Source organism: Oreochromis aureus, linkage group 5 (genome assembly GCF_013358895.1).
Source record: "Oreochromis aureus strain Israel breed Guangdong linkage group 5, ZZ_aureus, whole genome shotgun sequence".
NCBI lineage: Eukaryota > Metazoa > Chordata > Actinopteri > Cichliformes > Cichlidae > Oreochromis > Oreochromis aureus.
Window position 1 is genome coordinate 24460394 of NC_052946.1, and position 219996 is coordinate 24680389.

The 219996-nt window shown below is 40.2% G+C and overlaps 5 protein-coding genes across 7 annotated transcripts; 3 read left to right on the forward strand and 2 right to left on the reverse strand.

The window, feature by feature from the left end:
* Positions 1-6925: 6925 nt before the first annotated feature.
* On the forward strand, positions 6926-176748 carry cacna2d2a (calcium channel, voltage-dependent, alpha 2/delta subunit 2a). Of its 2 annotated transcripts, XM_039612357.1 has the most exons (38): positions 6926-7367; positions 11552-11633; positions 54354-54470; positions 92275-92334; positions 110800-110844; positions 115711-115849; positions 130583-130714; positions 130948-131005; positions 142211-142261; positions 142589-142688; positions 143946-144107; positions 145663-145773; positions 146469-146547; positions 152559-152608; positions 155422-155511; positions 156250-156318; positions 156890-156964; positions 157054-157128; positions 157254-157325; positions 157484-157555; positions 157723-157784; positions 159868-159944; positions 162897-162957; positions 163622-163719; positions 166231-166321; positions 166419-166481; positions 166661-166764; positions 166865-166963; positions 167171-167262; positions 167351-167398; positions 167518-167589; positions 167681-167833; positions 168245-168297; positions 169319-169374; positions 169657-169780; positions 170083-170192; positions 170478-170560; positions 172744-176748. In XM_039612357.1, the coding sequence occupies exons 1-38, from the start codon at positions 7252-7254 to the stop codon at positions 172864-172866; spliced, it is 3324 nt and encodes a 1107-aa protein (XP_039468291.1). In that variant the 5' UTR covers positions 6926-7251; the 3' UTR covers positions 172867-176748. The 2 variants fall into 2 exon arrangements, with proteins under 2 accessions (XP_039468291.1, XP_039468292.1); XM_039612358.1 differs by lacking the exon at positions 110800-110844.
* Positions 176749-177514: 766 nt separating this feature from the next.
* Positions 177515-183144, reverse strand: abhd14b (abhydrolase domain containing 14B). Its single transcript, XM_031757548.2, has 4 exons — positions 182993-183144; positions 181303-181517; positions 180194-180435; positions 177515-178518 (listed from the first exon to the last, which is right to left on the reverse strand). The coding sequence occupies exons 2-4, from the start codon at positions 181514-181516 to the stop codon at positions 178339-178341; spliced, it is 636 nt and encodes a 211-aa protein (XP_031613408.1). The 5' UTR covers position 181517; positions 182993-183144; the 3' UTR covers positions 177515-178338.
* A 174-nt stretch (positions 183145-183318) lies between these two features.
* Positions 183319-197413, forward strand: mst1 (macrophage stimulating 1). The gene is made up of 18 exons (XM_031757547.2): positions 183319-183623; positions 184085-184229; positions 186602-186717; positions 186798-186912; positions 187743-187879; positions 188229-188349; positions 188488-188606; positions 189932-190106; positions 190569-190699; positions 191563-191665; positions 192009-192145; positions 192252-192284; positions 192368-192494; positions 192576-192653; positions 194191-194337; positions 194447-194553; positions 194820-194959; positions 195679-197413. Exons 1-18 carry the CDS (start codon positions 183575-183577, stop codon positions 195838-195840), a joined length of 2142 nt encoding a protein of 713 aa, XP_031613407.1. The 5' UTR covers positions 183319-183574; the 3' UTR covers positions 195841-197413.
* A 1057-nt stretch (positions 197414-198470) lies between these two features.
* Positions 198471-207305, forward strand: si:ch211-161c3.6 (high mobility group AT-hook 2b). Of its 2 annotated transcripts, none has more exons than XM_031757594.2 (6): positions 198471-198765; positions 200717-200917; positions 201019-201102; positions 202542-202592; positions 202739-202777; positions 205164-207305. In XM_031757594.2, the coding sequence occupies exons 2-6, from the start codon at positions 200813-200815 to the stop codon at positions 205230-205232; spliced, it is 348 nt and encodes a 115-aa protein (XP_031613454.1). In that variant the 5' UTR covers positions 198471-198765; positions 200717-200812; the 3' UTR covers positions 205233-207305. The 2 variants fall into 2 exon arrangements, with proteins under 2 accessions (XP_031613454.1, XP_031613455.1); XM_031757595.2 differs by having other exon boundaries at positions 200748-200917.
* Positions 207306-209079: 1774 nt separating this feature from the next.
* On the reverse strand, positions 209080-213666 carry si:ch211-161c3.5 (uncharacterized protein C3orf18). The gene is made up of 5 exons (XM_031757636.2): positions 213252-213666; positions 211841-212283; positions 211712-211737; positions 211268-211397; positions 209080-210285 (listed from the first exon to the last, which is right to left on the reverse strand). The coding sequence occupies exons 2-5, from the start codon at positions 212105-212107 to the stop codon at positions 210205-210207; spliced, it is 504 nt and encodes a 167-aa protein (XP_031613496.1). The 5' UTR covers positions 212108-212283; positions 213252-213666; the 3' UTR covers positions 209080-210204.
* Between the last annotated feature and the right edge of the window lie 6330 nt (positions 213667-219996).

The window sequence follows — 219996 nt, forward strand, 5'->3', positions numbered from 1 at the left end:
CAATGTACAGCCTGGTGAAGGCTTACACGGGAAAATTACAGTTTCTTTCAAACTAACTGAGAGCAACATTATTACTCACTTAGTTGCTTGCAATGAAGATGTTTCTCTCTGGATCTACCTTCATGTGTGAACAAACTTTCTCATTGATGAAGTTCACCAAATCAAGATACAGTTCCTTCCTCAGTCATAATCACATATCTGCTGTTCTTTGCATTTCTAACTCAGATATTGAGTCTAACTTTTATGCACTTGTACAAACCAGTACTACTATAAACTGGTACACTAACCAGTACCGGTTTATAAAGAAATAAAATTAATTTTACGCAGAACTGAGTTCCTCTTACTGGTGTGACCTTCCATATCAGTTTCAGTTTCTTATATGGCCCCTTGGGATTAATTCGCTACCCCTGACCTCTTGTGTTGATTTCATTTTTCAGCACTGGATGGAGACTACTCCAAGGGATTGGAGCCAGCCTCAACTGGCCATTTGGGGAACTGCAGCTTTTGGTTTCACTTTTAAGTCCCAGACGTTGGTATTTACTCAGGATTAAGTTTCATTTGAAACATTTTTAAAAGGTAAGTTGACCTGTAACAAAGTGAAAACTGCAAAATCTGCATGTTCATGTAGAAACTGACTGTGTATTGTGGGTTTGCATGAATGTGAAAGTAAGCCACTGATAGGTTTACCTAAATCATTCAGTAGAACTAACAACAAGTTAGTTATCTGCAGTCAGATCAATTAATAATAGTTTCATGAATGTAATTATTGTGCTTTGCATGTGCTTTAGTTGCGTATTTTTGTATACTGGGCCATCGGCACACAGGCACTGCAGACCTGCTCTGTCTATGAAATGTCTTTGTATGTTGTATTAATCCATTTAAATGGCTATTCTAATAGATGCGTATCTGTTAATAGGTGTATAACCCAAACAGTTCTGACCCGACTAACAAGCATGCCATGAATCCCCTCAAAAGCCTAGAGTGATTGCAGCACATGCTTTTCCACTCAAACCAATGCTCCAGCTGTAAAACCTGTGAAGGTTAGCTGTTGTCATGCATGGTGATGTGATGTATTACAGGCTTTCAGTCTTGGTCCTGCCTCTCGCTGCAGGCCACCTATTTCCCCATGAATCCTCACTCGCTCTGTCTTGGGTTGTAAAATCTGCCCGTTTGAGTACAGCTGTGTGTGTTTGTGTCTGTCAGTGTGACTATGGCGAATAAGCTCCAGAATGTGTGTTATCTATTAATTCCTTCATTAAGCTCTTATCACCAGTTTTAATGCCAATTAAGATGCGCTTTAATGTGACGGCAGGGCGGGCAAGCGACTATGCACTTCTCACTCCACAGTGACAAGAGAAGAGGGGTAGACCACGTTCAGACAGGACCACCCGCTTGCCTTATCAAACCACCAAAGGCACCACAGGCCTGTTAGTTTTGCCTCTTTAGTACTGACACTGTTTAATGTGCTCTGTATGGCAACACCTAGCACTTCAGTCACTGCAAACATATTGAAGGCCAATTTGATGTGGGCACCCCACCGTGGAGCAGATTGTAGTGGTTCCTACTTGAGTTTTTTTTAACTTAAATTCAACACATTTCATCTGATTTTTAAAATAGATTAAACTTTAGAAGCATTTGAATGGAGGGTTTCTGAGTCTCACCAGAAGACAAAACTGGGAGATGAGTTGAAAATCGTAGCGAAGAGGCAAAAATCACATGCTCCACTTCACAACGTAGGACATGTAGAAGTCAGAGCTTTCTCTGAATGTGAGCTGACACTGCTCTGCTGTATGAACGCACAGGATAGAGACCACCTTTAGATGGGTACGTAGCCGCATACAGACAGGTGCCTTCTGTGTTCGTACCATATGGAACAAGGCGAAACTTTTGCAAACACAGTCAGGGTCACGATGAGCACTTTTCTGTGCATTATAATTAGGAAGCATTGACAGATCTGCAATATGCAGAGTAAGCAGATGGCTCATGGACAGTGAGAGGGAGGGGCAGGGGGTGTTGTGCCACGACGGGCTACAGGTCTCGTGTTATAGCAGCTGGCTGTCAACTCTGGGATGCTGTACGTCAGCAAAAAAAGTTTTTAAAAAAGGAGACTGAAGAGTGATGGAGATTGAAAGAAAAGAGAATAATGGTGGATTGAGGATGAAGAGATCTAATATTGGATCATAAATGATATACTGCAACTTATGACTGTCACTATCAATACGGGTTTTTTTGGCACTTTCTAAAGCGATCAATTATTTTGTCAGAATGATACTGAATCAGTCAGACTATTGTGTAATTCTAAATAAAGCCGATGTATGATTTGTATTGTCTGACAGTAAAAGATCCAAATAATATTTGGTATATTGAAAAGTATGATGAATAGTATAAAATACTCATACTTTCAGAAGCTGCAAGCAGCAAATTTTGTAGCAGTTTTGCTCAAAAATCGGATTATTTTATGGTTCAAATAATTCAATTTTGTCTTTTGACTATTTTAGTAATTGGCTAATTGTTTGGGCAGCAGACATAAAGTGGCCCACTTGAAGTGACTATAAGCCTGATTTTGACTGTAAAAAGGGTTTTTCTCTACAGACATAGAACCCAAAGATGTCGAATGGTAATTAAAGCATATGTAAATAGTCATACAAGGTTATGGTCTAAATCAAGATAGCTAAAAATAACTAAATAAGAATACAAATCTGAGCAGTCTGCAGAAACATTCAGTCAATACCAAAAGCAAACTGTCTTCAAACAGTGCTGCTATAGCCCTGGTGTACTACGCTGACACGAACCGCAAGTCTAAAATATACTGGACTGACCTTTCTATGAATGTCATAAACCAGAACTACAGCACTTCCTTTCGTGTGTTTCTTCATCTCCTCTCCCTGTGTGGCACTGATGTCTCTTTCCTCCCCTCTATTTCCACTCTCTATCCTTCTCAATCCCAGCTTTGATGTATGCATGAGGGAGGATTTCCTGAAGACCAAAGAGGCCATTACCCAGGGGCCATTAGGCCTCTAGTAGAGCATGTCAATGAGTGCTGAGTCTTGCTCTGTTTTCACATGCGACCACTTGTCTATGTGGGTGAGGCAGGGAAAGATTCTCCGGGGGAGATAAAATAAAATGTAGCTTTTAAATGCTCATATTTCTTGCAAATACATCTCTACTTGTAATATCGCAGCGCTGTTTGTGTGCCCTGCTGTAGAATTTAATATAGTGTTTGTTTACTGTACTGTTGCACGTGTTGAGGTTGGGTCATTAATTGGCGCTGTTGTTCTTTCATGCAGACTAAGAGCGAGGGGAGTGAGTCATCATCATCAGGATGAAACGCTCTGACATTTGAGCACGAAAGTCCCAGAGTGCTTTGCAGCCCATCGTCTCTGGGTATGTTTGTATTTTACAGTAAGGTATACAGAGCACTGGGGCCTGAATCAGGGATTTCCCTTATTGATTTTTTCGCAAAGCGGTTAGGTCGTGTAGGAAAACGCTGTGTTATAGAGCCAAGCAAATAATATGTCATGGTGGGCTATATAAATATTTATGTAAAATAAATGTCTTGTTTGGAGGGTTTTTTTCCTGATCTTCTGAGTGGATAAAACTAAATAGGAGGATAAGCTGTGAGGTGAGCAGGGAGCGAAGTAAAAGAGACACAAAGGGAAAATAACCTTGATTACTGGAATCAGTTTGCTGATCTTTTCAGTACATCCCCGTGGAGGACAAGGGCACTGTGTCTTTTCTCTGCTATGGTTAAAAAAATACTCTCAAAGATAGCATGTGGCAAATGAGTGACAGCATATCATGCTCCTGTTTTTACAGGAAACACTTGAGAGGATCATTGAAGTTTTCTGAGAGCCTTGGGGCTCTCTCTCAAGGGCAACTGGCTCTATCATCTGCACTGAATGCGATGCACAGTCCTTGTCTAATCAGAAAAATAAAATCTTAGCATTCAGCATGCTGACTAGAGTCGGTTTTACAGAGGGTGAAGCCTCACTTTTTCTGTCCAGCCCACCAGAACATCAGCACAGAGGCCACAGAAAGAGAGGAGGACGTTAAGGGAGAGAGAACGATGGATAAGGTGGAGGAAAAGTGAGATAAGAGACCAGTGCATCTCTGTGTGTATGTGTGTGTACTTCTCTGGATGTGTGGAGTGTGCCTTTACTGGTGACTTCCCCTGAGGCCTGCAGACAGGGAAACAAGGAGTGATTAATTTTACTCTAACCTACTTGGCCTCTGTCTAGGAGAGCACTCCTCAGAAAGGAAGCTGGAGTCCAGTACACAGCTACGAATCCTGCCTCCTTTCGCGGCACTCACTAGGATCAATAACAGATTGGCAGGTCAATCACTTCAGACCAAAACGCACGGCCAATGAGAGACATCCTATGTAGCGGAGCCCCGCCTCTTGTCTACTTTTCTCACCTTCTGAAGGCTCAGCAAAGCTTGAGGCCATTGATCTGTGTGTTTTCACTGAGCAGATCCCTTAGCTGGCCTGATCGATCAGCTATAATAAAGAGTGGATTCTCTATAAGCGTTGCAGCATGGTCAATGAGATCCAAGGCCCCAGGGTGACAATCACCTCTTTTATCTTCCTCTCTTCTGCCCACGAACGCCACCGCAAGTACGGGTGAATTAAATTAAATTTGCATTTAAGGTGTGACATTGTTGAATATGACCCGGCCAACACACGGTGTTACTTAAATTGGTTGCCAGTGTTATTTTGGTCCCCAAAGGTATCTGTACACCCTGGTATTTTATTTGCATCGATAAAAAAAAGAAAAGTCCAGCTCTGGACAGCTCTTTTATTGAGAGAAATCTACATAATGTTCGCTCATTTAAAATTAGTTAAGTTTTCTTTGTCCTGGCCCTTTGAGTCAGGTGAATTGAGATATGTTGGCTTAATGTATGTTTGAGTGGAAGGATTGAACCAGGGGTGTCAGTGAGTCAGCACAAATGTTTAGTGTGAGTCAGCCAACCTACAAGTATCTGGTTGCTGTTATTATTAATGCGACAATGGGGAGTATGATGGCGTAAATTAATGTGTGAGAATAGCCATCAATTAAGCTTTTTTTTCCTAGCGTGGGGAATAGTAATGTCTCAGAACATGACTGTTTCCTGCTTCTCTGCTACACATTTGTTTGGAGGGTTTGGATGAGAGGGAGATGCTCAATATGATTAAAAAAACTGTAGCTCTGGGAACTATAGAAGTGTATTTGTTTTCTCATTTCCTGAGAAACAACGGCCAGATGTTTGTTCTGACTGAATGATCCGTGACATCTATGTACATAAGCAGGGGACTGCTGCTGCTGTAGCTCTTCATCCCTGCCATCAGGTGGGTTTTTCCCCCTCCTGCTGAGGTCCATGCCCCGCAGTGTGTCCTTTCTACCAAAACAGCCCCGTCTTCTCTGTCAGGGAAGAGACAGAAATGCTGTGCAGCAACCCTACCGACTGCTGTGCGGCTTTCTGTAGCAGAGCACCTGCGTGTCCCCTGCCGTATGACTGAGCCAAGGACAACACAGCTACAAGAACGACTGTCTCTCTGTGCCCAGCAAATGAGCTGAGAGATGCATGGCTCCCCCAGGAGCAGCCGAGGGGGACCGAGTGTCCCGAGCCTGCGCTTTTGACTGGCAGACAACTGGAAAAATCAGGAAAAAAACCCAAACCTGAATCCCTGAGCACCCTAATCCCTAAACTCTGGCGTTTTATAGTGTCGCTTGATCGCAGTAATGAGAATAAATACGAACCGGCACACCTTAAGTCAGAAACTATATCATGTCTATATATTGTATGAATGTACCTGAAATATGGGTTTTGTTTAGGCGCAAATGTGCCCTCCAGCTACAGAACAGGAAGATCAGAGAACAGAGCAGTGCAGGAAAAGGTAAAAAAGCAGGTACAGGTGTGCATGTGTGCACACATACAAAAACACACACACACACACACACACGCACAGCTGATAGAAGGAGATAGTCACTTCTCCAGGGGGGGAACTTCATGCTGAATTACATTTACTCTGAGGTTTCGGTGCATCTCTCCTCCTTGTTTACCTTTAAAATGAACGCTATCTGACTTATATGTCCAGAGGAAAAGTTGCTCCACTCAAATATGACCTATTAAATAGCTTACGATAATGGGAGGCTGCTATTTATGAGAAACAAGGAGACAGGTCCTGCCTTTCTGTAAATTCAAAGCCCCTCTATCCAAATAGCCGGTGAGAGCGTGAAACACTATTGCTAGGTATCTAGGTAGCTAATTTTCCTTGCATCCATTTAAATGTTCATCCACTGGACAAGAGGTCTTAATGAGTAGAACAAATATAGTTTCGGAAGCAGCCCCAAGGCGACTGCTGCTGACTGTTTATACTCTAGTTAATATAACATGGCGCTCTGGTGTTATGCTTCCAATTACCCCAAATGACACCTTGGTTTCTGATCATAATCTCGAGTCTGGTGAAAACACAAGAGTATGAACTGGACATGAGGAGGAAGAGGAGGAGGTGGCCTGATGCGCGCCCCCGTCTGTTGCACAGAAGTAGGTTGTTTGAATAGAGGAAGGGCCGCCAGTGCCAACAGCTGAGTCAAGTGTCACAGATGGGCGAGGCGATTACAGGAAGTTGGGCTACCGGGCTTACAAAAATAAAATGCTACAACTCTAGAGCTTAAATCTAGCCAGAGAGCTTTCTTTAAAAGAGCAGCTAATTTCCTAAGTTAGTGAAAAAAGCGCATCATATGTGGTCAAAAAATGCTCATATGATCTACGACCGCTGAAATCCGGGTATTTTCTGATTAAAAAAACACTTTTAGCAGGTTTTCTGGTCTCTCTTCTGTTGGATACTGGCCTAAAGGCATCACATTGTTTTATTTTGAAAGTCACAATGGGAAAATTGTAGCGGCATAGCGACCAGCTTCACCGTGTATGGTTGTTACATTGGAGACGTTGGGAGAGAAAAGGAGCAAATGTGCGCGGCGACGGAGAGGGAGGGAGGAAAGCGAGTGCGCAAATAGGCAGCCAGGCACATCGGCAGCCGCGGCAGAGCATCTTCCTGATCCTGATCTCCCGTGTCTTCAGCTGCCAATTCTTCGTGTGCGTCTCTGATTGAGATTTCACTGCCGGGCTGAAGTGTCCAGAAGCCTCCGCCAACCATCACCTCCCACTACACACTTTCTCCGGAGCTCGGTTTTTCTTAGCTCAGCTGTGAGAGACTGTCCTTCCGGTCGTTCTCTTATTTATCTCAGTTTCTTGAATATTTAATGGAAAATGGCGATCTGCGCACAGTCGTACGGTGTCTTCTGCCTCTTGACAATCCAAACTGTACTTATCATATGCGTCTCCACGCCGACAGCCGGGACCCACCTCTTCCCACAGCAATACACGTAAGTACCCTGCACGGTTTTGGTGGGGAGGATAAACTGGGGGGGTGAGGAGTGCGGAACTAGGACAGGTGGCCCCAGACGAGCCTGCACATGAAGCGGCGTTTACCTTGGTGCGAGATGAGCCGCTGTCCCTGATGCTGACACGCAGACTCAGCTTCCGTCTCCGATGCTGCGTTATGAGTGTCATTCTCACACGGCTTATGTTGTTGTTGTTGTTGTGGTGGTGTTGGTGGGCACTGGCATTAAAGCCCAAAGTCTTATTCCGCTAGTGACAGTCAACATGGAGCATGCACATGTGGCGAAAGAAAAAGGGGGGAGAAAACACAGTGCCAGCGATAGTTAAAAATACAAAAATATTAAAGAGATAGTCCGAGTGTTGTTTTGCTGTCAGTGCAGGAGGGAGAATATCCCGCTTAGACGCAGTCCTCTACAAAGTCTTTAAAAGCACTCGCACCGTGAAAGTAATCATATCTATCTCACCGCAGGGTGGGTTTTTTTGTTTTGTTTTTGCTTTTAATGGCTCATTTTGTTTCAGACTCTAAATGTGGAAACGTTACACTCGAAATTTGCTTGAGGGCAGCATCACAAGTGACCGCAGGGCGCAGAAAGTAGTAAAGCATCCAACTGTGAGGAGAGCACAAAAAATAAAGCAAAAATACAAACACACAAACCAAAAAAAACCAAACCAAAAAAACCAAAACAAAAAACTATTCCTGGAATTGTTCAGCGCACATCTGTTGGGGGAATATTTAGCATTTATAGCCCCATTCCCTTCTCTTATGCGAACATTATAATAATTTCACCTTGAAGGACGCGCAAAGGCGACTGAAGCCAAATGTTTACCGCGACAGTTTACCACCTGTGCACCGTCAACTATTCAATAAAAGTCAGTAATTTACCCCCCAAAAAGCATTTTTCCCTATTTTTTTTCTTTCAGTTACTATTACTTCACGTAAGATTGTATTTCAGAGTTCCGATAATCAGCTTTATGCTCAACAATAAACCCTCGTGAGTGCAACAGTTAGTCTCACACTGAAGTATCGCTCCAAATGTCGCCCTCTTTATAATAACCGTGACGTGATGATCTGATGCGAAGACTGTGTGTAGCCCGTAGTGCTGTTCAGTCAGTCAGGTTCCCAGAAATGATTCCTGTGTGATGCATCAACCAGATCATCTCTTTAAAATCTTAATTTGATGGCCAAGGTGACTTTCAAAGAAAAAAAAAAATCAGTTGTCTTTTATTCTACTGTGGATTGACTTAAAACTACAATTTACCGGATCACTGATTTGATTGTTTTAGCTCTGTAAGTGATGCAGTTAATTTATCTTACACCCGAGTTACTTTGCAAACAAAACCCTGAAATTCTGTTTATTATAACATTTAAGCAACCCTATTTTCCACCCCCTCCCCCCTTTAAAGACACGTTCATTTTCCAAACCTACGTTTTCTTTAACTATACACTATTGTTCCTTTTTAATAGAGAAACTGTGTCATTATTTCTTACTTTCCCAGTGTCCTTTTTTAAGCAGATAAAGAGAAGCTAAATATTCTGTAGGGCTGGTTATATATGCAGTCTGTGTTTTATCCAGTCATCTCTTGAGATTTCTAAACTGGGTTTTGGGTCACCCACATCACTGTGGTATTTGCCAGAATTTGACAGTTAATTGAAGTGTATTGGGAGCAATGGTGGCAGTTTATTTGATGTATAGGCCTGACACACACACACACAAACACACCCATGCACGGGTCAGAGCTTCTCCGTGTTCGAGGTCTAGCTGAAGAAATACGCGTATAAGGATGCTCGCTTCGTTTTCACAGCAGTCGCCAGAAAGTGTGCGTTTTCTACAGCTTGACATCCACCAGTATGGTCTGTGTCGTACTAAATATTACACTGAAGTGTTGTTTATGCTTATAATTTAGTATGTATGTAGGTGTGTGTGTGTGATATACTGAGAGGTATCTGCAGGGGAAGTTATTTCCTCATTTCAAAAAAAAAAAAAGTTGATAACTGGAATCTAAATGGTCACTTTTATAGTCTTTTCTAGAGCAGTAAAATCTTTTCTGGCAAAATATCATCAGCACTTTGCACCAGATGATATGACCACATACAAAAATAGCCCACCTTCTGCCCTAATAGATAGACGAGAGTGGCACTTCGAATGATGAGATCCATTGCGGCCGAATGAGCGTAGTGACAGTATGGGTCTGACTCACACAGGTCTTCCATCCAAACTCATTTCATCACACTTTCTGCTTTTCCATAATGTTTGGCTAACATAAATCATAAAACAAGCAAGACGAATCAAGAAGGCAAATGGCAAAGTTTTACTGCTGCTTTACTACAAAGAGCCAGAGAGCATTAGTCGGCTTTCATGTAGTGCATTATGACAACTTTTGTCTTTTAAAGAGAGATCACAGCTTTCATAATGCAGAAGGTCTCCGAGCACTCACTGAGCATTAGGCCACAGTAATGCGTATAATTTACCAAACAACCACGTCCTGCTATCTCTGCAGCTGCTATTGAATGAAGAATTCTGCATATTTGATACTGCAAGATATTTTTTGCCATGCAGTCTCCAAACAACACTACTTGCTTTGTGCTTTAAAACATTGTTATAGCATTATGTGACCTGGTGTGATGCAAGTCGTGTAGTCTGTTCACACACAGAATATAAATATGACACAGATGTTATTTTAAGTGTTAAATGTATTAAACTTAGACTGAAACCATCAGATAGGAAGCTTTTGTGCATCAGTGCACATGTGTATAAATGACCTATAGATACTTTTATCACGATATGAGACACAATATTAGCTGAGAGTTTTAGATTTATTAGATTGATCTATCTATCTATCTATCTATCTATCTATCTATCTATCTATCTATCTATCTATCTATCTATCTATCTATCTATCTATCTATCTATCTATCTATCTATCTATCTATCTATCTATCTATCTATCTATCTATCTATCTATCTATCTATCTATCTATCTATCTATCTATCTATCTATCTATCTTGTTGTGTGTAGTATCCAGACTAAAGAGGTTGCGTAAGAAGTCTGCCTGGCTCGGGGACAGAGGTATTGTCCCTCACTGTTAGTGTCACTGTGTCCTGCTCAGCTCTGTTCTCACTGTAAACTTGTTTTCATTTCATATTGAATGACCTTTTTATAGTCACAGCTTTCCCCCCTTCTCTGCTCCTTTTAGAGGCCCTCTTGCTTTCCTTTAATCACGGTCCCTATAAACACAGGGAACTTGCACACTCGCTGGCGTGTTTGCTCTGCTGTTACTCTCTTGATGAAGCCCGCTCTGGCTTGGTGATTATGGCGGGCGCTGTCACTACTTGGCAGATTTGTGCAATTTAATAAATCTGTCTCCCCTCTTGTCTTCTGAGCAAATCTGACATTTAAAGATGACATTTGTCTCCGTCATCATATTAAAAGACAAACGGCTGTGTTGTTGATGCTAGTGATTAGCTATCTGCAGGCTGCTGAAAGGAAAAAGGTTGGCATGGAATCAGTGGTTGGCTAGCAAACACATGACAGAATTTATTCATCTGATTGCTGAAAGACGAGCTTTCATAATAGGTTTTTTTTTTTTTTGTTATCCTTTTTTTCTGTGAAAATTTCTTGTTGGCTTTTCACATGAATTGTTCAGCATGAATCTTGGTTGGCAGGTTGGCCCCTGCTGCTTCTCTAAAGTGATCTGGTAAAAATCTTCATCCATTAAGTCATTTGTTGCTTGCTGAGAGATATACAGTGATGAGCTCCAGCCGTTTGATCTCTTAATTCCAAACTTGGCTCCGTCTAACGGAGATCAGCTCCTGCTTAGGCTGCACTTCTGTCAGACCTGAGCAGTTTTATTGCAGAACCGCTGATCCCAGCCGAGCGTGGACAGGCACGTACGCTGCCGGTCCTGGACGGAACACATACATGCAAGATGTGAAGGGGAGAGAAGATGCTGATGACCAACCCAGACATTAACTGGAGATAGGATAGTGATACTTCCAGACAGGCATCCCAAAAGGGGCAGAGTGTGGCAGTTTTCCAGCAGAAAGAGAGCCACACACTGCCACCGTCTTGCAAATGCACTCACTTATATGCAGTGGCAGAGAAATGAAAGTTTTCGTGATGATGTTGAAATGATAATGTTGAAAATGTCTTAACTTTACTTTTGCAGAATGATTCACTGGGCTGGACGCATTGAGAAGGAGCTGGAAAAGGTTCTGCAGCACGTCACCGGAGCTCAGCAGATGAGATCGGTAAGTTGACGTCAGGCCTGCATGTGACGCCCCGCATCTTCCTGCATTATTAATCAGTATGATTGCACTCCTCGTCAAGGTACAGCGTGAGGGTGTGGATATCTTTAAGGTCCTGTGTTGACTTGAGTGATGTGGAAAACATTGATCTTCTACATAACTTCACAAGTGGAGATGACTGTGTTTTTCCAAATTGTCTTTTGCCGTCAAGAATTTTCCTTTGGCCAGATCCCCCTTAACCTCTAGTCTTCCTGAAACTCCAGGATTGATTGCTCATTTAATTTGAAATAAGCAATTAAAAAAATTAGATACACATTAGGCATGATTATGGTGTTGGATATTTAAGTGTCTACCTCCCAGTATTAGTATTTTGGGGTTTTCCTTTTTTTCTTTTTTGCACCACATGTCTGTCCTGTGATAGAGCAGATGGTTTAGCATAGTGTGATTGACACAGTTTCATCATATTTGTGCTGCGTGCGCGTGTTGGCCATGTTTCCAGAGTTTGTAATTCACCCTGAAATAAATGCTTCATTATTGCTGTGTAGATGAGTATGATTCATCCAGGCTATACGGAGCCTGTGGCTTTAATTCCAGCAGCAACAGTGGTTAGTGCGATGGCTATGTCGATCTGCAGGGCCCATGACCCCTTTACAGGAAGTCTGGTTCGGCTCTCTGTTAAAAAAGTCCTAGCCTCTGATCCTATGAGTCTTACTCAGTAGGTAACGCAGAGTTCAGATGAAGCGGATGTGGTTGAGGGGGCTCGCCCAGTCCTGACTGCCTCGAAATCATCCCAATGTCTTCCCTTTCTTCATCTGATAAATTTTATGAAATCATACATTTTTAAAGTCAGACATTCAGAGATCAGAGCGTCCGCTGTGGCACCTCATTCCTCACACACACACACACCCTCATATCTCTTAAGGCTGTTTCTACTCAGGCTTTCAGTTAGGCCTGAGTTGGGCCTGCCCTTAGAATGATTGCTGTATTTTCACATTAATATATTGGTTGACTTAAACATAATTATAACTGTCTGGTTATATTCTTATCAGTATTTATCATAGCGAACTATCAGCAAAATTACATATGAATCATATTTCTGTGTCTATAAATCACATAAAAACCTGGATGATGAGTCTTTTACTTCTGATTGGAGCTGAGCCGAGAGATCTCAGCCTCCACGACAGCTGTTAGTATAGTGGCGACACTGATGGATCCCAGAGAGGAGGAAGTAAGCTGACAGAAATCGTGCTGGTGTAAAGGGTAATGACCATTAGTGGATATCAGGCGCGCACTCAGACAGCATGATAGAGACAGGTTGATTTTTAGCACTCATCCAGTGCAAACAAAACACAGACGGAGTGTTTACCTGCTAAAATATTTGCCTTTTGCTTTTTTGTTGCTCCCACTGGGCAGTGTGGATATCTACACAGGCAGTAGACTTTAAAAATAATGCGACTCATTGTTTGAAAGTCAAAGTATCTGAAAAAACGTTTTGTATCTCAAGAATATTGTCATTTTTAAAAAAAAATATTGATTTAAATGTGGTGTAGATGCATTCTGGGGATAAACTGGGTGGAGAAAGGCTTTTTTGGCTAAAGAGTTTGAAGAGTTTTCTCAACGTATAAAGTAGCCGATCACCCTTTAACTGATCTAAAAGGTTAATAAACTACTAAACTACTACCCTCCTTTTAAAAAAAAACTAACTCAGTTTGTGCATTTTGGTGATAATCTGCTGCCAATTTTGGTCTCAAGTGGGCCGGATCTGTAAATCCACTGCAAAGTAACCAATAAAAACCCTCCACATTTCCCCACTTTCGTTTAGTGTAAAGACAGAAAACATTCACATTTAGTGCAGTTCAGCTGCAGCAATAAGTCACTTTTCTTCACATTCAGTCTGTTTGCTGTCATTGAAAAGAAACGCTGCTGCCATAAATCACACAAACACGTTTGTTACTTCGCGGGTAATGTCTCTGTCAGGAGGAAGGCTGTAAAACCGACAATTTGTTTTATCCCATGGCTCGGGTTTAACTAGCAGTCTGGATGGCTGTCACGACCCGATCACTTCCGTCAATAATGACCTGCAACACAATGCTTCCTGATGCAAAATGCCCCCTTGGATTTGTTGGCTCTAGTTTAATTCTTTTATGTTTTGTTTTTGATTTCTGATTATTGTTAAATTACTTCATTATTTTCTTCACTAAATGTTGGAAATGGCAAAAAAAAGGCTGTCATATTACTACTCGTTATAAAACTGGGACATGTATAGCTGAATGAACCTGAACTTAATGATTCCTAAAGCTGCAAAGTGGTGTTGACATGACGTTAAATGCTCAGTAGGATTTAAGTTCTGTGGATTTAAACTAATTTCCACTAGCGGTGACTCGAGTTTATTCTGTGGGCCAAACCCAATGAAGCCACTCTCTTCTGAAAAGGCTGCGTCTGCCTGGCGATGTTTGGCGTGGGGTGCCCATATGGCTGTGCGTGCATGTGTATGCGGTGGCCTGACTGTGTGCACAGGCCGGGTGCGAAAGAACATTTATCATTGCCCCAAACAGGAGTCGTCACAGGGTGTGCTAAATGGCCCAGCATGCCTAGAAAAGCCATTTTCTAAATGGATGCCTCTCTCTATACGTGTGTCTGATAGAAATCTTCCCAGGGCTATGCCGGCTGGTAACAAGATTGCCTCCCTCTGCGCCCCCTTCCTCTTCATGCGCAGTTTATTCTCAGAGACAAAAAATGTAAAGTGTGTGCAAATTATTTTTGAGTTTGTCTTACATGGGGAGAGACAAGGGAACTAAGTTGAATATAATGTGGCATGCTCAGTTGGTCTCGGTCGAGATTTTATTTTCTCTGACAAGCGAGGTAGTGGGTGAAAGAGAGAGAGGAAGGCCAAGACAGTCCGAAGTCGCACGAGTAAATAAGGACAAAACAACAAAAAAACATGCTCTGAATTGGTTGACTTTTGATGTGCGTCTCTGTTCCAAATTTTCAAGTGCCTCTGAAGATAAATAAGAAGATTCGAGTTCTTTAAATGTTTAATAAAATCGCGCTCTAATATATTCGGCCCAGGTTTGGTCAAGATGTTCTTCTCGCCCAGGGGAGTGAAAGAAAGCTAGAGGGTGAGTGCACTGGAGGAGTTGGAAGTTTCAAATGGAAGAGCGCAGATAGACAAGGAGAGTGGGCGGCTTTCAGAGCGGAGGAGGAGGGTTTTTTAGAGAGAAAAGGAATGAAGGATGGCTTGACAATTGAGATTGATGTTCAGGCGATTTTGTGTGTATATTTAGTGTCAAACTACTTAAGATGGATGAAATGATAGAGGGAAAGGACGAGAATTGGTAAATTTAAATATGAGCAGACAGATGCTGTTTATAGTCCTTATCCTCCTCATTATCCTCCGTGCCGCTGCTTTTGATGTGTTACAGTACGTGGTGATGATGAGAGGCGGCGGTGGACACTGGCATTGTTTTCTTATCCTCGGGCTTATTCAAAACAGTTTTAATAGGGAACACATGAGCAGCACGCCCACGCCCACATACTGTCATTACAGATGGTTAATCAGAGATACAGACTTGCAAAAATTCCATTAATCCAATAATAATAATTATTTAGATATTTGAAGATTTATTGGAGTTAATTTTGAAAGCAAAAATAAAAACGAGTTACTGGTTAAAACCCCATCAAGTGAGAAGATTTAATATTTTGGCTGCATGCTGGGGGGTTGCTCAGACAAAACAAAACAATACGCTGAAGATTTTATGGCGAATCAAATATGTGACTGATTGATTATTTGTTATGTTGATAGATTGAACAAAATGATAGAACAGGATTGGTCCATATTGACATAACTGCATCACACAGTTGGTGTATCCCAAAGGTCCTCTTTTGAACTGAGATCGAGTGACCGTGGAGGCTGTTCGAGTGCAGCGAACTCATTGCCATGTTCAAAAAACCAGTTTGAGAAGATCTGAGGTTTGATTTGAGCGTATTCATTCAGAGAACTACCGCTCACTGGATATTTTCTCTCTTTCAGCCCATTCTCTGTAAACCCTACAAATGGTTATGAGGAAAAAAGTCCCAGTGCATCAGCAATTTCTGAAATACTCATACCATCCTGTCGGACATCAACAACCATGGCATGGTGAAAATGACTAAAATAAAAGCCTTTCGTCCCCATTCTGATGCTCAGCTTGATCTTCATCTTGCTCATGTCTACATGCCCAAATGCACTGAATTGTTGTCATTTTGATTAGATATCTGCCTTAAAAAGCAGCTGAATAGGTGTACCTAACTTGACTTTCCTCTCCCATCACTAAAGGTCGATATATCTACGTGGATTTAACCCCAGCAGCTACACAATAGCCCCCTCTATGATTCCAAATGGCTAATTGTTTGCCCTCCTGCAGCCCTCGTTGGACTGATTGCTTTGTTTAAACTAAAAAAACTGCTGTTTCATGTCGCAATGCAAGATAAACCAATCAGCTGGATGGAGTGGACAGACTCAAAGATATGGTCCCAAGCAAGAAAAAGCTGCCAATCAGTAATCAGTGACTGCAGAAGGACTTGGTTTGATTGGTGTGTTCTGCAGGAATGCCATGGAGACATGACCACTACAAGTAACCCCCACTGCAGGGCATACCTACTTAAAAGGAAAGTCCCACTATAAGTACGATCCACTACATGAGACTGCATTTGTGTGTTGGTTAAGGGTAGGGTCGCACTTGGAAAATAACGACTTATAGGTATGCTTGGGTGATTCACACACCTCCAGCTACAACTTATATCGTTACATGCTCCACACTTTGGCAACTTTCAATGAGCCCTAAGTGTTCTTATTCCATATCTGAGGCTCTGAATTGTGTCAGGGAGACTTCTGTTTTTAGGCTGAGTGTCTTTACTCCAGCCTGACTGAGCCCCGAATGTCTCGACCAGCTCTGCAGAGTCACAGAGGACAGGGTGTACAACATTTGGATAAATCTAGTTCAACTTGTCAGAACCTGGCCCCAGTGAAAGATATGATAGGCCTTGCCTATCACAGTGCATCATGATGTTCTTCTTCCTATTCAGTCTGCCACCTGCCTTCTTTGTGCCTTTTGTCAAAGTGTGCTGCCACTCTGAGTTTTACAGCGGCTGCTTAAAACATAGTTTAGCCAGAACTGGCCCCTAATTTTCCTCACCAGCAGCTCCTTCAGTCTCACAATATCATTATCAGGCATAACACAATATGCCAGCAGCAAATAAAGCTTTAAAGCAACCAGCAACAGACAATTGCACGATACAGTAGACACCTAAATGAAATTACCACTAAAACACACCCCTGTGCTCTACTTCACACAGTTGTGTTGTTGGAGATTTACAACAAATGATAGCAAAATTGGCAACAGCGCGCTATAACACAGATGAAAGCATAACTGGTTATGGGACACCTGTGCATTACTACATTAGTCATGTGTGCACTTATGCCTTATAAAGAAAACACAAGTGTGACAGTCAGATACCTCACTTTCACCATCTCCAGATGGCGGCTAGCATTAGCACTAGCAGGTGTGCTCACAGAGTGCTTTTAAAGAATTTGACATTTTTGTGCTCGTACTCCATTTCATCTGAGTCACCGTCTCTCTTCTGTGTAGATTTTGCAGTTTTAGGCATGTAGGGAGATTGTTTTAGCTTCAATATGTTCACTAAGAGTTAAAAAGAATTACTGTTTGGGCAGCAGAGCTAACTAAGACTGATTCAGTCACAGCTAGGAGGTGACGGGATGTAAACAGAGGGTTTATGGAGATGAACAGGAAACGAAACAACGTGCTATATTACAAATTTTCTGTTCAATTTTTTGGGGGCCATTTCTTTCATTTTTTGCTTTTTTGGTAAAATACTGAAAAATATTCCAACCCCTTTGGATTCAGATACTCATTTATAACAATCTGAGACATGTTTGAGCAAAATCACTCTTTGGGGTAACTATGCAGCAACTTACTTGTTGTCTGCAACAAGGCAGAATACACTAGGTCTCACTAGACACTGCTTGTGTAATTATAAGCATAGACTTTATAATACATATATATATTATCTTGTATTTATAAATTTCATGGCTGCAGAAAGATAGGGTGCTATCCTTGTTGCAAAAGGGAAATCAAATATCACAGAAACCTCTGCCAAATGGAAAAAAAATAGATAGATGACTAAATAAATGTGTTAAAACACTTTCAGTAATAAAATTGCCTTTAACTTTGCCTTAAAAATAAATGGCAAGCATCATTGCAAAATAACATTACATAGCATAGTCACTAGTAGCTAGACATTGCACATTTTTCTAAGTAAGCTATCAGGTCAGTTATCATAATAGCACAGTAAGATTATTTTCTTTTAACATTTTTGATAACCAGCTTATAAAAAGCGGAGCAGATTTAACAAGCTCAATGCAGCTGTTCACAGAGGCTGAAAACTCTTGCAGTTGTCCCACTGTTTACCAAATCGGTGGCCTCGTCTGAGTGATAGTTCTTCGAAACTTGGCTACACTCCACCACAAACCAAAGAGACTCACATACTGCCACTGATGAATGTCCTTACACACATTTTGAACATGTTGGACGTGTTGGAAATTTGTCGCCTAAACATCTGAGTGCAAAGTCACATTTGGGGTGTTACAACCGTGCCTCCAGATGAAGGTAATGCTTTGGCTCAATGCGAGGTGCTGCCGAGCAGTTTAACATTATCATTAAGCTGCAAAAGGGGCATTTGACTGTTTTGTTGCCCAAATTGGACTTTTGGGTCTGGTAAAATATTGTGCATATTTGGATGTGTTCTTGTCGGCTGTGCATAAATAGGCTTATTGTATGTTATTATTGGCTGCTGTTTCTAAAGGAAGCCTGCAGTTCAGTGCTACTTTTTTCATTATGAAGTTGCTCACCTGTGTGTGTGCCCAACCTAGGCACCCTCTCATATAGCAGAAGTTTAATTACTCATATTTGTGCTGTTAAAATATTGTGCTTGTTTCAGTGATCTTTTTCTCTGCTGTTCAGCCAAGTATTGCATGCTTATTCTGGCCAGTTGTGTGCAGCATGCTTTGGTAATCCCAGGACTGGTTTACTTTGATTTATTTTACAGTTAATTTAAAAAAAAAAAAAAAGCTCGAGCTGCTCCCTTAATCCCAAGGGGCGGCCGCAGTGGGAGCGCTGCATGTTTGATTTGGGTTTTTTTTAAATGCTAGATGCCCTTCCTGATGCAACCCCGTAGAGATTTGTGTCCATGACTGCCAAAAAAAAACTAACTAAACTTTGAGACCTTTCCTACGGCTCTGGTCCTTTTTATGGAAAATGTTAATCTCTCAAGTACATCCTGACCACGCAGCAAATGAATGTAACGCTGTTAAAACTACAGTATTTCCCTTTGACTTCTAGTGGAGGACTTGAGTACATGTAATTAGGTATATTCCTAAACTTTTATAAACGCGGAAAAATCACACACATGCCCATCGTGTCAGAGCAGTTTCCACAAATTCAGTTCAGCATTAAAAAAAAATATTTTAAATGAAAAGATAATAATCAGCATGAATGATTTAGACTTACAGATATCAGGACCGGGAGTTTATAACGCTGCACTCTGAGGATCTGACAGCTCGCCTCCAAACCCTGTCTGCCTGCCATTTACTGCTCTTTGCTGGGAACCTGATAGCAGCATCAAGATCAATATACCCACATGTTAACGTAGGGTGGAAGGACTTAATGCCAATTAATGGACATGTGATTCATTCAGTTTTCATTCAAGTTCTGTTCTGTTTTTTTTGTGCTCTCTTTCTTTCCTTTCCCTCATCCTCACTCTGTTTGTATCTTTGTGCCGGATGGTCAACACTGTATCAGTTGGCGCCACCGACCACATGCTGGTAGCAAGTTTATCTCAGTGCAGCACAGACCTTCTCGCCTCTAGTGCTGCCAGTGCACATGTGCACACAGTCATGAGCGTGCACGTGTGCACCGGCAGCACTAAAGCCCTCTTTTCTTTATGCTGTTGACATTGCTGATGAGCTTCTGGTTCAATTTGGTCAGTTCGATTTGTTTTTGTTATATGCAGGCTGAATGCAATTTCAAATGTCTTTTCTACTTCTCTAAACCTTCTCTCTTCCTCCACTCCAAAAAAAAGAGACGGTTACTCACAGCCGAGACAACCAGCCCGGACAAACAGATATCTCTCTAAAGTGCACTGGTGGATTTACTCAGTATTGCTGACTACAGAAATTTCCAATAATCTGTCTGAAATGCCGAATCCTATGCTAGACATCTCCTGTGCTCTCACACCACACCTCCTTTTTTCCTATAGCTGATGTCAGCTTCAACCCCCTCCCACACCTCAGTCCCTCAGCAGGCTCATCCGTCAGTAGATGATTATGTGAGGGCTGATCAATCCCATTTATTCTGTGATTTAATGGCTTCCTTGGACTACACATGGCTTACAGAAGAGTTAAAGGTCCCTCCTCTCAATGTGAGCAGTTACCTTTAAAGGAATGAGAGATGGAGCGTGCTCAGGCCTCCTCTGTCAGTTCTCCTTCTGCCCTTCCCCCTCTATCTTCTGGCCTGGACCTTACACAACAGCTACTTGTTATCTGGTTGTGTGAAACATCAGAGGCTATTTCTGAACAACAGTTGACTCTCTGGCTCTCGTATTCTTTACCCGTGGCTTGTGTTTGGCTTGAGTATCCCTGAGTCATTGCGTAGCTCACGTCAGTGTACACCATAGTGTATTCTGTCTGTTAAAATGGGTGATTAATTCACTGCAGCTTTTTAAAAAGGATTTTACATCAGCAGCAAAAGCTGCGGACAAATAGAGGCTTTCTCTGCATTTTTGTGGCACCAAATTTGCAGTTCATTATTATGTACGCTCAAAGTGTTTGATACAGGCCTCTTGGACCATAATTAAAACTAAACATGCTAAACAAGTTATGGAAGGGCAAAAACAGTTAAGTAACAATGTGCTAAAAAAAATAAAATCACGCTTAGGTTGTAAGGAATATAATGCAATCATGACTTTTTCCCACTTATAATTGAACAAATGTTTAATATTATGTATGTATGTAGAACTTGTACATCAGATAAACAAACAGAGACATGCATCACTAAGTGGTTTCGGATGTCCTGGTTTAGATAGAAGCAGAATAATGTGGTAAAATAAAAGAATTTATGCCTACATCCAAAAACACTGAGTGAACTGAACATTATGAAGGGTTTTGCATTAAAAATGCATTTTAGCCTGTTGCTTTTGAATTTTCTTGTTGCAAGAAATACGAGGTAAACAGTAGAAACACCATTTGTGTAACAGAATAATGTAACAGTAATGTAACTGTGTTTTTTTTGTAGTATCCTTCTGTATTGATGCAACTACAGTGTCAATGGAATAGAAATGTCAAATCAATGAGGGGTCTGCAGTTTGTTTTTTACACAGTGCTAAATTAAGATTGAGCGTGGCATAATGGGGCCACTTTGTTAGGCACTAGAGCACTGAGGTTAAGTACGTCTAATTGTGATGCATTGATACAGTAATAAATTATGCACCATTGTTTGTCTACATTTCTATCCAGTTGCACTTTCGCCGAGGATATACTGTTTAAACCTGGACGAATCCCCATCGAGATGTCTCATTAGCCATCCCAGTGGCGAGGGGTCCTCGGGGTCCGATGGGTTGTCCGCTAGCAAACGACTTTTTATGTTGCTTGCCTCTCTGTTTGTGTGCTTTCTCTGACAGCTACTGTGTATTTACCATGGGAAAAATAAAAAATAGAAACCATGAGAAAATAACTGGACATTAGAGGCACATAAAACCAGAAGTCGGTTAAATGTTAAGCAGTGTGAGGGAGCAGGTCAGCACCATTACTCCCAGCCCCAGCCTCCCCTGAGCTGACAGGAGAACAGAAGGGCATGCAAACACACACTGTTTATTTTTCTGCCTTTTTATTGGTTTTCTGACACCGGGGAAGGTTACAAGGATTCCTCAGCTCCCGAGCTTGATGGCCTGGCACTGGTTGGCGGTGTTTGTATAAATGAAAATACATACGTATATCTGCAGAGTGCAACCCTGGGCTGCATGCTGATATCTCTGGGTTAGCGTTAGGAGCAATTACTAGAAATAGCTTTGCAATAAAAAATATGACAGTTTGGAAAAAGTGGAACCAGATTATGTAGTGCCAGTCCCCCCATCTACAGTTTCACATGTCTGTTTTTTTTTTTTTTTATTATGACTAATATTTTCCCCAGCTTGCTAAAAGCTGTTAAAAAACCTCCAGTATTTGATCCAGTATGATTTTCTAATGATCGTTATTAAATCTTAACTCTAAAATGTTTTATTTTGAAACTGTCAGAAGATTCCTCGACACTCTTGACTTCAAAGAAAAGCCTGTTTTTCCTTCTTGTGATGTAACTGCTGAGTCCTAGAGTAAAGTCATCTGACTGACATCAATAATGCAGGCTTGAAAGACACAGTGCTACATGCTGTGTGTGCTTACGTCATCTCTGGTCACATCATGAAGCAGCTTACCTTTATTTAACCAGGAAGTGAACGAGATTAAGAGTCTCTGTGTTTTATACGTTTTAGTCTCTGTGCAAACACTTGGAGAACATGCAGACTCCACAAAGAAAGTCTCTGGATTTGAACCCTGGACCTTGTTGCTGTGTGTACATCCAAGAAATGAATTACTAGGACAGAGCGGTAGAAGCCAGCCGGGGGGAAATGGCTTCTTGAGTGTCAGCATGAAGCTAACCAGGATGGTCGCAGTGTCTGATTCTCACTGACATGCACTCTGATACATTAGGGGACTATATTTGTGTAACTAATTGCCTGATGAATTCAAGGAAGACAAAAGGCCGATGCGTTCATCCTACTAGAGGCTTTTTGGGGAGAAGAGAAGGCCTTGCACTTGTTTAAAGGAAGACAATATAGCATTATGTGTCAAAATAGGATTAGGGGGTCTGCTAAAGCTCCAGCCCTGTCAAAGGAAGATGCTTTATTTTGCCGATGCTGCAAATCTCTTCCCCTTGTCTCTGTCTCTTGGCATTACTTACGAAGCGTGTGTTCACATGCTTGTGCGATTTTCATTGGTTCTTCTGTTTGATTGTTCAGGCACCACATGACATGTCTTTGGTGCTATCTGCGCTTGACAGAAAGAAACAACTGGGTACAGTTCCCTGAATGGGTTGCACTGGTAATGTGGAGTGGCGTGATGCCCTAGAAAATTCCAGGTGTGAAGTGCTTTATTCACTCCACTGCAGAGGGAGTGCTTCTGCATGTGTGAAGTGGTAGGTGTGACGCTTATTCTCCATTGTGAGCAAAATATATTTGTGTCTTTTTATGGGTGTTTGCATGTGAGAGAGTTTGGTTGCGCCGAAGTCTCGGAGGTTTTGTCCTCTTCTTCTTCTCTTCCTCCTCCACCTGCTCTCGTCTGTGATTGATTGGTCACAGTTCTGAATAACTTTAATTGGCTTGCCTCAGCAGTGGGTGGTTCTCAAACACAGGACTGCTGTGGAAGTCCTAGAAAACTGTTTTAATTTTTGATCATGTAGGCAGTAAGGACTCTCTGCTGCCTTCTGAGAGGGGTCTTCAGAAGTGCTACCTACAATGTTTTAATTCTGTAAATCATCGTGTCTTCTGCCTTGTTCTCTTTCTCTTCAAAAGCTGGAAGTGAAGCTCCCGCTCCCTCCGCAATCTGTCCACCCCCTTATTTGGCTTCGAGCTGGACTCGCTCTCATCTCTGCCTCTGGCCCTTCTCCCAGGGCCCCGTTGTTTGATGGGATTTGCTCCACCAGTACAATTGCTGCTTCACGCATACACTCGTGTATGTGTACGCATTCATATACCGTATTTACAAAAAACATACAGTATAGCAACCGTGTCTTCTAAAAATTACATTTATGTAATTTGTAAGTGAAAATATGCTTCAAGACGGAGTGCACGCGCAGCCTTACAATTTTGATGCTGATGTTTTAATATATTTGTTTTTGCTATCCAAGTGAAGGTTTGATAGTAAGTAGGTAAATACAATACCAGTATTACTGATACTTTTAAATTCGAAAGGCAGCTTATGTAGGGGAGAGCAGTATGTCATGATTTATGAGATGAATCATCACTAATTAGCAAATTCTGAACACATTTCAATGACCACTAAATGACTTTCTACAGTAATAAGTTAACACAGTAAAACACACCTATGATTTGGCCTCATGCGGAGGACAGAAACAAAATATCGGTCCTATTTGCGCTAGTATTATTCCGATACCAATAACAGTGTTTTGTATTGATACTGTTGATATTTGAATCGATCCGCCCACCTCTAATGGTGAGATGAAAGAAGTGCAATATCAGCAGTAAATCTCAGTTTTTCTGTATAATACATAAATGCTGATGTAGTAAATGCAAGAAATCTGTCAGCACTTATAAATGTGTAAAATTAGAGAAGAAGCTGGTGGCTGACTAGTACTCTTGATGATCTGTTGAAAAAAATAGAAAGAAATAGAAATTTCTATAGCAGATTGTGGAAAAAATACCTGAACTTTTCTGTGATTTAATTGTTATTGTTTATCTGTTACTTAATTACTTTGGTGTAGTATGAATGGCAATAATGGAGGTTTTAACCCTACACAACCCTTCTCCATCCTTTTCCAGCCCCCTTGTCTCCTTCATGTAAGTGTCTTGCCACTGTTTTGGATATAAACCAAAGTCCTTTATATACCCAAACACCCCAAAACTTAAATAAAATCATTTTAAGCTCCCATCCTGTTTTTACTGCTTCAGTCACACCTGCTCCTTCATAGTGATCCCCATAACAAACGCAAACAGGGGCATGTGGTCCTCCTGTTGCCATTTTTTGGCCATCAAAACTTGTGGACCTGAAAGCCTCTCATAAAGGCCGGTCAGTATAAAATACTGACGTAGCTCCAAGCAGGATGTAGTAAAAAGCATCGCTATCAACACATTAGACTGATTAGAGACAAAGAGAACACCATTACCTCCCTTTACGTGTTATTTCACAGTGAAATTGAAAGATAACGAGCCACGTTTCCATTTTCCCCAACCAATATTACAAACTCACAATGTTTAGCACTCGCATACTCATTAAACTTGTTGAGCAACTTTCCGCAATCAAACGTTTCGCCAGTGCCGCTGTGCCATTTATTATCTTCACATTCAGAGAGTATCCTACCATAAAAGTAAATAAATGATTTTAATGCTCATATAAGTCATTTATTTTTGAAAAACAGCACCCGGCAGTGCACAGTCGCCCCGACTTCCAACCTCACAATTTGCACAAATCCGCGTGTTTGTTTATAAATAATTCTGTTTATGTTTTTTCTGTCACCGGTTTCAATGCAGCGGCCAATTGTCTCAGTTACAACCGACGTTGCTATTTACATTAGCATCAACACTGTAATTACTATCACTCAGCGTGTATTTAGAAATGACACAGCTGATCTAATTGAATTCGAGCTAAATGCATTCGTTTATTGTGAGTTATAATCACATTAATGACAGTGTAGGTGTGACTTTAAAGGCTCTGTAACTTTTGGCGATGCAGAAATAAATCATAAAAGTGCTTGAGGGAAAAATACAACAAATGCTTGATTCGGGTTACTGACACCTAAGAGCTTAATCAGATACGTTTTGTGTATGACAGTTAAAATTTCATCCCGACATTTACTGCTGTGCAGCTGCGTCTGCTTTGCACAGGTATTGTGTGTGTAAGCCAGCCGTCTGTTGTTGCCTACAGGCTGCTTAAGCTTCCATTGTCATGTGGATGGTATGTGAGTGAATGTTTTGGGGATGCTCAGGAGTTAAATCCTGAAGAGTGCAATGGATTTGGTTCTCCTCGACACAGCGAGGCAGAATTTCTGATGATGTTTTGGCACTATAGAGTATGCAATATGAGCTGATTGATTACTGTGCGGCTGGATTCATGTGCCCACATCAGTGGTCCCTCCAGTTTTTTCTCTCTTTTTTTTTTTTAGGTGTGATGATTACGAGGCGAGCGTACGCGCGTACGACCGTGTATGTATGTGCTGGCATGTGTATGAGTGAACCCTGGACCACCAGCTCATTTCACACGCAGGCAGACATCAAAGGCGTTTTGAATTAACCCTGCGTGTCGGGGCCGCTCTGCATGCCATCCGCAATTTCACATCTCTGCCGCTCCAGCGGCACCAAACTTACATGCCCATTCATATTGAAATGAACAGATGGAGTTTTACCATGCAGCGAATCGCCATCCTTCACTGAGAAAAGATAAAACTTCAAAAGAGCGGAGATACATTGGGATCTGTTTTTGCAGGTGGTGAGACTGTGTATCGTCGCAGGTGAAGTGAAGGTGTTCTGTGTCTCTGTGAAAGTGTGGGCAAAGTGCAAGTATCGTGTTTTTTCTTATTAAAGCAGGTCAATTGTGTTTCCATTACAGCTCTCTTGCAAAAGCTGGCTCCCTTTCTCCTTGATTAGACGCTGCAGAAATGATGTCATGGTCACACGCACGCGCACACACACACACACACACACACACACACACAGACGCGCGCACAGGTACAAACATCAAAGCATATGTGGCTCACCTCTTTTAACTCATTTCATAAATCCATAACAGGAAGCCTGTCGCCTCACCGCGTTGTTTGCTTGTGTCCGAAATGTGTTTTTTGATTGTTTCGACTGGATAGCGTTACCTCTGCCTTTGCCTCCAAACACTTATTTTCACATTTTCACCTCATCTTGGCAGCTAATTTAATTTTATATTGTATTTATTGATCTGGCCGACTTCAATTTCCTGCAGCGGCATGATTCCGCCGCGCGATGAAAGCGATAATGTAGATGAACAGGCGATGGCTGATGGTGAGGATGGGAATAGTGATGAAGAGTGTGATGATGATCATTTCTGTGGGTGATTGTGATTGCGATGAGTTTGTATGCTGATTAGAGTAGTTTCTGAAGATGGCGGGGGTCGCTGAAGTGTAGGTGAAGCCATCAGCTGCGCCGTGTATTTTTAATATCCCTGAGCCATCAGTAGGCTGCCATGACAGCTGTTCAGTAAACACATTCATATTTCATTAATCTAGCCTCTCCCCTCTCCGCCCCTGATGGCCTCTTATTGTCTCCTTTAGAGGTTGTTCAGTAATCCACTGAGACCTTACCTCGTCCTGCTGTGCTACCTGCACCCACGCTCCCACACTCTGCTGCAAGTACTATACGAGGAAGTCTTTTCTCATGGTTATTTGTCATACTCTTAGTGTTCTCCGTGACAGCTAAATTTAACAGTGTATAGGGCCACTGTTAATACAGATACACCCACACACATATGTGTTCACCCATGCATATTTATAGCGTGTAAGCACACAGACGGGATCATACTACACACCCTCACTGACATGCAAACATATGTAAAATTACATAAAACCACTCAAATTTGTGCATAACAGACTTTTCTAGTCATGTCTATAACATGTCTTACTTATGTTTACCAAAATGTCATTTAAACATTTATTAGTCAGCCCTCTTGCGCCAAGTGCATCATATTTGACACATGAGTTTTTGCATACTGCATACTGGTCCGCCTCCATTTCTCTATATAAGGAAGCACACTTACCTCTAGGTGAAGTGGAGAAAGTGGTGATGATGTTGTAAGAGAGAAGCCTGCACCTCTGAGGCAAGAAATAAGGAGAAAGCCTGACTGTAGAAAATTGAATAATAGTGTCTGAGGTTTGAGGAGGAAGCCAGAAGAGGTGCAGCTTTCCAAAGTGCTTCCACGGGATTGACAAATGTTTAAAAATAAATAAATAAAAATTGACACTCAGTGAAAAAAAAAAAAAAAAGAAGCTTGGACTCAGAGTTGATTGAAGACTAACAGACTACAAGAAAAAGAAGAAAACAGGTGGAGGAAAAGGACCATGTGATCTGTCAGCCTGAGATCAGAACTGCACTGCCATAAAAAAAAAAAAAAAATCCAGACTCTCAAGCATCCGTGGGAAAGTGCCAAGAAATGATACAGCAAGTGATGACATCCAGCAATGATAGTCGTAATTTTTAATGAAAGATAAGAACAATTTAAGATATGTCAAGATGAGATAAGAATAATGGAATATGTTTAAATTAAATCAACAGTGCAGGCAGGGCTGGATCCAGCTATGAGGTCTGGACCTTGGTCATTTTGTTTTCAGAGCAAGACAGTAAAAACCGACGTGGATCAGTGTGGCTTTTACTTTGAAAAGACTCTACGGGAATTCTGGGAATTCTGCAGTGACTCTGACTGGCTTGTGTTTAGGAGGTTAGGTTAACACATGACTCATGAGGAATGATAATTGGTTGGTTTAGACACCAGGAGTGAGTCAGAGTAGAGCCAGGGCCATGAGTGAGTAACTTTTTTTCTTTCTGCTGTTTTAATTTCAAGGGAGGGAATAATTCTCTTTGTGTTGTATTACTTTTTTTTTTTTATTTAAACAGTCAGACAATGCTCAACTTCCACATTTATATATACAAAGTAGCTTCTGCAAAAAAGAGGGAAGCTGTACAAAATAAAGTACTTTACAGTTTTCAGAATTTCTGATCTGAATTTTTTTGTACTAAATCTCTCCAGAAGTCTGGCCTTTTCTGCTGGTCACTGAAGCACACGTTACATGTAAGGAGAAAAACTTCTTGACCTCATTCATTTCTAGACCATAGTTACGTCCCTGATCACAGAACAGGAAATGTTAACATTGTACTTTATTGACAGGACACAGACTGAAGTGTTGGGTTGGTTTCCGAGCAGCCTACTAACGTTACTACGAGGTGTAATGTTATTCACATTACATTAGCTTAAGCATTTGTATAATGTTAGCTGCTGCAAACATTTTAGCCTATTTCACCCCTCCGTGACATCTGTCTCAAACAAATTTAGCACTGTTGCCGCACAGCAAGAAGCTCCTGACTTTGACTCCACCACCAGGCCGGGGCTTTCTGCCTGTTCTCCCCGTGTTTGCTTAGGGTTCTCTCCGGGTACTCCGGCTTCCTCCCACAGTCCAAAGACATGCAGTTAGTGGGGTTAAGTTAACTGGTGATTCTAAATTGCCCACAGGTGTGAATGTGAGTATGACTGGTTGTCTGTCTTTCTGCGTTAGCCCTGCGTCAGGCTGGCTACTTGTCCAGGGTGTACCCCGCCTCTCACCCTATGGTAGCTAGAATAGGCTCTAGTTATCACTCTTTGTTCATCCCTGACTCTCTTATCAATGAGTTGGGTTGTTGTTAAGTTTTACCTGTGCTTGTGGGCATCCTCGTTCTTCAGCATGTCAGGTCAGACTAGAACACTTGTAGGTGTATGCTGCCTCCATCACTTACAGAAGAATTACAGCCTCGGCACATACGCTGCCTACAGTGCCTGCCACACGGTAAAAAACCGGTGCTGTGCAAAGCTGCCTGAAAAATATCACAAAGAACGCATTAACCTATCCTCCAAACTGTGAAAAAGATTTCAAGCTGTGAGGTTTCACCAGAACAAGCCCATTGGGCCAGCATAGATGACAAGTTCAGAATGCTCAGAATAGACCTTACCCTGTGAAGAGGTGACTCCAGTAAAAAGAAAAAGCCGTATCTTAGTCTGGCAAATGTCTCTCTTCTTGTCCTTTGCAACTTTTCCTCAAAAGGATTCAGGGATTTCCTTTTCACTCGTAACTCGTTTTTCAGGTAAGACCTGTGAGACATTGGTCTCAAACTAACGGCTCTAATGTTCCTGACCTTGTGCTCAGTTGTGCGCCAGGCCTTAGTGCACAGTGTTATGTGATATCCTCCATTCTTTAGAAATTTCCTTTTTCCCTTTTTTTTTTTTTTTTTTTGTGTGGCTATTCTAAGACTGTAATCGAGCAACAAAGGCTGAGGCTCCAGACACTTAACCAGCCAAATTTATTGCTCCTTTAATCAGCATAACTGTTTTCAGCTGTGTTAGCATAATTGGAAAATGGTTGTTTTAATGATCAGTTAGCCTTTTAACATGATAAACTTGCATTAGGTAACACTGTGTGCCACTGGGGTGGTTGCTGTGGAATATGGGCCCTGTATACCTGCACAGATAGTCCATTTAAAGTCATAAATGAACATCTGACTAATTATTCCATTACTCATTAATTATCTTCAACATTTATGATCAAGTTTGTTATTTTAATGTATCATTAAAAACAAATCCACTCTTTTTTTCCTGAAACCCAGTGTTGCCTCACTCTAAAAAATCTTTTATTGATGGGCACGCTCAGTTGTGAACCAGCTCAACCAATGATCGAGCTCGCACAACACCAGGACTTGAAAGCTAAAGCAGCTAAATGGAATTTAGCCATTGCTCTTTGTGTTATTTACGTCAGTGCTTTTCAAAGTGCGTCATGTCAAAAAAGACGAAAATCACCTGCAATGGAAACATTTAACAGCTACAGTTCGACAGTTGACAGCTGAGCAAATTCCATCTGCTGATGAAGGCCACTGATGTAAAAGCAAATGGAGCTACTGAAAAGTGTGTGCTTGAAAGCTCTTGTGCATCACTGTGTAGTTCAAGTTGAGATAAGTTGTAGAAGTTGAGGATAAATTGCACCTTAAGTGCTATAGGAACGCATCAGTGATCTTTTTTTGTGGTATTTTGTAGAAAGTTAGATCTGTGCCTATTGTTTCTTTCATTTTAATGATAAGTAGTATTGACCTTAAGGGATATTATGCAGGAATTTTCAGCATTCAAACCTGGACCTTGCACTACAAACCAAGTTCAACATAACCAGGATATTACTCTGATATCTGGATTCAGTTCAGTTTTATTTATATAGCGCCAAATCACAACAACAGTCACCTCGAGGCGCTTTATCAACAACAACAGAGAGAAAAACCTCAACAATCACACGACCCCCTGTGAGCAAGCACTTTGGTGACAGTGGGAATGAAAAACTCCCTTTTAAGAGGAAGAAAAACAATAATAATACAGAATGAAAGTAACAGAGCTGCTGCAGGTAAATCAGTGGTGTGAGAGGAAAAGCACTGTACATTAGCTAAGGGTTTGAATGTGTGTGTGCTTTAAACGTTTCGGTCAGTACAAAAGAGGTACTATTTTAATGAAGCATAGCCAATTTGAAGGCAGGAAGAAAAGCTGGCAATGTGTGAGTTTACAGTGAAGGAATAAAATTGCATCCAAGAATCTGTATTTATTACTCATCCTCATCCGGGAAACACAGAGACATTAGACGGAATAAAAAAAAAACCTTCCTATTATCTGCACACAGAATTCCAGGAACGGTGATGCTGTTTCCTGGAGATTTGATTGATCAGTAGACAGTGATTGCATACCTGTTGATCTCTAATCAGGAACATAAGCAGATTAGGTTTGCAGCATTAGTTACCATGGTGATGTACCCCTCTATGAACTGGACCACTTTCATAGTACAGAAACATAAAACAAGATCCTGCTTCGTAGCACAGGTCTGCGCTCCACAGCTCACCGAGGAGTGATTGAACAAATGAAAGAGTGAATGACTGGAAGCAACGGCATTAAGGAGAACAAAGCAGTGAATCAGAGAATTAAACAATTTTCTGCTCGTTTGAGAGTGGCTACGTTCTAAAACAGAAATACAAACACCCACACCTCTGCAAACCTTCACACTGCCCTGCAGCGAGGCTTCGCATTGCCGGATTTTGTGTGAATGCAGCCGAGGCGCTCGCCGTCATCCTGTCCACTGTGGCTTCTCCGCTCTGTGTGTGCAATCGGCATCAAGCAAGCGGCCATGCAGCTCTTTATACATTCATGACACAGGCAGAGAGCACTGCAGTGACAGAGACAGTCATGTAACCAGAGACCCTATGCAAAAAAAAATGGACTTAACCAGCCGTAAGTCCATTTGAACACTTTGGTTGTCGGCGTCTAACAAGTAAGGTAGCAGCTTTCCAGTCACAAAGCAGACCCTGCTGTGTCACCTGTTCTGTTCTATATGGAAACATAATTTAGAAAAATATAAACATAGTGTTGTAGTTAAGACTTTAACGTAGAAAACGGCATCATAAACTTACCGGGCATTGTTTACTGAGGTCGTAAATACTGTGAGCAGAATTCTCAAAAGCTTCTGTATAATCAAACTTATTTTTTCAATCAGTGCTGGTGATTGAAATTGATTGCTTTATATATGGGCTCATGTGTAACCTGGTTGCGGCGTTTTCTACTTGTTCTGCCCTCACAGCCTGGACATTGCTGCTGCCTGGTGTTACACAACCTCTCAGCAAAGGTTGCAGCCCAGCAATGTCCAAAACAGAGCAAAATAAGAGAGAAAGGAGACACAGAGGCAGAAGGAAGAGTCTCGTTAGATGAATATGCATACGCACTTTGAGTGGGTTGTGAGTAATGGCTGAGAGGGACTATTTTTGTATCAGTCTGTTTAGTTTTTGTTTTTTTAAATGAAAGTGTTGCATACTATACCTTTAAAGTTAATTTTGATATCTAAAAGAGAAGATGACCAGAAGCACGACTTGTTGCCTTTTCCATTGGCCTGATTTCAGGCCATTTGCTTTATATTCAGTGCCATTCATTAGTTTGAGGCTCCCGTGTGTCATGTTGTGTTTTTCTTGAATGCAAAAAGCTATTACAGCTTTGCGGAGTTAATTTCAGGCTGATTTCTGGTGTAATTTATTTCTGCATGCCAATAATATGGTAATGGGTCACTGCGTATAGGGTGGCATTTTTTTTTGAAGGGCTGTCTCATAGTTCTTGTACCATACAAAACAAGCATTTGTCCCTGCTCATAATGAAGGCTTGTTGTAAATTTTTCCTGATATGAATTATTCAGCTGCACTCAGCTCAACTGATCTAGGTGCATTTGTAGATTGTGCGTGCGTGCATGTGTGTTTGTAGCTGTTCCAGATAAAGATGGTCTGCAGAGCGAGAAAAGGGATGAAGCTGTTTGTTACTGGGTAGGATTTAGTGTCAAATCTGGAGGATGAATAGTCCATCCAGGACTGATTGAGCCTCGTCATATGATATAGACACAAGGATTTAAAAAAAAAAGTGTAGTGAAGCATGTGTTTATATATGTGCCTGGGTGGAGCTTAGATCTGAGTTTGTGTACATGAGGAGAGAATCTGGAAGCATGAACACTGAGAATGAAATCCCTTTTTGTTCACCAGTGTGGTGTATTTTTTGCAGAGATTTTGACAGTGAATGTAGCTCAAGAGGTTGTGTGTGTGTGATGAAATCCTAGTGATGAAAACCCCGAATGGCCTCCGGGGTCTGTAATGTTAAATTCACTGTTAAATGTGTGGGGTAGTTCAGCCTTCTGCTGGGACACCTTAGTGTTTGAGCACTGCCAACGAGACCAGAAGATATGAGCTAATGACATGCGGACATGGAAGCTGCACTCCAGCTCCGTGGTCCAGACTCACTCTGGGGTTTAGTCACTCCTATTTTGCCATACCAACGTCTGCATGTCTATTTTCAAACTGGCTCTTAGTCACTTCTTTCTATGGCTCTCATGCCATTAAGATACAGTTGGCTGGTGTCTCAAAAGGCATGTGTCTAACACAGCTAGAGTCTCTCTGTATGTAGTGGACTGCTGCACTCAAATTAGCAGCTTTTAGTCACAGTTCTCTTTGTGACTCAACTATACAGCCTCTGTGTGAGTTGATAGGCAAGGCCGAGGTCAACTGTGCACTTCTCTTTTTGTATACGGCACACTTTAATATAGCTTTTACTGCGAAACAGCTGAAAAAAGGCATTATTTGGGGGGGAGAAATTTACTTGCTAAATGGTTAAACTATGTTCAGGCCATTAAAAATCCATTTAAAGTCACATAATAACAGTAGGTGGGATGGTGCTTAGCACTGATTCAGTTCAGTTCAGTTTTATTTATATAGCGCCAAATCACAACAGTTGCCTCAAGGTGGTTTATATTATAAGGTAAAGATCTTACAGTAATACAGAGCAAACCCAACAATCAGACGACCCCCCGTGAGCAAGCACTTGGCGACAGTGGGAACGAGAGCGCTCAGAGAGCAACTCTCCCCTGAAGGGCAAAGGCTTTACTAAAACTTTGATGTTTAATGATGTTTTTTATTACAGCATGCTGACATCCGCCTGCTTTTCTAACAACACGCTGACCTATGACCTTGAAGCATTAGATACTAAAATGGTGTATTTTATTATCCGTATTTTATATTTTTTGACTTTACGCTATAAAAGCTTGAGATTTTAAGATGTATTTATGCAGTGTGTGATTTTGCAAAACTTTATGTCGTCATGGGTTTGAGTCCACCAGCTGCCTGTGTGTTGTTAGATTGTTTTCCTTCGCAGTCCAAAGACATGCATGTTAGGCTAACTGGTGATTGTAAACTTACCGTAAGTGAAAGTATGAGAGGTTGTCTGTCTCACTGTGGTGTCGCCTGCCTTTCACTCTATGACAGCTGGAACAGGCTCCAGCTCCAGATAAGCAGAAAATGCATGGATTGTTGTAATAATTACTCAACAAATACGTTTATTTGAATTTAAAAATGGTAATATTGTATGGGGTAGTAGGGGTTTAGGAGCACAGTAGTCCAGTTCACCATCAGGCTTTCTGAAATAGATAAATAAAGAATATCAAGCAGCTTAATAATTTCTAATATGTCCAAGGCAGAAATAGTGACCGTACCTCAATAGTTTAGTTTAATTTAACCTTGAAAAGAGTGTTATTAACGTTGCACGTGTTGGAGTTTTTGACCTGGAAATGGTGTTATTGCTTGTGACTTTAATCAGTGACAATTTGAGACAAAACAATTAACTGAGGGCAGCAGTTTAGCTAACGGTGTGAGAAGGTGCATATGCCACAAGAGCCAGCATCCCGGGTTTGGCTCAAACAGACTGCGTCTCTTCTCTCCTCCCTCTCCTAGCTGCTCTCCGTGTGCTATCTAAACAAATGATTAATTGGCCAATCAATCATCAATATGGATCATGATTAATGCAATGCAGTGAAGGGGATCATTTATAAACTAAACTAAGCTGAAACATCAAACTAAATAAAGGTTGGAATAAATAAGTCAATTTATTTAAAAGAGATTTCATATGATTGTTGTGCAGGTAAAAGTACCTCCACAAGTTATCGTCGAACTAGTGATTTAAAAGGCCACATTCTGCTTATAATACTCAGATAACTCGTATAAAAGAAAAACACACAGTCTTGGTCAGACTCTTGTGCTCGTCTTTTTCTTCACAGACTTAAAGACTCCACAATGACAGAGCCACTAAAGTGGAAATTGAAACTTACAGCTTGAAGAATGAGCATTTTATGAAACATTTTCCTTTGTACTGTAGCTTTGCAAATTTGTGCACCAAAGCGTAAACTTTCTGGCTCTAAAGAGGATCATTCTTTTCAGCCATCAGTCAGGCTGGTTCACAGTCGCTCTGCATCAAATATTTCTGCCACACACAAACACTCGAGCATACATATGAGACATAAATGATGAAACAGTGACATCTTTCTTCAGTATATCTCCACAGCTCTGTGCCTTGCTGCAGGAAATCAGACATTTAGCTGCAGTTTATCATGTAATATAGATGACATAGCGAGAACCAAGGTTCGTTTTTATAAATAATCTTTATGATAACAAACTATGATATATTCTGTTCCAGAGGTATTCATTTTGATACGATGAGTGAGAAAGAAAACAAGTTGTGACTTTCAAAACTGATTGTTTTCGACTGAAATTAAGGTTTATTTTAAGACGTCCTGGATTATTTGGGATTATTTTGACATTGGGAGCAATTCTCTGCATTTTGTTGCTCTTGGTCTTGTGAAAAACGTTTTTGTGAATCGAATCCTTTAGCAGTGTTTAGCTGTGAAATAAAAGGAGCGGCACAGTTACAGACCGCATGCTCATTACTCAGGGTCTTAGCCTTGATCCTGAAAGGTTGTGTTAAATGTGTTTTTGTTTGGTTTTTAGGAGTACGTACAAAGCAGTCGTTAGGACCCAGCATGCATGTCTGTGTCGTATGATAACATAGTAAGGAAGGCCCTGCATTGATCTCTATTTTAATAGTGTGTTTGTAGAGCCTTTCAAAGAGCAGCCCTCGTGTTCAAGGCATTGATTGTTGCGCAGTCACACGCTTTGTACAAATGCTGATCGACAGCTCTTTCTTGAACGTTGTCTCCGTTTGTGCCACACAACTTCGGGGGAATTGAAGCCGTCTCTCTGACTCTCTGAATTTGTTGTTCTAAATTGTCAAAATTGAGTTTCCTTCGGAAGGAATATGGCAAGCGACGTTGGCTCCAAAAAATGGTTTGGAGTCAGACTTTTCAGGATAACAAAAGGAAGCTAAAAGCTTTGGATGTTACCTCTTATGTGTGTTTCCCAAAAAGGGTTTGTCAGATACTATAAGTCGTGCCTGTCCCTGAGTAAACATTCAGATTCACTGTATTCATTGTACAGTTGTTTTAATTAATCAGCACTAGTTTTGTTTCTGTCTTGTATATTTAATCATTTGTTCTACATTTTCAACAATAACACATTAGTATACTGTGATTGTACATGTGAAACTATAGATAAAGATGTATAGTTACACAGACTTTGTATGTAGGTTTTTTATTGATTCGTGTTAATAATTAGTGTATACTTCATATTTTTATACAAAAAACTTTAATACTGTATAAACCTTTAAGAAACCTCGCTCATATTTTTATATCTAAATCGCAAACATTATTTGTAGGTTTTAATAAATCTTGTGTACTTGTTATTTATCTCACATCTCGTAGCTCTCTATTTAATTTAATTTATTTTTTGATTCATTCTCGTTGCACCCTGTGGGTCAGAGAGAGTCGACATTTCATTTTCCTGTGTAGATCCTGTACTTACAGCATATAGGAATTAACAAGGAAGTTGACTTTGATGATTACAAATAACAAAAATTTATTATGTAAAGCTACAGTGAGAATGCAGAGTAATGTAAAGTCAGTGAAAAAAAGACGCCTTTGTAAAATGCAGCATCACATTTGGCTGAAACAATGAAGAAAAGGCTGGAAGGAGGAGACTATTATTAAACATTTACATTCAGGACACTGAAAGCTCAATTACACACTTCATAAAACAGGTAGACAACCAACAAAGTACACACACACACACACACATTGCATACTGTAATCAGTTACAACCAGTTGTCTTTTTGGAAAGCACCTAAGAAGCCTGTATCTTTGCCAGCCGTCTCTGGAAGAAACAGTAACAATGTTTTACGTGACGATGTAACGTCACCCTCGGAAAAAGTAATGGGCCTGTATTTGAAGCAGGCTCGTATATAATTGCTGATATTAAGTAGTTTTTCTTTCATAGCAGGGACTTGAGAGATTATCTTTTTCATAAAGCGTTATTTTAGGATCTGCCCTAGTTTTCTCTGTTGAAGTTGGTTTGTTATGCTGTTAGTACAAACTCAGTGCTTCCTGTAACTGTCAAATTAAAGGCCTGTAGTATTTCAGTGGTCACTACTCACTACTTTTATTGTGAACATTAGATGGCGAGTAACAGCCTAATGGGATAAAAGACAGGGAAAAGCAAAGCGTATCAGAGTAAATGAATTAAAAGTAAAGAAAGAACAAGAAGTACTGGAAACAGTGTTATCATATTCCTGAATGCATTATTAAGGTAGTAGAAATGCACAGTACATTACCTGCAGTATACACTTTACATAATGCCAGGAATCTAGTACCATCCCTGTTTCACCGGTTTGGTGCCGGGCAATTAGTCCCTATTTTTACGATTTAATCGTGGTTGGGAAACAGCTTACAGGTCCATTACCAGGCTGTTGACCACACCCCGTGCCATTATTGGAGAGCCAGCTTTTAGTTGACTACTGGCTTTTAACAGAGGAAACACTACAGTTTGTTCATACGAGATTGGGGAGGCACACTTACTCAAGAATGGAGACGTTTAAACCTTTTTAGTTTGTGGCCACAGTTTTGTCTTCAGGTTCTGAGGGTCAAAAATTTTACTAGGATTTCAGTCAACAATGATTTTTGAATGCGTTTTGTCTCACAGGTTGCGGATGTTTTCGGAAATGAACCTAATTCACGTGAAACTTTTGCCAATCCTGGATTTTGTATTTGCAATTTTAATGGATGTGTAATTGCTTGCTTTATGAATAATCAGATCAGCTCATGCAAAGAGGAGTGAAAGTGTGGGCTTTCAGCAGCCAAACAGTGTGCTGCTTCTGTTGAGAGGGATCAGATCCAGTTATGTGGAAACCACCGACTAAGCTCTGCAGAGAGACATTAAGGTGCATGGGGTGTGTGTGTGAGTGTGATGTGATTGGTGTTCACGTGTGAGATTTTACATCTGACCTGTAAGTTTAGTCAAATATTTAGATATTAACATCACACTAACGAGTCTTCACTACAGGCCTCATAGCTAATGACAGCTGTAGGATTAGGTTTATATATTCTAAATTAATCAGGCTAACATTTTCAGTTAGTGTAAAAATGCACAGAATATTATAATAATGGTTCATTTAACATACAAGTTCTCTGGTTATCAGTTTAGTCATGCACTGGATGTCCTAATTCCTCATGCATGCTGCAGTATAGCAAATTGAAACCATTGTTTTAATGGGAATAACCACTAGGGGCCAGCTTCAAAACAACATGGAAAAATATTATGGATTGGATCAGATTTGTAGTGCAAAATGCAGAATCTCATCTTCTTTTTCTGCTCTTAGATAAATTGCTGGTTCGGGCACATTGCAGATTAAGAGAATGGAAATGATAAAGAACTGAATTTGGGTTAGCTAAATATTTGAAGCTGAAGTAGAGTTGACAAAAATGACAATGCAAGGAACTGCTACATGTGCATTTTTGTTATTCTAAAAGTCTCAGAGCCTTCAGACAGATCACACTCGATGAAACAGTTCCCAGCTCATTAGTTATTATTATTATTGTTATTTATTTTCTGGTTTTACTTTGTGGTGATGGTCGGTTTTCATTGCCAGAGAAATGAGAAATTCAAAACAATAGACAAACTGACAGAGTGTCAGTATCCCCTACCCACGTATATCCAACTATAGGTGCCGGTGTGGTCAAACCACAGCTCTTTTTAAGGCCACGCTTGCTGTCGTAGGGGTGTCCCATGAAATGGTTAAGCCCAGGCTCTCTTTCTACCCTGCAGAATGGGTAGGCATTAATCTGGCCCAGCTGGACAGAAGGAAATTAATGATCATTTACACTGACGACATAATCAGGCTTCACGCTGTCCTCCGATACTAAATTGCTTCTTTTGTTCCACAAGATCTCCGTCTTTCTCTCGCCATCTCTCTCTGTCAGTGGCTTTCTCTTTCTCGCTTGCTCTCAACTCCCTTTTTTCCCAGGTCGTTCTCTGTTATCGGTCATTAAGTGCTACGTTTCCATGGAAACAGCCAGTTTGGCAGGAATTGGCATGCTGTAAAAGTGGCCCTGTGATGTTCAATATGGAGAACTATCTGCCTTCCGCTGAGAGCTTGTCCAGTTTAGTGTGTCACTGCAAACCTGTTAGGGCTGTTAGGGCTGCGAGTTGCTGAGGGAGCGAACGGGGCTGGATGCGACTCTGACATCTCTGCGGGTTAGATATGGAGGGTTGTTAAGGGCCCCCAACCCCACCTCCACCCGGAGACATCCCAGCCGTCCCTTATCTCTCCACGAGGGTTTGCATCGTCGTACGCTTAATGCAGTCACTTCTAAGAGCAGTAGCCCTGTTGGCAGGTTACATGGGGGCCGTCTGTGTGTAATTAGGCTGTGCTCCATGTGTAATGACATAGCATGGAGCCACTCTCTATCAGGCCCAGCAGACAGCCACTGTTAGCGTCACACAGCGGGAAGGAGGGAGGAAGAGGTTTGGCCGTCACCAAGGGCAAGCCTATAGGACGTTTCTGCAGCCATGTCTCTCAGAGGGGAGGTTAAATTGAGTTCCTGAGTCAGTGAAAATCCCCCTATCACTTATCAAAAGGCAAGAGGGTTAAATATTCAGTCTGGGAGGTTTGAAATGTAATCTGCACTGTGAGTTTAAATTGTCTTTGGATTTCTCCCTCTCTGCTCTCTTCTGCCTGTGGTAAGACAGATAAGTTGGCCGGAATAAAATGGCTGTCATAGCGGCTGTCACTCAGGTAGGCGCCGGGCCTGCAGAGTCAAACGCTAAACTTAACTTGGCAACCATCTGATATAAATTTGGTTGCTAATTCAAAGCCAGCATCAAGAGATGTGTTTTAAGCTCCTCCCACCAGGTAAGGACTTGCATATGCTGTGGCTCATATACAGTGAAAGTGAGTCAATCCTGATTTTTGGCTACCGGGGCTTTTCAAACTCTGCTCAGTGAGGTTAGAGTTGTCTCCTTAAGCCGTCTTGATTCCAGTATGGATTTTTTTCTCTTTATTCTTCTTTATATTACTCTGATTTAGTCTGACCTATGCTTGGCCCATTACCTGGCCTGAACTTATGTCAGATTTTTAAGGCTAAAAGGGTAAAAAAGAGGTTCCGTTACCTTTCAGACAACCAACAATATGCTGAAAGCTTATTAAGGATTTTCTTTTCATCCAATGACAAAAACATGTTGAGTCCCCTGGCTTAAATCAAGAAGTTCACTGCATAAAACATTAATCCTCAGATTTTGCCAAAAATATATTTTTCTCGGAGCACAACAACAGATGGATGGGATAATTCCATTTGTTCGTGGTAAAAGCTTTAAAACAAGATGAAATGCAAGATGAAATGTGCCAGATTGCTGCTAGGATTAGGCAGATGTATTTCAGGTGGTTAACTGGGTCGCCTGTTAATTGTAAGGCTGGTGGTGCAATTTCCTTACTGCTCCCGGCTACATCTTTCAGCGTTCTCGAGGAAAATAGAGAACCCTAAATTCCTCCACGTGCTAATGCATTTTGGGTTGTAATCAAGTCGATTTGAAAAAAGGTTCATAAATGTAATTCAGGTGTAAGAGGAGGGTTGCAAAGCAGCTTGCAGATGTACATTAACTGTAGCAATTTAAAAGCTGCAACCTCTAGTTCCCCATAAGATGCATATGCATGTGTCAGCTGAGGCATCAGCTGCTGAAGGCTAAAAGAGGGCAAGTAATAAATGTGCTTGATTTTAGAGTCCTGCATCCTTGCAACTATTCTGAAAAGCTCTTAAAAACGAACATTTATTTTGAAATCAGACTAAAATCATAATAAAAAATGACTCAGTAATAAACATTTCTAAGATGCAGATTTTTTTTCTTTTGCAAGGTTACTCTGTGTGACATATCATCTGTATTTTATGATAATGAGTACTGAATTCCACTGCTGTGCATCTTTTAAGCCATTTGAATTATATAATAGCTCCTCATTGACCTCTGCTGCTCTAATACCTCTATGAAGCCTTATCTCCAAATTATAGCTGATCCATGCTTGGCTGTCTCTGGCTGTGCAAGTTGCTTACTCTTAGCTCATTATTCATCTCATATTTACTCATGTTTTACAAGGGAGAACTTAGCAGGGGAGATTTAGGTTAACTCGTCTTATTTAAAGAGCTGACAAGAGCAGTAACGCTGCCAGGAAGGTAGTATTTTTTTAATACGTATAGTCCAGCGCTGTGGAAACGGATAGTCACTCCAGGTTAAAATCTAACACTAAAGCTTGGCAGAGATGGTCAGAGACCAGAGGAGGAGTTTATGCGGCGTAGGACAGATTTGGCTTCGGTGTAAAAGATGCTGTATAGATATGAGCTAACAGACAGAAACAGACAGATTGCATGTAAAAGCAGTGGTGCCTATATTTTGTGTCACAGATTACCTAAGAACATTAGCATGAGCAGTGAACTGCAAACCAAAAATAATGCAATTGGACATTGATCATTTAAAAACATAATGAACCAAAGCTGCTATCTTTGCTATAGTATTTGTGGATGTGCTGAAAATCATGCCGAGAGAAGTCTAGTTCCTGTCAAAGTACATTTTCCTGCTAACACTTCGTATCAATGGTTTAAAACAAGTCAAACTAACAGACTGATGGACAGCTGCCAGGCTTCATCAGTGGCGTGGAAGTTGCGCAGTAATTAGTCAAATGAGGAGGAAGTGGAGGAGACAATATAGAAAGAGAAGCCCCCTGGGGCTCTGTCTCCTCATCAAGAGGACCGCTGTGGCCACTCAAACACACACACAGTGAAAACACAGCCACTCAATTGCTAATTAAACCAACATATATATACCGCAACATCACACACAAAATGAAGCACGTATGCCACCCAATAAGGTACATGCTCACACATGCTCTCGCACAGGCTGACACTCATCACATGTTATTTTGCTGCTGCTGTGAGTTAATGCCATGGGATGGGAGATGAAATTTGGATGATTGTATGTGTGACATACAGCAGCCCCTGACAGAGACATTACTGTGACAATATGCAGGCAGTTTTAGTGCCGCGTAAACTATTGAATAGGGGGTGTTGATGGGGAGGGGGCTGAGGAAGTCAAGAAAATAAGAGAAATGGGCGATGGAAGAATTATAGGGAGGATATTTTTGCTGCTGTCTATTTGAGAAAACCTAGTGGATGGAAAAAAAACAATTCCCTACCATCAGCAAGTTAATAAAAAGGCTGCAGTTTATCTCTGTCTAAAAGACAAATACCCTGACTGAGGCAGGATGGAAGGGAGGAGAGGAGCAGGGGTGAGGCTGCCCCACATTTACCTTCGTCCTTCCCCGCTCCAACAAGTCACTTACTATGAATCCCTCAGTCCGATATTTGCCAACCGGCTGGCTGGTTTTCAGCGAACAATTCTGGGATCACACACCACTTCTGCATGACCCTTTGGTTGTGTTGACAGGGCTAATTAATGAATTCATACAAAACCTGGCAGTTAAAAGATTGCTGTGGGCTCCATCTGTCCAGTTGGTCAGATTTGCCTGTTGGTCTGCTTCAGCATAGTGAGCGTCCCCTCACATCCCCACATACAGTATTGGCATGCATTGTTTTTTAAAAGAGTCATTTTTTAAATCTTCTTTTTTCCCTTTTTTTGAATTAATTAAGTTGTGCGACACTTCTTTTAAAGGGTGTTTTATTCCGGGATGGTTGAGCTATAATGTTTAGTAAATTATGACCCAGATTTTTAAATCACTACAAGTGCAATCACTTCGGGGACCTCCGTATCTTGTAAAATGTGACACGAGTAAGCTCTATTTGATCGTTATCGCTTCGCGTACAACTAAAATGTGGGGAAAGACGGCGAATTTTAATCGTCTGATGACATTTGTATGAGACTGTACCTGCAGGTGAATAGGCTATGTCAGCACGGAGATTAAGCGAGGCTAAGCGTATGCAAAGTCCTGTCTCTGTGGGCTGTTTGTTCACGTGTGTGTGGCTTTGGTTGTGTGCATGCAAATGTTGTTTCCCTTTGTTTAAACCTGTTTGTATCACTGGATGACAATCCCTCTGATAATGTTAAAGAAGCCAGCACACCCTTACCCTCAACCCCCCCTCTGCCGGATTTCATCCCTCTGTTTCTTTCTTGCTCCGGTCTCAAACTCTCCCCATGGGGTTTATGTAAATATTTAGCCCAGCCTTAGTCTCAGATGATGGGTGCCCGGATGGAGTCTGCTCTGATTTACTTTGTGTTGGGACTGGCACCCTGGCTTGCCTCTGAGGCTGTACTCAGATGTTTATTTTTCTTTCTTTTTTTCCCGCCTCTACTCAATGCCCACAATATCTGGCTGTGACACTTTGTGGCTGACCCAGGCTCATTTGCACCTCTGTCACTATTTTAACATTCATTGAAAGCATTTCATGTGTGGAGCAGCTGTTTTCCGCCAATATTTCTAAAGCCGCTTTTAAACAAGCCCCCCCCAAAAAACGTTCACAACCAAATTGGCACGATGCGTAAAGTGTAAATAAAAACAGGAAGCAATGATTTGCAAATCATTGCCGTCAATGTTTTAATGAAAAAAGTATAAAGACAGCAAATAAATGACAAAATTATATTGTAGTTTTGGAACAAAATGTGGGCTCGTTTTCAATGTTTTGCAAGCAAAACATTCAGTGTTTGCAGGAGGACACACACACACACACACACACACACACACACACACACACACACACACACACACACACACACACACACACACACACACACACACACACACACAGCCTTCCCAGCACTGACAAGGATAGCCAGAGGAGCAGTTTATGTAGCTTCCCTGATTTTGCCTTCTATAAAAGTGAAAATTGAGTTTGATTGAAGTCGGAGAGCTATTAGATTTTGTGGCGTCTGCTCAGCTCCGCCCTTCCCAACACACATCTAAAGCGAGGGGAGAGGAACTTGTGCGACCGTAAATGACATCAAAATGCAGTACACAGACACTTTCACTAAGCTGAAATGAAACAAGTGCACTTAAATTTGGGGAATAACATTAACCAAACATTCATATGCACGCCCCCACCACTGCTTTGAGAAACTTCTCTACGAGGTAATTGTAGGTAAAGACACTGACATTTTAAACAAATTTGGGTGGGGGGGATGTTTACATCTTCTTTTTTTAAACAATACACAAGCTTTCATGGAGGCGGTTGCTGTAGTTTTGAAAAGTGGAATATTTTTCAATTCTTGCTTAGTTCCTTTTTTTTCATATGCTGTAGATGTTAGAGGGGCCAGTTCAGTGTGCTGACTCTGACTACAGATGCATGTTGTAGTCTGCAGAGTGTGGCTGGGCATTATTATGATGGGTCAGCAAAGCCTCTCCTGTAAAGCATGGATTGAATGGCACCTGAGCATGTAGTATTAATGGAGTCTTTACAGATTTGCAGTTTAGCCATGCCACGTACAGGCCCCGTAGGAACTGGTATTTAACTGCACTGGATAGTCCCTATAGTTTTAACCCAGAGGATGTTGTTATTGTTAGGCCACAAGGCCACCTTAAATAAGCTTTAATTTTGGGAATGGCTGGGGATCAGGTGGTAGAGCAGGTTGTCTACAGGTGGATCAGTAGATCTTGGGCATGATACTGAACCACATTTTGCTCGAGTGCACCTATTAGTGTGTTAGTGTTTGTGAAAAGCAACGGTTAAGTGTGTGTGACTGGGGGAATGAGACTTGTTGTAGGAACTGATTTGAGCGCTCAAAATGGAGTCAAATGCTGCAATATAAGTACTACTTATCATTTGGCCCCAGAGGAGATGACTTTAGTGTTTTTTTTTTAAGCCTGAGTGCATAAAATAAACATATGATCAACATGTGTGAAGAAGGTAGCTGTGGATGTAGTGTAAAGCACTCGAATGAGTAAAAGAAGCACCAGTCCATAGTCCTGAGGACATGTAATGTTGATGTACGTGAGTAGGCGTCTGTCTCTCCTCCACTGTGCCCACACAGGTACAGAGTGGTACTCCTCCACACACAGGCTGTGAGTCTTTTGCTGACATGAAAAGTTGTGAGGGGGACAGGAAGTAGTACCCCTGCAAACACAGTTACCTTAAGCACAAATTTAAAATCAAATTAGCAGGCACACACCTTGATTTCCAACGGGGCAAAGGTGCGACCTAAACTTGTGTGTCAGTTTTATGCAAAGATGCTTACATTACACAATAGTGAGGCAGATTAAACCCAACATGAATTGTTAATGCTGATATTGCTTTGATGGATTATTCTGAAAGCGAGCTAAAATCGCCTTGATTCTCAAGCTATTGACAATCACTCAGATCTCTGGTCTCCAAGGTCATCATCCATCAGCACGGCCCTCCACCAAAAAAATGTTTCTCTCAGCCTTATGCTGCTTTATGTGCAGAAATTCAAAAGCTGACAGACCTGCCATGTTTGGTCATGGCTGCTCAGCTGTGATCTGGCCGTCAATGTGCATTCACTGAATGAAAAGTGCAGAAATTCAAAGAAAATTCAACAGCAAAACATAAAGCTTCAGTATTGGTTTTGGCTCATACAGATGTATGAACCACCTTCCTGGTGTGCTACATTTTGATCTGTTTGCGTGATGCGGTGCCTGGCCTGGTATACAGGAGCAGAGAGGGACATAGGAGTAAAGTATATGTCATCAAAGCAGGTGACAGATTAATTGGGTACGTGTTGTCCATTGCGGATGCACTCATCCATTTCTTTTCCTCCTCTGTCTCTTAGGGATAGAAAACCTCCCTGAGTTACTAACTTAACAGTAGCAGTTAGGGCTTGCTTTTTTCTGCATCTGACTGGACTCTCAGAGTCCTATTGAACTGTAAGAGCTTTCTGGTGTGTTGTGTCTTATCGAGCTCCTCTGAGGGCCCGCTGCTCCCTATGTGTTCTTTCTTATTGAACTCTTCCTGGGGCCTCTGGAAGCCCGGTCTGCTCGACAGAACCCACTAATATTCCTTAATGATGTGGCATCAGTCTCTGTCAACTTCTGCGTCGCTGCAGCCAGACATGGCCTATTGTGGCTGACTTCACAGAGAGATAAGCAGTCCTCTCCTTTAGACACAGGCGAAGGCACAATAACATCAGCACTGCCGAGGAACATCAGTGCTACCGGCGAACATAGCAAAAAAAGTCAACAAACAAGTCTTTATAAAAAGTGTCAGAGGCAGAGAGGAATGGTTTTCATTTTTTATCATTTTCACTGTTTTGCCTTTCCTCTGCTCTGTTGATGACAGGAGGAACATTTTGAAATATTCAAGGTTTGTGTGATAACATGAGCCGGTATTTAAATTTTATGCAGCATTAACAATTTAAAAAAAAAATAGTATGGAAATTGACTTGCAGAGCGGTGGACTTTGATGAAAATTTGAAGCCAGCTAAATCTGCATACCACTTTTTAACAGTCTTTTTTTTTTTTTTTTGAAGTCTTGTCACCCTCTGTCTTTCCATCTGCGTGTTTACAGTGACACTTAGGGCTTGGCACATTGAAACCAGTCATCATGGCTAATGATGAGAATGTGAGTATGTGTGACGCTGCACAGAGGGTGTGAGTTTGTGGACAAGCACATTTGTATCTCTCGCTGTGTGTGCGGTTTTTCAGAACTTGAATGTCCCGATTTGCCAGTGAAAGCATATTGGTGGCGATTGGCAGAGATACTGTCGTATCCTGTGTGAGCGTTAGCGGCAGAAGGTTTGACTGGCCGTCAGAAGCGCTCTGGAGAGCCACCTCTCCTCTTTTCCTGTGAGAATGACAGGCCTGCACAGAAAGCTGTCTAAGCGTCACAGCTTCCAGCCAACAGCATAACTGATTAACGCTGCTAATTTGCTCCACATTTTCCAGTACGTGAATTATCATTCCTCTTTACAAAAAAAGGACGGGCACCGCTTAACAGTCACATCCACATTTTGTCTGTTTTGATTGTAATTTTTATACTGTAAAATGCTGCTCAGAGCTGTCATGTCTGTGTATTATAAATGGGACTTAACCATGCCTCTAATCTTTCAGTGTGTGTGTGGGGGGGACATCAATCATCGGCCTACTTTCAAGTCTATAAATGCATAAAATGATTTGTGTTTGTTGCCTTTATATTCTGGTGATGTGAACTGCAGAAGCTGCCCTATATAGTAGGGGGAAATAAATAAGTTCAAGTACTCTTCCTGAATGCAATTTAACCCTAACCCTTTACTTGAGTTTTTTTTTTTTTTTAACTTGAGTTGTACTCCACAATATATTGGATTGAAAGAGTCCTACTCCACATCACCAGCCCTGGGTTTTAGCCCTGGGATTCAACATCACTTGAATTGGAGACCCCTGGGGGTGGTTTCCACAAAGATTGCTCTGATCCTGCAGGTACCTGCAAGAAGGTAAAAATGTGGATTCCTCTAATAAATCTATTGCTGGTTTTGAACTGTTTTGTAATCGCATTTTGGAACCGCTGAACAGGGTAGGGCGATATAGCCTCAAAATTGTATTATCACAATATTCTAAGAAAATTTGCCATAACGATATTTTGAATAATCCAGAAAAATAAATACTGAACAATATTTTATTGATGATTGCATCTTGCAGGCATTTATAAGTCATCCTTAATTTCCAGTGAGCCACTTCTATGGATGACACTTTTGCTAATTTGAAGTATGAATCTATTGAAACAAGGTGCCAGCAGCAGTATAGTGCAGTAGTAGTGACACAGAGTAAGTCAGATGTAAGTAGTATATTAAGTAGTGTTTTCTCTGGAAACATTAAGTAAAAATATAAAATAACTGCTTAATACTTTAATTTAACAGTAGTTAGTGTAACTTTACCTTAGATCTCAGCGTAAGCTGCACAATATTGTCAAATAGTAAAACTGAAAAATATTTTGGGACTGTAAGCAGCTGCTTTTTCACCGTGTAAGCACATCAGTAATTTCTATCCACTGATGCTGTTTCTGTCAAATGGAGTGCAACTAGTGAGTGCTCCAGCGATGCTCGGTGGAGTCTTTTGTTTACTTTACATCACCAGCTGCTCATATCTCCTACTTCATAGTCAGGTTGTGCTCAAAGGTGTGCTTTTGTCTCCAGTGGTGAAACAAGTTTGCCCGTTTCCACCTTTAGCTGGAACAGTTTTCTTGTATATTTTGCAAAGCACTGTAGTTTTGTAGAAGTTGAAGGAGCTCCCTTTTTAGATACTAAGTCATCATGGGAGGTGACACGTGTCTCTTGCTCTCAAACATGCCCCAGACGAGGATGAGGGACCATAAACTACAGCAATGATATTGGGTGTGACACCTTTAGATCACGTAAGAATTTATACTAGTATTACTGCAGATAATGTAATATGCCTACAGTGACCATGAAAATAATGAGTCAGCATTACGCTCACCTTTCCATTCGCGCTGAAGGACTCTTAGTTTGTTCTTATGTTTTCCAAATGTCCACATTATTGTCCCATTTAAATCAGTTTATATAACAATCTGTATTTTTATGCACATTAATCCTGATAGCAGTGGAAGGGAAGGGATTCTCCACATGATATATGTAAATATGCCAAACTGGAGCTCCAGGGGGGACTTTTAGTTTTAGTTTAGTTTTAGTATTTAATGGTCTAAGTACTGCAAGAGCTACTGTGTAAAAATAGAAATAGATGAAAACACTGACAGGCTTTACTGCAGTATTTGAAGTGGAGAGTGTTGACCAGCATCTTTAAATAGTCCTCCAGGTCTTCTTCCCAGGCGCTTTACTGAAAAGTTGAAGTCACTGGAATTGCTGCTTCTGCTATCTCACCTGAAAGTCCAGCCATTAGTCGTGCCTCCAAGAATAATAACTAAAGCAGGTGAACCCCATTTTTAATGCTAACCAGAATACTTTTACTTTTAAATCCCATTTTGTGTTCAGTATTTTTTCACTTGATTGATTATATCTGAATAAAGTACTTATTTTGTATTGATTTCTTATTAAACTAGACAAAACATATTCAAAAATCCAACTATGCAGATCGAGTACAGTTAAATTCACTACTCATATTGGTAGGCTTAGTTGGATTTCATAGCTATAGTTGGATTATAGATGCACAGCAACTGAGTAAGTGAACAGACCTCTAATATTTCTGCTGTTATTTATTTTTACAAGCGCAGAGTGCCTGAAGTGGTTTGCCTCAGCTGAAACACTGCATATGATTTTCAGTAGAGTTGCCAGCGACTGCGTTTGTGTGGTTTTTTTCTCCGGTAGCTGCCCCATTACCTGAGTGAGTCAAGCTCTAAAGCCCTCGAATATAATTTCACACAGGCTGATGTACTTATGGCCCTTCAGCGATGATGGTCACTCATCTCCAACCTCTAGGTAAAGGGTATTTAAAGCTCCTCAGGCCCTTCATGCCAGCATTACCATGCGCTGTCAGTCTACACCCAATACTCCTCCAGCATAATTCTCATTGGCCAGAGCTTAGTCTAGCTGACAGCGCTGCTCAATCCTCACCCAGAGTAAACAGAAACCTCATCTGCTTGTTGAAGGAGATTGTAATGGCCAACCTGTCGGATAGATGAGTACCCTACAGTACTATCTGCCTTTATTTGTTGTGTTTTTTTTATGAGTGTATGTACAGCGATGATGGAGATAAGTTTGCCTTTCATCAGGTAAACATAATAATTCGCATATAAAAGTAGAGAGAAACTGATACAAGCAGGGCTTATGTGACAGCAGGGCATGATTAAAAAAATAGGCATAGGTCACCGGAGAAGGGGACATGATGTGTGGGTGGATACAGTGCAGCGGTGTCATGCTCATTTAAACTGAAAGAGCACTTGCCAGCTCAGGTATATTTAACTGACATCTAATCTGTAGACTTATGTAAATATGGTGTTGAAGGGGCAAACGGATGAAATTATAATTACCATTAACCAGACAAACTTGAATAGCTGGAAAAAACTTATAATTTCAATGTATTTAACATATAATTAATTATTAAAATAGAATTTATTATGCATTTAGACAGCAGAGCTATGGGGAATGTTTAGTGAAGTAGATCAAATTTCACCACAAAGTAATTTAGAGAGATCATGGTAATATGCGGTGCAGTACACAGTAACCCTGTGTGGTGTTTTTTCTTGGCAAACAGCGGCGTGTATTATGGGCAACAGAATCCATGTAGTTTGAGATTTTAATATGTGTTCTGCTTTTATTTTAGACCTGCACGCCTAATGTTTGCTGCACAAGCCAATTTTCATATATTTTGGACCAATGACAATAGTTGACTTAATTTCTTAATGGTTAGCTGACTCTGTGCTTTGAGGAGGTAATTAAGGAGTGCATTTTCCGACATGTTTGTTTGATGAGTATAGTAGTATAGCAGCAGACACTGCACAATTATGCAGTCCATTTGAATGATTTTTAATTCCCTAAATGATGGCAGTTGCATTAGAGCAGTGTCTCTTTCCTGTAAAAATCCTCCCCAAAGCTATATTTTGATAAAGGGGGATTCACAAACGAGGAACGATAAAAACACTGACCTCACTATAAGTTGTGGCGGATAAAGTGATTTGGAATTTGTACATTAAGCATTATGAATTTTTATCGATCTCTCTCTTTGTGTTTTGTTTCAAGGATCAGGATAGAGAAAGCAGTGTTTGTAATGTCCCCGAGACTGCCATGAATCTTCCAGGGTGAGGCAGACCCAGAAAGTACTACCACACATTAAGGGAATGAATATTGATTTAAAAACAAATTTGACATGGTTTTAAAATTGACTAGAAAAATGCATCACTTAAAAGAGTCAGGGGTTTGTAGTCTGTCAATGGAGCGGAAAAAAATTCGCTCTTGTTTTATGGTTTAATAAGATTCCATTAACGGCTTCTTGCACCTTGGAAAAAAAAAAAAAGGTCTGAAGCAGGGGTAATGAGTAATTTATCTGTGTGTGTGAATTCAGAGTGGGACAAAATAATGGTTTGGCGATATTTTCCAAGCTTCCTTTTTCAATGTGGTATCAAAATCTGGTGCCCGATGCTGTTATTTCCTATTAAAAGACTTCAACGTTCTTCAAAATAGATTCTCTGCTGGCTTGGAAGCTACTCGGTGTCCCTCCTGAAGAGCTGGAAGAGGTGACTGGGGAGAAAAGTGATGTCTAAGCATCTCTGCTAATGACTGTTGTCTACATGGTGTAGCTGTTGACTGTCACCAGGGGGCAGTGTCACAAACAACCCATCCGTGGGACACTCTTGCTCGTTCTGTTCTTGGTCCTTTCCGACATAGAGAAGAGTACGGTAGCTCCAAGAGGTCAAACGGACTGCAGCTGCAAATTATATGAATCATGCGATTACAACACATAATACATTCATCATGTGATCTCTGACAACACTGATGAACCCTCGTGTTCTGGTTTCTGTCACTTCCACAGCTGGTCCGTCACATTATTATGTTCCCAGAAACACTTCCGTTTTGTTTTGTGTGCTTTTGCAGGGTTTTTCTGTTTGCTGGTGTTAAGTAGCAGTCCATTTGACCTCTCAGGGCCACCGTAGAAGAGCGACATTATACCGAGCTGAGCTGAAGCAAAACCAAATATTAAAAACATCAAAAACATGTCACCTGCAGCCGTTGTCTGTGCTTCTTATGCTGTATTTTTTAATTCTTGATGTTTTTTCACGCTTCACTCTGAAGACTGCTCCTTTCTTTGTTCTGGCTCACCTTTCAACCAATCAGCTTTTGACCAATGCACAGTGTCACCCATGTTTGAAGATGCTGTTTGTAGGTCAAATGTGTGGGCTGTTGGGTTTCTGGAGGACTGCACACAAGAATATTTGCATAGGGTGAAAACCCCTCCCTGTTGTCTCTCTGTGGCAAAATACCTTCAAATCAGACACAACCGATCGACCATAAATTTAGCATCACACTGCTGCACCTGTGACAGAGACCAGGATAGGGAGGTTTTTCTCCTCCGGGTTTAGATATGGTGACGTCTTACGTATAGCTATCTTGCAGTGTTTTTAGTATCACAAAATTGCTGTATCGTGGTCAACCTGTTATTGTAGGCAGTGTATCACAATAATCTTGAACAGTGAGTGACTCTGTGGTGTGCCAGAAGAAGATTTCACCTTCACATTTCACTTTGAGAAGTCATTTAAAGTGTTGTTTGAAACTAAGCAAGATCCCTGGTCCTTGAGAGGGCGGCCAACATAAGACATTAGGCAATCTCAACAGAGTGCTCGGTTGGCATGGTTTTAGCTTCTCGGGCAACGCTTGCATGTTCAGTGGGCCAGTGGAGGGAGACTGCGTCTGGCTGCTTGCCCAGCTTTCAGCTTGACAGAGATGGATCAAATGGATGGCAGTGATTTCCTTTCTAATTGTCCACATCAGCACATCAATCCAACAGAAATTGATTTTTTTAAAATTTCAAGCAAAAAAATGGAAGTTCATCAATTCTTGAACAAATATTTGTTTGGTTTGTAAACGTTCAGTTTTAACTTTTGAGCAAACAACATTTGTTTTATTTATGTGCATACATTTTTGCATCTGTTATTCCAGATATCAGCAGATACTGGGTGATTAGATTAGATCCAATATTTTTAATAGATTTTTCTCAGTTCTAAAATATACAACCACACAGGGGCAATGTAATAATAGCAGGTTGGACCCCTGGAAAGTCTCTAATAGTCAGCATTTGTGGTTGACTGGTGTACAAAAAAATATGCATTAAAAAAAAGTACTACTGTTCATTTCGGAGCACTTTAGTCAAAAGAAAATTGGTATTTCCATTAGCAGCAATTTAGAGGCCTCTGTTCTGGAAGAGCACATCTCTCTGCCCTTCATAACCGGAAGCAGGCAGAGTAGCAGCAGCCAGAGCAGGAACCACTCAGTACAGAGGAGGCATGAAGGACAGCCTGTCAGACACAGCGTAGAAAAGAGGAGCTGGGTTGTTGGTGGGTTGTGAAGCAGTTTGTAGATGTTCAGTGACTGTGGGCAGCTTAAATAGGACACCCTATTTGAGATTTGTCAAATAGAAATATAGAAAGGCTTCAGTTCAGTCATCAACTGATGTGGGCTGACAGATCACTGAGATCAGATGATCTGGTGGGGGTTGCGTTAACCTTGACTTTATGGTCTGCCACGTTTGATTTTAAACCAATCTGAGGCCTTGCTGAAAAACAACAGGATCCTAAAATCAACCTCTAAAAACAAGATGATGAGTGTTTAAGAAGCAGCTACTCGAGCCCAACGCTGCACCCTGCCGACTGCTGTTTTTAAGAAGATTTGGAAATTTTCAAATTAATTTTAGACATCTTAGCATCTCCTGAATTAGTTATGACAGCTTGTGTTCATGCTGCGTCAGATCCCCTTTTCTGTATCGTCGAGCTTAACACGCACCTTCTTTTTATAATTGATTTGCATGCACTGTGATATATCCTTATTTATGAAGAGTTTAGTATAAACTAAATTATTACCGATTCTTAGCTTCAGTATGTGATTGACTGATTGAGGAAGTCAGTAGTACCAGTGAGGCCAGCTAAACACCCTGCAAATGCAGCATTTCAGGCTGACGTGACTCTAATTGCTTTAACATATTCAACAACAACAGGCTTCTTTTGGGGCTTCCTTCAAACGAACTATACAAAATGGTTTTATGGAGTGAAAATGGGTCTTGTGGTGTCTTAGGGCAGCAGGATAAGTGGTAATCCCTCGGGTGGTGCTCTGTTGTAGTCTACAGATCCTATAGAGAGCTCTGGCTGCTGAGTCAGCCTTCACAATTCTTCCAGGGGAGCAGACTAATCTCTGTAGCACCGTCCCTGTAAGCGGTCCAAGTATGCGCAGTTCTACCTCTGGATATCCGTCCTTATCAAACATCCCATTCCCTGGTGGCATCCGAAGCTGATTTTCTATGTGTTTTGCAATGTCTGTCTCTGTTTTAAGTGTTATTGATTGATTGCTAATTTAGTATAAGTACAATTCCCTTTTTCACATAATCTTCTAGTGAGCATAAATTATGCATCTAGATTGATTAAAGTTAATCTGTAGCTAACACAATGGATTGAACTGCAGATATTTGGTCAGCAGGTTGTGAATACCTCTGCTTGTCTCAGAGTTAGAGGCCAAAAGGGTTAACACAGTCGAAATACAAGGTGCTCACCCAGTGGTGAGAATCCGCTGGAGTTTGTGTTTATTTAATTTGAGCCTGACTGCCAGATGCAGCTAGCTAAGTGCTTTGCCATTAAGGCTCTGTTCTGTGTTTAATTCTGCTACAGTGCCAAGGCTTACTGGCGTAATGGCAGGTTCCTTACTGCCTGCTCTATAGTAAATGTTTACCATTCTCCGTGCTACATTGTGAATAGGGCAGCCTGCTCCTCTGTGATACTCTTAATTAAACAAATGTCTCCAATAACCCGACCTTTGATTCCCCATGTTTTCTTTTTACAGATTTATAATGAGAAGAAGAGCCAGTTTGAAATCAAGCGAAACAACCCCAGGGATTTGGTGGAGAGGGTGGCACGGGACATCTCCAAGCTGCTCAACAGCAAGAGAAAAGCCCTGGAGGTAAGAGGATGATGCTCCACATATATTAAAACACCTGTGCACAAACACATGCTATGCCCCACTGCACAGGTGCACACATACATGGTGAGTGTTTTAGATTCTTCTGAAAGGTGAACCTCCTGTGCATACAAATGCATCCGCTGCCATTATATTTTTCAGTGCCAGCACTCTGAAAGCTTAATTTAATTAATTAAGACTTGCTTGAAGAATCTCCTGCTTTAGTAAATCAGAGTTAGCTGTGATGGATCTAAGGAGTTTTAGGCATGCATTACAATAAAGATGTCTTTTTTGGCTATGACTACAAATGCTAAATACTTGACAGAAACATTTTGGTCAATCATCCATAATTGAACAGTTTCCTGCACATTATAAATGATGCATTGTTTTTATGTTGCAGTTAATCTGTCCTCCTACTTATTTGAAAACAGTGGCTTTTCTTTACATTTGATGGAAAAAGCTGCATAGTTTTTCTTTACAGTTAAAATACAATTTGAGCTAATTATATTTTGTCGACAACTGAGATAACCGTATTTATGCTTTGTTTTTCAAATTAGTTTTGAGGGTTTTTATTTTTCTGTTAAATATTGAAGGCGTATATTCTGAAATATAGTTTGTATGGTTTGTGAGAAGGTTATCATTTCAATGTCCCGCATTTTAGGATGTAATTATTACCACTGTTATGCTCAGGCAGTGCTGTGATTAGTTAAAAATTTGTTTCACTCTCCCAGTGGGAAACCTCTAACCCAGAGGAGAAGGGGGTGGTTGGGGAATAAACGCCAGGAAGATGAGTGGCAAGTAGGTAAATGAGAAAAGTGCAGACGGTTAATTTTTTAAATTTAAATAGACAGAGATAAAGTAAAAGACTGTTTGTAAAATCCACCATTTCAGGATTAGTCCAATCAAATGCCTCCTGTTTAGTATTTTGTTTTGCTGAGCAGACGTATGTTGAAAAATTGTGAAAAAGTCGTGAGTCACCGCTCGTTCCTATTTAGTTTGATTTAAAGGAGCCAGACTTTCTCACAGTCTGGCTATAGAACTATTGAGCAATAGTTCCTCGGGTTCCCTGAAGGTCATTCAAAGGTTTTCTTTCACTCACTTCCTGTTCAGTCCTTGTACATGACTATTTTCTGAGGAAGGGTTTTTGTTTGTTAGGGCCACTTAACATTGTCCTATGAATCATTAAGAATATAAAACACACATGAACCACATAACAGACATCTTAGCAAATTGTATCTGAAGGTACTTTGTTACCCTGTTGCAATAAAAAAAAGCCAAACATTAACACAGTTTGACAGGCATAAAATAATCTTATTACATCAAGAAGATGATTATTAAAGAGGTATTAATCTAAAATGACAAATCAATATTTGAAAATTTTCATTCAAATTGTCATCAGTATGTAAAGAGGTCAGGGTAGAGTTACAATAGACAGCGACAATGATCCAGACACACTGTCAGTGCAGTAAAAACATACCTGTATAGAAAAGCACACAGTGGAACGCTATCAGTCATGGATTGGCCTCCCCAGAGCTGAGACCTCAACATTATATAAGCAGTGTGGGATCATCAGGACAGAGAACAGAACAAAAAGCAGCTAAAAACCAAAGAAGAGCTTTAAATGTCCTTCAGAAAAGCCTGGAGAGCAATCCCTGAAGACCACTTTAAGTAATTACAAGAAAGCTGCCTTAAAGAGTTCAGGCTGTGTTGAAAAGCAGTCTTGAGCTAAATGTTGACTTTGAAGCTCATCACACGTAGAGTGGTACAAACACTGTTTTTGCTTTATATGTTGTATTTCTAGTTATACTTGCACGTTTCAACAAATTGCTGCACCTTATTTCCATTTTCCCAGCAAAATATAAAGAAACAAGTGTTGGCTCAAGAATTTTGCACTTTACTGTAGTTCTCCAAACCTTGCTTTAGATGGAGTACACTGTGTGTGGGTATGTACAAGATATACTTTGACTTTAGTCCATATGGCACATCATTTAAAGATGGAGGTGACCGAGGGACTGTCTGCTTTCCTTCCTTCTGTCTGTGCCCAAATATGGTCGCTCAAGGCCAAAGCAGAGATATTTATGAAGTCCTCTGAAGGAGCAGAAGTGTATATCTTTTAAGAGCATGAGGTCTTGTGGGAAGTGAGGCACATTCATGCTAAGGAGCAAAAGTTTCTCAAAGGCACGGTTAATTCTGCAGCTTGGATCCTTAAAGCGAAGAAAACGTTACTGTAGGTCTCCTGTGGTCATGTCCAGGATTGAATTTGGAACGGCAAAAACCCTCTTCATCTTTTTTTTTGGACTATACCCCCACCTTAACCCCTTCCACCTTCCTCAACACACACACACACACACATGCACGCACATGCACGGACACACACACTGAAGCCCCACACCCCCGCCCTAACTTCCACAGGCCACACTGTCACCTCACATCCTGTCTGGGAGATTCAGACTCAGGAGGGAGGAAATGAGGTGAAAAAAGAGAAGGTCTGGAATGAGAATGTCTCCCTGAGGCGTGGAAAAATCAAGAAAATGATGTTCAGAAATTCATAGATTTGAAAATGAGCAGCCAGCGAGAGGGAAGGAAAGAGGGAGCAGGAGGGGTAGGAAGGGAGAGAAAGAGTGTGCAAAAAAAAAAAAAAAAAATAATCGGAAGAAGAAAGCAGGTGGACGGGAAAAAAAGGGAGTCGGATGATTGAAGGGAACGAAGAAATGGAGTGATTATGGCGTTATAAAACATAAATGTTAACACAAAGTATGCAACAAGCTAATATGTTTCATTTAGGTAGGTTATGATTTCTTTATTATTATTTTTTTTCACAAAAACTGAAAATTCAAGACTGTAGGCAAATAAATTCATGTGGACTTATTATTCATACAGGGAGGAAAGTGAAAGCCATGTCTTAATGCAGTCTGTAGATAAGAAGGTCTCAAACTCCGCTCAGCGCGCCGTTGACAGCGTTTTATATTCCAGCCTGTTTCTACCCCCTGTAATGGTTATTTAGTTCCAAATATTCCCTGCCACACATTTAAAAAATGAGGAAATGTGTGTGTGTGTGCGCGCGCGTGTGTGTTTGTGTGCATGCACGAAGAAATTATTCTCCTGCAACCTATTTAAATAATGCTTCGGGTGCTTCGTTGTAATTCATGTTTATATTACTAATGAGAAAATGCACATTGACTCTAAACACTGGTTACTGATATATAAAGGAGAGCGAAGCATTTCTCACTGCTCAGGATTGACTTGATTCGGCCTAAATTCCTAAATTAGCAGCACATTTATTCATTTAAGTGCTCCGGTTGTATAGTTGTAAAGGTGAAGCAAAATAAATCAGTCTACTGAGTTTTTATTTGGTTTGTTTTTTTATTCTTACTTTCTTTACCTGCAAGAGCTAACACTCATGCAAGTATATTTGGGTAACATGGTGGTGCAGTGTTTAGCACTGTCATTTCACATAAAGACAGTTCCTGGTTCGAATCTCCTGCTCAGCTGGTGCTTTTCCTGTCTATAGGTTCTTCCTATGCATGTATGGGTTTCCTCCCACAGGCCATTGACACATGCCTGTAAGGTTAATTGGCAATAAGGCCTCTGAAGTGTATAAAATAAAGCGTTGGATGAATGTATGCTTGAAATGCACATTATAAAGTTTATGGCAGATTGAATGTTTTTGGTCTTCAGCTTTTTAACTTTAATGTCCAGTAGAGTGATGTATGCCTGCATTCATACAGCTACTGTCAAAATAAGTATTTAAATATGCATTATTTAAAGTGCACTGTACTCAGTCTACCCCTTTCTAAAAATGGAAACGATATAAGCTGACTTACTTTTTTGTCAAAAGCCTCTCCGTGTTTATTCTTTTCCTTCCCTTGTCTTAATCTCCTCCTTTGAATGTATCTGTCTGCTCTCCCTCTCTTGCCTCTGGCTTCATCCATCTCCTCAAACAATGATCTGATTCTACGGTCGGTGCCAAAATTAAAATGTGGCAAAAAACCTTCAGCTAGCTGAAAGGCTCGCATGTTGCCGGTGGACATTTTTATATAAAGCTGTCTTTTTTTTGTGCATGAGGTACGTTGAAATTTGATACAAGAGTTTTCTCTCTCTGATGTTTTTTTTTTTTTAAATGCTTATTTCAGTGGCTTTTTGTCTTGAACCTGACATCTAGACAGTTATTTTTTATTTGAGGGGTACAAGTATTTGTGTTTGGACTTTTTCCTGTTTTATGTGAGCTCCAACTTTTTGCTTAATGCGCATTCGAAGATGTGAAAAGATGTCCTTGTTCACTTGTACTCATATGAAACTAATGTATGTTAGAAGACTTTGGAAACACTTTATTTTATGCGCTGGTAATTTCTGAGTACTATCCGCATAATTTCCAAGAATTTTCTTTTCATTACAGAGAAAATCAAAACAGTTTTCACTTGACAGATTTCCATTTAGCTATTTCCAATTAGTGATATAACCTGTAGCGTCATCTAGTCTATACGAGCACAAACTGTGAAAAGTTGTCTGTGGGTAAGCGTGCAGTTTACTTACTTAACATGCTGTTTATGGTAGATGAATTCTCCGATAATAAGCTGATGATACGAGCACATTTACTTAATGTTGTATTTGTAGAATAAAGTAAGGCAAATGAAACATTAATAGAAAAATACAAACTTTATTTATAAAGTGCTTTAAAACAACAAGTATACGGAATAAAAATACCTCCAAAATAAAGTGTGTTAGGCTGTTTTGTCTCCATGCTCCACGCTCCAGAACAGCTTCATTACCTTTACAATAATTCTCCAAGTCTCTGGATTTCTACAGGAGTGAAACACCATTGTTAAAAATTCAGTGACCACAAGATCCACGGCAGTCAGTGGAACCGTAATCTCAGGTGAGACCACTCCCTTTAGGATACAAATGCTTCATCAAGGGACAAAGGTCATCAATTCTTAGCAACCTTGCATTGATTCTTGATAAATGATCAAGTGGGCCCAAAGTGTGACAACTAAATAAGCCTATCGGTATAACAGTGCCGCTGGATCCTCTCACCGTGAGGGTCAATAGTTCAAGCCCGTACTGTTGTTTCAGTAAATACACACATGCACCAACCCACTTGTCAAGAATATGTTGAAGGATGACTCATTTGACATATCACTATTTTCCACATTTCTGTAGAACAGTGCCTTTTTATTTGCACCAGTGAACTCTCAAATGTGCACTCATCTTTGTAATGAGGGGTGTATGCACTGCGAGCCTCCTTTAATATTCCTCTTGGTGTAATTTTTGACGTACTCTTCTTATTGGCCGTCTGATCACGTCCCGCTCTGACATTCTCATTCACCTGAGGAAGAGTCGATCTTCCGTTATTCTAATTCACGAGTATCGCACGTATCGAATGTGAAATGTGGACCACGATTTTCACTAATTCTCCACTAAGCCTTGTTCACAGATCGTAAATGGAGATCTCAATTAAGTCGGGATTACGATTGACAGGCTGGCCAGCCGAGCACTCTTTGTGGTTGAAGCTTCAGCCATCAGAACCCAAATAATGAAACTCTTCTGTAACGTGACATAGATTTTTTTACCCTTTCAATCTTGATATAAAATCAGTATCATCTGGGCCTCTTTTGCATTTTATTCATACCCCAGTACATGATCCAAAGTTAACTCTTTGTACCGGGGAGAGCATCCGCGTAAATGAATCTGGATTCATTTATTTGTTTATTTATTTTTATTTATTAAGGTTTTTCCTTTAATTTGTCAGATCTTGTCATATTTGTTTTATTTCCCTGAATCAGACACATTTGGATCATATTCAAGCTACTATTTATAATTAGTACCATCTAAACATGCGAATAAGATGAGCTACAGGGTGGAGTAATGCAATATAACTGTTTAAACTTTCACTTTGGCTCGATTATCTGAGATCACATTTACTGAACTCCCCAGTGTGTGCATGTGCACGTCTGTCTGCTTAACATCTTCATTGTGTCTGCCTATATGTTTGTGCATGTGTTATCTGAGCAACAGGCTCACGCCTGACTGATACTGCAAGTGTCAGTCTGACAGGCCTTTTAACCCAGAGCAGCCAAAGAGAACACAGCCCTTCATGTAACCTGTCATGTGTATAAAGCCAAACAGGTGTGATAGACCTCCCAGACTGATGCTAGCTCTCATACCTTCCATTGCCCCTCGCTGTGATGCGCCATGCCACAGAGTCCTGAGATCAGTGGCGCCCTTTAGAACCAGCTGAAACTGGAAAATATCCTGTATGCTGTCAAAGATAGGCAGAGTCGAGCTGTCAGTCAGGCTTCTGCTGGGACTTTTTAGTCTCTGTAAGGGAAGACAAGGCCACGAGCCACAGGCAGAGATCATTCTACATTCCCATCAGCTGTTGCTCAGCAAAACTACCATTGTCAAAGCTCTTGAGTTATGATTTCACAGAGGAGACTGGTGGAATAGAAAAGGGACTAAGGTTGGTCTAATCCAATTACACAGATCTCAAAACTATTCCAATACCTCTTATAGGCTGAAGGATGAGTGCCTCTGGCCTGCTGGCTGTTTGATAGAAACACACCCAACACTTTGCTGGGATAGTTTTGGGGTTGGGATAGTCGGAAAATGAAAGCATGGAAATGATGTAGAAAGCAAAGGGACAGTGTAAAGATTAAGTTTAAAAAACAAACAAAAAATGGAAGGAGACTTAGGCAGCAAGCGCAGAGATACAATTCAAGTAAAAAAAGACAAAAAAAATAATAATAATTTGTGGCTCACTTCACTGCTCTGGAAAACAAATATGTGTGAAGTGGCCACTTCTGACTGCAGCTCTCTCCCCACACCTTCTGAAGGAAAGACCTGTCCTCTCCACTCCAGCGTCACTAAAAGCAGTAGAGAGCTTGTCAGTGCCATCACCACCACCTGTTCACTCACTTGGCTGGCACCGCCCCTTGACCTCACTGCGCCACCCCTCGACTGCAGCTGAGCCAGGGACCACACCTCCGCCACAATATGATTTAGTCTGAAGTTATGCAACAAGCATCTTTTTGACCAAAGTTAAACTGACGTGTGATGCCGTTCCACCTGGCACGTTCACACCTGAAGTATATTTGTAGCTTTTCAAGGAGCTCTGCTGATGTCTTGTTAAAAGATAATCTACAACATTCACAGCATATAAACTTTTTTCCTGTTTGATAGCGTCTGTGTCAGTAATACAGTTCAGTGTGTTATCACATGTTGTGTAGACTGACTTAATCCTACCTGTCACACTGGGGGAAGCAGTGGTTGGAGACCTAAAAATTATTGTGACCATGTGCAATGAACTTGTGATCTTGTTGCCTTTGAAATTGTTGCTCAGAAGACGAGAAAATGGTCTCAGCTGCCATCTTCAAAGCAACTTTGGTCTGCCAAGATGGTAATAAAATGTTGGGGCAATGAGACAGAGTCAGTCTGCTGTTAGTTTGGACTAAATTGGATCATGCAATTTGTGATAAACTGGTGAAAATCACAAATCTGTCTATGACAAATCTGTTGTCTTTCACACACACAGAAATTCATATTAACTACTTACATTTAGAGTCCAGAGAAGCTCACACATTTATAACAGAACTTCAGAAAGTTTTCCACAAATAGTCACACAATAGCAGCAGGACAGTGATTTAAATTCAAAACCTGTCAAACTGAGTCACCTACTGCAAAGAGATGCAGTTTCAGCCATTATGCAAATGTAATGTTTATAAGGTTGTTGATACCTGCAGTCAGCTGAGAAGCCACTTAGATAAGTGTTGAAACCATCCTCCCACTCAAAATGCTACACCTATACGTCCAGATGAAAAGAATCAGCTCTTTGGGATTTCCTTACCTGGATGATTGAGCGTGCATTGACTTAGATGTTTTGCGACTTTGCAGTCATGCTGATAGTGATTGTGAAAGATTGCAGGAGAGCTCAGATTGGACACTGTGCAGGGAAAACAAAAGAGTTCTTGACAGAATTAATCAATGGGACTGCATGGCCCTCTGTCTCTTTACTAACCATGGAAACCAAGACGACACAGGGATGGGGAGGGATCATCCGCTCCGAGTCATCTGTCATCATATTACATCCATAAATAATTCACTAAGACAATGACTCTCATGCATGGCTCTCACTGACAACATGCATGCTGAAAGTAGTGTCAGCGTGCACGTGTTGACGCAGGTGTGACCATTTGGACCTGCTCAGAGTTAAAATGCAGTATACTGACATTTTTACAGTGCTTAAAAATTACATCTGAAACACCCACCGGTATTTCTGCCAAAGAGACCGCGAATTACAGCTCACACTGAACAGTCATCAAACTGCAAAAAGGCAGCAGCAAGTTGTTGGTCAGCTGCTTTCTTCTTTTATGACCTTGTTTTCAAGTCAATCATTCTGATGGTTTTGTATACCTCACTGTGACAAAGAACACACACAAAAGAAAAGAAAAACACACAAAAACTCAACATCCAGTTAAAGCTTCAACATTTTTCTATCACTCACTGACCACCACGAAACTGTATCTGCTAAATGAGGAGACAAAACCAACTGGCCTGAAGATTGGAGACTGACAGCATTAGTTTGAAGTAACATATTTACCCAGAGCTTTGTTTTTATTACTGTCTGTATACTGGCATATGTAGTATTCACTGGCCACTTTGTTAGGTACGCCTTGCTAATACCAGATTGGACTTTTGCCTGTAGAAGTGCCTTAATTTTTCATAGCACATATTCAACAAGGGGCTGAAAACTTGGAGATCCATTTTGACATGATGAAATCACTCAGTTAATACAGATGTGAATCTCTTGTTTCACCCCATCCCAAAGGTGCTCTTTGGACTGTGATTTGGCGACTGTGTAGGTCATTTAAGCACAGCGAACTCACTGTCATATTCTATAAACCAGTTTGAGATGATTTGAGCTTTTGTGACATGGTGCAATATCCTGCTGGAAGCAGTGATCAATAAATGGGTGCACAGTTGTCATGAAGGGAAAGACATGGTCAGCAGCATGTAGGCTGTGGGTTTCTAATCTTCTGTCCAATTTTGGTGAGTCTGTGCGGTGTAGCATCAGTTTGCTGTTCTCAGCTGACAGAAGTATGAGCTGGCATGGTTTTCTGCTGCTGTAGCACCTCTCCTTTAAGGTTAGATGTGTAGTCCCTATTTGACTTTGTGGTGTCACATTCAAAATCATTTAAATCACCTTTCTTCCCTGTTCTGATGCTCTGTTTGAGCTTCAGCAGGTCACTTTGGCTGTGTGTACATGCCTAAATGCATTGAGCTGCTGCCATGTGATTGGCTGATTAGATATTTGTGTTAACGAGCAATTGAACAAGTGTACCTAATGAAGTGGCCAGCGAGTGTGTAATTAAAAGGCCTATTAGTTAACTGTGGGCCAAAAGAACAACAAAGAAAAATCAACAGTTTAATTGCTGTTACTGGTGGTTGTACTCCTGATGTTAGCACAGTAACATCAGGAGTACAACCACCTCCTTAGAGTTTGTGGTTGATGACTTGAATCATCATCCCAGCGAGATCTCAAACGCTTCAGTGAGTCGTTTTAATTGAACAGGCATCCGGCACAAATAACCAATTTATAACAGCTAAATTTAGCCCTAGTCTTTTAAAGGCTCACCAGTCCTAAAAATCAGGATCCTGCTGAAGCTGCTGTGACTAGCAAGCGCTGTCACTTGGATCTGGATTGGCCCTCGGTGGTAGAGGGTACTAGAGCTCAAGGATTAGTAAGTGAAGCTCTCCTTTGTCTGATGCAGGTCTGGTTACTGATTGCAGTACGACTGCTGGTGATTCTTTTCAGTCACCTAGACTATTCTGTGCTACGTTGTGTTGTACGTCGCCCACTGTGGCTGTAATTGTACTGTATACATCCTTTAGAAGAGAGATTTTTTTTTTTTTTTTAAAGTATCGCCATAGTTTCTAGATCACTTGAAAGACTTGATTTCCAAAGTTTCTGCCATTCCAACTAGCGGCAGTATGGCACCAGCTGTTCTGACTGCAATGAATTACACCACTGGCAGCAAGTGATTATGTCCCTCCTGTTTGCATGATGCAGTAACAAATGAAGGAGTTGTCTCCCACTTTCAGGGGGGAGGCAGATTTCCCTGCAGCCTTGTTTCCCTTAGTCTTCATTCTGGGATGGGATTTAAGTGATTTTATTTATAAATTAATTTTATTTTTGTACGTTTGCTGTGATCATTATTTGAAGTCATCTTCTTATGTAGATACATAGCATTGTTTATTGTATTCTTGGTATAAGCATATTGATATATCCATTTCTGGTATTGTGATTTGTTTATTTTACTTAAATGCCTAATCAAATACTCAAGTCAAGTTATTTTTATAGCTTATATTTTATATCCTTTAACTCATCTATCGTTATCTGCTCTAAGTAGTTAACCTGAACCCCTGGCCTCATCACGGTATTAAAACTTGATCCACATACTTATTATTAACCTCCTTGACGCACAGCATGCCACTCAGTAATAGCAAGCACCCCTCAGTATGGCTTGTGTTCATTTAGGGGGCTTAATGAATTACAAGGGCTTCATAATGACTGTGTCTGAGCAGTGCTGTGGGGAGGTCAGATGGTTAGAATAACTAATGAACCCAATCACCAGTCAGAACTTTAACATGCATGAAACATTTGGTATATGCTGTTGGAGGAGGCGTACAGATACATACTGCAACCCTAGCCCACCCACCACCACCACCGCAAGCACTGCAAGAAAGTGAAGAAACTAAATTAAAGAGGAGACTCTAACAAAGTAATTTGGTTTTCCATTTCCTGTAGGCCTTTGGAGAGGCAGTTATAACTCTCAGGTCCCATTAGAGAAGAACAGGGGAAGTAGGGCGAGCTCTACTTGGGTTAAAATAGAAAAGTTTCAGTGTGCAGTGATTGGCAAATCAAATTTCTGTAGTTGTAAAAGAATGCATATTAATGAATAAGTAGCACATTTAACAGGCTCTCAATGAGTCCCTTAAAAAAGATATTTTGCCAGATGTTTTGGGTTTTCTTAGTTTCAATGTAGAACAAATCCATTTAAAGTTCTATCATTACTGCATAAGACGTGCGTTTTTAAGGATTCTTTTGTATTTATCCTGTATTGTCTCACTAAGTCACAGTAACATATTTTTCTGAATGATGTGAGAGCTGTCAAGCTGAAAATGAACCTTCATAGTTTTTAAGGTATTTGGCCATAAATCCAGGAACTGGACAAAGTAAAACATTTGACCTGATGATGGTGCTATAGGACGCTTAAGTTCAGTTCAGTTCAATTTAGTTTTATTCTATAACAGGTGCTGAAAGTGCTTTATATTGCAAGCTAAAGAGACTACAACAAAACAAAGAAAACAGATAAAACCCCAACAATCATGAGTAAACTTAAAGGGGGCACAAAAACATTGATTTGATTTTTTTTCTGCCCCAAATTCTTACATTGCTGGTGCTAATATTAGGTGGATATTTAGCTCAACAGTATGAGTGTCGGCCTCATGTTAGAGCTACTGAGGATCACATCAGAATTCATTCTCATGGCACCGTAAATATCTGACAGTCTCTGCGATAATTAGAGTTCGGTGTGGACCAAAATCTAAGGGCTAGAAGCACTAAATGGTCTACTTTCAAAGGGACCCACAGTAATTGTGCATATGTACTCAGAGATAGACACACTCTAACACATGGATGTGCACATACGCACATGCACGCAAAATCACACATTCCCTCTCATAATCTCATCCCCAATCCCCTGGCCCCTGTCATTCAGATCTATGAACTTCCATTAGCAACCATCTGTTACAACCTGCAGCAAAGCTATTACACTTCAAACACGCACTCTCTCTCTCTCGCTCGCTCTCTTTTACTCGCACGCACGCGAGCCTGTGAATGGACACACTTGCTCCGCTCGACGTATGGCAGACTAACTTCTTCTAAGCCTTGAGAGAATTTGCCGTTTCCTGTTTAACCTTCAAAGCAGAAGTCACCCGTGTGCTCGCAAACACCTGCGATAGCGTCACTGCGCCACTGCCCACTACAGATGCGTCAGAAGGTCAACAACCCTCATGGTCTCATGCATGCACACTGATGCACACAAACGGGAAGGTGGGCTTAACGACACACACACACAGGCACCCACAGGAACACTGGAGGTCATGGCATTGTGTTGTAAAAACAGATTGTCATATCTCTAGATTACTCTATCCATAGTATTGGGTCGTTCTATCATTCCCACTGATAAAGGTCACAACATCGCACCCACTGTTCCTTGGCAGCATTTCACATTAGACAAAATGTCAGAACCTGATCTGCTTCATGGCAGCATGCTGCCTCCAGCACTTTTCTTCACATCTCCAATGCACACATTTATTTTAGGTCTGAATGTACAATTTTCAGCTCCATTTGAATGTTCTGCTTTTTTTTCTTCTCCTAAACAAATGTCAGTGTACAGCAGAAGATTTATATTTTTTGCTGTGTTCCTGCCTGAATCAAAATCATTCATTTGAGTGACAATATGGGTTCCAGGCAGGAAGTCGAGGGGTGGGGGTTGGGGCGGGGGGGTTTGATTCAGCATCTAATTATCTAACTTCTTCTCGAAAGGGGGGGAAAAAATGCTTTCTGTGTTTAAGCAACTTGTTCACGTAGCAGTGGCATCTGCTTCACTCCTTCATTTCCCCGTCAGCGAGAGACAAATGAATAGAAATGACTGCTTTGTGCTTTTATGCAGCCAAGCCGCATAAAACATATATTTCCAGCCTCCCATGTGCGAATTTGTATCTGCAGAGAGGGAAAAGAAAAGGACAGACACACTCGAATCAGGAATTGCTGTGCTAAAATGCGTTTTTTTTTTCTTTCTTATTGCAAGGCAGTACTCTTGTCTGTTCGTTGTTTTCTTTCCTAGAGGGCACAATTGAAAAAGATCATTTTTATGAAAGGGGCTTTTGAAAAACACCTCAGCAATCAAACCGAAAACATGTGTAATACCACTTTGGGGATGAAAAAAAATGAAATAAGCACTGTGCAAAATAGTGGCTGCTACAAATAGAAAATTGCATTTTGACAGACAAAAATGCACAGTGTGACCATCTGCTTTTCTTGGCGAGACCCTGCTGTAGAGTGACAAAATGATTTGTTAAAATAAAAATATATCTTTATTGTTTGCCATCCTAAGCAGGTCAAAATCCACTCTGCTTTTAGTCCTCCAGCCCTCTCTTGTGGCAGATCCCTTCACCTCTGCTACCTCCTCATCACCCCACTGATTCTCTGCATCATCAACTGAGAGGCGTTATAACAATGTGGTTCCTATGGAGAAAAGTTACAGTGCAAATCACAAATATTAGGTTTTTACAATAATTATATATTCATTTACCACTGTTTTTTTCCTGAGTGGCTCTTTGCACTTTGTTGCAGTGAAAGTGAACATTACTTGTATAAATTTAAAATTTCTAGAAGTTCCTAAATGGACGTATTTACATTGTTTGGCAAAGACAAGGTCTTTGCTTTTAAGCAGATGTTGAATGGAAGGCTGGATGTTGCTTGTGTGTTGTAAGTAGCTATTGATGGGGAGGTAAATAATCCCTGTCTCTGAATGCTAGCCTGATATCCATAGCCTGTCTCTGACCCTGGGAAGCTGTGCCTTAATTCCAGTGTGATGGAGTGTCGGGTTCTGCTTGAGCGAGCCCCTTCTTTTATTCCTTGTGGAATGGACAAGGCAAATAATGGGCTTGTGTCCTGACAAGGAGTTCTTAGTTCCTGACAGACCATTGATCGCGAGAACAAGGGCTGTTTTCACAGTATGGTGTGCTTACATAACCAGATACATGCACAGACACACTCACCCACACACGCACGCACACATACAAGAACTCCAGGTTTATGTTAATCTTAGCTAATACAGACAGACAAGTCAATTTTCTCTTTACTAAGGCTTTTGAAAGTACCAACCTCACAACAGAGAATGTCAAATGGTATAGAAAGGAACCAGATGCTGAGAGAAATCTGTGCATGAAATCAGAGAATACATTAACGTGATGTAGAGAGAATAAGTCACCTTTTACCTGCGTTTGATTGGGCAGTCAGTCACAATCACAATTCAATAAAGCTAATTTGATGTTTTAAAACAAAGATGGATTTTCTTCTTAGGATGTAGTAATTACATTTGTGTAATTTTATCTGTTCTTTTTAAAGCAATACATTTTGTTTCTGTCAGTGCAAATGTTATTGAATTTTATTCAGTTTTGTTCAAAATGATACAGCTTTGTCTGTCTGAGACCTCTGGCTATAACATGCACTCACCTAGACAACGTCACAACCCAGTTAGATATCGGTAATATACATGATTTACACAAAAAAAGAAGGAAAAAAAATGCAGAGTTTACCTAAAATACTCTAGATTCTTAAATTACAGTCATGTGTTTTTGTTTGAGAAGGATGCTGCTAGAAGATTATAACCTGGTTACTTAAGTGCATGTTACACACCAATCATGACAAATATCGCTGCATATATGTGTGTAATCTAATTGGCAGACAGTTTACTTTTTTTGCATCCAACAACACAGATGATGTAGAGGTTTCACAAAGTACTGATGTTTGATCAGTTAAGCAATAATAGCTTTTTTTGAGGAGCCAAAATGATCCATTTAGGTGTTTCATATTAGGCTAATACGTAAACAAAAATCACACAACAAAAATAAAAGAAAGGTCCAAAGAAAACACGATTGTTCACAAAAAGGAAAAAGACCTTCCCCGTCTCACATGATTAACATAAGTCTGTTTCAAGGGCTGAATAGCTGCGCCGTTTCTCCCACCTTTTCTCTCCCACTTCTTTTTGGAGTCTTATTGAGCATGTCATCTGTTCCAGGGTATGTAAATTTTTAACACTGTTAATGAACAAGGTGCATGTAGGTCAGTCTTTCTGAAGCCAGGACTTTGTGATGGCTTTTCTTCTTTGCTACCTGCCAGCAGGACCTTTAGAAGGTATTTATCCATAGAGTTTAATCCATGTGGGATGTGTTCAAGCTAAAAAGAATGATATTTATACCTACAAATAAATACTGATACATCTTTCCAAAAATGTTGAATGGAAGTCCAGAAAATGCAGTCTGCTGTGTTTTCTCCACATTCTCTCCAACACACCAGATGAGTTCCAGTTAATTTGGATTTCTGATTGGGAGTAACAAAAAAAACCATATTAAAGTTTTTCCACAAAATCCCTCCAGGTCCAGGAATTAGATGATTATTGCGTCGTCCAAGCTGTTTGCCACACATCTGTGAATATCACAATGCCTAAATTCTTTCTCCCATTATTGTTTCACTTACTCTGTATTGTCCTTGTTCGGTAAAGTGATACTATGATACAGTTTATTTAATAATAGTGTTTTGACAAAGCTGTATGCATCAATAATTAGCTGTGTGATATGTGACAGTTCTTCTTTGTTCATATCTATAAAAAGGCTGTTTTGCTAACTCCTCTGACGCAAAGTATTGAAATCACATAGCTCCCAACCTTTAACCATCTTGCATATGGAGGTAATACCAAAATATACCCATTGCACAAACCTACTGTCTTGCATTGCTGGTTGTAGGCTCGCCGTCTCAGCAGTTTGTGGTTTTTGTTTTCTTGAAGGTGTGAGCATTTATACAGGTCTCCAACAGTAAGGAAAGCTTAATGGCTAAGATCTACCTTTTGCAGAGCCTTAGCACTCAATCTGCAATGATCCAAGAGATCAACGTCACTGCTCCACTACAGTTCTTGCAGAACCGCTCAGTTTTACCTGCAAACTCCTGTCTTTTTGTAATTCCTCTGCTTCAACACTGAATGGGCTTAGACAATTAGAAGTGATCTTCAGAGAAGCCTTTTGCTGGTGCACCCACCAGAGCTATTGTATGATTCTCCGGTGAAGGACTGCGGGAAAATGAAAAGTCTGACTAAAGACAAAAAGGGATGAGTTTGAAAGGCTGTGAGGGGTCGTGCAGCTCCTATTCCACACAGGAGCAATGTCAGTCGTTTCTTTCTGCCTCGGCTGTTGTTGACTGTTTAAAAATTCTCATCATGGTGATTGTGCACGATCCCTACCACTTGTCCCCACTGAGTAAGGACACTCATGCAGAGAGGCCAAGGGAATCAGAGGTCGACTTGCCTTTATTTTGCTCTTCCATCAGAGCAAGCAGTTAATCTTTGGTTGGCCCCAGCTTATCTGGGCGCCTGCCACCCTAGCCCTGCCCAGGGAGAAAGGCATCATACGCCTCAGCCCTCTCTCCTCCTCCTCCGCCTTCCCCTCAGCTCAGTTCTCCTTGGCTGACTGGAGGAGGTGGCTGCAGATTGAATTATTCTCTCCGTTCCATTTCTCCCAAGTATGCATTCATTTGCAGTGCGCTGTCACTTCTCTTCTGTTGTGTTTGTTTCTTAAGTGGAAGCCATTCAGAGTCTGTCTCAGCTTGTTGCATCATCTCATATCAGTTGTGGCACTGGTCTGCAAAAGCGGTTAGACAAAAAAAAAAAGAGCGAATCAGTGCTGTTATTGGTGTTAAAGCACATTTGCAGAAGCAAATGCCCAGAGCTTCCCTTCTGTTTTACACATGCTCTTTTTATGCGTGTGTGAATTGGTAGCGGTAGCGAAGAGGTCACACACTGGGACTGCTTCGACTTTCAAAGTCTTCGACATAACGTTTGCCAAATGCACCTGTTTTAGGGGTTCAAGCTTTGGTTTGGGTTAAGAAAAATGTATATTAACTTTTTAAATTAGATTTAACATTTATTTTCGGTGCCAGTCTGCTGATATGTTAATCTATTTTGGATACTTTACCATGAAATTACATTTTTGCTGTGTATTTATTATTAAATGTGTGAAAAAAATACATGATTGTCAGGTTGGGTTTCTGCCCATTCTTTGTTAGATTTTTGAAATAGTTTATTCTGCATTTAGTGGTGATTGAAATTTTTTTTAATCTTATATACAAATTTTGGTGACCGTTAAATTACGTATGCACATTAAGCGTTTCATGTGAAACAACCACAAATGGAGAACATTAGATTGCATTCACGGGGGGATGATAAAATGATCTTAATACACAGAAGAATTAAAATAATTAAAATGATAAAATAATAAAAATATCAACACATTAAGAATTCCTGTCTGTATGTAGATGTTTGTGCAAAGTTTCACCTGCCTGATTGCGCTAATCTAGGAAGAATTATATAGCAAAACTTCACAACAGTTATTCATGGCACTTTTTATTGAAAACTAACATTGTAGCGAGCCCTTATGGTTCAGTGATGGACTAATAGCCAGCACTTGGTGAAGGTGGGGAGGACATCATTTGGAGGGTGAGAAGAAAGAGAAGTCAGTGAAGAAAAGTGCACTTTCTCAAATATTTATCAGTCTGTTGTTTTGGATAGTTTAGTAAGTTTGAAAAGTTTAAGGACACTTAAAGTTATATTAGTCCTGTATGTACTTTTGAGTCTTTAGGATGAGTTTTGAATTCATGTTGTCAAACTCTGGTTCACCGGCCTCTCTTTTGCAGCCCGTTGCCCTTTGTCCTCCTCCTTTTCCTCATTCGTGATTTCTGCCCCACTGTCTTGAGCTTTGACAGCCTGTCATAACTCTGTCAGCCTGTTATAGCCTGTCTTAACATAATGACCTAACACTTTTCATGATTGGCAGGTGTTTTTCCTTACAGGCCAATGAAGTAGGGGCTGAAAGATGTGGTTTGATGCTCAGTTACCTTGTTTTTTTCCCTGACTGACAGGTGCCTCCTCAAACTATTCAGAGAAATGGCCTAGTGTTGCGTTTATTGACCATTTAATTTGTCCTGTGTTTGAAAAGCTATGTGGTCGCTGTCAGCTGTAGCTTTGGCTCATTCGAAGAAGTGACCAGAGGGATGGGACAGTTTTCCTCCACTGGATGAGTGACAGAGGAAAGGCGCAGAAATTGAAGAAGAAGGGAAGGGAAGATAGGAGCGTGCCTGGAGGCAGTCGAGGAGAGAGGAGGTGCTGGAGGAAGCTCGGGGGGTTGGGGAGTTATACTTTTGAGAGACAGTTGAGGAGAATCGCAAATATTGACCTTGGAAAATCACCTCTGTGATAATAATTATCTCACACTGTCTCTTCTTGTTCACTTCTCTTCTCTACACTTGCCTGTTTTACCGGCCTGCTCCCTTTCTTTTTTACTCTCACTTTCTTGTGTTTGTCCTTTGCTCCTGTAATCTTAGCGACCTCAGATAAAAGCAACCCAGCTCTTTTTCTTCTTTTTGATACACATTAATCCCTATCATTGATTACAAACTTACAAGCTCAGGTTCAGCTTATCACAGTAAGCCTCAAACATTTGACCCCCTCTCCCCCTGGTAAGATTTATAATACTGAGCATGATACAGTGCATTAAACACTCAGAGGTTTAAGTTTTGATTTTCCAAAGTGTTCTTTGCAAAATAAAACAAATGTTATGCAATTACTATGAACCTGAATATCAGGCCTTCCAAAATAATGGTATCTTCATTGTGAGCACCACAAAACATGCAAGTAGCAGAAACTTCAAAAGCAAGTCCATCCCCTTGACCTCCATCGTAAAAGGTGCAACTTAACTGCATAATTACAGTGTTCATGTCTACAGCCTCAAACAAACACATTTTGTGTCTCTATATAGTTTATTTGCTTTGAAGAAGGTGCAACTTTTGTATAACTCAACTATTTCTTTGTGTTAAGCTTTAGGGCTATGTGTTGTTAAGAAATTCAACGTGTCAAACTGGACCCTTCGGGTAGGGTTGTGGTCTCTCAGTCTTCTAGAACATTTTTAACATAATAATATGCTATAATAATACAATATGGATAATTGAACGTTTTTGTTAATTAAATTATAGTATTATGTATATACTAGCACTAATGAGCAGAACTGCACCACTCGAACGGCTGGGGACCAGAATCAGACGATTTCTTGCATTCCCAGCCCCGACGGGTGACCAGCCAATCATCCTTTTGTAAGTCAGATTATGAGCTGGTCCATTTCGTGCAACACACACAGACTAAAATGTCATTAGCCTTCAATCTCTTCAGTATGAGTGAAGACACGAAGTCGGCCGCCACGGAAACATTCGTAACATCAGACCTAATCAGTATAACCCATCTGCAGCTGAAAATTGGCGTTTCAAAGACGCCTAGAAAGGCAAAAAAAGCTAAAGCTAAAAGAAAGAAAAGAGTCAATGTCCTGTTATCTGGTAAAGTTATAAACATACTGGAAATGGTGTAACTGACATTTGTTTTGTCATATAAAACCTGTTGGACCTGCTTTTGTTTGGTAAATATGTCAGGTAAAGGTGGGTGTACTGCAACTCGTTTTCAGATAAGTAGCTGAACCTCTTTCAAGTTGTAGGGCATTTTATTTTCAGTTGTTTCAATAATTTAATAATTTCTTTTAGTATATAAATACAATTAGCATTCAAGAAAATCTGAATTTTCTTTCTATATGCTGTCAGTTTTAATTCTTAGAAAAAAAGACTGGGATTGACAAAAATTGCACCTTTCTCTCCAGGGTAGCTAGCATTATTCACAGACTCCATCCTCTCGTCCAAATATGCTCACATCTGGCTTGCTCAACATACAGTACAAACCTCCAGGCTGTAGTAGGCCACAAAACAATGGATGATGTCACAGTGGTTGTGCCCATCAGGTGTTTACAGTCTATGGTTAGTTTCATTATTTCTTGCTAACTAAATGTGCAAGTTACAAGCATATTCAATTCAATTCAATTCAATTCAATTTTATTTATATAGCGCCAAATCACAACAACAGTCACCTTGAGGCGCTTTATATTGTACAGTAGATCGCACAATAATAAATACAGAGAAAAACCCAACAATCATATGACCAACTATGAGCAAGCACTTTGGCGACAGTGGGAAGGAAAAACTCCCTTTTAACAGGAAGAAACCTCCGGCAGAACCAGGCTCAGGGAGGGGCGGCCATCTGCTGCGACCGGTTGGGGTGAGAGAAGGAAAACAGGATAAAGACATGCTGTGGAAGAGAGACAGAGCTTAATAACAGATATGATTCGATGCAGAGAGGTCTATTAACACATAGTGAGTGAGAAAGGTGACTGGAAAGGAAAAACTCAATGCATCATGGGAATCCCCCAGCAGCCTACGTCTATTGCAGCATAACTAAGGGAGGATTCAGGGTCACCTGATCCAGCCCTAACTATGTGCTTTTGCAAAAAGGAAAGTTTTAAGCCTAATCTTAAAAGTAGAGATAGTGTCTGTCTCCCGAATCCAAACTGGAAGCTGGTTCCATAGAAGAGGGGCCTGAAAACTGAAGGGTCTCCCTCCCATTCTACTTTTAAATACTCTAGGAACAACAAGTAGCCCTGCAGAGCGAGAGCGAAGTGCTCTAATAGGGTGATATGGCACTACAAGGTCATTAAGATAAGATGGGGCCTGATTATTTAAGACCTTGTATGTGAGGAGCAGGATTTTGAATTCAATTCTGGATTTAACAGGAAGCCAATGAAGGGAAGCCAAAACAGGAGAAATCTGCTCTCTCTTTCTAGTCCCTGTCAGGACTCTTGCTGCAGCATTTTGGATTAGCTGAAGACTTTTCAGTGAGTTTTTAGGACATCCTGATAATAGTGAATTACAGTAGTCCAGCCTGGAAGTAATAAATGCATGAACTAGTTTTTCAGCGTCACTCTGAGACAGAATATTTCTAATTTTAGAGATGTTGCGCGAATGGAAGAAAGCAGTCTTACATATATGTTTAATATGTGTGTTGAAGGACATGTCCTGGTCAAAAATGACTCCAAGGTTCCTCACAGCATTACTGGAGGCCAAGGTAATGCCATCCAGAGTAAGAATCTGGTTAGATATCATATTTCTAAGATTTTCAGGGCCGAGTACAATAACCTCAGTTTTATCTGAATTAAGAAGCAGAAAGTTAGCGGCCATCCAGGTCTTTATGTCTTTAAGGCATTCCTGCAGTTTAACTAATTGGTCTGTGATACCTGGCTTCATGGATAGATAGAGCTGCGTGTCATCTGCATAGCAGTGAAAATTTATGCTATGTCTTCTAATGATGCTGCCTAAGGGAAGCATGTATAATGTAAATAGAATTGGTCCTAGCACTGAACCCTGTGGAACACCATAATTGACCTTAGTGGGTGAAGAGGACTCTCCATTTACATGTACATGGAGAGTAGCGTAGTTAGTTTACAGCGTAGTTTTGAGCAAATGTAGGTAGGTATGTAGGTAAATGTAGGTATTTAATGTGTAAAAGCATGCAAACCTGAATAGTTTGGAATGCACCGTAATTTGAGTGCTTATAAATGCAAATAACAAGCAGACTTTTATAGAGAAATATTAGTGAGTAAAATGAACTAAAATCAATTTAAAAAAAATAGTTCATTGTCCCATTATTTCTTACAGAACCTGAAAAGTTGAGGTTACACCTCTCTCACACACTCTCACACAGGTGGCTTAGTGTGAATGCCTAACATGATACTATAATTATGGTCTGTATACATGATAATCACATATTTTAGGGGCTTATTTTGTCCCCATTCTGTTTTGAGATCTTGCTTGCTGCACTGCCATTTCACATGACACAGTGGTGGTGTTTCTTAAAATCAACCACAACAAAGTGTGCTAAGTGAAGGCGGAGGAGTACATCTATTCATTTAAATTGGTGCTAATGGCACACTATTTAAAAGTCAATTAATTGCTAGGGGCCAAATGCACAGTGGCAGTTAATGCTGTCACAACGCTGAGTAGTAATTGGATGTGTTGATGGGGTGTGCCTGTGTGTGCTAGTGTGTATTCCTTTTTTCCGAAACTGGGTGGCCACCTGCTGTACTAAAAAAAAGGCTTGTAACAAAAGGATCTTCTGTTGTCCACTGGATAATATTTGCCATAAAGCAACGCATCACGGGGAAGCGGCATAATAGCCCAAATTCCCTTTGTCTTGCAGTTTTGTGGATATGTATTTGCTTTCTTTGTCATAAAATGTTTCTTTTCAATTTTCTCTCGCTCCGTTTTCTTTTTACGTTGCGCTGCTGTTTCTGAAATTAGCTTTTGAATCTGTATCATTTTTGTTCTTCTCAGTTTGGCATCACTACTGCCATCTCCATTCTCTCGCACCTTTTCATCGTCTTCCTCACTTTATCACGCTCGTCTGTACGACAGAGGGGGGGAGAAGGCCTGAGATCGATGTTAGGCCTGCGCACACAGAGACCGGCAGCTGGCTGAATCGGAGTGATCGATCAGGCACAGAGCATTTACTCTGCCAGACTGCTGGGCCTTTGTGGATGGAGATTATTTCTAAATTATTACAGGAGGCAGATGCTTGTCAGAAGATGCACTCTGTCAAGGTTAGACTGCTCCAGTCCTACCTACCTCGCTCCCTCTCTCTCCCTCTCTCTCTCTCTTTGAATCGCACTTTGTGCTTTTTAAATGATTCTACTTCGCCTTTTTTTTTTTTTTCTAAATCTTTCACCCCTTTCTTCTTTCCTTCAATGGCTTTTCTGTAATTTAAGATATTCCACGTTGCCTTTTTATTTTATGGAGTTGTCTTTCTTGCAGTGTGTTGTTTCTCCAACAGCAGATATTTTTAGCACGTAATAGGTGAGATAAAAGGTGCGCAGTGTATACCACTTGGGTAATGAGAAGCTGGAAATGCCTTCTTCTAAATTGACTTCATCCACACAGACAGACCAAATGGGCTACCCGCTATAATCTTTGACCAATGTTAGTCTGTAATGATACTGAATATACCATCAGACTGCTGTGTGCATGACACATTTTCAAAAATGAGTTTGTTCTTTTTGAAATGATTTAAATGAGGTATTTTCATTCTCTGCCTTTGCACAACGCTTAGCGCCTAAGAAACAGATGTACGTGAATGGATTTTTTTGCGTGTGTGTGTGTGCTTTTGAGTTGGGGAATCTGTACGTGTGTGTGTTTAAAACTGATAATTCAAGTATGAGATATCTCTAGTATTTGTAATTCAGCCGTGTTAGACTGATTAGACTTGGTAGCGTTCTTGTAGGCCCAGGGCTCTACCCCTTGTGTTATCAGTCATTTATCCAGAGCTGTGTCTTATTCTCGTGGTCAGCATAAATGATCCAAGTTCTCCTCTCTTACAGTATATCACAGCCACTGCTATCTTTATTAAGTTTTTTTTCAACTTTAATTCTTAATCCAATCTCTTTACAGTGTCAGTGGATTGATGTATGTGGATGTTGCCATCATACACTAAAATAATCAAATCAGCTAACATTATTAAAAGATCCCTGACTTTAGAATAAAAGAAATAGTCTAGTTGTTTTGGTTAAAGGTACAATGTATAAAATCTCACTGCTAGCCACCAAATTCTGTTTTCTTACCACTCCCAATTCAAGTGCTTAATCCTAGCTACGGTAGCTGCTGTAGGACAAACATGTTTAGTCAGCCAAGAGAGATCAAAAACATTACATTAGGACTGCACCCCTTAATGGCCTGGCCAGTCACTTAGAGTTTCCCTATAACTGTGGCCATGTTTGTTGGCATGTTTTTCCTACTGTTGGTGTATACAATCATTTTTGTACAGACTGCATTTTAACATATTTGAATAACTTAGCTATTAACTTATGATAGCTATTAACATATTGCTAATAACTAATAACTAACTAATAACTTGCAAATAAGCAACATGTTTTAATTATATAATTTGTGGTATTTTACATTTTTACCCCCGAGTCCACTCGAAAAGTCTAGCTACTGTTCATCTGTAGTGACTGTCAGCTGTCAGTCTGATATTTAACTCACAGGGTGCCCATGTTTATTTACTCTGTCTGTAAAACTTTGCGAAGGAAGTCCGGATACGAGTCAATGAGTCAGCTTAGCTCACTTTTGTCTGATGGCTTTCTGTGCTGCAGTAAACACTGCTGTATTTGGTGCTGTTAGCCTGGATTAGTAAAAGTTAAAAGTTGATATGACATTGTTAGACTGACACTTAGTGAATAAACTAAAAATAAATATACTTGAGGCTAGCATTAGCTAGCATAATGTTAGCTTATAACCAGCTGTTGTTTAGTCAGCTCGTTGTCAGCTGTACAGAGACGGACAATAACTAATCGCGAGAACATTGGATTGCATTTTCCTGGTCTTTAGCCACATGTGTAGTATTAGCACAATCTTTTTTGTAAATAATCTAAAAAGCATTATACATGGTACCTTTAAACCATTACACTTTAGCATATGCACACAAGGCCAAATCATTTCCACCGATAGAAAATGTGAATATTGCCAAGAGAATGAGTAAAGTTTAGATGCAGGAATTAATCGAGCACGATTTCACGTTTTTTTATTGTTTTCTCTGCTTTTGCACAATATCAGTTTATTGAAAAAGGCAGTCTCTTCTCTGCTTTTAAACCCATTTACAGGCCTGTAAATACTTGATTGGTCAGTCAAAGGTGATAACATGTTACAAATAACACTAATTGATGCCTGTTTTTGTTTAAATTGTAGTTGCTTAGATGGTTTGACAGCATGCAAAGCAGCAGCTGTGTGTACACGTTTTGGTGTCCAGCTGAGAGTCTTTGCCACATTCTTTCAACCTTCCACTTTTTGCACTTCTTAGGCCAGTTTTTGATTTGTAAATTCTGAGATACCATAGTAACATGGTAATGCAGCATGGCACATACTGTAGAAGAGCACTTACTCCCACTGTACCTAATACCTGGGTGTAGCTCTTGGTCTAAAAAGGCCAGCAAGCTGCAAACACACGACTCAATAAACCTGATAAGATGTGGCTACTTTGTGACTGACAAATCACAAACATATGTCCAGTCTGTACTTAGTCAAGTCCGGTTTTAAAGATGGCAGTGGCCAAACTACTTGTTGAGGCAAGTCGAGTAGCGAGACCACTGTAGCACACCTCTGTCTACAGCGTGTTCCCCAACACTCACAAATGCTTTCCCATACTACTTACATATTTTATTTACACCAACAGTTCACAATCCACCACTGTGTTTTATACACTTGTGCACTTTGGCACTGCCCAGTGTGGCCGCATGCACTCAGGGTCAGCTTCCTTGGTTGTATCGTGGCTGCGGCTACACCAGCTGCTGTCTGTGCTTCCACAGGTTGCCCCTATTGTGCTCCTGCATCAATTTGAGAGATCGATTGGACGATGTGCATTAGCTGTGCAACGTAGCATCTCATCACTTCTAACCTCTGAACCAAAACCACACCCCACTGCCACATTTGCAACACTGACAGGCACACAGAGGATGATCATGATGGCTACCAGCATCTTTTATATATAGTCTATGCTCTCTCCATATAAAGTACTCATTGTAATCTGCTTTTCATGTGAAAAACACAGTTATGGATAGTTTATTTCATTTCTGCCCATAGATATCCACCACACCGATCCTATGGTAGCTATTAACAATGTAATGGTATATTTCAATAATTGCTTTTTTGGGGATAATTTGCTCTTTATCAAGCCCAGGTTATGGGCAAAATGCCATCTTATATAGGAAAAGTGAAAAATCAGCTCTCCAAAACCCACAAAGATGTCTTATTTACATGTTTATTCTGTTATCTAGTGTGCTTGGCACCAGTGCATTCATGAGTCAGCAAGGTTTTAAATTACAACATTTGCAGGCTCAGTGTGTGATGGCAGGACTCCTGACACGCTGTGAGCACCATTTGCACCCAGCAGTTGTACTTTTATTTTTCTATATGTCACAGCTAGACAACTTATATGCACAAAAGTTATTCAGAGGGGTTTCTTTGCAGTGGTACTTAGTTACAATGCCCACATCATATTTAAGCTTTGCATTGTACACACTGTAACTTACCCTGGAAAAGCAGTATTTCAGTTTACATTTATTTTGTAATTTCATTCTGAATAAAACAGGAAATGGTCCCATATTGGACTCTAGAATATGCTGTGCATATGGTATAATTAAGTTCAGCTGGTTCTTTGATGACACTTTGAAGTCCAGATTAATTTTCACAAAAAAAAAAGAAGAAGAAAAAAACCCACAATACCAGTCACCCTAGTGCATCAGCAGCTCAGAGAGAAGCACTCTCAGTCTATCCACATCACACTGTAATGAAAAGAAAGCTTTGGGATTCTTTGAGAGAGAATTTAAAATGGGGAAAAAAAGAATTGAGCTATATTGTTGCATACTGTGTCACAATGGACCTCCCAGCACATAGTCACAGACACACGTTTTCAAACCTTTTAATAATTACGTCTTTAGTTTTCTGTTTGTTCTGTCTGCTTCTACAAATTGCCTCATATAGATCTTGCATATGTTAGTCTCAGCTGAATTCTGAGCATCGCTGCTTGGTTAAATATTCAACACATCATGTCTCAGTGGCTGAGGAGCATGAACTGCATGAGGACAAGCCACAGCAGACTGATCAAACATTTACATAGTTAGCCAGATGTTATTTGACATTAACATACGAAAACCTGCGAGCTTATTCTTATTCTCCACACAAGGATGACAGTATCATTTATGTGTTAGTCAGAAGGCACAGTGACCGTTAAAGTCATTTCATAGTTTTACTTGTAGTAAACCTGATTATGAATCCATGTAGTATTGTTTTTGCTCTTTAAACAAATCAGACCTTAAGAAGCAAAAGGACCACAAGGGCATAAATACGAATGAAGTGTCCAATTGTAGATCACTGACTAGTGATTATAGAAACTTAATTTTGTGTCCACTTACACAGCCCAAACATCAGGCCACTTGGCTCTATTTCTCTCTAGTAAAAAAAGAAAAAAGAAAAGAAAAAACAGAGAAAAGAAGGCAAGTTAAGGCCTGGATGGGGAGTGAGAGAGAGGGTGATGAGAAGAAGGGAAATAAGGGGGGATTAATTGTTCACCCAGGAGAGCGAGATAACATCAGATGTTTAAAAGCCGCCACAACTAATCCTGTCATTTCTTGGACTAGAATAATGAAAATGGAGAAATGATATCTCGTGGAGAACTGGAAACTGAGCTAATCTGTATGCCTGTAACGAGCGCATGTTTGTGATTGCTAAGTGGTCTACAGATAGTATAATTCTACTTGCGTGGCATCAGTTTCCAGCGGTACAGCAGTTTTTTTTAAAAGATGTCCTTTTATTATTCAATGAAAGCACATTTTCATTTCAGCTTTTTCATAATGTTGTAGTTTTTATTGCCTTCTCAGCTACTTATTTTGAATAAATAATTACTTGGTAAGTTGTAAAATATAATACGTTTAGCAGGAATTCTATTGGCGAAGTCTTGTGAACTGTAGGAGTTTTGCAGGTTTTACTCAATTAATTGCAACACTTTGTCCCAAAGCATACCATATGGTTTCAGACTGAGTTCCCAACTTTTAGAAGCTTTTCTTTTTCCCATTACTTTTATCAGAGTAAGGAAAGCTACTCATATGGATAATATTGTCGGTTAAATGATACAATTTGGGTCTCTACACTTTTTTTGGTGAGCGGGTGCTGTCACAGTTGCAGTATGTCATTGACAAAATTTTATATACTGGATAAAAACTGTTGCTCAGCAGCTGCAAATGTGAAATTTTATGGTAAACATTTACTGTTTTAAGCAAAGCTCCGAGTTAATTCCTGAAATTATTATACAGACAATGCCAAATCAGTCCAACAACATATGGCGTGCTTTCGAACGTGTCTGCAGTGAACTTGAGCTAACGCCTTCTAAACCATCTGAACCGTCCTTTAAATCTCGGTTGAGTTCATTCCCGATGCTCTCTGCATGGGACCAGCTCTCTGCCCCACTTCTGTCTATTTGCTCTTCTATCCAAGTAGCTTTCTCTTCCTCTCTGACCCACACCTGCCGTTCTCTTCATCATGTCTTCCACCCTTTGGTCCCGCAGCACTCCCTTTCCTCCCCTGTCATATCTGTCATAGACATTCAGTCGCTGGTGTTGCTCTAGGCTTCAAATTTAATTTGGTTTCAGTCTGCTGTAATTGCTTTGAGAGACAGCCGTGTCTGCATGTTTTTCCTCTCTTATGTCTGCTGGAATACTGGATAGGGTATGTGCGCATGTGTGTGTCCGCGTGCGTGCGTGTGTGCATGGATAAATATGACTGAAGGTTTGTATTCATGTGTTCACATGTGTAAATCCTCAACAACTGACTGGCCGTGCGCTGTCAGTGATATACTTTGTCAAACACCAACTGCTGTCATTGAGCTTTCTTGCACTCTGACAGTGGTTTTGTCAGGAAGCATACACGTTCCCTTTGTAGCCGTAAAGACGAAAGGGAGGGAGCAAAGTAAATCTGCAAGACATAAAATAGCTTTTAGGAAACACATCATGGCCTTTTAGTTGAATTAGAACTGCCCTTATAAGCTCCCGCAGTATAACTCCTTTCATTAAACTATCAGTAATCTTCAAGTAAGAGGGAGGCTGATTGAAGTAAAGGGCAAAAATAGACAGAAAAAATATACAGTTTGCCCTTGAACTGCAGACATCGCTGTGGAAAGGTGAGGTGAGACGAGCCAAGCTAAGCTGATGGGCTGAGATTATATTCTATGGCTCTGAGCAAAAAAATAAAAAGAGCTTTTCCTTCTTTTGTTGTTCTTTCTTTTCCCCCGTCCTTATTTTTTTTTCATCTCTGCATCTCTGCATCAATATATTTAAAACATAACATAAAAAAATATATTGCAGTATATCGGATTCAATGTTGGTGCAATTCTAACCTCCAGACATTAACTATATCAGGTTATGATGTTAGCTATTAGTTTGCATTTAAGAATAAGAGCTAGAGAATGGCTTTATGGTCAGTCCAATGTTTCCTGGGAGGCATTGTGGCGATAGGACAGTGACATCCTCCCGATATATTAGCTATTTGGCAATACAGTATACTGGTGTCTTTGTTTATATTGGCAGATAAATGAACATTTTAGAAACTAAGAAGGAGGCATGAGAAACTGCCTTTAACCATGTCGCGAGTGTTGCTGTTACACAGTTTGTCCACCAGAGGCCACTCAGCAATGTTCAACAGCAGGGCTAATTGGATGACGATAACAATAAAACAAGATTATTTTTAAACTGTCCTCTCATATTATTTCAGTAAGGAGTCCTAAGAAACACACATTTAAAAAATTGTTCATTTTATTATTTTATCTTTCACGTGTCTGAAAGGAACAAAAATTTTGGCTGTGATATCAGATTTTACCAAATATCAGTATTGATCTTAAAGATCCTACATCGATTGGGCTTAACCTGATTGGAGCCCATACATAATAACTAGAGAATCATCTGTTAGTTAATCTGTAAGATACACGTTGTGCATGACTGCTAAAATCTTTCAAGGGTTATTTAGTCGTATTAACCAGAAAACTACAATCTGATCAAAACAAGCAAAAAACACAACTATGTGTGGGAACTGTTTTGCTTACTTTATCAGCAAACGAGGACAAAACAACAGTAATTATATTGCGACTGAATCAACATTATGTTCATGCAAACTTAATGCTGATTCACCCACCCAGATCAGATGTGCCAATGAAGCATCACACGCCCAAACAAGGCCAAATATCTGTTTTATTTTGTAATTATTTTCAAATAGTCCACAGCACAGTGATCAAAACATATGTAGCTTTAGTATTTCACAAAACAGATTTTGATGCTTATTAACTGAGAGTCTAGTGACGTCAGATCCCCCCCCACCCCCACTGCTATTGCATGTTTCTGCACAATTTCAAGCTTTGGTTGTTTGCTTGTCTCCATCCCATTAAATGGTCTACATTGTCTCATTTGTTTCAGCAGCACACATCTGACTCTGTCCAACTGTATTTCCATCCAAGCCCAGCACTCAGCGTATGTCTGCCAGAGAAGGGACACACAGCATACAAATGCTTGTATAACTGATTGCCTGTTGATTAACGAAGGCTCTTTTGGTCTGATTGCAAGTGTACAGTATGAACATACATCTCGGTGGAGTCTGTGTCGGTGCGATGTGTGACCAGTGGTGATTAAAAGTGCGCCTTAGTGTGTGCATGTACAATCATGCTTGTCTTCCATTCAAGATGTTAGCTGCCGCTGTTTTCGTGCTCATTTTGAATGTTTGCGTGTGTGTTTTTACATAATGTGTGTGTGTGTGTTTTGGCAATGATTGGGGTTTTTGTCATGATGCGACACAAATAACAGATTGCTGAAATATAGAACAGCGGCGGAGTACAGACATAAGCTCTCAGTCTTGTTCTGTTGTTGTTGTTTGTGATGCCGCGTGCTTATGTCACTCTAACCTCTGAAGACATGTTTGATGATGCCCAACCACTCCACCCACACAGGAGGAGGTGGACGCAACATGTGGGTCGTCTATGAAGCCCCATTAACATGTTAACAGATGTGCCGCGTAAAGGGGAAGTGATGTGCTCACTTTTTCTCTTGTGGAACGTCAATGGGCTTCTTCTTTTTGACTTATGGATTTTATTCATCACTTTTTTACAAGACAACAAGTATGCAGCTTTCATCGTCTCAGTCACCCACAAGGTCGGTGCTTTATGAGCTGCTGGAGAACCTCTTTTCTGTAATGTTACTCCTCCCTTTCTCTCCCTCTCTGCTCCTGTGTCTGGTTGATGCCAGTAACAGCAGGAAAGGCTGGGCACGTCTGCGACTATCTGTCAAACAATGGACAGTGAGCCCAATCAGCCAGACACTCGCATGTCACCGAGCTGATCCTGGCCCCATCAACACACTGCTCAGTCTGCACGCTCACCCTGAGCCCCCTGCTGGCCTCTGCATGTAGGAATCATGGCTACCTGTGAGCATTCAAAGCTGCAGACCTCTATGGCATGTTCTTGCAGTGACCTTGTTTGACCGTAACGCGCGTGTGCTGCATTTGTGCATGGTGACTTGTGTGGATTCATAGTTTTGAAAGCATGCGTTTTATCTACATAGAGCTTGTTTGTAGCACTTATCCCATAGGAGGTTTAATTGAAATTACAGTGGTAGCAGCTCCAGTGAATGATAATGTGTAGCACAATGGTCTTTGGCCTCATTCTGTGCTATGATGAGCCTGCCACTTAGCTTCAAAGGCACTGTGGTTTAATGAGTGAAATGCATATTATTTTGAGTGTATCTCAAATGAAACAAAGAGCATCCCAATTAAAAGAGAATTAGTTTGTAGCGAGAATTGTTTATTTTATGGAGATACTTCAGCAGTCAGTAATATATTAGATTAGCACGTTTGCTCCTGTGATATTGCTTCTATCATAATCGTATTTTGATTATATCCATATCATAAACTTAGAAGTAGATCTGTTGGCACACAAGGGTTTATGATCAAGGTCGATCACTTCGGCGTAACGCTGAAGAACCACTGCGAGGTTACAGGAGCTCTTTGCAGCAGCTATTGTTCCAGAGTAAAGACAGCTGCCTTTTTTGTCTCAGTGAACTACACAGAAGCTTCAGCACAATGCTGGCAATCGTCTTTGGAAATGTAGTGTTTCCGCGAGGCTCTGTGGAGTGTAGAGAAAGAAAAAAGAGTGTTTGATTTTGAAAAGCTGGTGAGCTGATGCTGCTGTGGGTAGGTGACATCTCACATCTTCCAGATCCAGCCTCTGTGGAAACAGCGAAGTGGAGTTGGGAATGCGCTGCCATGAGTGGGGAAAAGCAAAAGACAGTGTTAACATTTCCGTTGTGGTGGAGGAAGATTATGGGTGAGAAACAAAGGCAGGGATTATCTCAGCACATGCTACAATAGCACTACACACACACACACACACACACAGCCTCTGCAAACTGGTCTGCCACAGGGTGCTTTGGATCACAGAACAAAGGCAGGGTCTCCCACCCATCCATGCACATCCTCTGTCAGAGTTAGCTAATAACGGCTACAATACCCAGCTGCCAGTAGCTAACCAACCAGGGACTTGGAATTAAGGGTCATTATTTCACCTCATTATGGATTTTTACATTGTTTGGCAACTCTAAAGGGGGAACGTCTATTGTTATTATCAGTGTCCTCCTCGGAGGAACTTTGCGTGGCGATCTTGAAATTTGATAGAAGGCTGTGTTGCAGTCAAAACATGTTATAAGTTTTCCAGCTCTTTCCCAGTTCAAAGTACTTCACAGAGGAAATTCTCCAATCTGTGAAGTCAATTAAACTCTTCTGCAGTTGATTTGAGTGTGTTGTTGGAATTAATATGGCTTTAGTGGAGGGAGAAAGTTTGGGGGCAGTAAACTGAGACAGATGGAGAGAAATGGAGTACAGCATATGATGGCAGGATAAAACAGCCGAGCGGAGAGGAGAGATAAAAGGATGGTGCGAGAATGAAAGATGGTGGCGGCGGTGGGGGATGGTGGCGGCGAGGGTGCGAGGCCGAGTGAAAGTGAGTTTGTCTGTGATGTTTTAAAATTCTGGAGTGGAAAGTCCCTCCATCTGTTATTGTGGGACGGTTCTGACTCAGTGATTTCTATGATTGGCCTTAATCCCGGCCGAGTGGAGAAGACAGAATGAAGAGCTTAAAGCAGACTGCTCTCACTCTGACAGGCTCCACTGGCTGCTGCTGCTGCTGCTGCTGCTGTTGCTACTGCTGGTGCTCAGTCTGCTGCCCCCTAATGGACTAACTGCTGCATGACATTACGTCTCCCTGCATTACTACAGCACACTGAGCAGCTCTTAGGGCCATGACACATCTGTGACCTTGTGAGTGCAAGAAGTATTTTATCAGCAGCTATAACAAACAGCAGTCTATACTCAAACTAATCATTATATCGTACTTATCTCCTAATACAACAACATTTTATGGAGCTGGGACATGCCCTTCAAACTGTCTCTTGGTAGATCTACCAATGCTGGAAATTCGTCTCGATCATGCACGTGTCAGAGGATACCTGGGAGGAATATAGAGATGCTGTGGTTTGATGTTTAATTCAACATTGCTGGAAGGACCCTCGAGAAAACTGTTCTATATTTAGAAATAATTTTTTTGTTTGTTTTCAAAGAAACCTGGCTTACCTTTATGTCTGCAGCCACCTGTAATTTCAAAAAAATCTCATTGAAAAATGTACCAAGGGTCTTCCCTCGCTGTATTAGTCGCAGTGAGAAGGTTAAGTGACCTCAGCAGAGTCATTTCACAGTCTTTGGTCTCCAAGGTGACTTAAGTGTTCGCATAAACCAAGCTAAAGGGGTCATTTGAGAATGTGTCGAGTACCTTATTCAAAGCCGCAATCACATGTACAGTCCGTGTCGTGTTTTCTCAAGTGTCCTCACGGTCAAACACACGCATTGTGAGGCTGTTTTTTAAGACCCTCCAGATCACACAGGCGGCAATGTGTTGAGTGCCCTTTAAGTTAATGCTCAGTGGAAAGGCCTAACAGGCTACGGCAGTCACACTGGCGGCCCAGTGTCGAGTTGGCGCTCACCACAGCATGACGCTGTCCGTCCCTGGTGTGCTGTCATTCCTTTAGAAATAACATGACTTTGACTGATTAAACTGCTCCCCTCTGGAAGAGAGGAAACCGAACAGTTATGAATATTAAAGATCCTAATCGTCTCATGCTGAGCTTTTCGATACTTTTTTTCCCCTCTCTCTCTCTCTCTCTCGCTGTCTTCTTGCTCTGTGAGTTCACAGTGAGGGACCGTGGCTCTTCGCCGGCAGCGTTGTACGGCAGCGGAGACATCGACAGGCTGCTGCTGCCTGCTCTTTGGCTGTTTGCACAATTACGCTGTCACCTGCGCTATTACGTACAATGTTCCCATACGTGACAGATTCCATTGCGTGTTGTTTAAGTCTGCAGAAGTGGTAGAAGCACTTCAAACGCCACTACACATCGCAGAGTTGTGTCTATGGTTCTTGACCTTGGCCGAAGACTGCGTGACAAATGGCCCAACATGTGAGGCATTTTGTGTCAAGGTTACAATAGCGGTAACATTAGCGCTTCGCGCTCATGTTGTTGACTGTCCTGGTGTATTTGTGCCTGCATGCTGTAGTGTAGTCTAGCTGAGTGTCTGTGTTGTGTGGGCCTGTACTGGGCTTATCTGTGCTGTACTGCGCTGATCTCACTATGCTCATCCAGTGCTCTAAGCTGCTTGGGCTCCAGCCACCAGCATAGATGATATATCCCTGCCCCCCTACTTCCCACATCTCTCACTGTGATTCATTGGCTGTTTGTGTTGCCCATCCATCTGGGCCAGCACAGAGGAAGGAAAGACACATGAAGACACATGGCTGTTTTGGAGCGGGGACTGCATTAAGCAGCGAGAGAAGCGATAGGATCCCAGAGAAATGTTTGCCTACCAGGACGAGAGGAAGGAAGAAGACCAGGAGAAAGGCAGCTGGAGAAAACAGAGAATTGGAAAAACAAGATGTGTTGGCCACTCAAGGGGTGGGAAATGGATTTTCTGAAGGAACAAAGTCGAGATTCTTACTGACAGACTAAATCCTGAGGGGAATGGCTAGATCATAGATCAGAAGAGAGGACTAAGAAAAGGCGGCTAAGAAAATGCAACTTGCTACTATATCTTCACAAATATTTGCATATTGATGAAAAGCTTTACGTGTACCATGTGTTGAGACAGAGTTTGAAATCATGTGGCTAACCTGAGCTGCCACAGTGTAGTGAAATTTTTGTTTGGCTCCTCTGTTTGTCCCGAATTGAATATGGGTTTGCTGATAGCTTCACTATGAGATTATTGCTGTGGTGCTGCCCTTTAGCGAAACTGACCGTCTTTAACAAAAAGCCATGCAATTACTTCTTTTTATAATGGACTCTGGTAATAATTTCAATAAGCTAATTAGATCCTTATTTCTTTGTTTTAGCTTTCTATTGTCTCAATAGGAAATGAATGAAATCATTATTAAAAGCTTATTCAGGTGCTTAAAATCACAATGCAAAAAAATGGCTTCAAAGGTCCAGATTTATTGCTACCGCACGCCACAAATTCTGCTAGTGATATCACATTGTGTACATGCTTAGAGCGAAGCAATTATCTTTACTAACATCCCGCATGACCACACATAGAGCCTGTGTGCGTGCATTGAGATGTATTGTTTCTGCAGTAATTGGGTGGGCGGGGCACTTAATAGAAATAGGACAGCTTCTACTATAATGACAGTTTATGTCTTGAGTGTTTTTTGTAGATAAAAAGGCTCTCATAGCAGGGGACAGGCTCCTTCGGTGTAGCTCCGCAAATGAATGAGCTCAAATGAATGCAGCAGGGGTCTAAATTAGGGTTAGTAATTTTTCGAGCCTTGGGACTTGCGGCTGATCACACTATTCTGTGACGAAAATAACATCGCCCCCTAGAGGGCTGGGGAAACCTAGTTACTGAAGCACAAGAGGGAAGGAGGGTGAGATTCACTGTAGGGTAGGAGGCGTATTTGCCACTTGGACAACTTCCTATAAGAGAAGCTTCTACAGGGATGAACCACATCATAGGAAATGATGTTAGAACATTAAAGAACATCACGGGCAGTGGTGCTAAATATCAGTTTAAGATGATAATATTACGTCAGTAGAAAAGTTAAAACACTTTATATTCAGTCAGGCTTTTGACTGACATTTTATGACACGATTTTCAGCAACTCTTCTATTTGGCTGTTGTTTTTTCGCTGCGTGAGGGGAAAAAAAAATCAAGTTTCATATTTGACGCTATCACGAAGGTGACCCTTGTCTGTGTTGATGGAGAGTATTTGTGCATATTGAGAGAGAAAAAAACAGTAAAAAGAAGAAGTGTGTGCTGCCAGGGTGTTAGAACGTTTAACAAGATAAGCATATGTGTTGGTGTTGAAGAAATGTGCACATTAAATATAAAAGTCATGGTGCACAGAAACTTCTGTTGTCAATATGGACTAAATCAAATAATACATTTTTAACTTGACTGCAGCTGAAGATACCAATTTTGAATCAGAGCAAACACTGCCTTTCAAGCTAATGTCCACCTCTTATCTGCATGTGTGGAGAAATATGGATATTATTGGCAAACAGCCGTTCAAGATCAGTCGTTGTTTGGAGCGATGTGGATCTACTGCAGCACCAGTACATGTTGTAAACATCGTATGGTACTATGTCAAATTTGTTTACGTTGTGTCTCAGCTCTCAAACAAATGGATACACTTACAGTATAAGATTATTATTACCTGTGCAATATGTAATAAAATTTTTTATAATAATAATAATTTTATAATAAAAATCATCCATCCATGTTTGTGTTTTTTCATCGTGTTCTGGTTTCTGGCTGTTTGCCTGTTTTCATGAACATCTTTTGAGCCCTTTGAGGGATTTTCTTCAAATTTGGCTCAAAGGTTCACCTGGGATTAGTTTAAGGTTATCTTGACTTTTTCCATCCTTCTTCTTATCTTCGGGCTACTGTTATAGATGGCGCACTTCCTAATTTAAAGTGTGAATCTACTGAAACAAGGAGCAGCAGCAGCATTGTCGTGCAATAGCAGTGACTCAGCAGTATATCCAGTGACACAGCATGAAAGGAATATGTGCACAAAAGTAGCCTAAGCAGTGTTTGCCCAGGAAATATTCAGTGAAAGCATAACATAACTATGTAGCACTTCACTTTAACAAGAACTAAAGCAACATAACATTTTAACTCTTCAGGATCTGCACAATGTTGTCACATAGAAAATATTTTTCACTTTTATTAACTAGGATTTTGTATCTTGGGTTGAGATATTTAACCAGTTGCTTAAAGCTCTGCTTTTCCATCATGTAACCACATAAGAAATTTCTATCTACCATTTGAACTTTCTGTCAAATGGAGTGCAACAAGCGATGTTTGGTTGACTTGTTTACGTTTGGGTTGCGAGTTTGCAGAATTAGATACCTAATTGTCATTGGAGACTGACAAGTGGCTCTTGCTCTCAGACATGCCCGGGCTTGTCTCGTTGTTGTACACACCAAGGAACATATGCATATGTTTGTTATTGTAATGTGACACTTTCATATCAGGTAAAAATGTATCCAGTATTAACATGGACAATATGATATGGCACAGCCTTAGCCTTTCAGATTTCACACGTGTTCATAAACCATGTCCAGTTATTTACAAATCAATACCTATTACCCATTACCCACTCCTACATAGTGTTTGTGCAATCAAAGTATGTCTCATATATACATTTTTGCTGCACTACGAACGTCTTAAAGTACATTTAACAAGAAGAAAGAAAATGAAATGAATATATACAAAATATAATACTATTGCCTTAGAAGTAAATTATCCCCAGAGAGCGAGTTGCCTTGGTGGGGATTTGGACTCTCGGTGTGCTTCTTGGTAACAAGTGTGAATATTATTTACATATTAAATCCTAAAGTTTTGACTACATACAGTATGTCAATTAGACAGACATGCATTTGAAGATGCATGTCTGTCACTTTGCAAGTGCAAAGTGATATTTTCTATACTGTTATACAGAGAGTGCACTGTTTAAGATTAATAAAGCATTAACAAACTGAACAAACTGTTTTTAGGTTGACTGGGACGATGAAAATTGGATATTTTCTTGTTTGTAATTGTTATTTCAGTGCAGATAAAAATAATAATAAAATTTCTTTTTTAATTTGTCTTTTAAATTTATTTTATTTTTTGTAAGTTGGAGAGGATATAGGGCAGTGGTAGGGGAAACATTGAATGCTCTTCTCCTGGTGCTGTGAGACCGGTGCTTAAACGAGGACAGCTGCCGTTGTAATCATCAGCTTTTATAGGGAACAAGGTCACCATTTCCATTCTGTCTGTTTGTCCGTGGCACACACAAGACACACCCACACACACACACAAACAAATCAATTTTCTATTGACTTCTGATACTGACACTGTTATTTTTTTTCTCTTTTTGCTACCGTGTAGAAACTGGCCAGAGAAGCAGAGCAGCTTCAGAAGGAACACGTCTGGCAAGATGGTGTGACGGTAAAGTAGGACACCCGCTCCTCTCCCTCCTTTCCAAGACTTCTGCCTTTTTCCCTTTTTCTTTTCTAGGCAAACTGGTTTATCTTCCTGTCATCTGCTTTCCAATTTCCCCTCAATTTAACACCTTTAAAGGTAACCCTTTGATGACAATGTGATCAGCATCACAGAGACAATGTGGTGATTAGTGCAAAAAACAGTAATGCACATTATGACCTTAATATTATATCCATACACGCCCTAAAATTGCTTACTTAAAATTGCTTGAAAATTACTTCTGGGGTTGTTATTTTTATGGTATCTAAAGCTTTTGCTCTTTTTGTTTTGGGGACCGTAGTAACTTGAACATTACATTCTCCTGCAGCTGACCTTTTAAAATACTAGACATCTGCTCTTGAAATCTAAAAAAGGAGAAACGGTATTACTCTGGCTCGTGTGTCTTTGAGCCGCTGTGCTCCAGTGACTCTCAAATTTGCAAACATTCGGATGCCCTGCACACACAATGCACACATATATGCATGTATATATAGCCTCACCCGACGCATGCACACTCCCTACTGTCACATCCTCTGTCTCCAGGGAGACAAGCTCGATGTCATCGTACACTTCTCACAAATGGATTTTTAACCCCACGCCTCCTGGGGGATATTTGAGAAAAGGCTTTAACTGATTTTAAACGAATAATTATTATGAAGCCTACTTCCCTGCAAGTCCATTTTTATTCATGGTTGCTTACACTCTAAAGCTGTACTCTTGGGGTGGGGCTGGTACTGCACTCCTCCGTCTCACCCTGCTGGTCCAAGGGACAGAGCTGCAGTGTGGATGTCCCTTCATCTTAGACCTGAGTGGGGTTGATGCCTGCCTCTCCCTGCCCGGATCTGATGCACCTCAATGGGATGTGTAACCATGCAGGAAGTGAAGCCTGGGTCACAGGGACCACGCGCAGCACACCTGTTCATAAGTAGCTCCGTCCAATATGGCATCAATACCTCCTCGTGTGGAAAAGCCAGCACTCTTCAAACTAACCCTCCCCCTCCAGAACACCTCTCTCTGTCCCTCCTTCAAGGCTTTTCTCCTTCATTTTCGCCTCTCTTTCTGTCCAGTCACTAGCCTCATTCGCACTCTAACCTTCAGCACTTCCATCACACTCATAAACCTTTTTTTCCCCTGCCTATCTGTATGTGTCTTTAATCAGCCATGAAAACATTTGGAATATACCATATTGTTGCAAATACTGCAAATGAATCCTAATAGTGTTTCTCTATTAATAATGTATTGAGCTGATTTCATTTGCCTTTATAATTAGAACAGGTAATGAATCTCAGCAGGGGCAACTGTGAAACCATTAAAAAATATCACAAAAAGGTGGTGGCGGTGGTAGATATGCCACATCCCTGCAAGAATTTTTTTTTTCTCCTGTTTGTAGATTTTGTGCTCTCCTAATTTCTCTTTGGGTGAACACTCTGCTGACTGACACTCTAATTAGATTAGGGCTGCATGCTCTTTGGGTATATTAGGAGAAATGTGTTGCATCTTAAACTAGCGGGTGGAGCAGTCTGTCAAATGAAGAGAAAAGGTGTTTATGCATGCGAGACGGTGCATTTTGGTAGAATTCGTGTGTGTGGGTGCGCGTGCTCTCTACTCTGGGTCGAAAATGCATAATGTGGTTGTGTTTGTCAGCGAGCGGGTATTCATTTGTATGTGTTTATTAACGGTAGGTTCTGTACCTGGCCCAGCCCATCTGCTTGCCTCGCCAAAGAGTGACATCATAGAAACTCAATGACACGCTTGTTCCTCATAGCGGCTGCCATCGCAGCTGTTACCCATGCAGTGGGAAGACCTCACTTCTTCTCTCCCCGCCTCGCTCTCACACACACATTCAAGCATTTTCCCGGTTTAACTGCAGAGGCGATGCCTGACCACCCCGACTGCTGGACATTATGGATGTCAAAATGTTGATCGTAACAACTGTTGAAATGGTCGTTCAGGGTTTTAAATCCATTGGAATGAAATGGTGTGTGAAATAGACATTAAAGTGTTGGATTGCCGCTGATTTCTCAAGGTCAGGTGCCCATCGCTCTGACACCCGGCTACCGTGTTGGCAACAGAGTCATCCCAAGGCGACTCGAGTCATTTCAGTGCTGTTGTGCTTTTCTCTTAAGGGCAAAGAGAACCAACACCTTTAGAGCCAAGTATCACATATCTCTGTTTTGTATACTGAAAATTGGCTGAGTGACAGTGGAGCACTATGAAACTGCTCAGAGTAATGTCAGCAGCATCTAATATTTCTGTATCAGAATGAAGTGATTAAGCAGTCCCGGGTCTTACAGCTTTGACCACTGCTGAACGTCTGCATGCGAGGTGTTTAGAGTGTCATTTAAATCCCGTTCTGCAGAGGAAAGTGCATTTCTCTTGGTAATATGATTGCCTGGGTGTTTACCCGCTCAAAGTAGCTGCTGAAATGTTTTATTGCTTTTAATGGTTTTTCTCCCAGAACACCAGCGAATACATACCCCGTGTTAGCGACTTTTGAAGCTGCATTTGCAGCTAGAGGGGTTTTGGAGCAGCTTGGCTTCACACTAAAATTGTAATCTTTTCTATAGAAGCGCTTTTATATGTTTATAGCATGACAGAAATGCAAAAATTATATCCACTTACATGTTTACATACTCACTCGTACAAAATCCTGAATGCAAGTAGATTCAATAGTTCATGAAGTTTACCAGCTAATAGATTAGTTCATAAGATGAATATGTTCTTGAATGTACTCATGCAGAATAATCTTTTAAAATCTAGTTTGTATTAAAGGGAAAATCACATTCAAGATGCCAGAGATGTTTAACTTTAATTGAAAAGGTGCTTAAAATTTGTAATAACAGCTTTAAAGAGTGTTTTTACCCATTCACTGAAAATTCTTGCAGCGTTGCTAAAATCAAGCTTCATTCCTGTTATACACTGAATCTAAATGAGACTGCCTCCCCCCAAAACAAACAAACAAAAAACAAAACAACACCAACAATAACAAGCTCTTTATTTATGCTAGCTGTTATTGCAAGGCCTCTAACTCCTGTGTGAATGGAAAATTGACTTCTTTTACCATCGTAACAAAGAAATCTGAGCTGTTTAACATTATAACAGGTTTTGGTGCCTAAACCTTAATAACCAGTGAAAGGAAGTCATAAAATGTCCCAGATAAGATTGCCAGCCTATTCTGTTATAGTGGAAACAACCCTATATGTTGTTTCAGGAATACTTAGATGGCTTGTTTCAGATAGTAGGAATAAAGGACTGATGGGATCATTGAGTTGGAGGACCTGCTGACCAGACTGCACAGAAGATGGTTACATAATGAAATCTTCTAGTTCAGCAAACTTTTCTTTTGCTAGCTTCAGTAACTCATTGATAGGCATGTTTGGTATTGTTTGGTGTAGGCTGGTGTTGTTTTCATCTTTTGAGTCAGTGGGTGCAGTTGTAATTCCTAAATGAGATCACGGCAACACCTGCTGTATCACTATCAGCAGTGATGATGGTGTCATTGTGAAAGTGGTACAACTGTTCTTGAAATACTTAGGAAACTTTATAACTGTAACGCTGCGATAAAATGTAGGCTGAGAATGGAGATGGGACATAGTCTCATCTAAAATGTGCAGGGAGGTTTTCCCCAGTCTTTACACCCCATCTCTTCTGTCAGGTTATGATGTTTAGACTGCAGACATGTTAGGCTTATGGATAGTGGTGTTGTTGAAACAACAAAACTACTGCCCTTATCAAAATATAGTATATTAAATGAGACATAAGATATGCTGTTGAAAGACAGAGGCTGTATTCTGTGATTATCCGTTGTATTTGCACATCTGGAAATGGTAATGTGATTTTGAATTTGGCTTTCTTTCAGAAAGTGGGGATGGGCAGAAAACAGGGAAAGAAACCAGATGTTCTGTTTGAGGTTCTGTCCCAAAAATCTGGAAGTTCCTGATTCACTTGAACTTCATATATGATGAAATGACTTAATGAGACCTGTAATCTAAATGTAGATGTAAATATTTGGAGATGCAACACATCTCATTGTAGTTCAGGCAGTAGTCACAACCTCTAAGATGTTAAGTCATATTTCCAGATACAGATTTAACGCTTGTTTATGTGTTTTTTCTGAAACATGAATTTCCCAAATGATCTACTGACTTGTGAACTGATTCCTGCCCATTAGCATTTTCCCCATTTAATAGGTGAAAAAGTCACACTTAAGAGGTCAGAGGGGTTGGTGCTGGTGGGGCAGTTCAATCACTGCTCACACCAGAGAACCAAGTTTGCAGTATACACGTCAGTGATTTTTAATTGAATTTCTATTTTTAATACATTAATAATTGTATTCATTTCATTAATTATCATTAAAAACGACTTGGTTAGTTTTAGGCAATACAAATTACTTGGTGAGATTTGAGTGAATATACAACGATTGCCACTTTTTCCAAAAGTCTTTTTCCATAGTTGCCATGGTGATGCATCCTCTGCTAAAGGCTCTGGAAAACATACGTGCTACAAACATGAAATATATCTTAGTTATTTAGTGTACTTCAGTTACAAAACAATGCAGATTGCCATAGAGACGGACTCGCGACAGAAAAGCCGATCAGCTGATCATTAAGCAGTTTCACAATTGAAGTAGCAGCAAGAAGAGGCAGTCACTCCATATACCGGTTGTTAAGCTTAACGTGGGTATGCTTTACAAACATTCAGAGATGAACTTACACACTTGCTTTACTTCTCTCTGGGATAACTTCCTCGGAGATGAAATGCTGGATTGCTAGCAAGGCTCCAAATACACACAGCCGCTCAATCACGTGAGCACACTGCTCCGACTTGCTACGGTTATGAGCCGAGTTACGCCGTGTCGCAAGTTTTGTGAGGTGCTTTTTTGATATTTAATGGATCGGATTACATTTTTTATTTCTCGCCGATATCCGATCCAGTAATTTACGTCAGTATCGGACCGATACCGATACGTAATATCGGATCGGTCCATCTCTAGTAACAAGTAAATAACAGAATGCAAGAATTTACAAATCTCATACAATGTTGTTCCATTCATGTCTGAGAGGATTCAGGATTCATATATTTATCTATCTATCTATCTACATATATAGATAGATATAGAAGCTATATACATATATATATATATATATATATATATATATATATATATATATATATATATATATATATATATATATATATATATGTATATATATATCTGGCGAGCTACTTTGAAGGTATATTACCGATGTTATTATCAGCCACACATCCCATATCATATATAGAGGTTGCTGTTGATGACCACTGTCATATATCTGAGGAAGAGTTGACATAAGGCGCAGCACATTAGGACCGAGACACAAGATTGGATGAAGAAAGGACAGAGATTGTAGAGATTGGAGGAAGACATGTCCTTTCATTCAGATTGCGATGTGGCAGCTGCTGTATGTTTGAAATGCATTAGTACTAATAGCTGTGCCATTAGGAGAGAGAGAGAGAGAGAAAGAGGCGCTGTGTTGATGGGTTGCCATGATGAAACCAGGGAGAAGAGGGGGTGACAAAGAGAAGCACGACGGGAACGAGAGAGAGAGAGAGGTGTAAGTGAGAAAGCAAGTGAGTGAGGGAAGAAGGTATAAGAGATGGAGAAAACGGGAAACAGAGATGGAGCCATCTTCCAGGCCATTTACTGCAATCATCACTCTCTAATCAATCAAGCCTTTCATCATAGGACAACACAATCTCTCCTTCTCTTTCTCTTCTTCTCTCTCTCTGCTTCTCTCTCTTCAACTCCACTCAGCCACCCACTCTCATACATAATAGTGGTATTCATGTGACCTCTTTATGGCTCTCAGCACATGTACAGACAGGTGACAAATTAAAGGAAAAACCTGACCCCCCTCCACCCCCAGCCCAGCAGCTTTGTTATGCTTTCGGGGCATTTTGCTGCCATGCTTATACTCTGAAAAGAAAGGATTGTGCAAATCAATATAAAGTGTTTCTGATCGTGTTGGGAGGGGCCTCTTCCAGGATGACGGGGCATGAGGGGTCTTGAAATGATCTGATAAGAAAAAGCACACTGTGTGGCCTTTTTCGGTCATCAGATCTAAACCCAGTTAAAAATCTGTAGACTGCTCTCCGCCACCAAGGATTTGCAAGAACAATATTTCATTCTTATTGTAGCATTTCAGATACTCATAGTAATCAACACCAACAGACATCACTAACATGCTGTGTTTTTTTTCTTTAGTTTGTCAGCCTTCTATAGTAGCTACATTTAGTCAGTATTTCCAGCCACATTAAATGTCCTTAAGTCACTATAGGTCCCCTTAGAGGTGTAACATGACCTGAAGTGCTGGGAGCGCGAGCTGCAAGGGTTTGTTCACTTGACCAAGTTCGGCTCCTTTCATAATGCCTCTATTTGAGATAATTGGCCCTTCAGAGGAAATGAGTGAGAATCATTGTGGCGACTCTCAGCCCAGCCCTCGAAGCAACCAGCTCCATTAACCACAGAATACATTAGTCTTATGAGGGCTGCCTTGGACACATTCAAATTCTGGTAAAATAGACAGAAATGAAGGGTGCCTGTCCCTGGCTGCTCTCTACATGTTAATCTTATGTGTTATTTCTCCTTTTCTGTGGTTATCTGAAAATGTTACTTGCCTCTTGTTTTCACTCTTCATTTTACTGTATCAACTAAAAGGAAGACATGCATAGATTTTTTTTTTTGTTAGCACGCACTACTGTGTCAACAATTAGAAATTGTTTATATGTGTAGCAAATATAAGGAGAAATTACTAATTTGACATAAAACAGACTGAGGTTAATGAGTTTTAAAAAGAGGAAAAATTATATATTAAATTATATATAATTTAAGTGAACTGATATTAAAGTCAGGGCTGCCACTCAAGATGATTCTCATATTAAATAGCCTTCAGATAGAAAGCACATTTTAACCTTAGCTGCTATACAAAGCACTCGACAATGCTTATATCTCTGACAGTAAAGTAGCTTTTTATGTATGTACAAATCCAATAATAAACATAAGCAGAATGGAATGATATGCACATCTCATAAACCTAACTTTACTCACAGTGGACCACAGAAAACATAGAAGCTTGTTGCTATTTCATAAAAAATATTAGTGCATTTTGAATTTCTGTGGCACAACACATTTAAAAAAAAAGTTGGAATTAATTGGCAACAGGTCAACATGATTGGGTATAAAAAGCACATTTTTGAGTTTTTCTGAAGTAATGATAAGCAAAACTTCACCAGTTTAACTAAAAATTGTGCAACACTTTCAGAATAATGTTTTTCTCTAAAAAGTGGTGAAAACTAAAGATTTTGTCATCTGCAGTACATAATCATCATCTAAAGATTCAGAAAGTCTGGAGAAATCTCTGTGAACTAGGGTCAAGGCCAGAAAATAATATTTAAATGCATTATTAGAAGTAAAATGTGACTTTTTTGTGGAAAACATAGACACTGTATCCTCTGGACAAAGGAGGGTAGGGACCATGCAGCTTGTCAAAACTGGGCCTCTCTGATGGTATGGGGTTGGATTACTGCCTGTGGAATTGGCTGCTGGTACATCTGGAAAGGCACCATCGGTGCTGACAGGTATTACAGGTTTTAAGGCAACATGTGCTCCTGTTGAGATGGATTTTTCAGGAAAGGTCTTGCATATTTCACTAACACACTGCTAAACCGCGTACTATATCTATTACAGCAGTATGGCTTCCTAGATGAAGAGTCCACGTCCTGAAGTGGCCTGCATGCAGTCCAGACTTTTCAACAACTGAAAACATTGGCTGCATCATGAAATTAAAAATACCACAAAGAAGACCCAAGAGTCCAGCAGCTGGTCTCCTCAGTTCCCAGACATTTATGGGCTGCTGAAAATAACAAGGAATGTCATTTCAACTTTTTTCAGACATCAAATTCTGCGATCAACTTGATGGGACAGGGAGTCTTGATTAGACCAGGGGTTTTTGTAGTTTAATATCTACAAATCATAATCTGACAGCATAAAGCCTATTTTTCTGTAATTATAGCTTTTGCTATTGCAAAACAATAATCAAACTGTTGGTGTGGTTCTGTGTTTTATGGGATATCCAGTCCTCTTTTCAAACATCAGCTACTGACCTTGTAAATAAAAGTTGAATCCATCTTGTGTTAGCAGAACCAAACTCAAAAGCGTCTCCGCTGCAGAGGGCTGATGGGAAAAAGTCTGGAATATAGCCGTGTGAACCCGTTTTTTAACGCACAGTTCTTATTTCAAACACTGATAAGCATAGTCACAAATAAACTGCATCTATTTCCATTGTGAGCTTTTCCCCCCTTCCACTTCCTTATAGCTGCACTGAGACAGAGTGCTCGCAGCCTGCCGAGCACGTAATGGAACTCGTAAACAGTGTTATCACTGAATCCTGAACCATGGAACGGCCTTCCATCTGCTCATCACTGGAAGGGAAAAAAATATGGATGGGATATATGGACAGAAATTCCTACACATTTTGCGTTTTCGCTATTTGAAAAGGACGTCTCTTCCCTTTCAAACGTGATGGTGTGAGTGGCTCAGTAGAATAAGGATTAAACATAACTCATGCTCATACTCAGTAACAACCACAACAACAACAATAGGAATAGGAAATGGGATAGAAGGGATAGGATAGAATAGGAAAGCTGGTAATCTGTGCTTGAGGAATATGTACTGATTAAGACACTTCTGATCAACTGATTCATTAGTCTTATGCCAGTACAGTTAAAACCTAAACCTGTGTTTTGACCGCAGTTTCCCTCGCCTCCTGAGCTCTCCCATCCCTTTAGCACCTCCTCCCCTGTTACCTCCCTTCATTTTTCTATCAACTGCTGTGCTGCTCACAGCTTTGATCAGACTTCTGGTTGCTGTGGTGACCCAACAGTTTGGTAATTTCAGCTCCTTGATTGCAGACCGCTGTAATTTGTTTAAGTGGTGCGCTCTGAGGTGGAAATGTCCTTTTCACCTTTTTTTTTTCCCTTTCCCGCTCAGACTCTTCTCTCTCTACCTCCCTCTCTGAGGTATTTTTTCCCCCACATTTCATAACTAATGTGTTGCTGTTACCTTAAGAAACACCTTTTCACAAAAACTCGAGCAGGGGGGACATCACAAAGTGTAAGGTGACTCAGAATGGAAGAAGCATTAAAGTGCAGGAACAGGTAATGAGAAACATTAAGAAAAAAAAGATCACAGAGAAAGAAAAGTTCAGAGATGTCAGTAAGCCTTCTGTCAGGAGGAGTTTGCCCAACTGTGATGCAGCATGCAGGCCAGGAGGGAGGGCTGAGAAAGTGGCCCCCATGTCTAAATCCCACTGATCGATCCCTCTGCCTCACAGGAGATGGGAATCAATAGTCAGAGAAATCCACCGAGTTATGCTGCAGAACTTGATTTTCCCATTTGAACACATGGCTAACGCCCATGAAATGTTATTTTAAAGGGTAAACCTGCTGCCTGTTGGCTCTCCTGGTCAGAGCACGATAGTAAAAAACGAAGTCACAATAGACTGGTAAGCACTTGAGATACAGCTTTCTGTATTCAAGTATTCTCCCTTTTTTTGAGATGTTGACATTTAGTCTTAAAGACTAAATTAATAGATCATATACTGATGGGTGGATAACTATTGTACAGCAACCCTGGGGACTTTAAAAAAATAAATTTCTTTTGTTATAGAGCTGACAGTGTAGAGATGACTAGAAATTAGAGGAGAGAGAGATAATATTGATCACCTACTGTACATCCAGTTAGAGTTAGGCACTGTGTATTTGCCTGCCAGTCCAACAAGTGATAATTGCTGATATATTAACATAAGTGTGATGGGTGCTTTTCTTTTTCTACCGCACTTAATATTGATCATATATTCATCCATTCCCTTCATTCCTAGTTACAGTTCAGTGTCAGATCCCTACTCCTCTATAACAATTTTTACATCTGCTAACTCCTAAAGTGATAGAAAAATATCAGTAACTTTATTTACTAATGTAAGTTTCAGCTTTTCTACAATGTTACATTTAAGGTTGTCATAATACTAGAATTTCAAACTCAATATCAATAGCCAGGAAAATACTCAATACCATTTCTGATACCACACAGGGAAAATAATAGCCACATTAAGAGGTATAGTTTTTGTAAACAAAGATTAGTGCAGCTCTATTTATTTCCTGTAATTCTGTAATTAAGGTAAATTGCTGTTGTTTCATTCTAGCTACTGGTAGACCTTTCTCAGCTTCAGTCTAGAAGCTTAATATATTTTAGAGGCAAATAATTGCATAATCCTGTTAAATTAACATGTCTATTACCACTGCAGTTGGGCAAAACTGATAACATCTGCTGCTTAACTCCCACATTAACGTTATTGTTTTATTATTAGTCATAGTGTCATGTGGGTTTGGCAAAAAGAAGCCAAATGCAGGACTCACAGACAAAGCAAGGTAATGAAACTAACCTTTATTTGGTTTAAAGTTGGTAAGCAATACCTTTATGATCATTTAACAGGTGGCTAACGTGAGTAGCTGCCAATGATTAAACAGCTAACGTTAACATTAACGTGTGCCCTAGCCAAGTCAGTATTTATGACAATTGTTTGATACTTGACTGTTGTTGAAACAGGAGCTTTACTGATATCATGAAATTCTTCATAAAGGCCGGGCTGTCATTCTTTAAGGTGCTTCACTGAGTTTGCTGTGCTGCTGTCCATGTGTTCAGCTGCTAGTGAGAGGAGGGGCTATGTGAAGTTGTATGTTAGCTGGAGGAGGCAAAGACCGCACTGTTGCAAATGAATATCTAATCAGATGGTAATTTGACATCAATTAGCCTCCAAGTGTGAGTATAGTTACATTTAAGATTAGTATCTCTAGGTTTTGTCCAAAATTTTGAACACAACAAGCACTTTTGCCTTGATCTCTGGTGATACCCATTTGTCAACTGCAAAGGTACAGCGCCATATTGTCTCATTTTGCCTCCATTAGATAGCATGTTTGCAAGAAACCTGCCCATTTTCTCTCTGCATTTGAGGCCACCACGGCTTTCCAGGAAAGTGATGCCTCTCATCAGCTAGGTTGTCATTTTGTGAACGGTGAGAGCCTGGTTATGCTGCAGCTGAGGAAAGATTCCTGCTCGGGTTTTAGCATTCGCTTGATGAATTCTGTCCCTGCTGTCCTTGGTTCCTATCTGCAGATATCTTAAAGCAGGGTTCCCTTTGTCATTTCAATGTTCAAATCATTGTGAGGGACAGCAAGGCATATGATGGAAATGATTAAGGGGTCGAAAATAACAGGTTTCCTTTGGCTGGCGCTGATTGTTGATTGGGCACTCTCAGTCAGGCTGTAAAGAGGGGGTGGTGACTTTTAGGGACTCTACGGACTAGCGGTGGTAAAATGGCTGAAAAACATCAGCGAAATGAAAGGCAGCATTCAGCCCTCCGAGAAAAATGCAACCTGGAAACATTTTGCTAAGATAAGTGTAGAACCAGTGTCATACCAAGCTGCGGTGTGATTGGCGGGGCGGTCCACACAGAGCGCTGGAGTGTATGTGATTGGTCACTTCAGCAATGGATGCCGTACAATGTTAGACGCACGTAATTGCATTTGCTTTATCAAATCCCTTGGGAATCCAATGATAGCGTTAGTATTGTCACGCCCTGTTTATCTTATTTGTCTTTATTTGGTGTTACAGCACCTCTTTCCTTCTTTTCCTGTGATGATGAGATTGCAGGCTTGTTTGGAGGTGTGGGCATGCGTGTGCCACATTGGATAGGCTTTTTATCTGGCACTGTGTCCATGCAGGGTGGTGATGCTATCAGCGTTAAAACCTGCTACTCAATGGAGCCCTGTCAGCCAACAATGGAGTGCAGCATTACCCAGAGTGCAGCAGGACAAAGCCTTCTTTCCTTATCACAGGATTGGAATATTCACAGACTGATTTAACTGCTTTTACCGAGGGGAAGTGTCAGGCTCTGAAAGAAAAAGACAGCACAGCAGAGATGTAAACGAAAGAGGAAAAGAGAGGGAGGAAGGATATAAGAGGAGAAAAAAGTAGGCATCTTTGACCTGCAGGGTGTTTACAAAGAGAGACTTAAAGAAGGGAATTTACACATTCATGGGCCAAATTGGGGGCACATGTAACTTTATTCAAATAAACGATTTCCTTTTCATTTTAAAATAATCAAGACTCTTCTCTTTCTTCACTCGTTTCTTCTTCTGTCTCGCGGATTTTTGCCCATCGTTGCCAGTCTTTGAAGTCAGTGCGCAGTTCGGAGGAGGCATGGGGTTGTGCGTGAAGAGGAGCAAGACATTGATGAGTTGTCCATGGAGAATGTCATTCACTTTGCTGAATTTGCACTGTGTATTGGAGCTTTAATCTGGGGGCACATTTGTTTATTGGCATACAAATGAACATCTGCATGGAGCTATGCTTGGACGCCATGGTCTCACCAGCTCCCTAATCGCTTAAAAGCCTCGAGATACAGAGCATGCCAATGAGAGAGCAAGAGAGAGAGAGAGAGAGGGAGGCAGCCGCGCCCAAGGCCTCAATCATACACCCCTTTATCTGAGTTTCACTTCAGCTCAATAGCTCTCTCCTTCTCTGTTTTCTTATTCTTCCGGGCCAGCGGTTTAATTTCCAGTTTGCCTGTTGACTCTTCTCATTGACTTGGCGTTATAAAGAGCCATTTTTCTAACCTTCACTGGTTAAAAAAACAGCCTTTTTTTCAGGACCTGACACATCAAACAGCAGTCTGCATTTCTTTGAGAAGTTATGATAGCGCACAAAAGTTATGATGTCTTAAAGAGCTGAAGTTAAAAAGCATTAGCAATACTTTGCCTTGAACCCACAGAAAAATACATAAATGAAAACATTTTGAAAATTCCTTAAAAAAACATATATATATGTATATATATTTATATTTGTAATTTTGGTTTGCACCTATTGAATTTCAGCTCATTTTTAGACCTTAGATGAAGTTTGTTTCTGTTAATGAGAGTTAGGGTTTTCTGTGCATGTGTATGTTTGGAAGAATGTGTGTCTGCCTGTCTGTATTCATTGTGACTGGAGAGTTGGCACACATACAGAGACAGAACAGGAACTACTCAAGCTGATGATCACTCGTTATGTTACTGTAAGTACAATGAAAGCTTCAAGTCACAGCACTAATAGCTCCCACGTTGATAACTCTACAGCCGCACCCCACAGCAAGCGCACTATGACTGGCAAAGCCCCGCACCAACCACCCCTCCCCCAGAAATGCAGTCGGCTATAGGTGGAAGTGCTGCACTGTAAAATGTTCCATGCATTTTAATTACAAACGTCCACATACTGTGCTTTTTATAAGCATAGAGTGAGAAGAAAAAAAACACACTGCCAGCAGCGAGAACAGCTCCCCTAAAGAACAAAGTTTCATATTTTATTCACAGGCAACCTCTGCAGTTTAAGATCAAAGTGGTAAAAGGCCCCTCAGATTTCTGACAATTTTTTTACATGTCTATGATTAATTTGCCTCTGTTTAAGAGACATATTTCACGAGTTCACCTTTTCAGTACAAACCTGTGAGCCATATATACTAAAGGAAACGAGCTGAACAAATTAGTTTCTGATGGCGTATTACGATTTAATTTCCATGTCTCTCCTTTTAGTATGAATGCCCTTGTGTATGCATTTCCTCTGTCTCCATAAGAAATTGGATGTCAGTCATTTCTTGCTTAACATACGTAAATTGTATTCTGTGTGTGTGGTGTGTGCGCACACAATATTGTCCAGTTCTTATCAAGTTCAAACGTCTGGAGAGTGAAGTCAGGACAAAGTCTGAACATGTGACAGTTCACATATGTGACATTTTAGATGAGATGTGCAGCCTGGGTAGAGCGTGCAGGAGGCGGGAGACATGATGTTCGCACACTTGCTGTGAATTCTCCAGACAATTACCTGCTATATTCTCATATAGGTGCAATCAGACTCTGTAATAGCGAGCGTCCAATCTGACTTAGTCAGAAATTTGCATTCTCACATATCACCCAGCCGGATAATGGACTGCAGTTCATGTGCTAAAATGGTATCTAGATAAAGATAGGAGTGGAAATCAGAGCTGAGGAGATATGAAGGGGGTGAAAATGTAAAGCATCTTAACTGGTTTCCAGCAAAACTTCACAGATTAGTTCTCTGGAGTCGGATCACATTGTATCAGCTTTCCTTTTTTATTCTACTTCAATTTTCGCACTAACTGAGCTGTGTGCGCATGTGTGCATGTGTTTGTGTGGTAGTGTGTACCTTATGGGCTGATGTGCGTGGGTTAATGAAGAGCAGTAAATGAAAAACTTTATTGTGTTTGATATAATGTCAGCTTCCATTAGGGAAACTGGTGCTTGGAATGATTGCTAGACTATCGGGGCCAAGAGAGAGGTGCACTGTGTGTGCGTGTCTGTGTGCGCGTTTGTGTTACTCCATGCTTGTGTGCACACCCCAGGGCACAGCAGAAGCACAAAGTGTGTTCTGTAATTATAAATTCATTAGCAGGTGTCCAGAGGAGATATGAATATGACTGTAATCTGTCCCCACCCATGATGGAGCGCTTGTCTCACATTCAAATGTCAACCTGTCGCAGCCAGCATGCTGAGAGAGCTCACAGATTCAAATTCAGAAGATTGAGCCCCAGCGACCGTGCTCGGTCATAACATGTACCCCTACATTTAGCATCCTTTTATAGGTGCCAGCCATTTTTCAGTCAGAATTGTTATGACGCGCTTTAGAAGATGAATTATCTGCCAAGCTCTTCTTCACATATCATGAAATTTTGGGCTCTGACCTTCACCTGAAAGTGGATATTGAAGTCTAAATGTGTAACTACAAGCAATAGCCGAATCTGAAATAGCATGCATCACCTGTGAGAAGAAAACACAATGAAGAAGAACAACCTTTCACAGAGACGTTTAAAAAACAAAAACAAAGCAAAGATAGGCAGGCATGTATCTGGTCAGACATAAAAACGAGCAGACATAGGAGCCCTGGCGAGGAGACAAAGTCACATTGTGATCTAGAGCACAGGGGCGGTTTCTATAGCAACAGTAGGCATCTAACCTACGCGCTGCTGCTTTTGGTGAAATCAGAAATTGGCGAGAGGAGGCCGGTACTGAGGAAAGAAAGATTGGAAAAGATGAAGATAAGACGGGGCAGGGAGGAGGAGAAGGGGAGATGGGGCAAAGGGAGAAAAGAGGAAGCAGATAAGATAACGGTGAGCTGAGGAGGGCGGTAGGAGATGAGCAGGGGAAGATTGATGTAGGGGAGTGGCTGGAGATCATCAGCTGACCTCAGTGTTTGTCTCCTGTTTGGAATTTGTTGGTCCACTCAGCATGATAGATTTAATTTACTGATAACACTATGTCAGTGGGAATTTCTCCTGCTTTGTGTGTTTCTGTTTGTGGGTATGTACATGCAAGCTATAGTTTGCATGTACATACCCAGTTTCTGTAGACATAAGATCATACATTTTTTCGTGCATGTGTAAGCCAACCGTGTGCAGAGGGCAAGGAGATCAGTGATGGATAATTGGTGGCTTGGTGTTGTATCAGATGTGTGTTTAACCCAGACCCTGAGCCCGTAGAGGCCTGTGACCAGCCACAGCAGATGGCCATGTTACCCTAGTGAATGCTCAGAGGGTCATGGTGGCCCCGGACTCGTCTTCTGTGCGTGCTTGTGAGTAGTTGGATGTGTGGTGGAGTAGGCAGGCTCTCATAGTCAGGAGTTTGACCCCCATTTTTAGTGGTGTTTGTGATCATGAAGCCGATTCCTGATGGGTAAATGTCTGTCCCCATTGGCTGCTGCCTCTACCACAAGAGGTCGAGCCTCGGTGCTGTCCAGGATGACTCACATCTCTGGGAACTTGGCCATGGGAGCCCAGACAGAACCTTCTTATGACTTTTAACTCCTTTACTTAGATCGTGTTTGCCAAAGTTGCCAAAGGTTCTTTGTCATGCAGCTTGGCTCGAGCTGAACTAAACAGTGAGTTTGGGCTTTGAGGCATAAGCAGTCACTGCAACAATGTAAAAGAAAAAGGGTGTGCTTGATTTATAGGAATACAAAACAATGCTGCTGCAAAACAGGAATGCAGCAAAACAATCAGGATTATGATGTTTACCAGCAGCAGGATCGTAACAGATGTGATACGAATATCATCAAAAAGACAGAAAATTAACTGTTAATTTTTTTTAAATGAGCCTCGGAAAAGCTACACTACTCTGTGGCAAAGACTATAGACACTTTTCTCCTTAAACACAATACTTCATTTGGAGTTTGATGACATTGGCAGAGGCTGCTGTTCAAAATAGCCCAGAGGCATTTAACCAGGTTGAGGTCTAGTGACTGTATCATTTTTATGAGTGTTAAATTAGTGACCCCTTGTGTCCTATATGGAAGTATGTGCAACTGTTATGTAGTCACATATTTAGCTTTTACGTTTGACTTACTGTCTGACTCCATATTATACAATTTTCAATAAAGAGCTGTAATAAGGGCTACATAGCAAAACAGCAATTCAATTGTTAATCGGGAAGTAGGGAACTACAGTTTGAGTAAAGATGCTGGACGGTGTCCCTTGGGTGTGAGGAACCAAGCTTTTATTTACAGGAAGCAGTTCTGAATAATGACTTGTAATGCCGCAGCAGTGAGAGTAAACTCTTTAGAAGCATGGGACCAGTCTAAGCAGGACTGGGCTCCGGATCAATCCAGCTGGCAGACACAACAACCCTGTTGCTTTGCCATAGTCCCTCTCTCGCTCTCACTTCATTTCTCTTCTCTCTCTGCAGAGGCATGGGCTATTTTTAGCTCTGGCAGCTCTTTCCCCACTGCACCCAACCACAACCACCCATCGCTCGTTCTCTCTCTCGCTCTCTCTCTCTCTCTCGCTTCACAATCCATCCCTTCATATCAGCCCGGCCTGAGCCTCCATCCTAACCTCCAACTTAACCCAGTGTACTCCCTGAAAGATCTGCTCTGATCCTCCACTCAGCTCCTTTCCTTCCATTGCTCACTCCTGATGTCTGAAAGAGCTGGGCGCCACAGGGAGTGCTGGTAAGTTGAGGAGATGTGTCGGGAAGGAAATCCTGTTCTTCCTCTCTCTTGTCCTCTCTAATTTCCCAAACAAGCTGAGCCCAGACTCACCCACCCCATGTTTGGTGTCAGTTTGAGTTTTGATCTTTTTTTCCCTTTTTTTTGGTTTTGTTTTGCTTTGCTTTTTTCTTTCTTTGATGGATTGTTTGGTACTGAGCTGATGACTGACTAGCTGATTATCACTGCAGGCGTGCCAAGACCTCGGCTGTTGTGTGTAGAAAGGCTTTTACATTGAAAGAGAATGACGGGATGATGAGCGCTGACAGAGAAAGAGAGAACCTGTCTATATAGATACATGCGGGTGTATGTGTGTGTGTTTTTGTCTTGAGATCAATAAATGCACAGAGCACTTGAGAGATGCGAATAATTATGTACCGAACAGTAAGAGTAAGAAAGAGCCTAATAGAAACTGAGTAAATTAATCAGGCTGAGTACTCGTTGTTTAAGACTTTTTACACCTGTATAGAAAACTCTATTTCTCTGTCAGCTATCCTCCTTCATCAGACCATGACCAGCTCTTACAGTGTGGGCGAGGCGGTCACTGGGCTGCCCTTGAGAGTGCATCCTCAGCCAGCCTTCTCATGATAATGAGGCAGGCCACACGGACGCTGGGCGATACACGCAGCCCCTGCCCGCCCTCACGCCTGCCTTTGTGGGAGATAAGCATGCCATTTCACTGAAAAAGCGCGGCGGGGAAGCTAACATCCTGGGAATGGGGCCAGGTAATAGCTGAAAACTGAATCTGGGGCTTCAGCAGGAGACCACAAACTTTACTTGTTAATTAAGTAATGCAAATAAATTTTCATTCTTGTCCCTTTTCTGTTTCTTCCCTCCCACGAGAGCTGTTTGCCTAGACTGAAAACACAACCAGCAGAGGTTGATAAGACTCCCAGAGAGAGTAATGTTTTGAGTTTATTTTTGCTCGCACACGAACCACTTTACTCCATGTTACATCTGAGCTCATGCCACAGCGCCACACAAGGTGACAACAGTTTCCACAGCACCAGAAACTGTTCCTATAGCGTCTCAAACAAAGCGCAAACATGTGCCACGTACATTTGCATCTTATTAAGAAAAGCATCGTCCAGATGCAGCACATCCTACAGCTATCTTCTCACCTTCTCATGACATTCCACATCACACTACTCCTCTGTGTTCTGTGATGCTGATTATATTCTCATGCTGAACAGTGTGATTGAATATAACCATGACTCTCTTTACCTTACCACCGCAGGTCCGGGCTGATATAGGCACTGCTATATCTTCTCTCATCATCTTTCTTTTTACTTTTCTTTTCTGTACAGGAGAATGCCATTTCATACTACGATTCCAAAGCGGATTCAGACTATGTGAGTACAGTACGGACTGCTACCCCCTCCCACACACACGTCTGCCTGCCTTAAACCCCAAATCCCACCCACTCAACTTCCTACCCCTGCCACCGTGTCCTGCAACCCTACCCCATCCTTTCCCTTCTCGGTGTTGATGCACCCCTCCCCGCCTTCCCCTTCCTCCGGTCATAGGCCCCTGGGCTGTCTGTGTGCGTTAGCGAGGTGACACTGCTATATGGTGAGCTGGTGTGACAGAGCAGGGCTAGGCTGACATGCATGTGACAGTGATTTTAGATGTCCTCCCTCCGGTCTAATTTCCAGAGTTTTCTCCTTTCTCTGGACCAGGATGGTTGTCAGACCTCTGTGCCCATCGAGACACCTCAGACCTAAACACATCGCAGTTTCATACAGTGGGAACAATTTCTATCACTCGTGCCATTCACACTGAAGAATATGAGTGGCATTCAAAGCAGCAGAAAAGCCCAGCAAATCATTGGTCTCACCAGGCCGCCACTCTGGTTGCAGCCTGCAGTTCCTCCTCAGGATGGGGTGCACTTGGAGCCCGTGCCCGCTGATTGATTAAGTTTCAAGGAGGAGTGCAAGAATCCTCTTTAGATCACCAAAGCACAAAAAAAGGATGGGAAGAGAGTGAGAAAGGGAGGCAGAGGAGCAATAAATCATGATGTGATTTTCTCTTTGTGCACGCCACTCCCTTGATTAATGACACAGCGCTTTAGGGCCTGTCAGCGCATCTAATTGGAGAACATCGGTCATCATTAACATGGCACGCTGAGGCCAAACCAGCGACACACCTCTGACCCCCACATCACCAAGTTCACAACCACCACCCCCCAAAAAAAGACAGGATAAGTCAGGCAGAGGTCATTCCTCTCTAAAATCCCAACAGTAGTCCACCAGTACTCCCTTGTCTGAATCTTGATTCCTCCCTCGATGACTTTTTCTTTCAGTTAAGCTCCACTTCTTGAGTAAAAACCTTTTAATGATAGAGCAATGGGATGTTTGAAGACTGTTTTCAAGAATGGTAAGTAACTGGCAGGCTCTTTTCTCTCTTCTACACTGTACCCTGTTAACTTCTCCTGTTGTCAGTGTGCGCTTGATATAAATGTGGAATGTGATGATTCATTTTAAGTTAAAAACCGGTCATGTCCCAAAGCATGTCTGATGTTCATTCTAATGTGGAAGCTGAAGAATGTTTCATTTGCCTCTTTTAGATGTGTTCAGCTATTGAGCTTTTTAAATAGTGAGTTTGTTTGGATGTGAAATAACACTGTGACTTTTGGGTCCTGTGTGGCCGTGAGTTAAAACACTTGTATCTTTACAAAAACAAACAAAAGCAGCTCCCTCTCACCTCCTAAAAGATTATAAGATACGCTTCGGCAGAGAGCAGACAAAGCATCCTGGGTGAAAATGCAAATATTATTTGGACTGCGTGATCGCGCTTTCAGCACAATACTTATATCTGCCTGGCTGAAAAATATTGTCAATCATGTCTCACTAGGTTGTAATTTACTTGGAGGACAAGCATCAGACACATAAAATATATTATTACAAGTGTGATTAGTGTAATGGTGACTCAAAATTGAAATGGTTTTTCACAGTTTTTCAGATGTGACGTGCAAATGCAAATAGCACTACTTGTTAAGTAAGTTAAACATCTGTTTAGTGCTCATATTGTTGCTTTCTGTGAAGCAGACGTTGTTTAAAAGGATTATCATAGTCTTAGGTTTTTTTCCCCCCCGCCTAAGCAGTCTCTCGTGCAAGCACATACACAGGGTCACAAGCAGCATGTCTCAGGTTAGCCCTGGTTGGCTGAAGGTGAGATAGAAAGAAGCTTTAAAATGTCATCTCTGGCCTCTTCAGTCTTTAATTAAACCTTGAGAACGGGTAGATAAAATTAACAAATTGGGTAATGAATGGGGCAAAACAGGTGGTGGATGGTTGAAGAAAATGAACCAATCAGTCTTTCCTGTGTGGATTTATTCAGCTCCTAATTAGAAACTGCCTTGGTTAATTATGATTGGGCTCTTCTGAAGAAAGGGGAGGAAAAAAAAGAGGCTCCATGCCCGACATTGACAGAATTAGTGTCACACTGAGTGATAAACAAACTCACAGTTAGTGCCGCTGAAAAGCCAACATCCCTAACCCAATCAGGTTCACTGTTGTTTGATAGTCAAAGCTCAAACCATTTCAAATTCACAGCGGAAACAATATGTTAAACTGACATGAATCCAGCAGACATCTATTTGCTATCAAACCCCTGTGTAACCAGTAATATTATAGTACGATCATGCTTTTACAGTAACTGATTCTTATGTGTTTTCCTTCTTGGAAAATTGCCTCCCTCTTTAGCTTAGCCTCAGTTTGTTTTTCTTATGAAGTAGGAACATGAACAGCACCATTAAACCAGGACAAGAGGACAAAATTATGTGTATTATGTATTTATTGTTGTTGCCTGATAGTGTAAGAATTGTGTTTGTAACTTTTAATGAACTGGGAGTGTTTAAAGAGAGAGACTTTGAAATATTCTGGCACATGCCAATGTGTCCGACATAGGCGGTTGCCTATGTCAGGGTTACAGTAACAACATTATCAACAAAAACAGGTTTTTAATTACAGTAATGAACATAGTGCACCCCCTGAACTGTCAGTCACAAGTTGACAATATGAAGAAATAAACGGTGCCTGCTATCAAAACTGATACATGTAATCAATGCACAACAACATGCGCTCTATTCATGCTGCCAATTCAGTGATTTTTTTTTTTCAGAAAAAAAATACAAAACAACCCTGAACATCAGGGTTTTTCCACATTTCAGCTGCAGCACTGGTTAATTAGTGTTACAAAGAACATAAAAAACAAACACAAGCTTGTCTATAAAGGAATTAATCCTGGTTGCGGTTTTTGCTTACTGCTGTTTGTAGGTGTCTTTCTTTTGACAGTATTAAAAACCTGCAGCTTCACAGGGTTACCTCAAGCAGCAGGATCCATATAAGCACTGTGAAAATGAGAGAATTGTTTGCATTTACAATATTAATTATTCCAAAAGTAGACAGAATAGAATCGGGAAGGACTCGAAGCTTTTACAGACAGGCTGCGTTCAATCATAGTCCTTTTTACACCGCAGCAGAACTCTGTTATTTTATTACCAGTGGAGGTTTACTAAATTCAAAATATTTTTCACGTGAATTGTATTTTTATAAGTCTTTCCTCTTAAATTCAAACTCAAAATTTGTGGTAGACTTTATTGTACGTTTATTGTGTGCATAGATCTTCAATATAACTAAACAGAGGATGTAAACTCTCCAATATTAAAGAAACTATGGCTACAGGTGGCCTTGTAGCAATGAAAAAAACATTTCATTGTGCCATGGGTTTAAGTTGAATTAGTAATTTAGCTGGTGGAACTAATACTTATTTTTAATTGATTTTCTAAAACATTGCCAGCTAGGTAAATTAGATTTAACTAGACACTTTTTTGAGAGGTCATTAGTTTCAATGTTTAACTGTTTTAATAACACAAAGAAAGTAGTGGTATATGGGTTAAATATCATATGTGCAAGCATACTGTATATTTCCCAATGTATATTTTTCCTGTGCTATAATATATTATTTATAGTAATGAAAACTTTCCCCTGAGCTGGGGAATAATACTCATCGTCTCTTCTGCTGTCTTTCAATGGGGCTTCAGCAAAGCCATCGCTCGGCTCATTCCGACAACAGTTTGTAATTGCATTTTAATAGTCAATTAAAGTGTGCCCATCAATCAAATTTCGCTCTGGACGTGGGGTTTTGATTTAATTTCTTCAAAAAACAAACTTTTTTTTTTCATGTCAGATCCAATTAACCCGTGCTGCTTTATCAAAGCGATGCGATGTGAAATGCTGCTCTTTGGCTGTCCAAATGCACGGAGAATGATCGGAGATATGAGGTTTTTTGTTTTGCAAGCATTAAGTGAATGAAATCAAATGAAGGATCGCTAATAAAAAGGGAATTAGAGAAGCATGATGCCTGAGTTTGCTGAGGGTTACTTCTGTATCACAGGTTGGTGCATGAGTACACATAAATTCAATATTTCTTTTTTCTTTGTAGCAAGGAGCCAACCACGTTGACTTGTCAGCTTTACCTGTTTTTTGGGAGTGCATCTAACAGGGCTTTAGAGGGCACACAGTAATATCAGATCAAGATGAGCTAATAAACAGAGTCAGGCGGCAGGCTTATATCTTGCTGCCATTTTTTTTCATTTTTTTCACAACCTAAAATCTCTTCATCCCGTGTGAACAGGCACAGATTGTACTACACTGATAACTTATCAAGATAAAAAGCTCAAATGTCAGTTTAGCTCTTTTTTTAATATTCAGGCTCTCTTTGATATCTAGAGTTCCTAATGTAATGTGTGTCAAGCTTTCTCATCTTTGCTCTCAGTGCTGAACAAGCTATAAAGTAGAAAAATTAGATGCTAATTCTTTATTTCTTTAAATGTTAAATGTTCATCGGTGAGAGAAACGAAACAGCGCTGCTGTCGTTCGTCCTGGCGGTAAACTAAACAGTGATTAAGTGGTGCTAGGTGCTAGTTATTGTTGGGGTTAATTTGTGCGACACCTCATGTGTCTGAGATTGTCATCAGGAGTACTAATGAGTGCCTCCGTTTGGTGTCTGCGCTAATACCTGCTATTGTCCTCCTACGAGAACAGAACCATCTAAACCAGGAAGCAGACAAAAGGTCCTGTAAAACCACAATATGTGAGGTGACAAAATACGGTTCTACGTTAGCGCGTTTCTCCATTTTTTTCCTGTCTGTTCTTATTTGTGTTCTCATTTAGATTTGTGTGTGTGTGTGTGTGTGTGTGCATGTGTGTCTGCAGACCGAGGACGGGGAAGAGGAGAATCCACTGGAGACTTCATCGTCTTTGGAACTGGAGTTTGTGGACGATCCCAATTTTAAAAACAAGGTCAACTACTCTTCGAGTGCAGTCCAGATTCCTACAGACATATACAAAGGCTGTAAGTTACAACCTCTTTTTTGCTGCCATTGTTTACATTGTTGGTATGTGTGTGAATGGCCTGTGTAAGATGGTGGTGAAACGGTGAAAAGGAAGGCAAATTTGTAACACTGAATGCACCTTCGGATTGGCACAGCTGCCAGCAGCTTTCACATATGTGCTGGATGCACCAAAAGGCCTGTTTTTCGTAGGTAGCAGTGGGTCACGGATAGATGACAGTCTGTTTTAACTTGACCTCTTCTTTTTCTCAGTATGTTAACACAATCTCTCCCTCCTCCACTTTAACACACTAACATGATTTTTGATGACAGACACTCTCTCACACCAGATCTGCACTATTATTTTTTTTTCCTTTTGTCATGAGTGGGCACAGTCCCCCCTGCTCATGGACCTTGCCCTTCCTGCTTGGCACTGTCCTGCCCTGTAGACATAACACTCTCCTTACTCTGTCGCTGCCAAATGGACAAAAGCGAGCACGCGTACCTTCCGGGACTCTGATTTCACTTGGCATGCTCCCTCTGTTATCCACCTCTAACCTTTTGGATATTCTATGCCTGTCTCTTTAAAGACTCAAAAACCAGAGCATGTGCAGACAGACAGCCATTTTCACAGTGGCAGCTTTTCCCCCCCCCTTTTCTGTTATTGTCTAGCTCTTCACTGTCTTTGTTGAACAGGCAGTATATGGCACCTGTCTGTAACAATGCCCTCCAGCTGTGTCTCCAGACAAATCTTGTCAGAATTAGACACTCTTGGTTCAGGAGGAGATGTCAAAGGCCACAGCTAACTCACAATAGAGCAATCAGGCCTGCACATTGTTCCCGGAGCCATTTTGTTGCAGCTCTGGTTCCCCTGACTGAAGATATGAGTCAGAGAATAAAGCCCTCTTGATTGAGGCTGGTGGAGACTAGAGGAGTAGAGTGGTACTGTGCACAGAGTTAGTTTTTTGCTCCGCTGTTCTGTGGAAAATGTTTACTATTAATGTTGTTTAGTTAGCTCCCATAGTGCGGTCTGCTGTGCAGAGATTACCAACTGCAGACTTTGTGCCAACTCCATTATGAACATGTGTGCTGTGTTTTAGCTGTGGATAAATAAGCAGTTAAAAAAACATGTTGTTAAACAAATGTGCATTAATTCTTTAAAAATGTCCTGGGATCAGTCTTTAGATACTGAAGGCAGAGCTTCCTTTAGCCAGTGTTAAAAAGTAAATTCATTCTACTTAATCTTTAAAATCCTTTTGCAGCTCTTAGAGCAGGAATGTCCATCTAATATTACATTGTGGGCCACATACAGCCCATTTTGAACTTAACCTTGTAAAGCCAAGTGTATCATATTTGACACATGAGGTTTTTTTTTTGGTTTTTGAGACATTTTTCCCCCCAAAAAGCCAAAAGATTAATTTTTTTATTGCTTATTACACAAGCAATAAATTGCCATATCATGTTTTTATTGATGCAAGTTAAAACTCATATGTTTGATATTTCATCAGAAAAGAATTCTTCATGGTTCAAGCTTAAAAGTGTTAAGTGGACCAGCCAGGACAGTGAAACTCTCCTTTCTTACAGTGTAAAGACTTTTAACTAAACATTTAACCTCTCAAATATCTTCATATAAAAAGTGCAATTTTGTATGTCTCAGTTTTTCTATATGACAAATGTGTAAAATTGCTGAAAAAGTTCTGGCAGCTCATTGCCCAGACTGCATTTATAAAACCTAAAGTTTGGTTCAATTCACAGAAGATAGTGAAAAACAGAAACCTTTCTGTCATTTAATTGTTTATCTGTTGCTTAAATGTATTGGTGTACTGACAAAAGGGAAGGTTTTTATCAACAGTAAAAGCTGTAAAACTTACCAAATACTGTTAAAAGTTCAAAATCTATGCCCATTTTCCAGCCTTCCAATGCAATGGAGTCTTTGCTGGGCTCATTCTGGCCCCGCGCCTTATGTTTGACACCCTGGTTTTGCATATCGCTTCAGATGAAGCTGTGGAAAGTCAGATCAACCAGCTTCTGACAATTTAAAGACACAGCTGTTCTGCTTTATTGATTTTGACACCATTGTCTTAAATAAGAAAACTAAAACAGAAAAAAGTGCTAATTTATGTTAATTAGTACATTTTTTGACCCTTCTGTGCTGCTGGCCGACTGATGTACTTAATCACAATAAGAAAGTTAAAAAAATAGTAGTTTATGTGGAAAAAATGGGCAATTTTACCCTGTTGCCAGGTGATTGCTAGGTATGTATAAAACAAAGCTGAGTTGGTGTTAGCGCTGTGAAATTAAAATGATAAGATGCTTTCATAAAGTGTTGTAGCTGCATAAAGGCTAAAAACACGTCATTGCCAGGCAATTTATTGGCGTATAAAAATATAATATATATGTATATATGCTGAGTACAGATGAAGTCCATATGTGTATGTATGAGTAGATAACTACTGAGCTGGTGGAATGTTTTAACTAACACCTAAAGGAATTTACATCAAGTTTTTATGATGGCTCTATAGAGACGGTAAGAGTGGATTGTTATCTACATGTCATGCTCTGCTCTGGTCCTACCAGTGGGAGCCTACAGGGTGCCTTGGATGTCTGAGGAAACTAATGTGGGCGGTTTGTTGTCCTCTGGGTCTGAAGTGGTCTACATCTACAGTATAGGATTATCAGAAGAGAAGCGTTGTATGTGGGTAGATTCAGTACTTATTTCTCAGGGGAGGCCAGAGGAAAAAGAAAACAGTAGGAAGAACAGTGTACAGTCCAAAGAACAGCATAATGTTCAACAGTTGATCGAAGATAGTGTGCTATTTATTAGCATGCATGCTCTGTGTAGTTGAAGTAGCTAGCTTTGATTTGCACACATTGTTAATGCACTGAATAAATTGACTATTTTACAGAAAATGGCAGTTTGTATTCTCTATTGCATCCAAATGGGTGTCCTTAGAGATGGACTTTGAGAGAGGTGTAGATAGAAGGACAGATAGAAGGAAAAGAGGTGAGAGGAGAAGAAACACTTTAATAATAGAAACCATTTAGTGAGGGAAAAAAAAGAATTTTCTTTCCTTTTTTTTTGTGATCCTTTCAGCAAGTAAATGAGGCGAGGTATGCGTCTTGGTTTGATTTGTCTGCTAGGCCCCATGTCCGTTTATTGAGATTGAGAGTGTTCCCTGAGCGCAGTAATGAACCATTTTATGATTCATTATCCCGCTGCTGATTCCTGCTGCCAAGTCTGCAAACTTTCTAATTAGCTTAGGTCAAACATTCATACAGTTTTCTTCTAATTATCATTGCCTATTACAAAATGGACATCACAACACAACCACTGAGGAATAAACTGAGGTGGCTGGCGTTGTCCATGGAGGAAAAGGTTGCAGAAGTAGTGGGGCGCTCCAGGGATTCGCTAAATAACTGTAATGTAAGAAGGGCTTTGGGAACATGATCTCACATAACAAATAAGCACAAATATTGATTAAAAAATAAGTATAAAAGCAGTGAGAAGATATATGCAGGGGTTAAAGAGGCCCATAATGATCCAGAATGGCTTTTGACACCTTCACATAACAAGCAATTAAATCTGGTAGGCAGGTTCCTGCATATTACTGGTGAATGAATGAATTTTTCGTGTGGTGCAGCCCAACATTGCTTTCAGAGATACCTGCTCAGTAATAAGAAAATAATGAAATGATTGCATCTTTTTTTTCTCATCCCTGTAATGTGTTCATGGTGCAGATGTAAAGTTGCGGTCGCTGTACTTGAGCGTCTAGCTAGCTCAACAAATCTCAGCAAACACTGTGCTGTCGGTCACAAAAATGTGTCGGCAAGCTTTGTTCTGTGTAGGGGTTAGAAAATCAGCCATAGAGCTTGTAAAAGGATTTTTATATGTATTCTGCTCTATTGTAGTTAAAAATCCCTAGTTGTTTAGCTTCATTTTCACTGTGTTTCATGACAATGCTTGCATAAGGAAGTTGCCACAGGAAACCTCACCTTTGCTGAGTTTGCTGAGTTTGCTGAGATAAGCTTGACCAGTTCCTGTTGTGACAGTTGAACGTATATGCTTATCACCTTGTAAGGAGTTGTTTTGTACTCACAAGGGGTGGCGCCCTGAAATGTGCTACGTAAGAGCTGTCTATAAATAAAGAGAGAACCGATGTCCCGGCGCGTGTCTCTTCGGAGACATTGCCCATGTAAGATCTACATGTCTGAGTCTGTCTTTCTTGCCTCCTGAGTTTCCTCTTTACAGAGCTCGAGACACATCTGCTTATATGTTGAAGGCATTTGGCCAAATATACAAAGAGCAGTAAATAAAAGCTGATCACAGACTCACAAAAACACGTTATGTGACTTATTCCTTACTAATTCTTTTCCCATGATGCATTGCTCCCCCCCCTACATATATATACTATTTATAAATAGATAGACATCTGTGTTCAGTGTTGCATGTTGAAATTTGAAATTATAGGATGTTATAAATGAGTCTTTTTTTTTAATTGTGTGTAAATGTGTGTGTATTGTACACATAATTTGGGAATACATTAGTGCTAGCTGGAGAATAAGCAGCCACTGTTCCCAGCAGGGAATAAAGGAAACCACCACTGAATGTGGGAAGGCCTTTCATGAAATTTGAAGTTTAAATCCGCCGCATGCTGCTTCTTTTCCAGCAGCCTAACGTCATCTTGTCAGTTTGCTATTGTAGTCAGGCACAGTCACAAACTTGGTTATTAGAAATGAATGGCTACAACTGGCTGATTGTGTGTGCAGATGAAAGAGCAGAGCTTAAATGTTCTGCATGGTACGATTAACCCTCCCACCCCATCCTGCACACACACACATGGACACACCATAGCCATTGTTACCACCCCTTTCTATACTTGGTTGTCTGTCTTCCACCCACTGCTTCATTCAAAATTGTCAATTTTGCTTTGCACTCAACCGATATTTTGTCAAAGTATGCCATACTTTTTAAGGCGAATTTTCTCCCATTTATGCAGCCACTGGCTGCATTGCAACCTTCTGGGTGTACCCAACCTGAGATAACAAATTGCTTTTATCAACTACGAAGGGGAGAACAAAAACCTGGTTATAATGAAGGGTTCTTCCTGTTAAAAGGGAGTTCTTTCTCCCCAGTGTTAACGAGTGCTTGCTCATAGGGGATCATCAGATTTTCCCTATAAGATAAATATGTCAGGTGTGCTGTATGATGGTTTTTCTCATCTGTTAGCTATGTCAATATAACATAGAAATGAACATACATGCTTTTATTCCATCAAATTTTGTATCTTTAGTTTCTGAAAAGAATCAGATTTCCCTAATATTTGTTATTTGTAGTTATGTATTTACTCATTTTCATTCTGTAAATTCTGCTTGGATCAGCTGGTTTCTATATTTGTTGCATTTCAAAACATGTTGCCAAAAGAAATTGCTGAGTGCCCTCTGGTGGACAATCTATGCAATGTCAACACTGATAACAGGGTTGAAGGGTGTTTTTCCCCCCATTTCTCCTTTATTTAATTTAACTTTGCTTTATGTTAGGATGACACTTTTAATTTATCAGCCTTTATAAATGCTTTTACAAAAAGATCAGTAAATGGCTAACATCGGCAATAAAATCAGCCCACTGATTAATCGATCCCCTTCTACTTGAGATCTGAGCATGCTGTTGTTAGCGTCAAAAATAAGCGAAAGACCCACCTGTGCAAGCTTGATTTTGTTTAGTTTTGTCTCTTTTAGTTGTTGTATCTACACATTTTTATCTATTTTATAGCATGCTGTGAGGCACTCTATGATTTTTCTTCTTGAAACAAGCTATATAAATACATTTGACTTACATTACCTCACAGTCTAAAGCACCTTTAAATGACTGCAGTTTTTAACTTGTACTGTATAAGTAAAATTGAAATGAACTGAAAATTGAATTTGCACAATAATACATTTCTGTACTTCTCAGACTCTGAAGTAAATTGCCTTTCTTAGACATCAACAGAAATGATCCTTTGGAGAATATTCAGGAATAATATAAACTATAAACAATGTGCAATTGACAGCATTTACTTAGGTATGAAATTTAACAGGAGGAATTAAAAAATCCCTAGTTTTCTTGTGCTCCTCACTGTTTAAAAGTTACAATACACTAGTCTGTGATTAGATCTGCTCGGGAAAGTGGTGATCCCGTTCACCTCTGCAAACGACAGATTTCACAGAATGTGTATAATTTCCAAACTGTAATGTGCATCAAATACAGCAGTGAGCATCAATGCAAAAAAAATATTTGTATCTGTCAGTCAAACTGCTGCTGACGTTGAAAATGAACATGGAGAGTCGGTTTGGTGTATATGAAAGGGTCACAGCTGAGTTCTGATAGACGGGCTCAATTTTCTTCATACAGGAAGAAGAAATAATAACGACCCCTGTTTAATTTTGTCTTTGCGTCAGATAAGTTTAAATAAAATGGTACATTTGTCATCTTAAAGCAAAAAACTATCACGCTTGAGATTTGCCTCAGTTAAATGTAAAATGCCATCACTGTCAGTGAGAAGTTATGTGTGTGTGTTTGTGCACATACAGTACATGCGCTCTTTATTTGTTTCTCACGCCCCAGGTTCCTTCCAGTAGAGGAAGCTTTGCTGTCAACTTGCTCACACCACGCTGGAGATCAACTCAGCCCCTCTCAACATCAAACCAGATTTAAATGTGTGGAAAAGAGCAAAAGTGATTTGTGGGGAAAAAAGGAAGAAAGTGGGAAAAAAGAGGAAGGGATTTAAAGTTAAAGCAAAAAAAGAAGAAAGGCGTATAAACACTGCGGGCTCTATTTTGTTCCCAAATTTACAGGCTCCGTCTCTCGCTCTCTCTCCCCGCCGACCCCCCCTCCCCGATCTCTGCCACTCACCCATCCAAACCCTATAGTGTGTGCCCAGTGAAGGGGCACTATCATTTACCTGCACACTAATTAGAACAGTCAGCACAGCAAACTCCACTTCACTCACCACCAGGCTCACAAATTACATTTCATGTGTTTGTTATTTACTGCTCTTCTTTAATTAGAAAAAGTATTTGGAGGAGCATTCTTGAGGTACGGCGAAATTTTCTCCTCTCCCCTCATCTTATTCTCTATACTGATTAGTCGTCCCTCCTCAGAGAAATTCTCTTTTGTTTCACTCTCTATAGGCACTTTCAGACCAAATAAAAAATTGTTCATAATTAAAGTAACCGCTAGAGATAATACCTCTTTTTATCATGTCTGCATTGCATGGGCCGGGGACCATTGTGGTTCTTGAAACTGTTTTTAGGATCTTTTTTTGAAGGTCCTAACATAAAATAGGTACATTTCCAGCATAAGAGTAAAGTAAGCAATGCAGGTGTACTGTGATTGGTCCATTGGGGTATATTTATTGCTCAAAATCCATGAATGCAGCAGCTAGAATAACTGTTTTAAAAAGTGTTAACCATATTAAATGATTGCACACAGCACCTCTTAATGTTAGCCTCAAGATAAGAGCAAAGAAAGTGGCGAAATTAGCTGACAGTGAAGTCCAGGCTTTATTGAGATACGACAGACAACTCATCACAGTAAAACAAAAATCTTAGCTGTCAGTTTCCCCGAATTGCTGCTAGGCATCCACTACACATTAAAGCAATGTAGAAAGAAAATGAAGAGGCTGCTTTACCGAAAGATTCAGTCACTGAATCTGGTTACCAAGTTGACTTTGTTTTACTTGAATTTTATAATACCCCATATCTAGCAAACACTTCACCAAACAAGATTTTTTTTAAAAATTGGTGAAAATATTGTATTTACGCTGGTTTTATGTAGCTTTTTGGGTTTCTGCATGATTGTGTCTTTTGTAAAGCAAGCCTTCACCCACTGTGTTCTTTTCTTAGGGTCTGTTGGCTCTGCCTTTGAAAAGAAAATAGTATTTGGAGCTCCCATCTTCACTTTTGTTGTTGCAAGTACCTTCAATTTATCGTTTTACTAAGGTTATGCATGGGGATTGGAAAAAATATTTTAGCTGATGATCTTGCAAGCTCAGTGGTAACGCTCTGTTTGCACCTCCAACTCAATGGCTTTTAATCTGCACAGAACTGTGAACGGAGTGTTGCATCACTGTATCTGGAGATTAGTATGGAGGAAGCTGCAGAAACAACAAGAAGCAGTCTGAGAGCACAAACCTCCACCAAAGCACTTCACTCTCTGGGCAGTATTTACTTTTAAGTTGCCATAACAATCAATGGCAGTAAGAATTATAGTTTTAATAGTTCTACATAGGATTATGATTAAAACTTTGGCCTTCAGATCATTCTATTGACCTTGAAGGAGAGGTCGAAGGTTAAATGTGATATGATATTTTAAATTTCGTGGTTCAGGGGGTTGGGAAGCTCATCTTGTAACCGGAAGGTTGCCGGTTCGATCCCCAGCTCTGTCTGGCTTGGTCGTTGTGTCCTTGGCCAAGACACTTCACCTACAACTGTAGTTTGCCTCCACCAGTGTGTGAATGTGAAAGTGAATGAATAGTGGAATTGTAAAGCACTTTGAGGGTCTCAAAAAGCGTTATATAAATGCAATCCATTATTATTATTACTTTCTCTATATTGACTATGCACACCACATTTGAAAGAATCATAGCTTCTAAGTTATAAGGCTTTTCAAGGCTTTGTCAATTTTCAACCAATAAGCCATTAAGTTGATCCTGAAGACCTTGGTGGATATAAACCAAATCGTAACAGATCGTTAACAAGATGACACGCTACATGATAAAAAGAAGGGACAGGAAGAAAGCAGGAGAGAGGAAGTAAGAAAAAAGGGGGCATATGGAGTAGCAATTTGGGTTGACAAGACGAAAAGCAGGAGAAGGCAGGCGGTGGATGCATCTGAGATTACCTTGAACTGTGCAGGAAGCTTTTTGTTTCTCACTTAATGTACATTTAGTATAATTTTTTTATTACGTGCTCACTGTGAAGTCTTGAAATTATCCAGCAATATTGTTTCTCAGCATACACATTGCTATTGAATTTTGTAATTGAAACTCTTCAAAAATGTGAGCGCGACAAATAACATTTTATTTATCTGAATTGTTTTGGTATGAAAGCAAAAAAGCTCACAGGCGGATATCTGAAAGTCTAGAGGAAAAACAAACATACTATTCCAACAATTTTCATGGTTGGAACCCATTCTTACAGCTTTAGCTTTTACAATTTAGTGAAATACCTGAATACATAGTGCGTTTAAAAAAACAAACGTATTTATATTTTTCTTATATCTTAACCCACTAATATTTACATGCATATCTCAGTGTTTTGCGTAATGAAAACAGTCTACAAAGAAGGATAACTAAAAACTACAATAAAAGGCAAAAACAAAAGCAGGAACATTAGAAATAAATGGTTAACATTTAGAGAACAGAGGCAGACGAGCAGGCAGAAAACACATTCACCCTGAAACTATAATATAAAGTGGAAACGTCAGGGTAACAAGACACAGCTGAACTAGAAGATGAGACACAGGGCAGTAAAACTGATTGCAAGATACAGTTAGAAGGTGAGTAACAAACTAAAGCAGGAAGTAACTGAGAGTAACTCAGCAGCATGAGACCCACACTGAGCGTGATATAGGACAAGGGTGGGCAAATCCAGGCCTCGAGGTTTTAGATGAGTCCTTCATCCATCACAGCTGATTTAAATGGCTAAATTACCTCCTCAACATGTCTTGAAGTTCTCCAGAGGCCTAACATGCGTGTTAAAATTTAAACAAGAACTAAAAGACTCAGAATACAAGTTTTGCTATAGCTGGAAAAGGCAAAATAATAAACAAAATCCAAAGGAATTAAAACCCAACTAGATTAGGGAAGTGACTGAACAAAAACTCAAACATGAGTGAAACAAAGAGCAAAATTCCAGAAGCTCAAAACCTGCCTCCAAAACCCAGGAACCATTCACTAACATTTAGTCGCTCTGTTTAAAACACAGAAATATATAATGCTTATGGTCATGACGGCGTTAATGGTTATGGCTCTTCAGAGGGTCTCGGGTAATAGGTTTAGCTCCATTACAATTATAGATTTCTTATAAGGCGCCACTTGTGTTGTTTGATGATATATTGCAGGTCGTTTTTCTGCTCTCTATGCACAGCAGTGGCGCAACGACTTGTTTCTGTAATGTTGGATTAACACAGAACATAAAGGACATAATGTTTTAGATGGGTGTTTTTTTGTTTGTTTGTTTATCACAGGTACATCACAGTGAGTAATGTGTGTACTTGGAGTTAAGGGGTGGGGTCACAGGATCGAGGTGGGAGGAGATGAGGAATGATCCCACACAGAGATGCTCCATAAATCCCACTCATAATTGTTTCCCTACTTGGTGTGCAGTCTTGCTCCATAAAGGGGGCAAAGCCAAGGGTGCTCTAAATGTCAGGGGAGCGGTGCGCTGATGAATTACCTTTTAAAGATATCAGAGAGAGGCGCATTTCATGTGAAAGATGAGGCCAACACAGTCCTCTTAGGCCCTGTCTGCCTGTGTGAGCATATTTCCCCCCCAGGGGAAATTTGTCTTTTTATCAACTGTCCAGAGAAGTCACAGCATATCCTAACTGAATAAATCAAAGAGAATTAGTTTGCTGGCTTCTCTTATCTGTGATGTGCCTGTTTTTCTGCAGAGATCACCTGCAGATGTGGGTAAATATGTGTGTGTGTGTTTGCTGAATTGGCCTGACAGTAGCGATGGCTCAAATATGAATGGTTTAGTTTCAGCTGGCAGTGTGAATGAACTGCTCTGTCATTTTTAGAGGAACAAGACTGACCAACAGTAGGGTGTAAACAAAAACTCATACATAGCTGCTGAGTTAGCATGCTTACATGGTTGCAAAGTACTAAGTAGTACGTCATGTGTTTGTGGGTGTGTTAAGCAAAGTCCTGTACATCTAAAATAACCAAATAAGATAAAACATAGGTCAGAATGACAGAGTTTAAGAAAAGAAATATGAGACAAAACAGTAAAAACAACACAGATTTAAAAAAAAGGTCAGAATTCCTTGTGATTTAAAAACCAGAGTAAACCAGAGTTCAGTTGCTACCTTGATCTTCATCGAGGCAGCTGAAACGGTGCTAGTTTTAACAGAGGTCACAGGATGTCTCGTTGCCCTTGGCCTGTCTGGGACAGCTATCATTACAGAACCGGTGCTTCTTCAGATAAGAGCACCAGGACTTCACAGCACACGGGCTGCCGCTGCAGTAACCTGCTGTGATAGCTCATGCTTAAAGGATAATACTTTTTTACACATTAATCAGATGGCTCTTTGACCACAGAGTATTGCACGGCACAGGTGAAATTGAAAAGCGTGGTTTGGTTCCCTGATAATCTCCACGCAAGTATCAGTCGAATATAGCCACTGGTGTCACTGAAATGCTTCGGAGTCTTGGAAGTGATGGCAGCAAGTTTGAAAATACATGGTTATAATGTCAGACATACTGCGAGTCTCACAAATTTCGCTCTCCACTTTAATCTCTCTGGCTCTTCATACCATCTGGATTCTTGGCAAATGTAAACACTGAGTTATGAGAGACAGAACAGAAAGCTCTTTTGCTTTCTAATTCTGGTAGAATGCAATTTATTTTGTAGCAGGCGTGTTAGTGGCATCGTTCACAAATGAATCATCAAAATAGCCACACACGCACACACACACAAACACACACACACAAAACTGACAAGGCATGAGAAAATAGAGTCCTCTAATACAATAATGTGCACAAGTCTTGAACCAACCCTCAATTCTTTATATTTTGCAAGGAAAATGGGAAAGAAGTGCACTGATTGATTGAAACATAGCTAATCACAAATGGAAATACAGCATATATGGCAAAAACAGAGCTTGGAAGTCAGTACTTGGTATGACCACCTTTGTTCTTCAGCATAGCCTGAACTCTCTTAGAGAAGCTTTCTGGTAATTTCTTTAAGTAGTCTTCAGAAATAGTTCTCCAGGCTTCTTGGAGGACATTCAAAGCTCTTGTTTGGATGGTGGCTGTCTTTAGTTCTGTTCTTTCCAAGATCCCACACTGCTTCAATAAGGCTCTGAGGAGGCCAGTCCATGGCTGATAGTGTTCCATTGTGTACTTCTCTATCCAGATATGCTTTTACTTTTACCTATCCAGATGCTATCCAGATGGTACTGCATGGCGGATCAAACTCCAATGCCATCAATTTCAATGATTCCTATTTCTTTCTTTTCTTAATCATCTGTTATTTGGTTAACACTGGTTCATCTCTTGAGTTACGCCTTTTAATGCCTGAATGGTTCATAGGTCAGTGGCTTAACAAAAACAACAACAAAACAACACAAAAAAACAACATCCGTCTGAAAATGGTCATGAACAAGGACCGGACTGAAAATGTATGGAAAAGCAGCGAGTCTAAAGAAGTGTAAAGAAAAGCCTGTTACTGTTACTCAAGACCATTTTGAACATTTTAAAAATTACAAAAAAGTCTGGCTCCTGGAAGCAAAATGTAAAGACATGCACGTATAATGTATGCATCAAAATATTGCTGAACTCATACCTTATAACTGAACCTCTGAAACTGTGTTTAACAACGTGTACGGCAAAGGTGATCCGTCATTTGTTCTTTGCTGTTACACGATCTAAAAATAAACCGAATAATCAGTTCTTTGACCTAAATAGCGTCTTAGGTTTTCAATTTAACAGTTGAACATCAAGTTTGTTTTGTGTATTTTTTTCCCTCTGCCCCCATGGGCGAGAAATTGCTTTCTTTCTTGCTGTGAAAGCAGCCAGTCACTCGTGTTAATTTTCGTGTTTCTTTCCATCAATCACCCCCCTCCCCCAAATGTGTTTTTATGTTTGTGCCCATTTGCAGGGCTGCCTCTATCCTCTTCCATTCTTCTTTTGTGTTTGTGTCTATGAATTTCGAGAAAAAAAGCATGTCGAGGAGCTCCCTTTGGTGATGGCGGCAATTTGGCTTTCATATCCTCCAAACGTTGCTTAGTGCTGCTTTATGGTGTGTGTGTGTGTGTGTGTGTGTGTGTGTGTGTGCGCGCATTTGTTTTAGGATGCAGGATACAGGTTGTTTTGAGCCACAATTTTAAAAAGACTTTGGCAGCTTTCAACTGAAACAATAAACAGTGTTATATTTTTCTATAATGTGTGACAGCTCACAGTAAAGGAGGTGAGAAGTGAATGATGGAAGGCTAGTGTCATATTTCTTACCTCTTAAACTGACAGGTTGTCAAAGACTGAGCAGTAATTGAAAAGCATGGAAAAGTGGATAATGATCGTTTATTTGTGTGAAATTCAAACGTGGGGTTGAGAAAAGCTGGACTTGTCGGTTCAGGGGCTTATCTAGCTTTGGTTGGCTGAGTAATTAAATCAGAGAAGCGAGTGAAGTTCTCCTCAGCTCAGCGCCTCGTCTTGTTTCCTCTTTAATCAGGTGGCTATTAAACCTCTGATTGCACTCCCCATCTTCTGACTTCAGCTTAGCTATTAAACACAGACTGAAAGCATTTTTTTGGTTTATGTGTGTGTGGATGCACATTGCGTCACGCAGGGATATGCAAGAATGGAAAGCATGATTTAGATCACGAGTGCAAGCAAAACAAGGACAGCGTAAAAACAACAGAAGACAGACGGAAGCAGAAAAGATGCGCGTTTTACACCTGCGTCGTGTTCCTCCACCTATTGTTGACTAGATGATGAATGCTTCTTTCCACAGTTATAAATCCATTTATGTCTGACATGTGAGATCTATGACCTTATGCTTCAGCTCAGAACACAATAATGCATCTGGTCGTGCATGCACAAGCATTTACTTTACTATATAAAGCACCTTGTGATTTAACACTATATTAATAAAGTTGAATTGAATAGTCTTTTTCCTTTTACCTGTTTCTCACCCTAATGGATGTCTGCAGAAACAGTTTATGGGCCCCTATTATCAAACATTCAGCAGTTGTTTCTTTCTCCAAAACCTGCTAGTGACAGTATGACTGTACGACCTCCTCCAAGGTCATATCAGATTCTTCCCCTGCCCTCCAAAGAAGATTTCCCAGATTAGACTAATTCCATACTCAGACGGCTACCTCCGGCCAAGCCGCCTGCATACATGCATTCTTATGTTTTAAGCTTTCTTTGCTGGTGTGGACAAGGTTATTCAGCAAGAGAGTTGACCTTTGGGTTGGTAACAGAGAAAAGCTGCTGTTATGTTACACTCAGGTCCACTATCTTTGCTGGCAACAGCCATTAAGCTAGTGTTGTTTTCACCTTGTGGGTCTGTCTTGGTACGTGTGTCATCTGAGGAAAACTTTATCCAGGAGACACCTGCTGAAAAGAGAACAAGCGCAATGATGTCTTTGATTTCTTTGTAGTAATCTGTGTTTCCGTGGGGTTTTTTTAGCACTGCAACCTTGCAACAGACCATAACAAAACTTTACATACATGCATGAGATCATGCAGTATTAACAAGTATTGACAAGTGACTACTTTTTTTTCTTAAGAAAATCAGCATGCCGAGAGGCATTGAGAGTTGTGTGACCCCCTTAAATAATGGGGTCTACTTACATCTTTGGATTTCTGCAATTTGATGAATAACAAAGCCTTTGGTGCCTGAGTTGCATCTATTGTGCACCAAAAAATGCAAAAATCACTAAAAAAAAAGAACAAATCACTGTAAGGCTAAAGCCTGCGTAAATATCTGTTCCAATTAGCCATAGTGAGTCTTTTCTCATGTGCTTCGCTCTCTGTGTTTTCCCCCAGCCCCCGTCATCCTTAATGAATTAAACTGGACCCAGGCACTGGAGAGGGTCTTCATTGAAAACCGTAGGGAGGACAGCTCTCTCCGCTGGCAGGTGTTTGGGAGTGCCACAGGCATGACACGATACTACCCAGGTAGGCTGCAGAGTACTGAGTCAACAGTGATGCCTCAGTCATAACTTACTGCAAGATAGAGTCTAAATTGACCCCAGGGCTCCTCAGCTGGAGAACATTGCCAATCTCTTATCAGATGGCTCTACTGGTAACTTGATAGAGAGACTGAAATTATGATTACCTTGATCTAATCTGATCTGAAACATCCTACAGTGCACTGGATGGGCTATAATTTGTTTTCTTGTGCTCTCTAGCAACTCCATGGAGGGCACCCAACAAGATTGACCTGTACGATGTCCGCAGAAGACCATGGTAAGTGCCCTCTTTATACAGAACTCCTGTCCACAAGTCATTATTTGCATGCTTTGTTGCGCTATTATTAATGCCTGCTGGTCTTTTTAAGAAGAATAGGAAAACAGCTGCCTTTACTTAGAGCCAGATATGTAAGTGGTGAATGCAAAAATTGTATTATTGTCCTTTAACACTGCACAGTGTTGCTCATAAATAATTTGGATCATCATTAAATGAACTCAGCTCAGGCCAGCTTACAGTATAACCTGAGCGGGAAGTATTCCTGCTGTATAAACAGCTTTTACCTGTTAATGAAAAAATGTGACTATTTTTAGCGTCTTCTAAATTCTTAGATAAAGTTGTTATACTTTGAAATTTGCAGGGTGTTCCATCTTTGTATCGAATTTGAGTGTTTACCAGGTGAGTCCCACTAAGCATTGAGGGGCAAAGAGTTTGCTCAGGTGACTCCTAACCTATGCAAAAATCAGCAGTAGCAACAGAGTGAAAGTAAAAAGGGAAAAAAAGCAACACCTTTGCTGGCATACTATCTTAAGACTATGGCAAATTGTCTTCTGTTTTCAGCCTACACACACACACGCGCGCACTGTAACCATTTTCATATTTTAATTTGTGTGATATAACAGAGGCAGCGGCCTGTGTCACTTCACTGCATATGCCTTTTGTTTTTATATTGAAAATAATCTGTGGTAATTTCATCTTCATAAGCCTTATAATTATTTGCTCGGTGAAACAGCATAACCTGTGATTGTATTTAAAATGCTCTTCACAACGTAGCACACTGTGTGCATTGATGCAGCTATTATAAAAATGCTCGAAGTACCCCGTTTGAATTTATAAAGGACATCATTTTCAGAGGATTTCCCTAACTGGCTTCACATGAAGAAAAACAAATAAAGAAGCAGAAGTCCTGTGCTCAGCTCAGAGCTAAAAGAATAATATTTAACTCAATCAGATCATTGACTGTTTCCAGACTCATCACAGTAGTATACATATAGCAAGGAGCATATACCCACTTTGACGTGTGTTCTGTGTTCAAATGCTAATACCTATACAGAGTGATGAGCTGGACAGAAATAGGCAGCGTTGGGCTAAACACCCACCCGACCGAGCTTCCTGTCCACCCCTCGACTTTCTGTCTACCTGCCACTGTCACATCAGCTTTGTGGCAGCGCTGGCTGTTGCCTGGTTACAGGTTGGAGTGAACTGGACATAATCATGACAGCAACGTTGATTAGACCTGACCCCATTTTCCATCTCTGTCTCCAGCCAGCTCAAAGTGAGTGGCTGTTTGAGGTCAGGCCAGGCTGGCAGACGAAGTCAACAAGAACTACCTCAGAACTAAACAAACGCCAGCGACCCTTTCTATTGTGTTACTGTTTATATGAAACTCAATATTCCACATGTAATATCTTGAAATTTAGTCGAGTCTGACGATGACTCAGACGAAAGCCACGATCTTCTAAATCTTCTAAATTAAACATAAAATCAGTTACGCGTTTCATGTTCTAGTGGAGTTTTAAGGTCCCATCAAGGTTCAGTTTATTCATCCATGAAAACTGGGAGATTACTCTGCACCCATCCTGATCAACAAGTGCAGATTACATCAAATAAACACATCCGGTGGCTCGTAAATCTATTCATATTCCCTCAGACAATTATTACTACTGTATTTGCAAGTAGTCGATTTAAAGCTGAGTCTATAGGATGTCTCACAACAACGCAAACAAATAGAGGCCTGTCCCCAAATGCAGTGTAGGGATCATGTTTACTGTTCAGTCCCTCGGGTCGTGTTTTATTTATCTATAGGCTACATGAGAGAACCAAGCCATGATGCCGTAAATGCAGTCTGTGTTAGCACAGGTAGATCTGCACATGCAGAGAAACTCAAACTTTCTATTAAAGGTGAGTCATGGCTTTCTACAGAAAAGAGACTCGTGTCTCTTGTGTTGAAATCTTTAAAACAACAACAAAAAAACTGGTCTAGCTATTTAATAAATTGCGTCAAATCTATATGCCAAATCAGAATTGTTAACAAAAAATATATTTAAAAAAGGTACAAATGACTATTTGATGATATATTTGATAATATTTGAAAATAATTGAGTTTAAATGACCGGTTATGACCTGGCTCAGAGTTTGTGCTCTCTTTAAAATGATTAACACTGGATTCATTTTCAAGTACGTATAATATCAGCTAAAAGCACCCAAAGGGCATGGAGGCAAGAAGTGGTGTCTCTCACTTCAAGCCCCACCCTCAGGCAAGCCTTAATCCTCACCTCGTCAGGCGTAGACAATTAGCAGGTAACCCTTAGCAACACCCAGAGACTGCACTGCCGCTGCAAGGTGAGCAGGGGTGGCAGACGGGCCTAACACTCAAGCGAGAGCAGATTTTGTTCGGGGTGACACGTCTATTTACAGTAAGATCACGGATTGTGCCTCCGAATGAAAAAATTACCATCTCAGTGTACAAACATGAGACTAACAAGGTGTTCCCCGACAGTTTAATTAAGTTAACACCAGGCTTAAGTCTCTAAAGTTGTGCTGCACTGTCACATCAGGCAACACTAGAAACATGTAAAACACTGGAAAACGCAAGGCAGTGTGTAGCAGGACGTGTTAAAACAGTGATCCTGTCTGTGATCTGTCAGTGCAATAACAGACGCAAACCTGATTTAATTCTTGTTACACATGTTGTGACTGGGGGACTCTTCCCGGAGACAGAAATGAATGAGGGGGATGAGGGGGATGAGAAGGTTGACGAGGACGGTGGAGCAGAGCATGTGTGATGGGGTGGACAAGAGGAAGTGGGGTTTTTTTGCACAGAGGAACACCTTGTCACCCACCCACCGCCCCGGTTGTCCGTGTTTGTCACTGTCATTTCTGTTGAGCTTTTACTCATGTTGGAGATTTCGACATTCCTGTTGCCTGTTGCTTAGCAACTTGTGCCCAGCCGCGCTGAGTGGCACAGCCGTGGCAGGGAGTGTCATGATATGTCAGGTCAGACTTGTGTGATTATACTCTAACGTGCTGTCTCCCCAACTGACATTCTCCGGAGAGGTCAGCCAATCACGCATTTTCCAAAACCAGTCTCCTGGTGTTAGGTAAGCCCGGCGTGTGGCAGCTGTACATAGCGGCATCCGTTGCGACGACAGATGCAAGGTGTACAGAAGCTAAGAAGAGCACAACATATGTGTCTGCGTGGCATTTAGGTAGGACTAAAATCCTTCCCTTCCTTTTTTTTGTGTGTGTAACAAAATATGAATTGTGCATTTGTAGCTGCTGCTGTGCACATTTTCTAAGTTTTATTTTACAGTTGCTGCAGTTGTTTCTACACTTGGTAGTTCAGGCGCCAGAATTTTGTGATACATCAACTGAAGGTAGAAAAAAGCACATAAACAAAGCATGTTTTTCATATTCTCTAAGGCTTGTCATTTGAAAAATAGATAATGAATGAATATGATGGAACAGCACATGCTAAACCTGAACTCATGTTATTTCCTAATAGAAGCTCTAATTGAGCTTAAGTTAGGTGTGACAGTGGGCAGCGGTTCCTCTACATGTATAAAAAAAAACTACAGAATGAATATCTTGATGCACAGAGGAAATACAACATTACAAACACATAAGGTGAAAATTTCAAATCTGAGAATATATTGATTCATCAACCATAAGTCTTCTTTTTCAGTGGCAGAAGCTAACTAGCATTTGAAAGCCTGTTCAAATTGCCACCTTATTTGTTGACGCACATTAAAGCTCTGTCAAGTCTACCAGTGTTGATACAAAGGTTTTCCTTTCTTCGAGTGATATCGCATCTTGAGAAACAGAAGCTCATTTGGGCAAATGTGATTCAGTAGGTTCACAATATAATGTGCAATACCTAGAGTTAGCTAATATAAGGTGCTGTCATTTCTGATGCTATAAAATTATGCACGTTAAAGACTTCACAAGAAACAAACTTGAACTTTTGAACAATCACCTTAAAAATAGCCTATTTTACATGTATATTTACACATTGGTATATGAGAGACAGCAGTGTGAAGCAGTAAAAACATCTACATCTACTTGTTAAGGAAAGCTGTATCAACCCTGTTTCTATTGGTTGAGGCTGTTTTGTTTATATTTTTAACATTTGCAATTTATACACATTGTACACCACAGCCTGTGGATTCAGAGTGTAGCAGACTCCAAATATTTGCACTTATCTGCAAAGACTCACTCACAGGCTGACTAAAATTTTAGTGTGGATATCAAGCTTTGGATCAGGACTTTTTCACAGTGAGTAATCCAAACCACACAGGAGCATATTAATAACTACCCTTGTGCTGTGGATGGATCACTTTTGGCTCTTTTGGCTGAAGTTTAGCCTGTTTTTGGCATTTTTTTCCTGTCATATGATCCTTAACATGAAGATTATTGAGAACAGTTTAACCCTCTTCCTACATCTTCCCTGTGGTCGTGTGTTTATGTTAGCCTAGTTCCCCACCAAGGAGCACATCATTATATGTCAGCTTGTCTAATTTCATTAACCCTCCAGATTCCATTAAAATGTATTTTTGTGTTTTTGTTTAACTTAAAAATTATTGCAGTGCTATATGTTTTAGTCTTTTAGAACTACTCTGCTCAGAACATGACATATGCTAACTTCCCGCTAACTCGTCATTCCCCTAAACCTTATAAATCTACTTTTTCATGAAAGCCTTGGCAGTAAAAATTTCTTGCCAAACCCGGGAGAAAAGCTACTCTGTTTATTTTATTGGAACTGAAAGAATTTGGACCATCTTTGATTCTCAGTCGTGCTTCAGAGTTTCTTTGATTTTGCAAACCAAAGGAGCGTTTGGACCCAGAAACATCGCTATTAAACCCTGACTACGTATTGCACGTTAAGATTCATTGCATAATCAGAGATGCCATGCTACATATGGCACAGTTTGTTGATTTGTTTGGCTATACACCATTTCAGTGACCTCAAGGAATGTCGACATTTGGGCCTTGGTTCCAAATAGGACAAATGCTACATTTGAAAGTTTTGATGACAGTAATTATCCCTGTCCAGTTGTCTCAGTAGTTTTTAAATTGCCTATAATTTTACATGACGAATGGTGCAGTGGCTGGCTTTTCAGTTATGGCCCTGAAATTCAACTTTCCTATCATCTCATGTCAAGTCACTGTGACTCGACTTAACTATACTCATCTATGTAGTTTTGTGCTCATCTCACATCATGCAAGGTACAACTTTAAATTGCTTTCATTTACAGCAACAGCTAACCCACAACACAGAGGTGTACCAAAAGTAAATACACTGGCATTGGAGCCTCCTGCAGGCTAGAAAATGTGCACAAATAGTGAATAAAAATGACAAACACACACTTTCTGCTCACATACCGACCGGCTCTTTTCCTCCTACACATAAATCAGATCACATGCTGTGATACCGGTCAGATGCTATAGATTCTACACCTTTGCAAATACCAGTAAAGCCAGAGAATACACAGATCTAATCTCAGTACCATCCTTCAGTAATATAAGGAGTGATGTTGTCTATAAGAAGAGTCCCATCAAAGAGCAGCAGCTCTTTTGTAGTGTAAGACCTGTAGTTTTACTGGGAGCAACTGATAGTGGTGTGACTGACCTGGCCAGAGCTGTCCAGGTGGTCTTCTGTGGAAAAAAAACTTAATCAATTAATACATTTTAAAAAACAGAGGGGCCACCTTCCTTTACAGATGGTCTTTCTCGCCTTCTGTTCCCCTACCAACAGGAAAATTAATGGTCCAGTCAACACACTTAATTGTCTCCAATTGCTCTGACATTAATTATTAACATTTGTCCATTATAATGTCTGCACTTGTTATCAAGGGAAGCGAAGCAGAGGTTGAAGTGAGGGAGAGGGAGATGGGGAAAGTGAAAGGCGAAGAAAGAAATAACCAGAGACAGGCGTGGAGTCCTGTTAGCCAAGCGTTGCAAAGATCCCATTACCTCCCAGGTTCACAACAGCATGTAGGCTGTATCACATATTGATTTCTTCAAGAAGTCAATCTAACCTCTTTATAAATATTATGACTATGGCGGTCAATCCGCGAAGCTGAAGCTCCCGAAAACACAATTCTAATATATATAGATCCCCGGGCTTTGCCCCCTCTTTTCTCCCGACTTCAGGTAGAAGCCGGGTCAAAAGAGAGGCCTACTGAAGGTGATGCAGCAAGCTTTTATCAGACGGTTTGCAGTAAAAAAAGATATTCCATCTGCTAAAACAACAATGTCAGGCTGATACTTGGTTGGTAAACTTTACTATAAAGAAATATGCATGACTAATTCAATATTCAGTATTTATTTCAGATTGAAAAGTGGTGAAAAAAACAAAACAAAAAAACTGTATTTACAGGCATATCCGAAAATATGGAAACGTGAATCATCTGGGTGCCAACACTTCCAATAATCAACAGAAAGTGGAATAAATAAATGGCAGACAACATCTTTTTCTCCTGCAGGCTCTCTGGGCGCTGTCCTCCTATATTGTTATCTTAATTCAATCTTTATTCGCCTGCCACATCCACAGGAGCACTAAGAGAGCAGCAGTCCATAAAATAATAAGCCCATCAGCACAACACAAATCCACACACATAAGGGAGCAGACACACACACGCGCGCGCGTGCACACACACACATAAACACACTTTCCCTACGTTACAATTCTCCCATTAATCTGTGGTTATTCGCCATATATCTATTTTATATGATGCATGCTTATCAAGCGTATCGCTGTGAAGAAAACTCACATTTTGTAGTGTCAGTTTCATTATACAGAGTATGTATGTATGCATGCAGCTCATTATCAGCACAGTGCGGTTAATATGTGCTTCAACAATACAGAAAACCTTTTTTCCCCCACTCCATGGATCGTGTTATATGTATCTGCATGTTTCTGAAATGTATGTAGAAGATGATTCCTCCAATTTAAATGTAATGCACAGCGTTTTGGTGAATGGGTCAGGGTGCATTCACCAAAATGAGAGAGAGAGAGTTATACACACATACACGCCCGCCCCCCCCCCCCCGGCACAGTTAATGTATTGATTTTACAACGTGGTGCCTTGATAAAACTATTTCATGAATTCCAATGAGACTCCCTTTACTAGACTGTTACAAAAGGAGCAAAACACAATCACCGCAACATAGAATATGTCATTGTGTTCATTGCTTGTGTAATGCATTTCTTTTTGATTTATTTATCACTTAGAGCAATACCTCCTTCCACCTCAGTGTAAAGAGCACATGTCTGCTGCACGCACAAATCAGGCTGTGTCTTGATTTTAGATATTTGTGAGTGTATGGATGCAATTATGTAGAGTACATGATGTGTGTTATGTGATTATGGGTGTTAAAATCAATACTAGCCAGCTAAACCTCTGCAGTTACAATTAGCTATTATGTCACATGTCATGCATGCTTTCCTAAACGACTGCTCTAGTGATTATTTCCTTACTGATTAATTTGGGGTTTCTGCTTTTGATGAATATTTTATTCAACAAGACGTCGACAACTAGAAGTAATTGCTCTTCACGTGTTCTCGGAGGTAATGTCAGCCCATTAATTGTTTTGTCCAACTAACAGTCAAAAAGATTAATTTTCCAGCAGCATTATAAGGTAGAGTAGTGATTTCAAAATAAAGGGATGTAACAAGGTGCAAAATCCCTTTTATTAATCATTTTTTCATGTTTACATAATGTCTTGTTCTTCACAAGTCACACTAAATGGTCTATTACCACCATACAGTGATCCTTGCATGCCTAGTAGCCATTTCTATATGATATTTAATATTTTATGAGGTGTAATATTTCACTTAGCAACCTAGATGCAATGGACAGGTGTAATGAACAGGCTGAATTAAATTTGGGCCTAAGAGGTGGACTCAGAAGGAGACCTTTCACATTAGTTTATCTTCTGTAATGAGTTGTTCACAGGGTAAACAAGAACTGACACCTCGTCATGTGAAATATTGTAGTAAAATACCCTCTATCACAATTTCTGATGGGTCATTGTCTGTGGTAAAATATTGACCATAACTAAAAGAGAATGGACAGATAGGACACAGGCCGAGATGTTGTGTCTGCTGGCTGACGGTCCTGTCGCCGGGGGACAGAATGGGCGACAGGGCTCCGTTCAGCACCAGCCAGGCCCATCTGCTTGTCACCTGGCCTTGGCACGCAGGAGACTGGGTAATGACAGGGAAAGAATGGCATCAGTGGGCAGAAGCTGAGAGGTAATTACTGACTGGAATCCATGCAGAAACAACACATCTGGATCCATGAGTCAAAATGTGGAGAATTATATAGTAATACCGGCCTCGATTTATGATTTTTATCTGTCAAAACAGTAGAACGGCGTATCAGCCCGGAGACTGAAAATTCTTGACTCCATTGCACTCTCTCTGATCCTGTTGCTCTCTGCTCAGAGGCATAGAGAAAATTCATTTGTACTTCAGGCACTGGAAAGGCTGAGAAAGAGAGGAGTGCTGATACACTAAGACAATCTTTGTGGAAGATCAGCCATGGCAGCACTATAGCTCCAGTGTTGAGTGACGCTATCCTTGCTCATGTGTTACTCTTCCTTACTCTATCACTGCGTGCACATTCTTCTTAAACCCCATTACTGCTGATCAATGCTGCCTCTCTCACAGTTAGAGAGAAACGATCTGCTTGAAAGTAATATTTTCTCGCCATGTTTTAGGTCCAGAACTCGCACGGTTTTCCATTGAGAGATTTTACATCGGTGCAGCTGAAGATGACCTATAATGACTAAGTAATAGAGGTCTGCGTTGCATTACAATTAACATTTAGCCCCTTTCAAAATAACTCCAAGACCCATTGAAAGACTATTCTCCTCTATGAGAAATAGACTGACCACAGAAGTTAATGAAATCCTGCAGTAGGTCTGTGGGCATCAGCCGTCACCAAATGACCCTCGCTCAATCTCCAGACGGGGTGTCTCCATCCATGAGCCTGAGGGACTGGAGACGTGGGCCACATTCTGACCGAGTTTCGGTCCTGCATCGATGATCGCTTTCACAAACCCCTTCCGCTCAAAAGAAAGTGGTGGAGTCTCAGCTCCCCCCCCCCTCTCTCTGCCTCAAATTAAGATTTCCGTAATTAAATTGATAAAAGTCATGCATGCCAGCATGCCTCATGGTTCCAGACCTGATTTCATACGCCACACACTTGTGGAGAGCTGTGGAAGTTCTACCTTTGATGTAGCATTCTTTATTATTGAAAATAATTGGTTTCTCCCTCCTCCTGCTCCTCTCTCTCTCCCTCTCTCTCACTCTCTCTTTTACGCATGCATACATTTTGCCTGTGCTCACTCTGGGCATGCTCAGTTAATCGACCTCACGGGAGGCAGTGCTGGTACATTGCCCTGGTTCCATCTGGGGGGTTGCAGAGTAAGGTCCAGATCGTGTCTTAATGTGGATTAGAGCAGCCCAGGCACCGTGCTGGGTAGTTGTCACTGCAGAATGGGTCAGAGGTCATTCTGCAGGTTGAAGTGGCGCCTGCCAGTGAACGGGAGCACTGAGACTTGTGGCGAGGCCTACCGAGGCTCCGCTGCTCTACCTCCATATCAGCTTGGCCGAGCATAAGAAAAGAGCCTCTCTGGCCCACAGGCAGCTGGCTTCTCTCCACACTCAGCGGAATGGCTGATTATCAGCAGAAAGAGACCCCTGATGATTACTCTACCGAAGACGGCTGCTAACTGCTCGCCTGCTCGCTTCCCAGAATGTCAAACTAGTACTCACATTTGAACCCCCCCACCACTCCAACCCCCACCGCTTCCCTCGTTCCAGCGCTCCACAGAAAAGCATATAATGTCCATCAATCTCAGCTCTCTTTGCATCAGTGGTAAATGTGAATTTAATTGCCGCTGGAAGAGACTGAGGGGATTTCAGATTTCCTTCTGTATGTCATCCTCTATCAACACTGGACAGATGTTATGTGCGTGCCTCTTCCAGGATGCAAGTTGTCTGGGCAGCTAGCTCACTGCTGCGTCTGCCTTGTGGGCTTGTGTCGTGGCAGACGCACACATCAGAAAAGCCCTATTTTAGAAGTTGCTTTGCAGATGAAGCACAATGGTCTTAAGCAGCTTGTGCACCCCCCACCCCCAATAAATAAATAAAAATAAAAAACAAAGGGCCTGCCAGAGTAAATAATGTGGTTTGACGCCCAACTGATGAGTCATCAAAGGAACAGAACATCAGCTATCTTCTTTTACTGACAGCACTTAGCTCAGCACAGGCTCTCCACTGAGCAGGTCAACACTACTCAGGCTGCTCCTTTACAGTAAATTTCAAGTGACTAAATATATTGCACGGTAGACTCCATGAGTCACAATAGCATAACAGGATAAATAAAGATGTATTTTCTATGTGACTCCTACAATTATTTGTTGAAATAATTATCAATGAAAGCTGCACGATTACTAGCACTACAAAAAGAAATTGTCTTGGAAAATTTTATGCTGTTGGGATTTAGTGACACAAAGTGTGATTTCATCTAAACTCTACTTGAAATTAAAGACTCCTGCAATCTCAGCATGTCTCCAGCACAGCTTATGGTGACCTGACTGATATCAATTTAAAAATAAAAGAACAACAAGAAACTTGCTCATTTATGTAGAAAGTAAACTAAATATCTGTAGCAGTAAAATAGTTTGTCTGAATATCAAAAATCCCTAGCCTTTGTAAAAATAGTAACTCGGCTACTGGTACTAATTAATAATTGAGTCAATCTTCTGGTGATACTGTACTGAATACATTTTTATTTTTCACGGGTCTTTTTAAAAGTGCCATCTTAAAAGCGGGGTGTGCAGATCAGTACAGCCCGTTGTACTAAATGTGTTATTATACACTTAGTCTGTAAACTAGTAATTACTTTGTCTCACGCAGTAATTATTTAGAGTGGGCATTGTTGTTCGGCAAAGAGGAGTATCTGTGTTGAAGTCAGCTCGCAGAAGCTGTAGCCAACACTGAAGTATATAACAACTTATTAACTCTTCTAAGCACATAAGCCTTTTCAGTATTCTGTAGCTTAAGTGGGCTCAGCCGTGGTTGCTCCATATTATGATGGCTCAGCTCATTGTGACTTTGGCTTCTTTTTAAAGTGCAATTTTCAAAGATTACGGGAACAAATTAAAGCCCATTCTTTGTCTCCCTTTGTCCAGGTATATCCAAGGTGCATCGTCTCCAAAGGACATGGTCATCATTGTGGATGTGTGAGTGTCTCACTTCTCTTTTAACCTTTTTTTTTTCTTCTGGTATGAGTGTGTGCCTCCTTCAAAGGGTGCTAGTGCCACCTGTTGGTCTGACAAAAGGCCAAACATAAAGGAAGATTCATATTCTCCTTTTTTAGCTTTAATTAATTTTGTGTTGGTCTTATTCCTAAATATGCATGTCATTTATTGAATACATGTCCAAATATCGAGTGATTTTCTGAGTATAACCCACAATTTTGATTTAAAAAGTAGACATGAACAAAAATAAAAATAAAAACGTCTGTCTATAACTGAGCGTGCAAGTGCTTCATTGCTTCTTTTCTGCAGGAGTGGAAGCGTCAGCGGACTCACTCTGAAGCTCATGAAGACCTCCGTAGTGGAGATGCTAGACACTCTATCAGATGATGACTATGTGAATGTGGCTAGTGTAAGTGGAAGCTTGCAGACCACATTTGCAGTGAACACAAATACAAATCTCTTCTGGAAACAACATCAACACAAATATTTGTGGCACTCATTAAGCAGGTGGTACTCAAGCAGGGAGTTAGTAAGCTGGTCATTCAGCTCCCAGTTGTTGTGGAAACCATTCTCTTCCCTCATTACATTGTCTGCTTGTCCTCCCTCACTGCTGTCCCTGTAGGATTGTGGCCGTCTGCCTCTTTTACTCTACTTGTTACCAAGTTTTCTATTGAGACTAATGTGTAGGGGAATCTTAATGTTATTCTATATTGCAGGGCAGATAACACATAAACACACACGCACGCACAGAAACGCGTCCTTTTGCTCGGTGTGGTGGCTCTGTTTGTCGACTCCCTTCAGTAATCCCTCATAATCCATTGCTCTTAGCCACTGTATGCCTCTAAATCCCAGCTCTAAGAGCAATAAATGAGCATGGTAATCTGGGTGGGAAAGCATCTGATTTTCCCCTTATAAAATAAAAAAAAGTGTGGGCTTAGAAAAATTTGCTCTGAATTCCTTCCAAACCCAAAATACATTAAAAAAATACAAATTAACCAAAAGTAATCATCTGGTTTCACTTGTAAGGGCTTGTATAATTAGTTATAACAATACATGGCAATGTATTAGCACATGTGACCTGATTAATTTTGTCTTGATCATATGGCGCAGATTCTGCTTTCCCTAACATTTGAAGAAGCAGCATTGTAATTCTTTCTGTCTTTGTCTGCCAGTTTAAATATGACATGATACCGACCTAATCAAAATGCCATCTTTTCTCTCATGTAGTAGTTTACATCAATCTGTCCTGAAAACATTCATTGATTCTGAAGCTGACCTTCGAGAAGAAACATCATTTGAAACATGCTATTACAAACATGCTGCTAATAGCGCGCAGAGATGCCACACACACAAGCACGATCACATGCATATACACAGGTTTAGGCTAATTTGGTAGATGAGATGAGACAGATTATATTACCTTGGCTGGGTTTCTGTTCAGTGTAATGCACTGGCGTTTCAGGTGCACCTGTTCTTGGTGTGGAAAGTTGTAATTACCAGTGTTTACTGCCAGCCAGGAGCAGGGTAGCTTACATCTGCACACACCCACGTCTGCATCCTGTCTCCATAAACTGTGCACACATGCATACGTTACATAGAAATGTGCACTTTTACAACTGTTTTTTAAATGGGCAAATGATTCAGTTCTTCTTATGTCTCCTTCCAGTTCAATGAAAAAGCCGTTTTTGTAGTTGATTGCTTCAGGACTTTGGTCCAGGCCAACGTTCGTAACAAGAAGATCTTCAAGGAAGCCGTCATGCGTATGCAAGCCAAGGGGACCACAGATTACAAATCTGGCTTCACATTCGCCTTTGAACAGCTTCTCAATGTAAGAGCCAACAAGCCTTTCAGGGAAAGGCGATCCTCGAGTGCGTTGTTTGTCTGTGGCTGACGTTGCTGTCTAATCCAATTAATAAAACAGAATTTACAGTGATAACACAAAGCTGACAGTGAGTGGCTGAGGTTTGCGTAAGACATTTCCAGAGGGCTGTCAGTGTTGAAGGCAAGTCTGATTATAACTGCGGTAGCAATGGAGTGACGCTAGCTTTTTCAGCAGCCAGCACCGTGGCGAGGTCTGTCAGCAGCAGGGATCCACGTGCTCCCGACACAGGTGCTGCCTCAGCTCCGTATGCTGCTGTGTATTTTAGGAGGCTGCCACCCTAATGGGCTCTGATGGGATGATTGATGAGCGCAGCCCAGAGGATATCAGCCACAGACACTTTATATTCCTCTGGTGGGCTCGGAGGCATGGAGCCAAGTGATCTCCCCTCCATACCCCCACCCTCACAACTTCCCTTTTGCCGGCAGAATGAGAAATAAAAAGGCCCCTTTTAATCGCTGTCTGTGTCTGACTCACTGCCGTGATTGGGGACAAAAGCACAATAAAAATATGTAATTGTCGCAATATTATTTGTCTTTATTAGAATCTTGTCAGATTGACTTGCTGCTGGTCTGCATATCAATGACAGCTGCAGTGCGGGAGGGTGGCGGGGACTATAATGCCAGCGAAAATGTTTTCGAGACAAGCAGATTTAATGCTAGAATAAGGTTGTATACTTGAGATGCAATTCTAAAATTACGCTAATGTGAAGAAGTCTTTGGCTGCCAAGTAAGAAATCTATAAATGTTTCAGTAAAGCAATGAGTGGATTAGAGGAGGGTTTTTTAAAACACATGAAGGAAAAAAAGAAAAAATTATAGAAGAATTAAGACATGAAGAGCAAAGAAATAATAGATACGAGTACTGATCTGATTTGATCACATATGGACTCTTAGTCAGAACTCTTGGTTTTACAATGATGGGCAGTGGAGCGGGTTGTTTAGCAACTGAAAGGTTAATGATTTGATTCCCACTTTCTCTAGTGAATATGTTGAAGTGTCCTTTATACTTTGACTTTGAGAAGGGGACTGTTTTAAACTAAACCACAATCTTTTCCAGAACTTAATCAAGTAGCTTTAGTGGTTGAAACTCAACCAAAAAATGAGTGAAAATGAAATTAAAGAGCGAAAGAAACACAAACCGCAGCGCCCAGGTCCACAGTCTTGTGATTTACACCCCTGGTAATATACTATCCCATCAGTGTTAAACTGTTTAATAACTATTTACAACTTTTTATAAACCTCATTTCCAGCTTTACAATATCTAGCAGCTCAAATATATGGTTTAAAGACCAATTATTAACCAATTACTTAGCACTTTGTATTCATTTTGTTGTTTGTTAACGGTAAAGCTAATTAAGTACTTGTAATTATTTCATTGGGATCATACAGTGGATATGTTTTAGTATCTTGCCCCTTTACTGCTGCATTTTTTAGCACGTCTCGCTGCCTTGCTTCCCTTTATTTCTTTGCTCGCTCCTTCTCATTTTGTTTCTTGTGCCACAGGAGAGCAATGCCCCAAGGGCCAACTGCAATAAGATGATAATGATGTTTACAGATGGCGGGGAGGATCGCGCACAGGAAATCTTTGAGAAGTACAACTGGCCCAACAAAACAGTGAGTTTGTCCCTATGAGGATGTTATCTGTTCAGCCCAAGAGATCACGCATCTCCAGAAACTGCCTTTTCTCTCCCTGTTTCCATTGTTTTCTGCTGACATTGTCTGAATATAGCATAAACAGATCTTTTAGCTAGACAGTCAGACATGCCAAGCCCTCCAATCTGTGCACATAAAGTGCTCTCCAAGCTTCTTCACTCCCATTTGTTTTTTTTGTTTTTTTTAAAAATCTCCTTAGTCTTTCTTCAACTCGCTCCCCTCTCTCATTCCTTCCTTCTTAGTTTGTCTCTTTTGTTGTTTAGCTGCTGGTGTTAACAGCTCTGACCTGCTGACTAATTAGCCACTTTATCATCAGAGCCTGTAATATTACAGCCAGTAGATACTCCACTAGTAGCTTGTTGTCACTTCCACCCTTCATTTCCCTGATTTCATAGTTCTACCAGTATTCATTACTCTGCGGTTCCTTCATGACAAATGCTGTCATATAGGATTAATCTGCAGTTTCACTTCTGTATCACTGCCGTCTACTGTTGGAGATATTTGTGAGGTCAGTCAGTATAGTTGAAGTTTACGTACATGATGGTGACTTTATTGCCAGTAAGTAAGTTTCTGGATTATTGTCAGTTACTTTTTTATATATATATAAATTTCCTTGATGTGATTCGTCTCTTTTATCTGTTGTTTTCGTCAATCAGGTTCGTGTTTTCACTTTCTCTGTTGGCCAGCATAACTACGATGTCACCCCTTTGCAGTGGATAGCATGCGCCAATAAAGGTAAGTGGATAAGTTCATATTTCTATGCAAAGTCTAAGAAAAGGGAATGCTTTGTGTCACCCATTAATCACAGTGTAAGCATCTACATACTTGATGTGTGCTTGAAAACACATGGAGTGCTGTGATTATACATCCACCACATGCCCTCGAATCAATATAATGCTATTTATTAGAACACTTGTGGACCCTGATGAATGACATTGTCTTAGTCAAGTCATTCTGAGGGGGGAAGTGTAAAAAAAAAAGCAAGAAAATAGCTAAATTTAGCATGACTAATTTATTTTTCTGAACTCCCATGCTGGAATTATTCATACAGATAGGCTGTGTCCACTTGTTTGCAGCACAATTCAAAATAAAGAATGCCTCTGTAAAGTTATTGCTTAAAGTTATATGAAAAGTGTGTTAAATTATCTTTTTTAGAATAATTAGAGTGCTGTTCTTGCCAAAGAGCTAACATGTCTAAACAGAACATCTACAGGGAATGAGACTGTGGGGAAGTCTGAACTTTTCATGTTGTGAGGCGATACTTCTTACTGTTAAACAAAAATTCAGAAAATAAATTTGGTGTATTATGTATAGAAACCCTTGTATTATAATGAAACTGTCAAAGTTGTATTATCTTACATTAATTTCAATTCTGTTTTTTTCTATGAAGTAAAGTGAGGGAGTTTTTTAGCTTTTAGTTTAAAATAGAATAGAGAGACAGCATTGAAAATACCAGCAAGGAGGTCTGCTTGGTGGTTTGGTCCCTCTAGTCTGCATGTAGAAGTATTCTTGGAGAAGATATTGAACCCTGATTTTCCCCGATACACCCATCAGAGTGTGAGCGTGTGAATATTAGCTTTAAAGCACTTAGGCATAGAAAAAGGCACTTGTATGAATGAGTGAATAAGGCTTATAGTAAAAAGGCTTTGAGTGCTCAACTAGAGTGGAAAAGTGCTATACAAGTACCATTGCACCAAAAGTCTGTTTATCTGTGACTTCTGTTACAGAAGTTATTACACATGCTGTTCACAGTTTTTGGATTTCACAAGATTTTAAAAGAAAACTCCGCACGACTTTCTTTCTTTCCCTCTTTTGTCCTGGGATAATGAAATACAAACTGCCTGAAGACGTAAACCCCTGAAAGCTTGTCGGCTGACCTCAGGAGTGCGTTGGTGTACAATTAGCAATTTTCACAACCTTAAATTGGAACAACAGATTTTTGTAAGGGTCCACTGTGGCAGTCCTCAAACCAATAAGGAAAGGACTTTTCCTCATGAGAGGGCACAAAATTGCGCAATTACGCCTTCCAAAAGAAAGCCTGATGAGTACGAGCAACACATTCTTTATTCAGATGAAGCAAAAAGCCATTTGTCTGGATTTCAGTGTTTGGTGTGGACCTGGCAAGGAATGCCAGAGTGACTGCAGAGGTCTGACCTTGAAACATGGAGGTGGGAGCATGTTGATATGGGTCTGCATTAATGCCAGAGGTTTAGAGGAGGTGACATTTGCAAAGCGAGCTCGCTCAAATGCAGAATAAAGAGTGGCCTCGTAGTGTCAAGAAGCTTGGCAAGAAACACAAACAATCACACATTTTTTGTTTGTTTTTTGTTTTTTTCAAGAAAAGTGAACTATGACTTAGCCAAGTATGTCCTCTGACGTGAATCCAACAGAACACCCACATCTGGAGAACTTAAAGTGTAACCCCTGCAGCAAAGAGGATCTGAAAAGAAACATCTGTGAATAATGGCCGAACATAGATTCACAGATTTGTGCCAGACTGATATCATGCATGCCCAGAAATCATCAGAAAATATTTCAAGGATGATATTTCAGTAAGGAAGGATGCACTGACTTGTGTTGTTGTTCCTTAATTAGTTAAAAGATGAATTAGTCAAGTAAATATTCAGTTTTTTAAGAATAATTGGTTTAATTAATGAGATTAACGTTATTAATGTTGTCCTAGACCGTGGTCAGTTTTGTTATAGCCGAATTTTGTTATACACAAAATTCGGCTACTTCACCCAAAGTAATCAAAACCCATACCTGATATTTATAGATAGCATCTTAAGAGTCACTTTCTGACCACCAGCACTTAACAAACTTCCAACTTTTACATCAAACTGAGCCAATTTTGGCAGGGATCATCATTGCTAATGGGAGCTGGATCTCTAGCTATAGCCCAGAGATGTAGAGGAGGTGACATTTATAAAAAGGCAGTTTTCAGCTAAATCGGTCGCAGTATCCAATCCCGAGAGTGCTTCACGGGGTTGTGCACCTTGAACTTTTCCCGCAGGGTCAGACTGTCAACACAGAGTTCTGCTGTAACATCCACTGACGTCTGAGGAAACAAAAACTCACAGGTGCTGAACACCCAGCAGATTGAAAATCTGGAGTTTTTTTCACCAGAACCAGTAGCATCTTGGTAGATTTGACTCCCTCCAATTCCCAGAATTGGAAAAGTTAATGCGTCACTGTTTTGATGGGAAATACTTGAAACAATCCAAAAATACTAAGAGCTAGAGCATTGCCCCAGGAGACTATAAGTTCAGTATGACAGTGCAACTTTGTAATCACACATTGTCACTTTTATTTTTTAGACCCTGTGGATTTAATCTGTTACCTTGCCGCAGTGATAAAAAAGGTGTCCACCAGGACAGTGCGACTTCACATCCAAACCCAACCACACCCGTCTTGATGCTCACTGTGCTCTGAAATAAAACCGGTTCAAAGCTTTCAGACAGAGAAAGGTATTAAGACCTTCCATCTGTTGTTGAGTTGCTTTAAAATAATGTCTTCTGGCATATGATGCTGAGATCAGCAGCCCTGAAATTACCCAGCAAACAGGCAGCTCTGCCTCTGACCCACAGTCTGACAGCCCACATGACTCAGCTGGTCTTCCTGTGAGCTACTTTGTCTTCATGCATCTCATCTTGACTTAGCTCATTTGTCTCCAGCCTAGTTTGCTGTTGTTGTCGAGCTCACTCTTGTGTTTTTAACCCACTTCTCTTTCGGCCTGTTGTGGTTTGATTTCATTTTGTTTCTCAGTGTTGTGATTTATCTGAAACTGCTCCTTTATGGGGGCTTTAGTTGTGTGCCGATTAGCTTATTGCCAGTGAAGCCAAGTGCTTCAGAAGTATCTCCCCAGAAGTTGTTATTAATTAGCAGGAGGAGTCTGGTAGCAGGATGATTACCATGCCATCTCCCTGTCAGGCTGGGGAAAGTCCAGGATTATGCCTCTGTGCCAACAAGCTCTCTTCTGTTCATGACTGTAGTGATTACCATGCCACTAAAGTCTATGCTGGCATAAGACAATAGTGTTGACACACAGGCCTCAATGGAGCTGTCCTCTCGTATCTTCAGTACTTATTACTCTTTGGTATCTCACTCCAGCAGAGCTAGCTCCCTGACACTTCCAGGCCCTAACCCTTCACCCATGACACACACACACACATTCAACAAACCACATTAATGCACACCATCAAGCACAAACATGCACAACTAGGGCACTTGAAGATGCTAGCTGTTGCCTCACTTGAGCTGCAGTCCCATTCTAAGAAGAAAGCAACCTCTCTGTGACTCTGAGGACAATGGGACCATTTCGGCATGCTCTCACACAGTGTAACAAAATCCAAAACAGAAAAGAAAGTTATCTCCAAAGAACAGGTGGAGTCGAGGATAAAAACAGCAAACGTCACATGCCGGAGGGGTGATCCTAATACTCCCACAAAAGTGTTGAATTTAATCCAAAGTTAGAAGTACAATATTCCACAAATCATAATGCCCACCACCAAGAGAGGTAAAATCAATTACACCATGAAATTAGGTGCACGGGTTTACTGGGTAAACTTCAGTTTAAATACTTTGTCTCAGTAAAAGCGTTAAGGAAACTGGATGTCATCAGAAAGCTGTTCATTCTGTTCTTCTGAGAAGGAGAATGCATTCTTCTTTATACTCCACAGTAAAAACTATCAGGCCCAAAAGAAGTCACCACCTCAATTTAACTGAGAAAACAGGAGGAGAAGACGAGCCTTCCATTGGATAATTACTGCAGTGGTTAATATGTTTGGGCTGGCAACAGTTTGGCTTATTTTACTGATGCAGTGAGTAACTTCTCATTACTTAAATATGTTGGAAGGCACATTGGAAAGATGTTACTCCATTTTGGAAGCTTCACATTATTAGCCTGGATGAAGCAAAGAAAACATCTAAGGGCATTACTGAAACTACAAAACCGGGTTAAGAACTGTCTGGTGAATTATTGAAATCTGGAAAGATACTGTGAAGCATCATCCTTGAGGACGGCTGGAAAAATGTCTCGAATGATTGTGATCGCAAAACTACACGACTATAATGAATAACCAGGTTTTTGCCATCAATGGATTCTTTTTCTTCCCTGATGGATATATTCCAGGAGAACAAAACCAGGATTCATCAGGGTCAAAGTGTGACAGAGACATAATTTCACCCATGGATTGGCCACCAGAGTTCAGACCTCGAGTCCACTGAAAATGTTTGAATGTGCTGAGGAAGACTTTATAGAAAGCACAAAGTTATTTTTAATAGAAAAGCTTGATATGTATTTGATAATCAGTGTATATGATTTTTTTAGACTCCAGTACTTTAAAAATGTATTAGACCATGACTAAACATAAGGTTTTAAATGTCACAGCTGCCCTAAATTTACATTACTGGTATTTAACAAAATCATTTTTGTATTTTTCTCTGATTGTTAATTCCACATTATGCACAAGCACATGTTAAAATCAAATTATTGTTGAATTATTGTTGTAATACATGATTTTTGAAATTCACCATTTAAAAAAGCAAAATAATAATAATGTTAAAATAAATGAATAGAAAAGCGCACTATTTATTTTTTACTAAGATGCCAAATTACAGTTATTTACTCGGATTCCTGAACAGAAAAATTAGTTTGAGTGATTGAATGTTATGCTTGAGTAATTTCTGACCACTCCAATATACCAGCTCAAATTTGTGTGTAAAAACACAAACTCAGTTCAGTGAATTCAGTGTTTTTTTTTTTCATTTTAAATAAGTTTTTGACACATTTCTAAAACATTTACATGTTCTTATTTTTTATGGCAGGGGAATAAATCTATTCTATTAAAAGTGTGTTATCACCAAGCACTGTATTTGTTTAACAGAGACCCAAATTACTTCCTAAATGTGAAGAAGGAGTTTGAGGAAAACTGAATTTTAGGTAAAGAAAATAAATGATTGATAAAGTCCATAACTGAAAATCTTCACTGAACCTGCAGCGCAGAGTGGAGATTTACATTTTAGTCACTGCACACATTTTCCTTTTTTCACCTCTTGCGGTGCTTTGCTCCATAACCACTTCCCTGGCACACAGTCAGAAATCACTTGGACAATGGCTGTTATTAACAGAGCAGTAACAAATAGCTGTGCCCTGCGTGTGTGCACATGTGAACCTCAGTGTGAGGGTGCAGAGATGTGTACGGATGAGCACGTGCGCTAATGAAAGAGACACAGGAGACAAATTTCAACGCAGACCAGGCGAGTGAAAAAAACGCATAATGTATCAAAATAATGAAAGTTATCTCCACCTTTTAACATTCTGGGGATGCTGCCTCCATTTCGCAGCTCTTTGTATAAACATTCATGGCTTTAATAACTTGGGGAGCAGCGTGGTTATTGACCCAGTCGGGCATTCTCCTCCATTCCTAATCAGCAGAAGCAGAGCCGTGGGCTCAGCATTCCCAATGAGCCACCACATTTACATCCTGCAACACAGTCTGAAAGGGTCAGTGGCCACAGGCTCCTCCATGCCTGCAGTGCCCAACATCATCAGCTGAAGATGATGTTATTAAATGTGCCTCATAACATGAAGAGATTAGACTCCAATCTTTAATGGATCACTTTACTGCACACTGTGACTGTTTAATTTTTGAAAATATATGTATGACACCGGCTGCTCCGTGAAGCAGACTGGATGCAAGCTCGGCGTGGAGATAGTGCATTAATTCTCTCCTCTTAATCTTCAGGTTACTACTTTGAAATTCCATCAATTGGAGCCATCAGAATCAACACTCAGGTAAGAGTTTGTATTTGTTGCAAAATGGTGTTGGGAATACTACTTTTGAAATTCAAAGTTAGTAATGGCAGCACTTCTACAGGCTGTTGATTCTTCCCCATCTTTGACATTAGGAACACAAAAGATCTTTTTGTAATAATTTTAAGGAATATCATGGAAAATTCCTGGATGTAGTGAATGACAATATGAAGAGGGTTGGTGCAACAGTGGAGGATGCCAGGAAGAGGGTAAGAAGGAGGCAGATGATCTGCTGTGGTGTTCCCTAAAGGGAGCAAATGAAAGAAGAAGAAAATAGTAATGTGAAAGCCTGTTTCTGATGTTAGAAGAAAAATGCTACTAAAACATTAACAATGAAAGTCATTCTTATCCTATAATTTGACCGCTAGCCTTAGCATGTGTGGCTGGTCACACGCCTGTTGAGTTTAAGTTGCTTAAAGCAGCAGATGTTTATTTGGCAGATAAAAAGCTGTGCAAATTCAGAACATTGCTTACAAACATCCTACCAGATGAAAAGAACCAATCTAGCTCCTTGTAAGATATCCTACCCTAAAATTTGATTTGGAAATTTGATCAAATGGCTTTTGCTGATCCACGTTGTACAGAAGTTTGCCAAAAGAAGACAGTCTGCCACAGCAAAGGGATGCAAATCGTTATACATAGAGATTTCCAGAAATATCTGTACTTTAGCTGTACTTTAAATTAGATGCATATTTTCTCTCAGAACTTCACCTGATTATTTTGTAGGTTAATTATATAATTCCGCTACTGACTCTCCAAATCCTTTTATGGACTCAAAAGTCCACAAAAGGATATTTTAAATGAAGAATTTAGTTTACTTTTCTCCCATGCTGGCTTTGATGATAATTACACTGTAGCTTTGCTTTCAAGTGTTCCTCAGGAACAGAAGAAAGCACAGCTGGATGGCAATAAATTGGAAGTGACACGAGTTTAGATGTACCGATAACAAATGTGGTCTTTCCATGAGAACATACCTGAACGCTAAGTAAAGTAGAAGGCCCGCAGACGTCCCCTGCCCACCCCATGCACGCACACATGCACATTTGCTTAAGGCACTTTGGGCTTCCAGAGGCCCTCGGGATAACCTCATTCTAGCTGGAGAAATTGACTCCATTGTTTGGTGGTGGGGGAGCTGCTCCAAACCCCTCCTCCCCTATGCTCCGCTTCCCACCCACCCCCAGTCCCGGTGAGTGATCAGGCCCTAGAATAGACTGTCAGCTGTTCCATTAACTCTGGCATATTTATATTCTGAGAACCGCCACTTACTCTAATAGGTTTTCTGAAGGTGGGTGACTACAGCTTTCTGTGCAGGCCCAGAAGACACACTGGGGCCAGATGTTATTTAACCACCGTCTGCCCTTCAGTATCACACACTCATTGCATAGTCTTGCTTAAATATGATGGTACTATTCAAATAGCAGATGGACTACAGAAGGCAAAAAATTATTATTATACCCACCATCCTGAGTCATACTTTTATGAATGAATAGTTGAAAATACTTTGACTTATATATCCTGGCTTCTTTGTATGGGATCTCAGTGGAGCAACAATAACAGTGCAGGCATTAGTTTGGATGTTTGGCTTCTGTGTGACCAGACTGGTGAGTTCACTGTCTGCATTTGTGGGGGGGGGAGACCACATATCTCCAGTTGCTGACTTTTTATGTTTCCCAGATTGTTGTAGCCGGGCAGAAAATTTCCCCTCTTTATCCCGTGAAAAGGTCTGGCTGTCACTGTCCTGATGGAATATCTCCCTGTGGCGCATTAAACCGGACTTTTATTGAGCTAATAATAGAATAGGTTATGCTTGTCAGCACCTTACTGTTCAGACGCTGGAAAACAAATGGTCAAAAGCACGATACTGAAATAGCTGCGTGCTTATACAGGTCACGCCTTTTGTGTTTCAAGGGTAGATGGTGTCAGGGGTCAGACATTTGCGATAACATTTCCCCTTTCGCTGCTGAATGGATGGAAATTTGTCGCTATGTGCAAACTGTTAAATTAACATTTAACCCAGAAGACCTGCTGGGGGTTTTTTGTTTGGTTTCTTTTGCTGATCCTGTTACATTTAATTATATTGTGGTGATACATGACTTTATGGCTCACTAACTGCTGAGTAGGATACTCGGGGAAAAAGAAGCTATTATGGCAGAAGTATACAGTTAGTTTTAATTATACCTCAGTTTTGCCTTCTTCTTCTGGTCTCTGTGAGATTATATTTCTGACATCCATTTCTTTCCTATGTCATAAGGTCACTTTTTAACCAGTCAAGCATCTGCTAACAGACACAGATCAATCAGTTGTTTTCAAAAAAGACATCCCAGTTTTTGTTTTAGGTGGCTTCAGACGGCAAAAGAAAATAATGAATATGATGTATTACTAGTAGACTTAACCCCTCACCTCTACTCAAAATTGCTGTGGGACGCTATCACATTCCTAGCATTGACAGGAAAGCCTCTGGGAAAATGGCGTGGTTGCACGTCGTGCCATTGACACCCTTAATGTGTTTTTAATAGCTCCTTCATAATGATGAAAAACGGCCTTGAGCGGCTCAGGACTGGAGGCTTTATGGCTCGGCAGGACCGGGACGCGGCTGCTGCTGGTGGCCCGCTGCTTTATGTGGTGATAGAGACGAGGCCGGTCAGGGTCTTGTAGTTTTATGACAGATGAACGTCGGAAGGCTCTTCAAGTTCTCTGCTTTAATGGCAGTACATGACACGCACTATAAATGGCTGTTTGATTATGTGTGAATACTGTAGGCAGTCATAGTAGCATGTGTGGTTTTGTTGTTGCAGGAGTACCTGGACGTCCTGGGCCGTCCGATGGTGCTCGCCGGGACTAAAGCCAAGCAGGTGCAGTGGACAAATGTCTACCAGGATGCACTGGTAAGCAAGAATTTATAATCATAATGAATTTATAAGCATATCCTGTGCACGTATAGGCTAGGAGTTGATACACTGACAGTATAAAGCAGTGGTGAAGTCATACTATTTTTAAAGTAGGGGGCACTTTCATTGGCTGGCACATAAAGCGGTTTATTTGCGTTTTTTTGCAAATCGCTGTAAATCATTAGGTCACTTTTATTCAATTCAATTCCATTTCACTGTACCAGTAGTTTTATTTATATAGCATCAAATCACAGGATTTAACCACCTATGAGCAGGCGATTGGCGACGGGGGGAAAGAAAAAGTCCTGTTTTTCATAGGAAGAAACCTCTGACAGAAGTTTTCTCAGGGAAGATCAGCCATCTGCCGCAACCTGTTGGGGTGGGAGATCTTATCATTTACTAATTTGGGCATGACTGGTATGTAGAAACACGCTGCGTTCCAGATATGTTGGAACTCAGGACTCATGTTCCTGAAAACATGAGTTTGCCGTTAAAAGAATTCATGTGGCAACAACATTGAGAAAGAAATGCAATTTTGCAAAACAAGCAAAAAAACGGGGCTACAACATCGTTTATGTGGGGTGTCCATACCTTGGTTTATGGTGGCATTAGTCACCCATCTGGCCACCTCTTGCGTTTGCCCCTGGTAAACAGTGTTCTTCATATTTTTGTTGTCATCTATATGGACATGTGCTTTAAGGATGCAATTAATTGGATTTCTATGTGTTTTATCAGGGTTTGGGCCTTGTCATCACCGGAACAATGCCAGTCTTCAACCTCACTGCTGATACTGCAAGCTCTCAGGTAAAAGCAACACTGCAACATAGGATGTGACCTTAAAATAGCTGCGCTTTTGCACTTTATCATAATTATTTACTAAATATAATGTTCGGGGTTTTTTTTTTTACATCTATCCAGGCAGGTAGGGCTATAAAGTTACTAAAAACAGACACAAGTTGGAGGAGCAGAAGGATTTAGGTTTTATTTCTTGTTGTTGACCATCATCAATCATTTGTAACGGTGTCCGCCCAGCTGCTCTTCTATGCAACACCTCCCCCCTGAGGTGACGACAGACATCACAGCAACTCATCTGTACTATCTACTAACATCCATAGATGCATCCAGCTTTCAGTATCCGTGACCAAAGTATTTACTCTGAGCTTATCACAAAGGCTTAAAGCGGCAAACCGACTCAGTTTAAGATAGACTGTGAAAATATGTGCTAATCAGATTGCGCACAAAGTGATAAGTCAGAGATGGCATAGAGATGTTCTTAGCACGCTCACGGCACAGCTACCAGCCCTGTGTGATTCTCTGATGCTAGCAGGGGCTGTGGATAAAATGCTTATAATTGCTTTATGTCTTCTGCATACAGAACCAGCTCATCCTTGGAGTCATGGGAGTAGACATTGCAATCAACGAAATCAAAAAGAAGACACCTACATACAGAGTGAGCATGTCGCTGAAGATGTCTCTTGTGTTACTTTCAGATATGTGTGGTTTTTGAATAATTTCACCATTCCCTTTTGTGCTGTGCAGCTTGGAGCTAATGGCTATACCTTTGCCATCGATCCAAATGGTTATGTACTGCTGCATCCCAACCTTCGGCCTAAGGTAAACCCAGTTATTAACACTTCTGTGCGTCTAAAGAGTTGTCATTGTTAAATTTTGGACATTATTCCTGCTGACTGACGTTCACCCTCTTTGTCCATCTTCCACTGCTTTCTCTCTGTGTGCAGATCATTAACTTCAGGGAGCCCGTCACTCTGGACTTTTTGGATGCAGAACTGCAAGACAGCAACAAAGAGGAGGTGCAGAACTATTCCCCTGCAATACCCTGACTGTCACCACCTGTGTTTCATGCAATTTGTGTTACATTTAACCTTTTAACTGTCACTTGTTTTCAACCATTTTTGTCCTTCACTATGCACACTCACGCCACAGCCTCTGTGTTTCGCTTGCCTTTCAGATCCGCCGACAGATGATTGATGGCAAATCAGGGCAAAGGAAAATCAAGACGCTCATTAAATCAGTTGATGAGGCAAGTCATCAATATATGAAACTCAATCATGATCCAAAGTAGCACCTTCCTGAATGGTGTTGTAATGAATTTGAAGCGCTCAGTTTGTTTAGTGTCTGTTGTTTCTCTCCGATTATGGGAGGAGGTGTGAAGGTTACCTATCGCTGTCTTTTTGTGGTTGCCAACAGAGGTACATTGACGAGGCTGTGCGGACGTACACGTGGACCCCTGTGGAGGGGACAGATTACAGGTAGGTTGGAAATGCAAACATGCATCACCTGACCGTCAGAGAAAAAGATGGCACAACTTGAACCTGTGAGTGAAGTCCAGATTTTACACTTTAAATTCACGAGTGTTGAGTCACAAGCCTCAGCTATCTGCTTGACAGCTTCTACCTATGAATGTTTGTGAACAGTAGCTTCCCTGCATTAATGGCAGCTCGCTAATGAATTTGACTAAAAATTAAAAAGCCACTTCTTTTTCTATCTTTTCTAACATTTCTCAGGAGTAGCGTAAATTAACTGCTTAGTTTACTCATCTCAAAACTCGGTTGAACATTTGAAGTTGCATCATAATGACATTTCCTCTAGGCAACACTCTGCAAATTACAGTTTATGACATTCGGTAGTCCTACAAATGCCTGATTTGTGTTTTTTATTACATCTGCTGGCTGCGTGCCTAGTCCTGGCAGAGTGCATATGAGGCTTTCGCTGCACAGTCCTATTAATATCCAACTCAAACGGATATTCCAGTGTATTTAAGAATCTGTGTGAAACTCAAATAACCCGACATTCAAAGCTCTGCACAGTAGTGTATCCTACATTGTGCAGTTCAAGGCTCATAGAATTTTTTTCTGTTGTGAGCCACAGATATTGTCACAACTTGATTTTTAATCTCTTCCTATTATATCTGTGAAGACTTCTATTTTAGGCTTGCGTGGCAACAAAGATCAAGAAATGGGACATCTCTGTCCCGTTTAAATTCTGCTTTCGGCGATGACTGTTTGTACAATTTATGACCTGTGATGTCTTGATGATGATGTATTGCAGGGTAAAAGTGACGGTACTTTCACAGTGGCCTCACTAGTATTGGATAAAAATCAGGCTCTATGAGGTGTTTTCTATTTTTTCCATCTTTATTGTTTAGGGTCACTCTTACTGCGTTTACCTGCGTCATTTGTAGCTTCAGATGGCAGCTGTTTCCCGGAGAAAAAGCTTTGATGAACTGATTGTACACAAACTGCTCAGAGCCACTCAGCAGACAAATGCTTCCTGTATTTCTTGTGTCATTAGCATTTCATACAATGCAGGGGTACTTGGTGGTATGATTATTATTAGTTTAATTGTTCTTTATTTATTGTTTTTCTTTTTTATGTCTTGGATTTTATTATCTTATTTGATTATGTGAGATTTTATATTATAATGTAATTATTATTTGTGTGGAGCCCAGGAAGGATTGTTCCATCTTTTTTATAGATTAAGGGGAATTTAAATAAACAATAAACAAAGAAAGCAACTGGCTGGTGAATGTAGTGGATCTTCATCAGCTAAACTAGTGATTTCCCCTAAGAAAGTTGGCCACAGGTTTAATGGTAATTGTTATCATTGCCAACAGTCTATAGTGTCAAAACTCCCATTAGCTGCCTCAGTTTGACTCAAGAAATACAGTAAATTCACAATTTCCAGCCAATATGTGAATTTGATTATGATGCTGGTTTCCAACTCTATATTTTTAATCATGGAGTACACAAAGTAGCTTTGGATGATTCAAAGTTAATCCTTATTTACCTTTAACAGCCCCATCCACTGTCTGAAACAAGTCATTTCAGCTCTTTCCGCTCCTTTCTTTCGATTGGCTACCCCTCTCTAACAGAAGGGTTGAACACAGCAGATGGCGCTGTTTTACTCAAACCTAGAGTTGTGTATTTGACAGTACAAAGAGCTGTCTGTTTGAGCATTAGAGCCTTACCAATTTATTGGCAGGTCGATATTATCATCAATATTAGCTATAAATGCTGATCATTAAATAACTAGATGCAGGTAAAAGATGCTAGGAAAATTTATTTTTTAGATTTTGTGTGTCTTAAAAGAAAAATATCGGCCAGTATATCAGAATATTGGAACTTTAAATCACCAAATACTTGTATCAGCCTTAAAAATCTTATATCAGTATTTCTTGCATATGCACAGACTTGATTTTTTTGAGAACAGAAAATAAGGAAAAGCAAACCAGGCGTGCAGTAAAAAACATATCGGCCTGTATTTTGTGTATTTGTGACTTCTAACATAATCTTGGATTAAATGTTCCTGTTTTTCTGGATCTTGTCACCTCAGTCTAGGGTTGGTACTGCCTACATATAGTGAGAACCACATCAAGGCCAATCTAAGTGACCAGATCCTCCAGGTGCAGTGTAAGTACTCTTGGGTATACCCAACATCCTTCACTCTCTGTCTCTACTACTCTGTCTCTCTTGCCTCTCTGCTCTCTGCCCAATATGACCTTTACGCTCTGGTTCAGTCCTCTGTCCCGGGTCTTCAACATCATCATAGAGAGTGTCCGAGCGGAGGCACCTGCCCAGTCCCCCCCCCTCCCCCTCCTTCACTCCTTGTCTTCGCTCTATCTATGCTCTCTGATAGGCAGGATCATTCCTGAGTCCCCCCGACTCCTCTTCTGCCCCCGTTCCCTCCTGTCTTCATGCTGTGCTGTAAAAACGGTGATGTTTTTTCTTCACACTGGCTGAAGAAAAAAAACAACTGAACTGACAGAAAGGTGAAAGCTGTGGTTTTACTGTGTTACTCAGGTGAAAATAATGGTGACCTTTGTGCTATTATTTTTTTTGCCAAATGCTCTCGCCTCTTCTTCCACCAAGTAATGATTCTGAAGCATCTGTGTTCAAAGTATTTGATGTGATGGAAAACTGTGAAAACATGCATGCTTTTCACTCCTTATGATGATTTTTTAAATAATTTTGGGAACTTTTCCTTGTGTTATGTGTGTTATTTTTGATTTGATTTGATTTTTTTGTTAAACTGTGTGAGATGTTTCTCAGCTTTGGAATCATTCGACTGATAAACTCCCACATGGCCTGGGATACTGGCTTGTCAACTGTGGGAGTTTGGGTTTTTTGTGGGTCTGAATGGGGACACGTGTTGTCTCTCTCATTCTTTCTTTGTCCAGACCCCATTACTTCCCTCTTTTCCTGGTGCATTTGATTTTTTCCCCATGGTTATCTCTCATAATTACTGTTTTTTTTCTTTTCCTAGATTGTCATGTTTTGTTTTGTTTTTCCTTTCTTCCGTTGGTTTCCGTTTCCTCGTTTGCTCTTGCAAATAAGATGTTTGCTCTTCATTTCTTTTTTCTCTCTTGTCTTGTTTGACTTTAATTGGTTTTTTTTTTTTCAAGAAAACAATATTTTTATTCAAACAGTAATTGAATAAAATATTGTCTGTGATCCTCCCTTCCCACCCGATCCCCTGTTTCTTTTCTTGCTCACTCCTTCTCTGATGGATCCACACAGTGTCATACACCAAGGGCAAGTATACTCCATATTGGTCCACGTTCCCTACCTCTACTTCCTACTCCCTACCGCTTCCTCCCCTTTCCTACACCTCTCATCCTAAACCTCCTCCCGCTGACCCCCTCCCTCCCTTCCCTCACCCATCCTAGCCTGCTTGCCTCTGTTCCTGCCCGTCTTGCCTTCAGGATTTCCTCCCCTTTCCCTCTTTTTTTCTCCTCCACTTTCTCCTCTAATCCCTCCTTCCTCCTCTTCCTTCTCACTCTCTTGCTGCAGCTCAGATCCCACATCTCTCACAGTGGCTCCTCCAGTCCCCAACCTCGACCACCTTCTCTCATATCCACTGCTCCAGAATCAGAAATAAATAAATAATTAAACAAACAGACAGATATTCATGTTTTCTGTTAAAACTTGTCTTTTGCTCCCTGCACCTCAGTCCTTTTCCTTTTGTAGATAGCTCCAAACACGTTGTCTACCTTCTTTCCTCTGCCTCTCTCTTCTACTTCATTTGCTTTGACTACATTTCTCTCTTTCCCCCATTTTTCTCTTCCTCACCTTCTCCATTTCTCTTTGGCTCTCTTCTTCTTCTCTTTCCGTCTTTTTCTTACAGTGTAGTTTATAAACGTCTTAACACTATAAGCATCTAACACTAAGACTGACGTATTGATAGATATTTAATTAATTAAAAAAATATGTATACATTTTGTGGAATATCTACTGTTATTTGGGCACATCGAGCCCTACTAAAAGATCTGTAATTATTCAGTGTAAGTCTGTGCAAGTTACTAGCTATAATAATATATCAGCTATCGATAGCGATGGCATTTTTTTACAGTATAATAGGGATATGTTGAAGTCATGAAGGCATCTATATATAAATACACTGTTTGTTAGCTGCAGCAGTATCTCATGGCTGGGAGCATTGCAGCTTGCAGACTGCAGACCTACAGTCTGAGCTGTGTCCTGCCCTCTCAGGTCCTCCCATGTTGTCAGGTGTCAGGGTGCCACTCGGCATGGCACCTCACTTCTATGTCGTCCCTCTGTACCCCCTATCTCCATCAGCTTGTCTCCCTCCCTCCTCACCCCTCAGACTGCCAGGGGCACGGCCCAACGCTTCCTCAATAAACCTGACCCCGGATGTGCATGGCATTGTGGGCGGAAAACTACCTGGGCACTCTATTTTAACTCTTCAAATGAATATTTAATTCCTCTTCTGGACACAGTTGCAGGTCACGACTTAATGAGAAAATGACATGTCGGATTCATCGCAGACTCACCTGCTGGTTGATATTTGTGTTCTGTTTTGTCTGTGATAGATTCACTGAAGTTGCCCTTTTGACATGCCCTTCACAATGCAATGCATTTCCTCTGATTATGTGTCTCTCCGAGTCCTCTCTCCTGCCAGTCTGAGGGGTGACCACTTCCATCAGGACCTTCACCCACCTCCCCCTGCAATAGTTGGCCATGTTGATGCCTGCCTGATCTAAAAGCACTCACCGTGGATAACCTGTCTGAGAACTCGCTTCCTGACAAGTCAAGTCAGTTCTCCGACATCCCAAATATGTTAGATTGAAACCCGACACAATCAGAAAATGTTTGCCGGCAAACTAACAAACCAGAAACCAAAAGTGTGAGTGCTTCTGAAAGTAAAACGGTCTTCCATTGAGAGTCAGGTTCCTTTTTAGGCACCATATTGGCTAACGCTAGTGTTCCCATGATACCTCAGTGTTGCTATGGTAAACTCCCTTCTGCGTCCCCGCACCTCTGAAGAACAGCTGCTGTTTACCCACAACTCCCCAGTGCTCTGCCCACTGCTCTTCCTGGATAATCTTCCCCTTTCTGTTGCAGATTTTGAGTCACTGCTGCCAAACACTTTTGAGTCTGAAGGACATGTATTCATTGCTCCCAGGTAGCCTTGTCTGTGATTGCTGCCTGTCGTTAATGGTCATCGGTTTTCGGTGCCGTCTTTGCATCCAGTTTTTGCATCCTGTTTTCGTTCCACCTCGTATTTCAAATTTTCTTGTATGGTTTGGTTTTACATTTTGAGTGGTGTGTTTACTCATAGTTAAACGTTCCTTTGACAGAAATTATATTTATGAGGAATAAAATTCATCTGGTTTTGATTTCTTTTCATATTTTATTCATAAATTATATTCCCCAAGTTACACTCATTACACGAGATCACTGAAGACACATCAACCCTTCTTGCCTGCTGCTACTGTGGTGCTGCATGTTTTACACAAATTAAGCATTATTAATGCATTTGCACAATGTATTGTAAGGATTAGTGAAGCCATTGGGCAAAAAAATATCATCTGCATGTGCATACAGCCTATAATATGCTCTGTATTGCAGTACAAGTCCACGTTTTGTTTTGACTGACACCACTATAGCACACTGAAGCTTTGCCATGCGCATGAGGCACACAATAGCATCAAGTAATGTGTGTATGGGATCGTGCATCTTCCATCTCCATTGTGTGTCCATCTGTGAGGAGCAAGTGAGGCAGAATAAGAGTAACGAGCTCTATTTTTGCCTTTTCTTTGAATTAAAACACTGCGTCTGCTCCTCAGGGAGTACTGCAATGATCTGGAACTGGCCAACAACAACACTGAGTTCCTGCTCAACTTCATTGCTCTAATGGAGAAGGTGACACCAGACTCCAAACAATGTGAGTTTCATTTTCTTTTCACCCACACAGTAAAGTCGCAGTTTGTTCTACATTAAATAATTCACCACGAGCTCGTCTAGTGATATTCTAAAAACATATCCCATAAAAAGGCAAAATAAACAGCAGTGATCCAACTAACAGGTATTTTCTTTGTAGCCAGAATCTGATGTAACCTATTGCCTGTTGCCTAGATACAGTTAAAAAGCATCAGCAAGCCTCACTTCTGCACCTGATGACATGTTTCTTTCTTGTGACGAGCACAGTTTATTTCGAGATAATCCCACATGCATTATCCTGCTGTCACAAATCCTCCAATAATGAAAATGTGTATTAATTCACAGCCGTAAATAGTACGTAACAAATGCAGTATTGAGCTTTCGGTGAGAAATATTTAGTAATAACCACAGCAGCTCGGTAGTCTAAGAAAATTGTTAGGTTGTTTTGTTTTGTTTGCCAAGGAGGTTGTGATTTTGGCAGTGTTTGTGTCTGTAAACACGACGGCCGGAAAAGTTTTGAATTAATTCTGATAGAAGTTTGTAGCGGTGTAGAGTGCGGGCACGTTAAAAATCCAGTATAATTCTGTTTACATCCACTAAAGTCTTCAAAGTCGACTTAATGATTTTTTGACCGAAAGCCTTCTTACAGGTGTGGTGTCCATTATCGACATATAAAAAGTACCACAATTAAAAATATGTCACATTTGATCTTTGACCTGGTGTTCAAGGTCAAAAAGGCTAAAGTGATAATAACAATATATAGAGCTATTTAAATATTTGTTTCTTCCTGTGGTTGTTTGTATTGATGGCATATAGGCAAATAGGGAATTATATATCACATTTCAGTTTGCATCCAAATCATCTTATGTTTGACCTCTGACCTCACTCTGACCTGCCTTCCTTTCAAATGTACCACAAAATGTGCTGCAAGTGTTGTAAGGAGAAAGAGAATGAGCTGCCCAGTTGTGCCTATTAGCCATTACCTACTCATACATAATGTTTGTGTAATCGAAGTAAGCGAATGTCATGCTACCCGTATCTGATTTTAACCCTTATCTGGTTTCCGCTCTCAGAGTGCTTCCTGTTTGTGCTAAGTATAAATGAAACGTGATTGATAAAGTCATTATTTTTTGTAATTAAGTGTGTTTATTTTGCTTTAGATACGAAGCCTTTTGAACTCATTTTGAACATCACTGGAGATTAACATTGTCACCTTGATTATCTTGTTTTCATTATGAACTGACCAGGGTGTTCATTAGGACTGGACGCTGGAATGAATGGGCCATTTACTCTGTGTGTATATGTGAGGATGATGAGATGTTACTTAAATAAACGACGAAGCTCAAATGGACCGAAACGTTGTAATTTAACAAATATATCAGCAGTAAGCGAGACAGTGTGCAGGAGTTAAACTGTATTTATAACCTGTCGCCCATCCAGGTGTGCACAGATTTTACATCAGATGTTTCTACAGCTTTGTCTCATTAAAATAGTAAAAATTAGCAAATTAGCAAAATTATATACATGATCTATCATGGTTCCATACCATGTGTGATGTGGGGCAAAATAACCATGCAGTCTCAATGCATAGTTTAGTTCTAAGTATCTGTAGCAATATAATTTTATCTTACCGTGTTTGCTATATATACATTTTTCTTATGTTTTTATGGTATTGTTTACGTGTTACTGTAAGGTGACCTTGAGGGTCTGAAAGGCGCCTATAAATAAAATGTATTATTATTATTAGTAGTATTATTATTATTATAAACAGGGAGTTCTACATGCTGACTTCAAGTTAAAGAATTATTTTTAAAAAACAAACAAATAAATAATATCTGTCATTGTGTGTTTTTTTATTTAGTATCCCTTTTTCCTTGTTTCTTGCAGATTGCGGATTAGGGCTGTCATAATATCGTACCCTTTATGATGAGCATTGACACTCAGTATATATCAATAAAGACGTGGTTTGACGACCGTCAGTATAGTGTCCGGGTTTTAGGCAGAGACCACCATCACTAACGTCTGATGCAAACCTGGTCTTGTTTTCGATAAGCAGGTCTGAAATATGACAGAAACCGCTCAGTTCAGAAAAGAGCTTCAAGGGTTAGTCCTAGTAGGCTTTCAAGGAGGAAAGAGTTAAAATCGGGATTTGGTCTACACATTCCACATTGGGCATCTGATATAGACCATGTGTCGCCTCAGTGCAGCTGTCAAATATGCCCAAATTGTTGTTGTTTTTTCTTCTTTTCAAGAACCATAAAATACGCTTTTTCATCGGGTTTTGAATGTAGAAGAACTGCTGAACTAAAGATCCAGAAAACCTGACATCTGCTATTAATGCGGTGTCGCCTCAAACACCATCACTGTCAATCAGACAGTTACCAGCCCTGGATTACTACCATGGTGTTAACACAATCTCTATATTTCATTTTTTGAATTTAACGACTATCATCAGCTACTATATGGCAGCACCCCTAATGTGGATTAAACTCTCTAATCTCTCTTATCACGCTAGGTGACAATTTGCTCCTTCACAACCTCATTCTGGACACGGGCATCATCAGACAGTTGGTCGAGAAAGTGTGGAAGAATAAAGATCTGAACACGTGAGTGTGACCAGCCAGTAGTGAGGGAAGTGCATTTTAAGATTTTTGGATATTGATTTGAAGCCCCTTTCTGTCTTTGCTTCCACCTGACATTTAGATACGGCTTCCTGGCTGTGTTTGCTGCAACAGATGGAGGTATAACAAGAGTGTTTCCAAACAAGTAAGTGCACTCATCATCAAGGCCCGTGTGTCTGGACTCCAGCTGCTTTGTAGTTCTGATACATTTTTCTCTTTGTTCTCTTTTGAAGTGGTATGCTGTTAATACATGTGGGACAGGTAAAGCAGGCAGCTTATACATGAGACAATTACAGCTCTGGTATCTCTCGTTTTAAACCTTAGGGCTGCAGAAACCTGGGAGGAAGACCCTGAGCCGTTTAATGCCACCTATTACCGCCGCAGCCTCGACAACAAGGGTTACATCTTCCGAGCGCCTTATCGAACAGGTGAATGATGCTCTTAGTCTTGAGTTATATAACTCGCCTCCTAATAGAAAAGGCTGTTTGTTTCTAACCTCTCTCTTGGCTCGTTTTCCTTTTTTTGTAGCCAGGGACGAGCTGCTGAACCCAGAAAATGACACCATAGGTATTCTGGTCAGCACAGCTTTGGAGATGACAATAGGAGGGAAGACCATCAAACCTGCAGGTGGGTAGTCTTCTGAAAGAGGAAACAAATTGTTGTGATATAATGATAGATGTTAAAGAAAAGCTTTCAGAGCGAGATAATTACACGTCTGAGTTTGTTATTTTGTCACTTTGTGTTGGCATGTCTCTGCCCTGCATATATTTATTCTTTTTACACACCTGTCGTTTTCTTCTGTGCGCTTTTAAACTTTCTTTGTCGCTTTCTCAGTTGTCGGAGTGAAGCTAGACCTCGAAGCCTGGACGGATAAGTTTAAGATTCTTGCCAGCAACCATACAGACAGCCGACAAGGCTCAAATACGGTAAAATATATACGATCAATATAATATACGTAATATATAAATCTGTTTTTATTTGGCTAACACTGTTTTTTTTCCTTGTCTGTGACAGTGTGGACCAAACAGGGGCTGTGAAATGGACTGTGAAGCCAACAGTGATGTAAGGATTGATGCAAATTTTAACATCCTCCCGAGTTTAACTGGACCTTCTGAATCTGAGCACTCCCCAGCTTATCTCTGTACTTCCAGTTAGCAGTGCATTTCTGTGTCTGTCCGCAGGATCTGCTGTGTTATTTAATAGATGACGGCGGATTCCTAATCATGTCCAATCAGAAGGACGACTGGAACAAGGTTTTATTAATAAAGAATTCATTCTTCCGCCGATCGTAGCCTCGCTCTTAGCTTTACACTGAGCTTGGCCTCGTGTTTTTTACCCCCACAGGTGGGCATGTTCTTCAGTGATGTTGACCCCTACTTGATGTACGCGCTCTACAACAATTCTTTCTACAACAGCAAACAATCATTTGATTACCAGTCTGTTTGTGAACGGATGCCCAACAGCGAAGCTGGAGCTGCACCCAGAGGAGTGTTCGTGGTAAGATAACACTTGAAAGAGAGATACCGTGAATGAAATGAAGGAGGCAGAGTAGAAGAAATGAGTTTAATCAATGCATGGACATACGGGGAAACTAAAGCTGCATTCACACTGCAAGTCTGTGTGCAAAAATCAGATCAGCTACTGACTTACTGAATTATTTTTTGTTTAATTGGACTAATATCAGATTCCAGGGTGAACTAGTGAGAGATATCACTTTTATATTAAAGTGGAGGCAGATAAGAAAAAAAGGTTCCATTTACTTTATAGACTTTCTCCATACAGGTGTGAGTGGATATGGCGTCAATGGCAGGAATAGTTTGATTCCAAAAGCAGCCTGAATGTATCCTAATGGGTGTGTGTTTGAACTTAAATATTGATTTTACTTTTTATTTCCCTCTGTATCTGTAGCCCACTATTGCAGATTTTGCCAACCTGGCTTGGTGGACATCAGCTGCTGCATGGTAGGATTATTAGTGTATAGTAACATACAGCAAGTGTTTTACGTATTACAAACTGATAATATTTGTTGTTATTAGCCAGCATTATTTCATAGATTAAGGTCCATAATTTGTTAATACAAAAAAAAAGAAAAAAGTCGGGCCAGGTGAACGCTGCTCACATAATATTTGGATTTAATTCAAAGTGTTGAATTTATATTTTACATCTCTTCACTGTTATTTTAAATACCCAAAGACCATGAGTTTGACAGATGAAACAAACATTAACTTGGATTCATCTCGGAAACAAAGCATGCCACATCATCTGTCAAACATGGTGAAGGCAGTATTATGGCATGAACATATTTGGCGGCCACTGGAACTGGGCTAGTAGTGTTTCATGATGTTGTGGCTGCTAAAGCAGCAGGATGAGCTGTGACGTGTACACGGCTACACTCTCAATCTCAGATTCAGCTAAATGCTGCACAACTTATCAGACAGCGCTGTGGGGTGAAAATGGATAATGACCCGAAGCATAGTGCAGAAACAAGAATTTCTCCAGGAAAGAAATGGTATGTTCTTCAATGATCTCAGCCCAACAGAGCGTATTTTTCACACACTTAAAAATAGCCTGAATGACTGAATTTAAAATAGTCCTTGTATTTAAAATTATGTTAGTTTATGCCTCTCAAAATGGGAGACTATGTAAAACAATGTGTATAATACCTGAACAGTTACTGCACATATTTTTGTTAAATTACTTGAATTAAAGCTGAAAGTCTGCATTTCAATCACATTTTATACTGTCCTGTATTGCACTGCCATCATTTTCATAGTTATTTCTGTGGTCAGGTAATTGTGACTCGTTTTGTAAAATTTTATGGCGTTCTATGCTCATTACCTGGACTGCTGCATGTGCAGTAGTCCTGCTAACAAAAAAGCTTTGACTCATGATTTTAATCATTGCACAATGTTATATTAAATGCAAAATTGCAGCCGTTTTTTTGTCCACAAGTTGAATTAAAAACAAATCCTGTCTCCTCAGGTCCTTATTCCAACAGTTCATATATGGACTGGCATACCACAGTTGGTTTGTCACAGGTGGGTGAAAAAACAGGATGTAACATTTTGTATTGATGTTTTATATGATACGATTTTTATACGATATTGGAAAAAGGTTTAAAAGTGCTAAAAGTAGATTTTGATCAAATCTATTTGGAGCTTTAAGTCAACAGCAAATAAACCTTAAGTCCAAATATAGTGAAAAAATTACACATGACATACATCCTTGGGCATTAAGCTGAAAATCAGATCTGAGAAATGAGTTAAAGAGATAATCATTTCCTGTGCTTTTTTTTGTTTGTTTGTTTTTTTTTTATGCAGATGAGGTGGATGCCGAAGGAATCGACTCTAAAGAGAGAAGCTGTGTAATGATCCAGACCCAGTACTTCTTTAGTAATCTCAGCAGTTCCTACAACATACTGCAGGACTGTGGCAACTGCTCCAGGTCTGTATGCGTGACATAGTACTCTTAACACTCACACATAATCAGACATGCATATGCTTAGACAAGTAGCATGAAGAATCGCGGTGTGACAGCGACGCAGTTAGTGAGACAGATTCATCTTTCTGTTGGAGTTAATAAACTCTGCTGATGATTAACCCATATCAGCTCTAATGAAATCGTCATATCATTGGCTAAATGAGCCTTATAAGACTGTCTCATGAATCTCGCTCATCCATTAGCAAATGAGTCTGTGATGTAAGCGAGCAGAGGGGGGTTGTTGACAGAGCTGTCTCTCTCTGCAGGCTGATTCATGCCAAGAGGATAAACAACACCAACTTGCTGTTTGTGGTAGCAGAAAAGATGCCATGCAACACCTGCGAGATAGAGAAGCTATCCCAGGAGGAGAAGGAGTGTATCCTTTTTTTTTCTCTTCACATTGTACACCAGCTGGCACAGGAGAAGAAACACTCTGTCATCTGTAGGTTTTCTCTCCTCATCACCATACCTGTGGAAACGCGAACGTTTCACATTCATTTTAAGGTTATTTTTAAGATTGATGGCATGAATTATAGCCAGTCATTTACATGTGTAGGGCTGCATGAGGAATTGGTGCTCAGGCGGATAATGAAAAATTGCACAGAAGAAAGAGAAAGAAATTCAAAGGAGTTTAATTTTCCTTAATGGAGTCAATTTTCAGTCAAGGAGGAGGATCCATGTAAAGAAACGCCTGAGGCGCGCTATCGAAAAGGACCCTCCACCTGCTTCGACAGTAACATCGCTGTAAGATTTTCAGATAACACAACACATGAATATCCCCCTTATTCTGAAGAAAAACAAGAACATTATTTAGCATTGAATCCTGGTGCTTGTTAGTTAAATATACTATGTTTAAAATTTGTCACCAGAGCATAGTTAATTTTTTTTTAAGATCAATATCCAAAATCCTATCGCTATGTTCACTTGGCTCCAGCTGATATTGGGGTTTTGAGCATTCTCTGTGTTAAGAGACTGATTTTCTAATGCAGATTCCATGTCTCTTTCCTTTTTTCATGGACTTAACAGTTGCTTCATTATGTAACACTAAAAAATATCCTATTTCTATTCTGAGATCAAGTATTGACTTGGAAATTATATGCCGTTAGGTCCATTATTTGCTGGATAAAGACCCAGTTTTTGTAGATTTGCCTCTGTACACCACAGCAGTGGATTTCAAAAATCAAACAATCAAGATGCGATTGAAGTGCAGCCTTCTAGCTTTAATTCAAAGGATTTTGTGAAATTTGTTGCATTAAGTGTACTGAGGCAAAACTAACAAAAATTGTGTGTACACTTTTAAAGATTTACATCTCACATTAACAGACAAACATTACAGTGACGTTGCAGGTTTTTTCATGAGATGACTGAAAATTACACAAAAGTGCCAACCGAGTCTAAGACTTTGTAAGTTAGTTATCTGATTATTTTTTTCAGTCCCAGAACTGTCATGACCTCAAGATTTCAGTGAGATCCTAGCCGATTTCAGTACTTTTTTTAAAGGTGGGGCTAAAGATTTTAAAGTTGACTGGCCAAAAAAAAAAAAAAAAAAAAATTGGAAAGGTCCGTTATTTAGTTTGTGGAGAAATTGGAAGAAGATTTGCACTCTGTTTTCATTTTTTACACTCTGTTTATTAAATTGAAGCATACACTATATATTTGGCAGATTTAGCTTGATACATGTTATATATTTAATATACATATTTATACAGTTATATTAAAAAATATAGTAATGTTGGGCTTTTTAGTGTTTAGTATATTTGTCACGCTTGCATATTTCAGATCATCAGACAAATTTTAATATTAGACAAAGTTAACCCGAGTAAATATAAAATGCTGTTTTTAAATGATTTTTTCATTCCACACGCATTCGTGCGCACACACACACACACACACACACACACACACACACACACACACACACACACACACACACACACACCCTACCCAGGAGTGGCCACCCTACCAAAATTACTCCAAGGGTACTTTGATGACTCATCCAGGAGTTCACAAAAGAACCCAGAACAACATGTAAAGAACTGCAGGCCTCAGTTATCTCAGTTAAGGTCAGAGTTCATGATTCAACAATTGGAAAGAGACTGGGCTCATCTCACGTTTGCCAATAAACATCTTGATGATCCCCCGAGACTTTTGGGAAAATATTGTGTGGACTGACAAGACAAAGCCTGAACTTTTTAGAATCCTGTTATATTTGTCATTAAACTAACACAGCATTTTATGACACTACCACCACCATGTTTGACCAACAGTCTTGTCATAATCGGTGAAACCATGTTGAAGGAGAATGTCTGGCCATCTGTTCATGCCCTGAAGTTAAAACACACGTGGGTTATGCAGCAGGGTAATGATTAGAAATACAGCAGCAAGTCCACCTCTGCTCAAAACCCTCCAAAGTGATTGAATTACAACAATTCTGCAAAGAAGAGCAAGACAAAATTCTTCCACAGCAATATGAAAGGCTCATTGTCAGTTACCGCAAACGCTCGATTGCAGTTCTTGCTGCCAAAGGTGGCACAACCAGTTATTAGGTTTAGGGAGGAAATTACTTTTTCACATCAGGCGAGGTAGGTATGGATAGCCTTTATCCCTTAATAAATCAAATCTTCATTTAATAAAATTGTTTTTGTGTAATACAAAAATTTGTTTGATGAACTGTGGCAAATACAAAAACACTTCAACAACACTAAGAACTCAGGAAGGGGGCAATTACATTTTCACACCACTGAATGAAAATTACTTTGTTCAGACTCTGTTGGCAATATAGAGCTTGATGCAGGTAGAAGTTAAGTTAAAAGTGTTACCAGATAGGGATTATTAAATGTAAGTGTTTATTTGATGGTAAGATACCAAGGAAGAACTTTCATATAAACTCGGTTTATAACTCCAGCTTCATTTCTGTGGTTTTGCAGGAGAACACGTCGGACTGCGGGCGAGGTCACTCCTTCCGCCCATCCCTCTACACTTTACTGCTCATTCAGCTGCTTCTGCTTTATCCAGCTGTCAGTCCTCACGTTCTCTCCCTACTACATTAATTTCATTTTCCTGCACTTATCCTCCTTTTCACTCTCCTTAGCTTCTATCCCATCCTAAGCCCCCCGCATCCACCTCCTAGCCCCTTCGCCCTCCCCCTTGGTATAGTCATAGGTAATTATGGGACTTCCCATCACGGCGAGTTGGAAGCCCTGAGCGCTGCGCTACCCAGCTTGCTTTGGTCTGTGTTGCTTTGTGAAAACAGAGAGACATTTGCGTCCTCACCTTCATCTGCAAGATGAGCTAGGGTGGTGCTGGACCACTTGGATCATCAGAGGCAATGTCAGAAAAGAGATATCAAGCCACCCAACCACCCCGTCAAGCCTACAACCATCCCACCACCTTCTCCATCCAGACAAGGGAGGGTGAAAAGGACAGGCCGATCTCCTCGTCACAGACCTCCCACCACAGACTGGAGAAATGAGGTTGCGTGTCCACCTTCACCTCTGTCTGTCAGAGGGACAGCAGGACTCCTCCTCCTCCTCCTTTCCTCCATCTCAGAGTCTCATCGCTCTGTCATTTGCCTCTTGTAAGAGGCTGTGGACCATTCAGCCAGTAATAGCCACCATAGAAGAAAAATAGCAGAAAAATAAAAGAACTGTTAAGTATACAAAATGTCACGTATAAACTGCTGAAGTGATGAGTATTCTAAACATACAGTATATTTAGGTTTTAACATGAAAAGGAAGTTAAGTGTTAAAAAGACATGAATTAGTTTATGCGCTATATCTACTTGCCAAAATGAGATATACTTTCGTGTGGTCTTATTTTTATAGCCAAAACACGAAGAGGAAATGGATTTAGATTTAGGATAAAGCTCGAGAGGAAGAGGAGACACTCGGCAGCTGAATGCTGACTCATAATTACAGATTAATGCTTTTAAAAGACATCCACTGGGGATTAATGTAATTACACATTGGTAATCTGATTTTCTTGAAGTATTTTTCCTCATACTTACTATTTGAGGTTAGTGCTATCTGGCTTTTATTGTAAAATATGAATCAGTGTTCGGTTGCTGCAGGAACTTGTTGTGTAGTATTCTCCTTTACGATTAATTGACCACGCTGACCTCGGGTTTGGACTGATGTTTAAAGGGAGAAAAAAAAATCTCTGCACCCTCTGATGAAAAAGCTCACTTCTGCCACTCCTCATGAGGCTTCTCCAACAACCTCGACTAACGCTCCTAACCGCGATTTGTATTCGTGCTTTACTTTTGTCACACAGCAAACACACTCACATCTCCCCGCCATAGTAGTTCCAGTTTTTTTTCCCTTCCTTTCTTCCTTGTCTGTGCTTGGGTGGGGGGTGCTAATCATTTTTCTTTTGGTGTGTGCTTGTATTACCTTTGACTGATGCTGTTCAAACTTCAAAACCATTCGCTGCTGGGGGATAGGGGCTTATCAACATTTCCAACAAAAGTGCAGAAGAGGCCACTAAATATGGTGATCATGTGCAGTAAGTAGTGTGGTTGTAATCCATCGCAGTTCGTCATTTGATCATGTGTGAAAAGTCATTTTAGACTCCCATGTTTAGGAGCCGCTCTGTTTCATAGTGCCTTGATGCACTTTGTTTTGGAACGCATCGGCTGTATAAGAGTAGAGCTACTGTATAGTACCTTTATAAAGCAGCCGTCTTTGAGGCTTTGGACACTACAGGAGCCTAAGACTGAATCTGTTGGCTAAAGAAATAGCTTTACACAGAGCCATCGAACTGACTGGCTCGGCTTAATGTATTTTCCCCTCTTGGCTGTTGTTGCTGTACTCCTCCAATGCCACCTGACTGTCATCATATGGAGTTACTATACCGTTCCTTTACAAAGCCATGTATAGAGCTACACTATCAGTATACAGCGACTTAACTGGCCATAGAGCTTTTTTTGTGTTGTTTTCTTTTCCTTTCTTTTAGGGCCACCTGACTGCTATAGTTCTGCCTGAATCGTATGTGTTTGTGTGTGGATGTATGCGCGTTAGTTTAAAAACCCTCAAAGGGAATGTCTTTTTAAATGAGTCGTGGAGTGCTCGGGGGATGGCAGTTGTGCTCGTGTAACTGTTTCCTCGGCGTGTTGCGACAGACAAAAAAAAATCCAGTGTTGCTGTGGAGAAAAAAGGGGTGATTTTATGAAAACAAAAGGAGATCCATGTTGACTGCTTAAATATTAATATACGGGGGCAGAGGAGGCAGAAAGAATGTGTAGTTCATCAGTGTTTTCTGTTTCAAAACCTCGCTAAATGCCTTAGTGTTACACGTATGGAGCTCCGATACCCCCACGTAACCCTCTTTCTCACACACAAATCGATCCTGAAATATTTCACTCCCCTGGGCTTTTTTTTTCTTGGTGTTATGCAGTAAATATAGTGAGCTCTAATTTTATATTTTTACGTCTCGGAATGATTAGTTATCGATCGATGCCTGTTTGATTAAATGCTTGAAAGTGGGTGGAAGTTTTTAAAATTAAAAAAAAAAAAAGAAAAAGGAAAAAAAAAGCCTCTGACCTTCGATGTTCACACCCCACCCAAGACTTGCCGTAGTATTGCTCAGGTGGGATGATTCACTCGACAGTTTGAAGCTTAACTAGACACTCTGTACAGTCGTAGGTACTATTTGATGTGACAAATGTTGCTGGCACAGTAACTGCAGCTCAGCTCTGGAAAAGAAAATTCATACTGTTAAAGACAATGAAAATCCGAATGAGCATTTCCAATGTGGCCCGTTACTATCTGATGCTGGATGCAGTTTCACTTTTCTGCCATCTGTTTGTCTCTGTCCTGTGCCACTATTCTGTCTGTATTTCTCTATTTCCACTGTCTGTAAATGAACGCTACACGTGCCTGTGGAAATGTACCCCCTGCAACTTACTCTTTTTCCTGACTGTGTGTGCACACAATCTCACTCCCAAACTAAATACACTCTGTGCACCTGCACTCAGACATTATGCACACACACCTATAAGCAACCATGTAATGACACTGACTCATCCCCCGCTGGGAGATGTCAAACACCAGGAAGAAGTAAGCCAAGGACGTCACCTTCCAGGTGTTTTTATTTTATTTTATTTATTTTTTTCGTGAGCGGACGGGATGTCAGAGGCAAGCTCAGGGAGTGGGTCTCCACAGAGCATCACGAGCCCGGTAAACAGAAGGTCGTGGGAGAGACATCTAGTGACGTCTGTGTGTGCATCCTGATGGAAAATAGCTTCCGAAGGGACACACACGTCTGATTTCTGTGGTTTGACAAATTTAATTTTGCCAAAAAAAAAAGGGAACATAAATAGATAATTGGACCAGCTTGGGGGACGAGAGGGAGGGGTCAGCTTTAAAACATCACCCTACAGTAGATTAATGCGGGTTTTCACAAAGCGTCTCCCTTCCCCTCCACCGACCCTCGCTGCAACCCTTTGTGTTGGTGCGTCTATGTGGGAAAGACACGTGTGTATGTGATTCTGTAGTCTGTAGTCTGGTGCTATGTGACCATGTTTGACACGTGTGTGAAAAAAATAACAGCAACAATTTAGAGAGAAAAAAAAGAGTAAATTCAGTCAAACTTTCAGTGAAGTTTAAAAAAATATAGGAATACAGCACTGTTGATAAGTTTGAGATCTGATGTCAAAATGTTTTCTCTTTTTTTTTGTTTTTCTTTTCTTCCTCGTACGTGTGTGAGTGTGAATGTTTGTATGTGTGGAAGATTTAGCTCCTTCTTTTCTGGGCACTAGTCCATGTCGTCGCTCCATTCTTTTGTACAGATGAAGCTTAAAAAAAAGAAGAAGAAAACAAAAAAGAAGAGGGCAAAATTTGTAAAATATTGTGTCTGTGACTCCTTGTAAAATATTTTCAAATTGTTTATTACAGAGAATCAGTTATTAAATAATGTTCATATTTTTCACTTCATTTTATTGTGTGGTGTTTTGTTTTGGGGGGGGGTGGAAAAATTCCCCGGTAAAAATTCCAATCTGGCTAGAAAATGTGAAAGAGTGCGTAGATTTTTAACTGTTTTTGTGTAGGTTTTACAGATTTTCCTCTTGATAAAGACACCACCACATTGCTATTCATACTATTTTAAAGTCATTAAGTAATAGATAAACAATTAAATGACAGAAAAGTTCGCGCTTTTCCACAATCTACCAATAGAAACAGTTAAAAAAGAAAAAACATTTTCTGTGAATTAATTAACATTTTATAATTACAGGGCAAGCTGGTTAATGAACTACCAGAACTTTTTCTGTAATTTTACATGTTTCTCATGTACTTTCACTGGGCTGACCCACTTGAAGTCGAAGCTGTCTGTGGCCCGTGATGTAAAATCAGTTTGGTGTTCCCTACTTTAACTCCTCAGTTAAATAGAAAACACACAGTCTGTCCAGAATCAAGCAAATATATAATAATCATAATGATGTTTCATTAAAAATATTCACTTCTAACGCTGGGATGAGACGATCAATACAACCCTGGTGTGTGTGTGAGTTTAATTTATAGCAGGTAGCATTTGGCTAACGTAACATGGTGCAGAGACATGAAAGTGACCTGCAGCCTGCTCTCTTTGAACTTTATTATTCTGTTTGTGCCATTTAGACACATCACAAACATTTCCATGTTCTTAACATGCTCCCTTCTGACTGCTTCAGTGTCTGAGGCATAAAGTACTGTACGTAAACACTAAAGTGTCATTCTTTTATTAAAACTTGGGTTCAGTTACACAGAAAAATGGTCTTTGGCAGATTTAAGGCATCGTTTGTGCTGTTTTCAGGCAGTTCTGTAATGATTACTGCAAAGTCAGATAAACTGCATTAGGACAGAAACACTGTGACATAAAAGCGGCACATGTTTGACACATTTCTATCTTGCCCATTTGTAGAAATGCTTCTCAAAGTGTTTCCAACTGCTTCGCAGCCTTGACCAGGTGCCCGTTGGAAGACTCTTGCAGTTTTGTGTGCACGCAACAAACACTAAAACAACCATGGTCATTTTATATGATGTTAGTGAAATATTTAGTTTGAGTAATTTTGAGTAATTTTGGTTTAATTTAGGTGACTGAAGCTACAGTTCAGTCACCTAAATTAAACCAAAATTACTCAAACTAAATATTTTACGACAACGAAACAGGAAACAAAGTTTCCAGAGTGGAAATAATGGACGCTGTTCAGTGATCTGGGAGATCCACGTGTCGTTATCCTACACGCCTGGGTTCAGTAGTCGGCTGCAGACTTGAGCTTTGTGTTTAGTGTACAGATTCAAGACTGACATCAGGTTTTCTCATTTAAGAAACAATATTTCTCAAAAAGCTTCAGGCTTAAACCTTTTAAGGAAAAGTTCATCTGCTGTCATCATTAGAAAAGGCCCGATTTGCAGACGTTACCAAAACATACAAATCAGGTTAAGCATTTGGAATACGTGAGTTCAATTCTTCACGAGTGATTAATGTGTTTGCTTTTGCGTGACCGCATTCTTGGCGATCGCGCCGCTAATGCACAGCAAAGAGCTTCACAGCGTGTTAAGGAAGTCTGTAAGAGCTTTGTGCCAAGTGTCTGGGTCGTCCAGGTAACAGGGGTGGCCTGCTCCCTTCATCACCACCACTTTGTGATTGGCCAGATTGCTCAGGTTACGGAGCGACACCTCCCCGAGCTGATGGTCCTGGTCACCGTAAACGATCAGCGATGGGACCTGGACACAAAAAACACAACCATAATGACAAAAAGATCCTTTTGCACAGTGATTTCCGCTGTTCTTTTTCTCGCATTTTAAAATCTGTCTGTCTTTTGTTTGTTTTTAAATTCAAACCCATAGCTAAAGGGATTTTGCAGATGTCCTAAATTTCACCTCAAGCTGAAAAAGAAAAGGAAAGAAGGAAATCAAAACTGGTCTTGTGAAAAGCTAAGACTAAAAGATTTTAGGTGTAACAGATTTATGTGTCTAGTAGTCAATAAGAATTATTAAAGTAAATAAAAGTGAGAAAAACTACAGTCTTAGTTTTTCCAGCCTGAGAAGAGACATTCAGATCTCTCATCTTATTAAAAAAAATACAGCAATATGAACAAACTCCATTACAAGTAAAAGGCTATAAAAAGCAGTTATTTTTGTACCAGTTTTTGAAAAAAGTTGGTGCAAAACAACGATCAGATTACTTCATCAGAAAACCTGAAGAACTGGTGAATACAACCTTATCGTTTCCCACATCTTCACTGCATTAAAGTTCCTAACCCTCATTGCAGAAATACACATGAATGCAGTTACTCCGGTTTAGTTATTTTAGTTAAATAAATAAATGTTTGTTTTATGCTTTTTTGTCATCAGCAAGTTGCATTTACTACTCTGTTGTCCATCTTTTGAGTTACTCTGCTGCTCCGATCTCTCTTCGTTTGCTAAGAGATTGCTGAAAGTGGAGCTACAAATACAGAGGCCTGTAACAACCTGTCACAAAAGGGACAGAGAGGGCAGGTTCTTTGTATCGAGCGCAGAGACCCTTTGGGTTTTTAATGATTTGCTCTGCTCCCTACTGTGGGTTGACCAGCTTCTTTGTAATTTCTTAAGCACTTATGTTTTGATTAGTGTTTTGTTTAATTGACCTCTTCTAAAGGCCCATTTTCTTTTTAAAATAGCTAAATTTCATTTATCTGATTTTTTTTTTTTCTTAAAATCTTTAGTATTTTTCTTGTAAAGTAAAACTTGTTTTTTGATCAGTTTGCCTGTGCTTGGTCCCTTAACATTCCCCGTTAGCTGTTTAACTGTTATTTATAAAACCAACTCAGTGCCTTTTAAAACACTTAATAAAAGATTAAATGTGATATCCGAAAGTATTCTCTGCAAAACATCCTTTAAAACTAAAAACACTCATTATACAGAAAAACTGTGACAATCTTCTTGCTGCATTATAATTGCTGAGACTTTAATGTGTGAGCTGAGTCTTTAGAATATTGTTCAGATTAAAATAATAAAGAATGTACAACTTCTGCATTCAAACTGTATATAAAGGTGAGCAGGGACGACCTAGTGACCTGACAAAACCTGATTTTCTGTGTGGCAATTGCAAATTTTGTTAAGGTAAGTGCTTGTTCTAAATAAGTAAATTAGACAAATCACTTTTCAGGCTAATGTGCCTACAATTGATTTGCCATTAAGAAATTTCTGAGCTGGATGAAAGCCAGTGGCATCTGTGCAGGTGAAGTCAAAAAGAAGAGTTGGAAAATTGGATGATATTCACAGCTGCTCAAGTTATCCTTTAAAAAAGGAAATGACAGTGCATATACTATACCAAAAAAGAGAAAAAAAAACTTTTGCAGGAGAGGAACCTACAAAGGAATATCAAGCAGAGGCATATCCTCACACACAGACTCTCTACCTTTACACTCTGGTACTGCTCCGCTGTGAATTTGTCCGTACAGATGGGAGCGACAGGGATGTAGGCTCGCACCAGAGCCTGGTGCTCGAGGAGGAAGGGCAGGGAATACATCCCGCTGAGGGACGGGCTGATCACCACCACCGGGGTTAGATTCAGCTGCTCACACACCTCTTTGAGGAAACCTGCAGGGGCAGGTGTTCCCACTGCCACTGGTGCTTTGGCTGATTTAGACTGACCAAGTTCTGTGGACAGAGGGGAGGCATGAGAAGAGGAGGAGAGCAGCAAGGTTTGTTGATGGACACTGACTTATTAACCTAATTACTGGCCCCAAGGCAAACATTTTCTTTTTCACCTAGCTGCCTCAATGATCTATATAAACTGTAGACTGCCTGCCAGATGATTACCAGAGGCTGTCAAAGCATGAGTCAAAAATATCAGATTCTAAAAACAAGCAGAACACTGGCTGTAACGATGACTCATGGAGGGATTTCAGTGCATTAAAAACCTTCAAATTTGAACCCCCAATGCACATTAGACTTTCCAAACAAAGCCAAAGTCCTGATGCCAACTGCAAATACATCTCCATAAATATAATGCAAAAACTTAAAGTTTCACCTATGGAAATATGAAAACGATAGGACACAGCTAGCTGTGCTGATTTCGTGTTATGGGGACCCAGAATGGTATACTTTAAAAAAAGTTCTCAAAAAAGTTTAGAATATAAACAACAATAAGAAAGTCAAGAAACAGTTTCTGAGACTTCTACATCATCACTGTGATTTTTAAGGAATAAATTCCAAACAAAAAATTAAAACAAGTTATAACTCATATATGTTAGCTGATATTTAATTAATATGTGTGTTTTTCATTTTAGGAAGGGTTAGCATAGTAATACCCAATTGTGTGGCCCTGTCAATAGTCCAAGCCCAATTTACTATTTGCGAGCATTCAAAACAGCGAAGAGCCAAAAGTTTGACTCTGAGACTTTTAGGAGCTCTTTATGTGCCGGTGGCAGCCTGTTGCCTCGCTGCGCTTCATTGGTCATGCTGACTTTTCAGTTAAAAGCCGAGTGACGGAAGGAGATGGTGTTTGTTCTCTGACAAACGCACCTGGCAGGTCGATGGCGACCGCACGGCAACCTGCTTTGGCCAGAGTCTCCAGGGTGCCGATGCTGAGCCAGTTTTCTGAAGAGAAACGTATGCCGTGAAGAAGCAGAACCGACACTTTTGCTTCTCCTGTCACAGGTTGGCTTTGTCTGTAGAACAGTGGCGCGTTGCAGCTCTCCACCTGCACTGTACCCTCCGTCATTTTAACAGCTGCCATCCTGAACAACAACAGAGGAAAGAGAAAGCAGTTATCTCACATGGTTTTCCACACTGTTATACCTCCCATTTTTCCTTTTCTTTAACAATATTAGTTCCTTCAGGTGGAAAACTCAACCATCTTCTATGCCGCCAGTTTCTGTGAAGCTCTTCTCTTGGCTGTACAACTGGCTCTGTGTCTGAGGACAGAATTAAAGATCACACCAAGAGAGGACCATATTTCTTTGGAGAGAGAGAAATTCTTGTGGAGATGCTAAAAAATAAAATTCCCAACCATAATGGGTGTACACAGTGCAAAAAACTAAAAATGCAATGACGTAACTTCATTTGCTTTGTTTTCCTTACAAAGTGCAAGCACAGAAAGATAAACGTCATGTAACTTTATGTAACATTTTTCAGCACAATAATGATCCCAAACACACTGTCAGTCTGGTAAAAGCATATCTGATAACACCATCAGTCATGAATTGGTCTCCGCAGAGCTCAGACTTCAACATTATCGAAGCAGTGTGAGATCATCACGATCGAGAGAGAACAGAACAAAAGCCGACCGACATCCAAAGAAAAGCTTTGAATGTCATTAAAGAAGCCTGGAGAACTATTAATAGACTGTTTTACAAGAAAGCTTGGCTTACAGAGTTCAGGCTGTGCTGATTAATAAAGGTGGTCATACTAAATATTAGTATGGCCAATTAGAATTGTACAAACTCTGTTTTTGGCTTATATCCTATATTTCTTTGTATGTTTTCACATGTTTCAGTAAATCGCTGCACCTTTTCCCACATTTTTCAACCAAAATATAGAAGACCACGACTTTTGCACAGCAGTGCAATATTTTTCCCCTCTCTGTTAATAAATATGGTGATTATTTAACTGAAAATATAATAAAACTAATTTGAAATACTATAAAATCAATGTTTTTTTTAAAAAACTTTGCTGTATTTTTTACTTTAAACACTTCATAACAGGCATTTTTAACAGTCACATGCATGTACATTTTATATACTATGTTTTAATGAAAGACATAACTGCCTATAACTGCATCACATGCCTACAAATGTGGTTATGTTGCCTCTTCATGTTATGTTATATGTTACATTTCCGTTTGAGTGTGGCAACAAAGGCCAATTACTCATCGCTCCACCCCTTTTTAATCCACTGACCGTGAATCAGAAAGTCCGATAACAGGTTTACTGCTCCACGCTTACTAAGTACTTATAGTCCACCGTTTTATTGCTGTGAGTTTGTCCACGATCCCCGTGCTTTCAAAGATCAGCGTGGACTTAATCGGATATTCCACGGACGTATAATCAGCAGACAGAAGTGTGTGCGCAGCTGACAGGTTAAACAAGTCGGATCAAAGTCCAGATTAGATCATTTTTATTTTACATCGAACTCGCCTATCTAGGTGCTTTTTGCTCATCATTCAAAACACACGTGGCGACAGAATAACAACCCCCTCCTTCCCTTTTCTTACCCGACTGTGAATCCCTGATGATTAAAGGTGCAAAACAGAGAAAGTCAGACAGGTTCTTGAACCAGCTGCAGTTCAGCTTCAGTTTATCTCCCGGAAAACAACAGAAAGAGAAAAAACCTTTGGAAATCGCCCTACTGACGTCTAGCGTTTGTGGCGAGAATTGCGTTCATTGTGGCAGAAAAAAAATCACAAGTTTTCCTTTTTTTCAGGATATTGAGCGTAATGCTGATGCAAATATTTATATATCTGAGGGGCATGAAGAAGGTTCATGAACATGGACCGATGTGCCACTCCTCATTAATGATTAATACATGTATTGATCGGCTGTGTTTTGGGGATTAGGGCCACTGTTTGAGCAAAGGCGCGACGCTGGCGTGTGGGTGGTCGTGATTTAGACTTTCTGTGTGGATGTTTAACATCGTGCTGAGCTTTTGGGGGTATTTTTCTGCCTGTCAGGTCGAGCTGGTCGCTGTTTGAAGTTGACCACCCGAAGGCATCAAAGAGAGGAGATTTTAGAGCAGAGATCTCATTTTGACCCCCATAACGTGATTATAATAGTTTTATCTTCCACCGATTCAAACAATGAAAGAGTTTCTGCAGTGCATTCTCCTGACTGTCGGAGTGGTCACTGGTAAGTTTGATTAATTTCTTAGTTATTCTGACTACTTTCATTATTTTTGGTTGTTTAAATCTATTTGGTTAAAGATCACGAGGCCTATTTACAGACTGAGCACTTTCAAAAGAAATAAACTATTTTAAAAGACAGTTATTTTCATTTTGACAGCACCAATATTAGTATGTGATGGATTTTATCATTTCATTAATGTATGTATGTATCTGTGTTAATGGGAGCTAGTTTGAGTTACCAGTTGTGTAACTGTGTTGCTGTTCAAACCTTTTCTAGACATCTGCTGTCTCAAACCAGCAGCAGAGCGTTGGTCCAAAGGTTATATGTGTCCAGGCTCCTGCCCAAATATTCCATGTGGTGCCACTGCTCTCCAGTTAAAACCAGGACTAAACAGATGCAGATACTGCATGGTCCCCACATCAGTCTGTAAGCATTATGTTTGTGGTTTTGTTATACATGAACAGGGTACCGCAGTCCTCTGAATGACTTCCAGCGCTCGGAGGGCCGAGAGCTCGTTCCTACCTCCTGGAACTCTGCTCGAGTGCAGATTTTACCAGGCCTGAACCTTGAGGACTGTGCCACACGCTGCTCACAGTCACTGGACTGCAGGTAAACAACACGCTTAAACTACTTAAAGATTACGGTTTGCAAAAGGACCACCAGACTTTGCTCATAAATTGGCCAAGAACTTAAAAGTTTACATATTCTCATAATAGATATGGATGTCATTGTCACTTTGGGAATTTGGAATTGGGTGAAAAAAATTTCGATATACTTTGAATTTTCTCTAATTCACACAGGGTCAAAAGTATACACCCCCGTTAATAGTTAGTCAATGGAGAGTGCTTCTGATTGAAGTGCAACTTCGCAAGCTGCACAAATCAGGGGCTTTTTTGGGGGTTTTTTTGCCATCAACAGCCTTCTGGGCGCTGGTTTAGCTCAGTGGGTTAGCAGGTGACCATATCCCGTATGACTGCAGAGAAGTAGGCCCAGGTTCGAGTCCCACAGCCCTCTCCTTGCTTTCCTGCCTCTATCCAATAAAGGATAAAAGGCCAAAAAAAAAATCTTTAAAAAAAAAACAGGCTTCTGGCATAATTCTGGGTTGATATTTGACCACTGTTCTTGGCATAAATGTTGGAGTTCATTTAACTTAGTTGACTTCTTGGTACGGCCAAGGCTTTTGATTTCCTTAGGGATTATTAAAGTACTCTGATTCTGATTCTGAGTAAGCATAGTGCACACATTTTCAGTAGAGTTAACATCAAGGCTTTGGAAAGTCCGTTCCAGAAGCTTAATGGAGCCAAAACACTACAGATTCTAAGATCATCAGTTTAAACAATTGTACATAAGTACAAGCTTTTCTGATGTGTCACAATTTTACTAAGGTCCAGAACAATACCTAAACTCTTATCCTTAGATGAAAGGAAATTAGTTAGGATGTTCAGACGCAACCCAGGGACCACCAAGAACACCTGACTCACCGTTCACAGTTATATCGCCATGGACTGAAAGATTGTCAACCAAGAAAGAAGCCCCTGTTTCAAAACTGACGCTTTCATGCTGACTGAAATGTGCAGCTTTCCATACAGACAAGCCAAATGCCTTTTGAAGTAAAGTTTTATGGTAAGGTGATACAGAAATTTAGCTGTTTGGCTACAATGACAAAGAGGAGAAGGTGAGGCTTTCAAACCTAAGAGCACCGCACCAACTGTGAAGCATGGTGCTGCTAGTATCATCCTCATACTTGCTGCCGGTACAACTGACACATTGCAAAAAGTGGATGGAATAATGAAAAAGGCAGAGTACCTCCAAATTCTTCAGCTCAAATTAGCAACTAGATGATTGAAACTACCAGCAGGACAAACTCGCATCAAAACTGGTTTGGAACGGATAAAGCAGGCTAACATTAAACTTCTGGAATGTTTCTCCACAACCAAGCCCTGATCTTCTGGACGATAAAAATTTGTGGACTATGCTTAAAAGCCGGCTCCGTGCCAAGAAATAAACCAACCATTCTGAAGGAGCTCTACCAGTTCTACCAAGCAGAGTGGTCAAATATTCAGCCAGAATTGTGCAAGAAACATGTTGATGGAAACCAAAAGCATCTGGTTGAGGTGCAACTTGCTAAGGGACATTCAACCAAATATTAATGAACTCGCTTTGAGAAAATCTAAAGTCAATTAAAACCTGTGCACCCAATTCTTGTTTTTTAAAGTCATTAAAGACGTATGCTGCACAACCATTCCACCCTGGAATGAATGACTAGCCTTGCAGATATTTATTAGTGAAAGGCTAGATGGTGTGAGGCTTTCCACCACAGAATGAGTCCTTATTCAAAAAGGCTAAAAGTATAGGTCTGGACTATCAACATTGTCATTGCAGCTTCTTTCCCCAGAGTTTTGCCATCTTAAGAATAGAATAGTAGAAAATAATGGCGGGCCATTACTATCTACTGATATTAGGTAATTGCCAGCAACATCGACATTTATAAATGCCAATAAATTTAAAAGAAAGAAGAAGAAATGGGAGAAACACCCTTCAAACACATCATGTTGCTGTTTCATAGTTTCTCCATATGAACTTTCCTGTCTGCAACACATGTTTGGAGCACCAGAAACACAACAAACAGTGAATTGTGTCCCTGAAAAAAAAAAATCATCAACCAATATATCAGAATAGTTGTAAATAATTAAATATTGGTATCGATATCAATATTAAAATCTGTATCTTTACCAATCAGGGTCTAGTTAAGACGGCATTTATTTAATAATGCTGACACTGATATATCGGCAATCAGCTGACATGTCATCCCTGCCAGTATATCAGTCGGGCTTTCATTATACTGTCTGTTAAATGTTGAACATAATATTCTTAAAAATAACTTTAAAATGTTCACTGATTAATTTAAAAACACTTTGTAGACATTAAGTTTATCCTCTGAAAGTAAAGAGCTTTGACATGAAAATATTTCTCATCAACAGAGCTTTCAACTATGAGACTCGTCCAGTTGTCACCTGTAAACATCTGCCCTGGGTGGGCGATGGCACCAATGCAGAAGTGAAGAGAAACGTGAACTGTGATCTTTATGAGAAGAAGGGTAAGACTCACATCGGTGATATCACAGAGATCAGAGCTTCCCATCGATACTGTAACCACTGATTGCTTTTTTTTATGCAGTCTATGTAAGGAAGTGCATTGTGGGTAAAGGAGAAGACTATCGAGGCAAAGTGTCCACCACAAGAAGCGGGCTCACCTGCCAACAGTGGTGGTCCAAATTTCCTCACGATCACAGGTGAGTTGCATCTTCAGATGATTCATCTGTCCCCATTGTACTGGAAAAAAACACTGTGAAGATAAAGTGCTGCATTTCACTTTCAGTTCAAAGGTCAACAACAGCGCAGCTCTATTTATAATAATTTTCCAATTGTGGGAGAGAGGTGCAGAGGTGGGAAATTCACGACAACAACCAAACAGTTGAAGAAACTTTCCTGAATAACTGTGTCTTTCATTTCCCTTAAAGCCAGACTGAAGGCAGAAAGCCAGAGTGCATTACTGCTCGTATCCTTCTCACTGTTGTGTTATCTGTAAATTTCACTGTTTTTAAGCCTTATTTCCACCAGTGTGGGTGCCTGTTTTCTTCAAAAAAACTGTGATAAGCAAAATATCATAAGCAGTCTTCAGAGCAAAGTAAGGAGCCAGATCTTTTCTCTGTACCTGACAGTGATTAAATCGTGATGAATATCTGAGTAATAGCCATCAGGTGGCCAGCAGTTCTCTAACTACACCACCGTGAAAGAGGCGTACAGGTGTGCAAATGATAGCAGATTTACATGTGATAACCAAAACAAATTTATGTCAGATATGTGTACTCTTCAGCTTGTAAAAATCCATTAATACATCTGTAAGTGTTTAAGAATGAACCCAGTCACTTTCTGTCATAGTTGTCTGAATCAATTCCCTTGGGGTTAATAACAGCTGCAGTTTCTATATTATTCATCCACACTAGAAGTTGACACTCCCAGATTAGGGAGTTGTCACTTCAACTGCATTATTTGTTTTATTTTAAACGACCAGTTGTACCAAAGTGTATGACTGACTGAAAAATTCTTTTTTTTTTCTCAGGTGGACTCCTACAGCTACCAATGGTCTGGAGCTGAACTACTGCAGGAATCCGGATGGGGATCGGATCGGTCCGTGGTGTTACACCACCGACCCGGAGCGACGCTATGAAAGCTGCAACATTCCCCAGTGCAAAGATGGTACATCCTATACATTACCACACATTATCCTGCTTATCTAAACTGCAAACATGTGAGATTTGTAAAGCTTTATGTAAGCTTTATTTCCTCCAAATGTCTCGTAATTAGCACTTTGGTGGAACTGGAAAACTTGTTACTCGTTTTTGGCTTACCTGCTGACAGCATGCACGTACAATAGTTACTGTGTTTCCAGTTGCCTCATGAATAGCTTCAAGTTTCATTCTTTAAATGTGCTTTAAGAAAATTATTCAGCAATTATAGAAGCTGTTAAAAAAAGAGTGGGGCTTTCTGTATGTTTGTTTCTCTTTACTTCAAGCATCTTTCACTTTGTGAGTCATTCTGCTTGCAGAGGTGTGCATCACGTGTAATGGAGAGGACTACAGGGGCCAGGTTGACCACACTGTGAATGGCAGAGAGTGTCAAAGATGGGACCAGCAGTACCCTCACCAACACATCTACCAACCTGAAAAGTATGCACTCATTACTACTGTTTTGGTTGCACATGAGTCGGCATTGCACGGCATATTTTGCTGTTGCATCTGCACTATTTAAAATATTTCTTTTTTCCATTTCCAGGTGATAAAAACCTGCCTATGTGTATTTTTCAGGTACCCGGATAAGAGTTTAGATGATAACTACTGCCGTAACCCTGATGCCTCTCCGGTGCCTTGGTGTTACACCACTGACCCTGAGGTGGAAAGGGAAAACTGTGACATCAGCCGATGTAGTAAGAGCTTGCATTTATTGGAACTTTACTGGACAAACTCCTACAGTGGAGTCTTTACTTTTACTTTTTTAGAGAGAGAAAAAAGAAAAGCAAAAAAGTCTCCATCATTTCCATCTTCTCCAGAATTCAGTATCTTTTGCTTGCTTATAGGCAAAATTATTAATTAATCAACTGAGAAATGAATTGCTGTCTTATACAGTGAGTAAGATCATTACTAGATGTTACTGTAATGTTTTGTATCACTGTATAAATTTACTGGATTAAACTTGTGGCTTATTTGTTTGTTCTGTTCTTGTCAGTGGGTCCCTCAGGCAAGAAAGAGGAAGCCAAATTGATTCCTGTAGTACTCTGAGACACAGTGGGATTAGAGAGTCTCATTAAGTTGCTGTAATTAAATCTAGAAAAATCACCTTTTCTGTGTTTGTACAAATTGCGTTCAGAAATGTGAGACATTTCAGGGCAGACGATGATTCTCTTTAAACGAATCAATTAAAAAAGTGTTTTTTCATCGATTTAAGCCATGTATAATAGGCTGTGTTTGCCAGATATAGTGGCTTCAGTTGTAGTAGTAATAGTTGTAGTTTTATACCCCCTTTTTTTTTTTTCTATGACTTTTTGTACTGCTTTTAATCCCAGTGTATTTTTGTAGGTCTTTGTAACTCTTGCCTATGAATAGCTAAGAGTTTTTTTTGCTTGTTTGTTTGTTTTATTTGTATTTTTTTTAATTACATTCATGACATACAGGCCCATACTTTAAAAAATAATTTTAATTCTAAAGCAGGTAGATGATGGCCACGTGTAATTTTTTTTATACACTCAAGGACAAAGAGAGAACGGGAACAACCAGCAGAACAAATCAAATAAACAGGGCATTAGTGTTCTCCCAAAAATTTCAACAGAAGTTGTGTAACCTGGGGATTTCCAATGAGAATCATTGACACAAGAGAAGATCATGATAAAACAGTGCCATCCTGTGGTGTGGTTAGTATTATGTAACATGTTATTATTCTCCACGCACCTAAAAACCGCAGTGTTTTCCTGAGCTTCTTGCGTTTTCACTGTGACTTTCGCATTCTTAGTTTTCTCATGATTTTTATCCTGTTTCGTTAGGTAATTATTCTCCTCCTTTATATCTGTGTTTATCTGATCCTCCTCGTAGTTTCTCTCTGCCGCTGTAAATCAGCATCATTTGATCCCTAAAGGTGATTCATAAAAAACTGAGATCACGTTGTTCTTTTATCTCATGAGATTATTCCAACAAACTTTCGTTTTCTCCTGCATTTTGTTTATGTTTTTGTCATCTTTAACCTGTTCCTTCTCTCCAGCTGAAGTTCACGTGGAGAAGCGCCAGCGCTCCAGCTTCACCACCAACTGTTTCCGTGGGCGTGGGGAGGATTACCGCGGGAAAGTCAACGAGACGACGTCAGGCATCCCCTGCCAGCGGTGGGATTCCCAGCAACCCCATGAGCACCCCTTCTACCCAAACATATATGAGTGCAAGTAAGTGTTGATCGCCGTTAAGGTTAACCTTGTCATTTAGTCTTTTTAAAAAAAATTTGTTTGTTGTCACAGCTTGTTAGTTTGATAGTGCTCTCGCTGCATTGCACATGAATATTAATGTCAAAACGTCACTGCAGTGAGATTTCTTGCATCTTATTTCTCTGCTGACAGTTGACAGCAGATGATGGATAGTCAGTAATTCCCCATTAAAAGCAGATCGCTCTCAGAGTGGCAGCATGCATGTGAAATGAATATTAAACTTCTTTGTGATGCTGTGATCGCTCATCATGCCAGTAGTGATTAGCGGCATTTCATTCATTCATTTTCAGTAGACGTTACAAGGCTGGGGGGACAAGAACTTAGTTATTTCAGCGTGTCTCTACACTAACCCGGCACAGTGTGTCAGTGACCAGTAATTTAATGCATCAATGATGAGCTGAATCTGTGTTACATGTCATCCAGGGGTTTGGAGGAGAACTACTGTCGTAACCCAGATGGGTCGGAGGCTCCCTGGTGCTTCACATCTGTCCCAGCGATGAGGACTGCGCTCTGCTTGCAAATCAAACGCTGTGCAGACGACATAGAAGCTGAGGGTATTAGCCTTCTTCTCCATTTTAATATGAATCCAGTGAACAGGCTCCTGTTGGCATTAATGAATAAAGATGACCTTACGATGCAACGACTGTATGAATATTCATATGAGGACGTGCAGGGCTGTAATATCAATGTGATGAAGACCCCTCCAGCGAGAGCCCCAAAACCCTGGAATATCTGACGAGTTGCCAGAAATCGTTTCTTTTTTTCTTTTTCTCAGTTTGAACATTTAACTATAGATGAGGACAGAATTATTAGCCCTCCTATGCAAATTAATTTTTTTTTTAAAAAGCAGCAAAGAGAAAATTTTGGATGCTTACATTATTTTACTCTGAAACAAAACAACGAAATTATTTCTCAAAAAACAAAAACTACTAGGGGCAGGATTATTATTCACCTTGGTCTTCAGTTCTCTCTCCACAGGCCTTCAGTGAAATTAACTTTATAAAGCTCAAAGCTTGTAATATAAAAGTTAAATCACACCATTGCACAGCAGCGGTTTGTGCTATGGCTCAAAAAAAGGGTCAGTTTTCAGGGGCTCATAATATGTAATTCATTTTTTTCCCTTTAATAATTTAATTATCGTGTGCTAAAAGAAATGATTTATGCATTCTAAATAAAACTACCATGTTGAAAATTTCTTTCTCTGTTAAATAAATAAATATTTATCTGTACACCATTATTATAATCTGCAGAAATAGAAACTTTGTAATGCCCAGAAAAATTGGAAGACTTCACCTCAAATGTAGCTTTGATTCTACATGAAGACAGAGTTGTTCTGTCCCATTATGCTTATCTGACAGTCTGCCATACTTAGTAATGGCCGTTGCCATGATGATGAAGTCTTTCGTCTTCTTTCCAGACTGTTACCAGGAAAACGGAAGAAACTACAGAGGCACTGTGCGTAAAACTCGTAAGGGCATAACCTGCCAGAAATGGAACGTTAACACGCCTCACAGGACAAAGTAAGATAAACGTTTAAGTTATTAAACAGCAGAGGATTTATTTTATGCACATGTATGACTATGACCACTAATTGGCTTTATATTGAAACTGTATCTGCACTTCATACTAACATCGAGCGGGTTTTGTTTTCTGTTCAAACCGATGAATACATTAGAAAATGTACTATTAAAAAATAGGCTCTGTACTTTATATTTTATTAAGGTGGTGTGTAACATAATAGTTGGTAAAAGTGTCTTGAGTAAGAAAAAAAAGAATAATATTGTTACAAACAGAAGGCCTGTCATGTTTTCAGCATTTTTAGCATGCTTTTATATTTTACGAGATCTGTGTGTGATCTTCCAGGATAAACCCAAGAACGCATCCAGATGCCAATCTGACAGAAAACTATTGTCGCAACCCAGATGGTGACCATCACGGACCCTGGTGCTACACCACAGACCACAAAACAGAGTTTGACTACTGTGCCATCAAACAGTGCGGTACAGATCTTTTCTACCTGTCTCTTGTAGCACTTTATCGGGCTGTGTGGTGATGGTTCATCCAGAGTTTGGGTTTAACATTCAATCTGTTGGTGTTTTTACACAGCTGGGGAGAAAGTGTCTATCACTGAACCAATAGGTTAGTTGAGCAGGCTTTCAAATATATGTCAAACCTCTGCAAAATATGTTTTACAGTATTGAGTCGCCTTTTTGTGATCACAGAAAAAGTGGAGTTTAGTGAGTGTGGAAAGAGAGAAGACCGGGCCCTACTATCCAATACGAGTCCCATACTGCGTATAATGAATGGGATTCCTGGGAACTCACCTTGGACGGTGAGCCTGAGAGACAGGTGAGTCTAACAGCTGATTAACAGTTATAGTAAAAGGCTTTCTGTTATGCTGGATGTAACCTCTGACCTGTGTGTGTGCAGAAAAGGAAACCACTTCTGTGGAGGATCCCTGGTTAATGCTAGATGGGTGATCAGCACCAAACAGTGTTTCTCCTCCTGGTAAGTCTGGTTCTTTTAAAAGTGCTCTCTGATTTCACACATCTAAAGTTTTTGGCCTTTTTGCAAATGTTTATTCTTAATAAGCGTTAGATGAGAAAACTGATTCCAGTTGTATGTCCAGTCACAATAAAAACAACTCCACGTTAGCATTTCAGCGTGCTGCTTGTCTGTACTGGTTTAAACCAGATGCAGAGGTTTTCTTACTTGTATAAAATACTGCAGAGAGAACAACAATGACAAAAGACCAGAGATTTTTTTTTTGCTGTTTGTGTGTTTAAAGTAGCACAAGAGCATGAAGAAGACTGGGATCATTGCAAAACATTAATGCAAATTATTAGAGCAGTAAAGAGAGCATTGGCAGCGTTCACCTGTTCAACTGCTCATGACACAAATATTCATTCAGCCAATTGCATGGCAGTAGTTTAATACATTTACACATGGACATGTTAAGATGACCTGCTAAGGTTAAAACTGAAAGGTGATTTAAGTGGTTGTTGGTGTGAAACAAACTGGTCTGAGTATTTCAGAAACAACAGATCTACAGGGAATTTCCTTTAAAATCATCTCTAGGGTTGAAAGAGAATAGTGTGAAAAAGAGAAACTAGTGAGCATTTGTCTGGGTGAAAGTACCTTGTTGATGCCTGAGATCAGAGGAGAATGGACAGAATATTTTGCGCTAATAGAAAGACAACAGTAACTCAAATAATCACTTGTTACAACAACCAAGGTATGCAGCAGACACACAGCAGCAGCAGCAACAGACCACACTGGGTGCCACTCCTGTGAGCTAAGAACAGGAAACTGAGGCTACAATTGATATGGGCTCCCCCTAACCGGACAACAGAAGATTGGAAAAATGTTGCCTGGTCTGCTGAGTCTCAATTTCTGCAGTGACACTCAGATAGTAGGGTCAGAATTTGGAGTAAACAACATGAAAGCTTGAATCCATCCTGCTTTGTATCAACGGTTCAGGCTGGTGGTGGTATGTAACGGTATAGGAGATCTTTTCTTGGCACACTCTGGGCCTCTTAATACCAACTGAACATTATTTAAGCGCCACAGCTTACCTGAATGTTGTTGCTGACGACGTCCATCTTCTGATCAAACTGGTTTCTTAAACATGACTGTGAGTTCAGTCTACTCAAATGCCCTCCACAGTCGCCAGACCTTAATCCAATAGAGCACCTCTGAATTTGGTGAAGGCAGAAGGGGTCCTAACCCAGTTTTAGGAACCTAATTACTACCTAATAAAGTGGTTGGTGAGTGCATATAAAAGTGTGAAATTTAAATTAAATCTCTAATAGGTCTGACTTACTGTTAGACTTTAGATATTTCTAAGACATGTCGAAATTTCTCAGTTCTCAGTTTCTCAGTTTACAGTCTTCAAAGCTTCAGATTTACCATCCACGTATGATCGAGAAAAAGCCGTTCATTTAAATCTCATCAGGAAAGTAAATAAATATATTTCCAAACTTTCCAAACTCAAAAATGCTTTAATATATATTGATAGTGCTTAATTGTCTGTATGTGTGCATAGCTACGTTGACCTGCCTGGATATTCAGCCATGATGGGAACGCTGTTTCGTGATCCTCAAGAAGGAGAACCCGGTGTGCAAACCATCCCGCTCACTAAGATTGTTTGCGGACCTTCTGAGTCTCAACTGGTCATGCTACAACTGGAATAGTGTGTACTGTCAGGTCCCACCAGCACGCACACACATGCATGCATATGTACACAGACATATACCTAAAAGTCCTCCTGACTCTTTTTCCTCCTCCCTTTCTTTCTGTAGCCCAGCCGTATTTAATGAGCGTGTCTCTCAGATTTGCCTCCCTCCTGAGCGCTACATTGTAAGCGAGGGGACGAGGTGTGAAATTGCAGGATGGGGCGAGACAAGAGGCAAGTATAATCCTTCGGAAGTGCCGACTTCATGCAGTACCCTTCTACTTCGAATAATTAATAAAAGGTGTCTTCCTTAGAACGAGCATCTTGTTTCTGCCCTTGAAGTAATGTTGCTTCTAAATGAGGGCTATCCAGGCTACTGAGCAACAGATGGCACTGCTATTTTCAAAATCTTTCAACATCTGTCCAACTTCCTTTTCGTTTCACCGTGCCTCTAAATACATTAGCTGCTAACTAATTCCTTCTTCTTAATCTTTTTCAAGGGACTGGTAATGAGGCTGTCCTCAATGTGGCCCACATGTCTGTTATTAGTAACAAGGAGTGCAACAAATACTTCAGAGGTCGTGTTCGTGAAAATGAGATGTGCACAAACGCCTTCCAAGCTGGAGTAGGTGCGTGCGAGGTAGGTATCTGCGTAAAAATGGTGGACCATTTCAAAACTTTGCCGCTGTGATGTTACAGGAGAAATGCAAGGTCCCCTGCTTGAAGTGGTATATTTCTTAACCAAGTCATAACAGAACCACAGTACTGACCATCTTTGGTATTAATAGCTGTAAAAATTAATAGAATAGTTTGATGTTTAAAAATGGGAAAGTATGTGCTTAAACTGTGAGTTTAAGAGACACTGTTTAAATGTTCTCTTAAGCTGTGAGTTTATAAGGTCCTGGTAGGTGGATTTCATTACCTTTGGGCAGAGCCGATCCAGCTGGTTCCACCAGCTGTTTCCGCCGCTGTTTGTGTTAAGCTAAGCTAACCAACTGCTTGTCTAGCTTTGTGTTAAAAGTGCAGATACTTGAAACCCCCAGCAAGAAAGTGAACACAAGTATCTTCCCAAAGTGTCAAAACTATGTTCCTTAAGTGCCACAAAATAACGGCGTAACATGTTAGGACTTAACGCTTCAAATACTGATGGTTGGGAAAACTGTTTGATAATGAAAGTTACTTTAAGCAAAGCGCATACAGTTATTTATATGTTCCTATAAATCAAACACAGTCACCAGTTGGATAATGGAAGTGAACTGGACAAGATGTGACTGCAAGATGTTTCTAACCTCAGCAGTGACAGTCAGTCATAACAGAGACAAATAATGACCCCGGAGTGTTGTTCCTGTGTGTCTGCAGCGAGACTACGGCGGACCTCTGGCGTGTCAGAACAGGGACTGTTGGGTACTCGAGGGGGTGATCATCCCCATGAGGCGCTGTGGACACCCGGGGCAGCCCAACATCTTTATCCGCGTGTCTATGTACGTGGACTGGATAAAGAAAGTCATGGAGATGGCTTAGAAAGAGAGAGCGCCGTCAAACGCAGAACTGATTATTCTGAGTATTATCAAAACTTGCGAGACCTCTTATTGCGCTGAACATGTACACTTTTCCTCTTCTCAGATGCCTTTTTGTCAGTAAAATCTATCCCTAACACAAATCCAGATTTATAATTAGAATGTGTTATATGACTTGTATTACTATTACATTACTATATCATGAAAAAAACGTTTTGTAGTAATGCATCTTTCGGGATTTCTTCTGTTATGTCTGCATTACGTCTGCATGATTTAATGAATCCTTTCAGTCGCAGTAACTAACATTAGGTGGATCAGAATCCAGTTTTTTTGTTTTTTTTTTGTTTTTTTGCTGCTGGCAGCCAGAAACCAACACATATGCCAAAATAATAAGAACTCAATAATCACACACGCTGACATGCAAAATAAAAAGCCATGCGGAAAAGGTTCATCATAAAAATGTGAGCTGCTTCTCAAAGTTTTTCTTTGATGAGATTTTTCATTTTTATTACCACTACTTCTCCAGTCTTTATTCGCCTTTACCCTGATAAATGTTTATCTGCTCACAACTACTTTTTCTTTCTTTTTTTTAACCTTTTTTTGTCATGTTTATGCACCACAAACAGGGCTTAAAGGGCTCCTAATTTTACCCGTTTTTGCACCAACTTCTAAAAAGATTTAAAAGCTTTCAAACGGATCAAATCAAATGTAGCCCCCGAGGGGTCAGAGGAAAATATCGTCCCTAATTAACTTCCAGTTAGAGCAGGGGTGCGGAGGTTTACGGCACAGTTTCGGAGTTCCTAACATCCCCTGGAAATGCACCCTTTATTGCAAAACTGTACGCCTCCCCTGCTCTCCCTGGCAATGAATGGAACTCCGAAATACCTTCTTTGCCCCCAGCCTCTAAAGAAATCCCTCCTCTCCCTGTCTTTTGATGCCTGCCCCCACCTCTAAAGACATGCCTTTGTGCCTTATGCAGAACTGTATGCGCTGCACATTCTTTCTAGTTCTATAGGAGGATTTTTGTAACGCGGTCCTGATGAGCCCACGGAATTCAGCTTAAATAAACCTCAAGATCAGAGTCCAACCGAATCTCAGACACCACACGCCGCGGAAGGCCAGTGAACTCTCTCATACATTGACACACACACACGCATAATTTCTCTCTCGCGACCCCCACCACCACCACCACCATCTCCTCCCCCTACCTCTACCTTCTCCCCCATTCTATCTTTCTGTGTCTTTCTCAGTAAAACTTAAACTTTTCTTCATCTCAGATAATCCCAAGATTTATGTTTATATTTGTTTGCAGAAATAGAACCCGATAAGAGAAAAGCTTAGACCGCGTTCCTGTCTAACTGATGATGGCCAGTTATGCTCCTGTTCTATACAGTGTTTGGAAACAGCAGACTGGCGGTTGTGATTTCAGAGTCATCCTGTTCACTTTCATTTAGTAATATTTATAGTAGATGACTAATGAAAATTTGTATATGACTACCAGTTCTTAGTAACTGTTGACAAAAGCTGCTGGGAAACCCGACTGAAATTTGTAATAAATGCTGCCATGAAAAAAAAAATGCAGATGTTTTCTTCTTTATTTTGCTTTTGTGCATTTTATGGTAATAACCTGAGACATATAGGCTACATTTGTTTGGAATTTTTTTTTAATCTGGTTTCACAAGATGTTCAGTTTAAGAATGTATTAATTACATGATGAAAGTGACACTGCAAACCACCCAAACTAATCTCCGTGCTTCATCTTTTTTAACTTAAAGCTTTATATTTTGGTCGCACGCCAACGTGTTCACCTGACATGACTCCGTGAGCGGTCCAGTGGCAGCAGCAGCTGCCCCTGGAATGTGTATTCACTGCGGTGGTTCAAACATTTCCATTTTTATCAGTTTGTGTAAACTCAAAAAGTTACATCTTGAAAATATATTATTTTTAGGATTTTTTTTCCAACTGCACTCAGGCAGCATGTAAAGCAGAAATCCACACAGAAAGGGAGCTTTTAATCTAAAAATGCTCCATTATTATTTCATTATTATTATTATTTAAAAATAAACAGTTCTATAATTTTTTTTAAAATAGCTGGGCTACACTTGTTAAAAGTACTTGAATACAAAATCCAAAGATTGCATCTAATCGCAACTTTTTGCGTGCTCTATAAGTTTTTCTGCTGATGACTTCAAATGCTCTTTGCATGTAGCACAGTTTTTGAAATGAGCAGAGCCGGGGTTACATTTTCCCCTAAAGAAAATGTATATGATAGTGCTGCTGAGCAAACTTTGTTCTTCTGAAACTCCATTTGATGTTTTATTCCTTTATGACACAGTTAACATCTCTTAGCACTGTAGGTGGGGAGATAACAGAGGGACAGAGAGTGAAACTTTTTGCTTGAAACAGTGCAGACAGTCTGCTCTCACCACTCTGTTCTGCTGAAACAAACTGAACCTTTTCCTCCCTTCTTTGGGGAACTTCCCAGCCCCCAAACCCCACTTTGGGAACCCCGGAACCAGACCCTCCAGTCTGATGCCCGTCTTTCTCCCTCTTAAGTGGGTGGTCCAGGGAGCTTTTAGGGGCGGGGTCCGCTGTTTCAACCCTCCTACCCTCGTTCTTTCTTGAAACATGCTTTAATAGAGAAAGTATGCAATGCATACAGCTCTGCTACAACCCCCCACTATACTGCATCTGGGGTATTCGTGACTGGACGTCTGGGGGGATCACACACATTTCCGATTAGGAGGAGGGAGGGAGAGAGAGAGAGAAAGAGCGAGGGAGCGAGAGAGAGAGAGAGAGAGAGAGAGAGATTACCCTTTCATTCCAGCCAATGAGACGGTCGATACACTAAGATTTTCATAGTTGTGCAGGAGCACAAAGTGAAGTGAGTGTGTGTGAACTTCCAGGTAAAACTGCAAACCAACTTAAGGTAAGTCGAACCGCCTCTGCTCCCTCTGTTATTTGGCGCTGGCTGCATGGGCAGGATTGCTCAGCCAGAACATGGAGCCTATAGCCTAAATGTATGTTCTGCTTTTGAAAGCAGAGGTTTTGCACCTGTGTTGCTTGCCTTTGTCCTTGGCAAAGTTTTTTTTTCCTCCTTCTTCCTCCAGCTCTTTCTAGCACACGGTTCATCCACTTTGGCGAACCTGTTATCGGTCCAAAAACCCAAACACATTAGAGATCGATTGCGCAAGTGATGGAAGCAGGGGGATGTTGTTTGGTCAGCGTCGACTTTACGCTTTAAAACACTGCTGGCCTGTTGCTCGACTGTTGTTTTGGCGTTTGCATGTGCCAGTTACCCAACTCAAGTCGACGCTTTGAGCTCACGGGTTCGCTTCAGGAGCGCCTCGCGCACCTTGGTAAACGCTGTAAAAGAATGTGTTTTTATGGTTGCAATTGCCGCCCATATGCAAAAAGTACATTCAGTCCCGTACTTGACTGCCAAACGCGGACTAGTTGAGCGGACGGTCTGCTGCTGCACGAGAAGTGCACGTCGCCTGTTGAGTTGTTTGGAAACGAGTTTTAAAAGCGACGAAACGACGTCGTGCGTCTCGTTTGGCTTTAAATCGTTTCAAGCGAGGACGTATTTCTCAAATTACTCCGACTTCCTGCTTCGGTGCGGCCGTTTTTGATAGGCTGTGTTGGCAATTAGTGTTTGGCACATTCCTCGCAGAGCTGCCCGTTGTGGTAAGCGACCACCTTGGGACATTACCAAAAGTCAGTTTTAAGTGGTTATTTATTGTTTGTTCCACCCATGGAAATAAATCCATCACGTTTACAGATGGTTCGACCAGTGATCAAAGTGGAATATACAGTGTTTACAGTACCAGTGCTATTAATCAGGCCCGTGATGGGCTGCAACTAGAGCTGAAACAAGTCAGTCGACAAAATAATTGACCAATTGATTTTTTTTTTAAATTTATTTATTTTTATTTATTTATTTATTTATTACAAAGACTTAACTGGCAATTGTTGTGAAAATCGATTTAACGTGCAAAGTAGTTCTTTCTAGTTTTCATGCAGAAATGCAAACGTTATAGCCACCTGAATGTTGGTCAGACAGTCCAAGCGACACGAAGACGTCCTGAAGGGCTGCAGGAGCTGTGAAGGCCATTTCTCGCCATTTTATTGAGTAGACAGTTAATCAGCTGCAAAGGCCTATTTAGAGATTACAGATTTACTTTGTAAATCCACCTTTTTCTTGGGCCTATAAAATGTCCAAAGTGACCAAACCAAATATATTTACCTAAACCTTACACATTACTATAAGCAATTAAACGACTATTACATTATCCAAATAGCTGTAGCTTTATTTCCCAGTTTTGCACTACAGGCTGCAAACTGTAAATTTACTAGTAGTTTCAGTTCTTTTTATTAAGTTTTTGCATGTGGCGTCTTTCATTTCTTGCAAATCATTGTCTGAGTTGCACAAGTTTTACATTAAAAATGTCGCATCACCACACGTACAACATGCAACGCCTAGCAGAGGTCAGATGGAAGTGGGCAGTGTAGTACAGTAGATGCAGATTTTGGATGGTAGATTGAGTTGTGAATATCTGTGCTACTTTTAGTCTCTGCACACCACTCTCATGTTTCCTTGCATTTGCCAGACCCCTGTCTGTGTTCCGATGAACCTGGTGCCAAGGCTTATGTATAAGCAGTTCCCACGCTTGCTCTTGGAAAAGAGTCCTGTGTGATCCTGAATTATCCTGTTAATGATGCCATTAAGCACTGATTGGAACTCATTGTGGTAATTGTGCAAAAAGAAAATTATTTGAAGTGGTATAATAGAGCTGATTATGCTAAATTTGTCAGAGACGATTGCTGCACTGCATTCAAAACTAGTCATTTTTTCCACGTTCCTTTGCTCACATCTCCAGCTCCTGATACTCAACTCTGCTCCTCTTTAAGCCCTCGAGGCCGCTGCTCCAGGCTTTGATGCCCACACAGTTTGAAGCAGGTGGACAGACGCAGGCATGAGTAACAGTGGGACCAAAGAGCCATCTCCTCAGCCAAGCACTGCCCAGTCACCTCCTGAGCCTCAGCGTAGGGGCAGAGGTCGACCAAGGAAACAGCAGCAGGTAGGACTCCATTCATTAAGCGATGAATGTGATGAGCTTTGTCTTACTGAGCCGATGGCTTGTTTACATCTACTAGATCCACATCTAATGTTTCTCCACAGGAGCCCGTTGGACCACCAACTCCAAAGCGGCCAAGAGGACGACCAAAAGGCAGCAAGAACAAAGGCCCCAGAACTGCACTGAAGGTTGAAACTGATCAGAGTATAACTTTATCACAATCAATTTGTTTCAAATAACCAAACATTACATAATTGAAATTGGCGTAATAAGAAAGCTGAAATAGATGCAGATGCTTAGGGTTTAGTGGCAGTGTCTGCACTTTTTAAAAAATAATTCTTTGCAATCTTAGTGGGCTTAACTTTGCAATGTACCTGTGTTAGTGAGGTTTTTTTGTGTGTGATACAATTTAATTCAATTATACTTTTGTGGCTACAAAGCAGCCATCATAAGGGCAAATATGAGGTTGCACAACAAAGACAGAAAGAAAGACAAGCTCAAGTTAAATCACTGCAGGTTTTATGCCTCATGCGTTATTATTCTGACAAATAAAATATTGTCTTGTCAGGAACAACGATTGCATTCCATAAGTGGCGGGAAGTATCAGAGTGGATGGACTTGCTTACACCACCTTAAAACATTCTTCAATACAACAATTTCTTTTGAGCTTTAAAGACTTATTTTACTGTAAAGATCAGCAATTTTCTGGCAATAGACTCGTGAATTATTTGATTAGTCTTTTCACGTATAAACCAACCAATGTTCATCGTTTTGCTGCTTGTAAAATTAGACATAAATTTGTGTGCATATAAAAAAATCGTGTTTTACTGTAAAATAAAGTGTAAAATAAAGAAAACTTGCTGTAGAAGGTGTGACCTCATCATCATAGATCCACAGCTTGTAGTGGATCAACTATTTGGCTAATCATACAAAAATATGCTAAAAAATACAATTTGAAATTTTTCTGTTTTGTCAGGAGACATCAGACTCACAAGAATTGTTTTTATTCTTCATCACTAGCTCTGAGGGGGAAGTGTTATTGTCAGGCAACTGAGCTTGTTAAACTTGTTACAACATGGCAGAGAGAGGTATTTCATGTATAAGCCTGCAATTAGACATGGCAAATCACACAAATCCATCCTTTGTGTTTTCAACCTGAACATTTCCCAGAAGAGATGGATTTTAAAGAAAAAAACTCCACGAATATTAATTTAAACGTTCCTCTTTAATTGTTTAAAATCATTTTACATGGTTGTGATAGGCCAAGTAAACTTTGCACATGCTGATGCCTGTGAAAGCTTTAATTTGGCATATTGTTCATCTGTGCAGGCATTGTACATGCATACATCTCCTACCCCTTGCATGTTTTTGCACTAAATTCTGAAGTTTTGTTTCAACTGTTGACTTTACCAACAGGAGTTGTACAAGCCCCATCAAAGTATTCACCAAAATGTTTCTTCAATTAAGGAAATGGTGCCACTCCTGAGAGGGGTGTTCCCCCCCTTGACCTACAGGAAACTGTATCTCGCAAATAAATATGGCTGCTGGATTGAAGATTGAAAAACTACAATACTCTAAAGAAAACCGCAGGATTTGTGTTTTCAACCGTTTTTCTCTTCCTCTGCAGAAAGTAGAACCCATTGGAGAGAAGCGACCACGTGGGCGACCAAGGAAATGGGTATGAAGCAATCACTGCCATTCATGGAGTTAATTGTAAATGTATGTCCAAAGCCTCCAAGGTGTCTGTGTATGCTGGAGCTGAGCAGTCCTTGAGGGCCCGTTTTCCTTCATGTTTAATTAATTCTGCTGCCTCTCTTTTCACAGCCCCAGAAAGTAGTGCTAGAAGTAACTGAAGAACAGCAGGTGAGGAAAACGAAATCTTTAAAGGGCAGTAGGGTGGTCCGGTTTTGTTTTGATGTAGCACTTTGAGACGCAGGTTCCCACAACTGACACGCTGTTGTTGTTGTGAAAGGGCCGTGGTTTGAATAATGGAATTAGGGCCTGTGTTTAAGATACGCTTGAGACAACTTCACAAAATAAAGTAAACCACTTAACATTCACAGCCGTGTTCCCCACTATATCAAATTTATGGCTTAACAAACTTAGCAGTGGCTTTGCGGCGGAATCCTTAAAACATTTACAATCATCAAATCATTGAAGTCTCTTGCAGTGTAATCTGTATTATTACAAGTCACTTTCACAGTTTGTGACTGTGGTGGAATGTGAGCCCTGCTTCAGTTGGGCAGAAATCTCATTTTGTGTCACACGTTTACCTTTTGACTAATGTCAGTTACATTTATGTTGCCAGACCTGCAGTGCTGATTTGCATAGCTTATCTTATTTATTAATATCAAAAGTTCATCATCAAAGAAAAAGTACATTCAAAAGTCCCCTGTACTCTTTAGTGAAGCTGCAACTAAAACAACACGCTATAATCTGGCCTGCAAACTCTATAGGGTGAGTAAAAAAACAAAACAAAAACATTAACAGTTGCACAAGCAGTGTATGCACTGTACATTTTTATAACCAGTCTACTCACAGGTATTGATAAAAACCTAAAACAAAGAGCAAAATACAAAAAATAATGTCTAACATGAAGTTTTAAAATGTTGAATCTGCTTGAAACTAGTAGGTAAAGTTTTCTAGAAAGTTGCACCAACTAGTGATGAATATTTATATAATACATATATTTTCTACTAAATGTTATTTGCCCCCTTTAAGATAGTTAATCTAGTATACTCAGTAGCTTGCAAACTCAAGTCCCTAAAATGACATGGTGTTGACATGTCCTCCATGAAGCTGCAGATACTGTTTTTTTTTTAAGCTGCTTTTAGTCCTGGTAGGATTTACTGATAGCAATAAAAGTGAGATAGAGAGAGAGACATGATGGAAACACAGCCGCTAATCTACTAGGATCCGCAGGTTATATAAAATTAGGCTTAGTGATGTGCAGCCTGTTGACTTTAAACTGGTTGTGGCACAGAATCCCATCCTCTGGCTTTGTCATTTTCACAATAAAGTCCTTTATGCTATATGTATACACTCAGCTGCCACTTTGTGGGCTACACTTAATGCATTAAGTGTCACCATAACGCTCATGGTCCATATTCTGAAAAGTGTCCAGTTAATTCCTGATAAATATGCAGTACTGTTGATCTGTATTGGAGTATTGGTAAAGTAGTGACATCAGTGAAAGAACAGAAATTCCTCTTAGTGTCAATACAAAGCCTTTCCTTATATTTTTCTATATCTGTTAATGGAAGAACATCCCAAATAATTCCATCTTCTGAAAAGTGCCCCAAAATCTAACAGTTGTAAAAGGGAAAGACTTTCAAGAAGCGAAACTGCCTTTTTTCTCGTGTACTGAAGCACATTGTCTTTAATTAATCCTTTTCACTCCCCTGCACGTTGCGTATCTGCTCTTTTTAAATATATGGATTTCACTTTGCGCAATACTATTTCAGTTCAGTACTCCTAGGACTTGTGTATGTTACAACCTTCTTAGGCCTTGGCACATTTTTACTATAATGCAACTATAAGACCACTTAAAAACTCATTACCTTAGCACATTTGATAGCAAAGCTGTGAATGCACATGCTTCTTGTGCTTCATGTACACTGACTTCATGAGGATATGCCAAATTCTTGAAAATTCACAGATGCCGTTGCTAAATTCCCCAGATAAACCGCCAGAAACATCATCTTGTGACACCAAGTGCTTCTCTGTAACTTTGGTTCGTTTAGCCACCTTTTTTTTTCTTCTTCTTCTTCTTTTTTTTTTTTAAATTTCAAATGAAATTGCACAACAGTTCTCACCGAAGCGGGGCAGTTCTCTTGATGCCCCTCGTTTGTCTTATCGCATCCTCTCCACTAAGCAGTTTGTCAAAGGGGTTGAGATGCTTTAAGAACTGAAACCGTTGAGACAGACTCCATTTCTCAGACGCACACACATGAAGGGGAAGAATGAGTCAATATAGTGAGGGGAAACCTGCTCTAACTGTTCTCTTCCCCTGTCTTTTTGGTTTCCTGATGTAACCGTCATCTTCCTCACATTTCTGGGTCTGACAGCTGGAACCTGCTTCCTCGCACGCAATCGCTCCATGAGATTTTAACAGTCATTCTTGTATTCTCGTGCGTTTTCTAGTATTGATTCATGTGCTTGAGCATCATGAGTCAGTAGACCAAAAGAGATAACAACAAAGTGAAAAGTGTTTTGGGTTTTTTTTTTTTTCGGTGTCCTGCTGTTCCAGGGCGCTTCAGAAGAGGCTGAGGAGGGTCCCTCGTCATCTCAGGCGGCAGCACAGGAGGAAGGGGAGTAGATAGGGCACCTCTCTACCTACCTCAAGGTTTGGCCTCAGATAAACAGGGGTAAACTCTGACTCCTATCTGTGATGGGGATTCAGGAACACACAGACACACACACACACACACACACACACACTCAAAAGTAATTGCAGTCAGTAATTTCTTCTCCTGATGTGATACCCTGGATTTGTTATCGATTTTTAAGAGTTTTGGATTTTTGGTAAGCAAACTGTGTTTTAACATTGGAGTTTTTGATCTTTCAATAAGGTTTATTGAAAAGGAGTAGTTCCACTTTTTGGGAAATGCACTTATTCTCTTTTACTGAGACATCCCATTTTCGCATATAAATATGCAGTTCCTACCTGCAGCATCTCTAAAGCTTGCACACAAATATTGTCTCATTTCTGAAATCAAAAAATGTAAAAGCAGTTTTTGTGGTCGTTTTAGACGTGCCTGCTTCTCGTGTGACTTTAAGCAATAAAGGAAAAACAAAAAAGGTGCATTTCCCATAAAAATTGAACTATTCCTACAAGTATGCCAGCTTTCCTGAGCCCCTTAGTGTGCATGGGTGCGTGTGAGCGCGTGTGTGCGGCGGTTGCATGGAGAGGGGACTGGGCTGCAGGCTGAAATGAGAGTGAGAAAAACAAAGGAACCAAACTGAATCGTTTTTATTGAAACATGTTTCTAAATCAAATGTCACGAACCCTCGTATGAAACATCGTTAAAATATAGACACAGTGCGCTGAAGTCATTATGATGAAAGTTGTGTGAAAGGTTTAAACTGAAAATGAAATATCAAATTATTTGAGGGGCAGGGCAGGGGCTCCTTCCAAAAAAAAAAAAAGATTAAATTGGATCCAAAAAAGTGACATTCAGGGTTTTTTTTTTTCTTTAATCCAGCAGCTGATTTGAGAGAAAATGTTTGAATATTTCATTTAGAAAAGAGAAACCCTTCACACATCATTTAGTCAACAAGGATGTTGACATGTCATTTTTTTTTTTTTTGCCACACTCAGGATTCACTATTAACAGTGCTTTTACACCATATTGAAACCTCAGGTACAAAACTATTCAGGAACATGTTGTCTACTCAGAAATAATTATGGTGCTGTGTTTGTTGTGCATTTCTGATCTGTATTTGACATTACCAGTATGCCTTGACACAAAGACCTCATTTAAACCTCAGTTACCTTCAGTTTCTTAATCTCTCATTCTACCTCAGTAACACAAAAAGATCTCCTGCAAAGTAATCCTTCGCTCTCTCAACAGTGATATACACAATTACTGTACACACACACACACACACAAACACACACAGGTTTTTGTGCAGATATACAGTACGATTACACGCGAGGTTTTCAGGCCTGCAGGCCGACACGTGGAAGCAGATGTTACACTCCAGTTGAGGAGTACAAATAAAAGCATCAGTATAATTTCTTTTTTTTTCTTTTTTTAAAAACTGTATTTGATATAAACTGAAGTGAGATTTTGTTTGCTCTCCTGGGAAATAAAATGCAGCCAATAGTTTACAACAACCTGATGAAATACTTGCTTTTTAGGGTGCAGTTCCTCATGAAATACTTGTTTTTGTTTTTGGGGTGGGTTGGGGATTGTTATTCTTTTCTCATTTTTATTCTATCATGTATTTTCTGATTCTTACACTGTAAATTGTATGTGTGACACTCTTAATACATGGCAGCAAATAACCACAAAGTGCTGAAATACATAAGCGTTATGGCTAACTTTAGGCACCGGCCATACCAGACCGACTAAGGCTATAACAACAAAACACCTCGTTGTACTGAAGGTATTGGGAGTGCGTTTTATGGTCTATCGGTTAAACAAGTTTAACTTTTTTTAGTTTCATAGAGCGGAAGAGCGTCGTATCTCGTTGCAAATTTTACAGTCTTCCTTTAAAGGATCGTTTCACTTACCTCTAAAAGCATGCAGCTACACAGCTACGGTATGTACACCTCAATGCAACAAAGCGCATGGGATTTATTTTGTGGTGCTTAATGAACTTTTTCCATTGAAACTACTTTCTACTTAAGAATATGTTGACAAAGTGGTTTAAGACTTGTCCACACTAACATACTGTGGTAACTCCCAGTCTGTAAGAACTCTATAAATAAAACTCAGTTCATCTCCATTGTATTAGGATGCATTCAGAAATCTTTAAAAAAAGAAATGGGAGATTTTCAAATAGAAACATTCATTCTGAACTAGCTGCATGCCAACAGAAAAAGTGAATGTAGTATTTTTCACCATGAATACAGTACTGTGCAAAAGTCACCATCATTTCTATATTTTGTATACAAGGAGCCAGACTTTCTTGTAATGTTTTTTAGGTGGTCTTGAGCAATAGTTCTCCAGGTTTTCTGAAGGTCTTTCAAAGGTTTTCTTTGGATATTGGCTACTTTCTCACTCACTTTCAGTCCAGTCTTTGTAGCTGACCATTAATATAGAAATGTTTTTGTTTGTTGAACCACTAAACGCTGTGCTATGAATCATTGACGCATAAAAAAAGGCACCTAACTCAAGGGATGAACAGTGCTGTGTCTACACATAACAGACAACTTGACAAAGAACCAATTATAAGTTCTTTTTAAGTATCTTTGGGCACTTAAAAAGAACATAGACTTCTTTAGTTGAATCTACAAAATAAAACAGGCAAATAGTAGTTTTGCTCCAACAAGGTGACTCATAAAGAGCTACTAGAAAGAAAATCCAGCAAAGCCCTGATTCAGGACCTGAAGGGTATACATGACCCTTCAGCTGATTTATCTGCTGTTCAAGCCTCATCAGAAATGGTTTTCTGCCATTCTTAAGGCAGAAATGAGGAGAAAAGGATGAGGTGTGCCAAATTACACAAAAACTGGACCAAAAATCAGTAGCAATGGGGCTTATGGATTGATAAATACAAATTTGAAGTTTTGGGTACAAATCACACAAAGGAACACTATCAGTCATGGATTGGCCTCCTCAGAGCCCAGACCTCAACGTTATTGAAGCAGTGTGGGATCATCTTGACAGAGAACAGAACAAAAGAAGAGCTTTGAGTATCCTTCAAGAAGCTTGGAGAACTATTCCTGAAGACTACTTAAAGAAATTACAAAAAGTTTACCTAAGAGAGTTCAGGCTGTGTTAAAGAATAAAGGTGGTCATACCAAATATTGAGCTTTTTTTCTTTAGAAACTGTATTTCCATGTGTCTGAATGTTTCAATAAGTTGCTGCACCTATTTCCCAATTTCCTAGCAAAATTTAAATAAATGAGTGGCTCACGACTTTTGCACAGCACTGTATGTCTCTGGCACCAGACAGTAATGCAGGGAAATGAAATTTACAAAAAAAATGTAATTGAACATTAAAGGTATTTCATATATATATATATATATATGTGTGTGTGTGTGTTCGTAGATAGTAAATCTGGTTTCTATCATGAATCAACATAAGTAGCCACATATATATATAGAATAATCTGGAGAGCTCAGGATGTCTTTTTCCTCATGGAGATGTTTCTCATACAAATGACTGAATCCTTTATGTCTAAAACATCAGAGGTTAAGAAATTTCCTGCCTCCGTGTAGTTTAAAAAATGTTTTTGAGAAGTCGTTTTGTGAACATTTATTCAAATTAGATATCACTTACAAGTTGCTAATTACTGCACATTACTTGAATATCACCATTATTTACTGTATATATGTTTCTTCCACGTAAAATGTACTTATATTATCACTGATATGTTGTATTTCAGTCATTTCATGTATTTCAGCATTGTTGACAAAATTGCAGCCGGATTTAGATATTGATTCAGTGTTCATCTGCATTGACTTTAATTTTGTTTTTTGTTTTCTGGGTTGTTTTTTTTTTTGACTATGCTCCCTGGACTACCTCTGAAAACAGACACGCCTGGGTCATCTCTGGGGGAAACTCTTGGTTAAATATGTCTAATAGTTCCCATTAGACCTGCAGGTCATGTGGATCATGAAATTTTGAAGTAACTGTCAAACTAGTACTGTCGTAGTCCACATCACTCATCTCACTACATTCATATGATCATTAGTGAATGGAAGTCAGCCTTAAAGGGTGCCTTTTAATTTAACTACAGCTGAGTCAATGTGTGTTATTTTACAAGAGCTGTCTAGATATTTACTCTCTAAATGGGGACAATGTTTTGTGATTTTACTGATAGTTATATAGTTACATACAGTACTTGATCCATTTTCAACTCTTGAAAAGGTTGAAGTGTAACTTGAGAAATCATCTTTTTATGCCTTACTCTTAACACCATTTTGTAGTTATGTTATGTGTTGATGTGTCCTCATCCACTTCCTTAATAGAACTCACAAACCTGTGATATATATTTTGTTTTGATTCTTTACCTTGTGATTTGTGTTACTCTACGTCTGCGCATCACTTATCAATAAAATATCACCTATCAACTCCTTTGTTCTAGATTTGTACAACAAGAACATTTCGTTAGAAATCGGTTTAAATAACTTTAATGAACACACACGCAGAGAAACAATCCATAAATGCTCACAAAAGAATAAACCGACTGGGGAGAAACACTTTACTTAAGGATGGAAACACATCCAGCTTTGAAGCTTGTCAGAAATGTAGGACCACAAAATCACTAGAACACAGATACACACTTCTCTCTTATGAAACATAGAAGTAGATACTGAAGCTCAGAAGAACTTCCCTGACAAGCTACCAAATATTTTAACAGCAATGACATGACATGATTTTTTTTTCCTTAAAAAAAGTGCATCCCACTTCATTTGTGCGCCATATGATAACAGTGCAAGATCATACGTGATGCTTCCCGTTGCCCTTCCCTATCATACATGCAACCGCTGCCGTTCCACGCACGGTGACGATACCCTTCATGAGAGCTCCAGTTGCTCCGCCACACAGTCTGGTTTCCCTTTATAGAGGCCAGCAAACCTCGCAAACTGATTTTATCCAATGGAAGAGAGCTGTTAAGCGTTGAGAGCTTTGGCTACATCTGTGAAGACAAGACGACTGGGCCTTTGTGTTGTCCCTTGGGAGCTTGTAAGAGTCTGCAGGAAAGCGGTAGCAGGAAGCAGGAAAGCGAAAACCGTTACATTAAGATCATGTGATGACACAAGCTTTATAGTGTCATTAGTAATAAAAGAAAGAAGGACAGAAGGAAACTATACAATAGCTAAATTATTCTTTTCCCAGTAATGTTTTGCTACTTTAGGACAATAAGAGCACCTACACAGACTTAGCATTTTAGGTTTAAACTGATTCATTACTGAAACTAGAAGATTTGTACCAGAGGCCACAGACCACAGATAATGTAAATCATAAAATCCAGAATTATGAAAATACCAGCATGCATTGTAAAACCGATTGATGCTGTTATGCTGGTTGTTTTACACAGCCAAAATAAAGTTTTGATAAAAATATTAAGTTTTAGAAGCCATTTTTAGGCTTTCAAATGCATTTAATGCACAACATCAACAAGGACACAGTGGGATAGATTTAGTCGACACGTATGAGATACATCTGAAAACTCTGAAAATGTGTTTGCTTCATGTGGCCCCTGGGGTAGTTTATGTGTAAGTATATAGTTGAAAGAGTGTGAAGGAAAGCATGTGAAAGGTAATATGAATGTAGGTTCAAAGGAAAAGGCAGTGTGATGTAGCACTGTTTGTCCTTCATGTATATACTCTAATGCAGATTAAGTCTATGAATTTAGGGTTGTAGTTTTATTTGAGATACAGATACAAAGACAGCATGAAAGAATAAGGGTAGTGAGGAAAGAAATGGAGAAATGGTTGAAATGACACACAGGCGATACTTTACCATTTTTGGCCTTTTACAACTATGCCATTGTCAAAACTTCAAAGGAATTAAAGAAAATAAAGAATTATGACAACGAAAACACTTAATAGGGAAGCAACCTCATAAGAAAAACATACAAAAAATCTGCACTGAAATCTTCAGATTATACATAAAAATAAACACAAACAGTAAAAAAGAAAAACTGCTACTTGGAAAAACTGTCAGTCCTACCTTGGCGTTGGGCCCTGTGATGCTGCCTTCCCGGCCGTGATCCAGTAGTTCCTGTTCCAGCAGGTCATCTTGTTCTTCAGCCGGATCGAAGTTGTACATGGGCATGAGCTGGTGTCTCAATTTCTCCAACCTGTATGATGACAGGTTAAAGATGAGTAAGAGGGAAAAGGCTGTGAAATTAACATAATAATCATGTTGAACACATACTGAGCCAAATTTCTCTGTGTGATCCTAGTGGTACTAATTTGAGCAAATGATTTGCTTTTTTCAGGAATGATTATGCACTAGGGCTCAATGCAAGCTTAAACCAGTGAAATACCTAATAAAGATATGTTTTAGTTGAGTTAGTGGTGCATATTTTGGCACAGTGAACTTTGATTATTTTCTTTTTGTAAAGACTCAAAACAGATGGTAATCCAGCCTTGCTTGGTTGTGGCAACTTACCGCTTCCGTTTCCTGATATACAGCATCTGGAATGGAGAAGCAAAGATATGACGGAGAAAGTCAAATAACTTTTATGTTTTATACTGTGTGAAATGGTTTTGAAGAGACCATGTTAAAATGATTCCTTACTATTGCCACTGCTAAGCCAATGACTGTGATGATGCCAAAGGGTACGAGCAACATTCCCATGCCTGAGCTCTCAATCACGACTTCTGGCAACGTGGTGGCATTCAAATTGGTCTCATTTGTCGTTATAGTCACAGTCATTAACGTTCTTGAGGTGATATTGTCTCTGCTTCCAGGACTTGTCGAGAGGAAGGGAATTGTGGAGGTTGTGGGGGTTGTGGCAGTTGTTGAGAAAAAACTTGTAGTTGTCCTAGTTCCATTTGCAGCCATGGTCGAGTGTAGCTGTTTCAACCGGAGTGTGGATCTTCACTATTTGTGTAGATGCTGTTATACTGCTTAGCCTCTAGTGTGTGTCATGATCAGCAAAAGTGTCTTCGTGCTGGTCCGACATCTCCTGAGGCATTGACGCATCGTTTTTTTTGGCCATAAGATCTGTAAAATAAAACCTAACACATGAAGGAGAAGCTGATAACTATTTTGCTACAATGAATCTGTACAAGGTTTCATGTGATAAAATGAATTGAATGAACTATAACCATATTTATGAAAATGCTTACATCTTATTTTCTTATTGCTTTTGTGCACTCGTGATTTAAGTAAATCTTTACAAAAAAAAAGCAAAGAATTAAACATTTCACTTTTGGAACCCTCACCCTCATATTTACTCTAACCGTGGTGATTGTGCCAGTGGGTTGTGGTAGGTGTTTTGGGCAGGATGTGGGTCGTAAACGCACAGAAGGAAATCGGTATGCAGAAAAAAAAAGCTTCATGAATTTCAGAGGAATGGTAAGCGTTCAAACTTCAATATGCACTGTGAGGAAATGTGTTGGCAGCGTATTCTAACGTCAAAATCAACTTACATCCACCCACACACACACACACACACACACACACGCACACACTCACACAGGTTCCATAAATATCCTCTGCATCCAAGACTTGGTACATGTGCCTTCCACTATGCACATCCCATGAGAGTGCAAAGCAGTTTTTCCTTAAGATTTACATTATATGAGGAGTGCTAAAAGACGAACATGCTTTCCATTTTGTTATGTGGTGACACAGAAAGGCATAGACATATGATCCATTCCTCCCTCCTCATCCTGTCTGCTTGTGCTCTTAATGAGGAACATGTGCAACTGAAGCCAACCAATGAAAAACAAAGACTGGATTCAGTCATTGCTCTTGTCCAGTTAGCAATTCCTGCACTCCACAAAGACGGAGCATGCACCATTTTACACGGTCTTTGTGAGGATGATTGTATGATTGTATTACCATGTGTTACGGATGCGTGTTAATTTTAGTTAACGTGTAGTGGATCTCAGCTGTCCTGCACTAACAGCTGAGCTATTAATCCTGCCACCAGGACCAGCTCTTACTCATGTGTCCTCTCAGATTAGAGATCCATACGTACCTTAACATACAACATGCATGCTCAGAGGTGACCTGCGGCAGACTAGGGGCAGCTAAAGACAGAGAATTTTCACTGTAAGAGGCAACATTTGCTCCAGTATTTGCCCCTCCTCCTCCTCCTCTTCTGCTTCCCCCTTTAGCAATGCAGGTATGGCACAGGCTGTTTACATTGACAAAACAGCCATTTTCTCTGAAGATGGTTTCCACACGTCAAAGAAACCCTACCCTGGTAACCCCCAAGATCTTCCTTTCCAGTTCTTCGATTGCCTCCTAGGATCTACTCCCGTCGTCTTGCCCTTTCTTGTATTTCACACAGCAGAGGTTGCTCTGGGGATGCTGCAAACAGAGATCAGTGCGGCAAGCTCCCTCCCCTTTCACCCTGCAATTGGTCTAATGGCTTCAAGATGATGAATGTGGTTGGCTCCCTCAGCTGTCTGTTTGGCTTTGCAAGGATGAGAATGGGATTTAATGGCACTGCACACCAGATGCTGTCAGACCCATGTGAATGACTGCATCCGGGTGGCAGGTCTGAGGAAATTAACCCTGTGATGTCTTCTGTCCAAACCTCAATGACCCGAATTCCCCCAGGAACACATGAACAGAAGAAGAAACCAGCAAAGAATTCGGCATTAAAATTTTGTTTCACTGGTAAGGATTTGTACAGTTGCACAAAAATCCCCACACAGATAAATGACTGAACAGATTTTATTTTCCTTTTTTTTTTGTGTCGATTCTAAGCAAATCTGTAGATTCTTCAAGTCATTTTGAACAAGTTCCCAGTCATCGTTGCCACAAATTCTGAAAAAATAAAAACAAAATCATTATTATTCGTTTCAACCTTTTTGGTATGTGACACTGTGGGTATAATAGTACAATTCTTATACATTACAACCCTGCATAACATATCTTACTAAATTTGTTCAGAGATTTTTTTTAATAGACAACAATATTTTACAAGTTAAAATGCTTTCTGTAGTCAATTACAGTCACTGGTTTAATAATACAATTAGGTTGATTAGTAATTTCTGCCTATCTGTGTTGTCTAAGCTTTTATGCCAAGACCTCTATTCCCAGTCACCTTCTCCAGCTCCTTTAAGGCAAGACCCAAGGCAAGCCATCTGAGAGGCTTAATCTCTTCAGCAGGACCCAGATCTGTCTCGGGATCTCCTCTTAGTTGGATATGCCTAAAATACCTCACCGAGGAAGCACCCAAGGGACCCTAGTCAGATCCCAAAACTAAATAAGCTGGATCCTTTTAATTGTGGACTGTTAGAAGTTTCGAACCCTTCATGAATTACTGCTCCTAACTCAATGTCTAATAGACCCGGCAGCGACCCTTCAGAGGAAGCTCATTTGTAGATTTAGATAAAATGTGTAAAAACAATAATGACTTGATACACTGAACATTTTCTGATTGATTTGAACAAAATAAAATTAATCACAAACATCAAGATGATAAAATATAAAAGAGAATGCATATAACATGCCTTCATAATCAATCGTCTCCATCTCTATCTGCCTCCATCGATATTAAACATGAAAAAACCCCTGAAAATATTAAAGACAAATTCAAATTAACACTAAGGGAAACTACGATGGCGTATTAGGGCGACGTTAAGAAAATTATAAATTATTGTCCAATTTGAGAAAGAAGTTGAAATGTGGAGATTAAAGTCGTTGTTTTCAAGTCAAACAACTGCCATGGCTGATAGTGAAACAACTTGATGAGCTGTCTTATTGTGTCTTGTGATGCAACACAACTGGATGGGAGTGTGACCATCGACATCCTTGCATCTGTCCATTTCCAGTCATTTTATTTTGCAAACCCAACCAACTCATTCAAATTTGTGTTTTTTTTCCTTCTGACCAGAAGCAGCTTTCTGCACCATCTCTTCAATGGTGTTATACTTCTCACTACACTGTGTTTATGTGCTGAAAGAGAAATAATTTATTTTTTACTAAAACTGATCCTGAAGTATGATTTCACTAGCTCGTCTGCGCAGGTCATTTTGTAGAGCGTATAGCAGCCGTGGCAGTTGTCTGACTTGACACGACAACTTCAATCTCCACGTTTTGACTTTTTTCCTCACAGTCTTTTATGCTCAAAATGAACAATAATGTTTTTATTCATAATGTGGCCCTAACACTCCTGTGTAGAAAACAGTGATTAGCATATCCATGCTTACTGTGTTTTTGCTGAATATGTTATAGCTTGATTTGAATCAGGGAACTTTTGTGCTGTGTAAGAGTGGAGAAGTATGATGTCTTTGTTCTCTCTTGCCCTCTTTATCAAATACTCTAAAAGCAGCTCTGTGTTCAGAATCCTGGTTCTTCGTTCTTTCATGGTATAGAACCACGAGACCCAGAAAGCTTTCACAGTTAAATACTCTTTTTCCTGAAACATTGCAAAAATAATACATTTTAATCTGCTCCATATGTGATTTTTATGGTGCTTTGCATATATATAAAAAATCAATACATTTACGTGTATAGGGGCTACATATAGACTTTATCATAATTACACAGTACATAATAACTACAGTTAAAGAAGATCCTCTCCAAGCAATATATCTCCTTTAAAGGGATGTATTCTTCAGATATAGATCAAAATTGTTGGTGTGTCTCAGCTTGCATTGGTTCAGACAGAAAACAGGGGAGGGAGGTGTAAAGAGAGCAGGGAAGACAATAGGAAATCGGAAACAGGAAAGGAAATTGCAATATTTCCTCCAGTTCTTCAGATGAAATGACACATAACATAACTAACACAGTTTTGCTAAGTTAAAGTGAAATGAAAACTATACTTCAGAATAAGTTAAATCCCAGGAATGCAGTGTTTCAGTGCATCACAGGTCATATAATGGTTAATTCATTATATCATTCATTTCACAAATGCAAGAAACTATTAAATCACAATAGGAACAACTGAGGAACAATGAGCATTTCATTTCTACAAAAAATAATAATTTTTAAAAAAATATATTTTTAATACAAATAAATGTATAATTTAATAGTTTAAATGTCTGACTCTGTGTGTGTGTGTGTGTATTTTCGGTTGCTTGGGAGATTCGGCAATGCAAATAATCATAAAACCACTAGACACTTCTCAGATTACACACTGTAAAACAATGCCACCTAGTGATTTACAGAGAAACCTGCAGTAAGACTGCAGCATATTTAATGTTTTTAAATGCATTTTGGAATATTATTGTTCTCTGGGAAAGCTGCTTTATGAATCCTTAATCGTTTAAGATGTGTATTAAAATTCTGGACCCGAATAGGCACAAAGGATAATACCAAAAATATCTTAAGATTAATTTATCAGATCAACATCCAACAAACATCAATTTCATATCAGCACTTTTCCTAAGGTGAATAAGCCACATTATCGCTACAGGTTTTTACTTCTCTGGTTTGGGCTGATTTTAAAAAGATAACGCTTATATTAATGTGCACATTAACGTGCAGCGGATGTAGAAAAAGACATTTCTAATGTATGTAAATAGAACCAGTTTACGTGCAACGCAGTATAATAAAGCATAACAACTGCAACAACTTGATTAAAGCTCAATCAGCAGGCAACAGAAGTAGAACCTTAAAAAGTTCTATGTCCACTTGCTAGATAGATACAGTCCAGTGCAAAAGTCTTGAGCCATGCCATGCCAAGCATGTTTTGCTAGGAAAATAGTGAATAGGTGCAGTGATTTATTGAAACATGTTCAAACATAAATTGAAATTTAGCATATAAGGCAAAAACGGTGTTTGTACATTTGAAAGCCAATATTTGGTATGACCACCTTTATTCTTCCACACAGCCTGAACTCTCATCGCAAGTTACAAGTTTTCTTGTAATTTCTTTAAGAAGTCTTCAAAAAATGTTTTCCACACTTCTTGGAGGACATTAAAAGCTCTTTTTTTAGAACAAATTATACATTTTTAAGAAGGGCTGCTAGTAACAAAGTGCCCAAAGATACAAATCATAATTGATTCTTTGGTTCTTTGCTAAGTTGTCTGTTACTAAGTTGTCTGGTTCACTTCTTGAGTTTGGTGCTTTTTTAATGCTTGAATGATTTGTATCTTGAGGTGAAGTGGTTTAACAAAAAAATTCCTATGAAAATGGTCAGGGGCAAGAACTGGGCTGAAAATGAGTGAAAAAGCAGCCAATGGCCAAAGAAAATACTTGCTATTGTTCAGTCTAAGATCACTTATATAGAGAATATATGGAGAAATTATGGGTAGCTCAAGAACTCTGCACAGTAAGATAGAGTATTTTTTTCCATAGCAAGGAATTTTGCAGGTATCTTTTTTGTCCACATCTTTGGCCATCTGAATGAGCTCGCTCTTGGTAGGATTGATTCCAGTTAAACTCATCATCCTCTCTTTTTTGATCTGTTCTTGTGATAACTTGCTGACCTGGAAGGAAATGAAAATGGGGAAACGGTTTAAGAAGTTGCAGTTTTATGCTGCTAACAATATTTTTTAGGGGATTGTTAATCATGATCTAAAACCTCTGAATTCAAATTCGTCATTTTAATTAGATATTATTCAAAATAATAACTATTAATAGTTAAATTTTAAGATAGGATACTCACCAATTTTTCAGGATTATATAGAAACGAGTCAGTGCAAGTACTGTGTGTACCGAAAACACTTAATGCACAATAAGAGGATGTCTTAGCCTCATCATTTCTAAACGTTTAATGCTCTTTCCCCAGAGTTTAGAAAAGCCTGCCAGAAGACCATTTATGGCACTTAGAGGATGGACTTGATAATCACCCATGAGGAATAATTTGATACTGATCTCACCCATCAAATGCAACACAGCTACACCAGAAAATAACTAGTTTGTATAGCTTTAAATTCGTTAAATATCAGTATTTTTAGAGAAAGTAACAGCAAAATATTGTAAACAATCAGATGCATTTTTGCGTGACCTCAGTGTCACATGACGACACAGTTATGGGAACTGCAATTAGCTTAGTGTGGCCCATTAGCAGGTGTTTGCACAGCCCCCCGGTGACTTTTATGAAAGCTGACATCCAAATAAGGGGGCACTCAACTGCAAGATGTTATTTCCAATATTGCAATGGGAACATTAAGAATTTCACATTTGTTAGCTGAGTGAACGAGCTGTGTATCGCTGTTCACTGCATTCCTCCTGTGAGCTAATTCACTGCAGAGTGCAGAATTTAAAAGGACACAACATGGAAATCAAAATTAAAAGTTATGTGAAGCTATTAGCATTTAATATGTAGATTAGATAATAGGCAACGAGATAATAATTAAATTTTTTTTTAAACATTACTACTAGCTGTCAGGTGAATTTCATGAGCTGAATTTACCAGGTCCCTGTCCTTCTAGTTAAGCAATACATGACTAATCCATTGTGACATTTGCAAATAAAAAAAATATGACCGGGAGAATTCACATACATTGAATTCTAACTTACACAGCAATGTGGGAATACTTTTCTTTCTGCATCTGCATGTTGAAATCAAATTACTGCTTTCATTCATGATCAAAATGTAATATTAAAATGACACTGACAAGCCATAAAGAAGATGGTCATGATAATCCAAATGTTATGCCATTTGTTTTTATTCCACAGGGTCACTCAGAGGTATGGTACTAAAGAGATTCTATGTATTCTTCATTTTGCTGATGGCAAAGATTATAGTAGATAAATCCTGTTGTAAAATGTGAGTCCAACAGAAATAAAGAGAGAAAGGTAAACACAGTGGCTTTTGACATGCTGTAAATTAAGAAGAGATTTGTCAAACATATTTTCAATGTTACCGATTCACATCTTGCCTTTATATTTTTGTATATATATGTGGGCCATCAGTACCAATAATCAATTCAAGGTTTTCAAGGTTTAAGTTATGCAGGGTAGTAATGGATGATGAATGGATGATGCGAGAAGGAAATGAATGTAGGAAGATCACGTCTTATGTCATCTGAGCCTACTTTGAGCTCCAGATGGTATCTTGAAAATGGAGAGAAGGGAGAGTAGTCTGATTGAAAGAGGAAGGATGGACGAGATGCAGCGAGGGGTTAGATAATGAACGGATGTGGTGACGGGTATGAATAAAATGGAATTTGTGAGGCAAGTGAGACAAAGAGGTTGGTAGTCACTAACTAGGTAGCCAAGAAATTTGCCTGACAGGTGATTACATGTGGAACTTTAGTTAACGTCTTTACTACATTTACTCAACCAAATCCATTGCATTTTTTTTTGTATGACATTCCTGAGCTACTTATTTTTTCTGGTATGGATTAATTGAAGTTGGATTCTTATATTCCAGTTTGTCTAGTATGTATTTCTTACATGAACCGGGTCCACTTAGGATTTTTTACGAGTGTATTTGTTTGTCAGATGACTGCTTAATATGACTTAATTAAATATCAAAAGCGCTCATGCCACCAAAATAGCTTTGATCTGTCAGGTCATGACACGGGACCTCTGGGGTTGTCCTGTGGTATCTGGCACTGTGAAGTCAGTGGGGGATCCTTTGGGTCCTGTGGATTGTGGGGTGGGACTTTTGCAGATAAGGTTTTTTTCATGCCATCTCACAAATGCACTATAGCTCACATGGGTAAAATAATGCCCAAGGGCAGGGATCAGCCCTGAACCATCTCAATCTAACCCCCAATGTCCTAAGAGGAAAAACAAAACAAATGCCAGTGAAATCAGAGCGTAATCATTGATGAAGGAATATCGAGGTGAATGACTGGGTCCACACAACTAT

Bases quoted from the DNA above. Each gene is read 5' to 3' on its own strand.
- si:ch211-161c3.5 (XM_031757636.2), bottom strand. From the start codon at position 212,107: ATGGCTGCAAATGGAACTAGGACAACTACAAGTTTTTTCTCAACAACT. The intron at 211,738-211,840 runs GTAAGGAATCAT...TCTCCATTCCAG, and splicing joins TTGGCTTAGCAGTGGCAATA to ATGCTGTATATCAGGAAACG. The intron at 211,398-211,711 runs GTAAGTTGCCAC...GTCATCATACAG, and splicing joins TATATCAGGAAACGGAAGCG to GTTGGAGAAATTGAGACACC.
- abhd14b (XM_031757548.2), bottom strand. From the start codon at position 181,516: ATGGCAGCTGTTAAAATGACGGAGGGTACAGTGCAGGTGGAGAGCTGC. The intron at 180,436-181,302 runs GTGCGTTTGTCA...CTCTGTCCACAG, and splicing joins GGTCGCCATCGACCTGCCAG to AACTTGGTCAGTCTAAATCA. The intron at 178,519-180,193 runs GTAGAGAGTCTG...TTTTGTGTCCAG, and splicing joins AGCAGTACCAGAGTGTAAAG to GTCCCATCGCTGATCGTTTA.
- si:ch211-161c3.6 (XM_031757594.2), top strand. From the start codon at position 200,813: ATGAGTAACAGTGGGACCAAAGAGCCATCTCCTCAGCCAAGCACTGCC. The intron at 200,918-201,018 runs GTAGGACTCCAT...GTTTCTCCACAG, and splicing joins GACCAAGGAAACAGCAGCAG to GAGCCCGTTGGACCACCAAC. The intron at 202,593-202,738 runs GTATGAAGCAAT...CTCTTTTCACAG, and splicing joins GTGGGCGACCAAGGAAATGG to CCCCAGAAAGTAGTGCTAGA.
- cacna2d2a (XM_039612357.1), top strand. From the start codon at position 7,252: ATGGCGATCTGCGCACAGTCGTACGGTGTCTTCTGCCTCTTGACAATC. The intron at 157,556-157,722 runs GCAAGTCATCAA...GGTTGCCAACAG, and splicing joins TCATTAAATCAGTTGATGAG to AGGTACATTGACGAGGCTGT. The intron at 167,399-167,517 runs GTAAGGATTGAT...GTCTGTCCGCAG, and splicing joins ACTGTGAAGCCAACAGTGAT to GATCTGCTGTGTTATTTAAT.
- mst1 (XM_031757547.2), top strand. From the start codon at position 183,575: ATGAAAGAGTTTCTGCAGTGCATTCTCCTGACTGTCGGAGTGGTCACT. The intron at 192,146-192,251 runs GTACAGATCTTT...GTTTTTACACAG, and splicing joins CTGTGCCATCAAACAGTGCG to CTGGGGAGAAAGTGTCTATC. The intron at 194,960-195,678 runs GTAGGTATCTGC...GTGTGTCTGCAG, and splicing joins CTGGAGTAGGTGCGTGCGAG to CGAGACTACGGCGGACCTCT.